This window comes from Saimiri boliviensis, chromosome 2 (genome assembly GCF_048565385.1).
Source record: "Saimiri boliviensis isolate mSaiBol1 chromosome 2, mSaiBol1.pri, whole genome shotgun sequence".
NCBI classification, from domain to species: Eukaryota; Metazoa; Chordata; class Mammalia; order Primates; family Cebidae; genus Saimiri; species Saimiri boliviensis.
Genome location: NC_133450.1, coordinates 27,178,796 through 27,467,153, shown reverse-complemented (window position 1 = coordinate 27,467,153; position 288,358 = coordinate 27,178,796). Strand labels below are relative to the sequence as shown.

The window sequence follows — 288,358 nt, the reverse complement described above, 5'->3', positions numbered from 1 at the left end:
GTCTTTAATGTCAATCATATATCCAGTGAGTATTGAAATTTCCAGTTGTTTCATAAATAACAGGGTTTTTTTTTACATTAAAAACAATTAGGATCCAGGCCAGATGTTGTGGCTCATGCCTGTAATTCCACCGCTTTGGGAGGCCAAGGCAGGAGGGTCACTTGAGGACAGGAGTTTGGGACTAGTCTAGGCAACATAGCATCTCTACAAAAATAAGAACGAAAAAGTCAGTTGCAGTCCTAGACACTCAGCAGGCTGAGGTAGTAGAATCACTTGAGCCCAGAAGTTTGAGGCTGCAGTGAGCTCCAACTGTCCCACTGCACTCCAGCTTGGAAACAGAGCAAGAACCTGTCTCTATCATGAAAATGGCCATGCTACCCAAAGTAATGTATAGATTCAGTGCTATCCACATCAAGCTACTATTGACTTTCCTCACAGAATTGGGAAAAAGACCACCTTAAACTTCATATGGAACCAAAAGAGAGCCCACATGGCCAAGACAATCCTAAGCAAAACAAAAACAAAAAGAAAACAAAACAAACAAACAAAATACAAAGCTGGAGGCATCCCTGACTTCAAACTACACTACAAAGCTACAGTAATCAGAACAGCGTGGTACTGGTACCAAAACAGAGATATAGACCAATGGAACAGAACAGAGTCCTCAGAAGTAACACCACACATCTACAATCATCTGATCTTTGAGAAACCTGACAAAAACAAGCAATGGGGAAAGGATTCCCTATTTAATAAATGATGTTGGGAAAACTGGCTAGCCATGTGCAGAAAGCTGAAATTGGATCCTTACCTTATGCCTTATACAAAAGTTAACTCCAGATGGACTAAAGACTTAAACGTAAGACCTAACACCATAAAAACCCCTAGAAAAAAACCTAGGGAAGGTTCAGGACACAGGCATGGGCAAGGACTTCATGAGTAAAACACCAAAAGCAATGGCAACAAAAGCCAAAATAGACAAATGGAATCTAATTAAACTTAAGAGCTTCTGCACAGCAAAAGAAACTATCATTAGAGTGAATGGCAACCAACAGAATGGGAAAAATGTTTTGCAATCTACCCAACTGACAAAGGGCTAATAACCAGAGCTTAAACAAATTTACAAGAAAAAAACAACCCCATCAAAAAGTGGGTGAAGGATATGAACCGACACCTCTCAAAAGAAAATATTTATGCAGCCAACAAACATATGAAAAAAAAAAAAGCTCATCCTCACTGGTCATTAGATAAATGCAAATCAAAACCACATTGAGATACTATCTCATACTAGTTAGAATAGTAATCATAAAAAAATCAGGAGATAACAGATGCTGGAGAGGATGTGGAGAAATAGGAATGCTTTTACACTGTTGGTAGAAGTGTAAATTAGTTCAACCATTGTGGAAGACAGTGTGGTGATTCCTCAAGGATTTAAAACTAGAAATACCATTTGACCCAGCAATCCCACTACTGGGTATATAGCCAAAGGATTATAAATCATTCTGCTATAAAGACACATGCACACGTATGTTTATTGTGGCACTGTTTACAATAGCAAAGACTTGGAACCAACCCAAATGCCCATCAGTGATAGACTGGATAAAGAAAATGTGGCACATATACACCATGGACTACTATGTAGCCATAAAAAGGATGAGTTCATGTCCTTTGCAGGGACATGGATGAAGGGGGAAACTATCATTCTCAGCAAACTGACACAAGAACATGTTGAAAACCAAACACAGCATATTCTCACTCATAAGTGAGTGTTGAACAATGAGAACACATGGACACAGGGAGGTGGGGGAACTAGGGGAGGAATAGCAGGGGGTGGGGGGATTGGGGAGGGATAATGTTAGGAGAAATATCTAATGTAGATGATGGGGGGATGGATACAGCAAACCACCATGGCACTTGTATACCTATATAACAAACTTGCACAATCTGCACACGTACCGCAGAACTTAAAGTATGATAAAAATAAAAAAATAAAAATTGTTAAAAAAGAATTATAAAAAAATTAGAATCGAAATGAGGACCAGATATTGAGATTCATGGAGATTCACAGATATGTCTTTTAATGTAATATATATCCTTTAATTCTTTAATCTATGGATTCTCTCTCTGTCTCTCTCTCTCCAGCTTCTTTCTCTAAGACATGACTTAATGTTCACTACTGTACCTCTGGTGACTAAAACAGTAGGTGTGGCAGACAGACTTTAGGATGTCCCATGATTTCAACCTCTTGGTGTTTTGATGTCTGCAGCTTTGTGTAATCCCCTCCTCTTGGCTGTGACTTGCTTCTAGCTAATAGGATGTGGCAAAGGTGAAGAGATGTCATGCCTCTGGTTATGTTACCGAAGAGTCTGTCTTGTTAGCACTCTCTCCCTCTCCCTGTTGCTGACTTTGAAGGAACAAGCTTCCACGAAATAAACAGCCACGTTGGAGAAGCCCATGTGGCAAGGAACTGTCAGCAGTCTCTAAGAGCTGAGAATAGATAGACTCCAGCAAGAAACCAAAACCCTCAGTCTGACAGCCACAGGTAAATACATTCTGCCAACAACCTGAAGAAGCTTGGAGCAGAGCTTTTCCTCAGCTGAGCCTCTGATAAGACTGCAGCCCCAGCTGACACCTGGATGGCAGCTGGTGAAACCCTTCAGCAGAGAAACCAGCCAAGCCGTGTGTAAACTTCTGACCCACAGAAACGACAGATAATGAGTGTGTGTTATTTAGAACTGCTAAGTTTGTGGTAGTTGGTTAAGCAGCATAGAAAATGAATGCAGTAGACATTCACTAAATTATATTAAATTGAAGGACTGATATGATTTGGCTGTGTCCCCATCCAAATCTCACCTTGAATTGTGTTAAGAGTGGGGCCAGCTGGAGATAATTGAATCATGGGGGCGGTTTTCCCCATGCTGCTCTTGTGGTGGGCTGATCTCAACCGTCTCACGAGATCTGATGGTTAAATAAATGGGTGCTCACCTGCACAAGCTCTCTTGACTTCTGCCGTGGAAGACATGCCTTCGTTTCTCCACTGTCTTCTGCCATGATTGTGAGGCCTTCCCAGCCATGTGGAACTGTGAGTCCATTAAACTTCTTTTTCTTTATAAATTACCCAGTCTAGGGTATGTCTTTAATGGCAGTGATATAATGATATATCACTGATATAATGAGTAAACATGAAGGCTAGTTAAGATCTGATCAGACACTGTGCTTTCAACTGAATGGGTCTTCCAGCCATTGACCAGATGGTTGAACTTCACTATCCATTGTCTCTGAAGTGGTTTTGTGACCCACGTCAACACTGATTGAGTTGGTGAGGCCCTCCTTCCAGCCAGGCTGATTGTGGCATTCTCCGACGATTGCTTCACTGCCTCTCACCTTCCCCCGGGATCTCCTTGCAGCCTGCCCGCACTGCCCTTAGGGTGATTTTCTGGAGAGGCAAGCATCTTCATGTGAGACCTGCCAAAGGGTGTATACCTTCTCAACAGACCCTACAGTTTCTCCTCCAATGTGGACAACACTGAGCACATGGTCTTTGGATATCCATCTGTGCTTTCTTTGCCCTGTGAATATTTCTGCCTATGGTGTAATTTACTTTCTCCTCTCCATATAGTTTCTCCAATCTGATTTCTTAATGGTTGTAAATTGCTCCTGACAAAAAGCTTTAGAACATAAGCATTCAGCCTTGAGCTGAGCCTGTGTGGTCGTTGTGCAGATCCGTCTACCCTGGGACACTCCCTTTTGCCCTCCCACTGTGCAGGGACAGCTTTCCCTTTTTGTCTCCATGGCCCATGGCTTCACAAACCCTCTGTTCTCTCTCTAGTGTTCTCTCTGTCACCTCCCCTTTCCTAGCCTGGGTGTTTGAAAACCATCATTGTCAGAATATGGCATTTAATCTGTTTTCATTTTTTATTGTAAAAAGAGGAAGCAAAGACTAGCAGTAAGATGCAGATAACTTATGAAAGAATTCCTCACAGCTGTTCAGGGATATATATATTTTTCTGCAGTGGAGCCAGACAGATTCCCATCACAGCACGGGGACTCGTTCCATGAAGGCCCTCATCTGTCATGCTTCGGGGGCGAAGAGGGCAGTGGAGAAGTGTCATTATGGATGTCACTGGGCTCAAAACTGACTGGTCAAGGTTGCCACTGCAGTCCTGCTGGAGCTGCTTATGGAAGTTTTCCCGAGAGGCACTGCTGGCTGGTGGAGAGGGCAGCTCCAAACAACCCCGGCTTGTGGTTGATTCTCAGGTTCTTTTCAATCAGACTACCGTACAGCTGAAATCAGTCTCTCCAAGGAAACGTAGCTATCCAAGGAAAATACCCTTTTACCCATTCCAAACCAGATAGGAAATCAAACAAGTATTTTCTCAGGTTTCGCACCAGACCTGAACAGGTGCTTGAATTGTCTGCACTGATGTCACTGGCCCATCTCCCTGGGAACTCTGAGCAGAGTGGAACCAGGGTGGTCTGGATCTGTGCCGGGTGCATTACACCAATAGGAAGGAATGCTTGGATCCACAGTGCCTGCATCAGGCCGGCCGATCCTGTGTGGATACTGACTTAGTCTCAAAATGAGAAGGCTAAGGAAGACAGAGATCAGCCCATCTCATAAGACACAGATTCTACCAGGCGTGGTGGCTCACGCCTGTAATCCCAGCACTTTGGGAGGCCATGGTGGGTGGGTGACCTGAGGTCAGGAGTTCAAGACCAGCCTGGCCAATGTGGTGAAATGCTGTCTCTACTAAAAATACAAAAATTAGCTGGGCATGGTAGCGGGCGGCTGTATTCCCAGCTACTTGGGAGGCTGAGGCAGGAGAATCGCTTGAACCCGGGAGGCGGAGGTTGCCGGGAACCAAGATTGCACTACTGCACTCCAGCCTGGGCAACAAGATCAAAAAGATCTTGAAAAGGAAAGAAGAAAAAAGAAAAAGACACAAATTCTTTCCCCTACTTTTTTTTCTTAACCCCAGGAAACAACTTGGGCAAAGAGCTTTTCTGCCACTAATAGCTGTCCTTTCCCTTTCTGCTACTGCCTTCAGGCTCGCGGACTCACCCTCCACCAGAGGTAAAGAAGCTTGCCCTGAGGGCATTGCCCACAGCATTAGGGAGCCCCCTTGGGCTTCTCCACCTGACTGGAGCCGTGGCTGTCACGCCTTGACTGCCCTTCCTCCCAGGTTTCCAGTTTGCTTGGGGAAAGAACCTTTCTCCTTTTCCCCAATTTTAAATGTATTTCCTTATTGCCAGCATCATTTTTAAAAGGATTTAAAATGTCTGACAAAAATACAAAAAGCAGTGCAGCAAAGGAGGACACCCAGGCAGGGGAAACAAAGGCAGGAAATGTGAGGCAAAGCCACGTGAGGCCCTCATACCAAAGGCTGATTGATGTTCACTTGCTAATTTGATTCTGAGTTTTCTGTAAGAGGGAAACATAATCAACAATTCCCTTCACAGTGTCCACGAGATAAAAGCAAATGAGTTGTTTGGGAGAAAGTTCTGAAGTACCAGATGCATCTCTGGTGGGATGTTTATTCTTTTAAGGATGTGAGCAACACCCTCAATCACGATGAGTTTTATGAGCCATACAATTCTTAAAACATTTTAACTTTTTTATTAAGATTCCTGTGAAGATCACTGGCATTTGAATTCTGATTGTCTTTAGAAAGAATTTGTGTCTTACGAAATTATGTTTGAAAACACGCTATATTTTATCTTTTTTCTTCCTCCTCCCTCTCCTATTCATCTGTCTTCCCCTTTTCCCATTCTATTCCTCACCTTTCTTTTTTTGTTTTTATTTTTATTTTTGAGACAGAAACTCACTGTGTCACCCAATCTGGAATGCAGTGGTGCTCACTGCAGCCTCTACCTCCCAGGTTCAAGTGATCCTCCCATCCCAGCCTCCCAAGTAGCTGGGACTACAGGTGCACGCCACCATGCCTGGCTAATTTTTGTGTTTTTTGTAAAGATGGGTTACACAATGTTGCCCAGGCTGGTCTTGAACTCCTGGGCTCAACAGATCTACCTGCCTTGGCCTCCCAAAGGGTTGGGATTACAGGCATGAGCCTCTGTGCCCAGCCCTTATTCTTCTTGAAAGGACAGTAGACATTGTCTACTCTCAGGGGTCGGGGAATCTGGGCTCTGGTACTCACTCTATGAATGATTGTCTATGCTATTCATTGTGCTGTGTGTGTTCTGTGTCCTGCTCTCTCTGCAATTTCTGTGCTGGTGTGTTTATGCATGAACATGAATAAGTGAAAGTATCCAGCCAAGCTACTTTACTAAGTTCTTATGAAATCACATGCAGTGAGCTGGGGGTAGGATTTTGTTTTAAAAGCAGTGGTTCTCAAACTTCAGCATGTTTTAGAATCTCCTTAAAAGTTTGTTGAAACACAGATTGCTGGGCCTCACCCTACAGCTGCTGATTTTGTAGATCTGGGTAGGACTGAGAATTTGCATTTCTAACAGGTTTCTAGGTGGTGCTGTTGCTGTTGGTCTAGGTATCATGGAGAACCACTGATCTAAAGAAACTTCCTTTCCTTTCCCCTAAACCATCCTAGGTTGGACAACCAGTTGTGGTCCATTTGGGAGTTCCCATCTCATTAAACGATGCGAACATCTTGAGCCAGACAAAGATGCTCTTTGTACTTCTAGTTTTATTCTGAATCCAAATCAGAAATCTATCTATGCAACTCACATGGGAGTCACAAGGAAGAAAATATTTAGACTTTTATGAGCATGCAAATTCTATACTGACCAGTATTGAATTTTTCCACAATTTTCATCTGGGCAAAATACTATGTGTTTGTTACAGTCAACCAGGTGGTACCTCTCAGATGCCTGATAATGTTCTGAAAATTGGAGAGAGAAACATTATCCTTGTGTGACAAATATGTCAGTACAGGCTGGCTGAAAATCTGATTTGCTGGGTGAAGGCTCCTTTTCCAACTCTTTCACCTGAAACTAAAAGTTCTTGCTAGTGAGGATTCATTTTGCCCAGAGTGTGGCTACTGTCACCAACCCAAAAAGGGTTAGGGAGAACAGGGAACAAGATCTCATAGCCGTATCACACCGGGCATTCCCAGAAGTGCTTTGCCACCTTTGCTGGTATATCTTCTGTGGCTCTACACAGGCCAGATAAGTTGACAGCAGAAAATCAGTATCCACCTGTTGTGGTTTTAAAATATGCTCACGCCTGTAATCCCAGCACTTTGGGAGGCCGAGGCAGGTGGATCACAAAGTCAGGAGATCGAGACCATCCTGACTAACATAGTGAAACCTCATCTCTACTAAAAATACAAAACAAAAATTAGCCAGGCATGGTGGCATGCACCTGTAGTCTCAGCTATTCGGGAGGCTGAGGCAGGAGAATCACTTGAACCTGGGAGGTGGAGGTCGCAGTGAGCCAAGATTGCACTACTACTGCACTCCAGCCTGGGGAACAGAGTGAGACTCTGTCTCAAAACAAAAACAAAAACAACAAAAACAAAAACAAACAAACAAAAACCAAAAGTCCAAATAAAAAGTTGAACGCATTCTCCCTGAGAACTAGAACAAGACAAGGATGCCCACTCTCACCACTTCTATTCAACAAAGTACTGGAAGTCCTAACCAGAGCAATCAGATGAGAGAAAGAAAGAAAGGGTATCCAAATTGGAAAACAGGAAGTTAAACCGTTTCTCTGTCAAAGATATGATCATATGCCTAGAAAACCCTAGAGACTCATTCACAAAGCTCCTAGATCTGATAAATGAATTCAGTAAAGTCTCAGGATACAAAATCAATGTACACAAATCAGTAGCACTGCTATACACCACCAACAACCAAGCTGAGAATCAAATTAAGAACTCAATCTCTTTTATGACAGCTGCAAAAAAATTATATGTACATATACACACATATACATATGTGTGTGTATATATATATATGTATATATATACACACACACACACACATATACATATACATATACATATACATATTTGAGACAGAGTCTTGCTCTCTCAGCCAGGCTGGAGTGCAGTGGCACAATCTTGGCTCACTGCAACCTCCACCTCCTGGGTTCAAGTGATTCTCATGCCTCAGCTTCCCAAGTAGCTGGGACTACAAGTGTCTGACACCACATCTGGCTATTTTTTTTTTTTTTTGTATTTTTAGTAGAGATGAGTTTTCACCACATTGCCCAGGCTGGTCTCAAACTCCTGACCTCAAGTGATCTGCCTGCCTCAGTCTCCCAAAGTGCTGGGATTACAGGCATGAGCCACCATGCCCAGCCCTTGACTTAGGAATATACTTAACCAAGGAGGTGAAAGATCTCTACAAGGAAAACTATGACAGAAACAAATGGAAAGACATCCCACGTTCATGGATGAGAGGAATCAATATTATGAAAACGTCTACACTGGCCAAAGCAATCTAAGGATTCGATACAATCCCCATCAAAATACTATCATCATTATTCACAGAACTAGAAAAAACAATTCTAAAATTCATGTGGAGGGAAAAAAAAAAAGCCCACATATCCAAAGCAATACTAAGCAAAAAGAACAAATCTGGAAGCATCACACTACCCGATCTCAAATTATACTACAAGTCTATAGTTACCAAAACAGCATGGTACAGGTATAAAAATAGGCATATAGACCAATGGAACAGAATAGAGATCCCAGAAATAAAGCCAAATACTTATAGTCAACTGAACTTTAACAAAGCATACAAAAACATAAATTGGGGAAAGGACACCCTAATCAATAAAAGATGCTGGGAAAACAGCAAGCCACATGTAGAAGAATGAAACTGGATCCCTATCTCTCACCTTATAGAAAAATCAACTCAGGATGAATCAAGGACTTAAATCTGAGACCTGAAACCATAAAAATTCTAGATAATAACATCAGAAAAACTCTACTGGACATTGGCTTAGGCAGAGAATTCATGGCTAGCCCTCAAAAAACAAATGCAACAAAAATAAAAATAAATAAATAGAGCCTAACTAAATGAAAAAGCTTATGCACAGCAAAATAAATAATTAGCAGTTGAAATGAACAGCCCACAGAGTGGGAGAAAATATTCACAAACTAGGGATCTGACAAAGGACTAGTATCTAGAATCTACAAGGAACTCAAACAAATCACTAAAAACCCCCAAATTTTCCCATCAAAAAGTGGGCAAAGGACACAAATACATTTTTCAAAAGAAGGTATTTACACAGCCAACAACTATATGAAAAAAAGCTCAATATCACTCTTCATTAGGGAGATACAAATTAAAACCACAATGAGATACCACCTTACTCCTACAAGAATGGCCATAATTAAAAAGTCAAAAAACAATAGATATTGGCATGGATGTGGTGAAAAGGGAATACTTTTACGTGGCTAGTGAGAATATAAATTAGTACAACCACTATAGAAAACAGTATGGAGCTTCCTTAAAGAACTAAAAGTAGATCTACTGTTCAATCCAGCAATCCCACTACTGAATAATCCCAGCACTTTGGGAGGCCGAGGCGGGTGCATCACGAGGTCAAGAGATTGAGATCATCCTGGCCAACATAGTGAAACCCTGTCTCTGCTAAAAATACAAAAAATTAGCCGGGTGTGGTGGCATGCCCCTGTAATCACAGCTACTCAAGAGGCTGAGGTGAAAGAATCGCTTGAACCTGGGAGGTGGAGGTTGCAGTGAGCTGAGATTGTGCCACTGCACTCCAGCCTGGTGACAGAGTGAGACTCGGTCTCAAAATAAATAAATAAATAAATAAATAAATAAATAAATAAATAAAAGGAAAAGACACCCGCACACAAAAGTTTATAGCAGCACAATTTGCAATTGCAAAGATAAGGAACCAGCCTAAGTGCCCATTGACCAAGGAGGAGTGGATACAGAAAATGTGGTATGTATACATGATGGAATACTACACAGACATAAAAAGGAATGAAATAATGTCTTTTGCAGCAACTTGGATGGAACTGGAGGCCATTATTCTAAGTGAATTAACTTAGGAATAGAAAAACAAATATTAAATGTTCTCACTTATAAGTGTGAGCTAAGCTATGAGGATGCAAAGGCATAAGAATGATATAATGGACTTTGGGAACTAGAAGGCGAAGGTTGGAAGGAGATGAAGGATAAAAGTACATATTAGGTACAGTGTCCACTGCTCTGGTGACAGATACACAAAAATCTCAGAAATCACCACTAACCACAGTTATATAGACCATGTAACCAAAGTCTATATAAATTAAAACCATAGGGCATCACCTCACACCTGTTAGAATGGCTGTTATCAAAATGATAATTACCAGTATGAACCCTGCACACTGCTGGTAGGAGTGTAAATTAGTACAGCCATTATGGAAAACAGTATGAAAGTTTCTCAAACAACTATAAAATTACCAGCTGATCCAGCAGTCTCACTACTGGGAATATATTCAAAGGAAATGCAGTCAGTTTGTTGATGAGATGGCTGCACTCCCATAATTACTGCAGCACTATTCATGATAGCCAAGATATGGACTAAACCTACGTGTCTATCAAAGGATTAATGAAATAAGAAAATGGGGCATATGTAGATAATGAAATACCATTCAGCTATACAAAAGAAAGACAAGTTCATCCATGTGGTTGTCACTTGCAACCATATGGATGAACTTGGAGGACATTATGTTAAGTGAGATAAGCCAGGCACAGAAAGACAAATACCACAGAAACTCACTCATCTGTAGAATCTAGGGGTATTGCTTTCATAAAAGTATAGAGTAAAATGGTGGTTACCTGGGGTTGGGGTGGTTGTGGGCTGGTGGGAGTTGGGAAAGAAAAAAAAATATGTTCACAAATTCTTTGATGTTTCTCCTTTTGAAAGGTGGTACTTAATTTCCCATCCCTTGAGTGGAGATCCTACTGAGTCTCTCTTATAATGAATAGAATATGACAGAAGTCATATTTTATCCAAAACTTGAAGACTTCTGAAGGGAAGTCATAAAAGGCATCGTAGTTTCCTCTTTTTCCATTTCCTGGTTTCACTCACTCTGGAAGAAACTATCTGCCATGTTGTGAGGAAGATCAACCAGCCAAGGCCAGGTGTGGTGGCTTATGCCCATAATCCTGGCATTTTGGGAAGCCAAGGCAGGTAGATCACCTGAGGTCAGGAGTTGGAGACAGCCTGGCCAACATGGAGAAACCTTGTCTTTACTAAAAATACAAACATTAGCTGGGCATGGTGGTAGGTGTCTGTAATCCCAGCTAATTGGGAGGCTGAGACAGGAGAATCAATTGAAACTGGGAGGCAGAGGTTGCAGTGAGCTGAGACTACACCACTGCACTCCAGCCTGGGCAACAAGAGTGAAACTCCATCTCAAAAAAATATAGATATATATATCAAGCAGCCCTATGGTGAGATCCACATGGCAAGGAGCAAAGATCTAAAGTCTCCTTTCAGCAGCCCTCTTTTCAGTGAGCCACCTCGGAATTGAATCCTTCAATCTCATTCACATCTGCAAACCTGGAAAACACCTTGACTGCAACCTCATTAAAGCCTATGAGACAGAATTGCCTAAGTAAGTGACTCCCAAATTCTTGACCCACAGAAACTTTGAGATAATAAAAGTTTGTTATATTAAGCCATAAGTTGGGATAAATTATTATACAGTAATTGATAACTAATATATTACAATAAAACAAGTCTTTATACCACCACTGCTAAGTCTCTGCTCATGTGACATTCCAAGAAACTTTCAATGATTTTAGTACCTCAAATTAAGTGCTTACTCTACAGTTGCGTGACCAAGACGCTCCTACGTAGAGCCCATAGCTTCCCTAAACAGACTCAACTGGACTAGTATTTGCTGTGCCCTGAACACCTGTCAGAGTTCCACATCTCAGCCAACCAACCTGAAATTATACCCCAGCTCCCATCTCCATCTTATAAAATCCTTGCATCCTTGAGGTCCTATCCCCAAAGCCACCTTCCCTGTGACATCACTTTTGAGTCTCTCAGCCAGATGCTCCCCTCTTCTTCCAAACCCACATTATACTTTGTGTGCCTGCTTGTTGCTCACCCAACAGCTTTTCCCCCTTTGCTCCTTGATGAGAGAGCCCTGGTTTAGTTTGGGTGGTCATCCCTATTTTGAGTCAGGTCAAACCCTGATTAGTTGAAGTCATTCATAGCAGCCCCAATCCCCTTGGCAATGACTGGTGGCAGGAGTGGTCATGTGGTGTATTTCTGGCCAATGAATTATGAGGAGATGTTTGCTAGACAAGAGCATAGCATTCTGGGAAAGACTTTTCGAAAGATACTAGGAAGAAAGAGTACTGCAGAATATTATCTGCGTAGATACGATTTTTAGAACCATGGCAGCCACCTTATAAATCAAAAGGAGCTAGCCCAAGGATGAGTGGATGGATGAGCAGAAGACAGAAAGAATCAGAGCTTCTTACGATTTTGTTGCACCATGAATTAGTCAATCCTCTTATTGCTCTAGACTTCATAGTATGTGAAGCTCTTTCTCAGCTATTCTAGACTAAGCCAATTAAGTTGATTTTGCTGCTACTTGTAGCTAAACATGTTCTAATTAGCTAAACACCCTGGTGATAGTTTTTAGATTTATTAAAGTTATCCTTGCACTCATTTTTCTTTGTATCCAGTTATAATCTAAAGGGTAGTGATTGTATTTTGATTGAAGTAAGTTGTACATAACGAAAAGTATGTAACCTTCGAGTTTTGATTTGGTGAATGTTTATAAAGTAGTACAAATATATAAATAGCATCCAGATCAAGAAACAGAACATTACCAGCACACAAAAGCCATTATTCTACCTGCCCCACTTTTAGTCAGTATCCCCTTCCCAGGGTAACCACTCTCTGTACTTGTAAAGACATAGCTCAGGTTTGCCTGTTTTTAAACTTCACACTAATGGAACCACATGGTGTGTACTCTTTTGGGCTGGCTTCTTTTGCTGAATACCATGAGATTCACCCATTCTGTTGTATGTGTCAGTAATTTGCTCATTCTTATTGACATATACTATTCCACTGTATAAGTATACCACAATTAGGTATTCTGTCTACTGTTGGTGAACTGTGTTTCCAGTTTGGGGCTATTACAAATAGTGTTGCTAGGAATGCTCTTGTGCATTCTTTTGGTGAGTTTATGTACACAGAGCAAGGGGCTGGATTAATGGGTCATAGGCTAGGCATAGGTTCATTTTGGTATGCATATTGCCAAATGGTTTTTCAGGTGTTGACTTTTTATTCATCTTTGTATTTCTATGCATACACTCACATTTCTTACCCTCTTATCTCTTTCTACCCTAAGAAAATACTTTGCACATGGTGAGAACTTGACAGAGGACATAACAAAGAGTGTACATATATACACATGTATATGTATTTGTAAATGCATGCATGTATGTATATACATATATAAATAAATCTGCACATTGTGTATAATAGCTAAAATATAACAACAACCCTAGCAAGTTAACCATCAAACAGGCTATGCTGGGGTTGAAAGGAGTGAGATTGGCATGGAAAGGGCTGGGGACCTCCATTCCCCTCTAAGATTTGGCTCATCTGCAGGTGAATTTCAGTTGCCTTTGGTCACTTTCATCTTTCTTGTGGTAGTTGACAAAATAGAAGCAGGCCTTTGTAAGGAAAGGGTGTTACTGAAGAAAAAGGTCATCCTTCTTCATGGAGAATGGGGAAGGGATGAGCCTGTTAGGGTGCTTGGAGCAGAGAACAAGGCTTTTGGAGAGATGAATGTCCAATACAAGCTGCCAGGCTAAGGCTCTTAGATGCGGTGTTGATTTTCTTAGATGATTTAGTTTTCAACAAACTACCTTTTCCTACATGCTTTTTCTCATTCAACTTTTAGAAAGAACTTGGGCTGCACATGATATTGGTGCAGCTCTTCTGTGAACTGCCTCACAAAACTGGAACAACTTTCAGAATTTCTCTGAAAGAAAACATTACAGTTTTGGGGGATTTTTTTTAAGTCACAGGAGGACTCTAAAATGTGTACTGCAATTTGCTTTAAACTTGATTGGCTTCATGGGAAAATTTGATGCCACTAAGAAATGTAATTTCTCACAGAAGTTATGTCTCTGCTATTAAATGTTGGTGTCCGGGAACCCCATGTGCTTGTGGAAAGGTCTAGAATCCATGACTTTGGCTAATCACCTACCTGTTTCCAGTTTCTAATGGAAAAAAAAAAAAAGCTCAGTGATTGTAATCCAAGGTCTCCGTATAAGGAAATTGTGTCTGTGTGTGTGTGTGTGTGTGTGTGTGTGTGTGTGTGTGTGTGTGTGTTGGGGGTGGTGGTGGTGATGGTGGTGGCAAGGGGGCCATGAATATATCTTTTACCATGTGAGGGCTATGAATGATTACCATTTGAATCGCAAAAATACAGGTCTTTAAGTAAAGTAATTGGAGAAATGCTTGGAAATCCTACCAAGTAGATCTGCAAATAGGCATCAGAAGACATTACAGGATTCATAACAAACCAAGTGGATATTTTTGAAGCCAAACAAACAGTAATTCACAATTCAAAGGAAAAAAATGACAACTATTGAAAATGCTGACTGGCTCTAAGACAACACCGGTGACTGAAGGTGCACTAATAAGACGTTGTCCTTTTGGAAAACTGGGGGAATCCTGCCTCTGAGCAAGCATGTTCAGGAGTTGCTGTGCCATTTGGCCAAGGACTTCACAGATGCCAGATGGCGTCGCAGACCCTGAAGTAGAAGTCCCTAGTGAACTCTGGAATCGTGCTAACGCAAGCTTATGAATATGGATTTCAGTAATCCTTAACCTTCTCAGGAGGTTACTAGCATGAACCTCTTAGTCATATGGGGAAAAAAAAAGGGCCCTGTAGTTGCTCATCATTTGCCCTGAAGAACCAAGAAAGGACTCATGCTACTTCTTGGCCCAACAGGGAGTCAACACAGCTCAACAGTAGGACACTGAGAATCATAGTCCCTCACTAATAGAATGTCGGAAGAGTCAAGCTCCTAATGCCTTGAATGCAGATGTTTCAATCTTCCTGTAGGTCTTTGGATGGATGGGGTGAGTTAAAAAGAGCATGTCCTGAAGCCCTGAGTATCAGCCGCTGAGTGGGTTTAGTTGAGACTAGGGTGTGTGGTGATCAGTTGATAAGTGATATATGACATCTGCTATGGTGGGGGATAATGGTGGCTGTTGGAGGTAGCCTGAGACAGTATGTCCTAATACCATCTCTTTTCCTATCATCTGGACAATGGGCAGTCCAGGTCAGCCATTGTCTGATTATTTCTAGTCTTTTATCACAAAAAGATTTTCAGTCATCTCTTGTGACTTATTTTCACTAATTTTCCAATAATTTCCTTAAAAAGGTAATCAGTAAGCCAGGAATTGATTTGTAGCTGAAGTCAGTTTCTATGTGTGTTGCGTGGTTCCAAATATATAGTTCAAAGCTCTGTGTGATACATAGAACCATAGAGAGATCAGAAAACATACACAGAATAGATCTTGTCATTTGTGAATTTGGTGAATTAGACCATTTGAATCACCACTTGAAGATTTGTTGTCCTGCAAGTCTTATGTATTTCTCAAAATAAAGGAGGTCTTCAGACACCCAGGTGTCCAATTACCTTCCATTTTCAGACAGCTAATATATTTTGTACTAATCTCCACTTTGCCTTTCTTAGTCCTCAATAGCGAAGCCTTACTCTAACCAGATTCCCAGTTGATTATTTTTTAAACGAGTGTTTCTCTGCTTGTGAAGATTGCGTATAAAGATAGTTGCACATCCTGAGCTCCTGTAGGATATCAAAGGACAGAATTAGACATGAGCCTCCCCCTCTGTGCTCACCATGAAAATATTAAATAGGATAGAGGCATGAGGAAGGCATAAGAACACACACCTTTGTAGTTGTGTTTTTCTGCTGGAAGCTGCAGATCAGTCTTCATTTTGTGGAATATTTTTACAAATGTTTTTATTGACTGAGTTTTAGAAAGGTAGGTGTACCTGTGGCTTGTTCTATGTCAGCTACTGGTAGCTTTAGGATTTTCTGCCTAATGTGTTCACTTGGTCACAGACCTGTCATGCCGAGTGAGCAATAGAAGGCACCGGAACCCAAGGAGATGCCTAGTGCATTTCAGCTCTGTGACTGACTTGTTGACATGTCTAGTTTGGTCTTGAAATAAAAATGAACAAATTTAGAATGTTGGCTTTATTTTCTACCAAACTCTGATTTTTAGCATGCCAACCTCATATAATGATATTCAAAGTTGTCAAATACATCACAATTATTCTTTCTACTCCATATAAATGGTCCTTTTCAACAGAGCCACTTTCTAGGCTGGCAGGAGGACTTGTGAACTTTGCTGTATCACTACTCTAAAGTCTTCTCGCCTCCCAAATGCCCTGGGGTGTTCCAAAGCTGGATGGGAGATATACTTGGAAAGGTTGGAGAGTCTGCTGGGAAAGGCAGGTGGGAATGAGAACGCTGAGAGTTGGAGAAAGAAGGTAGAGAATTGAGTAGAGGATGCAATTGCTACTGTGACTGGAGTCAAGTCTTCGGAAAACTGGAGAATTAGTGTAGCTCAGAGGGTCAGGGCCAAGGAACAGATGCACCTGGAAACAGAGGACTCTGGGACTAAGGCCCTGGGTAAAAGGCTGCCCCTTACTCTCCACATGCTCATTTTGCCTGTCCAATGGCAAGGGTGCCTTTGGAATACAGGGAAAGGGAGGAGCCGCAATGATGCAGTCAGAGCCAGTGTCTCCTTCTGAAGGCCTTTTCCACCCGACGGAAGGCGGCTCGCAAGACTTCCTCTTGGAGCTCACTGTTCTAGAGTTGGCGACAGTTGGAAAAAGGGAAAGGAAGGGGAGGGGACATCACCATTTCCATATTCACTCAGATGTCCTAATACCATCTCTCTTCTCATCATCTGGGTGACTCCTCCTGTTTTCTTCTGTTTTGGTAAAGTGTGTTTGTTCACAGAAGGTCTTTACCTTTGTGCTTCTTCTTTTTTTTTTTTTTTTGAGATGGAGTCTTGCTCTGTTGCCCAGGCTGGAGTGCAGTGGCATGAACTCAACTCAATGCAACCTCAGACCCCTGGGTTTGAGCAAGTCTCCTGCCTCAGTCTCCTGAGAAACTGGGACTACAGGTGCCCACCACCATCTAATTTTTGTATTTTTAGTAGAGACAGGGTTTCACCATGTTGGCCAGGCTGGTCTTGAACTCCTGACCTCAGGTGATCTGCCTACCTTGGCCTCCCAAAGTACTGAAATTACAGGCATGAACCACCGAGTCCAGCTACCTTTGTGCTTCTTGCAGACGGAGCTTTCTACTTGTTTCTGACCACAGTATTTAGTGGCAAAGAATCCAAGAAAGATGATGAATTAATTAGTGTTATTGACTTCCTAAAAGGGTGAGCAGTTCATCTCCCAGAGTCTGGTAATTTCCTAAAGTGAGAGGGCAGGGTTTGTGCATATAGAGATGTGCATATAGAATGAACTTTCAAAGAGGCTTGTAACACACACTGGGACCATTTATTTAAAAATCAAACAGATTTTCATTTATATTTGTCACTTACTCAGTCAGGGCTGGAAAATGGCTGATGAGACTGGTCAGTTAGGCAAGCACTAGTCCCAGTTTCAGATCCAATATTCTGGTAGGCTTCTGAGAGATCTGAGACAGCGAAAAACGCAGACCACCCAGCACCACACATCGCTGTAGCTAACAGGTTGAACTGGATCTCTTCTTTTCCCTCCAGCCTGCCTACTCCAAGCAATGCCTCTTGACCCTTTAACTGAAGGCATTAACAATAACATTAACTTTGGCCTCATTTTCTCTCCCTGTTTTGATCCATTCTTAAGTGGATATTCTAGGGAGTAACGAAATAGTCAAAAGCAAAAAATCATTAGTGCTTTTCAGAGATGAAGAGATCCTGGGAAATCTGTGGACACAGTAAGGGTGCCTTTCATATTGGGAGTAGTCATCTGTACTTGGCCAATATGGACCAATCCCTCACCTCCCTCCTTTTTCTGCAAACCCAACTCCCTCCTTTTTCTGCACCCCACAGACTGACTTACTGTGGGTCATCTTAAAGTAGAAATTATGAGCAGAGAGGGGAGAGCCCACTGGCGCACACAGCTGGCTTTGACCTTGTGGCTCTGCTGTGTGTGTTTGTGTGTGTGCACCTGCATGTGTATTTCTTCATTCTCTTTGCATGTACCTCTAATTGATCTTGAAAACAAGGGACAGTTAAAGAAGACGTTAAGGTGAAATGAAGCCATAACTGCAGCTGGAGACTTTTATTAAGTGTGGCAAAGTTCCCTGGGCTGCGCTGAAATTGTTTATTGATTTTGGTATGGCTGGGTGCTCGGGAGTAATCGCCCAGAATGCCACTAGAGAGAGCATCTTGTTAGCTCACACTCAGCATCACCTCAACTCAGTCATTCCCTCTGGAGCTTGCCTCTTTAACCTGTAAATAAATACCCCTGGTTAACTCCTGAGGTGCCTCTGCCTGGGACCAGCACTGCTTCTGTTCTGAATATGCACACCCCCCAGCAGCATTTAAAGACTCATGGGGTTTAATTTCTTCCATCAGAAAGAGATGCCTCAAGAGGGAACAAAAACAGGGTTAGGTTGGAGATGAAAGATGCATATCATTTTTCATTTTTAATGTGTATTTAGCTTGTTTTTCTCATTTCCCTTTTAGTAGTAAGGTTGGAAGTTTGAAAAAACAAAGTAAACGAGATTGTTTTCAGTGGTGTTTTAACTATCTCATCCCTTTGTCTTTCCTTGTGTGTTTTTAATCAGTGTCACACTTTTGCCCATGCCTGGGTCTTCCTGGCTTTCCCATTCCTGTAACTAAACTTTCTCTGGGGTTGCAATGGAGGCAGAGGTGGGCCTGGGAACTGGTCATCTGTCTGCAGCCAGGACTGCTCTTGAGCAGGTGATCCTGCGTTGGGGCAGCTGCGTGGAGAACATGGGGCATGTACACAGTCAAGCTCCATAGGAGGTCGGAAGAGAAGCCTGGTTCCAGGGTCATCCGAGGGAGGAATCGAGTTGTAGGAAGAGAGCTAGGAAGTTTGGGTCAGCTGAAAAAAAAACTGGTTTAACCTGGGGCATCCTACTTCAAAGATAGATAAGGTTGGTATCTATTGGGGTTCCCAGGTTGACTCTGAAAGAATCACATCCCTAAAGTTATTTTACTTCAGAATTAGAGTTGCCAGTGATGGCAAGCTGACCATCATTTGCTTTGGTGAACTTTATTTCACATCATCCAATGAAATGCCCTCATTGTTGTTCATTATTTACCTTTTGAGATCCTTCTGCAATTCCCAGGCATCATTCTTTCCAAGCTTCATGACCATGCTGCTGTCAGGCTGCTCACGATGTGGTTCAGTATCACTCCAAAATTACAGATCTACAAGGCTCCTGGGACCAAGGTCTCACATTGGAGTGCTAGGGAACTAGTGGCTCCCTGAAAATCACATTTCTATGAATTGTTCCTCTAATTGTCCTTAAACAATCCCTCTGGAAATGCTGACAGTATATCCTTTCCAAGTTCTTCTGTATTTGTCTCTTCACCCTATCTTATGTAGTAACTTTTCTCCTGAAATCAAGCAGTAGCGTATTTCCTCTTTTTGTTCTGACCACAGTGAGTTTTGCCCCTGAGTTACACGAGAATCAGAGATTCTTTAGAGAGCATTGCATTCCAAATATTTCTACAACTTCCCACCTCTCTCACCCTGAATATTGTATCAGCCTTGCCCAGTGTCTTAGGGAATGACTTTATTGCCAGGAAAGGGAGTAAAGATGAAAGACAAAGTCATGGAATACTTAGGTTTTATCCCAAATTGCTAAAGATTGTGTGTTGGCATTGCTTTTTTATGTCTCGACTTAGCTTCTAATAAGAGAGTTTGTATTTGTTTCTCATTGAACTAGTCATTGTTGGTCAAAACTAAGGAGGAAGTAGGAGCTGTCAAGATGAAATGGATGGTAAGTTAACTTTATGATGAATGACAGTGCCCTGAAATCTCAGTAGAACCAAATTATTTCTAAACCTAAGATGGTATCTTAACCTCAAAAACTTCTCAACAGAATGACATTTTGGCAAAACAGTAGGATTTGGACATCCCTTGGGCCACATTTAACTGGTATAGATGTAATATGTGTAGGTGCTTGACTTTTGTAGGTAATGTTATTAAGAGTGATTGCAATATCTTCTCCTATGGAAAATAGCACCCATCTCGGAGAAAAGTTTTGCAACAAGCAGACATGTATTCCAATCTCAATACAATCCTTGGACCTAATCTTGGCCAAGTTTATTTAACCCTTATGAATTAAACCTTCCTTATGTAAAATGAGGTTGTGAGAATTTACTAAGACCCTGCAGACCATGGATCAGCAAACTTTTCTGTATCAGCCAAAGAGTAAATATTTAAGGCTTGCAGATCATATTTTCCCTTGTCACCACAACTCAACTCTACTGTTGCAGCGAAACAGCAGTAGATAAATGTGTAAATAAATGGGCATGACTGTGTTCCAATAAAACTTTATTTATAAAACACCTAGTGGTTGGATTTGGTTGCAGCTGGATATAGCTGACCCCTGCTATAGATGAAATATCTGGCAAACGATTGGGCTCTCCAAGGTGTAAACATAGGGAGTTATGAACTTCAGTGGACTGAGTGGTTAATTTTAATGAAGTACCTACCTCTTCCTTTATCATGGGATCATTGGCTAACACTTAAACCATATTCAGCAGACTGGTTTGGCCAGTATGGAAAACTAAGTTTTAAACATCTTCTAAAAGCTTGTACTGGGCGTTGATCCTAAGATGCAAATCCATTCTATCTTCCTACTTTTCCCTTTTCTCCCTAAGCTTGTCTGTTGCAGAGCTCATTCTGACCCTCCCTCCCAGACTCTAATTTGGGGTTGGGATGCTTCATTCTTCCATTGCCTCCTTAGCCCAGATCTTTTAGAGAATTTTAAATTCCTGTTAGAATTTCTCAGTCTGTTGCCTCCATTGGAAAGAGTTATTTTTGACCTACTCTGACCCTGTCTTGAACAACAATAAAATGAGGATTGGGAGAAATGTGACACAAATCAATAGGTTATCCTAACAGACGTGATCTTTGAGGCTGTTTTTTTCTTGGACACTGGCAGCAGTAACAAAGATAAATAGCAACTCTGTTACATTGCCATCTGAGCAGTAGGTGGCTCAGCAGATCACTGCGTGGCCTCTAGTCTGGGTGGTCAGTAGGTTTGAGCAGGATGAGAAGCAGAGAAGAGCCAGAAATCTGGCCACGAGGATAGAAAAGGAGAAGGCTGAAGGACAGCTGGTGCCTCAGTTTCTGTTGATGGTCGTTGATAACACATGGGGTTCCTTTGTGCTACTCAGTTGGCTCTGCTTACTCACCCACTTTCTCACTTATCCTCATCCCCTTAGTCCACGTGCATTCAATAAACATATAGTGAGCACCTGCTGTGTATAGGGCATCGGCGTGGTAAGATAACCTGGGCATTAGTAGTGGCTCTGGTGTTTCCTTTGCCAGGTTTTGAGCAAAATGTGAGAAGTGATTGAGCATTGGGAATTGATTGCTATGGCTGATTTGAGGACCCTGGGGGAACAGAGGGGAAAGTAACTTAATGGTTTCCTCTTCCATCTTCCCAGGCACACCAGCTGGTTGGAGAGTGGTAAAGAGCAGATAAGGCCGAGCATGGTGGCTCAAGCCTGTAATTCCAGCACTTTGGGAGGCCAAGGTGGGCAGATCACGGGGTCAGGAGATCAAGACCATACTGGCTAACATGGTGAAACCCCGTCTCTGCTAAATACACAAAAAATTTAGCCAGGCGTTGTGGCAAGCACCTGTAGCCCCAGCTACTCGGGAGGCTGAGGCAGGAGAATCACTTGAACCTGGGAGGCAGAGGCTGCAGTGAGGTGAGATCACACCACTGCATTCCAACCTGGGCGACAGAGCAAGACTCTGTAAAAAAGAAAAAGAAAAAAAAAAAAAAAAAGCAGATGGAAGAGATGCAGGGAACTCCACTCTCCTCCGTGAGGGCCTGTGGTAGCTGTAGTGAAAATGGTACTTCTGGTGGTAGTAGCACTAGTGGAGGTGGTACTAGTAAACATTGTACTCTTAGTGGTAGTACTAGTAGTGGTGGTACTAATAATGATGTTAGTAATAGCTAACAAAAATACTGATTGATTACTATATATGATGTATATTCTAGCTGTATTATTCTGTTACCTCATTTAATTCTCACAACCCCATGAGGCAGGTATGGTTATCATCCCCATTTTATTCAAGAAGAAAATAAGGCTGAGAGAGTTTAAGTCACTTGCTACCTCATGACAAGGTTGTGGCAGAGCTGGGACAGGCTCATCATAGCATTGATTTCATTGTGTCATGAATGTCTGTTTTCTGTTTCCCCAATTCAACTGTTAGCTGGTTGATGGCATACACCATAATTTTTGTTGACTTTAAAAATATTGTAAAGTATAGCACATATACATTATTAAAAGAAAAACTTCAGCTGGATTAAATTTAAAGGAGTTTAATTTAGTAATGAATGATTTGGGATTTGGGTAGCCCCCAGAACCGCAGCAAATTCAGAGAGACTCCAGGGATGCCTCCTGGTCAGAACAAATTTATAGATCAAAATAAGGGAAGTGATGTTCAGAAATCAGAAGTGAGGTACAGAAACAGTGGGATTGGCTACAGCTCGGCATTTGCCTTATTTGGACGCTCAGCAGTGTATGAGTGAAGTACAGCTGTTGGGACTGGCCACGACTCAGCTATTGTTACAGGTTCCTTACTCGTAAGTTAGGTTTTCAATCCTGTCTACTTATTAATTTAGGTTGCAGTTCATCCACAAGGACTCAAATATAGAAGTACAGAGTCCTAAGGCCATTTTTTAGTTCACTTTAACAACATAAACCTGCACAAAACATATAGTATAATAGGTAGTGAATTATTATACAACAAACACCTGTGTATTCATTGCCCAGACATTGCCAGCATCCCAGAAAATTCTCCCAGACCCCCTATCAATTCTTACCCCTTTTCTTCCCTTCAAGGAGCAGCTCCCATGAGCTCTAGCCCTACAGTTAGTTCTGTTTATTTCTTAGATTTGTGAGATTTATCCATGTGTGACATGTAGCTGTAATTGCATATTTTCACTTTGGTATATGACATAGTTTGGATGTGTGTCCCTGCCCAAATCTCGTATTGACATATAATCCACAATGTTGGAGGTGGACCCTGGTGGGAGGTGATTGGGTCATGAGAACGTTTCTCGTGAATGATTTGGCACTATCTCTTTAGCACTGATCTCATGGTAGTGAGTGAGTTCTTGTAAGATCTGGTTAACAGTTCGTGTCACCTCCCCACTCAGTCTCTTGCTCCTGCTTTTGCCATGTGAAATGCCTGCTCCCCCTTCACCTTCTGCTGTAATTGTAAGGTTCCTGAGGCCTCCCCAGAAGCCAAGTAGATGGCCAGCATCATGCTTCCTGTACAGCCTGTGGAACCATGAACGAATTAAACCCCTTTTCTTTGTAAGTTACCCAGATTCAGGTATTTCTTTATAGTAATGCAAGAATGGCCTAATCCAGTATAGCACTCTATCATGGAGTATCAAATGTATTTATCTAATCTATTGTTGATGGACATTTGGGCAATCTGTTGCTTTTGGTTATTATAAAGAATACTACTATCAACATTGTTGTCCATGTCACTTAGCCTTCCTGTACACATAGTTCTTTCTCTTGGAGTGGTCTTTCTGGGTCAAAGTTATTCCTATGTTTTACAATTTACCTTCCCACCAGAAGTGTATGACAATATCTGTTGCTTCACAGCTCTCTGACACTGGGGATTGAAAAGTTTTTAAGATAATTCATTCTGACCTTAATTTGCATCTCCCCAACTAGTAAAGACATCAACATTTTCATATGTCTACAGGCTCTTTGGAATCTCATTTTTGAAGTGCCAGTTCAAATCTCTTGCCCATTTTTGGTATGTGTTTGCCTTTAAAAAAAAAGCAACTAATCTTTGGGAGTTATGTATTCCAAATACAAATCCTATGCTGTTTACATGTTTGACAGTCTTCTTTTATAATGTTGCTTGCTTTTGATTCTCTTGGTGGTGTCTTTTGATGGATTGAAATTCTTAATTTTAATAAAGTTAAGTTTATCTCTTCCTTTATGAGTAGTGATTTTGCCTTTTCTTCTAGAGGCTTTATTGTTTTGTTTTTCTTTATAGCTCTATAGTCCACTAGAAATTGATTTTTGTATATGGCATGAGGTAGGGATCATCTTATTTTCTTTTTACCTTTCTTATTGATATTGAGTTGATCCAGAATCATTTATTCAGAAGACCATCCTTTCTCCACTGCTCTCCAATGTCACTTTTGTTGTAAATCAACAGACCATATATGTGTGAGTCTGTTTCTGGACTCTATCATTGGTCTATTTGCCTATCCTTGTGACAATTCCATAGTATCTTAATCACTGTGGAACTCCACTTGGGTCTTACTTTAATTCCTTCTTTGTATCCTCTGTGCCTATCACAGTGCTTCACATGTAATACATGCAAATACTTGTTGGTTGAAAGGGCCTCTAGTACTGGTTTCTGTGGATTTGCCATTGTGGAAGGCTGTGAGAGGGTAGAAAGAGGGTCACTTTATTCCTTTCCTAGGATGGAAGCTGGGCTTGGAGGGTGCTTTGGACATACCATAGTTTTGCTGGGATAGTAAGATCTGAATGTCTGCATTAGGCATATTCAGAAAGGCCACCGGGATTAGTGGAGCTGGGAAGCTGTGCCTGAGATGGATGTTAGAGGTGGGACAGCAGTGGTAAAGTGGGTTAGCTGGATTCTCTTCAAAATGACGATGGCATTCAGCTGTTTTCCTTAGAGGATGGGCAGAGAACATTAGTAAACTAAAGCTGTCACCAATCTAACCTCAAAGCCTCCAATCAGTCTCCCCAACACCCACTGAGACTGCTCCTTTGCCCAAAGGAGGACCTTGTCTCAAGCAGACTGGTGGGTCTTCTCCATCTCCCAATAGGAACCTGTCAGGAATCCAATGTTTCAGGGATGGGTTCCCTGACTTAGGTCTCTCCTTGTCTCTGTAGGCAGCTAAGCTTCCTTAAACACCATCTTCAAGTTGTCACTCCCTTGCCCCAAGACCAACAATGAATTCTTGTCCTTTACAGTGTGCATTTCAAACTCCTCAGTGTAGACTGGAGAAGACTTTCCATAATTTAGACCTTCAACATTATCCAGTTTTCCTTTTCTCTCTCAGCCACTCTCTGGCTGGGTCAGCTAGCTTAGTTATCTTATTTCCCACATGGGTCATTACTTCTACTTAGATGCCTTTATCTTCTCTAATGAGAAAGCCCAGCCTGAGTTTTACCCCTACTCACCTGCCACCAAGCCCTCTCTGACTACTTCAGCACCCTATTCTCTTCCATTTCCGAAACCCTTGGTGTATTCCTGTCCAGTATTGAAAGATTGCCATTTATGGTTCTCCCATAGATTGCAGGAAAAGAAAGCTGTATTAGTCAAGTGTCCTTTGGTAGCTATGTTAGTTACTGGCTGCCATAGCAGATTACTACACACTGGGTGGCTTAAGCAACAGAAATTTATTTTCTCATGGTACTGGAGGCTGAAAGTCCAAGATCAGGGAGTTGGTGGATTTGGTTTCTTCCGAGGGCTTCTTAGCTTGCATATGACCACCTTCTCACTGTGTCCTCACATCGTATATTTGTGCGACTCTCTGCTGTCTATGCACCTAATTTCCTCTTATAAGGACACCAATCAGATTGGATTAGGGCCCACCCTAATAGCCTCATGTCAACAATCTCATCCCCTCCTTAAAAGACGTATCTTCAAATACAGTCACATTCTGCATACCGGGCATTAAGGCTTTAACACGTGAATTTATTGAGGAGGAAGGGACACACATTTTAGCCCAGAGCAGTAGCCATCTCACAGTGAAGAAAGCCAAAGAGAGAATTTATTACCTCTAGCATCTGAAAAGTGGGAGTGGATCAAATTGTTACAGCTGGATCCAGGTATCCTGAGTTGTCTAGGGCCTTGCTCTCTCCCTGCCTCAGCCCCATTTTCTTTGATGTGGAAATCATTCTAAGAAAGCTCCCCTTCCATTGTTGTGGCAAGATGGCTGCCACAGCTCTTGGCTTGTATTCCAGCCACAGGGCTGATCCAGGGAACAGGAGGCTTCTATCCCAGTGATACCAGGAAAAGTCCTGGGGCCAATTCTCATTGGCCCAGACTTTGTCTAGTGCCCATAACTGAACCAGTCACTGAGATTCTACTGAGCCTGATTTGGCTAAGGCATCCTCCCACCCCAGAGGAAAAGTAAGGTCACCTAATCAGACCATATCGACCAAGAGTGGGGCAGTGGTCCCCCACGGAAAAGCCAAGCCATTGTGTAGAAAGAGGACAGGATGGAGAGCAAGGAAAACAAGAAATATTAATTCCAGCTGCTTTCCAACTTATCATGCTGATACACAGCCCCAGGAGGTAGGTTTTATTATTTTCATTTTTGCAATAAAAAATGGTGTCTCGGGGGGCCGGGCGCGGTGGCTCAAGCCTGTAATCCCAGCACTTTGGGAGGCCGAGGCGGGTGGATCACGAGGTCGAGATATCGAGACCATCCTGGTCAACATGGTGAAACCCCGTCTCTACTAAAAATACAAAAAATTAGCTGGGCATGGTGGTGCACGCCTGTAATCCCAGCTACTCAGGAGGCTGAGGCAGGAGAATTGCTTGAACCCAGGAGGCGGAGGTTGCGGTGAGCCGAGATTGCGCCATTGCACTCCAGCCTGGGTAACAAGAGCGAAACTCCGTCTCAAAAAAAAAAAAAAAAAAAAAAAAAAATTGGTGTCTCGGAGGTTATGTCAAGTCAAGTAGCTGGTAAGTTGAGATCTAGATTCAAGTACTGATCTGACTGCAAAACTCACATCCTTTCCTCCACTTTCAGTGTCTTCCATGAAGGGATTCAGCTGCTAGCATCCTCAACAATGGGCACAGCTGCAGGAAATCATTAGTGCTCCATCCACTATAGGGCTAGAGGCTGATTATAGTTGGTTATGCCTTGGACGTGCTGCAGGGTGTGTTAAGCTTCAGGCACTGAGGTGAGGGAGGCAGGTAAGGCTCAGGCTTCAGGGCAGAGGGATGTCAACAGGGATTCTGGGAGGAGACAACAAAGGGCACGGAGGAAGAAATGGAGACGGATGGAGAGACAGCAGTTCTCTAGAACTAGAGGTAGATGTAACAGGTGCACTTTACTTCCCACGGCGTAGCCTGGGGCACATGGGACTCTCCTGGGGAACTCTCCGGCTCTCTCCCATTTCCCCCTTCCAAGACTGGAGTGTCATTGTATAAGTGACAGCAGGTTCCTGGCTCCTTCCAATCTTCCCTTCATTCCTCTTCTTTGCAGATATCATTCCAGACTCCCAAATACTAAAAACATTAAATTCAGAGATTGCTCAGCTCATTGTAGGAGAGTGGGGTGATTAAGAGAAGAGCCTGGAGGTGGTCTGCCTGGCTGCCCACTTAGTTGCTGTGGGGCCTTGGGCAGTTATTTAACCTCTTTGGTCCTCAGTTTCTTTATGTATAAGATGGAGCTAAACAGAGATTGACCTTATAGAACTGAGATAATCTACCAAAAAGTCTCAGGACACTGCCCTACACACTGTATATGCTCAAAAATAAAAATATGTCAGGTGTTATTGGCTCAAAGCTAAAGAGGTTGGCTGGACAGGGGCTGCCCAGCTCAGGCAAAGACGCTGGTAAGCAGAGTTGAGCTTGCTTTTTGTCTGGGGTTGCGCCATATGCTCAAATCTGAGTGATAGTGTTCTGAGGGTATTTCTGGGGCCGGCATGTCGAGGGTTACTTCTTAGTTTGCTTTCCTTGAGGTAGGCTTAGAAAAGGCTTCTCAGAAGAAGTGAGTCATAGGAATAATTTTAAGAAAGGGAAATTGCTGATTAATAGGGTGGCATGAAATTTCAAAAGCTGACCTCCATAAAAATTTAGTAAAAATGCAGTGATTTTACATCCCCCTATATTAACTGAGGGCTTCTTTGGCATAGAAATCCGTACTCTTTGATAACCCCAAATGCACCTTCGATTTTAGAATGAATTTATATATATATATTTTGGCAGTAGATTTACTTCCTCATCATGTTTATAGCTTAAATTAATATGGAAATTAACCCTGAAACCCCAGACCATTTCGAAGCACTGGATTTTACAGACCTCAAGCCAGTTTAAAATAAATGTTGAAAATGTGAACTGCATTAAAAAAAGCTGATAGTATTAATTTAATCTCCATTAAAAACATCAGGAATGATTTATTGAGCTTTTAAAAGAAAAAAAGCACAGGCTCTGTTATGGGCAGGTACCACTTACAGATACAGGTGATTTGGATGAAACAATGCTTTTGTCAGATGCTGGCTTACAGCTAGATCCCAACTGGGAGTAAAGTTCTGTGGGTTTCACTTTAATGATAATCTCTATGAACACATGTCTTTATGCAGAAACATTTCATATCTTCAGAAAGGTAGTTCTACCTACCAGGTTTTGGCCCATTCCAGATTTAGGGATGTGGGGAGACCCCATGTAATAAGGTTGAAACAATTTTTACTATGGATACGAATTTGTTCACTCACAAATAATTGTTGAACAGCCACTCTGTGCCATGCACTGTGTTATGTGTTTACTGAAGATAGTGGGTCAAGACGGCAGACATTCCCTTTGTGGCGTTAGCAGCCTAGTGAGTGAGGGAGACACAAAATAAGTGACCCCAAGTGATATATAATGATCACTTGCGGCTGGGCACAGTGGCTCACGCCTGTAATCCCAGCACTTTGGTAGGCTGAGGCAGGGTAGTTACGAGATCAGGAGATTGAGACCAGCCTGGCCAACATGGTGAAACCCTGTCTCTACTAAAAATACAAAAATTAGCCAGGCATGGTGGCACGTGCCTGTAGTCCCAGCTACTCAGGAGGCTGAAGTAGGAGAATAGCTTAAATCCAGGAGGTGGAAGTTGCAGTGAGCCAACATTGCACCACTGCACTCCAGCCTGGGTACCAGAGCAAGACTTTGTCTCAAAAAAACTTGGACTGGGAGCGGTGGCTCATCCTCGTAATCCCAGCACTTTGGGAGGCGGAGGCAAGATCACTTGAGCCCAGTGGTTCAAGACCAGCCTGGGCAACATAGTGAGACCTTGTCTCTACAAAAAAATCAAAAAATTAGCCTGGCGTGGTGGCATGCATCTGTAGTCCCAGCTACTTGGGAGGCTGAGGTAGGAGGATTGCTTGTGCCCTGGAGTTCAAAGCTGTAGTGAGCTGTGACTGCCTCACTGCACTCCAGCCTATGCAACAGAGTGAGACCCTGTCTCAAAAATAAAATAAAATAAAATAAAATAAAATAAAATAAAATAAAAATCGCTTGAGATAACTACTTGAGAGCAAATATGGGAGGGGACATTTAATTTGGGTTGTGAGGGGTCTGGGAAGGCCTCTCCAAGAAACTGACATTCAGTCTGAGATACAAAGAAAGGTGAGGACTTTACCTACTCATTTTTACAAAAAGGTAATGCACACACACTCCCATGTCACTTTACATATGTCACTTTGTGCAAACATCACACAGTTTACAAGAATCTTTATCCTACCATGTGGCTTGCTCAGGTTAGGGGGTTGAGTGTAGGAAGGGACGTTTGGCACTTACCTTTATAGATTCTCTCCCCAACACCCCTCCCACCCCCTGAACTGGTAGATGAGGAAGCCACAGAGAGGCTGCCCCTGATCCCAGTCACACAGCTGGTTAAGTGGCACAGCTGGGATTTGAAGGTCTCTGCCTCAATGCTTGTGTGTTTTCTCCTATCCTACATTACAAGGCCTCTTAGAAAAGAGCTCTCCTCCCCCTAACCCCAGCAACCCCACTTAAATTCCAAGGGCTTCATTGAGTGCTTCTCTGTAGGCAGTTGGAATTTCAGCTGCCTTCTTCAGTTTAGGCCAAAACAAATAGGTCTTTCTCTTTCCCAGAGGGATGTGCTGGACCAGAAGACCTGAGTTAGCTTCTTCACCCTTGGGGCTGCCTCTGTGGTGCGTGGCCCTGACAGATGGGCAGCTTAAAGGAACAGCTGTAACCGAAGCCCTGGGGCTCCTGTGGTTTCTTTAGTCCCTTTCTTCTCAGCTAGAAGCCTACAGAGATAATTCTATCAATTCTATCCCCAGGTGGGGACCGGTGACAAAGCTGGAAGCTGAAGATAACTGGACTTGTCTGAGGGCAGAGAGCAGGTCTGGGGGTGCCAGGTGTCACCTGTAGGGCGGTCACACCTGGGCGGAGGAACGCAGGGAGAGATGGGTAGCATCCTAAACCCCAGAGAAGAGCAGCTTCCAGCCTTTATTCAGTTTTTATTTTTAACTGACATTTAAGAAAAATTCAGGTATAATTATATACAGTAAAAGGCACAGATCTTAAGTTTAGCACAGTGGATTCTGGCAATGTATACACCTATGAAATTGCCACCCAACAAGACATGGGACATTTTCATAGGTCCAGAAAGTTCTTTTGGTTCCCCTTTCTAATCATCCCCCTGTCCTCACTGCACTGAGACAATGCTCACAGTTCACAGTGTCCTGACTTCTACCATCCTAGTTAGCTTTGTCTGGTCTTAGATTTTTTTTTTTTTTTTTTTTTTGAGGCAAAGTCTCACTCTGTCACCCAGGTTAGAGTGCCGTGGTGTGATCTCGGCTCACTGCAAACTCTGCCTCCCACGTTCAAGTGATTCTCCCGCCTCAGCCTTCGGAGTAGCTGGGATTACAGGTGCACACCACCACGTCTGGCTAATCTTTGTATTTTTCATAGAGATGGGGTTTCGCCATGTTGGTCAGGCTGGTCTTGAAGTCCTGACCTCAGGTGATCCACCCACCTCGGCCTCCCGAAGTGCTGGGATTATAGGTGTGAGCCACCGCACCCTGCCTGGTTTTGGATTTTATGTAAATGGAATCATACACTATTTGTTTGGCATCTGGCTTCTATCACTCGCCTAGTATTTATGAGAGTCATCCAATTTGTTTCCCGTGTCAGCAGTTTGTTCCTTTTTATTGTTGGCTGGAATTCCATTGTATGGATATACCACCATTTCCTTATTCAGTTTTAGCTGCTGAACATTTGGGGAGTTTCTGGTTTGGGCTTCTATGAACATTTGTATCGAAGTCTCTCATAGACATGTGTTTTCCATTTATTTTGGGATATACCTAGGAGTGGAATTATTGGGTCATGGAGAAGCTGTGTTTTGTATATCTTTACTCTAGCTTCTATCAGAAAGAGGAGCAGCAGAGAGATGGAGCCTCATCTGCACGTGGCTTTGCTGTCTTACATGATAAGCCTCAGTTGCATCCAGTGGTGTCTGATGGGCTGATATGGAGTCATATTCCTTCCCACTTTTGGAATAAGCAGGAAAGGTTAAAAAAAGTGGACTCTAACTTCCTTAATGATGACCAAGCACTCCCTTTCCCTAAAATGTCACCCCATAGAGGATTCCCTATGACGGTGGGCAGACACTCTCTATCCCCAAGAAGGCATCAGTGGGATTTCCCAAATTGCAATAGTAACAGGAAGGGGATTATATGCTGGAGTCAACAAAGTGACAGTCCCACTGCTTAGATCAGTTTTGAGGAATGAAAGATGTCTAACTTACTGACGGGAGACCTCATCACTTTGTAAACCTAGCCTCAAAAATGCAGGAGCCTATTAAGCCAAGTCTTCTCTCAAGGTGATGGAGGGACAAAGACTCTCAGAGCAGAGCACAATGCCCCAGCCTCTTCCACTTTGATATTTGGAAAAATATCCATTTACCGTTATTTTAAAAAATGCAGAATCACCCGAAGGGATACCATTTGAGTTCTGGGAGAGCTGCCTGCTGACTGCACAAAGATGTATTTCTCACATTAACGACTGTTAGCATAGCATCGTGCAATGCTCCTGAGAAACTGCAGAAATAGTAATGACCATGTCAAGGCTGATTGGAACATGCTGCTGGGGAGAGATGAAGTTTGGATTTACAGGATTAGCATGGAGGGTTTTGCAAGCATCGGTGTTGTAAGCTGCACTGGCACCTGATACTAAATGTGGGAAGGGCATGGGGTTCCAGAAATAAAGCAAAAGCACCAGGCAATGGATGCACAGTGACTGAGTTTTTTGTGGGGGCATAAATGCCAAGGAGAATGGGTTGTAGGTTCTATGTCAGGGTGAGGCTATGGTGGGGTGGAAGTAGGAGCGCTGGATGAGTATCATTGTCTCAGATCCTGGACAAAGGTCAGCCTTGCAGGGCACGGGGCGGCAGGTGCTCATACAGTTGGGCATTACACCTGGCACATACCTATGCCAACCTGTTTAATCTTCACAACAACTGGGTGTAGTCGGTATTATTGTTCCCATTACACATATGAAGAAACGAAGGTTCAGAGAGGCCCTGTCGTTGCATTATGGTCTGATTCAGAAGTGGGGTTTATGGCTAGATGTTCTAAATAAAGTCTTAGAACACTGCTGCACATTTTAGATCTGGATTTGAAGAAAGGGAAGGTTATTCTAAAATGCAGTGGCAGGCAAAGGACAAGGGACTCTCATCACCTCTGCATCTGGATGGCTCTTTATGGTCATTAGCACCTCCCAGGGCCCTCAGTGAGCAGGTTCTCAAGGCAGGTCTTCCCTGATAGCAGGAGGTAGCATGCTGGCTGCTCCTGTACAGATGGTCTGGCTGCTGCTGGCTACGGCAGGTAGAGGAGGGAGGAGGGAGGAAAGGTGAGAGCTGGTAGGTGCTCAAGCCACCCAGGCCAAACAGTGGCAGCAGGAGCAGCAGAGGGGCCTGCATTTCAGTGGTGCCCCAGGCTTCACTCCTGTGTTCACTTTATGGGCAGTGAGCAGAGAAGATCCTTCCACCTCAGTCTTCCCATGTGATGTGTGCCGTGAAGAAAGATCCTGCCCAGAGGCTAGAACATCTCCAACTATCTAGAAGATAGCCATGATTATTTGGTTAACAGCCACCTCCGCCATTGAACTTCTGCAGCTTGCCTCTGCTGAAGCTATTCCAACAATCATTCGTTGCCTTGCCCATTCTTTTGCTCCACCAATATTTACTAAGCAGCTGCTATGCAAATGCCAGACACCGTGCTGCTCCTGTAGTATGATAGGCAGACGTAGTCCCTGCCCTCAAGAAGCTTACAATCTGCTGGGAAGACAGTTCTCTTCTGCAGCTCCCTCTCGGCCCCTGCCCAGCAGCCATGCTGTTTTCACCCGGAGCTTACATTCCCTGGGTCCTCCCTGCAGGCCAGGCACCATGATGCCAAATGCGAGCTGCTTATCAAAGACTCCATTGAGAGATGGTTGCTCTGTGGGGAAAGCAGCAGTGTTGGCCCTGAACATGACCTGAGGAGGCATGGCTAATCTCAGTGCTGTTTGACAGCCTTGACAGCAGGTGTCTGTCATCTCCCCCATTCTACCCCCTCCAATCACCCCAACGTTTTTTTGCCAGCCTCGAAGTGTCACTTCCATTTGGAAGGGCTAGAGGAAGCCAGGTGGCGAGAGGAACATGTCATCACTCTGCTCGTTGACCAGGGTGGAGGCCAGAGGACAAGTGGCATCTGTGCTGGGACATCCTAGGAGCCTGAAGCTGCTGCTGAAAGCTGGGACCCCAGGTGTCTCTGCTGCAGCTCCTCTTCTCCCTGCCTGTGCCTTTAAAGAGGGTGGTTTTCTTCCATGGACCCATCATTGGTGTTCATCTCAGTGTCTCACTTGGCGGAAACCACAATATTTCCCTAGATAGGGGTGGAGTAATGAGTGGAAGGGAATGTCCTGGCTGAGGGTTTGAGCTGCTGGAAACTGACGTTAAGGGATGAGGAAGGGAGTGAATATAAATAAGGTAATGAGTTGAGGCTTTGGGGTCAGATGGGGGCTGAAATCCTAACTATGACCCAGCAATTGACTGCCGGGTGTATACTGAAGAGAAGTTAAAAACTTCTGTCCACACAAAGACATGTATACAATTGTTCATGGCAGCATTATTCATAATAGCGAAAAAGTGGAAATAACCCAAATGTCCATCAACTGATGAATGCATAAATACAATGTCATGTGTCCATTCAATGGACTGCTATGTACCCATAAACAGGAACGAAGTACTGACACCTGCTACAACATGGTCAAGATATTATGAACTAAGTGAAAGGACTCAGATGCAAACCATGCAGATACATGTTGCATGCTTCCGTTTATATGAAATATCCAAAAAGGCAAATCTATAGATATATATATTAGTCCATTCTCAAATTGCTATAAAGAAATATCCAAGACTGGGTAATTTATAAAGAAAAGAGGTTTAATTGGCTCTGCAGGCTATAGAGGGAGCATAGTGACTTCTGGGGAGACTTCAGGAAACTGTCAGTCATGGTGGAAGGCGAAGGGGAAGCAGGCATATCTTATGTGGCTGGAGCAGGAGGAAGAGACAGAGAAGGATCAGGTGTCATACACTTTTAAATTACCAGATCTCATGACAACTCACTCACTATCACGAGTATAGCACCCAAGAGAAATTCACCCCCATGATGCAATCACCTCCCCCCAGACCCTACCTCCAACATTGGGGATTACAATTTGACAGGAGATTTGGATGGGACACAGATCCAAACAGTATCAATACAGAAAGTAGATTAGTGGCTGCCTGGGGCTAGAGAAGGAGGACAAGGAGAGACTATGAGTGGACAGAAGATGATCTTTTTAAGAGGATAGAAATGTTCTAGAACTGTATCATAACAAGGGTTGCACAGTTTTTTAAACTTACTAAAAATCATTGGAGTATACTTACAATGGCTACATTTTATGATGTGTACATTATACCTCAATAAAGCTATTATAAAAACCTCACAGGGCGCAGTGGCTCACGCCTGTAATCCAGTGCTTTGGGAGGCCAAGGTGGGTGGATCACAAGGTCAGGAGTTCAAGACCAGCTTGGCCAGCATGGTGAAACCCCGTCTCTACTAAAAAACCAAAAATTAGCCGGGCATGGTGGGCATGCCTTTAATCTCAGGTACTTGGGAGTCTGAGGCAGGAAAATTGCTTGAACTGGGACCCGGGAGGCAGAAGTTGCAGTGAGCTGAGATCATACCACTGCACTCCAGGCTGGGCTACAGAGCAAGACTCTGTGCCCCCCCAACCCCCCCCACCACAAAAAAACTCAATTATACCACTTCCTGGCTGACAGACTTTGGGGAGTTACTTGACTACTGAATCTGTTTCTTCACCTGTAAAATGGGGAGGATAATAACTACTTCACAGGCTCACTGTGAGAATCAGGGGCCTGATTCACAGTAAGCACTTGAGAAATGTACGTGGTAGCAGTTGGCAGTCCTTACCATTACTCCTGCTGTTCTGTTTGTTTTTGTTGTAGTAGAAGAGTCTTGATTTAGAATGAGAGGTGAGGGATGCGTGCGGTGGAATCCCAACACTTTGGGAGGTCGAGGCGGGTGGATCACCTAAGGTCAGGAGTTCGAGGGCAACCTGGCTAACATGGCAAAACTCCATCTCTACTAAAAATACAAAAATTCACTTGGCGTGGGGGTGGGTGCTTGTAACCCCAGCTACTCGGGAGTCTGATGTAGAAGAATCGCTTGAACCTGGGAGGCTGAGATTGCAGTGAGATGGGATTGCACCACTGTACTCCAGCTTGGGTGACAAAGCAAGACTCCATCTCATCGGGCGCATCTAAAAAAAAAAAAGCAAGAGATACCAAATATCTTAGGTAGCAGGAAAATTACAAGGTTTGAGGGTTTTTAAGACTTTAATTTCACTCCTTGTACCAGGTGCATGGTTTTATTTTGGTTTCTGGGTTTTTTGGAGAGAGTCTTGCTCTGTTGCCCAGGTTGGAATGCAGAGGCACAATCTCGGCTCACTGCAACCTCTGCCTCCTGGATTCAAGCAATTCTCCTGCCTCAGCCTCCTGAGTAGCTGAGACTATAGGCATGCACCCCCCTGCCGGGCTAATTGTTGTATTTTTTAATAGAGATGGAGGTCTCACTGTGTTGCTCAGGCTGGTCTCAAACTCCTGAGCTCAAGCCATCCTTCCGCCTTGGCCTCCCAAAGTGCTGCCATTACAGGCGAAAGCCTGGTCTGTCTTCATAATACATTCCTGAATGTTCTCTCTGAATGCCAAGGGGTTTGGTTAAAACAAACAAACAAAACCTCCTGCCAGCCAGAGGCATAATGGAGGCTTGGGGCTTCTACAGATAATCACGGCCAAGAGAAGTCCAATGATGCCGGAGAGAAAGTGAGGGAAGCCTTTGGGTCCACATGGTGCCCAGTGCTCCTACTTTCTTTCTTCTTATTCCAGCTCTTCATTTTATTCCCCAATCCTGAAATGGAGTTGGGGTTTACCATGAGCCAGTGAGGGCTGAAGGAGCCCGGTTTACCTCCGGGCTCTGCGTTCCTCTGGACGAGCTTCATTCCCAGGACACTGCTCCCCTCCTGGAGACGACAGGGTTTTCAGCAGCCCCAGGTCCTCGTGCATTCAGCCTAACAACCCCAGGGGAAATGTAAATGATAGCAGGTGGCGGTCTTTACAAATAATCTCAACAAAATCCCCAGGGGTCATTCTCTTTAAGTTACTGAGACCTGACGGATCCTGGTGGCCTAGAGAATGCAGTGAGCCGATTGGCCAGGCCTGGTCACATGCCCCACGGGTACCGGTCAGACCTTAGTTGGGCTTCTATGGAACAGCTGAGGAATGCTTAGGAACATTGTGAATCTAGGAAGGAAGGGATTTTCCTTCTTTGCTTTGTTTTTGGGAAACATAACTCCAAATTCTCTGTCCATCTCCAGCAGTTGTATAGGAATCCACTCAGGTCTTTCTGGGCACTCAATTCATTCCTGACTTTACTATGCCACCTCATTTTAGTTGCAACCTGGTTCCCATCCATTGATCTATCCACCTACCCACTCAGTCACTGACTCATTCAACAAACATGAGTGGACTGAGTCTGGTGTCAGACGATAGGCTCAGTGTTGGGGACCAGGGACTAACGCTCACAGACCTTAAATACGCTGCCATTGTATGCGATAGAAATGGTATGCAATTTGAGAAATCCATTTGGGAAGTATGTGTGGGTGACGACTGCTATAAATAAATACATCTCCAAAGACTAGAGCTGATCTATTATACCCTGAAGAGAACAGAGGCACTGGAATATTTTCTGCAGCAGCAAAACAGGAGGGATTTAGTTTAATGGGTGCATGCTCGGATCTCAAAACCAGTGGCCAAATCCCAGTGTGGTCGATTGCATCTGCCACCATGTGTGTTTAGGTGTTGGGGGGGGACTGGGTAGGGGAGGATCCTGGGGAAAGGGTACCTTCTCACAGAGGGACCTCGAGGCTCAAGGAATTGAAATAAGAGAGACAAAGAAATGACCTGTTACTCGTAACCACTCAGATGATGCTCTAAAGCATCTTTACTCTGGATTTATGCTCCTCGGTGCCTGAGTAACCCTGCAAGGCCACGGTATTACAGAAAATCACCAGCAGTTTCAGAGACACCAGTGTGAGTCCAGTTACTGCTTCTCTCTGATCTTTAGTGTATGTGCTCCTGAAGCGAGCCCATCTCTGATCTTTAAAATGATCTCAGATCTGTAATATGAAGGGGGGTCTCAATGCCCAGCTGTGCCCTCCGTCACTCCTCGCTGGCTGGGAGAGCCTGGGGTGTGCAGAACACAGGTGACCTGCCCCTGGGAGGTCCATGCTCCGTGGTCCAGATGGAACTGAGGATGCTTCACCCCAGGGCAATGTTTGCAGGGCCGCAGCCCACGCCTTGGCCTCAGTGCAGCATTCTGCATCAATGCATGCGCACGCACATGCTCACACGTGTGCACACTCTTGCAGGGAAGTTAATAGAGATCTACAGCCCTCGTTACCATTTGCTTTCATAAATAAATATATTAAATTGGGAAGCCAGATTTATTTCTGGCAACAGCTTGCCGGCGACACCTCCCCCTCTTATTCACAGCTCCCGAAGCGAGCCCAGCCTCTCCCACCCCACCCCCAGGCGTGACTTTCTCTCTTAAAATTTTATTTTTAATTTGTTGTGATGAATGAGTGACACCTCTGACAGCCGATTCGTGGAGATTAATAGAAACGACACAATATTTACGTCGGCGCTACGAACAATTATCCTGCCATCTATCTCTGAGATTATCTTCCTGATTGAAAATTACTCATCCGTGTAATCGGAATTATTTGGAATTAGAAGGGAATTTATAGCCCCCCTGGAGCACGCTCTCTCCCCTCGAGTCTACTCCTCGGTCTCCATCTTTCTCTTGTCTCTCCTTTGGGCCTCTGGCTTTCTCTTCCATCGTGGTGATGGGCAGAGAAGATATTTTTCTCCTGGAGGGGCCGCTGGCCACGCAGGACAGTGGGCATCTTTTTAGGGTGACCTGGGGGTCTGTGATATGGATCTAGAAGTAGGGGTTTGTGGGAAGAAGGGTCTTAGTGGTGTCATAAGAATTAGGGGTCAGCGAGGCCTGCTCCTGAGCTCAAGATGGATGAATATGATCTGAAGAAAGGGGTTTAATACAAAGGTGGAGAAGAAAGGTGACTTTGGAAAGCACGTGGTGTCAGACTGTGACAACTGTAAGAAATCTAAAGGAGCAGGATGGGATTCCAATAATGGTGTCGAGGTTGCTCTATTGCTGGTCAGACACTGTCATAGTTGGCTCAGGCTGCCATAACAAATACCATAGACTAGGGGGCTGAAAGACATTGATTTCTCTATAGTTCTGGAGGCTGGGAGTCAATCAGAGCACCAGCATGGCTGCGTTCTGGGGAGGGCCTCCTCCTCTTCCTGGCCTGCATATGGCTGCTCTCTCATGTGCTCACCTGGAAGAGAGACAGAGAGGCAGAGACAGAGATAGAGAAAGAGAGACAGAGAAAGAGATAGACAGACCTGGGCTCCTGGACAGAGAGAGAGGCAGACAGAGAGATAGACAGAGACAGAGAGACAGACACAGAGAGACATATAGAGAGAGACAAGGAGAGACACAGAGAGAGACAGAGAAAGAGTAGGGAGGAGAGAGAGAGAGGGAAAGACAGAGACAGAGAGAAAGAGGGAGAGAGAGGGAGGCAGGAAGAGAGAGAGAGAGAGAGAGAGAGAGAACAGAGAGAAAAAGACAGGAGAGAGATGAGAGGGAGAGAGACAGAGAGAGTAAGAAAAAGAGACGGAAAGAGACAGAGAGAGGGAGTAAGACAGAAAAAGAGTGAGACAGAGAGAGGGAGAGAGACGGAGGGAGTGGACAGAGAAACAGAAAGAGAGAAAGAGAGAGGGAGTGAGACAGAGGGAAGGAGAGAGGGGACGGGGACTGGTGAGAGAGAGAAGGAGTGGACAGAGAGAGAAAGAGACAGAGAGAGAGTGTGTGCTCTCGTGCCTCTTCTTCTAAGGGTACTGATCCCATTGGGAAGGCTGCACTCTCATGACTCAGTGACCTTCCAAAGACACCATCTCCAAATATCATCCTTCTAGAGCTTAGGGTTCCAACACAGGAATTCTGGAGGGACAAACATGCAGTCCATCGCAGACAAAACGATGAGAAGAGCTGGAGAGGGTTTCAGGCAGGCCAGAGCCTGGACCCCATCAGACTCACATTTGGGTTGTAAGGGTGGGGAGGGGAGGCTGAGCAACAGCGCGTGCAGCTCTGGAGAGGCTGGAGGGTGCGGGTCAGAGTGAGAATGAAAGGAGGTGCTAGGAGTGCATGCTCTGTTCTCTGTTCTCTGCCTGGCCCCTGCCTGTTAGCCTGATGGATTCCAGGTTGAGCTCGGAGTCACACAGACCTCAGTTGACTCCCTATTCTGCCACTTCAAAGCTGCGTGACCCCAGGCAGGCTTCTTAACCTCTCTGAGCTTCCTTTTTTTTTTGTCAGGTAAATTGCAATTTATAATTCTCTTTGTTGGAGTGTTCACAATCTGTATATTGAGGGTAGCAATAGTACCTGCTTTACAAGGCTGTGTGTGGATTAAATGAGATGCAAGTGGGGTACTTCGTGCAGCACGTACTGCATAGGAAGGACTCAGTGTACATCGGTGCTGCAGATGAGATCAACCTAAACCCTTGGCCCTTTACAAGACCAAGACCGGGGCTCCTGGAACCCAGGATTCCTTCCCCACCCTTCACAGCACATGCCCTCATGACCTGTCCACCTGCATCTCCTCCCACTTCCAGCTCGGCTTCTCCCTCTCTCTTTGTGCTACTGGAATATTTTCTGCAGCAGCAAACCAGGCTGAGACTCAGTTTAGTGGGTGCATGCTAGGATCTCAAAACCATCTTTATTATTTCTCCCCACCTCGAAATACTTGTGACTGATTGCTAAGATGTGTGGAACATGTGCTCTTCCCTGGAGTGTTCCAAGTTCTTTGCCTGAATTCATGTATTTAACACACACAATTTCCCTGGAGGCTAGTTGCTATTAATCATTAACATTCCCATTTTTAATTCTTAACATTCCCATTTTACAGATGGGGAAACTGAGGCACTGGGTGGTGAGATAACTTGCCAAAGTCACATGACGGGTGTGGTCAGCAGCCTCTAAGCTGCCCTTAAGATCCTTCCCTCTGGTATTCACACCTACATGCAATTTCCTCTCCCTTGGCTGTGGACTGTGTCAAGTGACTTGCTTCTAATGGATAGACCAAAGTGTGCCATGTCACTTCTGAGACGAGGGCAAAAGCCTGTGACATTTGTCTTGCTCATGCTCTCTCTCCCTGGCTCCTTTAGGCTGCTTGTTCTGATGAAGGGACCTGCCTTGTCAATTGTCCTCCAGAGAGGCCTCAAAGAACGGAGGGCAGCCTCCCATCAACAGCCCAGGAGGAAGTGAACCCTGCCACCAACCCGGTGAGTGAGTTTGGAAGTCTGGGATGACTGCAGCCCTGGTGCATACCTTGGCTGTGGCCTTGTGAGAGATGCTAAGCCAGAGGACCCAGCTCAGCCAGTCCCAGATTCCTGGAAACCGTGGCTCCTAAAGGGGTCTTTGTCTCTAAGGGCTCAGGTTGAGCTCATCTGTAGCATCGACGTGTACTGAGTCTTTCCTATGTGGTGGGAACTGCACCAAGTGTTCTACTTGCATCGTCTCATTTAATCCAACACATCCTTGTAAAGTAGGTGCTGTTGCTGCTCTCAAGATACAGACTGTGCACACTCCGGCAGGAGGCTTGTCTTAAGCTGCTGGGTTTGGGATAATTTCTTATGCAGCAGTAGATAACCAGTGCAACAGGTAACAGCCCAACCAGGATTGAGACCTCGGCAGTTGGACGCCAGTGCGTGTGCTCTTGGCCATGTTCTACGTGGTGGGTGAGGAGGCTTTTGGGATTGAGCCACTCAGATTCCCAAGTCATATTTGAGAGGGATAAGTGAGCTTGCATGGCTTTTTCAGATAGATTCAGGCTGAGATGAAAGAAAGTCATGTCTTGGAGAGTCTGTGTTGTTGTTGTTTGTCTGTTTGTTTTTGAGATAGAGTCTCACTCTGTCACCCAGCCTGGAGTGCAGTGGCGTGATGTTGGCTCACTGCAACCTCCGCCTCCCGGGTTCAAGCGATTCTTCTGCCTCAGCCTCCCAAGTAGCTGAGATTACAGGCCCCCACCACCACACCTGGATAATTTTTGTAGTTTTTTCTTTTCAGTAGAAACAAAGTTTCACCATGTTGGCCAGGCTGGTCTTGAACTCCCGACCTCAAGTGATCCACCTGCCTTGGCCTCTCAAAGTGTTGAGATTAAAGGCCTTGGTCAACAGAGGTTAGCAAATACCATTTGGAACCTGTCACTTCTCCTTTGGGATTAACTTAGCCCTGTTCAAGAGAAACATGAGTCTGTTCTTTAGGTCTAGAGGAGCTTTATTCTTTAGGTGGCTGGTAGGTAGAGAGAGAGCTCTTCTTTCACAAGAAATGTGGTGTCCTCAGGGAAGACTTGGGCCCAGAATAGATAACAGTAATCCCCAATAGTGTTCTCAAGAAATGCTTCCAAGTCAAGGCAGCCCCACGTGGTATATAGCATGGCCCTGCCTCGGGGCTGGAAGGACTTTGTCTCCAACAGGATAATAATCTGTGTGCTCCCTCACTACCAATGGAAACAAATGGAATCAATCTGGATTTATTTATGTGCTCTTTACACAGCGGAATTTTGCTAGGGCTCTCCAGGAAATGGGGACAACATAGATTTATCATTAGGACATTATTCCTCCTTTGGTTTTTTTTTTGTTTTTTTTTGTTTTTTTTTTTTTTTTGAGGTGGAGTCTTGCCCTGTCCCCAGGCTGGGGTGCAGTGGCACAATCTCAGTTCACTGCAACCTCCAACTCCCTGGTTCAAGTGATTCTCCTGCCTCAGCCTTCCGAGTAGCTATGGATTACAGGCACGCGCCACCATGCCCAGATAATTTTTGTATTATTAGTAGAGACGAGTTTTCACCGTGTTGGCCAGGATAGTCTTGATCTCCTGACCTTGTGATCCTCTTGCCTTGGCCTCCCAAAGTGCTGGGATTAACAGGCGTGAGCCACTGCGCCCGGCCTATTCCTCCTTTCAAATAAATAACTTTCTTTAGTTTCACAAGAATTGGCCAACTCTCTCAGAGGAAGACTGTGGAACCCTTAAAATTTAGCGGAGTCCAGGGCCTATCCTTGAATAATGAGGAAAATCAACATTAAGGCCAGCGTAGTGCATTTGTTCTAAGAGTTGAGCCCAGATGGGGTAACAAAGAAGATAAATGCTGTGTTCAAATCATAGAAAGCACCATGTGGGTAGCAGGGTAAGATTCCGGCTGGGCACTGTGGCTCAGGGTGGGTGCAGTGGCTCACGCCTGCAATCCCAGCACTTTAGGAGGCTGAGGTGGGTAGATCACCTGAGGTCTGGAGTTTGAGACCAGCCTGACCAACATGGAGAAACCTTGTCTCTACTGAAAATGCAAAATTAGCCAGACGTGGTGGTGCATGCCTGTAATTCCAGCTACTTCGGAGGCTGAGGCAGAAGACTTGTTTGAACCTGGGAGGCGAAGGTTTCAGTGTGCTGAGATCAGGCTATTGCACTCCAGCCTGGGCAACAAGAGCAAAACTCCATCTCAAAAAAAAAAAAAAAAAAAAAAAAAAAAAAGAAGGATGAGATACCTTGATAGTTGAGAAAATATTAAATATTACCACTTTTCAAGTTGGGTTTAGACTGCGTTATTCGCCTCCTACAATTAATATCTTTGGGGGAGCTCTGTGCCTCCTTTAAAAGGCCATCAGATGAAGTAGCTGGCATCCCTTTTGCTTACGCAGATTTAGCTATCGAAGGGTAGCTGGACCTGGAATGATCCACATCTACCGCAGGGCCCAGTCTCTTTTCCCTCCCAGCTGTCCTTTAAAAGTTAAGTGAATTTTTTTTTTGAGACAGAGTCTGACTGTTGCCCAGGCTGGATTGCAGTGGTACAGTCATAGCTCACTGAAGTCTCCAATTCCTGGGCTCGAGTAATCCTCCCATTTTAGCCTCCTAAGTAGCTGGAACTACGAGTGCATACCACCACGCTCAGCTAATTTAGAATTTTGTTTTCCCTAGAGGTGGGGTCTCATATGTTGCCTAGGTTGGTCTCAAATTCCTGGGCTCAAGTGATTCTCCTGCCTCAGCCTGCAGAGTAGCTGTGACTACAGACACATACCACCACATCCAACAAAGTTGAGTAGATTTGAGTATCACTGACCATCCAGTCGAGGCCTGATTGTCTGCTCTGTAATGATTGGCTCAGACTGAGGGCATTGCCGGGCACAGGAAGGATATAGCCAGAGAGAAAGACCTCTTATTGTGTTATAGGTGTTTCCCAAGATAGGTGGAGAATGTTTCCGAGAAATAGTCTGAGAAGGGAGAGACCCAGGGACTTAAAAGAACATCTGGCTGGACACGGTGGCTCATGCCTGTAATCCCAGCACTTTGGGAGGCCTGGGCGAGTGGATCACAAGGTCAGGAGATTGAGACCATCCTGGCTAACACTGTGAAACCCTGTCTCTACTAAAAATACAAAAAATTAACCGAGGGTAGTGGCATGCACCTGTAGTCCCAGCTACTTGGGAGGCTAAGGCAGGAGAATCACTTGAACCTGGGAGGCAGAGGTTGCAGTGAGCCCATATTGTGCCACTGCACTCCAGCCTGGGCGACAGAGTGAGACTTTGCCTCAAAAAAAAAAAAAAAGGAAAGAACATTCACCCTCAGCCCCTTATATTAATTGCAATGTCATTTAAAAATTGCCCAACCCCTGACTAAACAAAATTTCCCAGACCTGGACTTAGGAGATAGAAAGGAGAAGCTGGTAAGGCAAGGGTTAGACCGTCCAAGGCATTGGATCACCAGCTCCATTGTTGTCTGGTTGCAAGCAACAGAAATGGACTGAGCTAACCTAAGCAAAACTGGAATGTACTGGAAGGATGGCAGAGCTCACAGAAGGGGCCATGCCTCATAAAGGAGCCAAGGCAGCTGAAGATGTGGGGAGGCTTGACTGTTTTCAGCCTTCGGATATCCAACTTGACACTTCCTGCCTAAGGAGAGATTGGCCCAATGTGAGTCATGTGATTGGCAGTGCCTCCAAGGCTGCAGTAATGGGTGTGAAACTGGAGAGAAGTTACCAGAGAAAGGGTATGCTGGACAAACAATAACAATAGAATATCTACCTATTACCGCCAACCTCTCTCTCTCTCTCTCTCTCATCGAAATCTTCACATTTGTCTAAAAAGTTAATATCGGGCAAAAGCAGCTTTCTTTCCATTGATCCTAAGTTCATCCAACAGAAATGAGACCATCACTCCTTCATGGTGGATAAGCCTCTTTTCCTTCTTAGTCTCCCATCAACACCCAGGACCCTGTTCCAACTGCTGGTGTCCAGTGTGTGTCCTGGAGACATGAACAGCACCCAGGGAGAAGCTGCCAGAAAGGAAATGCACGAGGAATTGTGTGTATAGTTGTCTCTTTCTTAGGGGCTTCCTTGGATGCAAATAGATGATTCTACAGAGGACCAGGGCAGGGCCCAGGGACAGCAGCTGAACCTTATTTAAAAACGACAGTGAGATGTCTGTATTTGTTTGGGAGTGTGACGTGCCGGGGCAGGGGGCACTGCGGTGAGGTGTGTGCTATTCTGATGGGGCCTGGGAGGGGAACAGACCAGGCCATTGGTGCCTCACGTGCTGCAAACCGAGGAGCATGAACTTGGGTAGCCTCAGGCAGTGCCTGGTGCTGGAGGAGCCAACTCGAAGTGTGTCCTGGGAGGGCAGCCTCTTCCTAAGAGCAGCCATAGGGGGCATGTGGAAAGTCATCAGGGTAACCAGCCTTAATAAAGGTAGAAGATGAGATTGGAGAGGGGTGGGTCAGAGCAGGGGGGAGTCAGAGGGAAGGAAATGATTGCAGGAGAAACAGATGCAATTGAGCAAGACTCCTGGAGATGGATTTCCCTGCCTTGGTCCAAACTCAAATCCCTGTGCTCAGATTAATTAGCAAGGAAATATTTTCCTGTCTGCAGAACAAGGCTGCTGGATTGCCAGTGGGACAGGAGGGTGGGCAGTCTATCAAATAACTATTAATTAGGTTACTTCCCACTGCTGTTGACATGCAGGGGACATGTTCCTGGGCCAAAATAAAAGGGGGAGGAGGGGAGAAGAATGGAGGCAGAGATAAAGGAATAGACCAGGATCCTCTCTGTTCATTGTAGAAAATTGTTGGCTGGGACTGGGGAAGGAGAATGGGCAGACAACAGAAGAGAAGCAATGTGCTGGTTCACAGACAACCCAGGGCCAAGACCTGTATTTGTGTTTGTATTTTACTGTTTTCTACAAATGATAGGAAAACATGAGCAGTGGTGGGACTGGTGCAGGTGGGGTAGGGATTTGGAGGATGCTGATAATGATGGCGGGTGTTTATTGAGTGTTTACTTTCTGCCAGGTTCTTCCTAAGCACGTCATTCATTCATTGCTCTACAAGCATGAGACAGGGGTTTGGATGATGACTACACATTTGTATCACCATTTGTTCTCAAAACTATGGGGAAGGCCATTTAGGCTTTTTTATAGATAAGGAACTTGGGGCTCAGAGAGGTTTCATAACTTGCCCATGTCATACAGCACGTCAGAAGTGGTGAAGCTGAGTTTTGAACCAAGGTCTGCCTGACTCCAGCCTCGTTACCCTTCACCACTTCTCCATGGATAATGCACATTTGACCCTATGCATTCTCTTCTTTCTTGTTCCTTTGCCTGTTTCCTCATTCCACCCTGAAGTTCTTAAGGCATATTCTTTACTAAGTCACACGCAGGAGTCTTAACTGTAATGCAAGAGTAGCACCATCATTTTCCCCGAGGGCTGAGATTTTGAGGTCTGGTAGTGACCTTGAGAAGACATCATCTAGTTCCCTGTCTTTAGCCAGAATTCAATTTGCACCAAGCTGATGAGCATTCATTGTATTTGTAGACACCCCTCAAAGGAGAGTTGTACAGCCCATTCCACTGACACCCGACCAAGGCATCTCCATCCTGCCCGGGTGGAGTTGGCCTTTCTCCTCACATTCTGTCTTCACCGGAGACCAGGCAGGTGAATCAGCTGGGTGTGAAGTGGCCTTCAGCCATGTCCTCTCCTGGGGAGTCCATCCCCCTCCTTCCACCCTTTCCTTGTAATCAGAGTTGGACCACGGGTGCTCGTGGCTCTCTGGGTTGACCCTCCCTCCTGGTGATCCCTGTTCTTCAGTGACATTTATATTTGCTTTCCTCGGTGTCCTCTCTTGCAGGGCTCATCCTGCTGTTACCGTAGCTGTTTGTAGCCTATGCACCAGCTTATGTGTTCTCGGGCCAAGGACTGTGTCCTATGCTCCTTCCTGTTTCCTGTACTGCATATTGTACCAGGAACCTAGTAATGAGTGTCCCATACATGTTTGCTGAACGAGGGAGTGAATGCCAGAAAGGCGTTTTATGGTTTGCATCCAGACTGCCCTAAATGTTTCCCTAATTTGTAATGATGACACTACACACCCCACTGAAGGGCTAGGGTGTCTAAGTATTCCATGCTAAGTATGGGCAAAAGAGGACAGTATGATCAAGATGCTCTTTTACCCTGTGTGTGTATCCAAGTTCCCTCTTATCATGAAGTAAGCAGAGACTTCACACGGAAGGGGTCGTTACTGCTACAGATGGAGGTCAGAAGTAAGGTACTGCTGCTGTTGCCCTCAGACATTTGAAAGCCAGATCCAAGCTTGAGGTCTTGGGGATGGGGATGCCAAGGGATGGGACGGTGAGATACACCAGAGTGGCTGGGCATGAAAGAGTGTCCTGAAAAACCTGCTTCCTCGGAGCCGGTCCTGTATGAGCAGAAGAAATCTATCCACAGAGGGGTGAGATCGCAGAGCAAGTGGGTTACCTAAAAATAGCAGTGCTGGTTTCCCACAGTTAGAGATGGGTCCTCTGCCATTCATCTCAATTGCTTTGTGTGAGTTTGCTTATTTATTGAAAGTGAGAGAAAAGGATCAAACCATTCATCCAAAGATGGAAATCTGCAACCTCATCTACAATGATCAGCCAGACAGGTGAGCTGAGTGAGAAGCCCCTGAAGTCTCAGAGGCCTGAGGCTGGCCAGGAGAGTGGGGTGCGTGTGCTTAGGAGCTTCCCCCAGCTTGCCCTGCCTTTGTGGCAGAGTTGACAGTGGACTGAACCTTATCCCCATCATGGGGACTTTCATGGGGGAGGCAGACCTGTGTGTACATGTGAGTGTACATAGACATGTATGAATGTCTTGCTCTCTAAGGGAAGAGATGAGATGCATAAATCACCTAATGCAGCACAAGGTACACACAATAGGTGTTAATATCTAATGTTCACTAGGGAGTCAAGAAGGTGGAAGTAGAGATTAGGACAGGAGGAGGCAGGGAGAGGAACATAATGTAAAATAGCCAGAGTGTTTTTGATGAAAAAGGATGGATTTTGGAGTCAGGAAGCCTGAGGTTCAAATCCCAGCTCCATCACCACTTGCTAATGTGATAACCTCAGGGAAGTTACTTAACCTCTCAGAGTATCAGAGTCTTCACCTGTAAATTTTGAGAATGGTATGATATGTCATAGGGTGACTGGGATTATTAAGTAAAATAATATATTTAGAGTACCTTTACAAGCCTGGGGTTCAATAAATTAATTACAGCCGTTTTTCTATTATCATTTATTATGAACATCAGAGACAACAAGGATCCTCAGATTATTAAAAGTTAGACTCTTACTTTAAAAAAAAAGCCTCAAGTTAGGTTGGGTGTGGTGGCTTATGCCTGTAATCCCAGCAGTTTGGGAGGCCAAGGTGGGTGGATTGCTTGAGACCAGAAGTTCAAGACCAGCCTGGGCAACATAGCAAGATCCCATCTCTAAAAGGAAAATAAAAAAGAACCCAAGTTGGAAATACATGCAATTCGTATATCTAATCTGATAAGGAGTTAATATCCAGAATATATAGAGAACTCATAAAACTCAACAATAACGCAACAAGCCATTCAATCAAAAATGGGCAAAATACTTGAATAGGCGTTTCTTCAAAGAAGATACAAATGGCCAATAAACACATGAAAAGATGTTCAACAACACTATTCATTAGGGATATGCAAATCAAAACTACAATGAGATACCACCTCATACCCATAAGTATTGGGATGGCTACTATCACTGTTGGGTTGCAAATGATACAGTCACTCAGCAAGACAGTATAATTACCATATGATCCAGCAATTTCACTTCTGGGTATGTACTCAAAATAATTGAAAGCAAGGTCTTAAAGAGATTTTTGTATACTCATGTTCATTCTTCACAATAGCCAAAATGGGGAAGCAACTTGTCCTCTGTCTGTTGTCCATTGATAGATGGATGGATATACAAAATATGGTGTACACACACACACACACACACAGAGAGAGAGAGAGAGGAATATTATTCAGCTTTAAAAAAGGAAATTCTGACATATATTACAACATGGATAAATCTCAAGGACATTATTTTAGGTGAAATAAGTAAGTCACAAAAAGACAAATACTATATGATTCTGCTTATATGAAGTACTTAGAGTAGTCAAACTCATTGAGCAGAAAGCAGAGTGATGATCACCAGGGAATGGGGAGAGGCAAATGGGACGTTATTGTTTAATGGGTACAGAGTTTCAGTTTTATAAAATGAAAATATTATGAAGATGGATGGTGGTGATATTTGTACAAATTGTGAATGTATTTAATATCACTGTTGTGTACATTTTAAAAGGGTTAAGATGGTGAACTTTATATGTATTTTATCACAACAAAAAAATTGGAAAAGTACTAAAATCAAAGACACCAATTTTCCACCAATTGATCCATTGATTTAGTGCAATCCTAATAAAAATATCAGTAGGCTTTTTAAAAACTGAAATTGACAAACATATTCTAAAATTTATATTGAAATGCAAAGACCTCTTAATAGCCAAAACAATTTTGAAAAAATACAAAATTGGAAGATTTATACTGCCAGACTTCAAGAGATACTGTTAAGCTATAGCAGTAAAGTATTGGCATAAGGATAGGTATATTAGTGAATGGAATAGAATGGAGAGTCCAAATGTAGATCCATAGACATGTATGGTCAATTGATTTTCTACAAAGCTACTATGAGATAATAAATTCCTGTTGCTTTTAGCTACTAAGGTTTTTCCTGAGGAAAGGCTAGTCTTTTCAACAAATGGTGCTGAAACAGCTGGATATCAATTTGGAAGAAACGAAAAAAATCCAAAACACAAAAAGCTTTAATTCTTCTTACTTCACACTGCACACAGAAATCAACTCAAAATGGATCACAGACCTTGGGACAAGTAATATTATGTGTCAACTTGACTGGGTCACAGGTGCCCACACATTTGGTGAAACATCATTCTGGGTGTTTCTGTGAGGGTATTTTTGGATGAAATTAACATTTAACTTGATAGGGTGGATAAAGCTGATTGCTCTCCCTAATGTGGGCAGGCCTCATTTAATCAGTTGAAGGCCTAAATAGAACAAAAAGGTGGACACTCCTTTGAGTAAGAGAGGATTCCTCCTGCCTGATGGCATTTGAGCTGGGCCATCAACTTTTTCCTGCCTTTGGACTTGAACTAAAACGTTGGCTCTTCCTGGGTCTTGAGCCTGCCAGCTTTGTATTAGAATTATAACATCAGCTTTCCTGGTTCTTAAGCCTTTAGATTTGGCTGGAACTATATTGTCAGCTCTCCTGGCTCTCCAGCTTGCTGGCTTACCTTGCAAGTCTTGTGACTTGTCAACCTGCATAATCATGTGAGCCAATTCATTATAATAATATATTTTCATCTCTCTATATATCTCCTGAAGATTCTGTTTCTCTGGAGAACCCTGACTAATAAATAAACCCTCAAACTTTTGTTCATTGAAAGACGCTGCAGCAGGATGAATAACAGCCTCCCAGAGATGTCCATGTCCTAATCCTGGGACCTGTGCATATATTACCTTACATGGTAACACACTTTTCAGATGTGATCAAATTAAGGATCTTGAGATAGGGAGATTTCCCTGGATTATCCAAGTGGGCCTAGTATAATTACAAGTATCCTTTTAAGGAGGGAGGGAGGAGGGTCAGAGTAGATGTGATGACAGGATCAGAGGTTGGAGTGACACGGGGCTACCAGCCAAAAAAACGCAGACATCCTCTAGAAGCTAGAAAAGGCAAGGAAATGAATTTTCCCCTTGAGCCTCCGGAAGGGACACTGTCCTGCCAACACCTAATTTTAGCTCCATGAAATTGACTTCCGACCTCCAGAACTGTAAAATAATAAATTTGTGTTGTTTTTAGTCAGTAAATTTGTGGCGATTTGTCACAGTATCAATAGGAAACGAATACAGACACCATTAAGAAAATGAAAACTCAAGCCATGTCTTGCAAGAAAAATGTAGTCTACTTCTACACACACACACACACACACACACGCACACACACAAGTACACACACATGCACTCTGACTTATTTAAGAATACATAAAGGAGTCTTACAGCTCAATAAGAAACACAACCTGATTTAAAAATGGAAAAGAGATTTGAAGAGACAAAAATGATATATAAATGGCTGGTAAGCACACAATAAAGCATATTATTAATTGTTAGGAAAATACAGGTTAAAACCACAAGATCCTATTCAGTAGAACAGCTAAAATTGAAAAGATTGCTAATACCAAGTACTGATGAGGATTTGGAACAATTAAAACTTGCATACAACATGGATGAACCTGGAAACCATCATTCTCAGCAAACTGACACAAGAGCAGAAAATCAAACACCGTATATTCTCACTCATAGGCGGGTGTTGAACAATGAGAACACATGGACACAGGGAGGGGAGCACTACACACTGGGGTCCGTTGGGGGGAAATGGGGGAGGGACGGGGGTATGGGGAGGTGGGAAGAGATAGCATGGGGAGAAATGACAGATACAGGTGAGGGGATGGAAGGCAGCAAACCACACTGCCATGTGTGTACCTATGCAAAAATCTTGCATATTCTTCACATGTACCCCCAAACCTAAAATGCAATAAAAAAATAAAAAATAAAAAAAATAAAAAAAATAAAATTAGAAAAATAGAATTACAAAAAAAAGAAAAACTTGCATACATTGTTGGTAGATACGCAAAATGGTCAACCACCTAGGAAAATTGTTTGCTAGTTTCTTGTAAAGTTAAACATAGATTTACTATACATATAAACATATGTTTACAACTCAGCCATTAAGAAAATTAAGTTTTTTATAATTCCACTTTTATTCACACAAGATAAATGAGCACGTATGTCCATGCAAAGATTTGTATGTGTTTGTAGCAACTTTATTTGTAATAGCTGAAAACTAGAAACAATCCCAAATGTCCACCAACCAGTGAGTGAACAGGTAATTGTTATTATGATATGACAATATCTTGGAATAACACTCCACAATAAGAAGGACTGAACTACAGACACACAACAGCATGAACAAATCTCAAAAACATCACGCTAAATGAATTAAGTTGGGCCAGAAAAGTCTATACTCTATGATTACATTTATATAAAATTCCAGGAAAGGCAAAACGAATCTAGAATATCACAAAGTAGTTGTCTGGGGCCAGGAGTAGATCTGGGCAAAGGGGCCCAAGAAGCTTTTGGGGGGTGATGGAAACATTCCATATCTTGATTGTGTAATAAGCCAGGTGTTAGTATTTTAGAGGACCATGTGATCTCTGTTACAACTACTTAATTTTGTCACTGTGGCATGAAAACAGCCGTAACAATATGTAAACAAATGGGTATGGCTGGATTTGTCTCAAGAGCCGTAGTTTGCTGATCCCTGGTCTAGATCCATCAAGCTGTACTCTTAGAATGGATGCATTTTACTATACATAAATTATGCCTTAATACAGTTGACAAAAATAACAAAAAATCAAAAGTAATATGTAGCTATTTCTGAAGTTAATTTCTTGGAAATCTGCATATAGAAAATGTACAAAGCACATGTACATAGTTTGATGAATTTTAATTTTAGCATTCTGGTAGATGTGGAATAGTATCTCACTGTGGTTAATTTGTATTTCCCTGATGACAACTCACATTGAGCATCTTTTTATGTGCTTATTGGCCATCTGAATTTTTTTGTGAAATACTTATTTAAGTCTTTTTCTTACTTTAAAATTTGGTTGGTTATATTTTTTCCTTACTGATTGGTGTGAGTTCTTTATCTACTCTTTGTCAGAGACGAGTTTTGCAAATGTACTCTTCCAGCCTGTGGTTGCGTTTTTTGCTCTCTTATGGGTATCTTTTGATGAATGGAAACTCTTAATTTTAATGCCAATTTATCAATATTTTCCTTTACATTAGTGCTTCCTATGACCCATTTAAGACATCTTTGCCTATCCAAAGATAATTGAAATATTCCTCTATGTTTTCTTGAAAGAGTTTTACTTTTTACCTTTCACATTTAGTTATTCAACCTGGAAATTATTCCTGTGAATGAATATCTGATTGACCCAGTTGCATATATTGAAAAGGCAACTGTTTCCCATTTCACCGCAGGGCTGCAATTATGATAAGTCAAATAACCCTATGTGTGTGGGTCTGTTTCTCTATTCTGTTCGATAGATCTAGTTTTCTGTCTTTGCACCAACACCATATTGTTTGAATTAGAGCTTTATACATCCTTACCATCTGCCCACAAGTTTTGTTTTTCTACTTCAAGATTACCTGTTTTTTATTAAGCCTTTGAATTTCCAGATAAATTTTAGAATTAACTTGTTAATTTCTCTAAAAAACTGCTGGGAATTTGATTAGGATTACATTGAATATATAGATCAATTCATGAACAATTTATCTCTTTACAATATTGAGTCTTACAGTTCATGAACATTGTATATCCCTTCACTTATTTGTGTTTTATTTTCTCTCAGTAACTTTTCATAATTTTTATGTAAGGATTATTGCACATCTTTTGTTATATATATATTTTTAGGTATGAGATTTCTAAAATGCTATTGTAAATTGTATCTTTTTAAAAATGGTATTTGCTAATTGTTTGGTTCTGGTATGTAAGGGTCTAATTGTTTTTTTGTGTTTTAACTTATGTCCAGGGCTTTTACTAAGTTCACTTATTAATTCTAATTATTTATTTTTTACAAATTTTCCACCTAGACAACTATGCTGCTTGCAAATAGTGACTATTTTATTTCCTTATTTCCAATTCTTAAACTTTTAATTTCTTTTCTTTGCCTAACTGCTTTGGCTAGCATCCCAGCCCAATGTTCAACAGAAGTGATATTTGTGGACATTTTTGTCTCATTCTCAATTTCATGGTTAGGGGAAAAGAAGGCTTTTAATAATTTATAATTATTGTGAAAGTGAGGTTTATTGTGGGTTTTTCATAAACAGCCATTTTTAAAGTAATGACATTCTAATTTATCCTTTGTTTAGTAATAGTTGTTTTAAAGTCATGGGTTATGAAATTTATCAAAACATTTTTAAAAAAGATCATATGTTTCTGTCTTTTTTGCAGGTATAGTGAATTATGTTGATTTTTGAATTATTAAAAAGCTTGCTTTCTTATAATAACCCTAAGTAGTTGTGACATATTTTCCTTTTTATATAACTCTGGGTTTGATTGGCTAGTATTTCACTTTTATATAACTCTAGGTTTGATTGTCTAGCATTTATTTTTTGTGAGGGATATGGGCCTATATTTTTCCTTTTCTGTAATTTCCTTATCATATTTTATATCTGATTATGTTGGCCAGGTTATACTCCCCACAATAACAAGTTGGGAACTGTTCTCTCTTTTTCTATTCTCTGGAAGTTTGAGTGCAATTGGTGCCATTTTTTCCCCTAAATGTTTGGAAGCATTTACCAATGAAGCCATCTGGGATGTAAATTACAGATTTAAATATTTTAATATATAAAGAGAACTATTCAGATTTTCTATTTTTTCAAATGTCCATTTTAAGGTTTTTAAAGAAATGTGTTCATTTCATTGACATTTTTAACTATACCCGCACAAAGTCATGACAGTCTCATCTCTTTTTTTAAGTTTGTAGGCTCTGTAACCATGTTTCTCTTTTCATTCCTGTTATTGTTTGTTGGTGATTCTACTGCTAAGGATTTATGAAGTCTTATTAGTCTTTTCTGAGAACCAATTTTCAGCTTGTTATTTTCCTCTTATGTACACCTATTTTCTATTTAAATAGTTTCTACTCTAATATCCATTATTTTCTTCCCTTTCTCTTCCTCCCTCCCTCTCTTCCTACCTTCCCTCCTGCCTGCCTGCCTGCCTGCCTTTTCTTTGGACTTTATTCCCTGTTGATTTTGCAATTTTTGAGATGCATTTTTAAACAAATAATTTTACCTTTTATTTTAGAATCAGGGGTACCTGTGCAGTTTTGTTACCTGGGTTTATTGCATGATGCTGAGGTTTTGGGTACGACTGATCCTGTCACCCAGGTACTGAGCATAGCACCCATAGTTACTTTTTCTACCCTTGTGTACATCCCTCCCTCCCCACTCTAGTAGCCCCCAGTGTCCGTCATTGCCATTCAGATGCATTATTAAGGTCATTTACTTTCAGGCTTTCTTATTTTATAATTTATACAATTAGGAATATACGTTTCCCTCTAAACACATTTTTAAATTTACCTCATAATTTTTGATAGATATTTTATAATCATTCAATTAGCAATATTTTCTAACTTCCTTGGCAATTTCTTCTTTTACTTGTTGGCTGTTAGTCATGTTTTACTTAATTTCTAAACACACAGGGATTGTCTAGTTATCCTTGTGTTATTGATTTCTAGCTTAATTACACTCTGATCAGAGAAAATGTTCTGAATTGCTTTAGTCTTTTTAAATTTGTTGAGAGTTGCTTTTACAGTTTATCACAAGATCAATTTTGGTTGATATTTCATGTGCACTTTGAAAAAAGTGTGTATTCAGAAGTTGACGGATGAGATGTTCAATGTATGCCAATGAGTTAAAGTTTGTTAATCATGGCCGGGCGCGGTGGCTCAAGCCTGTAATCCCAGCACTTTGGGAGGCCGAGGCGGGTGGATCACGAGGTCAAGAGATCGAAACCATCCTGGTCAACATGGTGAAACCCCGTCTCTACTGAAAATACAAAACATTAGCTGGGCATGGTGGCGCGTACCTGTAATCCCAGCTACTCAGGAGGCTGAGGCAGGAGAATTGCCTGAACCCAGGAGGCAGAGGTTGCGGTGAGCCTAGATCGCGCCATTGCACTCCAGCCTGGGTAACAAGAGTGAAACTCTGTCTCAAAAAAAAAAAAAAAAAGTTTGTTAATCATGTTGACAGAGCTTTGGTATCCTTGCTGGATTTTTGTCTGCTTGTTTTATCAGCTACTGTTGTTTATTATATTCAGTATTCTTTTAGACTTATCCATATATATACCCTTTTCGTTTTTCATAATTATTTCCTGTATTGTCATGTTTACATATGAGATCATTTTCGTCCTGCCTGAGAAGAGCCCTTTAGTATTCCTTTTAATGTGGGTCCAATCACAATGGAATATTCGTTTATGTTTCTCTGAAAATGTCATCACATTACTTTTATTTTTGAAGTATATTTCCACTGAGTATTCTATTTTCTTTAAGCACTTTAAAGATACTATTTCTTGCCTTCTGGTTTCCATCATTTATGTTCAGAAGTCAGCTGTCAGACTTACTGTTGCTCCTTTTAGTGTGATTAAAAAAAATTTTTTTTAAATATGACTGCTTTTAAGATCCCGTTGTCTTTAATTTTCAGAAGTTTTGTTAGGGTGTGGTTAGATGAGATTTCTTCTGTATTTATCCTTCTTGGGGTTTGCAGTGCTTCTTGAATATTTGGTTTGATATCATTCATCAATTTGGAAAATTCCAGGTCTTTGTTTCTTTAACTATTGCTTCTACTAATCATCTCTCGTCCCCACTTCTAGGGCTCCAGATACACATGTTTGAGAACTTTGCACCATTTCTCCTACATCTTTGCTCTCTTTTTGTATTTTGCATGCTTTTTTTCTTTGTGTTTTAGTCTGATTTTTTTCCAATTGATCTATCTACCAGTAAAATAATCCTCTCTTCATTTTTGTCTAATATGCCATTAAATCCAGGTATTGAATTCTTGTTATTGTATTATTCAATGGTAGAATTAATAAATTCCAATTCTGAGATGAACTTTTCCATCTTGTCAATTCTTTTCTGGAAGATTTTCATTATATATATTTAAAAGTTCGTGCCTAATAATGCAAATATCTCTGTCATCAATAGGTCTGTTTCTATTGGCTTTGTCCTCTTTTGTGTGCCAGAAGAGTTTATTGAATGCCGTATTTGCATAAGAAGTCATAGAGGGAGCAAATAGTGTTATCTCCCTCCAGAAAGGTTCACTCTTTCCTCTGGAAGGGAGGTAGAGCAGGGCAGACCACCTCACCACCTCAGTGCAGCCAAGGATTAAGATGGTTAAAAGTGGGTTTAGACTTATTAAGGCTTGGCCTACCCTTAATGTCCCTTCCTCTGAGGCTGTAGTCTTCCAAAGGTTCTAATAGGGAGCTTTCCTTACCCTCCAACAGTTCTGTGTTTCATCCAGCTTTTCTGTTGATTCTCGGTGAACATTGGTCGAATACAAGCTAGTTTATTATAGGGAGAAGCAGATTATAACCAATATTCTTTTTCTTTTCTTTTCTTTTCTTTTTTTTTTTTTTTTTGAGACAGGGTCTCACTCTGTTGCTCATGCTGGAATACAGTGGTGTAATCATGGCTCATTGCAGCCTCAGCTTCTTGGGCTCAAATGATCCTCCTGCACCACCCTCCCAGGTAGCTGGGACTACAGGAACATGCCACCTTCCGCCCAGCAAATTTTTGCTTTTTAAAATTTTTTTGTAGAGACAGGGGTCTTGCCTTGCTGCCCAGGCTGTTCTCAAACTCCTGGGCTCAAGTGATCCTCCTGCCTCAGCCTCCCAAAGTGTTGTGATTACAGGCATGAGCCTGTGCACCTGGCCCAATACTCTTTTTTAGAATCTCTAGAACTGTCATTTAGTTCTGAGCCAAGATTAGAATTCATGCATTTTCTCAACAATATTTGTTGAATTTCTATTATGTTTCAGACATTGTTTAGGGGCTGGGAATACAGTAATAAACAGATAATTAAGTAAAATATATAGTGTGTTACAAAATGAAAAGTATTAGGGAAAATAAGAAAGAGAAAGAGAAATAGAAATGTTTAGAGGAATGAGTTCTAATTCTTCATGGGATATGTAGGCAAAGTCTCACTGGGAAGCTCCATATGCATGAAGGCCTGACGGAGGTGAGTGAACAAATTATGTGGGTATCTGGGGGAAGAACATTCTAGGTGCAGGGAATGGCAAATGCCAAAGGCGCGAGGCAGGGGTACAGTCAGTGTATTGAAAGAAGAGCAAGGAGGCCAGTGTGGCTACAGTGGATGAATGATGAGAGCATATAGGTCAGAGAGAGCCAGGCATGGTGCCTCACACCTGTAACCCCAGCAGTTTGGGAGGCTGAGGCGGGTGGATCACTTGACATCAGGGGTTTGAGAGCAGCCTGACCAACATGGCGAAACCCTGTCTCTATTATAAAATTACCAAAAAAAAAAAAAAAAAAAATTAGCCATGTGTGGTGGTGTGCACCTGTAATCACAGCTACTTGAGAGGCTGAGGCATAACAGTCACTTGGACCCAGGAGGCAGAGGTTGCAGTGAGCAGTGATTGTGCCACTGCACTCCAGACTGGGCGACAGAGACTCTATCTCATTGTCTAAAACAAACAAACATAAATAGGGACAGCATATGGAGGACCTTGGGGCTCCCTGGAAGGACTTCAGCTTTTACTCTGCATGAAATAGGAAGCCCTTGGTGGGTTCGAAGCAGAGCAGTGACATGACCAGCTTCCAGTGTAGCAGGTTCATTCTGGTCACTAGATGGTGACTAGAAAGAGGGAGGACAATGGAGGAAGCGAGCGGCCGCGTTAGAAGGCAGTCATCCAGGCAGGAAAGAGCTGGTGCCAGTGTGCAAAAGAGGCAGTGCTGAGAATGAGCTGAAAGGATTGAATATGGGGTGAGATTGAGGGGAGTCAAAGACACTCCAAGGGTTTTGGCCTGAGCAAATGGAAGACTGAAAAACCGTTGACTAAGATGAGGACAGCAGGTTTCAAGAAGGCAGGCATGGGGATAGTAGAAGCTCAAACTTGGACATAATTGGAAATTTCTATTAGACATTCAAGTGGAATGATATGATTGTATATAAAAATATGCAATTCGAGGAAGAGAACTGGCCAGGTGTGGTGGCTCATGCCTGTAATCCCAGCAGTTTGGGAGGATGAGGTGGTGGATCACGAGGTCAGGAGTTCAAGACTAGCCTGGCCAAGATGGTGAAACCCCGTCTCTACTAAAAATACAAACATTAGCTGGACGTGGTGGTGCGTGCCTGTAATCACAGCTACTCTGGAGGCTGAGGCAGAGAAGTGCTTGCACCCGAGAGGCGGAGGTTGCGGTGAGCCGAGATCGTGCCACTGCACCACAACCTAGGCAACAGAGCAAGACTCTGTCTCAAAAAAAAAAAAAAAAAAAAAAAAAAAGAACTGGGTTGGGAATGTAAGTTTAGGAGCCTCAGCCAATAGCAAGGATTTAAAGCTATAACCCCAGAGGAGACAGGAGAATATAAGTAGGTAGAGAAGAAGTAAGGCTCAGGACTAATCTCCAGGCCTCTCCAGCACTTACATGCTCAGAAGATGAGGAGAAGCCAGCAAAGGAGATTAGGAGGGAGCCTCCAGAGGTGGCGCAGGAGAAAGAGAAGAGTGTGATATCCGGGAAGGAGTGATCAGCTATGGCAGGTGTGTTGCAGAGAGGCCCGATTAGGTTAGGACGGGCAACTGACCACGGGATTTAGTGATCTGGAGGCCGTGGGTGATTCTTTTTTTTTTTTTTTTTTTTTTTTTTGAGACAGAGTTTCGCTCTTGTTACCCAGGCTGGAGTGCAATGGCGCGATCTCGGCTCACCGCAACCTCCGCCTCCTGGGTTCAGGCAATTCTCCTGCCTCAGCCTCCTGAGTAGCTGGGATTACAGGCCCGCGCCACCACGCCCAGCTAATTTTTTGTATTTTTGGTAGAGACGGGGTTTCACCATGTTGACCAGGATGGTCTCGATCTCTCGACCTCGTGATCCACCCGCCTCGGCCTCCCAAAGTGCTGGGATTACAGGCTTGAGCCACCGCGCCCGGCCGGGTGATTCTAATAATAGCCATTTGGTGTCATGGTAGGAAGGAAAGCCTGTTATGTAGAGGAGACTGTCGGAAGACATATTGGAGACAGTGAGTATGTCCAATTCTTCCAAGAAGTTTTGCAATAAAGTAAGCAAAGAAGAGAGGGCAGAAGCTGCATGGGAGAGGTCAGAACTTTATACAATGAGAGAAACAGGCCAGGTATGGTGGCTCATGCCTGCAATGTCAACGTTTTGGGAGAATGGCTTGAGGACAGGCGTTGGAGACTAGCTGGGCAATTTAGTGAGATGCCATCTCTACAAAAAACATTAAAAATTAGCCAAGTGTGGTAGTGCACACCTGTAGTTCCAGTTCCTCGGGAAGTCAGTGAGCAAGTTATGTGGGTGGGAGGATTGCTTGAGCCCAGGTGTTCAAGGCTGCAGTGAGCTGTGATCACACCATGGTACCCCAGCCTGGTCCACACAGTGAGACCCTGTCTCCTCCCACCACCCCTGCAAACCAACAAACCAGCAAACAAACAAACTGGAGAAATAAGAGCATGTTTGCTACGATGATTGTGATGGCATGAGAAGGGAGAACTCAGTGATGCAGAGAGAAGGGAAGAATTACTTGAGCAATGACTTTGGCTGGGCAAGGGATACTGGGGGATCCAGTGCACATGTAGGGGTCGCTTCAGCCAGGCACATAAACAGTTCAAGAATAGTCACACAGTGTGAACCAAAGACAGCTTTAGACCACACATTTCCAAGAAGAGGCTAAGGTTTCTGAGCAGTCCATCGTATGACTTTTTATTTTTCCTGTACTTCACAGCTAGAGAGTTGGCTCCTCTAACAAAGACTCAGCCAAAGGGGGAAAAAACATGCCAAGAGAATGGGGCACCTTCAGAGACAGAAGACACACACAGGTGTCTTCTCTCCTGCCCTTGTGTTTGGTCCAGGCTGTTTCCTAGGAACTACAACACAAGGCGGCTTGAGGGGAGAAAAAGGGCTGTGGGTGTGACTCAGCCCTGAAGGTCAGGCTGGCGCCGGAGCTCACTGCAGGGAGGGAGCCCCCATCTCTTCCTTGATTCAGGGTGTTATGATTCACCAGGGTCTCAGGCTGGAAATCTCACAGCTGAGGAGTTTGAGGAGTTTGAAGAGAAGGATGATTAGCTACTTCCCTACAACCTCTTATAATCATGTTATAAAAGGAGCAAGTCACAGACCGAACTATGTCCTCATAGAGAAATTTGTGAACTAAGCTACCGGTAGGCAAGCACAAAACCAGTCACACAACCTGTTTTGGAGGCTCAGAGGAGTCCCACCTTTCTGTCCTTTTAGGTACTCCAAGTATACTTTGCTTGGAGGGTCCATGCAGGCAAACACCAAGATGCCGGAGGCGAGACTCTTATTACTGTATGGCCCACTGGCAGCCAGAATTTTCCAGAATTCACTGTTGGCTGGATTGAACCATGTAGGGTTTGGCTTCGAGCCTCACCCCGTGAGTAAAGCCCACAGATCCCACTGGATTCTTACATTCTGTGCATGCAAGGGAGAGAGAATATTTTCAAAACATTTTTGCTAGGCCAGGTATTGTCTTAGTTTGGTTTCTGCTGGTCTTAGTTGGCAGACCCTGAGACAAACTCTTTGGTACAGATGTTCTCTTTGGGAGACGATTTCAGGAAGCCCAGTGAGGAGGTAGGAAAAGTAAAACCGGGGAGTGAGGAAAGACAGCTAAAGGTGTGCTAAGGGGCGTGTTGCTGCTGTGGGCCGCTGGGCCGAGCATACAGCAAACTTCAGTCTTTTTGCCAGGAGCCTGGGCCATTCCGCTAATGACTGACATCCCCACTAGCTGAGGCTTGCCCCAGGGGCATTAACTCTCCTGGTGGTACCTGCTTTGGGCAGAGCAAGCTCCAGTAGCAGCAGAGAAAACATGCAGAAAAACAAAAAGAGACACCGGTGTTTGGAGGGACATGGTTAGGCTGTCGACCAGCCTGGTCAACATGGTGAAACCCAGTCTGTACATAAAAATACAAAAAATTAGCCACGCGAGGTGGCTTGAGCCTGTAGTCCCAGCTACCTGGGAGGTTGAGGTAGGAGGATCACCTGAGCCCAGGAGGTTGAGGCTGCCATGAGCCATGATGGCGCCACTGCACTCCAGCCTGGGTGACAGAGTGAGACGCTGTCTCAAAAAAATTTAAAAAAAGAAAATCTCACATGAGATCTCTTCACGATGGTAGTTCACAGGCCACTAATTTACCAATAAAAATCAGGCTCTGACTTCCCCCAAGTGTCGTTTATGGATCTAGACACAAATAGGAGGCGCCCTGACTCCGGCCTCCCCATAGCCACACAAACAGGTGGGCTGTTAGGTAACTCTGAGGAGGTGGCAGTGAAGCTGAGCTCTGAATGGGAAGGAGCCTGCCAGTCAAGGTCCAGGCAAGATGGAGCATCTTAGGCCCGGGGACTAGTTCCTGCTACTCCCTCCCCCTCGCCACTCCTTTTCAGTCCATCCCCAGGGCCGTTTATGCTTTTAAAATATCTACCCGGAAAATGACTCTTATCCATCTCTATGCCTGGCAAGCTCCTCTACAGCCTTCAAAGCCCAGCTCAAATACCCTACCTTCGCATACGTTCTCTTTCAACAATTCCAGTCAAATCCCCTGACCACCCACAGCATTTGGTCCTACCTCTGTCTTAGCCTTTACTGTGCTGTACTCTATTTTGTCTTTTATGTATTTGTCTTCTTAAGAACAGTGAGAGTGGTTTATTCATCTCCGTATCCCTGGCCCTTAGCTCAATGCCTGGCTCACAGCAGATGCTCCGTATACATTTATTCAATGAATGGTATCAGTGAGGTGATCAGGAAAGGGGAGTTAGCAGGAGAATGGGCCAGGGCTCACTCCTCTTCCTGAATCACCTTCTACTGACTACCAAGTCATCACACCCCCAGCCCAAAGCCTCCTCCCAGAAATACCAGGAAGGGAAGCACCAGCATCTGAAAGGGAGAGACTTCCTTCTACACGCTGAGCACAAAGGCAGGGTTTGTGGGCTATGCTATGGAGGCGGTTCTGCCCTTTCCCACTCCGTGGTTTAATGTGTAACTTGTCACCCTCCCTGAATGTCAATTTCTTCTCTTTGCCTGTAACATTTTCACCTTGCTTGGTCTCCTTGGTTACAATGTGAAGTTTGAGGCCCAGGCCAGACTTGCCACCAGCCTACCCACCTCTGAATCCATAGTGACTGACGAAGGCTTTGACACCCTGCTCTCTGGCCCTAGGAGCCTGACCCAGACTTCCCAAATCTGTCAACACTCTCCGAATCATTCCCGTCCCAGGGCCGGCTATGATTGAGCTCGTAGGAGCCTCAGTTACTTCTTGAGGGTAAGATCCTGGAGGGCATGAGCCTGCCCTGTGCCTCTCACAGAGCCCTGCACCTTGGAGAGGCCCAACATGTATTGTGGAATTCAATGGAATTATTGTCCCTTCTGCCACAGTCCCTTCATTTGGAGATTCTGTTTCTGCCTCCTAGGAGAGTTCATACTAACCCACAAGCTCCAGCTCTCCCTTCTTCCCTCCCTCCTTCCTTTCCTTCCTTTTTTTTTTTTTTTTTTTTGAGACAGAGTTTTGCTCTCGTTGCCCAGACAGGAGTACAATGGTGCCGTCTAGGCTCACTGCAACCTCCACCTCCTGGGTTCAAGCAATTCTCCCGCCTCAGCCTCCCACATAGCTGGGATTATAGGTGCCCACCACCATACCGGCTAACTTTTGTATTTTTAGTAGAGATGAGGTTTCATCATGTTGGCCAGGCTGGTCTCAAACGCCTGACCTCAGGTGATCCACCTGCCTCGGCCTCCTAAAGTGCTGGGATTACAGGCGTGAGCCACTGGGCCCCGCCTCCTTCCTTTCTTCTACACATATTGAATCAGTCAGTACCCAATACGCAGCAGGCATGGAGGAGCCCATAGCGACTAAGACCGTCCAGGCATCTCTTCTGTGATGACCTTACGGTACAGGACACATCAACAAGCCAACACGGTGACCTCACACAGTGGGAGACACGGTGAGGAAAACGCAGAGGCCTCCGACAGAGAGGAAAGGAGAGGGGTCTGCTCTGGAGAGGGCAGTCAGGGAGGGGGCTCTAGGGAAGGTGACAGAACACCAGAGGAGCAGCATCAGCGTCTTAACGGTGCAACAATTTTGTTTCAGTTTTTGTTTTCACATAAGGTTTTGCTTTGTCACCCAGGCTGGAGTGCGATGGCACGATCTTGGCTCAACCTGCTGGCCTCAAGTAATCCTCCCACCTCAGCCTCCCAAAGTGCTGGGATTACAGGCATGAGCCACTGCACTGGTACACAAAGTTTTATTACTTTTTAAAAAATAATTGGTAGCTAATGACTTAAGGATAACATTCGTTCACTCTGGTGGCAAGTACCTGAGCATGTATTCCCTTTTGCGCTTTTCTGTATTAAAGTGTTTCTGTACTTAAAATGTTTTCTGCATTATATTATTAAATGAAAAGCTTCTATTTAACAATTCACATTTTGTGACACTTGAGTCGTAGCTCCTACGAATGACGATTAGCCACCTCAGAGCATCATCACTGGACCTCTGAATGACGCTGGCCCGTGTCTTGTGGCCGCCCTGGATTCCTCTTTTTCTCTTCCTGGGAGACTCTTATTCATCCTTCGAAACCCAGCTCAAAGATTACCTTCCCAGTGAATCCTTCCTTTACTTCCTCTGAGAGAGTCAGTTGTTCCATAAGTATAGTCACTCACTACACTGTGTATATATTCCTACTAAATCCTAGCCTATTGTACTGTTATTTATTTGTGCGTATGTCTTTTCTCAGTCTGCAGAAGATTCCAGGATATTGTCTGAATCTTGTTGATCTCCTTATCTTTAGCTTCTCGCAGAGAGCACACAGCAGTGCATTGTAGCTTCTCCGTGGTGATACTCCACGTGGCCTGTCAGACGTATGAATGAATGTTTAACCTTCAAACAACAAGCTTTCTAAAGTATATTAATAGAAGGTATTTGTACACAAGGAATATGCTAATTAAAATTAGTTTTATTTATTCATTCATCCAAACTCAGCAAGAACTCCATTTGGCTGCTATTAATGTTTAGTGTGATTTACTCTAAGTACTAGAAATGTAAAAAATGTGTTTCTTTTCAAAGGAAAGCTACGGTTCCTTCTCATTTTCCTTCATCCCTCCGCCATTTGTCTGAATTAGTAAGGCTTTACTTTGAGTTTAAGTCTTTTCCTCAGACTTGAAAGCTGCTTGTACGGTAATTTAATTACCTCCGAATCTACTGAAGGCAAATACCAAGCAATCTATGGGTAAGATTATGGAGTTCCAAGTTATGTATTAAGTCGGCCTCGTGTAGTCCTTGAGGCGGTAGATGGTGACACCTTTGCCCCCATTCCCGTGTGACAGTGCTGGGCGGGAAGCCCAGTTAGAAAATTTGCATATTTGAGTTTAGCCAACAGAAGGGCAGCAGAGTCCTTATATGCAAGCAAACCAAGACAGAGGGCTGTCTGCTGCTTCCAACTCTAGGGTTCTTCTCGGAGGGGCACGATTAATAACCATAAAACTGGAAAGGCGTTGCCACCATCACAGAGCAGGTTGTGGGGGGGAAACGTAGGTCTGGAGCTGGACTGACTTGGTTTCTATCCCAGCTCTGCCTCTTTCAAGGTAGAAATGCTATGGGAACCTTCCAGTGCCTCAGTTTCTTAATCTGTAGAATGGGATGATAATGGTATCTCTACTTGAGGGGCTGCTATGAGGATCAGATGAGTGAACACGTGTCAAGTACTTAGAACAGTGCCTGGCACATAACAAGTGCTCAGGTGCAAGAGAAGCTCCCCAGGAAACTCTCTCCTGTGCAGCCCACCCGATGCAGAGAGAAAGGATGTCTTCATTGATGTTACTTGTCCCTGGGCTGTTTCCTCACCCTGTCCCATATGCCCAGGGGCTACTGTGACTGAAACAATGGGGAATCATTTTGCAAAGTGCTGCAGAAATGGGCAGGTTTTCTTCTAGCCCGAAGACTGACAGTATTTTTTTGGATTGGGGCTTGGGGTTAAAGGAAGATGGTAGCTGGCGTGGTGGCTTATGCCTGTAATCCCAGCACTTTGGGAGGCCAAGGTAGGTGGATTACTTGAGTTCAGGAGTTCAAGACTAGCCTAGCCAACATGATGAAACCCCGTCTCTACTAAAAATACAAAAATTAGCTGGATATGGTGGCACATGCCTGTAATCCCAGCTACTTGGGAGTCTGAGGCACAAGAATCGCTTGAACTTGGGAGGCGGAGGTTGCAGTGAGCTGAGATCCTGGCACTGCACTCAAGCCTGGGGGACAGAGCAGGATTCTGTCCCCCCAAAAAGGTTGGGGGGATGGTACCAACTTATTAAAGAGAGAAATGAAATAACTGAAAGTGTAAAATGGAATTATGGAATTCACCCCATTGACATTATTCTACCAATATTTGCATTTTAGGGATTTTAGGGATTCTTTTTTTTTTTTTTTTTTTGAAATGTAATCTCTGTCACCCAGGCTGGAGTGCGTCGGCGCAATCTCGGCTCACCGAAACCTCCCACTCCCAGGTTTAACAGATTCTCCTGCTTCAGCCTCCCAAGCAGCTAGGATTATAGGCATGTGCCACCATGCCCAGCTAATTTTTGTGTTTTTAGTAGAGATGGAGTTTCACCATGTCGACCAGGCTAGTCTCAAATTCCTGCACTCAGGTGATCTGCCCACCTCGGCCTCCCAAAGTGCTGGGATTACAGGTGTAAGCCACTTTGCCTAGCTGCATTTTAGGGATTCTTAACCTGTGGGGTGTCAGGGCTCTTCCACTGGTTTACATGCAGTTTATATTAATTGTCTGGGTCCAGGCTTGCATTGCCATGTGTACCACCACACCCAACGTATCAGTTAGAATGCTTTGAGATGCAAGTAACAGAGACTATGAAAAGGAAATGGTGATTTAAGCAATACAAGCATGCATCATCTTCTACAACCAGAAGTAGGTGGTTCCAGGGTTGGTATCTCGGTCCAGCAGGTCACCAGTGAGCCGTGGTCCCTCACCTGTTCCATTCTTGTGCTCTGCCATCCTTAGCATGTTGGCTTTTCCTCTCCAAGTTTCTTTTTTATGGTTGTTCAATGACTTCTGCACCTCTTCTCCTGGTCTGTCTCTCTTTCTATCATGGAGGAAAACATTGCCCAAATGCCTTCCCCTTCTACTCAAGCAAACTTCCCCTTAAGTCTCATTGTTTGACTGGGACACATGGAAACCTCTAACTGTGAGGGAAGCTGGGGAAACAACCAGCATTTTTAGCATCCACAGTAATTGGCTCAGCCAGCCAGGGAGACTGGAAGACTGCAAGGCCATCTGTGATGTCTCCTGCATTTGCTCAAACTCCTCTTTCATCATTTTCATCTATGTTCTCTTCCCCAAAAGCCTCTTTCTACTCAAATATTAACTGTTAGCTGGTACTTCTTCTCCTGGAAGAAGGTCTATTCCTTCCTAAGTCAGTTCTTTTTGTGGGGCTGCTGCACACATCTGCCCGTGTTGTGATCTGCTCGATTCTAGGAAATCCATGCATACTATCACATGAATGGTGCCTCGTGGAGTTGGGCAGTGCACAGCCTTCTCATCAAACACCCTGCAGACCATTTCTCACTCATCCTATGTTGATCTCTTACCCTACTTACTTTCTGTTTCCTAATTTGTTTTCATTCATTCATTCAACAAACATTTGTAGATCACCTAGTGAATGTCAGGAGCTGAGATAGGCACTGGTTGGTAGTGGAACAGAGGGTGATAAAAACAAGAAAAAAGCAAGTCCTCATTTTCCAGGAGCCACATCCCAGGAATGGAGACCAACATGTGAGCAAATCTTTACAGTACTGTGTGATATGTGTTCTAGGGAAGTGTGTCCCACAATCCCGTAGGAGTTCAGGGGAAGGAGTGGCTGAAGTGGGGAAAGGCTCCTAGAGGAGGCGACACTGGAGCTGGGTTTTGAATGCAGATGGTGTCATTCAGGCAAAGGGATGAAAGAGAATGCAATGGTGTAGGGGAGACAGTTCCATGTGCCAGGGGGCAGTGAGAGATGTGACCAGGAATATGAGTTAGAGCTGAATTGTGAAAAGCAAAGGACTTGGATTTTATCCTATGGAAAATGGAGAGCCACTGGATATTTTAAACAAGAAAATTAACAAGGCAAGGATGCCCACTCTCACCACTTGGCTCAACATAGTACTGGAAGTCCTAGCTGGAGCAGTTAGGCAAGTAAAAGAGACAAAAGTCATAGAAATCATAAAGGAAGAAGCCAAATTCTCTCTGCAGATGATGTAATATTATATACAGAAAACTCCCAAATCTGTTAGAACTAATTGATATAGTAAAGTTGTAAGATACAAAATTAACAAACAGAAATCAATTGCATTTCTTCTTTCTTTCTTTTCCTTCCTTCCTTTCTTCCTTCCTTCCCCTTCTCCTCCTTTTCCTCCTTCTCCTTTTCTTCCTTTCTTTCTTCCTCTTTCCTGCCTTCCTGCCTTCCTGCCTTCTTGCTTGTCTTCTTTTTTTTTTTCAACAAGGTCTTACTCTATCATCCAGGCTGGAGTGCAGTGGCGCAATCTCAGCTACTGCAACTTCTGCTTCCCAGGCTCAAATAATCCTCCCACTTCAGCCTCCAAAGTAGCTGGGACAACAGGTGTATGCCACCGCATATGGCTAATTTTCTGTAGTTTTTGTAGAGTCAGGGTTTGGCTATGTTGCCCAAGCTGGTCTCAAACTCTGGGACTCAGGGAATCTGCCTTCCCTCAGCCTTCCAAAATGCTGGGATTATAGACCAGAGCTGCCATGCCTGGTCTAATCCGTAGTGATTCTATATCCTAACAACAAACTGTCTGAAAAGGGAATTAAGAGAACAATCCCATTTACAATAGCTTCAAAAAGAATAAGATAGTTATGAATAAACTTAACCAAGGAGGTGAAAGAGCTGCACACTGAAAAGTACAGATCATTGGCCTGGGGCAGTGGCTCATACCTGTAATCCCAGCATTTTGGGAGGCCGAGGTGGGCGGATCACTTGAGACCAGGAATTCAAGACCAGCCTGGCCAACATGGTGAAACCCCATTTCTACTAAAAATACAAAAATTAGCTGGGTATGGTGGTGCAAGTCTGTAATCCCAGCTGTTCAGGAGGCTGAGGCAGGAGAATTGCTGAGCCTAGAAGGCAGAGGTTGCAGTGAACTGAGATCATGCCACTGCACTCCAGCCTAGGTGAAAGAGACAGACTCCATCTCAAAAAACATTAAAAAGTACAAATCATTGATGAAAGAAATTAAGACACAAATACATGGAAAGCAATCCTGTGTTCATGGATTGGAAGACTTGATATTGTTAAAATATCCATATATCCATAGCTATCTATAGACTCGGTGCAATCCCTATCAAAAATCTCAATGGCATTTTTTACAGAAATAGAAGAGACAATCTAAAATTCCTATGGAACCACAAAAGACCCCAAATTACTAGAGAAACCTTGAGCAAGAAGAACAAAGCTGGAGGCATCACACGTCCTGATTTCAAAATATACTACAAATATCTAGAAATTTAAACTGGTACAGTACTGGCATGAAAACAGACATATAGACCATGGCATGGTGTAGAATAGATAGCCCAGAAATAAACCCATGCGAATATGGTCAACTCATCTTTCACAAGGGTCCAAGGATACATGTGGACAAGATGGTCCTTTCGACAACTGGTGTTGGGAAAACTGGATTTGCATATGAAAAAGAATGAAATTGAACACTTAAACTATACACAAAAATCAACTCAAAACGGACTGAAGATTTAAATGCAAGATCTGGAACTGTAAATCCCCTAGAAGAAAACATAGGAGAAAAAGTTACCAATGATTTCTTGGATTTGACACCAAAAGCACAGGCAACAAAAGGAACATTGGACACGTAGGACTACATCAAACTAAAAATCCGCACAGCAAAGCAAACAGTCACTCTGCCTCCAGAGCTAAAACATAATCTATAGAGTAGGAGAAACTATCTGCAGAGTGTACATCTGATAAGGGATTACGATCCAGAATACCCAGGAAATTCCTATAACTCAGCGAAAACAAGAACAAATAACTTGATTGACTGATTGATTGATTTTGAGAGTTTTGCTTTTGTCTGGCAGGCCAGAGTGCAGTGGCTCACTGCAACTTCTGCCTCCTGGGTTCAAGCGATTCTCCTGCCTCAGCCTCCCAAGTAGCTGGGATTATAGGCATGTGCCACCATGCCTCGCTAATTGTTTTTGTATGATTAGTAGAGACGGGATTTTACCGTGTTGGCCAGCCTGGTCCCAGACTCCTGACCCCAGGTGATCTGCCTGCCTCGCCCTCCCAAAGTGCTGGAATTACAGGCATGAGCCACCTCACCTGGCCAATAACTTGATTTTAAAATGGGCTAAGGACTTGAATAGACACTTCTCTAAAGAAGATATACAGATAGCCAACAATACATGAAAAGAGGTTCAACAGCACTGATCATCAGGGAAATGCACATCAGAACCACAATATCACCCCACACCTGCTAGGAGGAAACAAATGAGCTCCAGTTTGACCATATCCTGGTGATCGGACTTGGTGGCTAATCAGATGCGGAGGGAGAAGGAGGAGTTAAGGGTGACTTGGAGGCTTCCAGTTTGGGGAATGAGGTGGGTGGTGGTACTGTTAGTTAAGAGGGAACACAGGCAGAAGCATGTGTTTATAGAAGAAGATGATGAATCTGGCTTTGAGCACACCTCACTTACTGCAGTTACCTGGTTATGAATGCAGCCACATGTAGAAGGGAGACTTATTAGGAATCTAAAAGTAAGACCCACGGTCCAGGGAGGGTGACATTTTACAATCAAGGGAAGTAGACTGAAGGGAAGGCAGGGTTAAACACAATGCAGTTTTGTTTTGTTTTGTTTTGATTTTGAATAGAGCAGATTTTAAAGCATTTCAGTTAGTTTTGTGGAAGGAGTCATTGGAGAGAATCAATGATGGGAGAGAGGGAGGGGAGAACTGATAGGACAGAGTTCTGGAGAGGGGCTGGTCACGGGGCTGGATGGAGCCGGTATCCTGGGGCAGGAGGAAAAACAGAAGCTTATCTGAGATATGGTAGAGGGCTGCCATCAATCTCTCTATCCCTTAAAAGGCTCAAAACCCCCAGAGATTTTTTTTTTTTTTTTGGTATGGCAAATTCATATTCCTTAGAGTGCTGGACAATTTCTACTTTTAAAGTTTGACTACCAGCATCCATTTCCTTTCAGAGAGGTGACAGCACCCTAGTTTCTCTTCGGGGAATGACTTTTCTCCCATTGTGCAGAGTCCTGGTGAGCTGTCAGCCTCTCCGACCTCCTCACCACCCACCATGGTCATGTGACCCAGCCTGAGCCGGTCAGTGTCTTTCCTGGGCTTTTGGCCTTTGAGTGGAAGGAAGCAGGGCTAGTAGTTGCTTGGAGCTCATTCATTCCAGTGATTGTGTCCCAAAGAAACCACCCATCACATTCTGTTCTCAGACCCCCAGAGCCACCCTCATTTCCTCAGTCTTTCCTTTGGTTGTTGTTTGTCTGTTTTTGAGATGACGCTTTGCTCTGTCACCCAGGCTGGAGTGCACTGCACCTACTGCTTCCTAGGTTCAAGCGATTCTTCTGCCTCAGTCTCCTGAGGAGCTGGGATTACAGGTGGCTGCCACCACGCCTGGCTAATTTCTTAGTTTTAGTAGAGACAGCATTTCACCATGTTGGCCAGGCTGGTTTCAAACTCCTGACCTCAAGCGATCTGCCCACCTTAGCCTCCCCAGGTGCTGGGATTACAGGCTTGAGCCACTGTGCCTGGCCAGTCTTTCCTTTTTAAAATATGAGTGACTTTATATCATTTCAAAAAATGATATTTCTGCTTATTAGCCACAGTGGGCTTCTGCCTGCTTTTGATCAAAGCATACTAATGATACCTCTGAAAAACTGCAGAAGAATAGCATGTTTATTGCTGACCAGGATTGTATAGGTATCTTCAACCCTCCCATTTTATAGAGCAGATTTGGGATCAGACTCCCTATTCCCAATTTGTAAGGAACAAGACTTGAGGCCTGGGAAGAGCTGCTAGAATCCATGGCCAACCTGAGCCCTGGCCACACCCAGCTCTGAGACTTCCTAAACTTTTCACCCTTGTCCATCTCCTACCCCTCACCTCTCTTTGCCTGCTTTAAATCCCATCCTGAAGGAAAGACTAGGGTGCTCTAACTGTTCCCCATGGGGTCTATCCAATAACTGGGAAATCTCCCAGCAGCCATTGGGTTCTAAGATCTTTCTCTTACTCAGCCAGAGCAAAAGACTCAAATCATCGCAGATATGCCCTGAGTTCTGGGAACACCCCACAGGGTAACCCAGCCAGTGCAAGTCCATCTCTCTTTGTCCATTCTCTTCCAGCTGTATTCTCGGTGGAAATCCTATTCCTTTAGTTTACTAACACCATGAGGAAGTGTCACTATGTACCCCCCCCCCACCCCACTTGGGTGGGGGCCGTAGCAGAAAGGCTGTGAGCACAGGCTTTCATGCCAGGCAGAGGCTGGTCCTAACTCTACTATTTACCCACTGTCCAACCTGGGCAAGTCATTGGCCGCTTGGCCTGCTGGTTTCCCAGCCGATGAACTGGAGAAAATAATTACTGACCATCAGGGTAGTTGTAAGGATTAAATAAGGGGACATAGATCAGCTGCTTTCCACAGAACTTAGCACACAATGAATGACAGCGATTGTTCCATTATGACTGCTTTTTTTGGCGGCTGGAGACAAACACAGGTGAGAAGCCAGCACACTCCTCAAGACGATGTGAGATGTGACAGACACTCAGATGAGATGTGTTGTTGGTGATGGGAGGAAACTGGAGGTGAGGGCTGCTGTGGACAGGGAGTGGTGGACAGGTGAGATGTCACACTTGAGCTGGGCCGTGAAGAATGAATAGAAATTAAGTGAGAGAGAAGGAAGGCAGTGGAGCCAGGAACACGCCTAGCTGGGATAGCGTGTTTATGGGATGCCATGCAGGCTGGCTGGGCAGCAGGGCAGGTCTCTTGGAGTAAGGAAAAGGTAGCAGTGGGGAGAGGGGAGGCTGGGCCTGAGGGCCTTTGATTTGTGGACTTAGGTCTCCTGTTATTCCACGAGTTTCTGTTCTGACAGCTTCCCTTCCTCTAAGAAGAATACAGCATCCCCGGGGGATTATGGGCGTGTGACAAACTGCTGGGTGTGGAGAGTTCCTCGCCAAATGGGTTCCTGGTCAAAAGGCATTCTGCTTCCACCAGGGAGTGGGTGTTTACTTCAGCGGGAGCACCTGCTTTTGGGGAATCCTTTGAGGGTGTCAGTCTACCCTTCTTGCCTCCTCTTCCCATGCAAGATGTCACCAGCATGGGAAGAGGACCATGTGTGACCCCACCCAATGCACCCGTGGAACGCCCTCTGGAGGCATTGTGCCCAGCAGCGTCCCCAAAGCTTCCTCGCCCTTGAGTTTAAAGCCAACGTGCCCACAATGCTGCTCCCTGGTCTGTGTCCCTGCCAGAGATGATTAATGGCCTAGCCGCACCGGTGTGTTGCATTTAGGTCTATCCCCAAGCAGATAGATTTTTCTTTTCAGATAAAGTGGAGGCAGGCCCTTCCTGGACTGCAGGTCCTTGTCCGCCCCTCCTGGCTGGCAGTCTATGTTAGGGAATTCGGAAAGGTAAATGAGTTGATAAGACAGTGTGGGAGGGGGATGACTGCACTTTCAGTGGCCCTTGTAAACAATGTAAAGTCACCTTGATGTGCCGGGACTAATGATGCTGGAGCGAGCCAAATGGAGCACGGTGGCACTGAGCCAGCAGGTGCACACATCCCCACGGCCAGAGAGGAGCAGTCAAGGGCCCACCTCCCTCTGCCTTTGTCTTTTCTGTGGTGACACACAGCTCTGTCTCCTTCCAGGTGCAAGACCTCCTGAGCTTTCAGTTGCTTCCTCTGTAAAAGGGGATCTTCTGGGTTGAATGGTGTCTCCCCAAAATGATGTTGAAGTCCTGACTCCCAGTACCTGTGAAGGTGACCTTATTGGGAAATAAGGTCTTTGCAGATGATCAAGTTAAGACGAAGTCATTAGGGTGGACCCCCATCCAATGACTAGTGTCTTTATCAAAAGGGGAAATTTGAACACAGACAAGACACGCACACGGGGGTAACGTACTATGAAGCTGAAGGCACAGATTGAGGTGATGGTGCATCTGTAAGCCAAGGAACCCCAAAGACTGCCAGCAAACCAGCAGAAGCTAAGAGTGAGGCCTGGACAGATTCTCCCTCTGAGCCCTGAGAAGAAACCAACAGTGCTGACACCCTCATTCCAGACTTCCAGCCTCCAGAACTGGGAGCCAATACATTTCTGTTGCTTTAGGTCACCCAGGTTTGGCTACTTTCTTCTGCAGCCCTTGCAGACTAATACAAGGGAGTAACAATTCTTCCTGTGGGTATTTGCCGAGGATGCGACAAGAAAACCCAGGTGAAGCAGCTAGTACATAACAGGTGTTCACAAATGGTCACTGACTTCTTAGGCTGGGAGGCTCACCCCCAGACTGAGGGGTTAAGAACTGGGCTGGATGTAGACCAAGTGTCTGGCAGACCACACAAAACAAAAAGTACTGCAAAAAAGGTCAGTCTCCTTGTTTCTGCAGAATAGACACATGGGGTTAAGAGTTTAGGAAGGGAACACTTATTGTGTGATGTTGTTTATATGAAATAGACAGAATAGGCAAATCTGTAGAGGCAGAAAGCAGATATGTGGTTGCTGGAAGCTAGGGTCCCCAAAATGCATATGTTAAAGAGAAATAAGGGCCCTGCATGGTGGCTCACACCTATAATCCCAGCACTTTGGGAGGCCGAGACAAGTGGATCATGAGGTCAGGAGTTCAAGCCAGGCATAGTGGTGGGCACTTGTAATTCCTGCCACTTGGGAGGCTGACGCAGGAGAATTGCTTGAACCTGGGAGGTGGAGGTTGTGTTGAGCCAAGATCATGCCATTGCACTCCAGCCTGGGTGACAGGGTGAGACTCTGTCTCATAAAAGAAAGAAAGAAAGGAAGGAAGAAAAAGAAAGACACAGAGAAAGAGAAGAAAAGAAAGAAAGAAAGACACAGAGAGAAAGAAAGACAGACAGACAGACAGACAGACAAATAAATGCCTTTTGTTTAAACCAGCAAGTCTGAGGTCTTTTGCTATGGCAGCCCCAGCAGACTAATGGGGGAACAGAAAGTACCTGTTTCATGTGTACAGGGATCTCTTTGGTGGTGATGGAATGTTCTGGAACTGTACAGTGGTGATAGATAGCTGTGCAACATTGTAAGTGTGCTTAACGCCACTCAACTGCACACTTTAAAATGGTGAATTTCCTCCTATGCAGAATCTAAAAAAGCTGACCTCTTAGAAGTAAAATAGTGGTTTTAGGGAGTAAAATAGTGGTTACCAGAGGCTGGGGAGGGGAGTGGAGGGGTGGACGGGAGAGATTGGTTAGTGGTACGGTGTCTCAGGTAAATAGGAGAAAGAAGTTGTGGTGTGCCATTGCACAGAAAGATGGTTATAGCTAACAACATTGGACGGTGTATTTCAAAATAGCTAGAAGAAAGGATCTTGAATGTTCTCACCACAAAGAAACAACAAATGTTCCAGATGATGGGAATACTAAATGCTCTGATTTGATTATTACACATTGCATGTATGTACATTTTTTATGTGTCCATTGCATATTTTCCCAGGGGGCTTTCATATATATACTGTTATGCAAGCATTCTGGCTGATTCCATAACATTTCCAGAACAGTTCAGAGCCTTTCTATCAGTCATCAGCATGAGAGTCTCTCTAGAGCCCTGTCGCAGGGTTACCTGTATTTCCAGCAACTAAACTTGCAGAGAACCCTGTGTGTGGCCAGGCCTGATTAGAGGGGACTACTTGGTGGCTGACCACTGGCATCACTGGCCTGGTGCCCAGAAGGGCGGCGGTTCTCAGATGAAAGTGTGAGTGAAAATAATAGCAGTTAGATTCTATCTGCTTAAAGTCTCACTCCCAGTTCTGGACCTTCCTAGGGACACTCTTATGATACAGACATTTCTAGAGAGTGTCTTGCTTAGTCCAAAGGAGTGACTCAAAGGCTAGTATTTTAAGTATCAGTCATTCATTCAATCAATCAATCAATCCATACTCAGGAGGTCTTACTATGGATCAGGTATCATGGGGATGTGATGGTGAATAAGACAAACACATAGTCTTTACCTTCTTGGAGCTCATACTCCAACGGCAGGCTACTGGTGGAAATATTGGAAGTCCTACACATTAAGTAGGATTTTGACTTCAACAGCTTAGATATCACCCCATCTTCACAGATTCTGATAACCTGGAGAGTAAGGGATTAGATCTAACATGAAGAGGAAGTTCAACTTCATTTCTTTTAAAAACTGGGGATCAATGCCGGGCGCGGTGGCTCAAGCCTGTCATCCCAGCACTTTGGGAGGCCGAGGCGGGTGGATCACGAGGTCGAGAGATCGAGACCATCCTGGTCAACATGGTGAAACCCCGTCTCTACTAAAGATACAAAAAATTAGCTGGGCACGGTGGCGCGTGCCTGTAATCCCAGCTACTCAGGAGGCTGAGACAGGAGAATTGCCTGAACCCAGGAGGCGGAGGTTGCGGTGAGCCGAGATCGCGCCATTGCACTCCAGCCTGGGTAACAAGAGCGAAACTCCATCTCAAAAAAAAAAAAAAAAAAAAAAAAAAAAAAAAAAAAAACTGGGGATCAGGAAGTTTCAAGGATGGTGAAGTACCTGTCTCTTACCCACACCAGCAAGGGGTTCATCCTATGACCCCTCTTAAAGGGGAATCTCCTCGGAAATTCTGCCTCAATTAGCATGCACAAGAAATCCAGAAAATCAAGGCAGATGAGCCTGTGTAGTTGAAGCAAATGGGTCTCCTGATTGCAGATGGGAAGCCCTCCGGGTTAATGCATGCTCGCCTGGTTAACTGTTGGACCACCCATACTTGTGCCATTTCATCATGATTCTTCTATCTTCCAGAAACTGAGTCCCTTGGCTCAGCTTTCAGAGCAGACTGGCCTGCCCCAGAGAGGCTGCCCCAACTTTGTAGAAACGAGGGCAGGCAGTGCTTCTTAGAGACCCTCCAGTGCCCCAAAGAGTGGGGCTTGTTCTCCAAAAAGGAACCCTTTTCAGATGACTTGATCTCCTAGGAAATCTTTAGGGAAAAAGGAGAGAATGACACCCCCAAGTCCTTTCAACTTCAGGTCATTCTTTTGTTGGGAATGCCATCTCCTGGCCTCTTCAAAGACCCGGCCTCACCAGGCACCTGCACTTTCTCACTCACCGTCCAGGAGCCTTCTGCATGGCCCCCAAGAAGCCTGCCTGGCCCCTGAGCTGGGAAAGCTCAGTTCCCTCCCTGCCTCCTAATTTGGCAGGAGGAATGGAAACTTTCGTGGAAAGCACTTGAGCTGACGAATGCTCCCAAGTCAGGACTTTGACTAGGGCCCTGACAGGCTCAGGATCCAGAGGAGGGGGGCCTCTCTCCTTCTCCAGGTCAGGACCTCCTGCCCTGGCTCCTCCCCTCACTTTCTGCCCACCATCAGTCACCAGCTCTCCTGTGACCCCAAGTGACTGCTGCACACCACTAGAGGAGTCCTTGTCTTCCACATCCCCCCCCCCCATTTTCACTTGTTCCTCCTTCCCTTCATGGTATATTTTTCTTCCACACTTTCCTGTGTCCATCAGTGGCTGTGGAGTCTGCATGGGGCTCAGTGGAGTTGAAAGTCTAGAGTCTTTTGCTGTTTTAAGACCTGGTTATGGTTGTGAGATTTTTTTTTTTTTTTTTTTTTTTTTGTCAGCTGCCTGTTATATCAATCACAGAGTCGGGATCTATTTATAGGTTGGGAGTACTGTGTCCTTAGTCACAAAGAGACACAGACAGGGGACTGTCAGCTGGTACCGGAGGAGCGGAGCAACGAGTTATCAGCAACTGAAAGCACCTGAGAGGCCGCGCATTCCACCCCAGCCCTGTTCTCCACGCCAGCCCCAAGCATGTGAGTAACCCAACTGCTCCCTTTCTCTTCCCCAGACTCTGCGGGTCCCTTTCTGTCCCCTTTCTTACACTCTCCCTGTCTCTCTCTCTCTCTCTCTCTCTCTCTCTCTCTCTCTCTCTCTCTCTCTCTCTCTCTCTCTCTCTCTCTCTCTCTCTCTCTCTCCCCCTTTTAATGGATAAAAATATCTCCCCATGCCTGTTCTTTCATCCTGGTTTTCCGCACTCTGAAGCATCCCTGTGTGGCCGAGAGGAAAATGTTGCCTTTCTTAGACTGTCACGGGAAGGTCACAGGGTCTCCGAATGGCTGGGTGGGACGGTGACACAAACTCACTTGGAGGCAGTGAGTTCCCTTTGATTTTTGTTTGTTTTCACTGAGAAAGAAGTAAGTACACCAGAAGGGCAAGAGAAAGTTTACATGTGGCTCAGCAGGGTGGAGATGTCGCCCAGCATGAAAACTTTTATTTGCTGGCAGCTTCGGTGTAGGGCAAGCTGGGGAAGGTTACCCAGGAAGACCCAGTGCCCACAGCGCAGGTAATGAAGGGGGCTCCTGGAAGACTTGGTTTCAACCTGGGAGCTTCCAGGTTCAGGGAGAGTCCCCACAGCGCCGATGAGCAGTTTTCTATAGCACCTTAAAGATAATGACTTCCCCCTCCCCTCTGTGGAGCGAGGTTGCCTTGGGAAGTCAGGATGAGAGCTGAGGGTTTGTCCTGCCATCTGGGGCTGTCCGGGCTGGCGCTGGCTCCCTCATTTGGTGTGTTTTCTTAATTCTGAAAGGGAACTTGGCTGGGGGCTGGGAGGAAGAGTCCCAGGCCAAAGCCAGGTGTGGAGGGAGGGCTGTTGACTGCTTTGCTCTGTATCCTTCGCGAAGGAAGAAACTTAATATCGCGAGGCTTGTCAAAGCTGTGCTTGTTTCAGACAATCTGAATAGTGAGCAGGTTCTGAGTGCACCTCGGTGACTCTAGATTCGGCCTCTCCAGCCACAGTCCCAATATCCACAGGGCTTACCTGCCACAAGCTTCCCATGCAACATTGGAGACTTTCGTTTCTGGATACTGCATAGTATTCACCCAAAATCCTGTATTTGGGAAGATTTGCTTTATACTATCTACAAAGGAGAAGTATCCCTTTTTTGGAAAAAAAAATGTAATGATGGCTAATGTATACTTAAGTACAACTTTTTAAATATATCTCTCTCTCTCTTTTTCTATTCATGAGTTTCTATTTATACAATGGATTCCATATGCTATATTGCTAAGGACTACTTGATTTGTTTGGGAGAACAATATCCTACAAAGAAACAATCTTTCCAACAATTTAAAAGCATTACACAAAGCAGCTACGTCTGTATTGTTTTTGATTTATTACAAACAAAATAGTTAGATTTACCAGCAAATCTAACTTGATGAAAGTTAGATAATATGGATATACACATATGTTTAGAGAGGCAATTTGATCTCATTTTTATTTTGACTTTCTGAAACCTTAATTTTCCTTCTTCTTGTTCCATGTTTTCACCTGCGTCTTGTTTAGGGTTATTAATATCTCTAATCCATTCATTCATTATTTTGGAAAGGAGAATGGGGATCAGCAAGCAATGAGAAATTAGAAGGCAAATGTCCCAGGTTCAGCCAGTAAGACCACATTCAATAGTGGAGAAATTCAGAACAAGGAGTTTGGTGTAGAAGTGGGTAAATGTCATGATTTAAGACCTAATATAGGAAGCGAAGTCTAAGAACACCAGAATGGGAAAAACACTAACTAGGAGTTACAGTGTATTATACACATAGCATTATTATTCTTCCTATTACAAGGGACTCTATTTTGGTAAATATATCCTGCTAGGGTTTTTTTCACCACAATGCTGAAGTGGGATTTGGTGGGTTATTGTTAATTAAAGCTCAAGTGAATGGAGTGATTGAGACATTGCATTCAGAAATCAGAGAAGTCCGCTCTTGGCAAAGCTGAACTTCTAGGACTTTCAGATCAGTAGCTTTCGAGAGAAAGTGTGGCTTTAAAAAAAGCCTTTTAGACCAAAAGCAAATTCTCCCTTCCCTCCCCAACCTGCACACTGGAGCCTGCCTGACCCATACTCACGGGTAAGTGCAGTGGGAGAGAGTCCCACATTCCTGAGCAAGTCCTGTATTCTCATAGCCTTCATGGTCAGAGGGAAGAATATTTGTTGGGACATTTAGCTAACAACTTCCTCTTGCCTGGGCTACCTGTAGATCCTTTCAGGTGAGGTAGGGGCTCGTCTGACAGTGTGATAGAGGGCCTGGTTTTCATCTTCAAGTTCAGGGTGTGGTTTGGCCCCACTGGGCTTAGTTATAGAGATGCAGTTCAGGGAAACTTCAGTGTGTTTGCATAAGACAGCCTCTGATTACTTAGTTTCTGCTTCAGTAACGATTAATTTTATGTGGTTTGAGCTCCCATCAAACTCATTTCTTTTTTCAAACTGATTTCTTAAGTGCAATTGGTCATGGGGCCGTCTGTGACTTCACGTCTGCAAAATCTAACCCATTCCATACTTGTCAGTGTTTATTTCTCTGAATGTAAACAAGCAGTTTCCTGTGTACATGCACTGTTGTTTTACGGGTCCCCCCGCTGTCCTCGAGCACGTAGGAATCCAGTCCCGACCTCCTCCCAAATCGGGAACCGTGGGGCCAATGAGCAGGTGCTTTGGAATACAGCAGGCTCAGGTGCAGGGAGAGGGAACTGCAAATACCTGGAAAGTACTCCCCTAATTCAAATGATTTTACATAGTTGAGGCCTCTCCAAATACCCCATCAATTAAAATGGCAGCTGGCAGGATTTTAAAACTAAAGGCCACGAGCAGCTCTTTTCCTACCACTTCACTTCTACAGGATATCTGTCCATCTTTTTCTTATCTCTATTTCTACATGTCATTATCCGCCCACTCTTTTTCTCTCCCTCCTGCTTTCCCTCCCCCTTTTTGCCTTTCTTGAAAACACATTTCTATCTGGCACAGAAAATAAACTCAGATTGTGGGTAGTTATGTTAATCTAATTCAATCCTCAGCGGGTTAAGAGTGAAATTCTAATAGTGGAGCGGTGGAGGGCTTTTTTGTTAATGGCTTGGGGATTACATTGAGTTAAAGGCTCATTTCCTAATCAAACAGAGAGGGAGAGAGTGACTCCGAATATTTATGAGTCTCCCAGTGAGAGTTTAAACATTCAACTCCAAAAGCAGGGTTTCTGCAGTAGGAAAGAGTTAAAAACCCCTCAGGGCTGCTGGGAAAAAAAAAAAAAATTAAACCAGTTAAGCCATCAGCATTTTCAGGCTGCTGTACAACTTCTGTGCTTGCAAAGTGGAAGGCAGTGGAGCTGCAGAGAGGTGAATCATTTCACAAAGCAAAAATGGCAACTGTGGTGCAGGCTCTGAAGCTGGAGTCAGCTGATACGCTCAGAAAAGAGTGCCCCCCACCCGTCAGCAGACTCGTTCCCTGGTTCACCAAGGGCCTGGAGGGGCTGTGTGCCTTCAGCTCCCCTAATCACTTCTCCTGCTCCGGTCCGGAGGTGAGAATACAGACAGAGGAGTATGGCTCAATTTGCCAGCAGCTGGAGAGTTCCAGCTGGAGAGGCTGGTGGGGCCGGAGAAATGGATTCTCTCTCACTTTGGTTCCTGCTCCTGGAGTCCCGAGGGCTCATTCTTCCCCTTTAGCCGGTCAATTAACATCTCCACAGGACCTTTCTCCCCCTTTGATCTGCTTTTGGTCTGGGTCCCTTGGTTCTCCTACTGGCTTTCTTCAGGTGAGGACTTCAAAGCCCACCTGGCTCACTGTTCCCAGGTAAAGGCAGGTGAAGAACTCTCTGGTCTCCAGCCAGAGAAGCAACTTGGCTGAGGTCGAGCAATGTCAAGGCCAAGCTGAGGTCAGAAGTCTAAGTCCAGGCAAGCATTCTGGCCTCGCTCTCCCCTCCTTCTCCGGGGAAAGTCAGAGCCATATGGCTGCTGAAACAGGCCCTGGCTCCCCTGGAGAGAGATCCTTTTGGAAATGGAGGGCAGGAATGCCTGATGCAGGGGGATTCTGCATGCTCTGTGAACACACATGCTTTTTTCTGCCACCAACCAAGTGAGCAGTTTCTATTTCTTTCACTTGGGCCTTTTTCCCCTGCTTCATGAGGTCAGCGGAGGCACCAGGATGCCAACTTTCTTTCTCTAGCATCCCATGGCTTTTTGTTTTCCCTGTACCTGGGCACTGTTCTTTCTTTAGTGCTTCAAGCTCGGTGGCCTATGAGTCTTGTATTTCTCCTTTCAAGTTAAGGTGGCATCTGTAACATGTCTACGTCAGCTCTCCTGGGATGCCTTCTCCCTTCTCCTGGGGCCTTCAAGGTCCCTGCCTGGTCTCCCACCATGACTGCAATCACCCCCTGTGCTGTACCTGTTAGTTTCTGCGTGTCTCTTATTAGGCCAGGAGCTCCGCCGAGCAGGGTCTCTGCTTCATTCCTCTTCGTTAGCCTGCCTCATCGTTGATAATTCCTGCCCTCTTGCCCTAACCCCCACTGTATGGACAGTAGAGACCTGTAGTTAAGTGTGCGCCTTCCAAGTCAGACAGCCAAGGTTCAAATCCTGACGCTACCCTTTCTCAGCTATGAGACTTGAGCTACTACTAAACCCCTCAAGGTCTCACTTTTACCATCGGCAAAATGGGGATAACAATGGAACCCACCTCACAGCATTGTTGGGAAGGTGAAACGCACGTGAAGTGCTTGGCTCTTGGCCCAATGGGTGTTGACACTTTTATTTGTTCAGCACAGAGGGCTCACTTCTGCACACATCATGTTACACCATTAAAGGCAGGCTCCCACGCCTTCCTCTAAGGGGACATTTTCCCTGATGTTGGCCATGCAGAGATCTGTGTCAGCAAGACTTGCAGCTTCATCCTCCAATGGGCTACTCCATGAGGAAGCCCTCTACCCTGAGAAGAACCCAGGACCTTTAAACCACTGTTTCAACCACTCTGGGAGGGCAGAGGATGTGAGCTGGGCTTTGGGCAGCACTCCTCAGTCAGAGGAAGGCGTGACTTTCCCCTCTGTAGAAAGAGAGTTTTGTCAAGTCTCTTGGCCTTGGCTCACATTGCAGTGAGCACTTTTGTTCTCGGGTCTCTGAGTCCCTCCTGCACCCCCTCCACCCCACTTTCTCAGAGGGTGGTGTGGGCTCTGCCTACACAGCAGGCTGGGCCAGTCCTTGCTCTGAAGCCAACAGGGTTGCCTTTCTAGGGCAGCTGGTGACTGCTTTGGCCTCCTCCCTCTTGACACGATCACTTGACAAATAGGTCCAAACTCCATCACTGGAGTTCCTGCAAGAGGTGTCCTCTTGTGGGATGCCCCCATCCCGAGACCCTCAGTACTCCTTGTCGCTGTGCAGGGACTCACGATGCTGCCAGGCAAAGCCCTCTCTTCCTTTTCTTTGCCCACTGTTTAGCCATTGTTGCCTGATTGAAGCAGGTGACTGGAATATGAACCTCAGTACCACCCAATCTTACAAAGTGCCCCACAGCCTCACTCCCTCCTCTCGGCTCCCCCTCCTAGCGGTTGGTAGTAATAGTTCACTTAATAGTAGTCACCGTCTCTCTTTTTGTCTCCTTACTATTCACCTTTGAATTCAGTGCCTAGTGCAGTGCCTGGCACGTAGTATGTGTTCAGAAAATGCACGCAGAGTGAATTGCAGAAGCTCTTTCCTCATGAGGCCACTCCGAATCCCTTTATCACAGGAGGAGTGATTTGATGCTATGAACATCCACCTGCCTTAACTGCTAGGTCAGCTTGTGGCCCATTGATCACGGCCCTTGCCCCTGTCCTTCTCTCCTTTCTGTCCCTCTCTCCTGCTTTCATGTTCCTCTCTCCAGAAAAATAAAATGAGACGAGTCTTTTTTTCATATGTGCACAAATCTTCCCAGGAATTTTATTCTGTTCAGTGAAGAAGCTTTGTCTAAGTCGATGTCAAATTTAATTGCTAAACTGGTGTCTCTCCTGTGAATATTTCCCTCATTTGTCATGCTCTCTCCTCGCCCCTTTCTGAGCCATACCTGCTTCCTCTGGCTGTGCAAACTCTGCAGGGCCCGCCGTGCTCCCCCTCTTGCTTTACCCACTCTGGTCCCGGGGGGTACACATGAGAGGAAGACCTTCCTTCTGAAGTTTTCCAAAGTGTCTGCTTCCATTAGCACAGACAAGGCTTTTGAAAGGTGTCAAGTTATGAACATCATTTTAGGCACTGGATTCTTCCCAGAACAGTTTTTCTGCTCTCATTTGGAAGACAGGGGATAAACACTCGGGCTGCTGAGGGTTAAATGATAGCAATGAAAAGTCTAGGCATCTCTTGGGGACAAGTGTCTGGCTAAGACAATTGATTAGCTTGGCTTACTGATCTTTCTAGCAATAGTCAGGAGTGAAATTATTGCTGATTAGGCTGTGTGTGTGTGTGTGTGTGTGTGTGTGTGTGTGTGTGTGTGTTTTAGCGTTTACAGCAATAGGGGTAGGATAAGATATGAGAAAGAAATGGATTGTTTGTTCCTAAGTCAGTCTCAGGAAGGGACCTATCATCCCACGTGGATCTGAAGTTATATTACAATTGTGGACTTCGGATGCACACCAGTCAGCTGGGGGAGGCACAGTGAAGGGTTCCTAGGGCCTCCTTGTAGATTTTCTTTGCTACTCTCTGTGAATCTGTAACTATTTTGAAATAAAAAGTTAAAACAGAAAGTCAACTGGAAAGAGGCTCAGTGGTGGAGACTGCTTCCACCTGCAGATTCTGGTGGTTGGAGGGATGGCCGGGGTGCTGTGGGAGGAGGCGGGTACCCGCTGGTCCAGCCCAGTTCCAACCCCAGGATTGCCGGTAATTCAGGTACTCCTGCTTTCAGGGCCTTCATTGTAAAATAAGCCATTGAGAGAGTTTCTTTGATTATAAAATGAGCCATTGGGTGAGATCTCAGGTTCTCCAGCTCTAAAAGTTCACATTTTTAGATGATGAGCCCAGGACACTGTTCTCCTAACATCAGCAATCAGACAGGTTAGCCGGCCTGTGTCCCTCTCATCCAAGGCCTTGGGCTCAGATGTGGCTTTGCTTGTGCTTTGTGGCTTTGACCTCATTTTCCTTGGGTTGTTTTCTGTTCTCATCTTTCCCTGTCTATAAGCGCCTCTGGGGGTTAGTGGAAAGCTGGTCAGGGTTCCTTGTTGAAAAACAAGTTTCCAAATTCTGCATTTAAAATTTTGGCTTTAATTTGTAGAGACCCTAATTTTGTGCCTCTGTGGCCTAAGTGCGCCTCCCTCCCCCGGCCTCCACCTCAGCAGTTGCACCTGGGCTTGTCTGGAGAGGCCCAACAGCTGGGCTCCCAGTTTGCTAAAAGTCCTTTAGCAGAACCGGAAGAGAGGAGCATGGTTAAGGTTTGGGAGGGGAGTTGCCAAATGGGGGTGACCCCTTAACTTACAGTGAAGTTAAGGACCCCTAAGTTACACGAGTCCTTAACTTCACTGTAGCTTAATTTCTTCGCCTGCCATGTGGGGCTGATAGCTCCGCTGAGTGTCTCCCAGCACTGGTGTGAAGCCAAACAAAAATCAGAGGATCAACATGCCTTTAAACTGGAAGTGCTTACCAATTTTGGACTAAATTATTCTCCCGAATGGCGACCTCCATGAAGCAGTTTTTGTGAAAAGCGGGCTTCAGCGCCAAGCTCCTGGGGCCTTATCCGCATTGTAACAGCTGTCACCTTGGGCAACTGCTCCAGCCTCTCCACTTCACACTCAGTTTCTTCATCTGTAAAACGTGGGTTATAAGAACATCTCCTTCATTAAGTTGTTGTGAGAACTAAAGGAGACCCGTGTCAGCCCCTTGAATAGTACCTGCTGGATAATAAACTCTCAAAGCCACTGCTGTGGGTGAGGATGACGACATTTTGGCTGTTATAATCCTTTTGCAGGGCCTGGTGCCAGAAAGGCCAAGAGAGGAAACTTTCAAAGTGCCTACATTCCTCCCAAAGTCCCCCGAATAGCTTGCCAGTAATAGCAGAAATTGTTGTCTTGAGCCATCCATGGATGTCTGACCACAATTACCCTAGTGTGTACATGTATGCACACACATCGACAGGTGGTTAAAAACATGCCCCCATCCTTTGCAATTCTCTACTGGGAGCGGGGGGACTCCACTCCCATATCCAATGACCAAGTGAGCATCCTTCCATGGCCTGTCTGGGGCTTGAGATGATCTGGCCAAGCCTTTTTCCTCTCATGGAAATTTGCTCTCCATAGCCTCGCGTCCACAGGTTGCTGTGGTTCAGATGCGAAGGTGGAACACCATTAACACGGCTTGGCTTGGGCATACTAAGTGCTCGGAACCACTGGAGCGTTGTTTCTGCACAGGGCCGGTTCCTCTTCTCTGCGTAGCCTAGCTGAAGTGGGGCTGCCTGTTTGCCACATGTTTGATGGTGCATCTTTGGGGAGCACTTGGCAAGGAAAGAAGAACAGGAACAAGAATAGGCAATTTCTGATGCCGCTAAGGGTGTGTCATTTGTATATTTCAAGGGACTTGTAGAACTCACATCACATTCTTGGGCAAAAATCCAAATCCAGACTTGCGACCAGGCTGGGTGTTTGTGCACACATGAGCACATGAGGTGTACTGTGGTCAGCCATCCATGACTCTTCTTTCCCCATCTCAGGCTGGGAGCAGTCTTGAAGGAGCCTGTAATTAGTCTTTACTCTAGGGCGCTCAGTTGAGAACACCCTCATGTAATGACTCGAATTAATTCTGCCTCTAGAATCCCACATGCTGTTGCTCCTTTGGAAACCAGTGGGGATCAAGCATCACTTTCAGCCCAGGGGAAAAGACCACAAGATGAATATTAGTCCCTGCAAGTTCAGGCTGCACTCTTGAGTACTGGAAACATGGCGATGGTGTCTTTCTCATGCAGAATCTTCTCTCGGATCTCTATCCTTTATGATGGAAGCTTCAAAACAGAGCCAGTGTTAACCTAACGGATAGTCTCGGCGGACTGGGGCAGTCAGCAGCATGGCTAAGGGAAGGGAGTTAAAGAAAATGTCCAGAGACAGGATGATACCATCTACATACGATTTTAAAACATGCAAAATATGCCGTATGTAGCCTACGGATCAGACATAAGATGTTCATGGGAATGAAATGTCGACTTCAGGAGAAGAGGAATAGATGCTCATTGGGATATCATCTGTACCCATCTGCCAAGCATGCTTTGGCTTCCTCGGTTTCCCCACTTGTTTTGGGGTTGAATTTGCCTAATCATTTAAGATGGGTATGAAGGCAGAGAGAGGGCAGTGAATGTATTGTTATTAAACCTGTGGAATCTACTTGCTAAAAATATCAGAAATATTACCTTCAAATATGACACTCAACTGATGCAGTCGGACACTGCCTTGGAGGCTACCAAACTGCTCACAGGAATAAAACTGATTTTGTAGCAGCATATTGAGCAAGCATTCAGATTAGCTTCCACAAGCCACTGCCTGGTGGCTTTCTACAAGCCACTTTGTCTCTCTCTGCCTCTGTTTCTTTGTCTATAAAAGGAATGGGTGGACCAGATGATCTCCAAGGACTGTTCTGTTCAGTCCTGACTTCTCCTGTGCCCCTCCTGGGAAGTGATCGTTTTGTATGACTGCTGTTTGCCTGTCTGTTTCCCCTCCAGAATTAAGGACTCTGTAGGCAGGGAGTGGTGGGCCTGGCCTAGCACTGAGCCTGGACATGACAGGCACTTGACACGCTTTGGATGTACTAATGAGAGAAATGACACAAAAGTGGATGCCAGCCCCTGCAGCCCAGTATCCACTTGGCTGTTTCCAGAAATGCCACAGGCCTGGCTGATCATGCCTAGCAGCTTTAATTTCCTCCCTTGAGGCCCTCCCTCATGGGTCAGGGGTGGCGGTTCATGCCTTCATGGTGTGAACTGGAGAATATGTTTGTAATAATATGTAAACTGAGCTGCCCCAAACAAACCCCCTGAAAACCCCTTGGAGGGATGACATTGTTTCCTGAATGCCATGCTTACTTTTCTCTCCATGCCCGTTCTACTCCCTGTCTCTGGTTGTTTTTTTTTTTTTCCCCCCTCTCTCTATCATACTCTATTAATTTAAAAATATTACATTTGGAGACTTGCTAAATAAAGAGACCTCAGAGTACAAAATATCCCTTATCCATTTTCTGGGTCCCTATGTGCTTCCTTATAAAGATTTTTTCTTATTTTTTACTAAATGGCCTTGATTTTATCATTAATTGCTGTGCGACAATTCTTTTTAGTGTGTCTAACTTATTTCTTAAGTCCTTAACTGTACTGGTCTCTGTGCCCCTTTCCATTCCTGTCTTTGCCATTTTATGAAATTTATGAAGTGATTCCTTGATATATTGAACCCTTGATCCCAGGCCTTCCCTTTGGTCTTCCACCCAAATTTCCCAGAACTGTTCTTACAATTGGACTTTCGCAGTCCAGGTAATCTTGGGTCTTTGTCATTTCCATACTGGGCCTGGGGACATGCTTTGTTCTCTATCCGCCAAAATCTCGTGTTTTCTTGAACCAGCAGTTTTCACATTGGGGTTAAACCATATCATGACTTAAAAGCTTTAAGAATTCTTCAGTATCTCTCTTTTGCTCTATAATGTGAAAGACATTTTCACCCTGACAATCACCTCTGCTCGTTGACTGTACAATTACCCGATACCTAATCATGGCATTTCCCTAAGACGTTTCTTTATTGTTTCCTTACCTTGCTGTCTACGGCTTGCCTGGTTTTTGACTTTTTCAAGTGTGCCACCTCTGTATCACTCTTCTGTGTGTGGGAGAAGGAAAGAGGCATTTTTTGAGAGCCTGTTCTGTGTTGGAAACTTTCTGTAGTTTGTTTCACTTATCCTTGGAATGACTGAAAGATGTAGGTATTAGGATTCTTCCCATTATACAGAGAAGGAAACTGAGGCACTGAGGTTAAAGATATTGCTTAAGGTCACCCAGATAGCAAACAGGACCATCAAATATCCCCTTCCACAATAGGCAACAGGGCTGAGTGCAAACAGGCAAGCACGTGAATACCCTTCTGTATCATTTACATGTACACTGAACTCAGCTCAACATTTTCAAAGTTTTCGTCTTTTTATGTATTTTCTTTGAGAAGGGTTGAGTGTCCTCCTTCACAGACCCATGTGAAAGGGAGGTCCTGATACTCTCGCTTTAATTCCCCAAGTCCCTGCGTCCTTGTAAAGATGACAACACAGATGCCTCTGCCAGGTCAGCCCTCTGTTAATCAGCCTTAGCTCTCCTTTGGAACTGCTCACAGCTTGCTTTTCCACAAATCAGTTTTTAAAAATCTCCGCTGAGGAGCTAGGAACCATGTTGGAGAATGCAGACCTCATCTGCAGGTTTAGCCTTTCCAAGTGCCTGTGTTGCGGGGGGCTCTTTCGGAAAGCACACGCTGCTCATCCTCCCCTACTTTATCACGTCCACACCTTCCTGGACCATCTCCTTCCCCACTTTTGACCTTCTGGCCTCCCTTCAGCATCCCATAGACAACATTTTCATTCCATTGTGTTTTTCCCCACCATACTCTTTCCACAAGTCATCTTTCCTGAGACCTGTAACTGGTGGTCCATCACCTCTCCCACCACGGATACCATCCTAACCCCTTGGGGGACGTGTACCTGATCGGCCCTCCATGTGGGCTGACCCAGCCTTAGTCCTCTGCCAGGCTTTCTCGTCCAGGGAGCAAGCCGTGGGCAGTGGGGTCTCCTGCTGATGCCGAAGCCACCGCCTCGGGCAGCTGGCCTCCATGCCCACTCTCCTGTGACCTTTATCTCCGCTTGATCCGCCCACCTCGGTTCTTAGGATGCTAATCACATTCCTGAGGAGAGTTATAACATCTCCCCACCTTGGATGGAGTCCAGCCTGCGCTCACCGTTTGGGACAAAGTGTTTATCCTCTCTCTGCCTGTGACCTTCCATGGACATAGGTTCATCAGGTTTCTGCCTTGCCTCCGGCTTTGCTTTCTCTCCAGGGCCTGCCACAGCCTGCAGTGTCCCTCCTGCATGCAGCGGGTGGGGGGCGTCTGGGGGATGCTAACGGAAGTTTAGAAGTCCCTGATGTGATTTCTAATGTTCGGCACTTCCTCCTCTTCTCAAAGCCACAGAGTCACATTGAAAACCTCAGATCACTGAAGTTAGACGATCCAACTGAGAGCTTTTTTTTTTGTCTCTAGAGAATCTGCTTTCCTTAGGGACATTTTGTTTCCCTACCTTGTCTGGCATTCTTACAGTCCCCAATTTTTGGTCTCTCTCTCTCTCTCTTTCTTCCTCTTTTTTTTTTCCTTTTGAGAGAGGGTCTCACTCTGTTGCCTAGGCTGGAGTGGAGTGGTATGAACTCGGCTCACTGCAGCCTTGACCTCCTGGGCTCAAGCAATTCTCCTGCCTTGGCCTCTTGAATAGCTGGGACTACAGGCATGTACCACTATGCCTGGCTAATTTTCTGCATTTTTGGACAGACAGGTTGTCACTTTGTTGGCCAGGCTTGTCTCAAACTCCTGGGCTCAAGCAATCCTCTGGCTGAGGAGGTGGCAGATCTGTGCATCGGCAAGGACAAGTTTCAAACTCAAGCCTGGTTGCCTCTTACAGCTCATGTTATCTTGCCGCTAAACCAGCAGGGCTTGGATACCTCCTTCTGGGAACATTGAGCTGGTGAAATGGGGGAGGTCAGGGCCATGAGGGCGTGCTGGCCCACAGTAACTCTAGACAGCCCAGCTCATCCCAGGCCCCAAGGGCTTGAGCCTCTCCCTGCGTGAACTCCTCTGCTCTACTCAGCCTCCTCTTCCCATCACCCGCCTGTGCTGCACATCCACAGGCTGGGGCCCTCCTCCAGCCCTATGCCACATCGCATCTTCTCTGTGTTTATTTTGAGACACCTCCACCGTAAAGCCTCCCTAGTGAGATAAAGGCCAAGAGCAAAGCGCCCCCAATCCACATGCCGGCATCCATCACTGATTGCAATCACATCTGTCTCAGGGACCCATGCATTCACTCTGTGCCAGTCTGAGGGCCTGTGTCTGCCTAGTTGGTTTCTTGTACACCCACTCAGGATGCCATGCTCAGATGTGTTTTTAACATCGTTCTGTTCTCTGCACTGCCAAAACAGAAAGAAAGAAAGAGAGAGAGAGAGAGAAAGAGAGAGAGAGAGAGAGAGAGAGAGAGAAAGAAAAGAAACGAAAAAAGAGAAATAGAGGAAGGGAGGGGGAGGGAGAAGGAAGGAAGAAGGAAAGAAAGAAGAAAGAAGGGAGGGAGGGAGGGAAGGAAAAAGAAACTCAAGATGCATGGTGTCCCGGTGCTGAAGTGAAGAAACCTATGCATGGACAGCTGTTAGCCCAAGGCCAGCAGAGGGGATGATAAAAGTCCAGACTTCGGACTTGGGAAATCTGGGCTCATATTCTGGCTCTGATGCTTATTAGCTTTAGGATCCTTGGTGAGTTACTCTGCCTCTTTGCACTTCGGTTTTCTCGTCTGCACAAAGGGGATAATAAAATCCAGCCTCGCAGGGCTACTCTAGGGATCAAGGGTGATGAGGCATGAGGAAGCACTGGCTCCTCTTATAGCTTAAGTCCATGGACAGTGAGTGTTGCTGGGGGCTTGTGGACACAAAAGCATTGAGTGAGAAGAGTTTTGAGTGAGAAGAGTTTTGATGGTAACAAGGTCAGTGTAATCTAGAACTTTGCTGACTCAAGAGTTTGGCTGTAGACGTGGGCAGAGGGTAGGAATGGGGTTTGCTTTGGAAGGCGTTGGGGCTGCATGACTCCCCCCGACTTCCAATTTCAGGATGCAGTTGCGCCTTTGAAGGCCACTTGGCTTTCTTCTCTGGCTGTGCCCCGCACAGAGCAGGGAAAAAAGCACCCTTCATGCCAGCTGCTTTTTCCAGATTGACATGGTTACATTCCCAGGCATAGGAAGGGCTCCAGGGCGCACAGGCCACCATCTGCTGGAGCCGCCACGCCTGGGCCCAGCACCAGCCCAGCTTCCGGGACCCCATGCCCAGTTTTTGGCAGCTTCCTGGGCTGGGAGAGCCCGGCCTCGGCCGGCTGACCTTGCAGCTGTGCCTTCCACCCCTCAGGGGCTTGTGTTTGTGTCTCTCTTGGGGGCCTTCCTGGCTGCTGGGCAAAGAGCCCACTGCCCTTCAGTACCAGCAGCTCACATTGCCCAGCCTGTGCCAGTGGTTGACAAGGGATTCTCAACCAAGAGGCCTTGTCCTGGTGTCTTTTGCATGTGCAGCTGCCTGTGTGCCCCCAAGGGTCAGGGCCCCAAGTGGGGGTGGGCTGAGCCACTGGTCTCTACCTCCTGGGGCTTGGCCAGCTTCCCATGACTCTCTGACAGGTCTGGAAACTCCTTGAAAAGTATCTATACTCAAATGAGTCCAAGGGGAAAATTGGACAAGTTTCTCAGAAAATAGAGACACTTGCTAAATTCTACTGAAAGGATATTGGCATTATGTGAAATGGTAGGTTTCCTTGCCTGACTTCCTGGAAAAGTATTCAGCTTGTGATGGATGATGATGAAGATGAGGATGAGGATGAGGATGATGATGAGGATGAGGATGAGGATGAGGATGAGGATGATGATGAGGATGAGGATGAGGATGATGAGGATGAGGATGAGGATGATGATGAGGATAAGGATGAGGATGAGGATGAGGATGAGGAGGATGAGGATGAGGATGAGGATAAGGATGAGGATGAGGATGAAGATGAGGAGGATGAGGATGAGGATGAGGATGAGGATGAGGAGGATGAGGATGAGGATAAGGATGAGGAGGAGGATGAGGATGAGGAGGAGGAGGATGATGATGATGAGGAGGAGGAGGAGGCAGGCACTGCACTTGGCACTCTCTCCTGTCATCCCTTCTCAGGCTCAGCAACCCAAGGAAGTACCTGCTGTAATTCCCCCTGGGGAGAAAGATGCGCCCCTGGAGAGTTAAATGACACCTACAGCCTACGGCTGTTGAGTGGCAGCACTGGAATTTGAACCAGGTCTCACCCTAATGCCTGTGCTTGTGACCTTGTTCTATACTTCAGCCCCATGCAATGCTTTGTGGAACTATGGAATCACTTCTATCAGAGCTACAGAGGAGATTTCAAACAAGTTGGAGTACTTGTCCATTTTATAGGATGGAAAACTGAGGCTGGTGGTCAGAGCATCCTTGGTCCAGTGCTTATGCCAATATAGGACCTCAAGGAGGGTCCTTACCTCTTGGGGTGAGCTGCAGAGTTCCTGGGACACTTTGTGTGCTTTTTAGCAAAAGCTTCACTGTGTGTTTTAGAAACCTCCAATGTAGGAAGACACAGGAGAGAGAGGAAGCAGCTAGAGTTGGCCTAGGAATGAGATGTACTGGCTGGGAGGCCCCTTAAGCCCCCTGAGTCAGGGACCAGGACCATCATGTTCTGGGGGACTCCTATCAATGTCCCCAATCCACATACAAGTGCCACAGGCAGCCTTTAAAAAGGTGCATGTGTGCCCATGTGTTAGGTGCCACCGTTCATCTAAGACCAGGGCCCTTCTTGCCCCACCTCCACCCCTGCACACCTCCCAGGGCTCACACCCACCTCCACCGCCCTCTTGCCCTTCCACTGCCCTTGAGTCCATGCACCAGCTATGCGGCAACACCCTGTTTTCCTGAACGTGGGCCAGGCTGGGTTATATCCTGTGTGTCCTGGCTCACACAGACCCTCCATGACTCTGCTAGATTCTCCCCTTCTCAGAGAAGCCTCCTCATGCCTCCTCTTGCAGGCATCATCTCCCCTGCTCTGGTGCACTTACGGACTCTGTACCCATCTGCAGTTAACTCCTGAATCCCAGTTACGCACTGCTGCATCTGTCTTCCCTCCAGGACTGACATCTCTTGAGGCAGGAACTCTGTTGCAAATATTCAAAAGAATGCCCCAAAGAGCAGTGTGTGTTTCATCCCTGGTGCGTGGAGTAGTTGCTCAATACATTTTTGTGGAGTCCAGTTCGGAAGGGAGCAGGGGCTGAAAAGGCAGGTTGTGAAGGGAGCTGAGGGTCAGCATGGTTACGGGGCTGGGAGTGTCAGAGGAGGGAAGGGGCTTGGCAGCCAGGATTTTATGGCATTTAGAAAAAGCAACTGGGTACCTGTTTAGCCACCACACCCCACTAACTCCAGTGTCAAATTGGATCACATTCTGGGAAAGGGGTCACCCCAGAACTTGTCTTCCCAGGGCCCAGGAGAGACCAAGGAGAAGTGGGTGGTTCCCAACCCTAGAATAAACAATCAAGTCAATCTCAGGTTTAATTCCCTTTGACCTTATGTCCCCAACACTGCTACCAGGCAGTCCCGGGGCCAGCAGGCCCTCTCTGTGCCAGTACCCTGTCCCTGTCCCTCTGCGGGGAGCTGGGAGGCTCCGTGCATCCTGATGCCGGCTGGCCCAGCTGGAAACAGCTGTGCACAGCACAAACATGCACGCCACACGCCAGACACTGACCTATGCAAACACAAGCAGAATTATAGCCATCCATAAACAAATTAGCATCCTTTAAAAGGTGAAAAGCTCCATAAAATGTCTGGGTTTTGTTTACGGCTCCGAGGTGGGGTGGCGGGGAGTGGGATTAAATCTCCGAGGTGCCCGTGTAGCTCAGGCTCCGTTTTCTCCTTTCGCGTCCCCCCACCACCCTGGTGGGCACACACGGACCCAGCCGCACTCACATGCACATGCTGCCCCGCCTGCAATGGCCGCTCAGTCCGTCCTGCCGCCGTTGTTCCTGCCAGCCCGGGTCCCAGCAGGTGTTCCCTAATTAGCAATCTCTTCATTTCCAATCAAAGCACAAAGCGGCCCCAAAAGCCCGTCTTTATGAGGGAGCCGAGCAGCGGCTAGGGATGTGCGGGGGGGATAATTGTCTTCGCCAGTGGCGGCAGTAAGCGGGCTGGCTAATTCATTATTGTAATAACTTTGCTTGTCCTTGGGGAGGTGCGGGTGGGGGTGGGAGGGAGGGGAAGGGGGAAGGGACTGCGTGTGGCTGAGGGTGGGGTGGGTGAAGGTCTGGGGCCAAGGGGTGGGAGGCAGAAGAGCAAATAACGATGCACCTGTTAGTGGCCCTCCTCACTGACGGGCAGGGAGCCCTCCCTCTCCTGTGTACCCATTCCCCACCACAGGCCAGGATGGGCCCTGGTTCTGAGGGAGGCTCTGGGATCTAGGAAACAGGGCATTGGCATCATTTACCTACTGGAGCCAGAGAGGCTGACACTAAGAAATCTTAGGGTCAGTGATGTGGGTGGGGTCCCCAGACCCAGGCTGCTGTCTTCCCAGGACTCAAATCCCATGGACCCCTGGACATATGTTTTCATCCCACCTGGCACAGTGGCAGAGGGGCTCCAGCTAGAGTGCCTCAGAAAGGATCTCTGCATGGGTGGCAGAGCCATAGAGGTGGCAACTCAAAGATCCCCCAACCCAAAGCTGGAACTAACCACGAAGGTGGCTATGAGTGTCCCTAAAAAGAGGCCAGGTGGCTGCTGGCCCAGGTGGCCCCCTTGCTCTGTCCTGGTGTGGTTACCCTAATCATTTCCTGGAGTAAGAGGTGGGGGACCCCTCCCTGGCAGCCGGCGTGCAAGTAGACTAAGAATCAAGGGAGGATTGCTGTGGCTGAGTCGACAGAGGGCTTCGGGAAGCTGTAGGACTCCAGCTGAGCCCCCATCAGAAACAAAACACAGGTGTGGAGGAAGCAAGGGTGGTGGCAAAGTGCAAAGGCTCAGGGTGAATCCTGGGCCTGGGGACAAAGGGAGGCAGGTCTGGGGGATGGGGCAGGGATATGCTGTGGAGTCCTGGGAGAATCTGGGGTTGCAGGATGGGGCTGGCCACGGAAGAGCTGAGGGGCAGGCTGGGGAAGTGGTCTTCATCTCTTACACCCCAAGTCAATAGCAGTAGTGTCCCCGGCTAGAGAGCCTGCAGATGGCCTTGCCCTGCCCTGGAGAGATGGGGTTAGGTAAGCCTTCAATTTCTGGGGACGGCCTGTCCTTGCTCACACTGGAACCAGCGGGGAAGATGGCCAGGACAGGAGCCCACCAAATGGCCAAAGAGAAAGGGGCCGCCTCCCCATATTCCTCCCTCCCCCCGAAGCTGCAATCCCAGATCCGGCCCTGGGACACTCACCATGGACATTAGAAATGACTTCTGACCAGCCCTGGTCTGACTTCTGGCAGCCTTTCTCTGAGTTGTGGGCATTTTCGTGGCCTACGTGCCTGGTGGTGACCAGTCGGTGGTGACGGCTGTGGCTCCAGAATCAGAAGACCTAGAGTCAAATCCTGGCCCCATCTGTGAATTCACCTTTGTGCCTCAGTTTCCTCATCTGTAAAATGGGGATGATAAGAGCAGCTGCCTCACATGAACAAACACCTGTGACATGCACAGCACAGCGCTGGCTCATTTGGTGAGGGCTCTTACTGTGTTGTATATGAGGAGGAGGAGGGAGGGTGTGGGAGAGGTGGGAAGGGGCTTTCAGAGCTTCACTTCCTTCCTTTACCTGTTTTTCCCCCATCTGGGAAGTGGAATGGGAAGGCTGAATATGGACTCTCTGAGGTTCTCTGGTTGAAGGACAACAGAGATCTGGGGCTATGCAGCTGCCTGTACTCTTGTCCGCAGGGCTAGCTAATTTGGAGATCTTGACGTCACCATCACCCTGGCAGCAGCCACTGGGAGGCCAAGGCCCAGCCCTGTTCCAGCTCAGCCCTGCCTCATTCTGTTTGGTTTGGGAGGTCCTGAGGCAGCGTTCTGGCCCCTGCACCTGTGCCAGGAGGGCGTCCACATCATGGCTTTGCTCATCAAGAGTCCTCCAGCTCCAGTCTTGGTCTGGCCCATAAAACCGAGTTTAGATGTCCATGTGGCTCACACCTGTAATCTCAGCACTTTGGGAGGCTGAGGTGGGCAGATCAGGAGGTCAGGAGCTCAAGACCAGCCTGACCAACACAATGAAACCCCGTCCCTACTAAAAATACAAAAATTTAGCCAAGCATGGTGGCACACACCTGTAGTCCCAGCTACTCAGGAAGCTCAGGCAGAATTGCTTGAACCCCAGAGACAGATCTCAGTGAGCCGAGATCACGCCACTGCACTCCAGCTGGATGACAGAGCAAGACTCTGTCTCACAAAAAAGGAAGTCCGGGTGCCCAGTGCCCGGTCAACTCAATGGTTGTTTCCTGAGGACTTTGTGGCTTTGGTGTCTGGCTCTCATCCTACCGTAGGAAAACCAAAAAGCCAGCTCTCTGTCCCCTCCCTGGAATAACCCCAATTTACAGATCATTTTACAATAGCCTTTCAACAAATATTTATGAAACATCTATTGTGTGCTTGGTGGGACAATCCGATGCTACACAAATAAATGAGAGGATGATAAGAGTAGCCTTTCTCTTGGAATGGAGAAGGCCTCTCTGTGGAGGTGACACGGAAGCCTCCATCCACACGAGGGACCTGGAGAGAACCAGTTAGAATCTGCATGGGCTGGAGGAGTTCTGTCCAGTGGACATGGAGTTCAAGCCATGCGTGTAATTTTACATTTTCTAGTATCCAGATTTTTAAAATTTCTGAGACAGGGTCTCAGAAAGGCTGGAGTGCAGTGGCGTGATCATAGCTCACTGCAGCCTCTATCTCCTGGGCTCAAGGCATCCTTCTGCCTTTGCCTCCTGAGTTGCTGGGACTACAGGATATGCCACCATCCCAGCTAATATATACATTTTAAGTATAGGCAAGGTTTCTCTGTATTGCCCAGGCTGGTCTCAAACCCCTGAGTTCAAGCAATCCTCCTGCCTCAGCCTCCCAAAATGTTGGGATTATAGGCATGAGCCACTGTACCAAGCTACATTTTTTTTAAGTCAAAAGAAACAGATAAAATTAATTTTAATAAGATATTTTATTTAACCCAATATATCAAAAGATTATTATTTGAACATGTAGTTAATATTAATAAAATTATCAGCAAGATTATTTTACCTTCTTCTCATCCTAAGTCTTTGAAGTCTGGTATTTATCTTACACTTACAGGACTTCTTAATTTAGAGTGACCGCATTTCATGTGCTCGATGGCACCCGTGGCTCTTGGCGACCGCGTTTGACAGTGCAAGTTTAGAGGTTAGGAGCACAAACTCTGGAGCCACTTGCCAGATGTGTGACCTCGGCCAAGTGCCGAACGGCTCTGTGCCTCAGTTTCTCTGTCTGTAAAATGGGGCAGGAATAGAAGCCCCACCTTGGAGTTAGGAGAACTAAAGAAGCTTATAAACACAGAGGGCTGAAATAGCGCCTGGCAGGTGGAAGGTGCCACCTGAATGTTAGCTGTTAACAAGAATTAGAAAATGGGAATAATAAATCTCTCAAGGACGAGCAGTCCAGGCAGAAACCAGCAGAATGAGGGGCCCGAGTCGGTGGCAAGGGGGATGAAGGAGGCCAGTTCGGGATCATCACGTCCAGCCTTCAAGAGCTCGGTTTCCTTTTCATCTCTGTGAGCAGAGCGTGAGAACATACTCTGGAAAGAGAACCCTAAGGGCCAACTTTGGCGCCTGTTCCCCGGGGAAGGGATGGGTTCCAGCCCTGGGCGGAGGGCCCGGTGTACCCCTCCGTCTTCCTCATCTTGCTCTGATTCCAAAACTGTTGCATGCCTCGCGCTCACAGCCACCTGGGAAGTACAGGGCATCAGCTGGAAGGGGAATATTAATGATTCAATTTTCAACCGGGTTCCACTCCAGGGCCTCGCCTGCGACATGCATTTTTAATCATAACAAAACAGAATGACAAAGGGAGTCATTTGCAGCAAGGCAGCCCCTGCTGGCTGGCCCCCCTGAAGGGTCTGATATGAGGAGGGGTGGCTGGCCCCAAGACATTAAAGACATTTCTCCAACTTCAGAGAGTGTGTAGCTGTGGCCCAGCCTCCGGCCCTGCCACGCTATAAGAGTCATTTCCTTTGGGCTATCTCCTTTCCCAACGTGGGGCTGCTGATTGGGGGAACCAGAAACACTTGGGAGCCATCAGCTAGGGCTGGTAGAAGCTGAGGGCAGCAGAGATTGGACCATCTCCTTAGGGCTCCAGCCCGTCTGCAGCAGGGATAAGGAGCCACGTGGTGATGAGGATCCTATGGGTATGGAGTTGGCACAGGACTCTGCCAACTCATCCTCCGAGGCTCGAGGTGAATCTTCATTCTCTGAGTCTCTATCAGGCATGAGGTTGTATTCCTGAACCGGCCTTCTGGGCTGACAGAGCCTGGTGATTGGCCAGCCCCTGTCTAATGAAGGGCACCTTAGTTCCCTGTTGGTTCCCCTTGGGTCACCCACCACTGGGTCCTGACCCATGCTGTTTGGCAACTCACTTTGCAGCGAGTCCATCTGGAATGCTCTCCTTCACTGATATCCTTGAATCTCCATTAGCCAGTCTCCCAGGCCCTTTTCCATCTGCATTGTTCATTGCCAGCACCACTGCCTTGGCACCTCTGCTGCCCTCTGACCAACTCCCTGTCCACTGCCCAATCTCTGAGCACCCACTATATGCTGGGCACTGTGCCTGGCTGGCTCAGTCTGGTGGAGAAGGCAAACTGGAAGCCACTGGAGGGACAGCGGTGTAGCAGGGGTCACAGAAGAAGCTGTAGGGGCCAGTACCATTTCATGTACACATGTTATTTATTTAACTAACATTTATAAAGGACCTACTATGTGCCAGGCACTGGATGCTGTGGTTTCAGCGGTAGAGAAGGCAGACATGGTCCCTACCTTCACAGAATGCACAGGTAGGTGAAGAGTAAACAAACCATCCAGTCCTCCTTGCTTCTGTTTAGATCCTCCCTCGTGCCTCGTACACAGTGGGTGCTCAATACATGATCGCTGGTGCATGAGTTCTAAGCTAGTGAATTCTCTGACTGTGCCATGCTCTTCCCTGATGGCTTTGTGTTTGGGAGGTTGGTTCCTAAGTTGGACTCTTACCTGCTGGGCAGTCCCCTGTCCTGATTCTGCAAGCCCTGCTTTCAGGTGTCATAAGTTAATAACACCAACCAGCGTTCATTCAATGTTCATGATGTGCCCGGTGCTAAGCACTTTGCTGGCAGAGTTAATAGAATCTTATGTAATCACCACAACGGCCCCATAGAATAGCTTCTATTTTTCAACCTTTTACCAAAGGGGAAAACGAGGCCCAGAAATGTGAAGTCACTTATCCAAGATTGCACAGCAAATAATGGGCAGAGCTGGGATATAAACCCAAGCATTCTGGCCCCAGAGTCGTTGCTGGTGAATATACCATGTCATCTCATGTCTTCCTCTTACTGTGTGGAAAGCGGGTCAGAAAGACCCCTTTTCACCCAATCTGCAAAACCTTGCTGCCTTTTAGTTGACGGGGAGCCATTGCCAGGTAGGTCCAGGCTGTTCACACCCTCCAGGAATCACGGAATGTCAGGGCTAAGGGGTCCCCTCCTGCACCCCCTCTCATGTTTCAGCTGAAGGAACTGAGGCTCAGCATTGGAAAAAGACTGGCCCAAGGGCTCAAGACCAAGCCTTGGCTGAATGGTTCTCCTGGCCCAGTGTCCACAGCCCCGGGTTGACTTCCTGAACACAGTTTTACATGACTTAATAGAGAGCAAGCAGCAGATGGCTGGTCTCGGATGGAGGAGCAGAAAGGCCCTTGATCTTGCCTCTGCATCTGCCCATCTGCAGTCCTTGATACCAACCAGACCCTGATTCCTGGGCTTTCAGGCGCCCTGGTCCCTGACACCCTCTTCATGGCTGGGACCTTCCGCTCCCTTCCTTCCATTGTCTTCTTCCCTGCTGGAGTGACAGAAACCAGCAGCCTGCACTTCTTCCCAAGATCCCCAGGGCAAGAGCAGGAGTGAGGAGAAGCCACTGGCAGCTCAACTGCAGGAGCAGCAACTTCCTGGGGGCATCTGCCTGGGGGGCACTACTCACTCTTCACTCACTCGCTCACGCTTTCCAGCAAATGTGCTAGCGTGTGCTAGGTGCGGGATACAGTAGTGAACAAGACAGACGAAAGTCCTTGTTTCTGTGGATCTTACATTTATGGTGGTGGGGGATGGGGGAAACAGACAAAATCGCCAAGATGGTGAGCACATTTAGTGTATTAAACCGGTAACTGCCATAGAGAGCTAGTAAAGCAAGGAAGGCAGAGCGACCCCCACTGCCCCCACTACCCCTGCGAGAGGTGAAGGGGAGAGCCCCTGCACAATTCCAGGGAAGAGCGTTCAGGCAGAGGGCACACGTACCAAGTGCAAAGGCCCTGAGGTAGGAACGGACTAGGGGCGTTCAAGGCACAGCAAGACCAGTTGCTGGCATGGCATGGACAAGGAGGAGCAGAGCAAGTGAATCTGGGCGTGGACACCTTGGGATGCCGCTGACCAACGGTGCCACTGAGAGACAGAAGTCACTTACAGAGTGGCCCAGACTCTGCTGGGGCTGAGGCGTCCTGTTCCATTGACACGGGAAGGCAGATCTGGCATCTAACTTGGCAGAGGTAGAGAGTTATCCCCATGGAGCCGGCCTCCCCGGGCTGCCCAGGGTGGCGCAGGATATGCTACAGGTGTTAGGTAGGAGGCTGCTCCTGTTTGTTCAACTCCTGCCTCCAGACCAAGGGAGTTTCAGAAAAAGATGGGTCCACTCGCACCTTGTGACTTCCTCTCATTTTGTATGGTGCTGTGGGTGGAATCCACAGAACCTTCTAGAAAATGAGCAATGGGTAGGTCTGGGTGGAGTGCGGTGGGAGTAGCCTGGGGGGTGGGTGCTTAACTGTTCACCTGAAGCTTCATCATCAAGCTTTCGCCTTGGCAATGATCTTTCTCTTTGCTCCAGCAAAGGGCTTCTCAGAACTGTGGTTCCCACAGCTGTCCTAGGAAGGAGGCCTCAGTCGATCACCAACTTTTCAAGGAACTCCTGAGATCCCGTCCTTGTTCTGAGGGGGACTGTGGCAAGAGCACGCCCTCCATGAATGCTGCCTCCTTTGCCCAGTCCTGCTCCTCCTGCCACGGCCTCGGGTAGGAGTCCCTGTCGTGGTATAGGGTTTTGCGTGGACACAAACCCTGGGGCTTCGGCCGTCTTGCCTGGTGGGGCCTGCAGCTCCTGCTTTCCATGCGAGCATCCGTGTCTCCTCCTTCCTTCCTGCAGCCGCCTGTCTCTGATTTAAGGGCAGGTTTTATTCCCGAGCTGCCTCGGGGCCCCTCTTTCTGATTGCATTAAAGTCTCTGCAATTCTCCCCTCATTAATGATTGGCATATTTTTACCTCTCACTAAAGGAGCTTCAAGGCGACTCCCAGGGGGCCCTACTCTCCGAATGAAACAATTTCATCCTGCTCCAGAAACGCATTAAAAAGGGTTTGTCAAGATCTTATCACCAGTTAGAGAAAGCTAATCAAATTACTTCTATTTATTAGCTGGTACAGCAGTGTATCATTCCATCAAGCCATGGCTCTGGCTCCAGCCCGGGTGGGCATGGAAGGAGGACCCAGGCACCCTGGCTGCTGGAGGAGAGCGTGCCTGATGGGAGCCTGCTGCCCAGCCTCTCTGCTGCCAGCCAGCACCTCTACACCAGTCCTGCCAGCCAGGGGAGTGGGGTGAGCTACTGGGGCACTGAAACCATGGTCATCTGTTATTCATCCAGGATGGTTCTCATGGCTGCCTGCGCCCTCTCCTTAGCTGGACAGCGCATCTCAACCCCAGGCTGCCTGTCTTTGGCAGAGCTGGGTGTGAAACTGCGGCATATTTATAAGACACATATTCTCCCCTCCTTTGGAAGAGAGGGGCATAGCTTATTTTCTATTCCTTTAGGAAATAGTTGGTTTTTGTTTCTGTCTTTTTAAGAATAAAAAATAGTGAACTGGGTGGGGTGGTTCATGCCCGTAATCCCAGCACTTTGGGAGGCTGAGGTGGGTGGATCACTTGAGGTCAGGAATTTGAGACCAGCCTGGCCAACATGATGAAACGTCGTCTCTACTAAAAATACAAAAAATAGCTAGGCGTGGTGATGCACTTCTGTAGTTCCAACTGCTTGGGAGGCTGAGGCAGGAGAATTTCTTGAACCTGGGAGGTGGAGGTTGCAGTAAGCCAAGATCACGCCATTGCATTCTAGCCTGGGCAACAGAGCAAAACTCTGTCCCCCACAAAAAAATAAACTAGTGTGCACCCCAAATGGGCCACTGATAACATCTTGTTACCTGTGTCTCATGTTTAGGTAACAGAATGAACATTTGATCTTTTGTGCCCCGTCTTCCAGTTGCCTTATTTTCTCCTCTTCCCAGTGATGAGTATCATGAATTTAGTATGATAGAATGCTAAAAAGTCTTTTAAATAATGTGTATATTATATCCAAGAATGGCACAGCCTAGCGGGTGCAGCTGCTGCAAGCCTGTGCTGTGTGGCATCATGGGTGTCAGCATGGACTCCACATTAAATCGCCGGGTCCTCCACGCTTACGATTCTGTGACCTAACCTCCCCATGCCTCAGTTCCTCCATCTCCAAAACGGGAATACTAACAGCACTTACTGTGTAGGATTTGTTGTGAGGATGAGATGAGTTAATGAATGCATGTAACCAAGGGCGGGCACGTGGTCAGTGCCCATGCACGGTAGCCATCGCCATGACCCTTGTCTCTACCCTTTCCTTTCACCTGCACCTCTTGGGGCCCCGTAAGTTTCCAAGCTCTACCTCCGATGGGTGTATTCATGCCCAGCTAGCTTTAGGCTGCTTAAGGATGTGGGGTGTACACTGTCCAGACAGGCCCCCGTACAGCTGTGTGGACATGTGTGTGCTCTGCAAGGAGCCCCAGAACCCTACAATTCACGGGACAGAGAAAGCAGGCTGAGTAAAAGAACAGGCCAGACTCTCGCCTTGGCCTGGCCGCCTGGAGCAGACAGAGGCTGGGGTAGAAGAGCAGCCCCCCACACCCACAAGCCCGGGGCAAGGGGCTGTCCCAGCTGCCTGGCTGCCTCCACGGCCCCAGGAATGGTTCAAAAGGCTATGCGGCATGCCCCGTCACATCGCACAAAAGGACATATTGATTGTTTTGTAGAAGCATTTCCTGGGGTGCTTTATATCTCTCTCCCTCGTCACCCATAATGAAGGGGCTGAGTGCACAGAGGAGGGAGAGGCCGGGACACATCCATCCGGGTGGGATTTCTTCATCTTATCAATCAGGACTTTAATTAGACACGTCCGAGAGGGCAGTTCCATCTCGGGGCAGGCGGCAATCTTTATCAAGCATGCCACATCTCTAATTACTGTGTACTGACAGATAACAGTTGGGGGGCAGGGTGGGGAGCCCAGGAGGCCGGGAAAGGACAGCAGGGCCCAGAGAGTGGCCAATCACCCAAGCGGAGTGTCTGTCCTAGACAACCTGGAGCTGATCGCTCTAACTCTATGCCCAGGGCCCTGGGGATGTGGCCTCAGATAGCACCCCTCAGAGTGAGGGCAGGGAGGAAGCACGGAGGGTGCCCGGGTCAGGAGACAGACAGATGTGAGCACCCCTGTACCCCCAGCCTGTGCTCCTGACACATTTCTTTCTTTGCTTCGCTTCTGAGTTTCCTTGTTGCCCAGTGTTTTTATGGCATTGTTGAAAGAGCCAGGAAGACCTAGGCTTGAATCCCATGGTTTGCTTCCTTGGCTTCAATGTCAGCCAGCTTATGTGACCTTAGACAAATGACTTAACCTCTCTGGGCTCAGTTGACTTCATTGCCACATGGAGATGGTCCTGCCTCTTGGCAGGATTGCTGCGGCCAGGAACTGAAATAAGGTGTGTGCAGGAACATGCGTTCTCCCTTTCGATACCTTTCTTCCTTCCTTGTCCATCAGGTGAATGGCTTTTTTTATTTTATTTTTATTATTATTATTATTTTTTTTATGAGGTTTTGCTCTTGTTGCCCAGACAGGAGTGCAATGGTGCAATCTCTGCTCACTGCAACCTCCGCCTCACGGGTTCAAGCGATTCTCAGACAGGCAGAGAGGAGCAGGCGTGGCTGTCTGGTTAAGTTCAAAGGCTATGGAGCCAAAGACTTCTGGTTTGAATTTGGTCCACATGAGCTTTGATTTTCCCATCTGTAAAATGGGAACAGTAAGATTCATGCCACAGAGTTGTTGGATGTCAACCACTCAACCTATCTCCTGGCATGATTCCTAGTAGGAACTTGACAAATAATAACTGCCTGTTTTGTTTGTTTAGAAAATTCTTGTTGAGCATCTGCTCTATGCCAGGCATGGTGACAGGTTCTGGGATCACAGGAGTGAACTTGACAGCCACATTCCTGCTTTTGAGGCTTTTATGTTCCAGTAGGGAGATGGGCAGGGATCAAGTAAGCAAAGAATGAGATCATTACAAATCAGACTAAACTGCAGTGAAGGAAATGAACAAGGTGATGAAGTGAATGAGGGAGATGAAGGATGCAGAAGATACCCTAGGCGGGGCATTCAGAGAAGGCCTCTCAGAACTTCTGACCTCAGACCTGAGGAGCAAGGAAGATTCAGTCATGCCAAGAGCAGTCCAGGCAGAAGGAACAGTGAATACGAAGGTCTGGGTCTTCGGAATGTTAGATGAACAGAGATGAGTTGAACCAAGTGAGAGGGAGGGTGGTCCAAGAAGATATTGGAGAGATAGATTAAGCAGGACCTTGTATGTCCTGATAAGGAACTGGTAGTTTATTCCAGAGATGGCATAAAATCATGGGATGGTTTTAAGTAAGGGAGTGATGACATGATGCCATCAGTGATTGAGAACATGGACTCTGAAGTCAGACTGTTTGGATTTGAATCCAACAAGTATAACCAACTCCCTCAAAACTTAGTGTCTTAAAACAATAACAATCCTTTCTTTTGCTCACAAATCTGAAATGTGGGCAGGACTTGGGGAGAGTGACTTGTCACTACTCCTTGCAGTATCAAGCTGGGGTGGCTTGACTGGAATTGGAGGTGATGGCCACTTACATGTGTAGCAGGTGCTGCTGGCTATTGACTGGGAGCTCAATCAAGGGAACTGTCAGCCAGAGGCTTCAGTTCCTCTCCGCATGGTCCCCTCCACGAGGCTGCTTGGGCTTCCTCATAGCATGGTAATTAGGTTCCAAGAGCAAATGTTCCAAGCTGCATGGCTTCTTCTGACCTAGCCTTCGAAATCATGCATTATTGTTTCCACTTCATTCTGTTGATTAAGCTAGTCACTAGGGCCAGCCCAAATTCAAGGGGACAGAAATAAAACCATTAATTTGTAGGAGTAGTAAAGAATTTTTAGCTATGAACTACAGAAGTTTGGAGAAGTAGGCTAGATCGGAGACAGATCAGGTAAACCCTTGTAGGTGATGGTAAGATATTTTAACCTAAGTGTAATGTGAAGTCACTGGATGATTTTAGGTAGGGAATGATGTCAAAATAGTGGGAGATAGACTGAAATTGAGGATTAGACTGCTGGGTTGAGCTTCAGAACCATTTCATTACATCTCTGGTCTCAGTTTTTCTCTACTGTAAAATGAGATCAGTAATAACACTAACTTCAGAGGGTGATTGTGAGGATGAAATAAATTTAATTCTCATAAAAGACTTAGAATAATGCCTGGAATGTGTTATGTGCTCAAAATATTCACTATCGTTATTAGTGTTGTACTTTTATTTATTTATTTGTAATTCTTTCATTTTTCCATAAGTTATTGGGGTACAGGTGGTATTTTGTTACATGAGTAGGTTCTTTAGTGGTGATTTGTGAGATTCTGGTGCATCCACCACCCAAGCAGTATACACTGCACCATATTTGTTGTCTTTTATCCCTTGCACCCTCCGACTCTTCCCCCCAAGCCTCCAAAGCCCATTGTGTCATTCTTTTGCCTTTGCATCCTCACAGCTTAGCTCCCACATATCAGTGAGAACATACGATGTTTGGTTTTCCATTCCTGAGTTACTTCACTTAGAATAATAGTCTCCAGGCTGGGCGTGGTGGCTCATGACTATAATCCCAGCACTCTGGGAGGCCAAGATGGGTGGATCACTGAGGTTAGGAGTTCAAGACCAATCTGGCCAACATGGCGAAACTCCGTCTCTACTAAAAATCTGAAAAATTAGCCGGATGTGGTGGTGTGTGCTTGTAATCCAAGCTACTTGAAAGGCAGAGGTGACAGTGAGTTAAGATCATGCCACTGTACTCCAACCCGGACGACAGAGTGAGACTTGGTCTCAAAGAAATAAAATAAAATAAAAAGAATAATAGTCTCCAGTTTCATCCAGGTCATTGCAAATTGCAAATGCTGTTAATTCATTCCTTTTTATGGCTGAGTAGTATTCCATCATATAAATGTATATATATATATATATATATATATATATATATATATATATATATATATAGTGTGTATATATATGTGTGTATATATATGTCTATATATAATGTAGTGTGTGTGTATATATACATATATATGGTGTGTGTGTATATATACACCACAGTTTCTTTATCTACTCATTTATTGATGGGCATTTGGGTTGGTTCCATGATTTTGCGATTGTTAATTGTGCTGCTATAAACATGCATGTGCCAGTATCTTTTTCAAATAATGACTTCTAAGACTTGAAACTATAAAAATTCTAGAAGATAACATTGGAAAACCCCTTCTAGACATTGGTTTAGGCAAGGATTTTATGACCAAAAACCCAAAAGCAAATGCAATAAAAACAGAGATAAATAACTAGGACCTAACTAAACTAAAGAGCTTTTTGCATGGCAGAAGGAACAGTCAGTAGAGTAAACAGAAAACCCACAGAGTGGGAGAAAATCTTCACAATCTATTCATCTGACAAAGGGCTAATATCCAGAATCTACAATGAATTCAAACAAATCAGTAATTAAAAAACAAACAACCCCACCAAAAAGTGGGCTAAGGACATGAATAGACAGTTCTCAAAAGAAGATACACAAATGGCCAAGAAACATGTGAAAACATGCTCAACATCACTAATGATCAGGGAAACGAAAATGAAAACCGCAATGCGATACCACCTTACTCCTCCAAGAATGGCAATAATCAAAAAATCAAAAAACAGTAGATGCTGGCATGGATGCTGCGATCAGGGAACACTTCCGTACTGCAGGATGTAAACTAGTACAGCCTCTATGGAAAACAGTGTGGAGATTCCTTAAATAACCAAAAGTAGAACTACCGTTTGATCCAGCCATCCCACTACTGCGTATCGACTCAGAGGAAGAGCGCTGTGTTTTTAAGCACTCGCTCTGGCTGCTCTGCAGAGAAGGAGTTGCACAGCAGCTTGAAGAAGATCAGAGAGACCTAATTAATAAAGCCAAGACCTGAATTCAGGCCTTCCAGGTGCTCTGCTCACATTGGTTTTTGGGTATGTGCTGTGTGCCAGGCAGTGTGTCTTGCTTTCCCAGGGCTGCTGGAACAATTACCACATACCAGGTGGCTTCGAACAACAGAAATGGATTCTCTCACAGTTCTGGAGGCCAGAAGTCCAAAATCAAGGTGCTGGCAGGACCATTTAAGGAAGGTCTGTCCATGCCTCTCTCCTGGTGTCTGGTGGTTGCCAGAAACGCTTGGTGTTTGTTGGCCTGTAGACAAATCATTAGGGCCCACTCTAATCTAGCATGACCTCATCTTGATTACACAGGCAAAAATCCTGTTTCTAAATAAGCCTAATTCACAGGGTGGACGTGGATTTTGAGGACATACTATTCAACCCAGTGTATGGTCAGGGCTAAAAGGATGGAACTCCATGCAGATCCTGCCCTTAAGGTGAAGGAAAGCTGCTAATCTAACTTCTGTAATACTTGGTAGGGAACTGCTATGTGTCCTAAGTGGGAATGTTAACCCCTCTGATTGGTTGAGCTGCCTAGAACCCAGCCTTCTCTAAATCCCCAAAGGCCAGACACTAAAATGACTTCCACCCAGGGAAGCCCATCCCTGGCTCACCCAGGGCAACACCCTTGGCGTCCTGGGTTTGAAAGCAGGAGGCAGAGAGTGTGGGGGTCTGCAGGTTGCTTTTGTCTGCTGGTGGGATTTCCCTGGGGCAACGCTGCAAGATGCCATGGGGGCTTGGTGCTGGGTGAGCTGACCTGAGCCTGGATTTCTGGCTGGGAGTATCAGCCTCCATGCCCCTCCTTCACATCCCCCAGGCAGCCCAGCTCTGCCCAGGCACCTCCACTGGGAGCTGCTTCTGAGGGCTGCTTCCCACGTGCCCAGACCACGGGGGTGTCTGCCCCAGCTGCTCCACACAGGCTACCCCCAGTCAAGCCAAGCCTGAGAGGTATGCCTAGGATCCACTAGGATTCTGTAATTGGACTGTTGTTCTTTCATTTTGCCACGCCGTAGCATGCGGATTATAGACACCACATGCTATAGATTTCCTGTCAGAGCTCATGAATCAAGCCCCACTGTCTTATTTACTGTCGGCCAGAGGCTGTGAATAACATCGTCCCCAATACACATGCTCACAGGCACGTGCTTGTGCAAACACTGCTGCCGAGCCAGGCCGAGGCTGGGCCCCGGATGCCACTTTGGGGGCTGTAGCAGGAAGTGAGGCTTCTCCAGCACCTTTGTCCCCTACTCTGGTCTCTTGGAAACAAGCAGTGTCCCTACATCACCCTGTAGGGAAACCGATGCCTTCGGAGGTCTTGTTTCCCCATCCAACATAGGGTCACTCTCTGTGGGCTGAAGGAGGAGTCCAGATGCTAGACTAGACTGTGAGCTGCCAGCCTATGCCTGTGCATGTAGGTAGAAGATGGCTATTGTGCATGGGCTCTGGAGGCAGAGACATGGTTCAAATCCCAGCCTAGCCTGTTAGTACCTATGCAATGTGGGCTGGTTACATTTTCCCTGAGTCTTGGTTTTCACACCAATAAAATGGGGAAATAACAGTATTTGCTCATGAAATGTGCATGTGTGCATGTGTGTGTGTCCAGAAACGCTTGGTGTTTCTTGGCCTGTAGACACATCATTAGGGCCCACGCTAACTTAGCATGACCTCATCTTGATTACACAGGCAAAGATCCTATATCTAAATAAGCCTAATTCACAGGGTGGACGTGGATTTTGAGGACATACTATTCAACCCAGTATATGGTCAGGGCTAAAAAGATGGAAATCCATGCTGATCTTGCCTGTCACATACACACACAGACACACACAGACGCGCGCGCGCGCACACACACACACACACACACACACACAGAGAGGAGAGAGAGAGAGAGAGAAAATGAAATGAGAATTAAATGGGTAACACTTAGCACAGAATGGGGCGCCCGATACTCAAAGCTATTACGCTAAAGCCAGTGCCTGCAACAGTGCGTGTCATAGACACTGTGATAGCTCACTTAATCTGCCCAACAACTCTTCCAGGTGGGTATCACTTCATGTTGCATATAAAAACCCAAAGCTCAGAGAGATGAAGCAATTTGTCCAAAGTTGTACAGCTAGCAAGTGATGAAGCCTGCAGTCCAATCCAGTTCTACCTGACCCTGGGGTCCAGGGCACCTCTATTACACTTACCTTGAGGTCAAGGATGCTGAGCACACAGTTCAGAAGGAGACTCTTCACCCTACTGAGCCACCAACCCATCAGATCACCAATGGGCAGCAGCCCTGTCCTTCTTCCTACCTGGGGGCACAGACCATGTGTGTCTAATTCATTCTTCTCTCTATATGTGACAATGGTCAGGAAGTATTTGAATAGATAGATGGATGCTGGGTGGATGGCTGTCATAAGAATGGCATCTGAGTAGGTTTTAAACTAAATACCTACCACACTTCCCAATAAATTTCTTTTGTTCAGTATCCTTTATTGAGTTGGTGTAAAAGTAATTGTGGTCTTTGCCATTACTTTCAATGGCAAAAATCGCAATTACTTTTGCACCAGCCTAATAATTATCAGCCACCTCAAGGTGGCACAAACCTGGTACAATCATCATTAAAATGCAAATTCCTTCACTTCAATTTAAAGAGAGATGTTAGATGTCCGCACAGGCAACACTGATAACCTTTCCCCTGGGCTGTGTCAGACACAGCCCCGCGGTGGGTGTCTGGGGCTTGACCCTGTTAGTTTCCACAGGCTTGCAAGAGGCTGTACTTAGAGGACACCAGGACTTTTTCCAACTTGAATATCATTTCCACCATAGCCGTACACAGGCGGTTTCTTTTCTTTCCTTGCATCTTTAAAATGTAAGTTACGAAAGAGGACCAGACTTCAATTTTTCTGGGCTGTCCTCCTCCTCACCTGTGCAAGACATCGGACTCATCCTTAGCCAACTGAATTCTTAAAGCTAGTGCGGTTCCCAAGAAGGCTGCTCACTCAGTCTCTCCAAGCCTCAACTTCCTAATCCATGAAATGGGACTGGGAATAACTGTCTCAGAGGGATGCTATAGAGCTTAGAGTCTTTGATTCTTCTCCTCAAATCTAGGCCAAAGAATCGTATTTTATTTCTTTATTTTGTGTCTTGACAAGTGCATAGATTATGTTAAATAAATATGGGTGGTTGTGGGGTTTTGGGGTGCCACCCGGGGCTTTGGAGACACTGGGCGTACTTACTGATACAGCCCGTGTTGATGCATGTGTTCGGTCCTCTTTTGCCTAGGAAGGTGGATGCATTTCCTTTCTTCCCCCAAGAACAGAAACTTCCATGGAGTAATAAGGCCTGTAGGGCATATAGCGTTTGAATGAGACTCACCTGCCCTGTGGGATGCCGCTAACCTCAAGGCCTGTTCATGAGTCATCTTCAAGAGGCCCCCCTCCCGCTCCCCCAGAAAAGCTTTCACTGGCTTGTTCTGTGCCCAGAGGAAATGCTTCATCCTCAAATGTAATTGTGTCTGAGGAGGTGTCCTCTGTGACCAGGCGGGTCACAGAGCCAATGAGTGAGTCAGCGCATCCGGGCAGAGTTAATTAAAGCAGTGAGGGCTGGCGGGGCAGCAGGAGTCCGGGGTGGCTGAGCTGCTATGGCGGGAGACGGCTCCCATCAGGAATGGGGCCCAGTGCGTGCCAGGGCTCCCCCTGTGGTCTCCTGGGGTCCAAAGGGCACAAAGTTGGGGTTGAGGGGGACGTCATGAAAGGAGGCAACGAAGGGAAAAGGCAAGACCTCAGTGGCTCACACCTAACTCAATCCTGTAGCTTCATATTGGCCGTTTCCACCATTCTTTGTATTCTGTACGCAATATCCACAAATAATAGTTTCCTGTGACATCTCTGTGCCCAGAGGGATGGACTGGTCTGGGAAGGGAGCGGTAATTCTTTTAGATTGCCCTTAACTCAGGAAGGTGTGGCCTCTTGAGAGATGCTCAAGAGCTCCAGAGTCTAGAAAGGTGCCTGGAACATCCTAGGCACTTACTGGACAGCTCGAGAATGGATGAATGAGATTTGAAGTCTCCAGCTGGGGTTTATCTGAACTACCAGTCGCCTGGTGGGTGGTAAGGGAAGGATGAGAAAAAGGAAGACAGAGCATCCTCATCCACTAGAATATAAATTCCATAGAGGCAGATCATTTTGTCGGTTTTCTCTGCTGGGTCCCCAGCACATAGAACAATGCCTGGCTCCAAGTACAGGCTCATTAAAGTTTGTTTAACGATGAATGAATGGAGAAGGGAGAAGGGAAGGAAGGACTCAGGAAAAGGAGAGAGCCTTTGCAGCTAGGAAAATACAGCTGCACTACTGGGCAAGTTGGGTCCATGGGCCTGGGGTGAGATTTAGACTCTCCAGTTGGGATTTATCTGAACACTGTGGGTTTAATGAAAACCAGGTTTGCAATCGCCTCATCAGGCTTACTATTCTCTCTCTCTCTCATTTTTTTTTTTTTTTGAGAGAGAGTCTCGCTCTGTTGCCCAGGCCGGAGTTCAGTGGCATGATCTCGGCTCACTGCAACCTCCACCTCTGGGTTCAAGAGATTCTCCTGCGTCAGCCTCCCAAGTAGCTGGGACTATGGGCGCCCATCACCATGCCTGACTAATTTTTGTGTTTTTAGTAGAGACAGGGTTTCACCATATTGGCCAGGCTGGTCTCCATCTCTTGACCTCGTGATCCGCCTGCTTCAGCCTCCCAAAGTGCTGGGATTACAGGTGTGAGCCACCGTACCCTGCCCAGGCTTACTATCCTCTCTCTACCTCACACTCCTTTTCTTGGGCACCTGTTCCTATGGGAGACAAGTATTCTCTTAGTGAGTGATACTGGAGCCTTCTTTTCTTCCTCTACTCCCTTTCTGCTGTCCTAACTTCTGAAATTCCCATCCCAGGGAAGTTCCCATGAAGAGCTTCTCTACTCCTACATGGGGCATCTGCCCTGAATCTCTGCTCCTCTCCCTCCTGTGTAAGCTGGGCTGGACAATCCAGAAGGAACCTTTACTCCTCCCTCAAACCAGCCGGGGGTGTGGGTAGGGCTGGCCATGTGCCCAGCTTCCTTTGATCATAGAAGACACTGTGCTAGACAGAGCAATTCAAAACACCCCTTGCCCTCGCAAAGTCTGCTACCTTCCTAGAGAGACAGGACATATGCCTGCAAACGTCTGTACATCCAGAAAACTGCTAGCCAGCTGAAGGGGTTTGAGAAACCCTTGCATGGCTGCCCAGGAGACTCAAAAGTGACTGTTGCCAGGGCCCCAACCACCCAGGATGGCAGAAGCCACTAGTGTCTGCAACTTCACAGAGAGGGGCTGAGTCACTCCCCGGTCCTCAGATTTGGCACTTTGTCTATTTCAAACCAGAATATCCTAAGCCAAGCAAATCAACATTCTGCCTCCCAGAGCCTGACGCTCTCCAATGAGCCAGGTACAATGACAGCTGTATTGAGGCACTTTAGGGGGTGATTGTTGAGGCAGAGAGGCCGGGTCAGGGATGACTCCCCACAGGGCTGATGGCCTCTGCCTGCTGCTGCCATAGACCACCTGGACACAGCTGGATGGATGAGCAGGATGCGGCTTCTCCCTCTGCCCCGTCCCTCGGCGGGAATCAACAGGCAGTACATCAGTGACACGAGGTTTTGGCAGTGCCGAGTGAGGCTGGCAGGCGAGGTGCCGGGGCCCTGGGCACACCTGCTGCTGTCTGCCTTGCCTCTGCCAGCTGAATACACCTTTGTTATCTTGATTGGTAACCATGGGTCTGTTCAGTCAGATAGAGGACGGTGATGCTGAGACCACAGTTTGGGGGTAGATGTCACTGTGGCCGGTGAGCTTCGCACCTGCGCATGACGTCAGTATTCCCCAACCCTGGCCACTGTGGGGCTGGAGTGAGAAAAACCACCTGGATGGATGAGTGCACCATCCCCATGAATGGAAAAGAATTCAAGTTAATATCATTAGAGTGGTTTCCTAGGGCAGCTGTAACAAAGTTCCACACGCCAAGTGGCTTAAAAATAAACAAATGTATTGTCTCACTATTCTGAAGGTTACAAGTCCAAGGTCAAGGTATGGGCAGGGCTATGCTTCCTTCAAAACCCTTGGGAGGATTTTTCCTATGTCTCCCTCACTTCAGGTGGACGCTGGCAGTCACTGGTGCTCCTGGCTTGGAGCGGCAGCCTGTCAGTCTCCTGTGTTGTAACATGCCCGTGCCATCCCCATGTCTTCTCCTCTGCTGATAAGGATACTGTGTGTATTGGATTAGGCCTTATGCCACTCCCGTATGGCCTCATCTTAACTTGACTACATCTGCAATGACCATATTTCTCAATAAAGTCACATTCTCAGGTCCCAGAGGTGAGGACTTCAGCATGTCTTTTTGAGGGACACAATTCAACCCATAACAGCCATCAATATCCCACTTTTTGAGTGAAGGTTAGAAATATTATCTCATGTATGCCACCATATGCAGAAAGCTTGTTTTCCTTTCTATTCAGAGCATATGACCTCTTCTCACCTCTCTCCATAAACCAACAAGAAACAAGGACTGGATGAACATCGGTGGGGAACTGTCTGTAGCTGATGATGAGTATAAACTTCACTGGGTGGAGTGGTTCGTGCCTGTAGTCATAGCTACTTGCGTGGCTGAGGTGGGAGGATCACCGGAGCCCAGGGGTTCAAGGCTGTGGTCAACTATGTTGGCACCACTGCACTCCAGCCTGAGAGACAGAGTGAGATGGGGGTCTCACCATGTTGGCCAGGCTGGTCTTGAACTCTTGACCTTGTGATCCACTGCCTCAGCCTCCCAAAGTGCTGGGATTATAGGTGTGAGCCACTGCTCCTGGATGTGAACGAGGTTGTAAGTGTCCTGTTCACTGTTGAGTCCCCATTACTTAGGCAGTGCCTGGCACAGAGTAGATGTGTTGAATGAATGGAGACATGAATATGGTGGTTCGCTGGAGTGAACTGTGTGACTCAAGGAAAACCACGTAGCCTCCTGCCTTTTTTCCCTCGTGTGTAAAACGGGAATCAGAACAAGTACACATAATTTACACATCGTTGAGAGTATTGCGTAAGAACTCAGTTCCTGGCATGCAGTAAACGTTCAGTAGATATTAATTAAATGAGCGCCTGTTGGCGGCCACTGAGCAGTCTTTGAGGTGTTGGGCAGCTGCCGTGGCGATGCCAACCTAGCAAGTGGGAACGTAGCTACTCAACTCTGCTGCAGGGAGGGTTGAGCTGCCTTAACCAGCAAGCTGCTAGTGAGAAAGTGATTAAGCCTCAAGTGAACCTGGGAGAATAGATTGCTAGAGAGAGATTATTACAGGGCACCGATTGAGGACACAGGCCCTGGAGCCAGATTCTGGGGGTTCAAATCCCAGGTTTGGCCCCAGCCAGATGTGGGACCTCTGGTGCAGGGAAGCTCAAGTTTCTCAGACTATAAAGTGGGGAAAAACAGCTATAATAACATCTGGCTTTCTGGTGGTGGTGAGGATCGGAGGCCGGTGCCTGGTTCGTGGTGAGCATTGTGTAAGTTTTAGTATTATTACTAGGGTCTCTTTTCTGTGTCCTCTGTCCTGATTGCTCGGAGCTAGTGATTGGAAAGCCCTAATCCTCGAACTCTGGGTTTTCTGGGAACGCAGGCCATCGCTCCTCTTTCCCTCCGCCCCCGCGCGCACACAGGCTTGCACCCGCCTCTCCCTCGTGTCCACCGCGCGCCCCGCGCCTAGCGCTCCGCACACGCTGAGATTCAGCGCGCCCTCTGGTGGCGCACGGCCCCAAATCGCCGCTCTCCTGCGGGCCGCGCGCAGGGTCACCGGGTGGGCACCGGCACGTCCCATGGCCCCGAGCATCGCGCTCCGAGGCGGCCTAGACCCTGGCTTTCTCTTTCTCCGTCGCTCCTGTGAGAAAAGCTGTCTCCCCCTGAGGCCTCCCTCGTGAGCGTGCCACTGTCCCGGAGACCCCGGGAGTTGAACCGGCCCGAGATAGAGCTGGGGAGAGGGCAGCACTTTCTTATCTTGGTCAGGTTTCAGGGCTTGCCCTCCTGGTTCTGGCCTCAAAGGAGGGAGTGTAATCGAGGGATACCTCTTTTTACAGTCTCTAGCCTTTTTTCCTCTGATGTGCTGTTGAAACCGAAACCGACAGGTAGCTGAAAGGCCCTGATCTTTGCAAATGCGCCTGACTCAAGGTTCACCCTGTATATCTTGGGCTCACCAGCCATTACCATCCCCTAAGACTCGGGGAGTACAGTTCCTGCCTGCCTGCCACTGTGTGGGTTTATTTGGGCCTTCCAGACCCATCAGTTCGTCATCATCATCTCCAACATTTATGAACCACTGAGCATGGGCCAGGCACTGTTCTAAGTGCTTTCTGCATACAAAAGAAGAAATTATAATAGAGCCTATGAGGAAACTGAGGCACAGAGAGGTTAGTGACTTGTCCAATATCACAGATTATAAGGGCTGGGTGCAGTGGCTCATGCCTGTAATCCCAGCACTTTGGGAGGCCAAGGCAAGACGATCGCTTGAGCCCAGGGGTTTGAGACCAGCCTGGGCAACACAGTGAGATGCTGTGTCTCACTATGTTAATTACAAAAAAAAAAAAAAAAATTAATTAGCCAGATGTGGTGGTGTGTGCCTGTGGTCTAGCTACTCAAGAAGCTGAGCCAGGAGGATCACTTGAGCCCAGGAGGTTGAGGCTGCAGTCAGCTATGATGGAGCCATGGAACTCCAGCCTGGGCAACAGAGAAAGAAACAAAACAAAACAAAACAAAACAAAACAAAACAAAAAAACTAAAAGGTCACACATTGCAGGGGTTTGAACCCTCGCAGCCTGGCTCCAAGCTGCTGTCAGCCCCGCCGGGTCCTGCTGCCTTCCTGCTGAGCTTGGTGTGGTTGGTCCTGCTCCCTTGCTTTGCATCTGCATGCTGAAGTCCTGGGGCTGAAGGATTTATCCAACATAGTGACCCCAAAAGGAGACACTCTTACCACAGTCCCTTGTTCTGTGCTCAGTGTCTTAGGCCAAAGGCTTCTGAGGGACCAGGATAAGGCGAAGAGCTGACCCATAAGAACACACGGGGTCTTGGGGGTGGAAGAGTATGCCTCGTTTGTGTATGTAGGTCCTGGACTTTTTTAAAAAGTTTTTATTTTTATTTTAGATGGAATTTTGCTCTTGCTACCCAGGCTGGAGTGCGCGATCTTGGCTCACACGCAACCTCTGCCTCCCAGGTTCAGGAGATTCTCCTGCCTCAGCCTCCCAAGTAGCTGGAATTACAGGCATCCACCACACTTGACTAATATTTTGTATTTTTAGTAGAGATGGGGTTTCGCCATGTTGGCCAGGCTGCTGATCTCGAACTCTTGACCTCAGGTGATCCACCTGCCTCGGCTTCACAGAGTGCTGAGATTACAGGTGTGAGCCACCTAACCTGGCCAGTCCTGGGCTTTATCTGCATGGGCCAAGGAGGAGAGAATTGAAATCCACGTTTGTTTTATTCTCTAAGGTCTCCCTTGGAAAGATCTCACCCTTTGGGTACCCCTTGCTCCTTGGATGGGTCTTTGCCCATCAGCCTTCTTTGCAGTCTGAAGCTGGGGCCAGGTGGTCAGAAGTGGTGGACACCCAAGTAGGGGTCAGAGAAGTTAAGGACAAAGATAGGAACAGCTGCCAGGCTGGGGCGGCTGCTCTACAGGGCAGCTGGGGACCCAAAATACAGACTTTGTGTGTGTTAAGGGCCCCGGCGGACTTTTACTGCCCTTCTCCCTTTCACCACCGTGTTTCCCTCACTCACTGCCCATCCATGTGGTTCCCAACTTTCAAGACTCAGCTCAAGCCTCACCACTCCCTCTTGGGCCCAAGTCACTTGTTTTCCCTGCCACGTCCCCACTGCGCTCCCTCCAAGCCACGTCACTGAGCACTCAAGTGTATATCAACGTGGATCATCCGCCAGGCTTTCCCAGGACAGTCTTATTTCTCTTGCTCTAGCGGACACCGCTTAAAAAGAACAATCAGGCCTTCTGTCCTGTCTGTGTCCCCTCAGTGGCCAGTACAATGCTGGGCAGTAATAAATGCTTGAGGCTCAGCAAGTCGCTTAAGTTCTCTGAGCCTCAGTTTTCTTCTCTGTAAAGTGGCGGTAATATATGTATGTGTGAGACTGTATTCATCAGCGCATAGCAGGGGGTCTTTCCATGTTCATTCCTCATCTTCCCCATCAACACATTTCTGTTGCACCCCTGGCTTCCTGCTCCAATCAGAAAATGACACAGGGTGAATAGTATTCTCTCACCCCACCCTGGGCCCAGGTGACTGGTGTTCGTAAGCTCAGATGACCTTCTGCAATCTCTTCCCCCAGCCTTGAGGGCCTGCAGGGGTAGGGCAGGGACTCTCTGGGCTCCAGCCAAGTGGAGATCTGGTCTTGCTTGTTCTCTGCAATGCCCAGAGGGAGCCGTGGGGAGCTTGAAGTAGATGTTGAAGGAGTGGCTGCCATTGACATGACCTGCTCCACAGCCCTTTCTCTCCCTCCCCACAAATGGATTGGTGAATGAATGGCTGGAAGATTCAGGGAAGGGGCTAGGGCTTCTCTCTGGGCATTTTCTGGGTTCCTGAGTGATGGTGCAGAGGGCACAGGCTGACCCTCCTTGTCCTTTCTCTGCCTGGCTGTGTCTACAGCAAAGCATTGACTCGCATGGTGGTGCAGTGGGGAGCAGGTTGATGGGATGTGCTTGTCTGGGCGTTTTCTCCTGTGAACCCAAGTAATCTCACAATCACTCTAGGAGGCCGGTACTATACCTCTCCCATTTTACCGATGAGGACACTATGACAGAGACTTGCTCAGATTACATTACTACCCCAGAGATGCTAGCCCCAAAGCCTGTATTATATGTTATACTGACTCTAGGATGGCAGAACCAACATTGTAATTGAAACCCACCACCTGATTTCTTTTAGTCCCAGCCTGCCCTTCTGGCCCATGGCCATGTGGCCCCACCAACCTCATATGGCCCCATGTGAGCGCTCTCTCTTTAGACCTCCACACTCTGTGACTCATCCTATTCTCTTGGTGCTGCCTGTCTTTCGAGGGGAGGAGGCAGGTCCACTAGGAAATAGAGAACAAGCAGTGTGTGAATAAACAATCACTCCTGTCCAGCCCCATTGGCACGTGGTCCTGCGATTGCTCTGGGAGGCTGGATTCCTCCTGTGGATTTGTTTGTTGAGATGGAGTCTTGCTCTATCACCCAGGCTGGACTGCAGTGGCACCATCTCAGCTCAATGCAACCTCCGCCTCCTGGGTTCAAGCGATTCTCCTGCCTCAGCCTCCCAAAGAGCTGGGACTACAGCACCCGCCACCATGCCCAGCTAATTTTTGTATTTTTAGTAGAGACGGGGTTTCACCGTGTTAGCCGGGATGGTCTTCATCTCCTGACCTTATGATCCGCCTGCCTCAGCCTCCCAAAGTGCTGGGATTACAGCTTCCTGTGGGTTTCACTCAATCTTATTCTCTTGGCCAGCTTTATGCTCCCTCACTGCCCATCCCCTGTGATTTCCGTCTCTCCTGAGGAGGGAAAGGAGCCTTGCTGGGCCTTTGATGGCCAATAAGACCTCCTCTGAGGATCCTCGGGGAAGGTTGATTGTCTCCCTGAACCCCCTCCCCAGCACAGGCACCCCCGAGGGAGGGTATGGGCTCCTGCTGGTGTCCTTGCCAAGCTGCAGCCCAGCTTGCATCCTACTAGTGGGATGATCTACTAGCACCCACCACTGCTACCCGATGGGGGATAATCTACTGGCATCCACGCCTCCTGGCCAGTGCTACAGAGGTATTTTTCTGAGTTCACAGGGGCAGGAGAGAGAAGAGTCTTATCCAGAAATGTTAAGAGACAGGGAGGAGCTTAGAAAAGTATTACTGAAAATGGGATTTACATTTTTTAAAAACAGTGCAAATAATAAAGAGCCGTAATAAAAGGTTCAGAGCCTTTGACTTAGTCATTTCTCTTCTGAGAGCTGATTCTAAGGAAATCATTCCAGGCAGGAAAAGGATGGATGAGACATGAGGAGGTTCATTGCAAAATAGAAGCAGACTAAATATGGGGGAATGATGAAGTTAATTGACACTCTGATGTGATGGTACAACGTGGGGTCATTTTCTTTTCTTTTACTATGTATAGAAGTATTTGTTTATTTATAGAAACAGGGGTCTCACTCCCTGCCTAGGCTAGAGAGCAGAAGCATGATCTTAACTCGCTGTGGCCTTGAACCCCTGGACTCAAACAATCCTTCTGCCTGTCTTCCAAGTAGCTAGTACTATGGCATGCACCACCATGCCTGGCTAAATTTTACAAAAATGTTTTAGAGTTGAGGATCTTGCTACATTGCCCAGGCTGGTCTGGACCGCCTGGTCTCAGGTGGTCCTCTCTCCTTGGCCTCCCAAGTAGCTGGGATTACAGGTATGAGCCACACGGTCAGCTGGGATTGTTTTAAATAGTGTTTGTGAAAAGTGCGTAACATGAAACAGGGACATTATAACAGGATAAAGCACAAAACTACATAAAATACATGTGCAGAAGGGAGTGAGCAATACTGAAATAATTTTGGTGTAAGTGATGTGACTAGGACAGTAACTTTCTTTAAAATAATTTGCTTGTTTGAAATGGCCAGGTACGGTGGCTCACACCTGTAATCCCAGCACTTTGGGAGACCGAGGTGGGTGGATTATGAGGTCAGGAGTTTGAGATTAGCCTGGCCAACATGGTGAAACCCCATCTCTACTAAAAATACAAAAATTAGCTAGGTGTGGTGGTGTGCTCCTATAGTCCCAGCTACTTGGGAGTGTGAGGCAGGAGAATCGCTTGGACCCGGGAGGTGGAGGTAGCAGTGAGCCAAGATTGCGCCATTGTGCTCCAGCCTGGGTGACAGAGTGAGACTCTGTCTCAAAAAAATAAAAAGAAAAAGAAGAAATATTCCTGTAATTAAAAAAAAAAAAACAAAACTGCAGGGCGGGCAGGGGCTCTTACCTGTAATCCCAGCACTTTGGGATGCTGAGGCAGGCAGATCACATGAGGTCAGGAGTTTGAGACTAGCCTGGCCAACATGGTGAACCCCTGTCTTTACTAAAAATACTAAAATTAGCTGGGTGTGGTGGCAGGCGCCTGTAATCCCAGCTACTCAAAAGGCTGAGGTGGGAGAATGGCTTGAACGTGGGAGGCAGAGGTTGCAGTGAGCGGAGATCGTGCTCTAGTCTGGGCAGCAGGGCTAGACTCCATCTAAAAAAAAAAAAAAGAAAAAAAATTGCAATGGATAGGGCAGGGGTGGGATTAGAAGGAAGCATGAGCTGGGGTGCTGCAGGGTTTGATTTTCTGATCTGCGTGCTGGGTACATAGATGTGTTCATTTACTGAAAATTCAGTTAACTGTACACTTAGGATATGTGAACACTTCTGTGTATATATTGTACTTCGATAAAAAGTTGACAAATAAAAGAAAAAATGAGATAAGAAAATAAAACACATAGTGATCACTTGGCATTCACTAAGACACACTGTGAACTGCAGTCTGCACCATCTATGGCTCATGGTCTTCCCCCTAAAATATTTTGTTGTTAAAAATTAGTGACCAGGTGTGGTGGCTTATGCCTGTAATCCCGGCACTTTGGGAAGCCGAGGTGGGTGGATCACCTAAGGTTCAGAGTTCGAGACCAGCCTGACCAACATGGAGAAACCACATCTCTACTAAAAATACAAAATTAGCCAGGTGTGATGGCGCATGCCTGTGATCCCAGCTATTTGGGAGGCTGAGGCAAGAGAATTGCTTGAATCTGGGAGGTGGAGGTTGCAGTGAGCCAAGATTGCGCCATTACACTCTAGCCTGGGAAACAAGAGTGAAACGCCATCTCACATTTAAAAAAAAAGTAGTAACGACTATTGTTTTTTGAGATTGTTTGAATCCGAAAACATGGATAGTAATAAGATAGACTTAAGAGCTTAAAAGACGTAGAATTTGTAAAACCTCTAAATCAGTGGCTCCCACGCTTGAGAATCTTCTGAGTGACCTGAGTGCTTGTGAACACACAGACTGCTGGTCCTTCCCCGGCAAGTCTGTGATGGGACCCTAGAATATGCATTTCTAATGCGTTCTCAAGTGATACTGGGGCTGCTGGCCCCGTGGAACCTACCCTGAGAACCACTGCCCTAAAGTAACCCTCTAGAATACCAAGCATGGCGGTAGGAAAAGACCATTGCTGAGAAACATCGAAGCATGTTCTTCCTTCTGCAAATCCAAAGCGTGTGTTAGGTTTTGATAATAATAGTTCTCTCACCCAGAAGACATCGGTTCCTATGATCATCTGGCACCATGGTCTGTGCAGAATAAATGGATTTTAACTGACCCTATTGATGCCTTCCAAAAACTCTAGCTGAAGCTGGTATTGCTGTCACCAGGTATGAAAGGGACATAGAGGGAAACCCATTCAAGGGTGGAGAAATGCACAAATTCGAACTATTGGCATTATACGTTTAAACACAAGTGAGGGCCTTTTATAGGGGTGAACAAACAATAAATAACATTTATTGAGCAATTATTGTATGCCAGGCACTAATGCTGAGAACGTTTATCTGCCTTAGTTCATTCTCAGAAGCACCTTATGAGGTCAGTCCTGTCAGTATCCCCATTGCCCAGAGAGTTGAGTAGAGTCGCTCCCCCAGAACCCCACAGCCTATAATGGAGAAGTCAGGGTGGAAGCCCAGGTCCAGAGCCAGTGCTCTTGCCCAGACAGACCCTGATGGGCACAAAGTAACCTCCTCTCGGAACCACCTGAGGAATCCCAGGGCTGTTGGAATGGACATGTCAGGAGAAGCACAGGGCTTGTGGGAAGGGTTGGTACAGGAGGTAGGCTTCGGGGAAGGTAGGCATGAGAAGGGGGGAACAGGAAACAATGTGAAGGAAAACACCCAGGAGGCAAGGCAACATGCCCCATATTTGCTGGGACTCTTAGGAGTGAAAGGAAAGCAACTCACAGAGCAGAAGCCCCAGAGGCTCACAGATCTGTTATGTCTGGGGCAGATCCTGTCTTCAGGTATGGCTGGAGCCAGGAACACCAGGACTCCATCGCTCCTTATTTTCTGACATCTTTAAAGGGACATAATAGAAAAAGAAAAGAAATAAGGCCGAAGTCAGGTAGCCAGGGTCTAGTTTTCAATTGCCGAGTGCTCTGATGCCTCCCAGTGGAATGCCTGTGCCAGGGACTTTTCTTCCTCCCTCTCTGAGTGAGTATGCCAGGTGGAGAGTGCCCTGCTGGCTGTCCCAAGTGCACTGTCGCATTGCTCTGCTCTGAGCTCAGCCTGGTGTATGGAGGCTGACGATCCCCTCCCTGTGCAGGCACATCCTGGTACAGCCATGCACCTTTCTAGGGTTCCTTCTGGCACCACTGGATTTCCTTCCTCTCCATGAACTCCAAGATACTTGGGTCTCTGAAGCAGACCAGGGATCTAGTTAGTTGCAGATGGGGGAACTGGAAGCAGAGAGAGAAAGTGAGAGAGAGAGAGAGAGAGAGAGAGAGAGAGCGAGCATATGAAGAGGCCAGCTTTGCTGTAGCAGGCTAGAAGCCGTGAAATCAAGTGGGCAAGAGAGATCACTGGGCCAGTATGCAAACCTTCCACACCTAGTGGTCCTACCAGCAGTAGAACATGACCCTGAAAGTATCCTGGACACTGACCAATCAGACTCCGCCTCCCTTTCCCGTGAGCAGAGGTGGCAATATAGGAGAGGGACTCCCTCTCTCTTTAAGCGTGTGTCATTATGTTTGCTGGGGCAGATGTGACACCAAGTCCAGTGCCTCGCACACTGCTTTATCGGGGGCTCCATGGCATTAGCTAGCATTGAATGTAACAAGACTTAACAGATGATAGATAAAGAGGCCTGTTGCTCTGCTCTACTGCTCCAAGGCTGCAAACACCTGTCTACCTTTTTGAGTTCTTCCATCCTTAGCTCCAATGACTTGGATTGACCTTATTCACTTCTCCCTTGCCAGGCAGAGAGGAAGGATTATTCTGCCTCGGACTGTGAGCTAACAAGATCCATGAGACAATATTCAGACAGGGCTTTGAAATGGCAGGACATCTTATACACACGCACCTTGTACGTGGCTTCCATCCTGGTTGGAGGTACTTCCCCCCGGCCCCTCCTGCAGGTGTTGAGCAGGGAGCTGTCTCACATCGCTCGTGGTAGAGTCGCGAAAGAACGCATTTGAGAAGCTGTCCCTGTGTTCATTATATTGAGACCGTCTTACATTGGAGATGGTCCCAGCACATCGAGATCACTTGGCTGCCCAGTGGCCTGGCAGGTGGAGTCGATGACATGTGCTGATCCACCTGGGCTGTTGATGATACCATTCAAGGTGGATGCCTTGAGATGTCCCTTATGATGGGAGGCTGGGGTGTGAGGGGGACTCCAGGGTAGTCAGCCCCCCCTCTGCCACAGCAGTGAGGTGAGGTGAGCTCAGTTGTGAGACATTAAATAGCCGTTGTCTCTCCATTACCTCCAGAGTTTCCTTTGGAGCAGAAAAAGCTAGGGTTTGCATTGTTACATATTGACTCTTCCTCCAAGATTGAGAAATTGAAGTAGTATGCGTACTTCTGAGAGTTATCTGGGCAACACCTGGTGTCACTGAAAGACGTATAGGAGAAGGGAAGATTTCCAAGACTGGAGTAAGTCTCAGAGGCTACAGGCGTGGCTGTTCTTTTTACACCTGTTAAAGGGCTCAAGTAACAGTGGGGTGAAACTCCATGTCTGAATCACAGTGAAGACTCAAAACCAACCCGTTAGCATCTGTCATGGATGGTCCTAACTATGTGGCCTTAGCGCTGACATTGTACGGGACTCTATGGCTCTCCATGATGGACCGGACATTGGGTTATGTGGTTGGGGAACTCCAGGGAAGGTGGGCAGAGCGTAACAGGACTCTCAGATGGCATGCTGCAGTCACATCTGGGAAGATACGTTTGGGCTTCCAGGCTCGGAGATGAGATGGGGCAGAGAGGGCAGCTGGGAATAGGAGTTGTACAAGCTGTCACAGTAACAAGGGCAGTCATGGGTTAATGCCTCAGTTGTGCCCCGCCCTGGGGGGCTGAGTCTTTCCAAATCTGAGCACAGTGTGGGTGCTGGATACAGTACAGCCAAGCAGATGACTGTGAGAGGCAGGCTCCCCTTCTCCAGAGTTAAGGTCAGGACTTCCACTTGGGAAAGGAGCGGGTGTAACCAGTGTCTGTTGACTGTCTACTATGTGTGAGGCACTGCACAAAGTGTTTCTTTATACACACTACCCTGCAGCAAGCCATTGTGGAGACTGTGGAAACGTGGACAGCGAGGTTACAAATTGTCCTGGGATCACAGTGCTCATGAAGGGCACAGCAAGGATTTGAGCTTGGGTCTGCCTTATTCCAAAGCCCACACTCTTCTTCACCAACATTAACATCTTTAGCAACATCCCTGGCAAATGACTTCATACCTGATTTGAAATCCACCAGTGTATCGTTCCATCAAGCCTCCTTACCCATGAGGACGAGTTTGGTCTTGGCTCACAAGGCTGCTGCAAGACTCTCCAGCAAAGGACACTGAACAGAAAGCAAAGGGGATTGGGCAGTTGCTAACTTTTAACTCTGGCCTCCTTTGACACAGCACCAGAGCCCCCAGAGGGAACGTTATTCTAAGCTTGGGTCTGATTCGTAGTCCTGATGCTTACTTGTTTGATTACTTTAGGGAACAATTGGTTTTAGAGATATTGTTTTGATTTCCAATGCAAGCTCCGGGGAAACCTACGGGTGCCATAAAGATGTTTCCTGGGCTTCCTGGGGGTGGAGGTGAAGGACTGAGCGGGAATGAGGTGATCTCTTCTTCCCGCTTGCCTACCCCAGAACAGCTAGGTTTTTTGCTACTTTCTTTTTCTTTCTTTCTTTCTTTTTTTTGATGGAGGCTCACTCAATCGCCCAGGCTGGAGTGCAGCAGCATGATCTTGGCTCACTGCAGCCTTTGCCTACTGGGTTCAAGCAATTCTCCTGCCTCAGCCTTCTGAGTAGCTGGGACTACAGGCACAAGCCACCATGCCTGGCTAATTTTTTTTTTTTTTTTTTTTTTTTTTTTTTTTTTTTTTTTTTTTTCAGTAGAGTCAGGGTTTCACCGTGTTAGCCAGGATGGTCTCGATCTCCTGACCTTGTGATCCACCTGCCTTGGCCTTCCGAAGTGCTGGGATTACAGATGTGAGCCACCGCGCCCAGCCAGTTTTTTGCTGCTTTCTATAGCAGGTTTCTGTTTACAGTTTCCACTGAATAATAACCTCTCGGGGCTCTTCTTTAAAGTTTGAAGACCATTGCTTTAAAATGATGCTTTTGAGACCCGTTAGGCAAAAATATTTCTGCTTGTGGGTGAGTCACTCTCCACAGCAGCCAAGTGGCTGGTCATTTGCGGAGTGGTCTCTAGCCCATCCTTTGATGGTGGGAGCAAGAGGTGCATCTCCTTGGTTGAATGGCTCGTTTGAGAGTCCAAGGACTCTGAGGAAATGTGCACTGGTTGATGTTGGAAGAAACAGGAAAATAAAACCATCTATTTGGTCTCATTATGGCCTTTCGAACTGGAAGGGGAAGGAATATGGTGTAACAAGCCCTCTTTATTTTATTAAGGAATTTATTTTACCCCCAAGGGGACCTCCGAATTTCTTGGGTATGTTTGCAGAAATCCTTCAAGTGCGTGTAGCCGGCTTCAGAACTGCTGCCCATTTGGACCTGCTCCAACCGAGCAAATTGGCCCTCATGGGGAAATTTTGCTTGGCAGTGGACGATCTTCCTTTTCGTCACCTCCTCCTTCTTCTTCCGGCTGCCCGTCATCTTCTCCAAGTCATAGAAAGTTAAAATTGACCCTTTGGCATCGTTCCATAAAATCAATTGGTTTCTTCCCCAATGTTATATTCTTTTTCTCATTTTCTCCATTCAGTGCTGAGAGCATACCTCATTCCAACTGGAAGGAACTTTTCAATTAGGAATGGACATATCTTGCTAAATCCATGGACTGTAGGGAGAGGGCTGGCCCACACTGGCCTCCCAAAAGGCTTTGTTCCTAAAGTCCTCTTATCTATCAGTTGGTTGGACCTATGCAGATATTTCCCCAGTTATCCACTGTGCTTAGGTTTCCAAGCCTGCCCACAAACACCCCTTCTTTAGTGACAGGATGCTGCATGGGTATAGACTCTGTTGCAGTGACATGGTAGAATGGACAGAGAGCACAGGTTTTGGGTAAGCCAGGCTTGGGTTCTAATCCCAGGCTATTTACTGGCCTTGAGCATCGTACTCTCAGAGCTTTAATTTCCACCTCAGTAAACAAAAGGAGAGTGGTGACACCCAGCTCAGATGAGAAGTGGGCTTGACTTCCCTGCAGGGGGACTAAGTGGCAGAGCACAGCCAGGTACCCAGCCCGAAGTGGGTGTACAGCAACTGCCGGCTTCCTCTCTGCCTCTTGCTGCCCCTGGTCACTTACTCCACAGGCACAGTGAAGAAAAGGCCAAAAGTGAAAATGCTCTGGTTTTTACAGTGATTGAGCAAAACAGAGGAACCAACCATATGATTGAATAAGAAATAGAATTTCTGTCTTTATTGCTGGTATTTGGTAAAAGGCAGAATGATTCAATTAGAGAAACGTAGAGTAGATGCGCAAATGAGGAGGATGCTGAGGGGGTTTCTGGACACTTTCAGCGGTTCAGTGATGGTTACTACTACTATGTTTGGGGATGCATTCTCTTAAAAAAAATGTCCTAAGGGGCTGGGCACATTGGCTTACACCTGTAATCCGAGTACTTTGGGAAGCCAAGGCGGATGAATCGCCTGAGGTCAGGAGTCCGAAACCAGACTGGCCAACATAGTGAAACCCCATGACTACTAAAAAAAAAAAATGCAATAATTAGCCAGGTGTGGTGGTACATACCTGTAATCCTAGCTACTTGGGAGGCTGAGGTGGTGGGAGAATTGCTTGAACCCAGGAGGTGGAGGCTGCAGTGAGCCAAGATCACACCACTGCACTCCAGCCTGGGCAACAGAGCAAGACCCCATTTCAAAAAAAAAAACAACACAAAAATGTCCTAAGGACACATGGATAGTTGCCTTTTTCTGTTTCTCAGAACCACCAACCCAACTAGGGGGTAGGAAGAGACAAAGAATAACTAGGGAAAAGAAGGTAGCAGGGCATGGCTGGGAGGGACCTTGAGCATGTGACACCTGGATTGGATCATTTTGAGCAAATGCCCTCCTCTATACAACAAAATTATTCTTGGTAACAATCATGTAATAATAATAATTGTGAATTTTCCTGATCTGTCAATTAATTTAAAAACAAACCATAAGCTGTTCAAAATGAAGAATACATTTCTATTTTAAAGGTATTATTCGAATTCATTGAAATTTGTCATGTATGAACTGATATTTGAGCTTACCAAGAATTACATCTCATAGTTCAGGCTTTGTTTCATTGTTCTCGATTTTAAATGCAAATAAAAATTCCAAATGGTCGCAGAATAACCAGAGTGAAGTAACTTGAGTTCTTCAGTTTTAGACTCACTGTGTTAAGTCTGGCACGGTGGCTCACGTCCGTCATCCCAGCACTGTGGGAGGCTGAGGTGGGTGGATGACTTTAGCCCAGGAGTTTGAGACCAGCCTTGGCAACAAAGTGAGACCCTTGTCTCTACAAAAAAATCAAAAAATTAGTTGGATGTGGTGGCGCACACCATTGGTCCCAGCTACAAGGGAGGTTGAGGTGGGAAGATCACTTAAGCCCAGGAGGTTGAGGCTGCCATGAGATGTGTTCACACCACTGCACACTAGCTTGGGTCTGGGTGACAGAGCAAGACCCTGTCTCCAAAACAAACAAACAAACAATCAAACAAGCCCCCCAAAATGAATCACTGTTTATTTCTGAATCTACTGTTTGAACACAGGGGTAGTACTTCAGGGGCTGAGACACAAAGTGTGCTTAAGTGAGCTTGAACCATCGTGAACCATTAGGAAGTTACTCTGGAAACATTTATATAGTGTGTATATCTGAACCTCCGGGTGGAATGCAATTTGTATTAAATAATAGGTAATAAAAACTTGCTAATTTGAAGCTTACATATATTATTAAAACTCAACAGCAACTGCAAAAATTGTTTAGAAGTTAGATCAACGAAAGATTTTCCTGCAGAGGAGTATTTTATCATTGACATCGTTTAGACTAGCTGGAGCAAGATGATCATTAAAAACACTCTGACTTTTAGTCAGTTTCAGCATTGCTTTTCCATTCTGCACAGAAAATGCCTCTCATATCGCTCGCTGACATGGCCATATCCTTCCACCACCCTGCACGTGGTACACCTCAAGGTGTAGCAGACTGCTGGTTGCCAACGCAAGAGCCATTCCTGCTTCCTCTTACAACAGAAGTGGATTTGCTTGTCATTAAATGCCGACGTTCTCAGGAAAGGCAAGCCTCTCCCCTACCTTCAGGGAATAATCGTATTTAAACCAGTCATGGCGGCCATTTCTCCTTTGACAAGTGATTGGTGTGGGGTGAACACATGACTGGATTCTGGCCAATAGGAAGTGAGGATAAGTCGCTGGGGTGGGGAAAAAAGGCTCCTCTAAAAGATTTTCCTTCAGATTAAATTCAAATCAAAACACAGAAATAAATAAAAAGCAAACTAGAGAAATAAGGAGTGACCTTTTCCTCAACACAAACACACAAATACATTCACCTCTTTCCTGGATTTGGGAACAGCCCGGTGAAGAAGTAGGATGTTCAGGCCTGCAAAAACCATCCTTCAACAATGCGAGAGCAAGCTGAAGGCGAGAGCCAATATGCTCAGGACAGCAGAGCAAAAAAATGAAACTACCTGCCGCTGGAAAGTTTGCTGTGTCATGTAATAGACTCTTACCCTTCAAGCTGCTGTCACTTGACTCTCGCGTTGCTTGAAGCCAAAAGCAACTTAGAGTTATTGCTGGATGTGTGTGCACGTGGCGGGGAGATGGTCACCCAGGGAAGTAGCAGACTCCATGTGGAGAAAACCAGGGCAAAGAAAGGGCACATTATGTACTTGACCTCCCAGGTATGGGGGCAGGAGAGCGAGCCAGTGGAGAAGGGATATTGGGCCAGATGGTTCTATTGCTTGGCTTTAGATGACACGCTCTGGACCTGAACATCCCCGCAGCTGAACCAGAACTAGAGTGTTGAAGTGGGTGGGTGGGTGTTGCAGGGCAGGGCCTGGGTGGGCCTCTGCAGAACAGCGAGTCTGTAACTGGGTGGTGACTACAGTCATCCACCAATCACTGTACTCACTGTGTGCCCCCTCCCTAACCAAGCAGCGGGGTAGTAAATAATACAATAACTAAATTAAAAAGTCACTGGCCCTAAGCCATTTGCGGACTGGCACTTTGACTTAGCCCTGGTCCTCTGGAAAACAGAGCCCCAGGGCAAGCATTAAGTCACTGGTACTTCGATTGGGAGGTGCAAGCCCAGGGAATGGAGGTGGTGACAAAGGGAAGTAAGGCGAGGAGAGATGCCAGTTGGTGAGACGTGATGATGTGTGCTGTGCTGGCCACCACTACATCCAGCCTCAGAGACTTAGCAAGTTGCATGACTTTTTGGGAAGGCTATTAAGGAAAAAAAAAACTTGGCTGGGCACAGTAGCAGCTCATGCCTGTAATCCCAGCACTTTAGGAGGCCAGGTGGTAGGATCGCTTGAGCGCAGGAGTTCAAGAGGACTCTGGACAACACTGTGAGACCCTGTCTCTACCAAAAAGTTTATTTTAATTTTAATTTTATTTATTTATTTATTTATTTATGAGATGGAGTCTTGCTCTGTTGCCCAGGCTGGAGTGCAGTGGCGCAGTCTCGGCTCACTGCAACCTCTGCCTCCCGGTTTGAAGCAATTCTCTCCCTCAGCCTTCTGAGGAGTTGGGATCACAGGTGCCCGTCACTATGCCCGGGTAATATTTTTGTATTTTTAGTAGAGATGGGGTTTCACCATCTTGGCCAGGCTGGTCTTGAATTCCTGACCTCATGAACTACTTGCCTTGGCCTCCCAAAGTGCTGGGACTACAGGCATGAGCCACCATACTTGCTGGGTGTGGTGGTACATACCTGTAGTCCCAGCTTTCTGGGAGGTTGAGGCAGGAGGATCATTGGAGCCTGCGAAGTCCAGGCTGCAGTGAGCCATGATTGCACTACTGCACTGCAGCTTGGGCGACAGAGGGCGATCCCATCTCAAAAAAAAAAAAAAAAAAAAAAAAAAAAAAAATCACACCACAAAGCAGTACACAGAGTGGGAGAAAGAGGGAGAAATTTGGGGAGCCATCCTCCTGAACTTCTGGGTGTTGTCATCAGGCTTCTCAGCAAGCCAAGTCTCAGGCACGGGGAGCGGAGGTGAGAGTCCACCTGAGAGGGAAGCTGACCACGAGAGACACAAAAGAAGGCAGATCAGGGAACCCGAGACAACAGCTTGTGTGTGGCACAGGGGCAGCACCTAGGTATTTTGCCCTTCCATGGGCAGGGACAACCCATCCCTCCTTGTCCCAGGTTTCTCCCCTGCCTTGTGGGGCTCAGACATGCTGCAGAAGGACTTTGACCCCCGCCACCTTTCTGCAAGTCCCTTCCACAACCAGTTTGCTTTCAAAGCAAGTGCCTCAGAGCTGAGTGTAAAAGTCCCTCAGTGTCTTCAGGAAGGGAGAGGAAAGAGGAATTATTGCTCCTCCCTGCTCTGCTGGGCTTGGTAGAATTACCCCAAAGCAGTGTTTATCATGCCATGAAGCTGGATGCCCATGTTTAATGTGCTATCTGCTCTGACCCCAGGTGTCTCTCTGCATCGCTGCTCTCCAACCAGCGATCCTACAGTCTGTGGCTCAGCCGAGGGTCATTGCTGACAAGTGTATTACCGGTGTTTATCCATATTAAATCTTGTAGCAGTGACTGCCTTTTACCCATTTTTCTAAACTCTCTGGTTCCTCTGTAGTTTCCCTTCCTTCTTTGTCTTGTCCTTCTTGGAAAGGCAAACCCTCCTAAGTCAGGAATTCTGCTGAAGCTTGGTGTGCCCAACTATTTATAAAGAATAAAGATGTTATGGATAGCCGTGCTACGAAACTCGAGCCTTCATGTAGAATTGTACTGACCCATTCATAATATATCATTCAGAGCAGCGGGGAGTTCGACAATGGGACTGCTTTAATTGCAGTATACATCTGTGAAGGTAATGGTCACCCAGCATTTTTCTCAGGTAAGAGCACAGTTAAAAGCTGTCATCTTGGCCAGGCTTGGTGGCTCACGCCTGTAATCCCAGGACTTGGGGAGGCTACGGTGGGCGGATCACAAGGTCAGGAGATCAAGACCATCCTGGCCAACATGGTGAAACCCTGTCTCTACTAAAAATGCAAAAATTAGCTGGGCATGGTGACGCATACTTGTAATCCCAGCTACTCAGGGAAGCTGAGGCAGGAGAATTGCTTGAACCTGGGAGTCGGAGTTGTAGTGAGCCGAGATGGTGCCACTGCATTCCAGCCTGGTGACAGAACAAGAGACTCCATTCCCCCTACCCAAAAAGCTGTCATCTTAACCGTGTTTTACATAGGTCTATACTTCATAAAACACTGACATTTGATTTTTCTTTTCTTTGGGTTTTTTGTTTGTTTGTTTGTTTGTTTTTTTGACAAGGTCAAGCTCTGTTACTCAGGCTGGAGTGCAGTGACGTGATCTTGGCTCACTGCAACCTCTGCCTCCCAGGCTCAAACAATTCTCTTGCCTCAGCTTCCCTAGTAGCTGGGACTTACAGGCGCACACCATGGCATGCAGCCAGTTTTTGTATTTTCTGTAAAGACAGGGTCTCATCATGTTGCCCAGGCTGGTCTCAAATTCCTGCGCTCAGGTGATTCACCTGCTTCAGTCTCCCCAAATGCTGGGATTACAGGCACGAGCCACCACGTCCGGCCTTGATGTTTGATTTTTCTTAAAACCTGGAAGCATTTGCTGTTTATTTCTCTCCCCACAAAACATTGTACTAGAGCAAAAATGAAATGCGTTTTATTCCAAAAAATAATTAAGTACGATGAAATTCTACCTTAATTGAGCCATGAGATAAAACCACGTTTGAATGTCTGCAGCTTTGAATTTTCTGTCGTCCATACAAGGGAGACAGGCTGTATCAAGGTGTTTCTTGGCTTCCACTTAACAACAATACCTTACAAGTGTGTGTGGTGCTTTAGAGTTAATTTTCCAAGTTTCCTGTAGTTCGTGGTTTCTCTAAAATAGTTGTCTTTTAGAATAGACATGTAAATGGGGATATAATCTGTGAATTTGCAAAGAAATTGTTTATTCTTTCTGGGGCCATTGCTGACCATGGGATTTTGGGGGTTAAAACTATCATCAACCAAAGAGAACTTTTTCTTCTACCAGTGATGAGGCCCTAGAAATAGATTGCTTGCATTACTATTTGTAATCAACTATGTTTTATGCTCAAATTGTTCCCAGAGCCTGTTGCCAGGGTGTGGTGGCTCACGCCTGTAATCACAGCACTTTGGGAGGCCAAGAAGGGCAGATTATCCGAGGTCAGGAGATCAAGACCAGGCTGGCCAACATGGCAAAACCCTGTCTCTACTTAAAAAATTACAAAAGTTAGCTGCGTGTGGTGGTGGGTACCTGTAATCCCAGCTACTTGAGAGGCTGAGGCAGGAAAATTGCTGGAACTCAGGAGGCAGAGGTTGCCGTGAACTGAGATGGCACCATTGTACTCCAGCCTGGGCAGCAAGAGTGAAACTCTATCTCAATAATAATAATAATAATAATAATAATAATAATAAATTGTTGCCAGAGTCACAAGAAATTAGGTGATAAAGTAATATGTGACGTGGACAAAAACAAGGTCAAGTTTCTTTTGTTATAAGAAAAAAACTCCACAATCCACAGTAATGGAAAATATTTAATCAGACAGATCATTCATTCAGTCAATAGCTAGTTGTTCAATGCCTCTTAGCTACTAGGTGCATATCAAGGTATGGTATTCCTGTTTTCCCCCTCGTCTCCCTCCTCTTCCTTCTTCATTTTCTTTTTGTGTTTCTCCTAGTTCTCTTTTTTCCCCTTAGAAATTTGGCAGGGGATAAAGCTATTACAGTCATAATGTGCTCCTATTCTCCTGGTAGTTGGGAGGAAAAAAGATTTTTGTTTCTATGGAGAAACAAATCTCACTTTCCTCATCCTCCAAGCTGCCTGCTCACCGCAGCTGCCATCTTGCATAGGGCCTACAGGAGGAAGAAATCTATGGCACAGAGAGAACTTTAATCTACTAATCAGCTGTGTTGGTGAGAAGGGATCTCGAGGCTCAGAAAAAGGAAAAATGAATGGAGCTTTGAAATATCTAGAAGTTATTCCGAGACCCCTGGTAGGGATTTCAGATAACGAAATGGATGACGCCGGTGCTGGGAGGGAACCCAAGCGTTTATCCGCTCAAGATGCCCCCTTCATATTTTAGCCTTGGTGTCATGGCAGCAGTGCTAATAGGACATGAGCCTTCTTGCCCCAGTAATGGCCCATTACAGCTTCAGGAAAAGCCATCATGTTTCCGCAGCATTTATCTGTCAGCAGGAGACTATTATGGGAGCACAAACTCACATTGTATTAGTGTTATCAGTTAATTATGATCCTTGGGACGAGTGCCAGCCAATGGGCTAGCAGCCTGCTGACCACCACTCAGGGATATAACTCCATACCCCAAATTCAAGCATGAGAGAAGACAGCAGGTCCGCCGAGGCGCATGGTCAGGGACATTTCCCCTGGCCGGGACCCCATGGAGCACTGTCCCCAGAGATGCGCAGGTGAGGCTCGCCATCTAGGCCAGGCCCACCTTGGTCACCGTGGCCTGGCAATGGAAGCTCTTCCTGGACACACCTGCCCCAACCCTCACCTGGGGTGGAACAGAAACAAGCTTGGCTTGCCATTGTCATTCAGATCATTCCACGGAGGCATCCTCCCCCTCCTGGGCTGGTGGTAAGAAGTGGCTACATACCATGGGTGTTTCCCAAGGCATCATTCCCACCCGGAAACTTGGCTTTGGGGAAACGGGGATGGGTGACGGTCCGGGATGGCATAAACAAACCGTAAGCATTCTCACACTCACTGGATTTAGAGAGCAAGTGGCAGATCTCCAAAAATGCCTGTTGGGTCTTGTCTTTTCCCGAGGAGGCCATCAAGTCCTCTGCTCTCCTGGAGGCAGAGCTGGCTCCACCAGCTTCTGCTAAGTTGCCTGGCTTGGAAGATGGAAAACGTATCCTCCTATTGTTGGTCCTAGGGCAGCATAGGGCAGGGAGGGAATTTGAGGACCCGAGAGACACTGCTTGCTGCTGCCTCATTTGTGCAAAAATGGCTGGTGTCCAGGGAGGCTGCCTCAAGAGAGGGAAGATACTACCAAGACTCGGCTGTGTTAAGAGCAGAGATTTTCACCCGACCTTTGGCAAGAAATGCTGTGCTGGGTTTGCCTGCATAGATCATGATGAGACCGCTCTAGTGACCCCTGAGATCTAGGCCCTGGGGTAGGATGGCGTACCCTGAGGACTTAGGCAGGCTGTGGTGGTGGATGCTTAGAAGAGACCTGGGTTTGTCTAGATCTCTGACATATTCAGTGCTTTTTGTACCCGGGGAAATAGAGGCATGAGGACAGAGCAGGGGAGGCTGTGTATGAATATTTTTCCTAATTATCTGTCACCTGGAGCATTGTTCATGGTAGGACAGCAGCCTATGACTTTGGCATCTACCAACCAGTGCTTCCTTTTCTCCTCCCAGGAAACCGCTAGGGGAAGGGTGTGAACACAGAAGCCTGTGTCCTCACTGTGCACTGGGTAAAGACAGTGGGTGGAGCACGTTGTATTGAACAGGTTTTTGTTTGTTTGTTTTATTTAGATGGAGTTTTGCTCTTGTTGCCCAGGCTGGAGTGCAATGGTGCGATCTCGGCTCACTGCAAACTCCCCCTCCCGGGTTCAAGAGATTCTCTGCCTCAGCCTCCTGAGTAGCTGGAATTACAGGCATGCACCACCATGCCCTGCTAATTTTGTATTTTTAGTAGAGACATGGTTCTCCATGTTGGTCAGGCTGGTGTTGAATTCCCGATTTCATGTGATCCGCCTGCCTCAGCCTCCCAAAGTGCTGGGATTACAGGTGTGAGCCCATGCCTGGCCTGGACAGCTCTTATTTGTCTTGATATTTCTTAAGAAAGAGCTCAAACTCAGAGAAGTAGTGGGTAGGAAAAGCAGTGTGGCTGGGCATGGTGGCTAATGCCTATAATCCCAGCACTTTGGGAGGCCAACACAGGCAGATCATAAGAGGCCAGGAGTTCTAGATCAGGCCGGGCAACATGATGAAACCCCGTCTTTACTAAAAATACAAAAATTAGGCCGGGTGCAGTGGCTCATGCCTGTAATCCCAGCACTTTGGGAAGCCGAGGCAGGTGGATCACGAGGTCAAGGGATCGAGACCATCCTGGCCAACTTGGTGAAACCCCATCTCTACTAAAAATACAAAAATTATCTGGGCATTGTGGTGTGCACCTGTAGTCCCAGCTACTCGGGAGGCTGAGGCAGGAGACTTGCCCGAACCCAGAGGCGGAGGTTGCAGTGAGCCAAGATCACGTCACTGCACTCCAACCTGGCGTGTGGTGACAGAGCGAGACTCTGTCTCAAAAACAAAACAAAACAAAACAAAAACAAAAATTAGCGAGGTGTGCTGGTGGATGCCTATAGTCCTAGCTACTCAGGAGGCTGAAGTAGGAGGAGGGTTTGAGCCTGGGAAGCAGAGATTGCAATGAGCTGAGATTGCGTGACTGCATTGTAGCCTGGGCTACAGAGCTGGACCTTGTCAAGAAAGAAAGAGAGAGAGAGAGAGAGAGACAGAAAGCAAGAACGAAAGAAAAAGAGAGAAAGAAAGAGAAAGAGAGCGAGAGAGAAAGAAAAAGAGAAAGAAAGAGAGAGTAAGGAAAGAAGGAAGGAAAAAAAAAAAAAAGAAAGAAGGCTGGGCGCGGTGGCTCATGCCTGTAATCCCAGCACTTTGGGAGGCTGAGGCAGGCGGATCACAAGATCAAGAGATCCAGACCATCCTGGCCAACACAGTGAAACCTTGTCTAAAAAAAAAAAAAAAAAAAAAAAGAAAGAAAGAAAGAAAAGAGACTTGTCTTTTAAGATTTAGGAATTGAATAAGTAGAAGTCCAATGACCACAGATGGCAGATGGCATGCTTTGCCAGATATTCTCTGTGTGACCTTGGGTAGGTCACTTCACGACACAGGGAAATTTACAAATTTCCTTTGTCAAATCTGCTGATGATTCTAAATGATTCTCTGAGTCCCTCCTAGCTGTAAGGTTCTGTGAATGTAATGAATATCAATTTAAAGATGTTTGTCATAAAAACAGCGTAAGCTGCTGTCACCTTACACCCTCCACACTTACTGTGTCTCATAGCTTTTGTCCCCTTACTTTCAGCTGACTTGCCCACCTGGGGGTGCCAGTACTGGGGCGGAGGGTAGTGAAGGGGTGGCTTAGAGCTCTTGCTGGGCATGGATTACAAGTAGCCCCTGCTCTCAGGTGGGCAGTGAAAGAAATCATGATTGGTCGACTGCATTTTAGGCTTGAAGAAAGCCAAGAACCCTGCCCACCCCACCCCACCCCTGCAGAGCCTTCGTTTTCTGGAGAAGTGATGGTTTTGGCAAGGTCACACGGAGAAGTCGGGACCCGATCCCAGAGTCCTTTACTGTCCCACACTGCTGCCTCTCCAGACAGAGGCATGGAGCCTCACCCTGGCTTTGGGAAGGAATCCATCCTCCATGAGTTGGCTGAGAGCAGAACAGGAAAAATGTGGGCGCCATTCACAGTGTGGGACCCGGGCAGATTAGTCTGGAGAATCACAGGAGGAGCCTGGGCCTGCCAAGTTGGATCATGCCACTAGGGTGTCCGGACGGCTGGCCCTCATCACTGCTCTTGCAGAGTCAGGAAGGAAAAGAAAAAGATCTGGCTCTGGGGCGGTGTGAGAGGAGGCTCAGGCAGAGGAAGGCTGAGAAAGCCTAGGTCTCCAGGAACTGATTCCCGCCTGGGGGACAATCAGCTAGTGCCCAGAGATGAGGCCCTGGGTCACCTTTATGCCTGGACCTTAGAGGCAGAGAATAATTGTATGCAAGCATTAGCCTAGTTTTTTAACCAACGCAGACTCCAATTCCTTTTCATTTGCTCCCAGTGGCTTTGAATCCACTGCTCTGGGCTGTGAAGTGGTCTTTCTTTTCAGGTAATGAAGAAGACTTTGTTTCTACCAAGTGTGTTTTGTTTCCTGTTAAAAATGGTGCACCCACACAGACTAAGGAGTCAAGGGACCCCAGACAACCCATCAGGGCCTCACCTTCCTGGGCAGTGGCCTGTCACTCAGCAGGCTGTGGCATTCCACTCACAACTACTACAGGTTACCCATTCATTCCACAAAATCTCCATCAAGCAATTGTCATGTGCCAGGCACCTTTAGATGCTGGGGATTCTCTGGTGAGCAAAAAGAGACATGGTCCCTGCTCCCATGGAGCTTACAGTCCAGTGAGAGAAGGGCAGAGGAGGGACGTATCATTCATGCCAGTGCGCAGACAATTGCAAACTGTGATAAACTACCCAAAGCAAAGTGAACCGGAGAAAGCGCTGGCGTGACATGGAAGGTGAGGCCTTCTAGATGCAAAGCCTGGGGCCCAGAGCGGGGGCAGCAGGGGCTGTGGAGAAGAACAGAGGGACCTGCAGAAACCTGTCATAGGACGCCTTCCTTGGAGGCCAAGGACTGGGGCCGCTTTCCTAATTGCAACAACGGGACATTGGGTGTGCATTTTACAAAGCGCTCCCTGGCTGCTGTGTGCCTGGAGAATGGATTTCAGCGGGGCAGAAAGGATGCAGAGAAACCAGTCACTAAGGCCTTGGCGAGAGATGATGGTCATGTAGAAGCCAGGCTCAAGGGAAGTATCTCTGTACCCCTCTTTCTTTCTCTGATGAAGTGCCTGTGTGATTTTTTAAAAAATCGGGGGCTGCTGCGGGACTACTGACAGAGGAGACGTCTTCATCCATCTCTCTGTGAGATGCCTTCCTGAGCCTCGAGCCCAGAATCCCACTCGCCCCTCCACTTCAGCACATGTGAAAAATCTCAGCTCTGTTTCCCAGCCTGCACGAGCACATTTATCCAAGTCAAAAATCATCTGCCATCCTGCTGCCCACTCCCCCAGCCCCTGCCCGGGCGGCTGGCCCCTCCCGGGGTTTCTCACAACCCTCCCTGCTTTTATTCCTGAAGTGCTTGAACATTGCCTGCAGTTACACTCCATTTAGACATTATTTTGATGATAAAATTATGTCTTCCCCCCTACTGCTCATTGTCTTCTGCAGAATATAGGAGAATGGGTGGTGGTCTCTCCTGAGGGCTTTTTCCCCCTTTTAAATAATTCTATACCTACCCCCTCCCCCTACTCATTTGAATCATCAAATTGATTATTATCGCTGTGGCTGGCGCATCTCGAAAGATGAAAAACCCCAGAAGCAGGGTTGGGGCATGACTTACAGCTCATTTTGGTACAGTGGCAGCCCATAATATTCGGGTTCACTGAGGGAGCAGCGGATGGGGATGCAGGTGTTTGTAGCTGGGGATTCAGGTGTGTATTTCAAAGTGTGTGCTTATGCCTTGGAGTGGATGTGGCAGGTAAGTTGATCATTTTCACCACGATTGTATTTTCCTAAGCAGACAGGAATTTATTTGCTCATGTCTGCGTCCTGGGTACATTTCAGAGAGCTGCCAATGATGAGAGCATCACTTCATACATTGAGAGAACGTTTTATAGATGCGCACCCTGCATCTAGCCATATGAGAGTGGTGCAGAACTGACTGGCCCAGGTGATAAGAGCTGGGAAGGGAATCTGTTTCTCTCCTGCCTTCTCGCTGTGCCTCACCTGCTGGCCCGACCCTTTGCACTTTTGCCCACACGGCACAGGGTTCGAGGCTGCCTCTTCTCTTTGGTGCGTGGGTGGAGAAATGTGACTCATTTTTAATTTGGAAAACAAATCCATTGCAGAAATCCTGAGAGATGAGTTTGCTAGGCCTGCCAGTTAAAAGATGGGGTAGGGGTGACAGGGGTATGTAAGCAGCAAATCTCCCCCAACCCCAGACCCACCTGGCAGTTGGACATTTTCCCCGCTTTAACTGCGAGAAGGCAGGCCTTAGGGCTCTACCACCCAGTACTCCTACTGCTCAGAAGGTGGGAACCTCGCGCGCAGAGGAGAGCGTCTTATTCCATTGAAGTCTCTCTGGCTCACCCCCCTCCCCCCACCCCAGCTTGATTCTGTCACTTTAAGTCCAGCCCCTGAGAGATAGCCAATAGGAGCCAAACCATACATCAGTCTCCCAGCCTTAAAGCTACAGTAGGGTTAGTGGGCTCCAAGTCTCTGGTGCCCCAGCCTCCTCCACGGCTTCGCATCCCCTCTGCCCGCTCGCTCCGGAGCGTGCGGATGAGTGGGAGCGCCGGGCGGTGCGCGCGGCTCTCTGCCTCCCTCTCCCCAGCCGCGGCCGCGTCCTCCCACTCTGCGTTCTCGCGCTCACTGTGCCCTGCCCGGGCTCGCACCTTGCCCGTGCCCTTCACTCGCTCTTCCGCGTGATTTCCCCGCCGCCTTTCTCTACCAACTGGGAATGCTAAAACGGGACTGATGGACGTGTCCGAACTCTGCATCCCGGACCCCCTCGGCTACCACAACCAGTAGGTGCCCTGCTTCTCGGTCTGTCTGTCCTTCTGCCTGTCTGGCCGTCTCTGTCCTGGGGATCGCAGTGCCTCTTCTGCACATTCTTGTGTGAAAGTGGAAGGGACTTCGGGGGGCACTTGGGGGGAGGAAGAGGGGGAAAGCCACACACTTCTGGGTTTCTTTCTCAGGCGTAAACCTGCCCTAACTTTTCCCTCTTTTACAAATCCACAATTTGAGGCAAGAGTGGCGCTTTCTCATGCACTTTCCCCCTTTCTCTCTCCTCTCTGATCTTGCTCCGGAGTGAGAAAATATTTGAGTTTTTGCGGAGTGGAGCAAGAAGGGAGGCAGAAGCCCAAAACAGGTGCAGGGCTGCGGTTGCAAAGAGGGCCTGTCCCGTCGGAGAAAGCCTTCCCGCGGGCGCTTTCTTTTATTATTTTCGTCCTGGGGACCAAAAATGATCCCGGCAAGAGAGAGAAAATCGAACAATCGAACGCGCCCTGTCGGTTTGGAAACTGCAGGCGGCCAGTGCCACGTTCGCCCAGCGGTCCCTGAGGGGTGCCCCGAGGGTGCGCACGTGGCGCGGCGGATCGGAGCGCTCGGAGGATGCGGGCCCAGCGCTGCGTCTTAGGCAAAGTTCGTTCACGGCTTTGCTGGAGGCTGTGCCCGCCGGAACAGACGGGCACTATTTCACTGCCCCGAGGCGGCTTTGCGCTCGCGGTGCCAGAACCTGGGGTTATCCGAGCGGCGTGGGCGCGGGGCGGCAGCCGGGGCCTCCAGAAGCGACTCTCAGGAACCGCGGGTCCCCAGCCCCGGGGCAGCGCGCCGAGAGCGAGGAGTGGGAAAGTGACCTGATCGACCAAGCAGCGGGTGGCCAACCCGCGTGATCTGTCCCGGCTCTGGGGGGTGGGGGGTGGGGGGTCTAAGTCTGTCCTCCTAAGGGAAACCTTAGGAGGTTTCCCTCCTCCACGGCCGCTGTCCCACCTGCTCGGGTACCTGCCTGAGTCTCCTCTAGGGCGCTTCGCACCCCACGGCGCGCCTGGAGGGTGTCCCGGAGTCAGGGTGTATGCGTGTGCAAAGTGGTCCCTCAGAAGGTTTAATAATAATAGTAAAACACAACTCTAGGTTCTCACGGACAGCTTTCCTGCTTAACTTTGTGCTCTTCCTTTTTTTTTTTTTTTTTTTTTTTTTCTGACGCAAACTAAACTATCAAAGTCAGCGTTTCTCCAGTTCCACGGTCCTTCCATTTGTGTACCACTCGCTCCCCCTCCCAGCAAGAACCACGACTACACCTCTAAAATAAATAACTGTGGATAATGTGGGGTCCCAGGAAGCACCTTGCTCCTCTCCTGTCTGCACGGATCACCTCCACCACTGTACACCCGCGCTAGAGAGAGCGCAGCTCCATGGCAGGGCTTGTGTTGTTGACCAGACTGTCCCTGCTTCTAGCTTGAGGATTTTCCCCACTCCACCCTGGGGCAGAGGGCCCTTTAGATGCCCCCAGAATGTCTAAGGTGCTGGTCTGGAAGAGGAATCCTTAATCATAATGGATTCAGATTTCCATCAGCTTGGAAAGTGCCTTTCATTCCTTTTAAAGGTTAGATTTCAGCTTGCCTACCTGGGGTGGGGATGGGGTGGGGGAACGTGAGGTTAGTGAGGCTGTGGACAGTATTTGGTGCTTGTGGGGCATTTCCTTACATAAAGTGATCAAGTATGACAAATATTGGATATTTAAATTATTAAGGCTCCTTCTCTCCAGAGGTGACTTCTTTAGTTGAGCATGAAATACTTATGTATTTGTCCCTGGCTCAAGTCATAGTCAATAAATATGAAAATTCGTATGAAGGAAGTATATTATTTGATTATGCTGACCAGGAAAGCAAGGGTTGAGATGGAGGCTTTAACAGCTGGGTAATTCATCGAGTTGACGGCAGCCCTGACTGGAGTTTGAGGAGAAATATGGGCAAAAAGGCAATGTCAGGGAAGCAGCAGAAGGAAGTGAGGGAGCCAAGGTCCTGGGGGTCTGGGACAGGTTTGAAGTGGAAATCATTTATAAATGAAGCTTGACAGGGGTTTAGATCCCCAACTCTTCCCGGTTTCTTTGCAGAGAATTAGCTTGTCACTCCACAGGGCACAGGAAAAGCCAAAAATATACCTGCCGCCTCCACCGAGGAACTGAACACCCCTGTGAGATGTCATTTCTCAAAGCCCAGGACCTCTGGGCAGCAGCCCAGGCACTGGTGAGCTGGGCTCCTATACAGATGTGTGCCCAGGGAGGGTCTGCATACGCTGTGGCATAGAGGGGCATCATTTCAAGGACGAGCTTGTGGAGATCTGGGGCTGGTGTCTGGGGAGACAGCTTTCTGACCTCTACCCCAGGGCTTTGTGACATAGCTTCAGAGCCATGGAAAGCAAAGTAACAGAGCAGGGGACTGGATTCTTTGGTTTGGTGGAAGGGTAGTAGGACAAAGCCATTCATTACAGTGCTGGCGTTTCTCAGGAAACGTTTAGTGAGTGGGTTCATGTATGTTCTAATCAGAGTTTTGACCCATGTGGATTGGTTGACCTTCCCAGACTTGAGAAAACCCAAGGGCACAGGAACGAGCTGAGGGAGGAAGCACTCTCTGGTCTTCCCTTTTGCTTCTAACACACAGAGGGCATTTGTGAATGCTGTAGTGTCATTCTGACTTCCCCAGGTGAGAAATAACACACACACAGAGAAACATACTTACCTTCCTACCTTTCTTTCCTTCATTTTCATTTTCCTGTGGCCAATCCTGTAGGTGACTCCATTACCCTTTCTAATCAATATTTTATGTACATTTATAATCAGCCAGAGCAGAGTGGAAGGCAGTGTGCTTGCCTGTGTGTGTGTCTGTGTACAAATGGGTCCATGACTGGGCCAGCTGGAGATCCACCGCACACAGCCCAGTCGAGGGGGGGGGTGTCTTCCCCTGGGTCCGATGACCACTTTGCTGTTGTTAAAGAAACAAAGAACAAACTGTCCTGAAGTTAAATATGTGGGTTCACACGTAGGAAAAATGCCACATGGTAATTCAGAGTCAGTGACCCGGAGAAAAACAAAGGGGGAAATTAATTTTTAATGGTACATTTAAAAATAAATCAGAGTGAGGACATTAGTCTCGGTTTTCCAAGGGAGGGGCTCTAGGAAATAAACCTTTATGTGCCTGTCACCCTGCTGGAGGTATGCGCTGCCGTGGAAGAGGATGGGTGACAGGAGGTGGGAGGTGTTCAGGCCTGAAGGCGACAAACGGGGAGGAGACCTGAGGTGAATGTTGGAGGCCCCTGTCTGGGGTAAGGCCCTTTCCAGCTCAGTGAGATCCTGATATCACTGGAAATTTCCTCTTGGAGTTTGTTACTTCCCCCAGCCCTTTTCATTTTAGAAACAATCCTTTATTTTGCTGATAATGAGGACATATGAAAAAAATCTGTTTCTTACAAAAAACGACAACAACAACAACAAACAAAAAACCCACAAAGAACCTGGCCACCAAACAGGAACCTTTTTATTCTATTGATTTGGAGTAATCAATAAATATTCCATTTAGTCTGGGAGAGGAGGGGCAAAGGAGACTTTCAGGGAAAGCACTTCGAAGGAGGTGGCAGTGACAGAGATTTCATGTCACATCCTGACTTCTCACAGCACCCCCGGCCCTAGCCCCGGGGGCCCTTATAACTTTGTCCTGCCTGCGCTCCATTTATTTGCCTGATAATTGGACATTTTGCCAAGTGGTTCTTAAAGATCATCTAAACTCATTGAAAAAGTTTGTCCCCGTCCTCGGTCCTCTGCAGAACACCTCGTTTCTTTTAAGTAAAGCTCTGCCTACCTTTGGCGGGCCGGAGGAAGGACGGGTGTGAGAGAGACATTGAGGGAGTGTGTGCATTGGGGTGAGTGGTGGCGTTGGCCATGAATGACTGGGATTCAGAAGGGGACAGAATTCAAAAAGACAGTAGACAACAGGAAACAGGATGCTTTTGGCCTGCCTCTGCAGCACCCTTCTCTAGTACTTGTCTTCCCAGGCCCTTTAAGTAACTTCAAAATGGTTACAGTTCTTTTTGGTTCCAAATTTAAGGGAAGAGGTAGCAGATATTTAGACCGTAATGTCTTCTTTCAAAGTAAAGCCCACACCACACCTTGATCACCTCCATTCTGGTGTCCCACCACACCTACCGGCCACCGTTGGGTCTCTGTCCATTTCTCTCTGAAGTGAGACCCTCTAAGTGCTCTTGCTGCTGAGCAGGAGCTCTGTCCAGAATTAGCGAGGAGGCCGTACAGTTCCATATGGAGTCTGGTGGCTCCTAACTGAAAGTTACTGGGATGGGGCGCCTCAGTTTGACTTGAATATTCAGCCTCTGGGGTCCTCCAGTGACTCTACAGCCCCTAGAGGTGCTGCCAGTGCAGAGTCTGAGGAGGGGCCCCAGGAAGCCAGGAGGGTACAAGTTGAGAATGGGCTGGAACTAGGCATATCTGGTCCAGAGTCTTCCTGAACATCCTGCTTTGCACTTGAAGCCTTTGCTGATTTCTAGAGATAAATCAAAAACCTTTTTAGCATGTATGAGCTGGTGACCCCTGATTGGGCGGTTTCTCCTTCTCTGGTAGGTTTCCACTTCCTTCCTCAGCCCCAGCAGCCTTAGACCTCCGGGGACAGTCACAGATGTGGTTTTCCCTCGGAGGAGGGGCTCATAGGCTTTGGGTGGCCCTGGTGTCCCCTGGCATGGCTGGGGTGGGATTATATCCTGGTAGCCCCGTCGGCCGGTGTGGCTTCGTCCCTGTGCAGGGAGGTTGTGGTGTTTATAATTGCAAATGTAATTAGCAGACCAGCTCTGGGGGACTGGGATGCTCAACTTCTCTGCACATCACGGTGACCCCTGTAATGGCTGGCCCGGCAGATTAACCCTCACCGGGCCAGCCTGCCTCCTGCCACTGGTGAGGCTGCTGACCTTCTCTGATAATGGCAGAGCTGTCCTGGGACCAGATACCTTCCTTGGAGGGGTTGTCAGGGCAATGACTGGGAAAGATCCGCAGTTGGGAGGTTTTTCCTTCCCTAGGGCACTGGGCTAGTGACCCTCGAGTCTTGTGACACTGTCCCCCGAGCAGCAGGCTGTGCTGGGGCATTTCTTCCCTCGCTTTCCTGGCCACACTGGAAGGATGTCATGGCAAGACTTGGAGTGCACGCTGGTCAGTTCTGTGGCTCTAGAGAGACTCACTGTGATGTCCATCTGGTGCTCCTGGGCTCAGCGGGCAGTAGCTTGTATTCACCCATCTCATCAGCTTCTTCTCAGAGCCAGCTTGGGGGAGGTGACTGCTTGCTGGCTCCTGGGCTCTGAGCAGGTGTTCCAGAGGGCTGGATCGCTTCAAGTGGTCGCACTCAGATTGGTGTAGGGAGGCTGGTCATAGGAGAGCATGGGCTCAATTTGTTTATGGAAACAGAGACCTCCCCAGTTAACCATCCGACAAAAAAAGACATCAAAACACCAGACAAGCGAGGAACAGGGAGCTGCGAAGTCTCTTCCCTCCCTCCTATGAGTGTGCTTGTATCTGCCTCTCTAGGGTGCCCTTCTGTACTGATCAGATTTAAAATCATCAAGGATCCTAACAGGACCTTTATTTATAAGTCATGGCTTAACAGAGTGCCAAGCCCTTCTGTGCTGCCAATAAAGCCCCTGTTGCAGAGGATGTTTCTGAATCCTGAAACGCCAAAACCCATGTCCGCCCCTAAGAGAGTTTCCGCCGTGGGAAATCTATGTGTGCCCATGTGTGAGTGAGTTCCGGCGGGCAGCCCCCTTTAAGATGGGGTGACAGTGGACAGGGGGCTCTGCTATTTAAACATGTTCCTGCTGCCTGCTACGCCCCTCGCCTGGGCTGAGGTCCGGCTGTGGTCATGTTCCAGCAGGGGCTGCCGTGCCTTGGGATTGGTTCGTCCATGGTGCAAAGGGGACTGCAGGGGAACCTGGTGGGTGGCTGTCCCTCTGGTTTGCCCAGAGGATTTCAGTCTTTCTTAAGAGCCTCTCTTCAGTTTTCTGGCTTGGGTAGGGCTGGGGCAAACCCCAGAGAGGGAGAGAAGGGAGTCCTGCCCTTCTCCAGGGTAACAGATGGCCACACTCAAAGGAGCATTTGGACCATTCTGTTCCAGGTTCCCGACTTCCCCTTCTCTCCCTGGAAATAGCCATTGACAGGCTGTGGCTTAAAGGGTCAGCTGTTTTCTTAAATCAAGGAAAATCATACTGGTTAATCAGCCCATGGGACGTTCACTATGGAATCAGACTAGGTAGAAAGAAAATGATTGGCTAAATGTCTTAAATTCAGAATTGTCTGAGTTCGAATTAAGATTGTGTAAATCTGAGACAAAAGTTTTCCTAGGGCTTAGAGATAGAATCTTTTTCATCTTCATTTTGCTGTGCTTTTAAACCTATACACATTTTGGTCTAAAAGTTACTTTAAAAAAAAAAAAAAGCCTTTTCTTTGTTCCTTAGGACTTTAAAATATTCTGTTCAATATTGTCATTCAGCGTCCCAGGATTGAACCTTTTCAGGGAACGGTTTTCTGGAAAATGTTATTTTATTTCTCAATGTCATTTCATTCAGAGGTCAAAAGGCAGTTAAACAAACTCCAACAAGGTTTTGTTTTTATCTTCTGATTTCAAATGTGATCAATTTTTATTTAAAATCATATCAGAGACCTCTCCTGCCAATTACAGTGGCAGTCAGCCCCGTGCCTGACCATTGGTGCTTACTAAAATCCTGCATTTAAAACTGTACGAACATGAAGTGTCCAGTTGAATTCAATCTTTTCTATCGAGGAAACCAGGAGCTAAAAAACCCCAAATACTGAATGTGATTTTAACTTGGCTCTTTTATTTTCAATGGCTTGAATTGACTTGAGTTCATAAATTCGTTTTTTTGTTTTATTCTTTCTGTTAATTCATTTTGAAATTTTTACTTTATTTATGTTTTTAGTATCGTTGCCTGGCTTCTGCTTTAAAAATGACGCCTAATAAAGGGTTTTTGAGCATCGTTGGGCTTTTCATGTGTTCCTGACTTCTGAAGGGCAAAGAACAAGGAAATACAGGTATAAGAAAATGCTACAGGAGAGGATGGAAGGGGTGAAGAAGGATGATCTTTTAGATGAGATTTCTCTTGCGTTTTACAATTTAGCATTTTCCTTTGTCTTCATCTTTCCCCTCTATTTTTATTCCAACTTGCCGCAGTTCACCCTCATCCTGTTATCCCTCCTCGACTGTTTTGGAGGAAGAAGTGTAGGTGTGTGGTCTGCCTAAGTGTGAGTGTGTGTGTGTGTGTGTGTGTGTGTGTGTGGCTGTCTGAGCTGTTCAGAGGTGCTGAGCATGATTAGTTGGGTAAAGTCCCAAAGCAAAATGCCTATAATTGTCCTCTCTGTTCTGATTCAGCCATCAATACCTTTATCACTGACCGACTCCGTTTTTGGTGGAAAAGACGAGCGGGCTAAAGACCTGCTGTTCACAGGCAGATTTCAGGCGGTCTCTATGTTACCTGAGGAGCGTGGCGACAGGGGCTGCGGGTGTGGGCGAGGGCACGCAGAAGCACTAAACCTGATTCAAAACCGATTTTCAAATCCCTCCCCTCATCTCACCCCCTATGCTGGGAACCCTTGTTTGGGATCTCAGTGATGCCCAGTAAATGAGCTGTTGTATGCTTTTGTTTTTGTCTTCCTAATCGATGAGGAGAAAACATTTCCTTTTGATGGTGAAACAGGCCTTCAGCATGCAGAGTGCAGTGTTTATCCTCTTCCTTTTAGCTTCACTCTTTGTCATTTGTCTCTTGGGTGTGTTGACATTGTCTACCTAAGCAGTCACGCTAATAAGCTTTGGCAGAGAGAACGCTGCTTTTACAGAAATAGTAGCAATTTTAATGTGATGGTTATAATAATTATGATTACAGTAATCACAGCTTGTACCTTTTTCTTCCCAAAAAGCACAAAGCAATTCTCATAATCATTTTTCTCATAGTAGCTGGATGAGGGTGGCCGTTTCTTGCTCCCAGACATAAATATCTTCGTGCAAACATAAACATGCAAAAGCTTCAGGTTTGCATGTCTGAATTCATCCAGGAGCAAAAACTGCCTGGTCTTTGAATATGAACAGGCAGGTAGAGGAGAATGCGGTGTTAACCACCTGGCCCCCCTGAGAAATGCTGAGTGCTTTGCCTTTGAACGAAGACGGGAGAGGTGTTTCTTGTAAGCGATACTGTGCCAAGTTTGACCCCACTACCACCAGCTTCTATGGCTTGTGCCATGCTCTGCCTCCCGGTTCCCCTTAGCTCCTTGGTCCCTCTGGCTGCGTTCTCATGAGAGGTTTGCAGACCAAAGGCACGGAGAGGACAAGGGGGCTTGTGACTTGGTGCATATGTATATCTGGGAAAAGAATCGTGTGAAGAGAGAGGCAAAGTCATCTCTCCACCCTTGATCGCTTTTTTGGCCATTCGGCTTCTGTGGCGCCGTTGTCCCTGCTCCTGAGTACCTCAACCTGCACTCTGGAGGCTATTAGAGGAGGTCATCAGGGAGCTGACCTCTTTGAATTTCCGTGACCCTTCTTATGATGCTTCATGGCAACTCCCAGGCCTGAAGCCTGCTCACCTACAGACCATGCTCATCTGTGCGTTACTTTAGAATCTGACAATGCTTTTGTTATTTCCTCTCATTTCCTTTTTTGTATATATATCGTGGAATGAAAAAGCAGCTCTGCTTCACCTGATATTCCAGGTTCCCATAGCTGTCTGTATTTTTTTTCCACCTTAATATTCTTACTCATGTTCTTACTCAATTCTTTTCCTCAGGAAAAGAAAACAAAACCCCAAAGCTTTGGATTATTAATTGATTATTAACTGATTTAACAAACAAAACATTCCACCCCCAAGGAATGCAAGCAAGACTTTGGCTGTGCTGCTCAGGTTGAGATCTGCTTTCCTCCCTCAGTCGGTGAGAAATTTTATAGCTTCAATTCCCTTGTTGGACCCTGAGTAAAAAATTAATTCATGAATAATAAAAACCAATCAGTCTTGTTGAGTTTAAGAAGGATTAGGAGAAAGGGTGTTTTTTCTTACAAAGAACATTTGGAATCTGTGTGTCACTGTCACCAAGTGTTTGGAGGTGGCTTGAGCGTGCCTTTATTTACGGCAAATGAGCTGTTGATTATCCCGAATGTAACACATCTTCCTCAGCTGTAAGGCTGGCTTACTGCTGATTGTTACCGGGGTTCCCACCCACTGCTCTCCCACCATCCCGTACTCCAAGCCAGTGATAATTCACTGAAATTAAGACAGTTTCCTGTGTAAGTGGCATATAACCAAATAGCAACCCACCTGGCCTTGCATTATGAATAAGACCATTTGTTGATAGGATGGAGTCCTTCTTGGTTTCCCTCCCCTTTCTTTCTCAGGAAGTAATTGACCAGAAATTTACATGCTTCTCCCAGAACTGCAGAAATTAGTTGTGTAGATTCTTTTTTCAGTTTCCACTAATAGTATCTACCTCCCACAGTTGTTTCGAAGATTTCATGAGATCACAAGCACCAGGCACATAGTAGGTGTGCATTAAAGGTCCAGTGTTACTAATTTTTTGATGTTATCTTTTGGACATTATTTTTTATTCCTTTGACATAATTTCAAAATTATAGTCTTCCCTAACAGTAAGATTAGGGTGCTTGAACTGACTACTTTGTTTAATGTGATCAATATGGCTTGGGTTTCTGTAAGTAACATAAGGGGATTAAAGAAGGAATTACAGCTTGGGGTGGAGAGGATGAATAGGAAATTTTCCTCTGAATGAATCCCTGTATTCTCAGTCTCGTGAGAAAGGTTGTCCAGTAAAATACAGGATACCCAGTTAAATTTGAATTTTAGATAAACGAGAGTATCATTTTTTGTGTAAGTAAATCCCATGCAATATTGGTTAAATCTGGCAACACTACCTACCCATGACTGTTTTTCTTAAATTAGTCTGATTAAGAAACACATTGCAGCCGGGCGCAGTGGCTCACGCCTGTAATCCCAGCACTTTGGGAGGCTGACGCGGGTGGATCACGAGGTCAAGAGATCGAGACCATCCTGGTCAACATGGTGAAACCCCGTCTCTACCAAAAATACAAAAATTAGCTGGGTATGGTGGCGCGTTTCTGTAATCCCAGCTACTCAGGGGGCTGAGGCAGGAGAATTGCCTGAACCCAGGAGGCAGAGGTTGCGGTGAGCCGAGATCACGCCATTGCACTCCAGCCTGGGTAACAAGAGCAAAACTCCATCTCAAAAAAAAAAAAAAAAAAAAAGAAGAAACACATTGCCCTTTTTTTCCCCTGCTTTTGACCAAGCCCCAAAGATTGATTCTGTGTTCAGTTTTTTCTTTTCTTTTCTTTCTTTTTTTTTTTTTTTTTGAGATGGAGTCTCACTCTGTCGCCCACGCTGGAATACAGTGGCACGATCTCGGCTCATTGCAACCTCTGCCTCCCGGGTTCAAGCGATTCTCCTGCCTCAGCCTCCAAGCAGCTGAGACAACAAGCGTGTGCCACCACACCCAGCTAATTTTTTATTTTTAGTAGAGACAGGATTTCACCATGTTTCCCAGGCTGGTCTCGAACTCCTGACCTCAGATGATCTGCCTGCCTCAACCTCCAAATGACTGTCTTTAACATTTTGCCAATATGAACTTGTTAGTCTCGCCACGCCCTTAGATAAGTCAGTCGGTGAGTTCCGTCATCCAGATATATTGATGGAGTTACGATTAAGTAAATAAATCTGCTGAATGAGGTCCCCTTGAACAGCACCCAGGACTATTGAATTTTGCCTTAGGGAGGTAAGGGTAAGTCAAGTCTTTTTGGGAACCTGTTTGTGCCTGATGTTTCCCTGACAAACGGGGGTGCTGGACTGCCAGAACCCAAGACCCCGGAAACTGGAAGCTACCCTGGCCCCACCTTGGAGGCCAAAGCAGCAGCCTCTCCCGACCTCCCCACGCAAGGACAGGAGACTCACCCTTGGGAGGGTTTCCCAGGAGGGCTGAGGGAAAGCCGCCCAAATCAGTGTTAGGTAGTGGAGCAGGGAGGTTTAGGGCTCCAAACCTGAAGCAGAGCCAGTCGACAGCATGGATGAACCGGGGCTCGTCAACAGGGCACCAGCCGACCCTAGCTTCCCTTCATTCACAGTCGCACAGCCCTGGTGAACACAACCATTGTTTTAAGCCTGGTGCCCTCACAGCCCAGGGTACGGGAAATGGAAGAACTCTAGAGCCCCCTACAGGCACTCACTGGCACTGCACCCCATGGGTGACAGTTTTGCAACAGAGCCTTCCCTTGGTGGGAAGGAGTATGGAGAATCCCCCAGGGTGAGCCTTCAGAAGCACAGGAGTGAGCGCAGGACCCCGGCTTTAGAAAGCAGCTCTGGTTTTCATTTTTCCGAGCCGTGTTCCATGCAATCTAGCACTGCAGCTGCCTTGTAGTGTGGTATGCCCCCCAAGCCCTGGCATGCATGCATGCATGCATGCACACCTACGCAAGACACACTCACTGCCTCTGTGGCTTGCCTGACCTCCAGACGGGCTGGAAAGTGCTCAGGTCTCATTTGGTCTGAGGAATGCCCTTCTGCTGCCGAACAGGCAGAAGCCGTGCAGCCAGCACCATTTTCAGAGCCGAATACTGGTGTTCAGATGCTCTTCTCCAAACCAACTAATTCTCTGGGGGATCATTTTAGGATTTGGTGTAAGAAAAGTTTCTGAGGGGGCATAGGAGGGATAAATATGAAGTGTAAGGCCAGAGATGGGTGATTGTAATAGTAATAGTTGTAGTAATTGACATTTATTGAGCATTTACTGTGTGCCAGGCTTTGTCCCAAGAATATTTCATGTATGAAACCATCATTTCCTCACAACAACTCTAGGAAGTAGGAATTAGTACCATCTCCCATTTCATAGATAAAGAAACTGAGGTACAGAGACGTTAAGTCATTTTCTGAAGGTCACACAGCTGAGAAAGCCGGGATTTGTCTGGCTGCGTGCCTGCACTCTGCACCCTCATAATGAGTTATGTGTTGCTCATTGCATCTAGAATTTCAGCTTTCTAACTCCTGCCTTCAGAACACCCCATCTTAGCTGTGTGGCTCTAACACTTGGGTAATGTTTACGGTGGAGCTGGAAGGGGAAAAGACCAAAACCCATGTCTTGGTTCTAAAAAAAATAAGGTGAAAGAATTGCTGCACAGAGTCAGACCTCTCACCCCCCAGCTCAGCTTCCATCCTTGTCCTTGGCGCAGGAGAAGGCTGTAGAAAGGAACTTTTGGTCTTTCTGACATCATCCTCTAAGCACCCATGGCCAACCTCTGGAGGCCACCCAGTGGTCTGACCTCCTCCATGCCTCTGCTGGAGTCTGTCATAAACATATTTGGAAGCTGACTTCCCTCTTCTCGGGCTGCATTTTCTCCTGTGCCATGCCTTCCCATCATTTTCCTATAACCCATTCTCCAACGGTTCTCAAGTCTAAGTCTCAGTGTCCTCCCGTGGTGCCCGTCTTGGATTCCTGCAGGCACCACGTGCAAAATCAAAGGCAGCGTCACACTCCAAACCTGCTTCTGCTCATGTCTCTTCAGGCAGGGGCGCACCCAAGCCAAGATGTGGAACGTATCTTTAGTTCTTCCCTCCTGCTCTTCCTTGTGGAGTCCCCTTCTACATCTGGAAAACTTTTGCCTATGTATACACCTCAGATCTAGTCCTTCTTATATTGCTTCCCCCACCCTCATCTGCTTGGCAAACTTCTATTTATCCTTTAAAACCCTGCCCAGATATCCCCCTCTATGTGAAGCATCCCTGACCTCTCCCTGGGGGAGTTAGTCTCTCTCTCCTTGCGGCTGTTCTCTGTCTCATGCCCCTGACTGGCTTGCGATCTGTTGGATTTGAATATTTGCTTATGTTTTCTCCTAGATCATGAGGTCCTAGAGTCCAAGCTCATCTCTGTGTCCCCAGTGGTACAGAGTAGGTGTTTAATAAATGGTGGCCGAGCTAAGCTGGGGGGATTGGAAGTAGATAAAGGGGAGCCCTTGGGAGAAGGCCCTGGGAAGAGGTGACCAGGAGAGCACCCGTTCTGCCACATCTTTGGCCCTGGTTGAGCCATGCAGGCAGCTCTGGCTAGGGGAGCATTACATCCTGCTGGGAGGCAGTGTAGTGCTGTGGTTAGGAAGAAAAATGCTAGCTCCAGACCGAGTTGAAATCCTGGTCCCAGTGTTGTGCTGGAGCCAGCTCAAGCCAGCTCAGGAGAGCTCATGTTAAATTTTCAGTAGTTTTGTGGGTTGATGGTCAAACACAATCGTTACTAAAAATTAAATGGTGTAGACTTATAATTAAATACATTTATTAAAAACAAAGATAATAGATACCACTCATCACCTCCTCATATCTTAGTACATTTCACTTTACGTTCTTGCAGTCAATTTATACCTAATGTATGGTGAAAAAAACATGCAATACTGAGCTGCTGCCTGTCTCTTCCCTAGCCTGCATTCCGTGATGACACGCTGGGCGCTTGAGACAGGCCATGAGGGGAGTATTTACAACCGCAGAAATTGGCCAATGCTACCTCCTTCCCCCAGCTGGTTGTTAAACATTTATTACCACGCCACTGCCTGGCTCCGTCACATCCTGGCTCTGTGACCCCAGCTAAATTACTTAATCTCTCTGTGTCTCAGATTCCTTTTCTGCTGTGATCTTCCACGTTGGATTTCTGTAAAGAATAAAAGTTGAAACATGGCCAGGCATGGTGGCTCATGCCTGTAATCCCGGCACTTTCGGAAGCTGAGGTGGGTGGATCATTTGAGGTCAGGAGTTCGAGACCAGCCTGGCCAACATGGTGAAACCCCATCTCTACGAAAAATACAAAAGTTAGATGGGCATGGTGACAGGTGCCTATAACCCCACCCACTCAAGAGGCTGAGGCAGTAGGATCTCTTGAACCTGGGAGGCAGAGATTTCAGTGAGCTGAGATTGTGCCACTGCACTCCAGCCTAGACAATAGAGCGAGACTCAGTCTCAAAAAAAAAAAAAAAAAAAAAAAAGTTGATAAACATAAGGTACTTAAAGCAGAGACTGGCCGGGCGCGGTGGCTCAAGCCTGTAATCCCAGCACTTTGGGAGGCCGAGGCGGGTGGATCACGAGATCGAGAGATCGAGACCATCCTGGTCAACATGGTGAAACCCCGTCTCTACTAAAAATACAAAAAACTAGCTGGGCGTGGTGGCACGTGCCTGTAATCCCAGCCACTTAGGAGGCTGAGACAGGAGAATTGCCTGAGCCCGGGAGGCGGAGGTTGCGGTGAGCCGAGATCGCGCCATTGCACTCCAGCCTGGGTAACAAGAGCGAAACTCCGTCTCAAAAAAAAAAAAAAAAAAGCAGAGACTGGTACACAGTAGGTGCTCATTATAGCTCTTTTTAGCATTTCTTCTCATTGCTCCAGTCATGCCCCTATCCAAATTCTATGGAAACAGATGACGTCCCGGGTAGAGGAATGTGAGTTTTATTTCTGGAGCGTAAGGTTAATGTATTTTCCCTATAGGACCCCTGGGCATGGGGTTTAACTTGAGGAGCTAAGTGCAGGAAGTAAAACCCATGAATTTTCCAAGGAGAAAGGCCCTGATGGAGAGGTATGCTTAAGCCTCCGGGCATGAGAGGATCGTGCCCCAGGCCCTGTGAGGAAGTGAGGCCACAGCAGCACAACACGGTTGAACAGGTGAGGCAGGCACAGGTAAGGTCAGGAGAGGAATGGAGCAGCTGCCCAGAACAGCTGAGCCGCAGCATGAAGGGAGGCTGTGTGTGACTGCGGCGGGGCCCCAGGACCCTTCGAGGAGGCAGCTGCCCTCCTGAAAAATGCTGGGCTGTGCGGTCACGTCCATGAAGGCAGGGGCCTTTGGGAGTGGAGAGAATATTCCTGGCCAGTCCCGAGTTGGGGCACACACTTGAGTTGCGGTTACATTGGCTGTGTTGTCGTCTCTTGGGGTGCTACAGGAAAGCGGGCCAGTAAGAGGATTTGGTCTGCAGCCCCCAGGACAGCAGAGGCCGGGAAGGAGCCAGAGTGGGTTTGAGCTCTTCTAGACCCCTCCGAGGTAGGTACCCCAGGTCCCAGCCAACACGGGCTCCTGGAGAGGGGATTCGCACCAGCGGTTACCTGGAAAATGCTTCAGGTTCAGACCTTTGCCATCAAGAGACGCAGCTCAGTGACTCAGGTACACACAGTTCCCAGCCCAGCTTGTTTCCAATGGTAAGTGGACCACAAACCCACAGATCCCAGCAATGGCTCTACCTGCACACCGGACAGGCCAGAAACTGCTTCCATTGCTGGGGTCTCCTTCTGTTCTATGAACCCCTGGTCTGTAGACAAATGCCCTTGGGAGTGGCCTTCTCCAGGAGAAGGCAGCCTTGAGAATTAAGCCCTTCCTTCCCACCTCACTGTGCAAGTCCTTCCCTTTCCCCTGAGCTCCTCAAGAGCCCGTCTGGTTCTGATTCTTCTGCAGCACAGAGTCAGTCATGGAGGAGCCTTCAGCAAGCATGAGGTGGAAGCTTAGCTACATTTTGAGAAAATGTGTGCTTTGCGAGGAACTGCTGGTGGGTTACCTGTTCAGTTGTACAGGCTGCTCACTGTCCAAGAGTGCCTGGTTAAGGAGGTGGGTGGGGGTCTGAACCTAGATTTTCTAATTCACAACAAGGCACACATCGCTGGGGTATGGGGGTAAGCATCCAAGAGGTTGAAGGCCTGGGGGGCTGAGGCACTACCCTGCCAGGCTCCAACTCATTCATTGGGAGCAACTTCCAGTCTCATCTGTGCATTCTCTAAAGAGCTCCGTGTTTCTTTCTGCCACTGCCGGCACCATCCCTGCAGCCTGCGTTTAGAGCGTGATAGGTTTTCAGAAGGTTTTCTGTTCTGTATAACTGCAGTACTTAGCGGGTCCCCCATGGTTCTCAGCAGGCCCTGGGCAGGGAGGGGCCTCCAGGCCCGGCTCTGGCTGCTGATATTTCAGGATGCCCCTGGAAGGAGAGATGCTGCAGCCCTGTGTTCCCAGAGTCAAGATGCAGGGTGGTGTGTGGGTATGAGTAAGTCAGTGGCCCTGGCAGGCAGCGGCACACCTCAGAAACGGTGTCGTAGGGTCTCTGGGCTCTAAGGGCCTCTGTGAGTAGATTCTGGGGAGTGCTGGAATTGATCAACTTGGAGGGGAAGGGGGCTGCTGTTTTAGCATTTGATGTCTTTAAGTAGGGAGTCCTGTCCCCACTCTACAGAGGTCCAGAGGAGCTGAGGGACAGCCTGAGGTGGCGCAGAGGATCCACTTGAAGAGCCAGGGTGCACGTCCAAGCCTGTTTGCCAGAAATAGCTCAGAATTCCAGGGGCCCAAATAACCCGCTGTTCCTATCACAGACCTCCGTCTTTCCAGGCCAACCCTCCTGACGCTCTTTCCCAACACGTGAAGGTGGTCTCAGGCTGAACTGCTCAGCTGACCCTGGGCTCGGGAAAGGGGAGCGCAGGCCCTGAGAGAGGCTGCCACCAGGGCCTCATCCCAGGACGGCTGTGGAGAGGGTCAGGACCTCTGGAAGAGCCATTGCTGAGATCTGTCCAAGACCGCCAGGAGAAGCGCTCCCATTTGCCAAGACAGAATGAGGAAGAGGGAAGGAAGCGCAGTCCCCTCCCTGCTGCTCCCTGGGTCAGTGGCCCTGTGGCCGTTGGCCTTCACAGAGAAGAGCCACTTGGGGGTGGTCCACATGTTAGAGCTGGAACCCAGGGCCTGTGGCCAGCCCTGGGAGGACCTCTGTATGGGCATGTGGGGCAGGGAGGCACCGGAGGTGAGTTGCCAGTGCCCAGCCTCTGGGGCGTAGCGCAGAGGGAGGCCTGGTTTCGTCTATGAGGTGCCGTAGCCAGGATCTAACAGTCCTAGGTTTGGGTTTGTGGGTTTCTCTCCCTCGAGTATTCTTTGACCACCCAGCTCCATGCCTGGCCAGGAGTGTGCTCGCAGGAGACCCTGCAGGCCTGACGTGAGGCAACAGTTGGAAACCAGATGGGCCCTCCCTAGAGACCGATCGCCTGGGACGTGCTCCCACCATAGCTCCGACAGACACCCCTACGTACGGTCTTGGCCACCACCTCGCTCACAACACTCCTCTCTCTGCCTTTCCTCTCCAGCCTCCTACATCTTTCCTCGGTGCCAGTTATTTTTACGTGGCACCAATAGCAATAAAAATAGTCACGTGGTCTGGCAATGGATCTCTTTTTTTGGTCTATAGGTTTATTTTATCTTAAACATCTTACATTTTATCACATAAAGACCTTGCGTGAAATACCTTCACTGCAAAGAAAAAAAACATGACCTGGGATCAGAGCAGTCACAGAAAACAAAGGCCCCTGCAGCCAGGAGAGAAGTCCCCTGGACTGCGCCCAGGTGGAGAGTGTGGCCAGTTGCGGGCAACTGCAAGTGTTTCCAAGCACGTGCCATGTCCAGCAGCTGCCTGCAAGACTCGAATCAGGGGCGTTTTTATGAGGGCAGGAGGACCTGAGGTCCCCAGGCTGGCCGAGGCAAGGGACTCCACGGCTGCAGTCTTCTCAGTAAGAACACTTCGGATTCTTTTTTTTTTGAGATGGAGTCTCGCTCTGTCACCCATGCTGGAGTGCAATGGCACGATCTCGGCTCACTGCAACCTTCACCTCCCAGGTCCAAGTGATTCTCCTGTCTCAGCCTCCCAAGTAGCTGGGTTTACAGGCATGCACCAACACGCCTGGCCGATTTTATTCTTTATTTTTAGTAGAGTTTTGCCATATTGGCGAAGCTGGCCTCAAACTGCTGACCTCAGGGTGATCTGCTCTCGTCAGCCTCCCAAAGTGTTGCTATTACAGGCGTGAGCCACCACGCCCAGCCTAGAACACTTTGGATTCTGGCTTCAGTACGTCCAGCTCCTAGCCATGTGGCTGAGACCAGAGATTGTGCCTGTGACAGGTAGACTTTGCCACTCCAGGCAAAACCAGCTTCTCTCTGATGCTGGGCTCTTTTCTTTTTCCCCATCCTTTCTAGCCCTGTATCCCTGCCTCTGTCATCCTAGGCCAGTTCCCCATATTTTACTCTTTGCTGATGCTCGTGACAATAGTAGTATTTGCTGACACCTGGTGACTGCCCACTATGAGCCAGGTGCTGTGCTAAGTGCTTCTTGTGGATATTCATTATGTTTCACCTTCTGCTCTCTTCCTGGGACTTTCGTACTAAAGATTTACCTGGTATCCCTTGAGCACCTCATGTGGCTGGCACTCTGCTCTGCAAAGAGAGGGGACAGCCTGTGGGGGCTGGGAGGGACCCAAGAGGCTCATTGGCTCCAGCGCCCTCATTTTATGGATGAGAAACTGAGGCCTTGAGCTGATGAGGGCCTTGGCTCCAGTTCTGCAGCTCAGGTGCAGAAGGAAACCCAGGACTTGGCCTCTTGACCTTTCCCCAGAACCACCTTACATCTTGTGGATGCAAATTGTTTGCTGTCGGCTGCATTAAGGACCACTTTGACTTTGGGGTTCTGAGTACCTGAATGTTGAGCCTTGGGCCAGGCAGTGCAGATTGCTGCTGTGACTGTGCCAGTGTCACTGCACACCCACCCCAGGCCGGGCAGGGCAAGGAAATCACAGAAGCCACTCAGAGCCAGAGGAGGGCTGGACAGACTGACTCGAACCATTCCCATGTAAGAAAATTAAAAGACCGAAAGAAATTTGATAAAGGGAAAGAGGAAGGAAGATGAGCTGGTCATCCGGGCAAGGTGGCCTCCTCCGCAGGTTCCACTGCCACCCGTCTCCCTATGTGGTCATTGGTCCCCTCCCTTCTCTCCCTGGGCCATCCCTTTAGGTGATCTCTGCCCTGGGTGACCTCTGTTGGAGCTCTTGGTTTCAGACAGTCAGCCCCTCACCCATTGGGAGGAGGCAGTGGAGAGGTAAGAGCTACCTGAGAATTAAACCATGTGCACAGTCTGCTTCATAGTGGCCTTCCCAGGTCCTCATTCCATGGCTGGCACAGAAATAGGAATGCATTGCCCTGCTGCCAGGCAGCATCCCAGCCACTCCAGCCTGTGTCCAAGGTCAGTACCTAAATGGCCACCCCTGGTCTGAGGTCACTTGAGGGTCTGGCAATATTACCGTGGACCCGAGCACTGTTGGCTCTCCGGGGCTGCAGCAGGGCATGTGGAGAAAGGAGTCCCTCCTGACTCACAGCCCACACTGGGAGAACGTCAAGTAATAGACAGCCCTGGCTGGCGCAGTGGCTCACACCTGTAATCCCAGCACTTGGTGAGGCCGAGGTGGGCGGATTACCTGAGGTCAGGGGTTGGATAACTCTGGCCAACACGGTGAAACCCCATCTCTACCAAAAGTACAAAAAAAAAAAAAATAGCTGGCATAGTGGTGCATGCCTGTTATCCCAGCTACTCTGGAGGCAGAGGCAGGAGAATCGCTTGAACCCAGGAGGTGGAGGTTGCAGTGAGCCAGGATCATGCTATTGCACTCCACCCTGGGTGACAGAGTGAGACTCTGTCCAAAAAAAAAAAGCCCCTATGTGGTGCGGTAGAGTAAGCAGGACCGTTGATGTCAGACAGGTGTGAATTCAGCCGGCAACTCAGCTCTCCCTTGCTGTGTACCCTGGGGTGAGTCACCTAACCTCCCTGTGCACACTGGCCTCATCTGAAAAGTTGGAATGAGAATCCTTCCCTTACAGGGTTGCAGAAGGATTTAATAAAATAATGCCTGCAAAATGCTTTTATGCAGGGCTCAAGCCTCACTAAGCCAGACATGCCGCAAGCATTCTCTGTAAACACGGCCACGGTCATTCAAAAGAAAATCGTAAGTTCATTTTAAAGTACTACTAAATTAGGAGTTTGTCATATATTTTTCCACCTAATGAAGACTAAAAGTACCAAGATTAAGATATGGGTGGGGTGTGGGGTTAGAAATGTTTTGGCATTAAAAAGAGGCCTTCATAGTTTCATGTGGACTGAGATGAAAACACAGGTAACAGCTGGGTGCAGTGGCTGACGCCTGTAATCCCATCACTGTGGGAGACTGTGGCGGGCAGATCACGAGGTCAAGAGTTCAAGACCAGACTGGCCAACATGGTGAAACTCCGTCTCTATTAAAAAAAATACAAAAATTAGCTGGGCATGGTGGCTTGTGCCTATAATCCCAGCTACTTGGGAGGCTGAAGTAGGAGAATTGCTTGAACCGGGACCAGGGAGGCAGAGGTTGCAGTGAGCTGAGATCGCACCACTGCACTCCAGCCTGGGCTACAGAGCGAGACTCCATTTCAAAAAAGAAAAAGAGGCCGGGCGTGGTGGCTCAAGCCTGTAATCCCAGCACTTTGGGAGGCTGAGGCGGGTGGATCACGAGGTCGAGAGATCGAGACCATTCTGGTCAACATTATGAAACCCTGTCTCTACTAAAAATACAAAAAACTAGCTGGGCGTGGTGGCGCGTGCCTGTAATCCCAGCTACTCAGGAGGCTGAGGCAGGAGAATTGCCTGAACCCAGGAGGCGGAGGTTGCGGTGAGCCGAGATCGCGCCATTGCACTCCAGCCTGGGTAACAAGAGCGAAACTCCGTCTCAAAAAAAAAAAAAAAAAGAAAGAAAAGAAAAAGAGAATACAGGCAACATAGAATGGAGTAAAAATTAAAAACAAGTAGCTGGATAGTAGATAGAGTAAACTCACATTTATAGCTTTTTAACCTCCAAATGCTGGGCATGCTCTTCTGAAACTTGTGGAAGGAGATACCAAAAAAAACTGTCCTATGAGTTAGCTGCAGGGAATGGGCTTCGGAATCCTGGTATTGTGAAATTTTTGCTTTTAGCTTGGACTCTTTTGACTGTATGTACGTATTCTATAATGAAAACAATTTTAATGTGCAGGTTAAGGGAACCAAGTGTGAGCAAACAAGCCAGCAAACTAATAAACCTTCCCAAGAAAAACGCTGAAATACAAGGGATCCTTATGAAAACGTGGAAGTCAGCTCTCTGGACAGACAGACCTTTAGAAATGGGGTTCTGTCCCTGCCCCAGCTCCCTGCCCACCTGCTCCCCGGGTCCCCTGCAGCGTATGACCCACCAAGCCTGTGCCTCTGCCTGCAGCAGGACAGACCCAGACAGAGGATTAGCCCAGAGGCCCAACTCCCGAAGCCAGCGCCGATGGCAGATGCAGCAGCTGGGTTCTGCCTTACCACCAGATTCTCTCTCCACTTCACGCCTCGTGGAGCCAGGCCGAGGGAGTCACTGGAGGATCGTGGCTGGCCGAGTGGGTGGCGGCTCACCTGCCCAGGAAGCCATTAATCTTGTGTCTCTGCGGCCTCTCCTCCCATGCCAGCCGCCCGGGCATGGACTGACTCAGGAAGGGACATGAAAGGGGCCCTGGGCTTCACTCCGTGGTGGACCATGACCCTAGAAAATACCATCTGGCTTTTCTGTGTGTCTTCTGACACCAATTCCCTCGGTCGGGACACATCAAAGAGAGTGCATCTGGTGACAGTTCTCATTGTTACTCTTGTGGCAGGGCCTTTGGATTCAGATCACAGATAGGACTCGCATCTCCAGAGGCTGCCTGTGGGGTCTGGGCACCCCCATCTTTCAGATGCCTCGGGATGGGGCTTGCAGAGATGACCCAGCACCACCTAGCAGCCAAGACCCTATTCACGGCACCCAGCAGACCAGTCCTCCAGGGCTAGTGTGGGCAGCAAAACCCCCCAGCATGACCAGCTCTGACTTTCTTCTCTGCCCTCCGATGCTACCCACACAAAACAGCCGAAGTGCCAGCTACCCCACCCGGGGTGTCAGTGATGTGTGGCAATTGTCCTTACCCTAGGAATCTCAGCTTCAGTCACAGATTCATATTTTCTTTATGAAGGTTGGGCTTGCTGGCTTTAAAGTAATTCCAAAATAGATTTATTGGACAAAATTTGGGCAAAAATTGGGACAAAATAATTTGGAGTAGGCCAGGCTTGGTGGCTCATGCCTCTACTCACAGCACTTTGGGAGGCCAAAGCAGGAAGATTGCTTGAGCCCAGGAGTTGGAGACCAACCCAACGTAGCAAGACCTCATCTCTATTTTTCAAAAATAATAATACAGGACGGGCACAGTGGCTCGTGCCTGTAATCCCAGCACTTTGGGAGGCTGAGGCAGGTGGATCACAAGGTCAGGAGTTCGAGACCAGTATGGCCAATATAGTGAAACCCCATCTCTACTAAATCTAAAAAAAAAAAAAAAAAAAAAATAGCCAGGCATAGTGGTGTGCACCTGAAGTCCCAGCTACTCAGAAGGCTGAGACAGGGGAATCCCTTGAATCTGGGAGGCAGAGGTTGCACTGAGCTGAGATCACACCACTGCACTCCAGCCTGGGCAACAAAGCGAGACTCTGTCTCAATAATAATAATAACAATAATAATAATACATTTAAAAGAGGGGCCTTCTGATTAACCTGGATGTTTGGTACTCAGAAATGTGCAATCTCCTGAGCAGAAAGTCACCTGTGGTAGGAGGTATGTGCCTGCAAAGTTGACCTGTTCGGAAGGTTGTAGAAGATGAAACAGCAGGTGGGGGCTTGCACTCTCTGATGCACACTTTTCCCTTTTGAATAAACCCCTTTGTTTCATATCAATGGGGAGCAGAGGAAGGGTGCATGCAGGGCCTCAGTGGATATCCTCTCACCGTTTTATATCTGGCCTTTTAAACACAGGGCAGTGCCTCCTATGCCAGCTTGTGCTTTGCTGGAAAATTGGTTCAATAGCCCTGCTCCCTGGTACGCATCAGGGTATTTCCTATGTGCCAGGCGCAGTGTGTCATGCCTTACCCAGTTAGCACTTGTGAATCTCACAACTGTCCTGCAAAGTAGGCACGTGCATTTTCCTCATATTCCAGATGAGAAGATGGGAGCTCAGAGAGGTTGAGTAGCACCCCCAAAGTCACAGATCCAACACAAGGCAAAGCTGGCATTTAAACCTAGAGCCACCTCCAGAGTCCACTGTGCTGGACAAGCCCGAGGGAGGCACATAGTTCCCCCATATTTCAATCTCTCTCCCTCTGTTGGAAATTGAGTCTGCTTTTTGTCATTGCTTCCCCATCAGAGTTCAGAGGCCGCCAGGAAATGGGGTGGTCTCTGCTTTGCCACTTACTACCTTGTCCCCTTTCACCGTATTTCCCTAGAGCAGGGAGACAGTGCCCTTTCTTGGCAGGGTGCAGTGGGTGGAAGGAGGGTAAGGCTGTGGGGCAAGGGGTCAGAGGAGAGGACTGAGGTAGTCGAGGGGGCATATGTGCGGGATAAGAGGCTGGTTGGCACTGGGCATTGCATTCAGGGTCAACCATTCCAGGTACCAGATACACATGCTGATTGAACCCTTGTGACAACCCTGTGAGGTAGCTCTTCTGCTCCTTTTACAGGTGTTGACACTCAGGCTGTGTGCCTTGCCCGGGTTGCTGAGCTAGTACACCGTGGAGTCTGACTCCAGCCTGGGTCTGCCTGCCTCCTAGGTTCCAACTCACCACCCCCATCCTGCATTTGATTTGGTTCAGCCTGTCTGTCTGTCGAGGGGACTGTGGGAGGTGACAGAAAGCATGCAATTGCTTAGGTGGGTTAGGGATTCTTTTAATCCTCACTTTCCTGATGGAGACCCTGAGACCCAAGTGTCTTGCTGAACTCAGGAAGTTAGGGGCTGAAGTTATCACCTGTCACCCGGCTGCAGTCTGCCTTTTTTGCAGATGGGTCCCAACAGCAGATGTGAATGGTCTGGGAGGGAAGGTCCCTGTGGCTGCATGAAGGGCAGATGAGGATGGCTTGCTGGCTGGCTGAGTGTTTTAACCAGTGCATACATATCTTTATTTAAAGAAGTCCCGGCCCGGCGTGGTGGCTCATGTCTGTAATCCCAGCACTTCGGGAGGCCGAGGAGGGTGGATCACAAGGTCAGGTGTTTGAGATCAGCCTGATCAACATGGTGAAACCCTGTCTCTATTTATAAAAAAAAAAAAAAAAAAAGTCCCATGCTTTTGACAATCCATCAGGAAGCTCCCTGTGACAGAGTCCAAGGAGTTCCCTGGTATTGCTCTGTGATCTCCAGACAAGCCACTTAGCCTCTGAGCCTTCATGTTCTCATCTACCTAATGAGGATAAGAGAATCCCAACTCCCTGGGTCCGTGCCAGGCTAGGTGATATCAGGTAGCTGACACAGGTTGGGTGTGCACCCCGGGAGGCTTCCCAGCAATGCCCCCGCCATTCGTTCCTCCTCGTTATGCCCTCAGAGCCCTCATCGTCCCCTCTGAATATACTCGCTGATGGCAAGTCGTTTCCACTGGAGGCAGATTTAATGTTTAAGGCAGTCAAGGTCATTTGGAGGCAAGTCTAGGGAATTAGCTGGGTGACAGAGCTGAGCAAGGCGATTTTTGATTACAAAGAAAGTGAGAATGTGACTCTATTTCTCAGATAATCTGGCCTTAAAGGCAGCTCCCAAGAGGAGCTCCAAAAATGCTTTGACCAAAACCAGCATCACTGGGAACTGGGAAGAGATGCCCAAGGTGACCATGAGGAAGGGGACAGCACTCGCCGGGGTGTATAAACATCGGTTGGTCACAATTGGTCTCCTGACTTTGCAATCACACCCTGCTGCTCCTGACCAGCTGCTGCCATTTCGAGGAGCAAACTCTGTGGGAGGTCACATAGGTGTCCAGAGGAGCTGGGGTAATTGTGACTGTCTCAGGTCAGGCTCAGTCCCTAATCCATGCAGAATAAATAATGGCCCAGCAAGATGCCTATACCTTTCTCATCTTCCCAGCCAAACCTGCAAATTACCCAACAGAAACCACGCTGCTTTGGCTGGGAGGGCCGGATGAGCCAGAGCTTGCAACAGTCTAGCTGGGGAGAGAAGGGAGGAAGGACGTGCACCCCCTTCTGCTCCCGGTACCTCATCTGCTCTTGAGAATTAGCCCGGCAGCGGGAGCCCTTCAAGTGGGGACTTTGTGTACTCTCATCCCTTGACATTTTCCTTCTGGGAAAACTTCTAGAGAAGCCATTCTGGGAAAGGTAGAGATTTAGAAGTTTTGGATAAGAAAATAGCAAGCTGAGAACACAATTTGGGGAGAAAGAGCACAGGGCAGAGAACTCTGAATAGTGGCAGATGGACTTCAGTCTAAAGGCTGTTGCCGATTTGAACAAAATGAGGAAATGACAACAGCCAGGAGCCTTCCAAAAGGACTCTGTTAAAGTCTGCCCTTTATTCTCGGCTTAGGGTCTTCCTCATTTGGGATGTGAAAATAGTTTTTCTTTTATAACGTGATGGTTGTACTTGGTTACCTCTTCCCATGTTTTATGTTCTCACTTCACAAATAGGGTCAACCTCGTATTGGTCCCAGTTTGGGTGGTAGTGAACGGGCAGGGGAATTATCCTGTGTGGTTGGAAGATGGGAACCACTGGCGTAGAACCCAGAAACTGGAAACCAGGTGTCCTCAGGCTGGGCCTTAAGTCTCTGTAAGGATCCTGGGGACAGAAAGTGAAGACACAGGAACAACTGTTTATATCCGCTTTCATCCAATGGGCAGGCTCCTATAGATGGGGCTCCATCCAGCCCCAGGAATTCTCCTCTTCCCCGTGGTGCTCTGCTCTTCTCTCGCTGTGCCGAGGGCAGCTGGTTCTAAGGTTCAGAGATGCCAGATTTCTCCTCTGGTTTGAGCAGCACTGAGAGCATTGTCCTCTCGCTCTCCCTGGTTGTGCTCTGAGCTCTGGACTCCTGCAGGGAGTTGCCAGGCACAGGTGTGCGAAGAAGGGCTCCTTTTACGCTTTTACCCTGGGTATGGTGGTCACAGCTCAGGCCCAGGCCACTGCTGAGCCCTACACTGTTCAATATTCACACAGGAAGGTTGAGAGGAGAAAAGGCACAAAACATTCTGTGTCATAGGAAAAGGGAACAAAAGGGGAAGCCCGGAAACAGACTGGGAATTGTCATTCGTGAAAGAGTGAGCATTCCGGAATCCCCCATGCTGGCTGGTCTTTACAGCCTGGAAGACGTCAGGTGAAAGACACCATGATGAATGGGGACCATGGGGATAGTACTTCAGGGAGCACCCCAGTGTTACCCAGCTGGTGGTAGCCCCAATTTTGGGGCAGTGGGTGGGGAGCGGTGGCCTCCTCTTAGATTCTGACCTTCAGCTGCAGCATTCCTTGAGCATTCATGGAACTTCAGTATTGCAAGACGCTCTCAGGGGGAACAGCCTCCTGGGGAGTTCTCCAAAAAACCAGTTCTCCAAAAAACCAGGAAATGGACAAACTCGGGATCTTGTGCCGCAAAGTGACATTTTGGTCAATGATGGGCTGTGTATATGATGGGGGCTCATAAGATTATAATACTGCATTTTTTACTGTACCTTATCTTAGTGTAGAATCTAGGATGTTCCAATGATGAAATCTCGGAACAATCTGTTTTGTTATTAAGCAATGCATGACTGTGTGTGTGTCTATCCTTTATTTATGTATATAAAGAGATTTATTATAAGAAATTAGCTTACATGATTATGGAAGCTGACAAGTCCCTAGATCTGCAGAGTAAGTCAGCAAGCTGGAGACCCAGGAGCGCTAACAGTGTAGTTCTCGTCCAAAGGCAGGCAGGCTTGAGACCGAGGAAGACCCAATATTTCAGTTTGAGTGCAAAGGTAGGTAAAAGCTGATGTCCCAGTTTGAAGGCCATTGGGCAGGAAGAATTTTCTTTCTCTTGGAAGAAGGTCTGCCTTTTTGTTTGATTCAGGCCTTTAGCTGATTTGATGATCGTGGAGGGCTATCGGCTTTACTTAATTTGCTGATTTCAATGTTAATCTTATCCAAAAACAACCTCATGGAAACACCTAGAATAATGTTTGGCCAAATATCTGAACACTCCTTGGCCCAGTCAAGCAGTGTATTAAAGGTGCTGAGACTGCAGTCTAGAAACCTGTTTGATTTGCTCACCCAAGTGTTTCCTTATATATTTGGCTGTGGTACTTTGTGGGGACTGGGGAGGAGGGAAGGAGACGAGGGCCACGATACCTGTGGAATCCCATGGAACTAGGCTCTAGGGACTATCCATTGGGAAACACTGCCCTGGAGATGTAACGTAAGCAAGACACTGCTGTGCCACTGCAAGAAGGTGGCCTGTCCATGACCGGGGCTGCAGTGCGTTTTGAAGCTTCCAGGCCCTGTCATGGTCAAGCTGCATCCCAAAGTGAAAGAACTCAAGAGAACGTTCTGGGAATTATTTCTTTATTTTAATTTATTTATCTGAAATGGGGGTCTTGCTACATTGCCCAGGCTGGCCTTGAACTCCTGGCCTGAAGCTACCCTCTTGTCTCAGCCTCCTAAGTAGCTGGGACTACAGGCATGACATCCCACCCAGTTCTGGGAATTTCTTTTTCTTTTCTTTTCTTTTCTTTCTTCTTTCTCCTTCCTTCCTTCCTTCCTTCCTTCCTTCCTTCCTTCCTTCCTTCTTTCCTTCCCTCCCTCCCTCCCTCTTTCTTTCTTCCTTCCTTCCTTTTTCTTTCTTTCTTTCTCTTTTCTTTTCTTTTTTTTTTACAGGGTCTTGCTCTGTCACTTAGGCTGGAGGGCTGGAGTCAATGACAGGACCACAGACATACACCGCCAAACCTGGCTAAGTTTTGTATTTTTTTGCCCCAAGTAGTTGGGACTGCAGGCACGCATCACTACACCATGACACCTGGCTAGTGTATTTTAACTTTTGTAGAGACAGGTTCTTGGCCAGGTTGGTCTCAAACTCCTGCCTTTTGGCGATCCTCCTGCTTCAGCCTCCCAAAGTGCTGGGGTTACAGGTGTGAGCCACTGTGCCCAGCTGGTTCCCTGAACTGAAGAAGGCCCAGAACCTAGAGGGTGGATGAACTGATTAACGGGGGTGTTTCCTTGTGACTTACTTTGGGAGGTAGTACGGGAGGTTTGTCTTGGGCATCTGAGTCCATGAGCATGATCGGAAGAGGCAGGATGCTTCCAGGGGACTTTTCGGTGAACCCAGGATGAGACACCAGGAATGTCAGCAAACACAACCACAAGGGAAATAGACAAACTCGGGATCTGCACGGGCCCTGTTGTACCCAAACCACCCTTTGGATTTAGCCCTTCTCCGTGCCGAGCCTCCCCTCTGGCATCCCCATGTCTCCATGGAGATCCTGGGACCTTGGCAGTGCCCTCCACTCTGATTTCCTCTCTCCTGGGCTCAAGCCCCGCCCTGCCCTTTGGGGACCCACCTTCTCATTCCATCCTGTGCTCTTTCCTGTCTGGAAGGGCAGCCACCCTCCAAGGGTGGAGGGCCACTTCCTTGCAGTAATTAGAGTGGCTTCTGTGGGGTCTGGCCCTGCTCCTCTTTAAGTGTGCAGGTGGACTGGGGACCCCTCACAGACCACTTCTTGCTGGGTGGCTCCCTCAGTCTGTCCACAGCACTGGCCCTTTGGCTGCATTGCCGCTTCCTGCCCTAGCCCCAAGGAACCTGGCTTCTAGGGCCCTGGGCTCTGAGACTCCCTTGAAGTCATTGTCCCTGCTGTGCTCTTGCAGCTTAGCACATGGCCATGCCAGCTCGCAGGCCAAGGCTGTTACAGTCCTCACAAATCTGTATCATAGCATCCGTATTAAATACTTCACTCCTAGAATTGTATTGAGCAAATTGTTGGGAAGGGTTAAAAATTATTTGGAATTATTTGGATGTCAATGATTCATTGACTTTAAAATAAGCTATGATTTCTTAGAAAATCTCAAGCCAACTCAAAAATTCTCACTAAAAAATTCTAGGCCAGGCGTGGTGGCTCACTCCCATAATCCTGGCATTTTGGGAGGCTGAGACAGTTGATCACTTGAGGCCAGGAGGTCAAGACCAGCATGGCCAATGTGATGAGACCCTGTCTCTACAAAAAAAAAAAAAAAAAAAAAAAAGGCTGGATGCAGTGGTTTACGCCTGTAATCCTAGCACTTTGGGAGGCTGAGGTGGGTGGATCACAAGGTCAGGAAATCGAAACCGTCCTACCAACACGGCGAACCCTGTCTCTACTAAAAATACAAAAATTAGCTGGGCATGGTGATATGTGCCTGTAATCCCAGCTACTTGGGAGGCTGAGGCAGGAGAATTGCTTAAACCCAGAAGGTGGAGGTTGCAGTGAGCTGAGATCACACCACTGCACTCCAGCCTGGCAAAAAAAGCATGGTGGCATGCCCCTGTAGTCCTAGCTACTAGGGAGGCTGAGGCAAGAGTCATTTGAGCCAGGGGGTAAGGAGTTTGAGGCCCCAGGAGCTTCAGGTTACAGTGAGCTATGATTGTGCCACTTCACTCCAGCCTGGGTGACAGAGTCAGGCCCTATCTTGAGGGAAAGAAAATCTAACCTACAATGATTTTCCAACATAATGAAATGTTTACAAGTATACCATAAATGAAGCAAGTTGACATTAGGTTGTGCTTTGTGGACATTTAATTACACATTTAAACATTTTGATCTTGCATTTTTCCTTTTCATATTTGGGGATTAAAAATGTGTTTGCCTATTTCAAGCATGTTGAAGGTCTTTGGAAAAACTCAAAGGCCAGGAGCTCTGTGCCTATAGGGCCGAGCGGACAAACCGACCCTGCTCCAGCCCTGAGAAATTAGAGTAGGGAAGGGGCAGGAGAGAATGCGCCGAAAAAGGAGGCATTGACTGGAGACGTCCGGGGTCTCTGAAGGTGGTGGGTGGGACTGGGGCCGGGAGTTAGGGCTTGGTTCTGAATGGTTTTCTGATATTTAGTTCATTTAATCTGTGAAAGGTTTTTGAACCTTGATCCCATTGCCTGGGGAGCTCTCCCGAAACTCTCCAGATACACATTTACTCCCTTCCTCTCTTCATTGAAGATTCTACTCAAACGTCCCATTGGTTAAAACAGTGCACCATCGGCCGAGTGCAGTGGCTTACACCTGTAATCCCAGCACTTTGGGAGGCCGAGGTGGGTGGATCACGAGGTTAGGAGTTCAAAACCACCCTGGCCAACATGGTGAAACCTGTCTCTACTAAAAATACCAAAAAAAAAAAAAAAAAAAAAAAAAAAAAATAGCTGGGCATGGTAGTGGGTGTCTGTAATCCCAGCTATTCGGGAGGCTGAGGCAGGAGAATCGCTTGGACCCAGGAGGCGGAGGTTGTGGTGAGCAGAGCTCATGTCACTGCACTCCACCCTGGGTGACAGAGCAGGACTCTGTCTCAAAAAAACAGTGTAAACAGTGTCCCATCCTTGTCTAATAGAAGACGTAGTGCTAAGAAGCCACTGATACCACATAGACAAAGAAGCAGACTAAGAGCAGGGAGAGCCCCTGCCAGTGATCCATCTCTTTACTTGTGCATGCTGTCCCAAGCCGCTTCCTGAGGGCAGGGAATGTGTTTTGTTCACCAGTGTCTGGCACCTACAAGCTCTACAATAAGTGTGTGGTTGTTGGCACAATGAATGAGCAAGTGAATAAATGAATCTTGGCCTTGTCTGCCTCCAGTGGCTGTTGGGAGACTCAGGTGAGAAAATGCACTCTTCTAAGAATAAGCTGACGTGCCATTGGCCCCCAGGAGTCACAGCACATTTTCTGTTTGCACAGGTCTTCATAGGAGTCCTTAAAATGCAGGTGGAAGCTCATCCCGAGATTCGGAGTCCATGGGTTGGGGGCAGAGCCCAGGGGTCTGAATTGGACAAACTCTTTGGGTGATACTGATGCTGCTGGTCATCAGCCTATGCTGGGAGGAGCATTCGCTGACAACTAGTTGTCATTTTTTAGTCATTTCGCTGAGCAGGACACAAATGTAGAGCCACAGACTGTCTTGAGCTGAAATGCAGCATGATCCTGGAGTCAGTGGCTTAAGAGCTGGGGGTTGCCCCTCTGCGTGTTTGAGGATCGAGGAACCTGCACAGAGCAGAGCCGCCAGGCTAAACCCTCTCACCTTGACTGGTTTCAGGACCAGAGTCTGGTATCTAAGTGCAGTCTTACTCTGGCTTTCCCATTTGTTCTGTTTAGGCCAGAGGTGAGCCAGTGATTTGGGAGCTGCAGGCCACACAGGCTGCTCAGAGGGTAAGTCGGGCCAGCAGTGCCACATGGCCAATTCACACTCAGTCCAAAACCCTCGTGTCTGGGCACAGATGCAGACCATGCTGTCCTGTAGAAGTGGTCTGGGTGCCTCTAGGAGGGTAGCAATACCACATTACTGTCTTGTGCCCTTGGAAAGGAGCACAGAGGTGCTAGCACTGGGAGGCTGAGCGGCCGAAGCCAGTGAGACCCACATGGAGGGAGGCAGCTAGCTCGCTCACTTTCTGAAAGCCAGACAGAGCCTCTCAGCCTGATCTGCTTGCCAAGCAGCCTGTGAATTCTTCTAGCTCAACCACTGGGTGGCTGACCATTGACATGGGACTACAGGGTCCCGGCCACACGGCCCTTGGACAGACACCAGGCAGCACACAGAGCTCAGGTCACATATGTACTGGCCTGTCTTCCAGGACACAGCGTCCGGCTGCAGTTATTTATGTCTGCAGTACAGACTCGGGCTCCTGAGTCAACAGGTAGGTTTGAGAGGCTTCAGGTCTTGGCCCCAAAAAAGTGCACATGACCAGGTTCACAGTCACCTCAGGCTATCTGGTCCCATTCATTGACTCATGCTCATGTTCGTTCTGTAACATGTAGATTCATACTCAATTCTGTCATTGTAGAACTGAGTAATTCTACAATTATTGAGCCCCATCTACGAAGACAAAAAGAGAGAAAAGAGTTCCTGTCCGTCCTTAAGAACTTAGCCGATAAATGATGCCCCAGGCCTGGCTCAGTGGCTCGTGCCTGTGCTCCCAGCACCTTGGGAGGCTGAAGTGGAAGGGTCGCTTGAGCCCAGGAGTTTGAGACCAGCCTAAGCAACATGACAAGATCCTATCTGTACAAAAATTTTTTTAAAAAATTAGAGAGGTAGCCGGGCGCGGCGGCTCAAGCCTGTAATCCCAGCACTTTGGGAGGCTGAGGCGGGTGGATCACGAGGTCAAGAGATCGAGACCATCCTTGGTCAACATGGTGAAACCCCGTCTCTACTAAAAATACAAAAAAAAATTAGCTGGGCATGGGTGGTGTGTACCTGTAATCCCAGCTACTCAGGAGGCTGAGGCAGAAGAATTGCCTGAACCCAGGAGGCGGAGGTTGCAGTGAGCTGACATCGCGCCATTGCACTCCAGCCTGGGTAACAAGAGCGAAACTCTGTCTCAAAAAAAAAAAAAATTAGAGAGGTATAGTGCTGCATGCCTGTGGTCCCAGCTCCTTTGGAGGCTGAGGCAGTTAGGGGGATTGCTTGAGCCTGGGAGGTCGAGGCTACAGTGAACCCAGATCGAACCACTGCACTCCAGCCTGGGTGACAGAGTGAGATCCTGTCTCAAAAAAAAAAAAAAAAAAAAAAAAAAAAAAAAAAACAAAACAAAAAAAAACGATAAGCACTATATAGATAAGTGGCAGCCCCCAAGTGCACAGAGCTGGGATGCAGCAGGCACTCGGTAAATCTGAGCACGGTACTGGCGGAGCTAGGAGCAGAGAGTGAGAAACCGACCAGGGAAAGCTCCTGCAGGAAGGAAAAGGAAAAGGCGTTCTGCCAGAAGGGTGTGAATGTCATAAAATACCTGCGGAGTGACTCGGCAGTGTAGAGAAGAGCACATTTCCATTGAGCGCTTCATTTCAACCAGGCATCGTTCTAAACATATTACACGTACTATCCCTTTAATCTTTGAGAAAGAGCATATTGTTTTCACTCCCATCTTACAGTTGCACAGCTTGAGGCCCAGAGAGGCTGAGATTAAAGGCATGCAGGTAGTGAGTGGCAGAGTCAGGTGTTAATCCGCTCACCAATGGGCACTTAGTCCAACCTGAGCCTCCACGTCTCCATCTGTAAAATGGGAACACCTGGGTTTCCCCTGAGAGTTTCTTGGCAGGATAAGAAAGCTGTGTATGAGTCCACATGGAATGTCTGTGAAAAGGTTACAAGATTTACAGAAAACTTGGTAACAATGGTTCCCTTTGGGGAGGCTGCCTGAGGACCAAGGATTAGGCGAGAAAGGACATGTCAGTTACTGGATCTCTCATTGGGTCTCTAGCGGGTGAAAGTTAAATGACAAGCAACCTAAATAGGAAGGAGTTGGAGTAGGGGTTAAGTCTTAGAGGAGAAAGAGCAGTCAAGGCTGCAGAAAGGAGGAAATTTGACTGTAGCGAACACTCTGCCTGCACCCCCAGTTCCTCTCTCTTTGAAGGGAAGGACACCATGGCGACTGGCTTCCTCCTTAATAGAGTATGTACATTTTATCTCTGCAGACTTCTCGCAGACTTGGTTTAAAGATCTCAGCTCAATACCATTAGTGTATATCTGCAGAGGGCCCTTTGTAAAATTGATTAGAAAGTGGGCTTTTGCATGTGGGGTGGGGGCGGGGTGGGACCTAATCGGATTTGAGCATGAGATGGTATCTAATTCCCTGCATCTAGCAACTGGCTTGGGGACCTCCCTGGGAGCCAGGGCCCCCCTAATTTGGTTTGCGAATACATTAGCCAAACAAGCTGAGGGGGCTCCTTTGGGGAGAGCGTTTTTGGGGGATGGGGATAGGAGACGGTGGGAAGGCTGCGGAAATGCAGAAGGGAAGGGTTTTCTGTGCAGGTCCTGGAGTATAAACTGTACATGAGGTTGCCAAGGATGTGGGTTTCTGATGGTTTTACCCCATGCGGGAGAATGAAGCAAACTTTTAAGAGGACCAGGTCGGGCGTGGTGGCTCATGCCTGTAATCCCAGAACTTGGGGAGGCCGAGGAGGGTGGATCGCTTGAGGTCAGGAGTTTGAGACCAGCCTGGCCAACATGGTGAAACCCCATCTCTACTAAAAATACAAAAATTAGCCGAACATGATGGCACACGCCTGTAAACTCAGCTACTCAAGAGGCTGAGGCAGGAGAATCACTTGAACCCTAGAGGTGGAGGTTGCAGTGAGCCAAGTTCATGCCACTGCACTCCAGCCTGGGCGACAGAGCAAGACAGGTCACACACATACACACACACACACACACACACACACACACAAAAGGACTTGCTGTTGTATTGCTTGGCATTTATTGAGCCATTATATGTACATTTTGTTTCATTTTTTCAGTCTTTTAAAAAAAGTACTGCATTCACATATGTAACAAAAGAGTTAAACACCGCGAGAGAGCAGGCAATGGCTGGTAGGGTATTTTTTCTCCCTTAATCCTTGGTTCTCTGGACAGCCTCCCTAAAAGTCACCACAGTTACCATGTTTTCTGTGAACCTTACAATATTTTCAAAACTTTTCCATGTGCACTCATACACAGCGTTCTTAATCCCTCCAAGAAACCTGCAGGGGAAACCTGGGTGTTCCCGTTTTACAGATGGAGAATGGAGGCACAGGCTGGTTGAGTGCCCGGTGGTGAGCGGCAGGGCCAGGATCCACATGGTGAATGTGGTATGGCTTTATATCTTGGGGTCTTTCTGTGAAATCATATGCTCTTTTATGTGCCCGTCTCAAAAGGAGAAGGGGCTGTTCAGAGCTAAACAGCAAACATTTGAGTTTTCACTTCTCCAATTCTTTTTTCTTTTTCTTTCTTTTTTTTTTTTTTTTTTTGAGACAAAGTCTCACTCTGTCACCCAGGCTAGAGTGCAGTGGCACCATCTAAGCTCACTGCAACCTCCACCTCCTGGGTTCAAGCGATTCCTGTGCCTCAGTCTCCTGAGTAGCTGGGATGACAGGCACGTGCCACCACACCCGGCTAATTTTTGTATTTTTAGTAGAGATGGGGTTTTGCCATGTTGACCAGGCTGGTCTTGAACTCCTGATCTTGAGTGATCTGCCCACCTCAGCTTCCCAAAGTGCCGGGATTACAGGCGTGAGCCACCACCCCCGGCCCAAATCCTTTCTTCGTGGGTCCATCCATATGCTATTGTTTTGTCCACTTACGTCCAAGTATCCTAAAAACAGGACGCAAGTCTGGGAACGGTGGCTCACACCTGTAATCCCAGCACTTTGGGAGGCCAAGGCGGGCAGATCACCTGAGGTCAGGAGTTCAAGACCTGCCTGGTCAACAGGGAGAAACCCCGTCTCTACTAAAAATACAAAAATTAGCCAAGTGTGGTGGCGGGCGCCTGTAATCCCAGCTACTCGGGAGGCTGAGGCAGGAGAATCACTTGAACCCAGGAGGCAGAGGTTGTACTCCAGCCTGGGCAATGGAGTAAGACTCCGTCTCCAAAAAAAACCAGGATGCAAACTTACAAGGGCATCTTTACTAGGGTCTCCTTCACTTCAGTACCCCTTTCTGAGAGTGAGAGGTGGAGTGTATTGAGTGAATTGTTGCCTGCTTTATCCGCATCTTGAGTTCTGCCCAGTTCCTACTGGGCACTGTGTGTGTTGCAGGGAGGAGGATGCTGGTGGCAGCATGTTCTGCAAATTGTGTGGCATTAGAACCTAGATTCAGCATCCAGCTTCTTAGCAGACAAACACAGTATCAACCCTGCAGGGTTCTTTGGAGGGCGGCATGATACCAAGGCATGGTACCTGGCACATGGTAATCTCTCAATAAATAATAGCAATTATTACTAATTCTAGCTAGAGAAGCTTTTATACATTGCTCATCTGCTCTGTGCAATTTGCCTCAACTATAAGAATAGTATTTTTCTGTTATTATCACACTATTGCTTAATATTTGTAAATATAATCTATATAACAAGCTAGTATTATTTTAAATACAATTAGCATAGTGCCAGGTATACAAGAGATGCTCAATAAATATGATTTCCCATTTTGTTCCCGTTTCTTTACCAGTTTTTTTTTTTTTTTTTTTTTTTTTTTTTTTTTTTTTTTTCATAAAGACGGGGTTTCATCATGTTGGTCAGGCTGGTCTTGAACTCCTAACCTCAGGTGATCTGCCCGCCTTGGCCTCCAAAGTGCTTGGATTACAGGTGTGAGCCACCACGCCCGGCCCTCTTTACCAGTTTTAAATCAAGATCTTGATTCTTCTTTATTCTTGTCGTGAATCTAATTTCTGTAAAGTGAATCAATTTGGATTCCCACTCACATTTATTGAGAACCTGCTGTTTACTTGGCATTCTGCTCTGTGCTTGGGGACACACAAAGAAGAATAGACCTCGGACTCAGCCCTCAAGGGATGAACAGTCAAATCAGGGAGACTGACTGAGAACAGAGGCATCAATTGCAATCCAAGCTGTTCGCAGGGTTCGGGGCATGCTCCTGAGGGGAAGGAATAGATAAAGTGGCTTCCTATGTTTTCTGTACCTCAGTTTCCCCTTCTGAGGAGTGGAGGTACTCCCCTTTTTTGTTTCCTGGTGTTTGGAAGGCGTGGAACAACCTGGCTGATGTGGTTTCAGTCTTGTGGGGACCAGTGGGCTGAGCCCGTTTCTTTACCCCTCTACCTCTCCCCACCACCAAGTACCTCGTACCCCTCTCCCACCCGCCCTGGCTGGAAGCGGCAAGGTCTTGGCTCCTCCACCAGGCTGTAGACCTGAGAGCCTCCATCCTCCTCCTCCTTGCAAGCCACACCTTTTCACCAGATCTTTATGCCAACCCCAGCCTCCCCCGACAAAGAAGGTTTTGTAGGGACCAGAATACCTCAGCTTTCGATGCAGTACTAAAAAATTCAGAATTATATAACTGCTGGATTGTGGAGTGATTATTAGCTTTGCTTAAAGATTTTGTTTGCGGAAGGATTAGCTGTGGGGTTCCTTGAATAGCTAGCTTTGCTCATGCATTTGTATTGCAAAGAAAGGTGGGTGGGGAAATCAGAACAGGACTGTGAAGCAGAAAGCTGGAGCTGCAGTGGCTCAGGCCTCTAATCCAAATGACTCAGGAGGCCAAGGCAGGAGGATCACTGGAGCCCACGAGTTCAACGCCGGTCTGAGCAACATAGGGAGATCCTATCTCTACAAAATAAATAAATAAATAAATAAAATTACATTAACTAGGCATGATGGCTCATGCCTGTAGAAAAATTTTAAAAAGAGGCCAGGCTTGGTGGCTGATGCCTGTACTCCCAGCACTTTGGGAGGACGAGGTGAGTGGATCACCTAAGTCAGGAGTTCAAGACCAGCCTGGCCAATATGTCGAAACCTTGTCTCTACTAAAAATACAAAAATTAGCCGAGCGTGGTGGCGTGCGCCTGTAATCCCAGCTACTTGGGAGGCTGAGGAAGGAGAATAGCTTGAACTCAGGAGGTGGAGGTTGCAGCGAGCTGAGATTGCACCACTGCACTCCAGCCTGTCAGACGGGAGCAAGACTCCATCAAAAAAAAAAAAAAAAAAAAAAAAAAAAAAAAAAAAGAAAGAAAGAACGAAAGAAAGAGAAAAAGAAGGCTTGAGTTCTAAACCAGCTGACTGGTGACTGGTCATTTTACCTCTTGGAGCCTTGGGTTTCCTTGATGGGGAAAGTAAGTGGGGACCACCCTACCCAGACCCAACATTGCAGGAGGGGACTGTCCAGGCAGTTTGCAAAAAGCCGGGTGCAGACGGTCAGGGGGGGCAAAGCTGCACCACTGTGCTGTTGGTGTGATGAGCCTACCCCTCAAAGGGTGATGTGGAAACCCCTGCTGTTGAATCTCCTAGCTGGCCCCTGCCCACCTGTCCATCCTGGTCTCCTGACAGACCCCCACCTGCCTTCTTCCTGTGGCTCCCCCACCGGCCCCCGCAACACACCTGTGTTCCAGGCTTCCCACACCACCTCCAGTTCCTTGATTGTATATTGCTGTTCGCTCCCTCTGTGATTGCACCTGCAGTCTCAGAGCACAGAACGCCATTTGCCACCCTCTCCCCTTCTTGGCCTGGCAAACTCCTACTTGTCCTTCAAGACATAGCCTAGACTCCTCCTCCAGGAAGCCTTCCCTGACTCCCTTCCCCTAAGGAAGGTTAGACACCTCTTCTCTGCACTCCCAGGGTCCCATGAATATGTGTGTGCAACCCTATCATGTTGCTTTGGGATACTTCATTGTCCAGTGACTTTATGGTCATTGATGACTTATTTGTACCTGCCATGAGCTACTGAGCTTAGGGGCAGAGTCCCTGTTGTGTTTGACTCCATAAATGTGTAGTAAATGGAAGGAAATAAGTAAGTGAATAGTAACAACTTTTCATGTGCAGCGGGTGTTTCGTCCCAACACACATGCAGCAGGGGCGGCTCCCACGTTTCTTCATCTGTGAAACAAGATCGTAACAGTTCTGACCCCACAGGGCTGCTGTGAACAGGAAGTGAGGTAATCTGTGTGCTGTACTGCGCGTGGTGCGTGGATGCAGTGCCTTCTGCGTCTGGTGGCAGTTTGCGTTTCGGAGTGCCCTGAGCTCCGCCCCTGTGTTGCTGAGCTTGCCTTCTCTGCCTCTTCTCTTCTTCACTTGCTCTGGTGACCTGTCTCAGTTCCCCACTCCCCCAGCCAGTCAGCACAGAAATAATCCAATTTTACTTGATTATTAGTCATTACTTTCTGCTGCTGTTTTTGTTCAAAAAAAATAAAACCAAACTATTCTAGATTTAATTGAGTTGATTGATTAGCACAATCGCTGATTAGAAAAAGATGCTCTGTAACCCTCTTCTCCCCCGGCGCCTTTACCCAGAGAGGCCCCAGGTGGACTGCCCGTGGCCTGGAGGTGTAGTGGCCTGTGGTGGCTCCGTGGGCTAGGAGCCTGGCCCTCCCCGGCCTAGTGACCCAAGGCAAGTCCCCGGCCCTCTCAGGGTCTCATCTGTAAAAAGAGGATTGAAGCAAATGAGCCTCTGAATCCCCCCACCTTTAAATGCTATGAAAACTCTACCTCTGAGTGCCCCCAGCCGTGGTTTGAGAGTCACTCATCTGTTCACCATCACAGCTACCTCTGGGCCATCACTTATGAGGGTGCTGTGGGGACCCGGATGTGAGCAAGTCCAGAGCCCTGCCTTCTAGGAGCTGGTGGGGTGGGGTTGGGGGCTGGCAAGATGCAAACCCTCACATTTCTAACTTAGTATGTTCCAAGGTCAGGGGAGTTTCAGAGGGGGGTACCTAATTCGGAACAGTTGTAGAGAGGGTGACACTTGGATTCAGCCTGAAACAAAACGCCTTGAACCAACTTTGGGGGTTTGGAGAGTGACCTTTATAGAAGCCACCTCTACATGCTAACTACAAAAATTTGTGTTAAATTTTTTTATATTAAATAGAGATGGGAAGGCTGGGCATGGTGGTTCACACCTGTGATCCCAGCACTTTGGGAGGCCGAGGCAGCTGGATCGCCTGAGATCAGGAGTTCGAGACCAGCCTGACCAATATGGTGAAACCCTGCCGCTACTGAAAATACAAAAATTAGCTGGGTGTGGTGGCGCACACCTGTAATATCAGCTACTTGGGAGACTGAGGCAGAAGAATTGCTTGAACCTGGAAGGCAGAGGTTGGCGTGAGCCGAAATCACGCCACTGCACTCCAGCCTGGGTGATAGAGTGAGACTCTGTCTCATAAATAATTGAATAAGTGAATAAATAGAGATGGGGATCACACTATGTTGCCCAGGCTGGTCTCAAACTCTTGGACTCAAATGCTGCTCCCGTTTCGCCTCCCAAAGTGCTAGGATTACAGGCATGAGCCATGACACCTGATAAGCACTTTGGTTTCATTTTCTTTTTAATTTTCACAGCAACCCTCTAAGTAAAAGGGTATGACATCACTTTTATAGTCAAAACACCCAAATCTCAGAGAGGCTAAGTGGCTTGCCCACAGACACACAGCAGGCGGGGGAGAAGTAGACTTTGAACGATATCAATGCTTATCTTCTTTACACAGTTTCACACCGTATTACAGTCTTAAATCATCTGAAGAAGGTAAAATAGTCAGCTGATTTCCCAAATGCCACTTCTTCCATTTTGGAACATGATCTTCCATACATACCCTTTTTATATTACACAATTAGAATGATGTCCCATTTCCCCCCGTTTTTTGAGACAGAGTCTTGGCTCTGTCACACAGGCTGGAGTGCAGTGGTGTGATCACAGCTCACTGCAACCTCCTGGCTCCTGGGATCGAGGGATCCTCCTGCCTTAGCCTTCTGAGTAGCTGGGCTATAGGCGCCCACCACCATACCCAGCTAATTTTGTATTTTTGTAGAGACGGGTTTTCGCCCTGTTGGCCAGGCTGCTCTCGAACTCCAGCTCAGACTACCTTTGCCTCCCAAAGTGCTGGGATTACAGGCATGTACCATTACACCCACCTCTATTTTTTTTATTTATAGCATTCTCCATGCCAACCCCCACCCCCGTCTCTGGTTTTTTGTTTTTTTTTTTTTTCTTTTCCTTTTTTTAGACAGAGTTTCACTCTTATCACCCAGGCTGAAGTGAAATGGTACACTCTTGGTTCACTGCACCCTCCACCTCCCAGGTTCAAGCAATTCTCCTGCCTCAGCCTCCCTAGTAGTTGGGATTACAGGTGTGTGCCACCATACCTGGCTAATTTTGTATTTTTAGTAAAGATGAGGTTTCACCATTTTGGCAGGCTGGTCTCGAACTCCTGACCTCCTGACCTCAGGTGATCTACTCACCTTGGCCTCCCAAAGTGCTGGAATTGCAGGTGTGAGCCATTGTTCCCGGCCCATCTCTGGGTTTTGTTCATTGACTCATGGATTTACTGAGCATCTACTGTGGGTCTTGGTTCTGAGATAAACAATTAGTCCAAGACCCTGCCTTCAGGGAGCTTACCTTAGGTGGATATAGATTATAAACAGACACACAAACAAACAAATATTAGAATGTCAGATATTAAGAACGGCTGTGAAGACAGTAAAGCAGGATGAGATGCAGAGTATACGAACTTAGCCAGGCGTGGTGGCAGTTGCCTGTAATCCCAGCTACTCAGGAGGCTGAGGCAGGAGAATCGATTGAACCCAGGAGGCGGAGGTTGCAGTGAGCCAATATTGCTCCCCTACACTCCAGGGTGTCTTCCCTGAAAAGGTGACATCTCAGCAGAGACCTAAGATGGGGTTTGCTATGTGGGTATCTGGTTACTCCAGGTAGGGGGAGCAGCCAGTACAAAGGCCATGAGATGGTGATACCCTTGGCACACTTGGGCGAGAGCAGGAAAGCAGTGTGGGTGGAATGTGAGAAGGCAGGATGCGAAGCTGGAACGGTGTCTGGGGTCACGTAACAGGCTTGGCAGGCCATGGAAGAGACTGGCTTTTCTTCTAGTGTGTTTCTCTGGGGTCTTCTAGTTCCCATTTGTTCCACAGTTCCACAATTCAGCCCAGTGGATGTGGTGTTATTAATCAGCACCGCGGGTGTTTCCTGCAGCTTCTGTGTGTGTGCCTGTGTGTGTGCCTGTGTGTGTTTGCAGTGAACATGCATTTCAGCATATTTCAAGCATGTGACTTTAGACTATGTTAGGCTAATTCTGTAGTGGTGAGATAATTGGTTGGAAGTGTTTGCTCAGCGTTTTGGCTCTTGATCGGGAAGACTATAGCGTGACTTATGGTGACGAGAGCTGTAGGGATGGCAGGCAGTGGATCTGTGGTGCAAAGGTGCAGAGGCAGGAAGAACAAGCCTTAGCAGAGGCCCAGGAGTTATGCAGGTAGTCCCTGGACATGAGGGAGGGGCCGCTGAAGGAGCAGGCGCCCCATGAGGACAGGTAGGCAGTGGGCCCAGTGAGTGCCTCCCCTCCCCTCCCCTCCAAGAGGCAGAGCCAGGTGGGGCTTTCACATATTTTTCCTTTTTTATGTTCTTTTTGAGATGGAGTTTGGCTCTGTCATCGAGGTTGGAATGCAGAGGCATGATCTCGGCTCACTGGAACCTCTGCCTCCCAGGTTTAAGCAATTCTCCCATCTAAGCCTCCGGAATAGCTGGGATTGCAAATGCCCGCCACCACACCTAGCTAATTTTTGTATTTTTAGTAGAGACGGGATTTCACCATGTTGATTAGGCTGGTCTCGAACTCCTAACCTCAGGTGATCCACCTACCTCAGCCCCCCAAAGTGTTGGGATAACAGGCGTGAGCCACTGCCCCCCTCCCCGCTACCTTTTTCCACTTTAAAAAAAACTTTTTAATGAAATCGTTTTTTAGCTTTACAAAAAAAAAAAAAAAAAAAAAAAAAAAAAAGCCACAATAGTGCAGAGAGAGGGCTTCTGTGTACTCCTTATCTGGTTTTCCCTTTTGTTAGCTTCGTAGGTTACCATGATAGATCTGTCACAACTAAGAAATGGACCCTGGTACATTAGTGTGAACTAACCTCCACGCTTTACTCAGATTTCGTTTGTTTTCCACTGACGTCCTTTTTCTCTTCCAGAATTCCACACTGCATTTAATTGTCATGTCTGTTAAGTCTCCCTTCATCTGTGTCAGTTTTTCGGAATAGCTGTAGTTTTCAGAACTTCGATAGTTTTTGTTTGTTGGTTTTGAGACAGTGTCTTGCTTTGTCACCCAGGCTGGAGTGCAGTGGCACAGTCTCAGCCAGGGGGTGACGGGTGAGTGCTCAGGGTGCTCCGTGGGACACTGCCGGGGTCTGAATACCTGGGTACACCTCACTGCAGGGGACAGGCAGCAGAGAGATCATTCAGAGCCAGAGGATCAGCAGGGCCATGTCATCCATGTGCACAGGTGGGGTGCCAGGGTGGTGGTGGTGGGGGACGGGAGGGTGCTGCAAGTTCTTAATTTAGAAACTTGGAAGTGATGAAACGGGAACCCCCAATACAAAGGGCATGGTGGCCACTGGTCCCGGGGGAGTCTTCTAGTTCCCATTGCAACCTCCGCCTCCTGGGTTCAAGCGATTCTCGTGCCTCAGCCTCCTTAGTAGGTGGGATTACTGGTGCCTGCCACCACGCCCAGCTAATTTTTGTATTTTTAATAGGGACAGGGTTTCGCCACGTTGGCCGCTTTGGGCTCAGTTTTTTCATTGGTGAGGAGGGTGTCACCCAAGTGCAGGTTGGTTGCTTGTCACATGTACAGTCCAACAAGAGCAAGATCTGATATTTAAAAAGTGGATTTATTACAGAGCTAATGTGAACCCCGAAAATCTGAGACAGGTCGCAGTTAATTTAGAACGTTTATTTTTATTTATTTGTTTATTTTGAGACAGAGTTTCTCTCTTGTTGCCCAGAATGGAGTGCAATGATGTGATCTCAGCTCATTGCAACCTCCTCTTCCCAGGTTCAAGCAATTCTCCCGCCTCAGCCTCCCGAGTAGCTGGGATGACAGGCACCCACCACCATAACTGGTTAATTTTGTATTTTTGGTAGAGATGGGTTTTCACCACGTTAGTCAGGCTGGTCTTAAAATCCTGGCCTCAAGAGATCTGCCTGCCTCAGCCTCCCAACTACTGGAATTACAAGCGTGAGCAACTGGGCCCAGCCTAACTTTGAGAGTTTTTAGAAGTGCTGGCCAGGTATTTTGCTTTTCCATTTTTCAGTTATCTATTTTAATTTGGAATCGTGATGTTGAGAGTCTGTAATTTTTTTTTTTTTTTAGACAAGGTCTCATTCTGTCACCCTGCCTATAGTGCAATGGCATGATCTCGGCTCACTACAACCTCCGCCTCTCAGGCTCAAATGATTCTCCTGCCTCAGCCTCCCAAATAGCTGGAACTACAAGCATATACCACTGCACCCAGCTAATTTTTACATTTTTAGTAGAGATGAGGGTTTCACCATTGTTGGTTAGGCTGGTCTTGAACTCCTTGACCTCAGATGATCTGCCCGCCTTGGTCTCCCAAACTGCTGGGATTACAGGAATGAGCCACCATGCCTGGCCAAGAGTGTGTAAAATGTTGAGGTCAAGCTTAGAACTCAGGAATCAAGGGCGGGGGACACGGTGCTGGATTCACTCCTGGCTCTGCCCACTACCCACTAAGTGACATTGAACAAGAAAACCTTCCATGCTTCATTCTTATCTTGGGGGTGAGAATACTTACCCCAGAGCCTGATGAGGGTTAACTGGGATGAGACATGGAAGTGCTCATGACCTTGGGGTTTCTTTTCAGTTTTATTGCTGGGGGCCACCTGGTGAGACTCATCACCCTGAAGACATTCACTTCCTCTCGCAGGACCTGGGGCTGTGGGAATGAGGATGGCGGGGAGCTTGTAACAACTTTGCAGGAGGCACTCTGAAAAGCTTTTGAAGATAGTACTCTATTTGATCCTCACAATAACTCCATGAGCTATTATAGTAAAACGGATTGCTGGAGGCTTATAGACCATCAAGAACCTGCTGAAGGTCATAGAGGAATGAAGAGCAGAGTCGAGACTTGCGACTTGCACAGGGGCCGTGAGACGTGCTCTTTCCAGTTCAGGCTGGCCGGAGGGGACAGGCAGCTCTGGGGTGGATGTGGGCAGGAAAGCCCGGAGCCCTGGACCCTGGGATGGAGAGGGTCTGTCTTGTGGGGCAGGAGGACTGGGGTTTGGCTCAGCAGACACACGGGGCAAGAGGCTAGAGAGTTACGGGTTCTGTCTTTACACATCATATTGGTCTCAGGCAGTTGTATGATAGTGAGTGATCCATTTTGTAATGTGGATTTCTTTTTTTCCTCTGGGTAATTTCATTTTTAACCCTTGAGTTACCTGTGAAACCAACATGAGCAAATGAGCACAAGGCTCATGACTAGCAGCCAGCTTCCCAGGTAAGTCTCAGGACCAGTGGTCCAGCTTCCTGCCAGAGGGCCAACTATCTTAACCTCTATTTCATGCATCTTTAGGCCCCTCTCTGGGAGACAGTGAGGGCTCTCTGTTTTCCAGAAAGGGACATAGAATGACTGAGGCCAGACAGGGCAAGTGGCTGTCTCTAGGACATGCAGCTTTGGAGCAGAAGCCATATCAGTTAGTCACTGTGCTCTTTCTACCAAACATCATGAGAACTCAGAAGACATTCGTGCTATTTATTGTATTTTAAAACTTGAAATGTAAACCACAATAGGCCAGGCACAGTGGCTCACATCTGTAATCCCAGCACTTTGGGAAGCTGAGGTGGGTGGATCACCTGAGGTTGGGAGTTCAAGACCAGCCTGACCAACGTGGAGAGAAACCCCATCTCTACTAAAAATACAAAATTAGCCAGGCGACTCAGGAGGCTGAGGCAGAAGAGTTGCTTGAACCTGTGAGAGAGGGAGAGAGAGAGAGAGAGAAAGAGAGAGAGAGAGAGAGAGAGAGAAAGAAAGAAAGAAAGAAAGAAAGAAAGAAAGAGAAAGAAATGTAAACTACGAAGTTGCAGTCCCGCCCTTAATGGGAGAGTTGGGAGGCCACAGTTCTAAGTGCATGAGCTAATAGGTATTGTCCTAGAGGGTGTGAGTTTGTGGGTGTGTAAGACAGAGAAAGAGAGAGGGAGAGGGAGAAGAAAACATTTAGGTCAGTGCATTATAAGGACAAGGGAAAAGGCAATTGTAGCCCTTGGGCCAAATGGCCAAAAATTACCTTCAATTCAACCAAAGCACACAGAGGTTGGAGGAATGGGCTGTTCTTTTTTCTTTCTTTTTTTTTTTTAAAGACGGGGTTTCACCACGTTGGTCAGGCTGGTCTTGAACTCCCGACCTCAGGTGATCTGCCCGCCTTGGCCTCCAAAGTGCTTGGATTACAGGTGTGAGCCACCATGCCCGGCCTGGGGCTGTCTTTTCTAAAAGGGGTCCCCTGGGACCGACTTGTGGCCACCATGCCCTTTGTATCGGAAGTTCCCATTTCATCCACTTCCAAGTTTCTAAATTCAGACCTTGCAGGCCCCCCCCACCCCCACACCCCACCTGTGCACATGGATGATATGGCCCTGCTGATCCCCTGGCTCTAAATGATCTCTCTTCTGCCTGTCTCCTGCAGTGAGGTGTGCCCAGGTATTCAGACCCTTGCAGTGTCCCTCGGAGCACCCTGAGCACTCACCCGTCACACCCTGGTTCCTTGGGGCCTGGTGCTGGCCTGGGGACACTGGTCGCAGTACTCAGGCAGTCCAGGAAAGAGTCTGCTTGGTCTGCCAGCTATCAGCAGCCTTGCCCCTCCTCCCAGTCCGGATCCCCCTGGAGGAGGACAGAGCCCATTTCTCTTCTGCCCACCTTTAAACTCTGGGCTGGCCAGGATAGGGAAGAAGTGACCCTGTCAAGATCATCACTCCAGAGATGAAAACACACCCCAGAGTGGCTAAAATCTCATACATTGGCATCAAGATGGCTTAGAGTGTAAAGCTTTGCCTTTCCATGTGCTATGGGAGGTGTGGGGCCCACCTGACAATGTCTGGTGCCTCGATTGATTTTTCCATGTGTCAAACAGGATGAAAAATCAAGAGTTATTTTGAGGAGTAAATAAGCTTATATGTGTAAAGCGCTTTGCACACAGCAAGTGCTTAAAAAGAAAGGAAATGTGGCTCACGCCTGTAATCCCAGCACTTTGGGAGGCCGAGGTGAGTGGATCACGAGGTCAAGAGAACCATCCTGGCCAACATGGTGAAACCCCGTCTCTACTGAAAATACAAAAATTAGCCAGGTGTGGTGGTGTGCACCTGTAGTTCCAGCTACTCAGGAGGCCGAGGCAGGAGAATCGCTTGAACCCGGGAGGCGGAGGTTGCAGTGAGCCGAGATCGTGCCACTGCAGTCCAGCCTGGGCAACAGAGCAAGACTCCATCTCAAAAAAAAAAAAAAAAAGTTAGGAAGGAAATGTGGTTGTATTACTCGGTTATATAATATAGCAGCATTCATGCCTCTCTTTTTCTTCCAAAGAGCGTTCACATCTGTTTTCTCCAAGTGTCCTTACAAGGACCCAGTGGAGCAGGGTAGTTTTTCTTGGATCCAGTTTACTGACGCAGCAGCTAAGATGCAGTGAAGTGTAATGACATGCCCAAGGCTACTCCACAAAGCAGCAGGGGCACAGAGATCCCAGGAGGGCACTGACTAGGCCAGGTGTGCCTGCCACCGCTGCCCCTCCAGTTCCCCGGACACCCTCTTCCCTCCCCTCCCTCCCCTCCCTGAGAGCTGCTGTCTTCCCCAAGGAGCCCTCACTTCCCAGGGAGGGAGGGTGTGGTTGGGTGCTGGCAGGGGGTGGCTCCACCTCTCCAGCCAGTGGCAGGGCTCTGCCATTGCCAGCAGCATCTCCAGGATGAAGGTTGCATCAGTGAGCAGTCATTGAAATGCAAAATAACATTTTGATCGAGCCAGCAGGCTGTTTATTTATCAGATCAATAGTCAAAATGTCCTGTCTGGAGAAGCCAGTGTGATAAGTGACAGTCTTGCCAAGGGCAGTCCTGGTGGCTGCAGTCCCCTCCCCCAAAGGCCTGGATTAGAGGAGGACCAAGGAGCTCGAGAGTGACCCCAACTTCTGCTCCTCCTTTCCAGAGTGCGGGCACACACAGCCCTTGCCGCATTTCCTTCTTATACTCAGTTTACAGAGGAGATGACCGAGAACCATATTGGCAGGGACCACCCTTGCTGTGGCTGCGAGGACCTGTACCCGAGAGAGCTGAGATAATAGCACATATTTGCTGGATGCGGTGGCGGTGGCTCACGCCTGTAAGCCCAGCGCTTTGGAAGGCCGAGGTGGCTGGATTGCTTGAGCTCAGGAGTTTGAGACCAGCAACATGGTGAAACCCCATCTCTACTAAGAATTCGAAAATTAGCCAGGTTGGGGGGTGGGTTGCATGCCTGTAATCCCAGCTCCTCCAGAGGCTGAGACCGAAGAATTGCTTGAACCCGGGAGGAGGAGGTTGCAGTGAGCTGAGATCGTGCTACTGCACTCCAGACTGGGCAACAGAGCAAGACTCTGTCTGAGAGAAAAACCCAGCACATGTTTTCTAGTACTTACAGTGCCCAGATGCCGCTGTCAGTGCTTCACATGATGGTGTCATTTACTCCTCAAAGTAATTCTATGAGGTAGACATGTCTGTATCGGCCATTTGCAGATGAGGAAACCAAGACCTAGAGAGGTCAGGCAATGGTTGCTCAGCAAGTGACAGGCCGGGATTCAGACCCAGGTGAGCTGGGCCCAGAGCCCTCGTGCCCAGGCCCTGTGGGCTCCCTCTCTCAAGGGCAGGGGGCAGTGAACCATTTTTGTGTACACAGTGGGATTCTGGCTCTGAAGTCAGGCAACCCCTTTCCGGTCCCACTTACCACAGTTTTGTTTTTTTTTTTTTTTAATGAATGACATTGATTTTTGTGTTGAAATTTAGTTTTTGGCGTTTTGAAACCAGAAGTCTCAGTGAGTGGCTCTCAGACAACAGCCTCTCTAAGTTGCCGGCCCAACACATTACATGGTTCGGGGTACTTAAAGAAAAGCAACCGGCCGGGCGCGGTGGCTCAAGCCTGTAATCCCAGCACTTTGGGAGGCCGAGGCGGGTGGATCACGAGGTCCAGAGATCGAGACCATCCTGGTCAACATGGTGAAACCCCGTCTCTACTAAAAATACTAAAAATTAGCTGGGCATGGTGGCGGGTGCCTGTAATCCCAGCTACTCAGGAGGCTGAGGCAGGAGAATTGCCGGAACCCAGGAGGCGGAGGTTGCAGTGAGCCGAGATCGCGCCATTGCACTCCAGCCTGGGCAACAAGAGCGAAACTCCGTCTCAAAAAAAAAAAAAAAAAAAAAAGAAAGAAAGAAAAGCAACCAAAACCAGAAAGTAAGAAAAATGCATACATCTTTCATAAACTTTTTCTTTTTTGAGACAGTCTCACACTGTCACCCAGGCTGGCATGCAGTGGCGCAATCTCAGCTCACTGCGGCCTCCACCTCCCGTGCTCAAGCGATTTTCATGCATCAGCCTCCCAAGTAGCTGGGATTACAGGCAGATGCCACCACACCTGGCTTTGTATTTTTAGTAGAGACAGGGTTTCACCGTGTTGGCCAGGCTGGTCCCAAACTCCTGACCTCAAGTGATCTGCTTGCCTTGGCTTCCCAAATTGCTGGGATCACAGGCATAAGCCACCGCACCAGCCTCTCATAAACTCTTTAAGCCAGGATGATCAGAATTTGATCAAAACTGATGGCGAGGTGGATCCTTTAGGAACTTTTGTGGGCCCTACTGGACCCCAGGGGCTCTGTGGGTTCTGCTGCTGGGGCGCTGGCTGACTCCCTTTCTCGGACCCTGATCCTGTCCTGCGAGTCAGGCCTGTGACTGTCACATTCTGAGGGAGTGCAGGCCTCTGGAAACTGTCATGCTGGTTTGACCGGGGTCCTCATACACGGGGAGCAAAGGCCTCGAGGTGGGACCATGATTGGTGTAGTCAAGGATCAGTGGGAGGCCAGTGTGGCTGGGATGGAGTGACCTCGGGGGAGAGCAGGCAGGAAAAGGGACTGTATCGGTGGAAGTCCCCTAAAGGGACTGTGTCAGTGGAAGTAACAGGCATGCAAATACATAAAGAAATGGGTGGGTGGGAAGACGTATGGATGGATGAACAATAGAAGGAGAGAGGGAGGAAGACAGTCTCACTTGCTTTAGGATTGAACATTTTAGAGAATCTAAATGGAAGCTGTCTCTTCATTGCCAAATAGGGACACTAGAAACAGCTGTTAATATTTATGAAGGATAGTTTGGGCACGCTGGCTCACGCCTGTAATCCCAGCACTTTGGGGTGCTGAGGTGGGTGGATCACGAGGTCAGGAGGTGGTGGGCAGATCCTGAGGCCTTTCGAGCTGTGGAAAGGACTCCTGCTTCACTGGAGCCCCTGGCTGTCTTGAGCAGAGGCATGTTGTGACTTATTCCCCTTTGCGACAGAACTCACGACAGCACTTTCTGGCCATCTGTGATCCCTGCCAAGATATTTAACCCTCTGGGCCTCACTTTGCTCATCTGCAAAATGGGGGAAATGATAGTACCTCAACTAGTTGTTGCAAGAAATCAATGATTTCATAACCATTGTCCTGAGCATAGTGCAAGCCCTCCACATGTGGGTACCCTTGTCATCATTACAACGGAGATCAGTCATTGTCCTCAGTTCTCAGTTGCCTGCAGTGCCAGGCCCCCATCTGTCCACCTGAGTTAAGACAGTAATCTCTTCGTCATCTGCCCAGGATGGCTGTTTGCACAAAAACTGAAAAATTGAGTCAGGATGAAGAACAGCTGCTGGGAGCCCTAAGCTTCCTATGTGGGTTCTGCTCCTGGGGCGCTGGCTGACCCCCTTTCTCTGACCCTGATCCTGTCCTGCTGTACACAAGGCCACATAGAAAGGAGTATGGCCATGACCAGGGAGTGGATGAAGTATTGTCCCCGTCCCTGTGTGGGTCTGCACACCATCCTTGGGGAATGCAAGTGGGACAGCAGTGAGGTCCAGTCACAGCACACACAGAAGAGACTCAGTTGTGTGATCACATAAGGACAGCGTGGAGGTCAGCAACATGAGCCAATCACCTTCAATGTCAATTCCATCCTGGGTTGTATAAGCAGAAGTATAGTGTCTATAGTGTCTAGGATGAGGGAGGTGTTAGTACTGCTCTGCTCTGCACTGGGAAGAGCTCACTTAGGGGAGCTGTGCTCAGTTCTGATGCTCCTTTGTTTTTGAGATGGAGTCTCACTCTGTTGCCCAGGCTGGAGTATAGTGGCACGATCTTGGCTCACTGCAACCTCTATCTCCCAGTTCAAGTGATTCCCCTGCCTCAGCCTCTGAAGTAGCTGGGATTACCAGCATGCACTACCATGCCCGGCTAATTTTTATGTTTTTCATAGAGATGGGGTTTCACCATGTTGGCCAAGCTGGTCTCGAACTCCTAACCTCAAGTGATCCGCCCACCTCAGCCTCCCAAAATGCTGGGATTACAGGTGTGAGCCACTGTGCCTGGCCTGTTGCTCTTCTTTAAGAGAAGACAGAGTAGATTGGTTATTCTCAGAAGTGCAGGGGATGTTGACCCTGGTGAGGAGAGGAGAGGCTCCGAGGGGAGCAGGAGCTGCCTTCAGGCTTAGACTTGTTCTGTAGGTCCTGAGGGGTAGGGTTGTATGAACTGTAACTGGAAGTTCAGAGGGAAGAAATATTTTTACTTTTCACAAAAAAACTTTTTATTTTTATTTATTTTTTAGCATTCTGAGCAAGACGTAAATATTTGCCTCCTGAACTAGTGATCTCCCTGTCGGTGGGATCTTTACAAGGCAGGTAGCTACGTGGCTGGGATTCAGGGAAAGGGACTCAGGCATCGGATGAGGGTGGGTTGGAGGCCCACTGAGGTCCTGGCCTGCCTGAGCACCCCTGGCTGTGTGGGGTTCTGCCTGCCCCTCTCTCCTCACCTCCTTCCTCTCCTCCTTCCTCCCTTCCAGCCACGGGTTTCCCTGCTGTCCCTCCAACATCGAGCTTTCCCCTGTGTGGCCCCTCCCTCTTTTCTTCAGGCCCCTGCTTAAATGTCGCTTCCTCAGAGAAGCCCTCTCTAGCAACCCTGTCTGGACACTCCCCCGACCTACCATATGCCATGTCCTCTCTGCTGCTTTTTTTTTTTTTTTTTTGAGAGTTTCACTATCGCCCAGACTGGAGTGCAGTGGTGTGATCTCTGCAACCTCCACCTCAGCTCACTGCAACCTCCATTACCTGGGTGCAAGTGATTCTCCTGCCTCAGCCTCCCGAGTAGCTGGGATTACAGGTACACCAAGCTAAGTTTGAATTTTTAGAAGAGATGGGGTTTCACCTTGTTGACCAGGCTGGTCTCGAATTCTGCTGTTTCTCATAGCAGTCACCACTAACTGCATTGACATCGTTTGGCTGTTTACTTATCATGTTAGGGGGCATTACACTTGGCCCGATTTCATACAAGCCCAGCATTTCAGTTGCTTAACACAGCAGAAGCAGGAATTGCCCACAGGACATTTTGGTGAGGGTGTTTGGCAGGTGGCCTTTCACAAGGTGTTCAGGAACCCAGGCCCCTACTAATTTGTGGCTCTGCCATCCCCCAGGGTCTTAGAGCCCCCTGGCCTGAAGATGGGGGAAGAGGGAGAGGAATAGAAGAGGAAGGGAGGGAGTGGAGTGGGGGAGGAGGGCAGAAGGGAGTGGGAGATTTTTATGGGCCAGGTAAGGGTGTGGCTTATATCACTTTGCCCATATCCTATTGGCCAAGACCCAGTCACATGTCCATAGCCAACTGCCAGGGTGACTGGGAAATGTAGTCCTCTTGGTGTCTAGCAAGAAAATGAATTAACTTTTGGTGAACTCATAGCAGTCTCAGCTACACTTATGTATCATATGTCATTGAATTTATGACATTGTCTATTGCAAGGGACACCATGATTTCTGGAACCAGTAGTTGAACTAAGACATGCCATTGATTTCAGGTGAATTCTGATTGTCAAGATGGTAAAATGTGAAAAAATGGTACAGCTCTGAGTCAATTAACTATGGTATTGTCTCTCCTTGGGGGCAGGAACCCATCCAGCTGGCTCACCAACATATTCCCAGGACTGCAAGAGTGTGAGCATGCAGTAGATATTTAAAGAACAATAGTTGAGGCCAGGCATGCTGGCTCACACCTGTAATCCCAGCAATTTGGGAGGCCAAGGCGGGAGTTTAGCCTAAGCCCAGGAGTTCAAGACCAGTCTGGGCAACATGGGGAGACCCTGTCTCTATAAAAAAAAATTTTTTATAGATGAAGAATAGTGGTTGAATGAATGAATGAATGAAAGAGACTGTGTGAGCTACTCTTTTGGTTAAGTTTGAGAAGCCCCCTTGAGTAAGCTACCGCATTAGGGAATTGGGCCACGCCTGCTCATCTGAGCAGAGATGCTGCAGGGGCATGGGAGCAATTGCCAACAGCAACTAAGGCTCCCTGCCTCAACCGTGGCTTCTCTCTGCTGCCAGCTTCGATATCCTTCTCTCTCACTGCACATGGGAGGGAAGGATGACCTTGCTCAGCTCTGGAGCTGTCCGTCTTACTGCCTCTGTCCCCGGAGAGGCAGCCCTGACACCAAAAATCTAATGGGAGAGACTCATTGGCCCAGTTTAGATCAGGAGCCCACCCCGGGTCAATAAGCTGAGCCAGGAAGGTAGATATTGGATGCCTCTAAGAATATGGCAGTCCCTGAGGGAGCTTTGTGTGTTCTTGTATGTGTGTGTGTGTGTGTGTGTGTGTGCGCGCGCGCACATGTGTGTGCGTGTGTGTGTGTATGTACCTGCACATGCATGTCCACAGAGAGAAAGGCAAGCAAAGATTGCTGGGGTCAGATGTCGTTCCCAGGAGAGAGGCTGGTGCTGGGCAGTCAGTTCTAGCAGTGCCTGAATGCGAGACCCCTTTGCCTGAAAAGGGACTGTGTCCGTGGAAGTAACGGGCATGCAAATACATAATGAAATGGGTGGGTGGGAAGCTGCATGGATGGATGAAGATGGAAGGAGGTAGTAACTCCGGGGGTCTCACTTGCTTTAGGATTGAACATTTTAGAGAATCTAAATGGAAACCGTCACCTGCTTTGTCATCCCTATTACCAAATAGGGATGCTAGAAACAACTGTTAATATGCATTAAGTACTTCCTGTATGCCAGGCATTGTTCTAAGCTCTTTTCTGCATTAACTGGCTAATTCTCAAGGCCACCCTGTGAGATAAATACTGTAACCGACATCCCCATTTTACAGATGAGAAAATCAAGGCATCTAGAGGTTAAATAACCCCATTCATAAGGGGCAGAACTAGTATTCAAACCCTAGCAGTCCGGCTCTAACCACAAAGCTCTCTGGCCCAGCGCCATGGTCATTGTGAGGATTAAAGGCATCTGGAGGCTACTGAGTGTGTTCAGTGACAGTAGGTGGGATATTTATGCCACATCACTGCTTGATATAGAGTGAAAATAAAAACAGATTCAAGAAAAATTAAGCTAAATTCACAGATGTCAGACCTCCAATAGCTACTGAAGAGAAGGATACTAGAGATATGTTTGGGGGCATATTCTGAATCTTTTTTATTTTTTTAAGACAGAGTCTTGCTCTGTCGCCCAGGCTGGAGTACAGTGGCAAGATCTCAGCTCACTGCAACCTCTGCCTCCTGGGTTCAAGCGATTCTCCTGCCTCAGCCTCCCAAGTAGCTGGGACTACAAGCGCCCACCACCACGCCCAGCTAATTTTTGTATTTTTAGTAGAGAGGGGATTTCAATATGTTGGCCAGGATGGTCTCGATCTTCTGACCTCGTCATCTGCCCACCTCAGCCTCCCACACTGCTGGGATTACAAGCGTGAGCCACCTAGACTGGCCCGTATTCTTTAATGTTGTCCTTCCCTCAAACACACCCCTTTGTGGTGGTCAGAGCCCAGAGCAGGCCAAGGCTAGGTAGACTAAAGTGAGAGTGACCAGGTACCACTGGACCCTGCCTGAGGACACTTGACTGAGAGGACCCAAGTGAGGGCTGAAGTTTCAAAAAACCAGCAGCGGCCATTCTCAGCGAGCCTGAGCTCACGTGGCTTGGCGGATGGACTGGGACCTCCCAGTGGTCCCAGGGCAGCCACTCCGCCCCCAGTTGTCTCTTCCTGCCTCAGTAGAGCCTCTCTCTCTTCTCATTGTGATGCCTGCAGCCTGGAAAATCATGGATAAAAAGCCCTGATTGAAAGGCACTAATTACCCATCATTATTTTCCATGCCGTAATTTGTGTGGAGTGAGATTTCAATCAGTTGTCGAGGATCAGCCTGGTTTTGACTAATCTTTCTAATGACAAGATGCTTAATTACAGATTTTTGCCTAAGCTCCGGAGCGTGCAGAGGGAGGCAGGCTCTCGCTGAAGCCACCATGCTCTTGGGTCATTCTGCAGCCCATGGTCCCAGAGGGCCCCCAAGGGAAGAAAGAGAAAGAAAGCATTAGGAAAATATTCCCGAGGAGGCTAAATAAAATGGAACCGTCACAGAGATGGGGCCGTGGTAGCAACGTGGCTATAGAGTGTATCATGGGATTGCTGTTTAAGTCAGCTCATCCTCCAGGACAGGTCACCACTCGCTGTGTCTCTAATGCCCTCATCAGCCCCCAGCCTCCCCTCAAGCATCCTGGCATTATAGTTAGTAAGTTTGAGCAAGTCGTTACTTTCTTAGGGCTGTTCTGTTATCTGAAAGTGACCAGGGCAATCAGAAGAATCTCTGAGAACCTATGATGCAGTGACTCCAACTGTGCTGAAGTGTGATTCCAGAAACATGTTACCTGTTGTTGAAAGTTGAAAGATACATATACCCAAGATTCAGTCACACAGGAACAATTAAAAAACACCATCTATTACTAAAATAGGCCGTCAGACTACTCAGTGGGAAGGTCAACTTGAATTGGTGAAAAATCTGACTGTAAGTTATGTGTGTGTGTGTGTGTGTGTGTGTGTGTGTGTATAATTAATGGATCTCAGTGCACAGAATTGTATTCATCATTATCCTTGGGCCGTAACACTTACCATTGGCTTACTTACCCCTTCTTGCCTGCCTGCCTGCCTGCCTGCCTTCCTTCCTTCCTTCCTTCCTTCCTTCCTTCCTTCCTTCCTTCCCTCTTTACCCCACGTAATAAGTGCCCATGAATCCATGTTCAACAGGAAAACTGGAACCTTGCCAGTAATTCGCATCTAGCCACATGGTCCTCCCCATCCCACCCTCCTGTTAAGGACATTCTGCATTCTTTAATACTATTTTAAAGGAAGTTGAGCTATATTAGTTCCAGGTGCCTGAGGGGCTGATTTGTGACACATAAAGCCTTGCTGGAGGGTCTGAGGATCTGCTTTAATGGATAGCTCTTGATGGCCCCTGGTTAGCAAATTAATTATTGAAATGTACATAAGAATCCCTCAAGTGTTCAGAAACCATTTTTCTTCTGTGGAGTGGATTCTCGTTTCAGGCTTGTTTATCCTCTTAATTTGCCTAGCCAGCCCCTTTTCCTCCCGGTCTATGGCAAGTTCCTTGCAGAATCATCCTCAAGTCTAGGTCCGGGAGGGCTTGGACGAGGGAAGGGGTTTGCTGGGTTTAACCACAGGCCTGCCCGCTGCCAGACTTGGAAGAATCAGAGCAGCAGGCAACATCCACTGTGCTTGCTCGGTTCCTGCGCTGTCCTAAGCATTTGGCCTTCATTGGCTCATCATGCTCAACCCTATGAAGGAGGTGCTGTGATTGAGCCCATCTTATGGATGACGACCCCAAGGTCCAGAAAGGATGCCCTGGTTACTCAAAGTCAACAGCAATCGGGAGTAGAACTGGCACGTCTGCCACCAGCTTGCAGGCTTGTAGCCATTAAGTAGCCCAGCTGCTTGTTCCTGCTCTTAAATGCATCACCGCAGCAGAGAGCCAACGAGGGCTCTGACCCAGATTCTTGGGTGTGGTGGGTAGACTCTACCCTATAGAGGAAAGCAAGCTAGATGCTCTTAGGCCAGTCCGTTCCTCTGTCTGCTGCCTCCTGACCAGCCGCAGGCCACCTAGTGTGGGACAGATCCTTGGGACTCCAGCTTAAAAAATTGAGAGGCCAGGCATGATGGCTCATAGCTATAATCTCAGCCCTTTGGGAGGCCAAGGTGGGTTGAGGTGTGCAGATCACCTGAGGTCAGGAGTTCGAGGCCAGCCTGGCCAACATGGTGAAACACGTCTTTACTAAAAATACAAAATGTTTAATTTTGTAATTTTGTAAGAGTACAAAAATTAGCCAGGCATGGTGGCACATTCCTGTAGTTCCAGCTACTCAGGAGGCTGAGGCAGGAGAATCACTTAAAGCTGGGAGGTGGAGGTTGCAGTGAGCCAAGATCATGCCATTACACTCCAGTCTGAATGACATAGCAAGACTCCATCTCAAATAAAACGAAACAAAAAACGATGATGATCTCTTGTTGATACTCTGAAATCTCTTCCTCCAGAGGTCCAAGGCAAAATAGTTCAGCAACTTGGGTTTCATTCAGACTTCTGAGATTCCCCCGGTCTCTGCATTAAGAAAATCTTCAACCTGCAGAGCAATGTCCAGCCGAGGCAGGAAGAGCCCCACCCCAGCAAATTCAGCGTCCCAGGGCATCAGGCTGCTCGGGGAACAGGGTCCCATGCTGGCTACTGAGAAGACCCGGGGCAGAGCTGGGTTGGGGCACGAGGGAGGCCATGTTTAATCAGATGGGGGTGAAATTGAGGCCAGGGCAGTGCTTGCCAAACTCCGGTTAGGGAATGAATCAAAGGGAAAATGATGCCCCGAGGGGCTTCGACCACTGATTACTGCCCTTTCGAAAGCTGCTTGGATGGGCGTCTGTTCCCTCCCCATGAAGAGTCAATAGTCATCGATCCAGTGGGGAACTGGGTCCCAGCCAACCGCAGATGATGGGTTTGACACGCCCCCCTCCTCCCCGGAACACAAGGGTCGGCTGCCTCCCACCTCATCCTGCCACTGCCGCTCCTGGACACCGGCTCAGCCACTACCCCATGGCCACCTCTGAAATCTGAAGTGCTGGTCCCAGGCCTAGGTGCTGTCTCCCAACCTTCCAGCTTCCTTGCTGCTTCCTCTTGCTGAACCTCAGCCTTGGCCTCCTGGAGACCACCATCGCGGCCCCTCTGTTTCTCCCAATCCCGCCCTTTCTGACATCACTTCCTTGTCCACCTTCTTCCCTCTAAATTAGCGATTACTTCTAACTCAGTAGTTCTCAGCCATTTTCCTCCCAGGGAGACATCTGGCACTGCCTGTAGGTTTTGGCTCACATAGTTGAGGGTGGGGTGCTATGGGCATTCAGTGGGTAGAGGCCGGGGGTGCTCCTGAGCATCCAGCAATGCTGGGATAGCCCCACAACATGGACTGACTCAGCCCCGGATGTCAGTAGTGCCGAGAATGGAAACCCAGGTCTCAGCAGCTGGAGGTGGGTCCCCCTTGCATTGTCTCACCTGCATCGTGAATTAAGGGGCCTGGAGAATTTTTGTGTCCCAGATTTCTGCTCCTTCCTTTTCCCACAGTTACCATTGCAAACTTTCCTGCTTCTCCTAGCCCTCCTGCCCTCCGGCCCTCGCCTTCACTCCCTGCTCCTCCTACTTCATGGAGGCACTAGAGGCTGAGTGGATGTGGCATGGGTGGGTTTGGGGGGGTAAAGAGGGGCTCACGGAATGCACCCCCTGCCACCTATGAACTTCCTATCTGCACAGCCAACCTGCCCTCCCACTCCCATTCTTACTGAATAAGCTTTTTCCTCCTTTTCTTTTCTTTTCCTTTTTTTTTTTTTTTTGAGATGGTGTCTCGCTCTGTTGCCCAGGCCGAAGTGCTGTGGCTGGATCTCGGCTCACTGCAACCTCTGCCTCCCGGGTTCAAGTGATTCTCCTGCCTCAGCCTCCCGAGTAGCTGGGATTACAGGGTGCATACCACCATGCCCAGCTAATTTTTTTTGTTTTTTAGTAGAGACGGGGTTTCACCATGTTGGCCAGACTGGTCTCGAACTCCTGATCTCAAGCGATCCGCCAGCCTTAGCCTCCCAAAGTACTAGGATTACAGATGTCAACAACTGCACCTGGCCTGCATAAGCTGTTTTTCTAACTGCACTCCAAATTCCTTGAAAACTCTTTTTTTTTTTAATTTTTAGTTTTTTAATTTGTATTTATTTTTTTGGAGACAGAGTCTCATTCTGTCTCCCAGGCTGAAGTGCAGTGGTACAATCTCAGCCCACTGCAAAGTCTGCCTCCTGGGTTCAAGTGATTCTCCTGCCTCAGCCTCCCGAGGAGCTGGGACTACAGGTGCGTGCCACCATACCCAGCTAATTTTTGTATTTTAGTAGAGATGGGGTTTGCCGTGTTGGCCAGGCTGGTCTTGACTCCTGGCCTCAAGTGATCTGCCTGCCTTGGCTCCTAAAGTGCTGGGATTACAGGCGTGAGCCACCGCGCCTGGCTGGATTCCTTGCAAACTCTTACAAGGTCTTCTCACCACAGCATCACTTCTTGAACCCTAATTGAATCACACCACCAAAACCAAACCAAAGCTCCCTGCAGATTTATTGGGCTCTGCCTGCAGAGACACTTCAAAATATGACGTCAGTGGGGTCGCATCTAGGAAGCCACCTGTTCACCAAGCTCCTCAGCTGCCTCTGATGAAGGGTGAAGTGCAGTTTGAGAAAAGCTGACACAGATTTTGTGTCTTCAGTCTTTCAATGTCTATTTTGCTCGTTACTGCTAGTATTTAACATAGGGTGGCCAAATGATTCATGATCTACTTCGGGGAGAGAAAATAGGGGTGCTTGGTAATGACACTGGGTCAGCAGGTAGGACCAAGATTGCTCAGGGCCAGCTGGGAGGTATGGATACCTAATTTTTTTTTTTTTTTTTTTTTTGAGACGGAGTTTCGCTCTTGTTACCCAGGCTGGAGTGCAATGGCGTGATCTCGGCTCACCGCAACCTCCGCCTCCTGGGTTCAGACAATTCTCCTGCCTCAGCCTCCTGAGTAGCTGGGATTACAGGCACACGCCACCATGCCCAGCTAATTTTTTTGTATTTTTAGTAGAGACGGGGTTTCACCATGTTGACCAGGATGGTCTCGATCTCTTGACCTCGTGATCCACCCGCCTCAGCCTCCCAAAGTGCTGGGATTACAGGCTTGAGCCACCGCGCCCGGCTATGGATACCTAATTTTTAAATACCTTAGATTCCTTACATTCTCAACATACCCCCTTCTCATCAAAGAAGCTGACAATGAACACCGTCAATAGTAACAAAACATTCCTTCTGCACACCGCAGCCGCCAAGTCCAGGAGGGCATGCTTTGTTTACAACGAGGCTGCTGCATGCACGAGGGCACCCCTGCTGCACCTGGTCCTCTTCCCCTCACGGCCAAATTTCCTGAAAGAATTGTTTGCATTCACTGCTTCCAGCCATTGCAATGTGGCTTCTATCCCCACCATGCTGTGACCCTGCCTGCTGAAGGTCCCCAGCCCCCTCCTGACTGCTAAGTGCAGACACTTGCCCCTTCTCACTCCACCTGACCTTGCAGGACGGAGTCTGCTGTCACCACCCTTCTAGCTGGCTCTGCTCATCCCATTTCCATGACGGACTCTGTTTTGTCTTCACATCTTCTCTGTCTTCTAGGACTTCTTTCCCTCTTTCTTGCCTTTAATTTCTTTTTTTTTTTTTTTTTTTTTGAGATGGGGTCTCGATCTACTGCCAGGCTGGAGTGCAGTGGCACAATCTCAGCTCACTGTAGCCTCTGCTTTCCGTGTTCAAGCAATTCGTCCACCTCAGCCTTCCTAGTAGCTGGGATTACAGGCGTGTGCCACCATGCCCAGCTAATTTTTGCATGTTTAGTAGAGATGAGATTTCACCATGCTGGCGAGGGCTAGTCTTGAGCTCCTGACCTCAGGTGATCCACCTGTTTCAGCCTCCCAAAGTGCTGGAATTACTGGCCTGAACCACCCTGCAGGCCTGCCTTTAAATTTTGCATTTGAATGAAGGAACACGTGAGGTCCTGGGAGCCAGGGACAGATGGAGGGAGTGGCCAGGTCTCCCAGAGGGTCTGGCCTCTCTAGCAACTTTCTTTCCCCTGCCTGGTACATCAGGGACCAGGCAGTCCAGAGAGCCCTGTGCCTCTCTCCCCCTCTGCTTCCAGAGAGTTCTCTATTCTGACACCTTATGGGTTAAGAAATTATAGTGAGGCTGGGCGTGGTGGCCCATCCTGTAATCCCAGCACTTTGGGAGGTGAAGGTAGGGGGATCACTTGAAGTCAGGAATTCGAGACCTGCCTGGACAGCATGGCGAAGCAGCTTAGATGGCCAGCATCTGCTTTTTTTTTTTTTTTTTTTTTTTTTTTTAAGAAAAGCAGAATACAAAATTTAGCTGGGCGTGGTGGCGGGTGCCTGTGATCCCAGCTTCTTGGAAGGCTGAGGCAAGAGAATCGCTTCAGCCCAGGAGGCGGAGGTTGCAGTGAGCCGAGATTGCACCACTGCACTCCAGCCTGGGCGACAGAGCCAGACTCTGTCGAAAGAGAGAGAGCGAAAAAGAAAGGGAAAGGAAAGGGAAAGAAAAAAAAAGGAAAGGAAAAGAAAAGAAAGAAAAAAGGAAATGGGAAAGGGGGAAGGGGGAAGGGGGAAGGGGGAAGGGAGGAAGGGAGGAAGGGAGAAAGAAAAAGAGTAAAGAGAGAGGAGGATGGGAGGGAAGGAATAGTGATGGGGTTCCGGGTTTGGAACTCTGGGTGACAGTCAGACATTGTCTGCATTTTAGGGGATGGTAAAGGTGAGGCCCCTGCCTGGAGCAGCTCTTGCCCAGGTCTGGTAGCAGAGAGGCAGAGTGCCGTGAAGCAAGGAACACGGATCTGCAGTCAGGTTCAGACCGCAGCGTCTCCCAGGACTCAGGGGAATGGGACAGACTCTGAGTTTCAGTCTTTTCCTTCTGTAAGGTGGGGATCGGAGGGGAGAGCAGACAGGCTGTGAGGATGAAATAAAATGGCGCAGAAGAAGGTGTCTCGCATGCAGCTGGGGCCTGATGGAGGGTCACTAGTATTGCCCAGCCTCTGAGAGGGGCAGTCAGGAGGCTCCTGAGAGTGGGGAAAACAAGCAGAAGAGCCCGGAAGGAACTTTCAACCCAGAAAAGAAGCTGTGGCCTTCGGGGGTCTTCATATAGTCTGTGAATATGAAGAATGAGTGAATGATGAAGCAAGACCCGGGGCACTGTGGCAGTGCCCCCCTCAGAGTGGCACCCGTGACTCTGTGCATGTGTGTTGGTTTAGTGTCTGTTGTTCCTACGAAAGTATGAGCGTCTTGAGATTGTGAGCTGTGCCTGTCGTGTTCCCATCATCTGGCCAGCACCTGGCACACAGTAGGTGCCCAAAATTCACATTGATAGTTCCTGGAAAAGGCATGCTGAGGAGGCCAAAATAATAGTCAAGGAAATGAGGCTGGGCGTGGTGGCTCACGCCTGTAATCCCAGCACTTTGGGAGGCTGAAGTGGGCGGATTACCCGAAGTCAGGAGTTTGAGACCAGCCTGGCTAACATGGGGAAACCCCATCTCTACTAAAAATACAAAAATTAGCCAGGCATGATGGTGGGCACCTGTAATCTGAGCTACTCAGAAGACTGAGGCAGGAGAATTGCTTGAACCCAGGAGGCGGAGGTTGCAGTGAGCTGAGATTGCACTCCACGCTGGGTGACACAGTGAGACTCCTTCTCGAAAAAAAAAAAAAAAAAAGTCATGGAAATAAGAAAGCTGGAGGACTAAAATTACTAGACCCCCCTGAAGTGGGACTCAGACTCTAAATTAATAGCGGGTTGCCCTCACCAACCCTGATAGAGGCCAGCATCTGCTTTGCTTCTCTCTCAGCCCTGGGGGTCTCCACTCAGGGCCTGGAGGTGGGATCCAGACACTGCAGCATGCTTTGTACCCTTCTGCATCAAGGAAGGGGGCCGGAGAGGAAGCCAAGGCTTGGGGAGCAAACCGCTGCCTACTCTGGTGTCCTTCAGGGTTGTCCAGCCCTGAGATGGGTGCAGGGGAGGCAGTTACTTTCCTTGGGGCAAATGCCTCTTATCCATCAAGGCACAGATCTGAAGCAGGTGGCGCAGAACACTTGCTCACTACATCGCCGCTGCTGTAATTACTGTTTATGTCACTTGTATCTCCTGGGATCTCTGGGGCCCTCTGCAGCCTGGGGAAGGTTTGGGCTGAAGGCCCCTGGGGTTGGGGAGCTGTCTTGCTCTGCAGGGTTTTCCACAGTGCCCTAGGGTGTTCCTGTGAAAAGCAAAACCTAAAACAGCCATCAGGAGAGCAGGAGGGGATTAAAAGTTAGGATGCGGTCAGCTGCATTCTGCCTGCCTCTCAGAAGGGTGCCGGAGGGGTTAATTAATACAAATTAACAAACGCCCTAGCCTGCTCATCAGATGCCCCTGCAGGTGATAGCCTGCCAGGCTGACGTCTTTCCTGTGAACTCCACTAGTGGTTGGAGAGTGTGTGGCAGTGCCCAGGGAAATGGTCACAGAGATGCAGAAGGGCCTGGAGGAGATTCCCAACCAAGGGGCTGGGGCTTATAGGAGGGTATCTCTGAGGACTCAGGAACATTCTACGGGGAACTGAAGAGACCCAGGAGTCTCTCTCTTCACACACTGCATTTTGGGAGATGGTGAACTTCTGGAGAGTAGGAGCCTTAAACCTAAGGCCGACAAAGCTACAAACCTGTCTTTTAGCTTTGTGTTTGTAGCTCCCAGCTTCTGGTCTAGGGGAGAGCGAGTTCCCTGTCTCTGGCCATAGTCAAGGGCAGCCCCTCAGGAGGGGTTAGTTTGTTTTTAAAAAATATTTATTTATGAGGCAGAGTCTCACTCTGTCACCCAGGCTGGAGTACAGTGTCATGATCTCAGCTCACTGCAACCTCTGCCTCTTGGGTTCAAGTGATTCTCCTGCCTCAGCCTCCCAAGTGGCTGAGACTATAGGCCCCTGCCACCATACCCAGCTAATTTTTGTATTTTTAGTAGAGACGGGATTTCACCATGTTGGCCAGGCTGGTCTCAAACTCCTGACCTCAAGAAATCCATCTGCCTCGGCCTCCCAAAGTGCTGGGATTACAGGCATGAGCCACTGTACCAGCCAGGAGGGGTTAATTTGTATTAATCATTAATGAGACCATGGTCAGTGGAAGCCTCTCCCCTTCGTAAGGTTGCACAGACACATTTCGTGGCATTGGTGTTTGGCCATGGATTGCCAGATGCCAGTGGGCTCTGTGGGTGTGATAAGGGAGAGACCCTCCCTGCTACCCATGAGTCATCTTTCCATGGTTGGAGCTGTCCTATGGCCTCTCTATCCTTTGTTCCTTTTCAAGATCTTTTCCTCTTTCCTTTCACCTGCTCCAGGCGTAAGCATGGGCCTCCTCTCTACTTCCACAGAGGAGGCTCAGAGAGTGAGGCAGGCTGTCGAGGACAGGGAAAGATCAACATGACCCAGGCCACCCTCAGACCCAATCCTGGCCGGACTATGTATGACCCACAGCTGGGTTTCCCTGAACACACACCTTAATTAATCTCCCAGAGCTCGGCTGCCTTTCTTTTTCTTTTTTTGAAATAGAGTCTCACTCTGTCGCCAGGCTGCAGTGCAGTGGTGCGATCTTGGCTCACTGCAACCTCTGCCTCCCAGGTTCAAGTGATTCTCCTGCCTCAGCCTCCCGAGTATCTGGGACTACAGGCGAGCATCACCATACCCAGCTAATTGTCGTATTTTTAATGGCCAGGTTGGTCTCGATCTCTTGACATTGTGATCCGCCCACCTCAGCGTCCCAAAGTGCTGGAATTACAGGCGTGAGCTTGGCTGCCTTTCTTGTCCATATTGAGAGGGACAGGTCTCCTCCCTCCATCCTGGGAGCTGGGACGTGGGAGGGGCACACCCTTGCTGGTCTCCTCCCCCACCAGCATGATCTAGGCAGAGGGGCTTGGTTTACGGGAAACATTCTGTTACCCCACACAGTGATCTTGCCATACTGGTGATTCACTTGGACTTTATGCGTGGGCTGGGGATACTCAGGGTTGGGGTTGGAATGCTCCCTCAAGCTTTCTCATGGAGGCATGCCTCTTGGGGAACAGGCGGCTGGGTAGAAGCTGGCCTGCTTGGGGTCTAGGAAGGGAAATGAGAGAGGGGGTTCTGGGAGCCACCTTCCAGACTTGTCTTCTGATATCAAGCCTGGACCAGATGCAAAACCCAGTGGGCAGCCAGTGTGGCTGGTACCTTTGCCACAAGATTCCTTCTTGACTTGGCCAAATGGCCTATTGCTTCTGGTCCTGATCTCAGTGAGGGGAGGGTTCCCAGGGAAGCTCCAAGCCAGTTCACCGTTTTTGGAGTGTCTGGGCCAAAGCTGGACTGCCAGGCCTGTTCAGTGGGGGCCACTGTGTATTGTTGTTTCTGCAGGAAGGTTGGCCAAACATTTTGGCTGAATGGTTTCCATCTTGTGTCACCCTCAAACCAGAAATTTGCAAAGCACTAGCGTGCCTAATCTGAAGGTTTTTTTTTTTTTTTCTTGAGATAGGGTCTTGCTCTACCACCCAGGCTGAAATGTAGTGGTGCCATCATAGCTCACTGCAGCCTTAAACTCCAGGGTTCAAGCAATCCTCTCTCTCCTCAGCCTCCTGAGTAGCTGGAACAACAGGCACACACCGTCACGTCCAGCTAAGCTTTTTTTTTTTTTTTTTTTTTTTTTTTTTTTTTTTTTAGCAGATGCGGCCTCACTATGTTGCCCAGGCTGGTCTCAAACTCCTGCCTTCAAGCGATGATCCTCCCACCTCAGCCTCCCAAAGTGCTGGGATTGACAGGCGTGAGCCACCACACCTGGTTCGCTAAAGATGATTGATTACAAAATAAAGTTTCTTTGAGGCTTCAGAAGGTTCTGGAGGTGATGCTAGAAACTTGCTCCCGGCTGTGCTGAGTGGAGACCAGCTGATCTCGGGCCAGCGTTTTATCTCACCAAAACCTTAGCATAGAGCCCTTCCCAGCCACCCTCCCTGCGGGGTGGGCCCGCCCGCCACGCCCACCGCACCTCGCCGGGGCTGACTTCGCGCTTTGTGTCCGCAGGCTGCTGAACAGGATGTCCTCGGATGACAGGCACCTGGGCTCCAGCTGCGGCTCCTTCATCAAGACCGAGCCGTCCAGCCCGTCCTCCGGCATCGACGCCCTCAGCCACCACAGCCCCAGTGGCTCGTCCGACGCCAGCGGCGGCTTTGGCCTGGCCCTGGGCACCCACGCCAACGGTCTGGACTCGCCACCCATGTTTGCAGGCGCCGGGCTGGGAGGCACCCCGTGCCGCAAGAGCTACGAGGACTGTGCCAGCGGCATCATGGAGGACTCGGCCATCAAGTGCGAGTACATGCTCAACGCCATCCCCAAGCGCCTGTGCCTCGTGTGCGGGGACATTGCCTCTGGCTACCACTACGGCGTGGCCTCCTGCGAGGCTTGCAAGGCCTTCTTCAAGAGGACCATCCAAGGTGCGTGGTGGGCCTGGCCGGGCCTGGGCGCGCGGGGTGGGGGATCGGGGCGCCGTTGCAGCAGTACCGAGGGGCGCCTTTTCCCTTGCTCGGGGCGTCTCGTTCTGGGGCTGGACAGCTGCAAGAAGGCTGTTGAAAGGACATGCGTTCCCCACCCTCTCAGTCCCCCATGCAGAGCCCCGGGAAACCCGATGAAAATCCGCAGGATGCCAAACCCGGGGTGCTTCTCACTGGTATGGGGTACACTGTCAAATGTGTGCCCCTCAACAAGTTCATTTTGTGGGGGGAATAACACAATTTGCCCGCAAATTCCAGATCTATCAGAAATATAAAGGGTCCCTCACTGTGTTTTTGTCTTTTTTACTTGTACAAGTAAAACGCCAGACTTGGTGACTCACCCCCCTAATCCCAGCACTTTGGGAAGCCAAGGTCAGAAGATGGCTTCTGGGAGTTGAGACCAGCTTAGGCAATACAGTAAGACCCCATCACGAATTTTTTTTTTTAATTAATACATGGTGGCACACACCTCTAGTCCCAGCTACTTGGGAGGCTGAGAGGGAGGATCATTTGAACCCAGGAGTCTGAGGCTGCAGTGACCTGTGATGGCACCACTGCCTTCCAGCCTGGAAGACAGAGCAAGACCCTGTCTCGGAAACAAAAAACAAATAATACATGAGTATTTTCTCATTGTAGAAGACTCAGGCCTGTTGGAATAGGAACAGGAACTCACCCTGTCTGGATCCCAGTTTGACCTATCTTTTAAGCCTTTCTCTTGCTTTCTTTTTTCTTTCTTTCTTTCTGTCTCTTTCTGTCTTTCTTTCTGTCTTTCTTTCTGTCTTCCCTTTCTTTCTTTCTTTCCTTTCTTCCTTCCTTCCTTCCCTCCCTCCCTCCCTCTCTCCCTCCTTCCTTTCTTTTTTTGTTCTCTTTCTTCCCTTTCTCTCTTTCTCTCCTTCCTTCTTCCCTCCCTCTCTCCCTTCCGTACTTCTTTCATTCCTCGATACGAGTCTTGGGCAAGGCACAGTGGCTCACGCCTGTAATCCTAGCACTTTGGGAGGCCAAGATGGCCCTTGAGGTCAAAAGTTCTAGACCTGCCTGGCTGACATGGTAAAACCCTGAAAATACAAAAAAAAAAAAAAAAAAAAAAAAAGAAAGAAAAAAGAAAAAATCAGCTGGGCGTGGTGACACTCACCTGTAATCCCAGCTACTAGGGAGGCTGAGTCAGGAGAATTGCTTGAACCCAGGAGGTGGAGGTTGCAGTGAGCCAAGATCGGGCCACTGCACTCCAGCCTGGGTGACAGAGTGAGACTCCATCTCAAAAAGAGAGAGAGATGAGGGTCTTGCTATGTTGCCCAGGCTGAGTGCAAGTGGCTATTCACAGGCACGATTATTGCACACTGCAGCCTTGAACTCTGGGCTCAAGCATCCTACCACCTCAGCCTCTCAAGCAGCTAGAACTGCCACCACGCCCATAAGCTTTTTTTCCCCATACATTTGCATATCAGCTGAGTCACATTCCAATGGTCATGGGGGTGGCAGCCTCTTTCTGTGGGTACTAGAGTGAATCACTCTGACAGAGGAGTGCAAGAACCCTGGTGGGTTGCTCTGTAAAGTCACCCCGAGGTAAACTGGGGAGAATGATGAGCCTGCCCCCACAGGGTTGTTATCAAATTCATGGCAGAGAGAGACGGCTGGGACCACTGGTGGGCACCACCACATTCAGTTCATTTTCGAATTTTTAGTAGAGATGGGGTCTCACCATGTTGCCCAGGCTGGCCTCAAACACCTGGGCTCAAATGATCCAACCACTTTGGCCTCCCAAATCCTGAGATTACAGGTGTGAGCCACTGTGGCTGGCCAATAGCTATGATTCTTAATTGCAGCAGGTGCTAGGCAGAGCACTTTCATTCAAGTTAGTCAAGATCAAGTTAGATCTGTTGAGCATCTACTAAGCACCAGGCCAGGCTGTAGGTGCTGGTGATAGGATAGGCAGAAACCTGCTCATGCAGGTCATTGTGATGAGCTGGTGCCATCAGACTGGAGAAAATCCAGGAACCACCCAGCCTGCCCCTGCGTCTGATGCCTCTCCAGGGCCCTGCCTGGCTGTCCCCGGAATGTACCCACCCCACTCCTTTCCCTTTTGGAAGAGGCAGGTGGAGCTTCCCTGGGATGATTCTGTTAATTCAACCAATATTTATGTGTTGACATTTCTTCAGATGGCAATCTGTGAAGCCAATTGAGGACATTAGTCCACACGTTAGTTGAGGTATAGTGCATTGGCTAACCCCCAGGGCTCCTGGTCACACTGTTCCATTGTTCCCTTATAGCTGCACCTTGAGCGTGCTGCCTCAGTTTCTCTCTGTGCTTCAGTTACTTCATCTAAAAAGTGAGATATCAGCTGGGCATGCTGGCTCACACCTGTAATCCCAGCACTTTGGGAGGCTGAGGCAGGTGGATCACTTGAGGCCAGGAATTCGAGACCAGCCTGGCCAACATGGTGAAACCCCATTTCTACTAAAAATATAAGAATTAGCCAGGCATGGTGTCAGGTACCTGTAAACTCAGCTGCGTGGGAGGCAGCAGGAGAATCGCTTGAACCCAGGAGGCAAAGGTTGCAGGGAGCCGAGATTGCGCCACTGCACTCCAGCTTGGGCAATAGAGCAAGATCTTGTCTCAAAAAAAAAAAAAAAGAAAAAGAAAAACAAATTTAAAAAAAAGAAAAAGCAAAAGCTTTTCATATAAAGCACTTAGAATATTGCCTAGCACCTAGTAAGGGCCAAACAAATGTTTATGGTTATTATTTTCACTTTAACATCAGTTTTTGTTGTTGTTGTTGTTTTTTAAGGTGGGGTTTTATCATGATGGCCAGGCTGGTCTTGAACTCCTGACCTCAGGTGATCCACCCACCTCGGCCTCCCAAAGTGCTAGGATTACCGGCAACATCATCATTTAAGACATATTATTATGAAAACAACGTTTATCTTATAAAACAAGCTTTTGTAATCTATCTATATTTAAATAAAAACAATCATTGTTTTGATCTAACAGGATTAAGATTATTTTAGCTATGTTAGTTATAAATTTCCTTTTTCTATTTTTTTTTTTTTTTTTTTTTCTGGGATGGAGACTCGCTCTGTCACCCAGGCTGGAGTGCAGTGGCACAGTCTCACTGCAACCTCTGCCTCCTGGGTTTAAGCGATTCTCTTGCCTCAGCCTCCTGAGTAGCTGGAATTATAGGCATCTACCACAATGCCCAGCTAATTTTTTGTATTTTCCGTAGACACTTGGTTTCAACATGTTGGCTAGACTGGTCTCAAACTCTTGACCTCAGGTGATCCACCTCGGCCTCCCAAACTGCTAGGATTACAGGCATGAGCCACTGCACCCAGACATAAATTGACTTATTTCTTAAATGAATTTTTTTTTTTAAAAAAAGGTAAATTCTAGCAGTGCAGAAGAGTAGAGCAAGCTTTCCTGAAACCCCAGACATCAGCTTTTTGTTTTGTTTTGTTTTGTTTTTAACTATCCTAGAAGGAGCCCTTTGCCATCTTTGTCAAGCAAATATTTATTAAGCATCTTCTGTATCAGGCACTGTGCTGGCCTCCAGGACATGAAAATGAAAGTACCCTGGTCTCTGCCCACTTTCTACTCCCTGAGTCTGAGTCGAGGGGAAGGCCTTGGCATCTCTGTATTTGAAAAGCATTGCATGGTGATGCTGTCTCTTGCTTCAGCCAAGAGTGAGAATCTCCAGTCTGATGATTTTTTACAGAAATCATTGGATATTTGACAAACATAAAATGTTGAAGTCAATTGACATTACCAAAATAACATTTTTTTTTTTCTAAATTGTAAGGTGGTCTTGGTGAGGTTGTCATTTTTTTATTTTTTGAGACAAGGTCTCACTCTGTCACCCAGGCTGGAGTGCAGTGGTGTGATCTCAGCTACCTGCAACCTCTGTCTCCCAGGTTCAAGCGATTCTCCTGCCTTAGCCTCCTGAGTAGCTGGGATTACAGGCACATGCCACCATGCCTGGCTAATTTTTGTATTTTTTTTTAGTAGAGATGGGGTTTCACCATGTTAGTTAGGCTGGTCTCAAACTCCTGACCTCGTGATCCACCCATCTTGGCCTTTCAAGGTGCTGGGATTACAGGTATGAACTACCATGCCTGGCCTGAGGTGGCCATTATTTTAGACTCTCTGAGGTCAGTGTTTGAAAAATTGCTTCTTAGAAGACAGTCACATTTTCTTCTCACCACATTGTTCTTAGATGGGCTGGAGAGTTCTGGATCACATTTTTTGAAAGCAGAGCCCAATGTGTGTAAACTCAGAAATCCTACCGCATGCTTGACAGAGGCCCTGGTGGCTGCTAATGTTCTCAGCAGGTCAGAGTCCACATGAAAGATTTGTAAATAGTCTTAATTACTTCCTACTGTGAATAGGATAATGATCTCTTCACAGAAGTCAAAAGACAAACAGCATCATTTGTGTAGTTGGGACTGAACTGCTGTGGCTTCTTCTCTTGCTCACAAGGAGAGTTTCAAGTTAATAACCAGAAAGAGGTTTATATTCAGAACAGAGAAAAGTAAACTCTTAAGGCTGACAGATTGCTTTGTTATTTTATTAACTCCTTGGTTTTGTTCCAAGATTTAGGTTATGTTGGGGTTTTTTGAAATGGAGTCTCACTCTGTTGCTCAGGCTAGAGTGCAGTGGCGCCACCTCAGCTCTCTGCAACCTCCAACTCCCAGCTCAGCCTCCCAAGAAGCTGGGATTACAAGCATGTACCACCACACCCGGCTAATTTTTCTACTTTTAGTAGAGACGGGGTTTCATCATGTTGGCCAGGCTGGTCTCGAACTCCTGATCTCAAGTGATCCTCCCGCCTCGGCTTCCCAAAGTGCTAGGATTATAGTCATGAGCCACTATGCCTGGACAGATTTTGTTGTTTCTAAATGTAGCAATTGCAGAAAATCTCAAAAAATAGGAAAAATACGGAGAGGAGAAAAATGACCTGTAATTGGACAACCACAGAGACAAACTCAGAACTCAGTGAGCATTCATTGAGTCCCTCTCTGAGTAAGGTGCAGAGGGGAAACAGGAGAGAAAGGGATGTGGTTCTGTCTCTAAGAAGCTGGAATCTGTTGTGGCTTTTTTTTTGTTGTTGTTGTTGTTGTTGAGAAGACGCCCCGCTTTTTTGCCTAGGCTGGTCTCAAACTCCTGGCCTCAAGTAATGCTTCTGCCTCAGCCTCCCAGAGTGCTTAAGATTAGAGGGAGGAGTCAGTGTGCCTGGCCCAAGTAGCTGGAATCTACTGCTGAGTGCCCATGTGTCTGCAGGCATAGCATTGGGCTCCAAACCAGAACTTAGTCTTCTAAGCACCTAATATTCAGGCCGTTGTTTTAAAAGTGTTATTACATGGAGAGAGGGCTTAAGTCATGGAATGATTCATTCACAAGTGCAGGTAAATGCTTGGAAAGCTCTGAAAATTGGGTCAGGACTAGTGGCTCGTACCTGTAATGGCAGCACTTTACGAGGCTGAGGCAGGAGGATCCCTTGAAGCTAGGAGTGTTTCAGCCCAGCCTGTATAAACAGCGAGAACCCATCTCTACAATAAATTTTTTAAAAATTATCTGGATGTGGTGGCTCATGCCTGTAATTCCAGCTTCTTGGGAGGCTGTGGTGGGAGGATCATTTCAGCCCAGGAGTTTGGAGGCTGCAGTGAGCTATGATCCAGCCACTGCACTCCAGCCTGGGCAACAGAGTGAGACTCTGTCTCTAAAAAAAGAAAGCAGCTGGGTGTGGTGGCTCACGCCTGTAATCCAAGCACTTTGGAGGCCAAGGTGGGCAGATCACCTGAGGTCGGGAGTTCAGGACCAGCCTGACCAACATGGTGAAACTCCGTCTTAAAAAAAAAAGAAAAAAGAAAAAAAGCTCTGAAAATCATGTTATTCATGTCACCTCACACCCTACCTCCTCCTTTGATCACTTCCTTCTGCTCAATCCAATGGCTGTACTAATATGGGAAGAAATTTTGCAGAAACAAAGATGTCATGACAAACTTAGAAAGGCTAAGACAGAATCATTCCTTCTCCACCAATTTTTTTTTTTTTTTTTTTTTTTTCCCTGAGTCTCGCTTTGTTGACCAGGCTGGAGTTCAGTGGAGTGATCCTTGCTGACTGCAACCTCTGCCTTCCAGGCTCAAGCAATTCTCCTGCCTCAGCCTCCCAAGGTAGCTAGGATTACAGGGGCAGCCACCACGCCTGGCTAATTTTTGTATTTTCAGTAGAGATGGGTTTCACTGTTGGCCAGGCTAATCTCCAACTCCTGGCCTCAAGTGATTCACCCGAGTCAACCTCCCAGAATGTTGGGATTACAGGCGTGAGCCACTGTGCCTGGCCACCAATCTTTAGGTACTTGGCTGGTAGTACAATGAGGGTGGGAGGGAAGTGGGGGAAGATGGGCAAACTACAGCCTGCCAGCCGGCCCCACTTGGTTGTATGAATCAAGTTGTGCTGGGACACAGCCACATCTATTTGTTTTCATCTTGCCTATGGCTGCTTGAGTGTTAAAGCAGCAGAGCTGAATAGTTGCAATAGAGATGGCCTGATCTGCAAAGCCTGAAACACTTCTCTGCACTACAGCACTGAACGAGGCAGACTGCTCTCAGGGACCTATAATCAACTCCTAGTAGTGCATGTTAGGTGTTTATTCCAATCTTCCCCAATTCTATGCTATGAAAGGGAGGGGTTTTTTTTTTTTTTTTTTTTTTGGTCGCTGGGGGCTATGATGACACTTACTGAGAATAGATGAGCTCAGGGACAGATGAAAGCACCTTCCTGAAGGGAGAGAATGGCTGAGTCAGAGGAGATAGACCTCAACCTGATTGCATTTACTAGCATATCTAAAGAAAAAAAATCTGCCCATTAACAAGGATTGGCCAGAGCTGGAGGCATAGAAAAAACAGACACACTTAGGCAAAGGCAGCACTCCTAGGAAAAGGGAGTCTTAGCCCAGGGACAGCCTGATGTGATTAAACATTCCGTTTATCTGATTAACATCTTTTTGGTTAGGATCTAGTTCCCCTGCAGGTCTTCTGCAAGGAGTGAATTTGCAGATCAGGCAGACAGATCAATTTCTCCTTGTATGTTGCTTTCCTGGACTGCATCCCTGGACTTACACATCAGGTTCCTGAATTTAGGCAGTAGGAGTGTGCCCCTGAGAGATGGAGCCCCTTTCTGTGGCTGGCAAAGTCAGCTGCTTCTGGGACTTAGGGCTAAGTGACACTGACTCTACCCTAATGAAAACCTTTGTAAGGGCTGGGAGAGGTGGCTCAAGCCTGTAATCCCAGCACTTTGGGAGGACGAGGTGGGTGGATCATCTGAGGTCAGGAGCTTGAGACCAGCCTGACCAATATGGTGAAACTCCTGTCACTACTGAAAAATACAAAAAAATTAGCCAGGCGTAGTAGTGGGTGCCTATAATCCCAGCTACTCAGGAGGCTGAGGCAGGAGAATTGCTTGAACCCGGGAGGCGGAGGTTGCAGTGAGCCAAGATGGCATCATTGCACTCTAGCCTGGGCGACGAGAGCGAGTCTCCATCTCAAAAAATAAAAATTTAAAAAATTAAAAAAAAAAAAGAAAGGCTGGGCGCGGTGGCTCAAGCCTGTAATCCCAGCACTTTGGGAGGCCGAGGCGGGTGGATCACGAGGTCGAGAGATCGAGACCATCCTGGTCAACATGGTGAAACCCCGTCTCTACTAAAAATACAAAAAATTAGCTGGGCATGGTGGCGCGTGCCTGTCATCCCAGCTACTCAGGAGGCTGAGGCAGGAGAATTGCCTGAACCCAGGAGGCGGAGGTTGCGGTGAGCCGAGATCGCGCCATTGCACTCTAGCCTGGGTAACAAGAGCGAAACTCCATCTCAAACAAAAAAAAAAGAAAACCTTTGTTATGACCTTGACCCTGTCACCCTACATCTCTCTCCCAGCAATGACTCTGCATCCTGTTTTATTGAGAAACTAGAACTTCCTCAGCTTCCTGCTGCCAAACCTATGCACTCCCTCCCTTGTGTGGAGGGGCTTCCATTCACTGATTCCACAGCTATTTCTTGCTACTTATTCACTGCTGGAAGAGATGTCTCCTACGCCAGGCTCAGCTCATCTCCAGCTTTGAATCCTACCTCTTCCCCTCCTCCCAGAGACCCTCTGGCCCATCACCTCCTCTCCTTTGTCTTCCCTTCCTTATTTTCTAAAGTCTCCTTCCTTCCGGCCATCAGCATTCAAATATCTCTAGTATCTCCAATCTCATAAAATATATATCCTCTCCACCTTCAGCTTCCTGGTTCTTATCTTCCTCCTCTCAGTTCTTGATCCAGCTTCTGTGCCCAGCCTCTTCCTTCTCATATCCATGGCTTCAGTTGTCTCTGAAGTCAGGATGAATGCTAACTCCATAGGTCTTGCTGTCTTCCTCTTCCCCAAGCTCCATTCCTTTCACACATAATGCACATTTCCACTTGGATGTCCCAGAAGCACCACAGTTGCACCAAGTTCTAAACAGAAGCGTTCCTTCCATCACCGTTTCTCCTTGTGTTCCCAATTCAGTGCCTGCATCAGCCCTCCATGTTCAAGCCAGACACCTGGGTCTTACCTTGAACTCTGCGCTCAATCGCCACCCTAAACTAATATCCCAATGGTCAAGTCCGTTCATTCTCCCTCCTTCTGATCGCTTGACCCAGAAGCTTGTCTTTCTTCCCCTGCTTCAGCGCCGGCCACCACTGACTCCCACCGCTTCCTACCTGTTCTCCCTGCTGCCAGGCTCACCTGTTCCCAGCCTGAACACACATCTGACCACATCTCCTGCTTTCTCGTGGGGAGAATCGAAACTCCAGAACGTGGCTGAGGACGCCCTCTGGGATTGCCCCACATTTCCTGCCACTCTCCTTTGCATGTTGTGGTCACCCTGACGGCTCTGTTTTCTAGTTACCAGATTTTATTTCATGCTTTCAATTTCTAGACTTTGCATACAGGCTTCTCTCTGTTGTACCTACTCCCAATCTCTACTCCCAACTTGTGTCCCTTAGGTGTCTAGTTAGTCGGCATTTCCTACAGGAAACCTTAAATTCTCTCCTTTCATTCCTCCTGGATACCCTGCAAAGCTTCTCCCATCATGCCACCCTTATCCCACCATGTGGTTATTGCCATTTTTCAGTCTGATACCCCAAGAAGATTGCAAGCTCCTAAGGCACAGGGTGACTTTTTTTTTTTTTTTTTTTTTTTTTGAGACAGAGTCTCCCTCCTGTTGCCCAGGCTGCTAGGCTGGAGTGCAATGGTGCAGTCTCGGCTCACTACAACCTCCACTTGCTGAGTTCAAGTGGTTCTCCTGCTTCAACCTCCCAAGCAGCTGGGATTACAGGTGCCCACCACCATGCCCAGCTACTTTTATATTTTTAGTAGAGATGGGGGTTTCACCATGTTGACCAGGCTGGTCTTGAACTCCTGATCTCAAGTGATCCACCTGCTTCATCCTCCCAAAGTGATGGATTACAGACGTGAGCCACTGCGCCCAGCCTGCAGTTACTTTGATTTTCACTTAACCCCTCTCATGGTACCTGGCATGTAGGGGGTTCTCAGTGTGTCCAAATACAACACAATCCCCAAAGTCATCTCCCATTTCCCAGGGAGGACAAACTGAGGAAGTTGGGCCAGCTTGCATATGGGTGAACTTTAAGGGATTTGGGTAAAATAGTCAAATGTCTGCTTATAATATGAATTACCTTACGGGAAACGACATATTCTTTTTGAAAAGTTGTTTTCTATACATACTTTGTGAAGGAAGATTTATCCAATGAATCTTTGATCCAGGTGCCTTTGTCTGCTTTCTCTAGAGCCACTCTTAGTCATTTAACATGGTGTTTCAATGTGCTGCCTTCATTTCCATCAGTTAATTGAAATTTTATGCGAACGTACGTGCTGCTATCCCTAAAATTTTATTTTAAGCCATTAAGTATATGTCCTGTACCATTAGGGGAGTTCTTTATTTGTGTTGATTTATGATCAAGATATCTACAATGTATCAGATACGTGCTGATTTTGACACCCAACACTTGTAAGATCATTTTCCTGGGAATAACTAAATATGTGTTAAATTTCTTTACTCCCAGGCCAGGTGTGGTGGCTCACATCTGTAATCCCAGCACTTTGGAAGGCTCAGGCAGGAGGATCACTTGAGGCCAGGAGCGGGAGGCCAGTTGGCCAACCTGCCAAAACCCTGTTTCTACTAAAAATACAAAAATTAGCTGGGCATGGTGGTGCATGCTTGTAATCCCAGCTACTTGGGAGGCTGAGGCACAAGAATTGTTTGAAGTCGGGAGGCAAAGGTTGCAGTGAGCCGAGATCACACACTGCACTACAGCCTGGGTGATGGAATGAGACTTGGTCTCAGAAAAAAAAAAAAAAAAAAAAAGTTTATTTTAATTTCCTCCCTTTGTTAGTGATTCAGTCTGGCGAGTAGCATTGATTGAGGTCTTTTTAGGGCCCTGTGTCTTCCCAAATTGTAGATTATTGTTCAGTATAAAGTGATTGACTCAATAGCACCTCTAATGTGAGACCTTATAAAGACTCAAAGCATAAGCAACTTTCTCTTTTTTTTTTTTCTTGAGACAGGATCTTGCTCTGTTGCCCAGGCTCAATGCAGAGACAGGATCATGGCTTACAGCAGCCTCAAACTCCTGGGCTCCTGCCTGTCTTCTGAGGAGTTTGGATTACAGGCATGCACCACCATGCCCAGCTAATTTATATTTTTTTTAAAAAAAATTGTAGAGACAGGGTCTCTCTATGTTGCCTAGACCAGTCTTGAACTTTTGGGCTCAAAAAGTCCTCCCAACTCCTCTTCCCAAAGGGCCAGGATTATAGGTGTGAGCCAGGGCACCCAGCTGCAACTTCCTCTTTTTTAAAGGACAATACTGGGAAAACTCCTGCCCTGCATTTGAGCTTGTGGTGTAGCTGTTCGGTTCTCTGGTGAACATTTCTTGAACACCAACCGTTGTGCTGAGAGCTGCGGCTAGAGCAATGGCCCCACCCTAGCGGGCTTGCATGGTGTCGGGGAAAGTAGACAATAAATGCGATAAATAATGAAGCATGCTGACAGACTGAGACAGGTGTTACAAAGGAGAAAAAGCAATGCTGAGACCAGAGAGTGATTGAGAAAGGGCGGTCTCATTTAGATGGAAGATTAGGGAAGGCTGTGCTGATAAGGTGACTTTTGAAGTAAGCCGAAGCCTATCAAGGAATCCTGGGTCCAGCGTTCCAGGCAGGGGAAGAAGCCAGTGTGTTTCAGGACAGCGCGGGGGCCGACATAGCTAGTGTCAGTGAGTAAAGCAAAGTGGAAGGGGCTGGAGGGAATGAGCAAAGTCTAGGGGCCGTGGTGAGTGGTGCGCTTGGATGTTTTTCTAGGTAGAGCAGCAGACTTTGACTAACATATGATACGTGGCCATGAGGGGCTGTGGAGTTAGGTAGAGCCAGGCTGTACTCCTTGAGTTCCCAGGCAGATGGCCAACTTCACGCAGGTCACTAGGAGTCCTTTGAGCCACTCCTGGGTTTCTAACTTAAAACAAGGAACAAGGAAGGAAGGCCTGGCACAGTGCTTCCTCCTGTTCACCTGGGGCCCAGATGCAGGCTTGGAAGGAAACTCCCCTAGGAGTGGGGAAGGGGGACGATTGATGGGTTGTTCCACCTTGGATCGCCTCCAGGTCTTTTGTCCTGGAGAATGCAGCTGGCAGATCCTGGGAGACACAAGACAGAGGTGCAGAGACGTGGGCAGGAGTGGGCGGGAGTCAGGAGCCAGGTGCTGGTCCCAGCCCAGTCACTCGACAGCTGGCTGACCTTGGGCAAGGAAGGATGGAGTTCCTCTGGCCCCAGTTTCCTCATCTATACAAAAAGAATCCATTAACCCCACAAAATGTTAGCTGTCTGCAGGGCACTGGCGAATGACAGCACACATCACAATTCCTCTTTTTGGACACACAGCCAGGGTGCAAGTGAGAATGTGGTCAGCTTGTGACTTAGGCGACACATGCAGTATAGAGAAGGTTCATACCTTCTGGAGGGCAGGGAGGGCTTCCTGGAGGAAGGGACACTTTCTCAGGAGCAGAAGGTAAACATGCTCGGCAGCAAGAGAGGAGGGAGCTCAGTGGTGGATGATGGGCTGGAAAAGCAGCATGGGACCAGATTGCACCAGGCCTCCTCACAGGTCGAGGTAAGGAACAGTAAGTTAGGGTTATTTAACTAGGCTTAGAATCTCGGCTTTACAATCTCTTAGTAGTATCACCTTGGGCAAGTGACTTAGCTTTTCTAAGCCTTAATGTCCGTATCAGTAAAATGGGGCTAATAAATAGTTCCTGCCCTGAGAGTGTTATTGCAGAAATGAAATGAGACATGCCTGTGGGGTGTGTGACTGAGGGCCTGGCACAGGAAGTAAATAGTATTTGTTTTGTTGTTTATGCTTGGCAACGGGAAGTCATTGAAGGCTTCTGAGCAGGGAATTAATCAGATCTCCGTTCAGCAAGATAATTTTGGCAGCAATTGGAACCATGGTGCGGAAGCAGGAGAGGCGAGGAAGCTATTTTATTTATTATTATTTTGTTGTGTCACCCAGGCTGGAGTGCAGTGGCGCCATCTCAGTTCACTGCAACCTCTGCCTCTTGGGATCAAGTGATTCTCCTGTCTCAGCCTCCCCAGTAGCTGGGATTACGGGTGTGTACCATCACACCCAGCTAAATTTTTTTTGTATTTTTAGTAGAGATGGGGAGGGCGGGCTGGGGGTGGGGGGCATTCACCATGTTGGCCAGGCTGGTCTTGAATTCCTGACCTTGTGTTCTGTCCACTGTGGCCTCTCACAGTGCTGGGATTACAGGTGTGAGCTTGCAGAAAGCAATTTTAACAGTGCAGTTAGAGGTCATCCAAACCAACATGGGGCAAAAGGGCTAAAAGTTAGGCTTGAGGAACTTTCAAAAGTGGATTCAGGCTGGGCACAGTGGCTCATGCTTGTAATCCCAGCCCTCTGAGAGGCCAAGGCAAGCGGATCACTTGAGGTCAGGAGTTTGAGACCAGCCTGATCAACATGGTGAAACCCTGTCTATACTAAAAATATAAAAATTAGCCGGGCGTGGGGGCTTGTGCTTGTAATCCCAGCTACTCAGGAGGCTGAGGCTGGAGAATTGCTGGAACTTGAGACGCGGAGGTTGTAGTGAGCTGAGATCGCACCATTGCACTCCAGCCTGGGCAACAGAGCAAGACTCTGTCTCCAAAAAAAAAAAAGGATTCAGTATTAATTCAGTATTAAAAGGATAGTGACTGGATTGTGGACACTGTGGGAAGGAGGATTCTTCCGTTTCTAATTTAGGATACTAGGGAGATGGCAGAGCCATTAGGGGGAAAACTTAAATACCCAGAAGGAAGAATTTCGTCTGCTGGGGTAGTCAGGGTGGGAGGGAGCATGAGATAACTGATAGAGTTTTGAACGTACTGAGTTTCATCAGTTCACAGAGATCCTGGAGAGTTTGGAATTACAACCCAGAAGCAAAATCTTGAGTGGGGTTTTGAATCTAAGGAGATCCTCTAGGGCTGTGGTTCTCAAAGCGTGGCCCTGGGGCCAGCAGCAAAGGCTACACCTGGGAGCTTGTTAGATATGCAAATTGTGGGCCCCACCCTAGACCTACTGAATCTGAAACTGGGGGCGAGGCCCAACAATCTGATTTAACTAGCCCTTCAGGTGAGCTTCATCCAAGCTCAAATCGGAGAAAAGGTCTTCTCTTTAGGAGAAGGGTTGAGGGACCCCGCTGAGCAGAAGGAGATAAGCAGGGCCTTGAAAGGAGATTGAGGAGTGCCACATTCCATCAGTTCTAAGGTACATTTTCTCTAAGGAACATTTCTGAATTGGGCTGCCTGCCACAGTTACCGTTGACCAGGTGACAGCCGTTCCGTGTTTGGCACTGCCCTCACGTGCACATCAAAAGTTGAAGAGGCCAGTGGCCTGAGACAACAGTGGACACTTTTCTTTTCTTCTTCTTCTTTTCTTTTCTTTTCTTTTCTTTTATTTTTTGAGACCGAGTCTCGCTCTGTCACCAGGCTGGAATGCAATGGAGCCATCTTGGCTCACTGCAACCTCAGACTCCCGGGTTCAAGTGATTCTCCTGCCTCCGCCTCCCAAGTAGCTAAGACCACAGGTGCCCGCCACCATGCCCGACTAAGTTTTGGGTTTTTAGTAGGGACGGGGTTTCACCATGTTGGCCAGGATGGTCTCAATCTCCTGATCTTGTGATCTGCCCACCTCAGCCTCACAAAGTGCTGGGATTACAGGTGTGTGCCACTGCACCCCACAACAGTGGACACTTTCTTGCAAAACCTTTGACAGTAGACAGGATGAGACTGTGAAAAAAACATGAAAACAATGTCTTTGATCAAAAATAATTCGGAAGAGTTAGATTCTGAGATGTTTTCGCAATATGTTAACTAATTTGTTTTTCTTGTATTTTTTTTTTTTTTTTTTTTTTGAGACGGAGTTTCGCTCTTGTTACCCAGGCTGGAGTGCAATGGCACGATCTCGGCTCACCGCAACCTCCGCCTCCCGGGTTCAGGCAATTCTCCTGCCTCAGCCTCCTGAGTAGCTGGGATTACAGGCACGCGCCACCATGCCCAGCTAATTTTTGTATTTTTAGTAGAGACGGGGTTTCACCATGTTGACCAGGATGGTCTTGATCTCTCGACCTCGTGATCCACCCGCCTCGGCCTCCCAAAGTGCTGGGATTACAGGCTTGAGCCACCGCGCCCGGCCTGTATTTTTTTTTTTTTTTTTTTTGGCTCACTGCAGCCTTGACCTCCCGGACTCAAGTGATCCTCCCACCTCAGCCTCTAGAGTAGCTGGGACCACAGGAGCATGCCACCACACTTGGCTAATTTTTCACATTTTTGGTAGAGATGGGGTTTCACCATGTTGTCCAGGCTGGTCTTGAACACCTGGGCTCAAGTGATCTGCCATCCTTGGCCTCCCAAAGTGCTGGGATTGCAGGCATGAGCCACCGTGCCTAGCCTAATTGGTGGATTCTTTTTTCCTTCTTGACTGCTGTGTAAAATAATGGTGCATCTTACCACTGACTGCATCTTCGTTCATTACAAACCAGGCTACTAAAAATAAAAAAGCCATCACCCCAGAGTTCATGAAATACATATAGAAGTGGTCAGAGATGGCCGGGCGCGGTGGCTCAAGCCTGTAATCCCAGCACTTTGGGAGGCCGAGGCGGGTGGATCACGAGGTCAAAAGATCGAGACCATCCTGGTGTCAACATGGTGAAACCCCGTCTCTACTAAAAATACAAAACATTATCTGGGCATGGTGGTGCGTGCCTGTAATCCCAGCTACTCAGGAGGTTGAGGCAGGAGAATTGCCAGAACCCAGGAGGCGGAGGTTGCGGTGAGCCGAGATCGCGCCATTGCACTCCAGCCTGGGTAACAAGAGTGAAACTCCGTCTCAAAAAAAAAAAAAAAAAAAAAAGTGGTCAGAGATGTTGCAAGGGTCCCTGTAGAGAGAAGGGAGAAGGTATCTAACAAAATAGTCTAAGCGGGGAAGTTGGTGGGGGGGGAGCAATGGGTGTCTGCTGCTTCAGGAAGGACCAGGAAGAGAAACACCAAGAAGAGACAACTGCATTTGGTAGCAGAAAGATCACTGTGTGGAATTCTAGAATTCTCTGGGTGGGGCCTGTTGCTTTTGATTCATTTGCATTCATTATCTATTCAACAGATACTAATCAGGTACCAGGATTTAGATACTGTACTTGGGATACAGAAATGAAAAATGTCATAATCTCCATTCCTAATAGACACATAGTTTAGAAGGGAGGCCTGCAGGTACAATCCTGATTATGAAACACTAAGCTAGCTGCTTTCAGTGTGGGGATGGGGTGGTGGGAAGAAATACGTTAGCCTGTCTGGGGCAGAAGGGAAGAAAGTGTCACCAAGGAGGCCACGTGAGAGCCGAGGCTCCAGGGATGTGGAGGAGCTGGCCAGGAGCACCAAATGAGGGATTTCAGGTAGAAGGAGGCGTGGGAGGGCTGGGGGCTCCATGAGATCCGTGAACCATATTTACAGGTAGTTCAGGTCTGCTGGAGCCTACAGACTGGAAGCCTCAGTGTGAGGGGTTTAGGGTGAACAAGTTGGAGATGGGCAGATCATAAAGGGCCTGGTAGGCTTTGCCCTGGAGTTTAGATTTTGTTCTCTCTTCGGGGGGGAACAGTTGGAAGATACCTTAAATTTGTACTTTAAATTTATTTCTAACTCTTTTCAAAATAAGGTATGCAAATAATTTAAACAGTATAAAAGAAACATAAATTTTAGGCTAGGCACAATAGCTCATGCCTGTAATCCCAGCACTTTGGGAGGCCGAGGTGGGTGGATCACCTGAGGTCAGGAGTTCCAGACCAGCCTGGCCAACATGGTGAAACCCTGTCTCTACTAAAAATACAAAAATTAGCTAGGTGTGGTGGTGGGCCCCTGTAATCCTAACTACTTGGGAGGCTGAGACAGGAGAATCGCTTGAACTTGGGAGGCAGAAACTGCAGTGAGCCAAGACTGTGCCACTGTCCTCTAGCCTGGGTGACAGAGTGAGACTCTGTCTCAAAAAGTAAGTTTTATAATGAAGGATCACAGTCACTGGCCATACCCATTTTCCTCCCACTCCAATCCAGAGTTAACCATTAAAAAAAAAAAAAAAAAAGTCTATCATTTGCTAATATTGTGATTTTACAGCCATATTTGCTGACAGAAATTTTTACCTTCTTTCTTGACTTTCTGTTATGGAAGATGAGTGAGCTGCAGTTACACAACCCGTCCCAACACACATACACACATACACGATCATCACACTGTCCCAACATAGTTATATCACAAAATTGTCTATTTTGCCTCTTGCTAGTTCCTTCTTGACGTGTCCTTGAATTTCCTTGGGGGCTGTATTCCCTGTTTTCTGGATCCTGTCTCTTCCTTTTTTTTGGTTCACTTCTTTTTTGGGGAAAGCACATAGTTCATGGGTGTCCTCAAATGGTGCAGGAGAGATAAAATCAGCGATACCTTGTATATGTGGAAATGCCTCTATTCCATCCTCCAACCTTCACAGTAGATTCATGTCTTGTCTTGGTACAGAATTCCACTTGAAAATGAGTGTCCCCCAGAATTTGGCCACCATTGCTGCTTTGTCTTCTAGTTCCTGATGTTGCTGTATCCTGAGTCTTTAATGCCTGCCACTTCCTGAGGTTCTGCAGGGTGGCTAGCTTATTTCTTATCCGGATCCCTTGCCTCAGCTACCTAGGTTTCTATTTCTGTCATTCTCTAAGACAGTTCTCACTCCTGTCCTCCAGTTACTGGACTTTTGGGATGTTGTGTAGACAGGTGTGCTCCCTGTGCCGTGATGAGCCAGAAAGCCCATGAACTTGTCTGGGAGAGTTATTAACCGACCTCCAGGGGGCAGTGTGGAGGGCAGATTGGAAAGGGAAGTGGAGACATAGATCGTGACAGTGATCGCAGAGTGATGAGTGTGGAACTAGCACTGTGGCGGGAGGGAGGGACGGAGGGAGGAGGTATCAGGAAGTAGGATGAAAGGATCTTAGGGGCAGATATGAAAAATCCAGAGGCCCCTTCGTTTCTGACAGGTGGCAGGTGGCTAGTCATCCCTTTGAGACAAGGGATACAGTAAGAGGAACAGGGTGAGTGAGGATGGGTTCTGTTTGAGAAAGGTGAGGAGCAGAGAGGGCCTCCAGGTAGACACATTAGCAGGCAGATGGCTATAAGGACATGAGCACTGGCTGCAGATTATTGCCAATTGCGTGGTAGTGGAAGCCAGTGGCATGGATGAGATCATCCAGCTCATGGGTGAGGGGGAGGATCAGGAGAGCAGAGGACCCTGGACAACACAGAGATGAAAGGGATGGACCCTGTCTCCAGGGGTGAGGAAATAAGGAATGGAACCGAGTGACCATCACCCCAGTACCCCCCCCCCACTTTTTTTTCCATATGGAGTCTCGCTCTGTCACCCAGGCTGGAGTACAGTGGCGCGATCTCGGCTCACTGCAACCTCCACCTCCTGGGTTCAAGCAATTCTGCCTCAGCCTCCCAAGTAGCTAGGACTACAGGCATGTGCCACCATGCCTGGCTAATTTTTGTATTTTTAGTAGAGACAGGGTTTCACCATATTGGCCAGGCTGGTCTCAAACTCCTGACCACATGATCCACCTGCCTTGGCCTCCCAAAGTGCTGGGATTACAGGCGTGAGCCACCGCGCCCAGCCCCACCCCAGCCCCTTCATACCAGCTGCACAGAATGGTGCCACTTGAGCTCTGTCATTGACCAGCAGCCTCTGAACCCACAGGTCCCCGAGAGCTGTTTGTCTGAGCTTAGCAACCCCCTCCCTGAGCCTTGGACAGGGCTGCCCTGCTCCCTGCAGCTGTTCAAGAGCAGCTGATGGGGATGCCCCTGGGATTTCCTTCTCTCAGGGAAGCGCAGTGTCTGAGAGAGCTGGTGGTGATGATTACCCCTTCGCCTTAAGGTCACCGAGAAGTCCAGGTCAGGTCCCGCGAGTGCCTGCCTCCTTCCTTCAGGCACAGACACCATGCACTCTGAGGTCTAGGGACCTGAGGCAGATCTTAACGTTCTCAGGTATCAGAGTTGGTAGCTAACCATGGGTCTGACACCTAGAAAAGACTTATCCTGGAACCCTCTGGCAGTATCTTCCCGGTAAGACGATCTTGTACAAGCTGCAGCTCACGATGGCTTTGAATGCAGCTCCACACAAATTCATCAACTTTCTTTTAACAGAATGAGATTTTTTTGCATTGTTTTTTTTTTTCTCATCAGCTATTGTTAATGTATTTTATGTGTGACCCAAGACAATTCTTCTTCTTCCAATGTGGCCCTGGGAAGCCAAAAGACTGGACACTCCTGCTGTAAGAACTGCCTGAATATAAAAATAAGCAGAGCAGCCGTGGTGGCCTGCTTGCCAGCGCCTGAACTTCACTAAGGCTTTGTGTCACTGAATCCAAGGAACTTTTATTTTTTGTTATTTATTTATTTTTGAGACAGAGTCTCGCTCTGTCACCCAGGCTGGAGTGCAATGGCATGATCTGGGCTCACTGTAACCTCTGCCTCCCGGGTACAAGTGATTCTTCTGCCTCAGTCTCCTGAGTAGCTGGGATTATGGGCACGCACCACCATGCCTGGCTAATTTTTTCTTTTTATTATTATTTTTAGAGACAGGGTCTTGCTATGTTGCCCAGGCTGGAGTGCAGTGGCTATTCACAGGCTTGATCCCACTACTGATCAGCATGGGAGTTTTGACCTGCTCTGTTTCCGACCTGGGCCGGTTCACCCCAGTGGTCCCCCATTCCCGGCAGGTCACCATATTGATGCTGAACTCAAGCAATCCTCCCACCTCAGCCTCCTGAGTACCTGGGACTACAGGCATGCACCACCGTGCTGGGCTAAATTTTTCTATTTTTAATAGAGACAGGGTTTCACCATGTTGGTCAGGCTGGTCTGGAACTCCTGACCTCAAGTGATCCTCCTGCCTCGGCCACCCAAAATGATGGGATTACAGGCATGAGCCATTGCACCTGGCCTGAATCTGGAGAACTTTTAGATAGGAACTTTATGAGATGGCAACTGTACCCATTTTACAGATGAGGAAACTGAGGCTCAGAGAAGTTAGGTGATGTGCCCAAAGTGGAGTCTGTGCCTGTCTATATGGAATACACTCCCAGATTAGAAACTGGAATCTAACCATTGGCTATGTCCCTGTCCTGAGAGAACTCACCCCCAAAACTGCCACACCTCAGCTGCACGTGTGTGTGTGTGTGTGTGTGTTGCCAATGTCCTCTCCCTGTTCCGGCATGCTCCTAGGCCTGCCTCAAGAGACCACAGGAATTCTGATTAATTAATCTCATCACTTTATCGAGGAGGCACTTAAAAAAATTACAGAGCAAGGCTGCCAGCTTGGCTTTGCTGGCAGCCAGCCGCTGGGACCATAAAACAAATTGAAAGGAACCAAAATAAATAAATAATTAGGTCTCGCTCTGCCTGTCACACACGCACACACACACACGCACGCACGTGCAGACTGGCCCCCAAAGGATGAAGAGCCTGGCTGGGACCTGCCATTAGCACTTGGTCTTCTTGTCCTGGGACAGCACCAGTACCAGCTCCACACACATACGTCATGACCCTCTTGCTCTGAGCAGCACCAGTGGCCTGTCCTTCCCCAAAAGGTGACAGGTTAGCTGAGGAGCTGATAGCAAGACATGGGAAACTTAAAGAGCATGGTGCGGGTCTGCTGTTGCAGGCAGCATGAGCTGTGAAGCCCATGGCGGGCCCTGTGAACTCCTTGCAGTGGCTCAGAGCAGGCTGGAGCTGACAGGCTGGGTCCCAGTCCTTGCTGTCCCATACCCTGGATTCTTTTTTTTTTTTTTTTTTTTTTTTGAGATGGTGTCTTGCTCTGTCGCCCAGGCTGGAGTGCAGTGGTACGATCTCTGATCACTACAACCTCTGCCTCCTGGGTTCAAGCAATCCTTCTGCCTCAGCCTCCGAGCAGCTGGAACAACAAGTGTACACACCACACTCGGCTAAGTTTTGTATTTTTAGTAGAGACAGAGTTTCACCGTGTTGGCCAGGCTGGTCTTGAACTCCTGACCTCAGGTAATGGATGAGGTCTTTGGAAGAGCAGCCAGATCTTCCAAAGTGCTGGGATTATAGGCGTGAGCCACTGTGCCCTGCCCCTCTGCTCATCTCATCTGGAAGATAGAGAAGAATCTGTTTACCTCCAGGGTTGCTGGGAACAAGAAAGCCTCAGGATCTGTAAAGCAGAACTGTGGCTGTTCCCAAACAAACACTCCTGGTGTATGCGCATTGAGTGGCTGGGTGGGGAAAGGGCCCAATCCTCCAGTGCCTTCTAAGCCAAGATAAAGGCTTGGATGAATTAGTTTTTTTTTTTTTTTTTTTTTTGTTTTTTTTTGTTTTTTTTTGAGACAGAGTTTCGCTCTTGTTACCCAGGCTGGAGTGCAATGGCGCGATCTCGGCTCACCGCAACCTCCGCCTCCTGGGTTCAAGCAATTCTCCTGCCTCAGCCTCCTGAGTAGCTGGGATTACAGGCACGTGCCACCATGCCCAGCTAATTTTTTGTATTTTTAGTAGAGACGGGGTTTCACCATGTTGACCAGGATGGTCTCGATCTATCGACCTCGTGATCCACCCGCCTCAGCCTCCCAAAGTGCTGGGATTACAGGCTTGAGCCACCGCGCCCGGCTAATGAATTAGTTTTTATATGTGTTTTCCTCCCTTCTGTTTGTCTTGTGAATTTTACTGGGCTTATATGAATATTAAAATTATTTCCCAAGAAGCCATCCAAGCCAGAATGCTCTAAGACATGGTTAGAGCTAGATAAAAGTGGGGAGAGGTACACAGAATCTTCATCCTTTCCCCTCCCTTCCTCCAGCACAGAGCACGACCTCCAGCCCCTCCCTGCTAGAAATGGGATGGGGAGAAAGGTGGTGCCAGCTGGACTTGGGTGGGTGGGTGGGGAGAGGGAGGGAGGGAGGATGGATAGCCAGTCCTTACCTGTGGATTTCTGAGGTGCTCTGGAAATCAGTTTTCCTCACCAGTATAAAGGCACGAGATTACCCATGGAGCCATTGGGAGTACTCAATACAGTTAGGCACTTTGAGTAATTTTGCGACTTCAAAGCACTTTGTTAATGGTAGAACGTGGTTCGTGCTTGTTTCCGGAAAATCCAATAGAAAAAAGTTGCCATCCATATCCCATGTGGGGAGGTGGTGGCACAGGGAAGCCCAAGGCCACCTTCCTTCCCTACTGCCCACCAGGTGACCTCAGCTGCTGGGTCAGCAACAGGCTCCTGTCCTTGGGGGCAGCACTTCCCATTTATCCATGCCCCTTGTGAGATGCAGGGTGGGACAGGAGCTCCATGTGGCCTTGGGTAACCTGCTTCAGCTCCCAGAGCCTCAGTTTATTGGTCTGTGAAATGGGACACTGATATGCCTTCAGAGGCTGTTGTGAGGACTGAGGGAGCTGGTGCCGGTTATGCACACAGTAGGTGCACAATAAATCTTAGCTGCTATTCCTCTGAAGTGGGTAGGGTTGGGTGTGCAGGATGCAGATAGGCAGGCCTCCAGCTCCTCCCTGCTCCCTCAAGGAGTGGGAATGAGTAGGGTTCTAGTTCAGAGATTCTGTTCTGTGAAATCCCGGGCTCAGGCTGACCTCGGTGACTTTGGGACAGGAGCTGAAGAGACACAATAGCAAAACTGCACTGTGGTGTGCTGTTCTTCATTTGTACCTTCCGGTCGCGTTTCTTTACCTCTCCCATCGGCCCTCCCCGATTGCTTTTCCCTCCATCACCAGGCACATTGTAGGTGCTCAAAGCTTATTTGTTAATAAGAGTCAACAGGTCAGAGTGCCCAGGGCCGACGCCTGTATTAGGAAGGCAGCCACAGCCTCTCCTGACCAGACTGTCAACCCTCCCAGGAAGAACCTGGAAGGTCAGTTCAGCCTAAATAAGACCTCTGTGTTCACACTGCATAGAAACACCTGGAAAACTCAGATTTCTCATCCGTAAAATGGGAGGAGGAGTAGTATCTACTTTCATGGAATTGCTGTTGGGAAGGACTCCATAGATCAATCACTAACTGCCTTCTACCTGTCCGTCTCTGTGTGGCGGGGGCTGGGCTAAGTGCTACTTGGCACTGGGGAGCAGCCCAGTGGGGTCTTGGCTTTGTGGGGCCTACAGCTTAAAGGATCAGAGGTTGGATTTATGGTAGCCATTTTTTTTTTTTTTTTTTTTTTTTTTTTAAATGGAGTCCCACTCTGTTACCCAGGCTGGAGTATGGTGGAGCAATCTTGGCTCACTGCAACCTCCACCTCCCAGGTTCAAGCAATTCTCCTGTCTCAGCCTCCTGAGTAGCTGGGATTACAGGCGCATGCCACCACACCTGGCTAATGTTTTTGTATTTGTAGTAGATACAGGGTTTCACCATATTGGTCAGGCTGGTCTCAAACTCCTGACCTCAGGTTATCTACCTGTGTCAGCCTCCCAAAGTGCTGGAATAACAGGCGTGAACCACCACGTCCAGCCTGTTAGCCATTCTTATAACCCATGGAAGGAGTGGCCTGAACACTTCACCCCAGATTCCCTCTGCTGAATGAACTGTGCTTATAAAATGACCCCCTCACGTTGAATAGTGTTTAAAGCAGTTGTCCATAGGTGGTCTTGATTTAGTAGATTATCCCACTGTTTTGAAGATGAGGAAATTTCACCTTGCTAAAAGGAAAATATATCCTCAAGGTCAGCAAAGCTGGGTGGTCTGGACCTCTCCAGTGGGATGCGGAACCTGAGCCTAGTCCTGGTGGACACAGAGTTTCCAAGAGGCTCTTCCCGCACACGGGGAGTCCCAGGCTGGAGGCTGGAAGAGCCGGTGATGCTGGCAGTGGTGGTGCTCTGCACCGATGCTCCGGTCAGCACAGGGGGCGTTCTCCTGGAGTAAAATGCCAGCTCAGTGAGTTTCAGTGTCCCCGTCCAGGGTGGCTTCGACACTGTGGGTGGTCCCATCCTCTGGAAAGTGTTTCCCCAAGTAGCTGCCTGATCCACCCAGACCTGCGACCTGGAGTCTCCACATGGAAGAGAATTAGAAACGTTCCAACAAGCACTTCACGGCACCTGCTTTGAGAATGCTGCCGGGTGGGAGCCTCAGGGTGGGGCGAGTGGCAGCTCTGGCTTTGAATGAATTAAAATCTCCATCCATCCAGCCCTTCGAGGGCAGGTGGGGGCCCTGGGCGGCCAGCACCGAGAAACCCTGTCTGTCTGGTTGCAGGGAACATCGAGTACAGCTGCCCGGCCACGAACGAGTGCGAGATCACCAAACGGAGGCGCAAGTCCTGCCAGGCCTGCCGCTTCATGAAATGCCTCAAAGTGGGGATGCTGAAGGAAGGTAAGAGGCCCCACCAAGGCGGGCTTTGCCGGGAGGCTTTGCTTGCTGGGGAGTTTTCATCCCCTGCGAGATAATCACAAGCTGTGGACCTGTGTCCCAGTCGGCACCTGTCTCCTCCCACAACCTGCCAGCCCACTTCCAGCCACGGCGCCCACGTGGCTCTCCTCCTTTAGGGAGGTGGGAATTGGAATTTCTCCATTAAGGATCCTTCAGAACCCCTGACTCCACCTGGGCCCCAGACAGTTGGCCTGGCACTCTGGGAAGGCCCTCCTGTGGGGGCAAACCCCCTCTCCACCCAAGGAGGGTGTTATAACCCTAGCACCCTTGAGGGCTTGGGTGTGAAACGGACAGACACATTAAGGCCAGGAATGATAAATAATGTTCCCTTCACCTGTGGAGAACGGCATTTGTTTTCTGGTGGTGGACAGGACATGGCTCTCGCCTTGGGACCGCTGCTCCCTTCCTTGTCCCCTCTCTTCCTATCCTCTCCCTTGCCTCTCCTTTATCTCCCTGTGTCCTCTGTCTCTAGAGCTGTGCTGTCTGATATGACAGCCACAAGCCACACGTGACTCCCGAACACTGGTCCAAACTGAGAGGTGTGCTGAGTGTAAAACACACGCCCGCTCTAGAGACTTAATAGGACCATAAAAAGCAGTGCAAAGTCTGGCGGTGATCATTTTAAAAACTTGATTGTGGCTGGATGTGGTGCCTCACGCCTGTAATCCCAGCACTTTGGGAGGTCGAGGCGGGTGGATCATCTGAGGTCAGAAGTTCGAGATCAGCCTGACCAACATGGAGAAACCCCGTCTCTATTAAAAGTTCAAAATTAGCTGGGCATGGTGACACATGCCTGTAATCCCAGCTACTCAGGAGGCTGAGGCAGGAGAATCACTTGAACTGGGGAGGCAGAGGTTGCTGTGAGCTGAGATTGCGCCATTGCACTCCAGCCTCGGCAATGAGCGAAACTCCATCTCAAAAAACAAAAAACAAAAAACAAAAAACTTGACTGCATGCAGAAAGGCTAATCTTCTGGACATGTTGAATGAAATAAAACATATTGTGAAATTAGCATCACTTGCTTCTTTTTATCTTGTTTAATGCGGCTACTAGAAAATTTGAAATGACACATGGCTCTCATTATTGGGACAGCTGCTCCAGGTCTCTTCCTCTTCCTTACCTTCTCTATTGATTTACTCCATTTTTTAATATTAAAATATTATCAATAGAGACAAAGTCTTGCTATATTGCTCAGCTTGGTCTCAAACTCCTAGGTTCAGACAGTCCCGCACCTCAGCCTCCTAAAGTGCTGGGATTACAGGCGCATACCACCAAAACTCAGCTAATTTTTTGTATTTTTAATAGAGATGGGGTTTCACTATGTTGGCCAGACTGGTCTTGAACTCCTAGCCTCGTGATCTACCTGCCTTGGCCTCCGAACATGCTGGGATTACAGGCATGAGCCACCTCGCCCAGCCTGACCTATTGTTCTGACATCCAGAGAGGAAGCTGGATGTGAGAACAGCAGGTCAAGCAGGGGGCCAGGGGCCACTTGGTTGCAGCATGCAGCCTCCTCCCTGCCTCCTTGACAGCATTCGGGGCACTTAGAGCGGCCAGAAGCCTTATTGTTTTCTATATAGCCTGGAATTTCACAGGTGACAAAATGTGGCCATGCAGGAGTTGGGGTGAGATGACGCCCACCCTCAGTCACACATCGATTCGAGGGAAGCTGGGCCCGGAGGCTGGAACCTCCCTTGCCGTGTTCAGTGTCTGCTGCCCATGGCACAGGGCAGGGATGGGAGAGGGTGAGAGGGGACCCCTGCTCAATTCCTGGACCATCTTGTAAACACTGAGCAGAGTCTCTTGATGGCCTATGCAGTGCTTGGAAAACAGGAGGGCACTTTCTAGTGGCTTCCCAGAAAGCAGGGCATGCTGAGGAGGTGCACTGATGGCAGGGAAGGACGTGGCCGGGCCCGCAGTCGACTTGTGGCTGCTCAGATATCCAGACTTGCACTTGTCAAAGAACTGAGGTAGAGGCTGTGTGCCCCAGGATGATGGTATGGGGGTGCTGGGAGGACAGGGGCATGAGATCCCCACTGCCTCAAGTGGGGACGTCATGCATGGAGGGCCCTGGTGTTGACACTGCCCCCTCCCCCACTGCAAATAGCCCTTTGGTTGATGGCCTTTACCTAGGGTGGCAGCTGGGGCCTCCCAGACAGACATGCTGAGCCTGAAAGGGCCCTTTAAGGAGCTCCGCCTGAAGGGGGAAGGGACAGCCGCTGGAATGCTTCCTCCCCTCCTCCCCACCAGTGCTGGCAGGTCCGGATCCAAGACGGGGGAGACGACACAAAGGCTCCCAAGTGTGGACAAAGCAGAGAGCCTTGGTTCGTTTCTGTCCCCCGCAGGGCCTTGGCGAGATCCTGGGATCTGAAGCTCCCGGGGGACCCACCCCCTCAGGAGGAGCACTCCTCCTTCAACAGCCTGGGCTCCTGCCAGGCAGGGGGGCTCTTGGCGGCTGTCCAGCTCGGCTTTTGTTTGGGTGTCCCTCCTGGCTCTGCAGGCAAGGCCCCCCCACCCAGAACAGCGTGGGCTCCTCGCCCACAGACTCTGATGGGACTCTAAAAGGCAAACTTCACCTTCCCCAGGCTGCTCCTCCGTTGTAGGGTCCCTCTGTGGGCCTCTGTTGCTGGGGGAGGGGTGGCAGGGGGCCAGGGGCTTGTGGGGAGCTGAGGAGGGAGAGATGTGGGTGCCTTCACCCTCTCCACTCCCCTCGCCTGTACATCTGAACACCACCTTCCCCTTCTGTCCAGACACACTCTCCTTGTGTTTTATGATTTTTCCTTAGGTAAAATAATCAGAGATTGTTTCCCAATTTGGGGGCCCAGCAACAGCCACAGAAGAGATCAGACTTGGGGCTTCCTCTGGCTCTCCCTCTCTCTTCAGGCTGCAGCCAGCTCAGGGATCTAAGCTTTTTAGATTCCTCACATGGTTGGGGACAGATCCCATGGCCACCTCCCTGTGCCTTTCTCCCGGGGACATCCAGAGCCGACCATAAAAAGCAGGAGATGTCCAAAGGCTTATCTCGCTTTAAGCAAACCCAGTATATAAAAATCTGTATTTTCAGAGAAAAAAGTAATTTTTCTCTTTTAAAAAATGAATACAAAATCTGGATTAGGAGTTGGTGGCCTGTGTTCTGCCCCTGGTTGTTAGGTATTTTTTGCTGTGTAATTTTATTCCTCATACCTGCATGCTTCCATTTCTTCACTGTAAAGTGGGGATGTGGATACCTGCTCTCCGTCACCAGGTAAAAGTGGGGATCTGGGACAGATGGGATAGCTCCTCTTGGCAGAATCCACTGTGGCATTGCTTTGCAATGACAGCCCCCTGGGTGCATTAAAATACTCTAGTGTTTGATTCAGGTTGGGCACAGTGGCCCATGCCTGTAATCTCAGCACTTGGGGAGGCCAAGGTGGGCAGATCACCTGAGGTCAGGAGTTCAAGACCAGCCTGGCCAACATGGCAAAACCCCATCTCTACTAAAAATACAAAAATTAGCTGGGTGTGGTGGCTCACGCACGTAATCCCAGCTACTCGGGAGACCGAGGCAGGAGCATTACTTGAACCCGGGAAGCAGAGGTTGCATTGAGCTGAGATTACACCATTGCCCTCCAGCCTTGGCAACAAAGCAAGACTGTCTCAAAAAAAAAAAAAAAAAAAAAAAAAAAAAAAAATTATGTTGTTTGATTCAAAGACACCCTCATTTATACTCAGCTTTTCATCAGTCTTCCCCTTGTGTTTGGAGAGGCAGACTAGTGTCTGGCCACCCTGATTTTCTTCCTGGATTTGTTGGTGGGAATCTTAAAAGGCAGCCTTGTCTTGGGCTGGTCTCCACTGTGGGTTCTAGAATTAGGATGGGCGGTTCCTCCGGTGGTCTGCCTTTGCAGCCTGCCTAGGGCGTGAACTGACTCTGCCGTTAATCCAGAAGAGCTCTGGAAAACCACTCGCTGCATTTGCTAGGGTGCTCCCCAAGTCCTCAGTACACCTCTGGGGTTTCAGCAATTCTCTCTAGACAGCCTGTCCCTCCCAACTTCACCTCCTCCTCACCTCACCTCACTCACTCGTGCCACCAGCCTCCCAAGCCCGCTCCATTTCTCCTCTGCTCAGCCCCTGCCTGCCTTTCCCCAAGTGCTTTCTGAAAGATATTTGATTTCAGTGAGAGCTGGGCTGACATCCACGCAATATGCTCTCACTTGCTTTGTGCTTGTTGGGAAGGTGGAGGGCTCCTCCAGGGATTCTGGGTAATTGCGTTAGTGGCCAGCTCATGTCAGGAAATTAAAAGGAGACCCTGATCACGTTCCCACTGCATGGGATGTAATGGCCCTGTATTTATAGAGTATTTTGCCTCTAGCCCATGCCAGAAATACCACCTTTCTGGCTCTGTGAATGAAGAAAGAGAATGAGAGATGATTTGCCTTTAAACATTCTTTTTCTTTTCCAAAATATATTAGTGTTGTGAAACAAACCAACTCTCTACCACTTTACTTAGTTATTTATTTATTTTCCCTGAGACAGAGTCTTGCTCTGTCACTCAGGTGAGAGTGCAGAGGTGTGGGCTCAGCTCACTGCAATTTCTGCCTCCCAGTTTCAAGCAATTCTCCTGCCTTAGCCTCCTGAGTAGCTGGGATTACAAGCATGTACCACTACGCCCAGCTAATTTTTTTTTTTTTTTTTTTTTTTTTTTTTTTTTTTTTTTTTTTTTGTATTTTTGGTGGAGGACTTCATTCCTATAGTGTCTTCTCTGCTTTCAACATCATTGAATTCTCCTTCACGACTGGATCATTTTCATTAGCACACATAATGGGATAAGTATTTCTGTTCTCCCATTATGAAAACAAAATTAAATAGTTTTTAACTTTTTTCCTTTTTTTTTTTTTTTTAATTTGAGATGGTCTCACTCTGTCACCCAGGCTGGAGTGCAGTGGTGTGATCTCAGCTCACTGCAACCTCCACCACCCGGGTTCAAGTGATTTTCCTGCCTCTGCCTCCCAAGTAGCTGGGCTTACAGGTGCCCACCACCACGCCCAGCTAATTTTTATATTTTTAGTAGAGACGGGGTTTCGCTATGTTGGCTAGGCTGGTCTCAAACTCCTGACCTCGTGATACCCCCATCTCGGCCTTCCAAAGTGATGGGATGACAGGTGTGAGCCACTGTGCCTGCCCTATCTTTTAACTTTTAAAAAATATTTTAAAATTGTTTTTACATTGAAAAAATAGGGTATCGCTATGTTGCCCAGTCTGGTCTCGAACTCTGGTGCTCAAACAACTACTCACCTCGGCTTCTCGAAATGCTGGGATTACAGGCATTAGTCATCACGCCCAGCCAAAAATTAAATTAAAAAATTTAAATTTAAAAAATCTGCAGCTGTATTTTGACCCTTCATCTTCATCCAGATATTGCTACCTGATCCCACTCTTTCTGAACAAAACCTCCAAAAGCAATTGACAGCACTTGCTGCCTTCGTTTTCCTTCCCATTCACTCCTTTCTTTAAAAAGTAAACATGGAATAGATCCAGAAATATGGTATATTATATTAGGTAGTATAAGGCTAGGCTGCTTTTTTGGGGGGTGAGGGGAGACAAATTCTTGCTCTGTCACTCAGGCTTGAGTGCAATGGCACGATCTTGGCTCGTCGAAACCTCTGCCTCCTGGGTTCAAGCAATTTTCCTATCTCAGCCTCCTGAGTAGCTGGGATCACAGGTGCATGCCACCAGACCTAGCTAATTTTTTATCTTTTTAGTAGAGATGGGGTTTCCCCATGTTGGCCACGCTGGTCTTGAACTCCTGACCTCAGGTGATCCACCTGCCTTGGCCTCCCAAAGTGCTGGGATTACAGGCGTGAGCCACCGCTCCAGGCCAGGCTAGGCTTCTATAAGAAAGAGACTCCTTTTTCCCCCCTCCACAAAACAATACAAACTTCAAAACCACCCAGAAGCCTAAGCAGGATAGCACTTTCACTCCCACTCACTTCTTATGTAATAGTCGAAAGGTCACGGGTGATCCAGGACTGGCTGGCAGCTCTACCAGGCTTGGCATGTGGCTTGCGTTTGCAGAGCCCAGTTCTTCCCATCTCATAGACATTTAGAAGGAGGAAAGGCCCATGTGAAGGGCAGGACCAGAGGTAGCATATATCTGTTCTTCCCACTCACAGCCCATTGGTGGAACTGAGTTACAGGGCCACACCTGTCTGCCAGGGAGTCTTGGAATTGTAGCCATTACCTGGAATGCCATGTACCCAGCTAAAACTTTGTTGGTGTGGAAGAAGGGAATGACATATTTTCAATAACATGTATGTTTTTTGTGTGCATGGGGGAATTTTGTTATTGTTGTTGTTTTTAAAGAGATAAGGTCTTGCTCTGTGGCCCAGGCTGGAGTGCAGTGACATGATCATAGCTCACTGTAACTTCAGACTCTTGGGCTCAAGAGATCCTCCCATGTCAGCCTCCCAAGTAGCTGGACTACAGGGCATGTGCCACCATGTGGGGCTAATTTTTTTTTGAAATGGAGTCTTGCTCTGTTGCCAGGCTGGAATACAGTGGTGTGATCTCAGCTCACTGCAACTTCTGCCTCCTGGGTTCAAGCAATTCTCCTGCCTTAGCCTCCCGAGTAGCTGGGATTACAGGCACGCGCCATACACCCAGCTAATTTTTGTATTTTTAGTAGAGATGGGGTTTTACCATGTTGGGCCAGGGCGGTCTCAATCTCCTGACCTCATGATCCACCTGCCTTGGCTTCCCAAAGTGCTGGGATTACAGGCATGAGCCACCGCGCCCGGCTGTGTAGACAAGATCTTGCTATATTGATTGCCCAGCCTGGTCTCGAACCCCTGGCATCAAGCAACTCTCCTGCTTCAGCCTCCCAAAGTCTTCCCTAGATATTTTAGACCTCAATATCTAACTGCCCTATTGCATTTCTACTTGGGTCCCTTATGAGACATCACAGATTAAACATGTCTAGAGAGGAATCTCTAAGTTTGAACCATTCTTCCTTCTATCGCTTCCAGTCTTTCCCATCTCAGGGATGGTGGTGCTAGTCACCTATTGCTCAAGACACACCTGGAGATCATCCTTGACTCCTCCCAGGTCAAAGTCCAAAACGTATTTCAGATTCTCTTACTTTTCTTCATCTCCATGGTCATGACCCTGCTCCAAGGAAGCATCATTTGTTTCCTGGACTATTGCAACAGTTTCCTAACTGGACTTCGGATTCCACTCTTGGTCCTTTCTAATCGCCCTAGCAGTGGTCTTGTTAAAGCACTGGTAAGATTCTGTCACTTTGCTTTACATCTTTCAGTGGCTCTCCATTGCACTTCAAATGTAATCCAAACGCTTTGCTTTGGTCTTCAAGACCTTGCATGATCTACCCCTCCCTGTCTCTTCACTATCATCTCATACCATTCCTTTCCTGTCTGCTCACTCCTGCCCACTCTGCTCCAGCCTCCCCGGCTTATTTGTGACCCTCAAACCTGACAAACTGTTTCCCATCTTAGGACTTTCAGGGCCTTCCCTCTGCCTGGAATGCTCTCCCCAAGGCTGGCTCCTTATCTTTCAAGTTAAATGTTATCTTCTCAGAAAGGCCTCCTTACCCAGGCTATTACTTGCTATCATAGCCCCTTGTTTGCTTCTTCGTTGAACTTCTTTCAGTCTGACATTATCTTATTTGTTTGTTTATTTGAATACTTCTTTGCTCTGGCTGCCTCTAACACAATCGTTCTTAATTCAGGCTCCAAGATGACAAATTGCCTTTAGGTGGACTCAGCTCTAGGGTGGGTAGGGGCTGCCTGGAGTGCATGATTGGAAGGCTTCTTAGGCAGTATCTGGGATCAGCAGGCAAGAGCGCCGTGATTGATTAGCAATGTCTGCCACAGACTAAGAAATGGAAGGTGGGGCACAGGTGACACTATTTGCCATGCCTGATCTGGTCAGCTGAGTTTCAGTGATTTGACCAAGGCCACACAGCTAGTAAATGACAGAGTTGGGTGGAATCTTGTCTCCTTGGCTGTGTGGAATTCCTTCTAAGAAGCCAATACAACCTCACGGGTTGATGCCTTGGCCAGAAGTGAAGCCTGTAGCCCTTTCTCAAAGGGGAAAAAAGAGGAAGGGAAAGGAAACGGAAGCCAGGTTGAAATAACTCCTCTGTCTCAGGTACACGGTTTTGAAGACTTCTTGGCAGTTGAGAAGGCAGGCTTAACACAGTTTTGCCAATGTCGTTGGGGACATGGTGGCATGGTGAGAAGTATCTGGAGGAGCCCAGCATGATAGCAGATCCTCCTTTAATAGGCAGAATTCTGGGGGCTCGTCATTCACCACCACTTACCCACTGCAGTGCCCAGAGCCCACAGAGCAGCTGGCAAAAGCCCTGGAATATTAGGTGTCATGTGTGTCTGTTTAGCCTCAAGGCTGTCTCTCTTGGGTTGTAGGAAGTCAGGTGTGAGGCACTCTGCCTTTAGGGTGTGTCACTGGGGTGAGAGGCAGCCCAAAAAAGCCACTGTGTCAGAGGCAGCAAGGCAAGCTTGCCCGTCACCCAGAAACCCCCACAGGACAGGTGGCTGAAGGAAGCCCAGTATATACAGGAAATGTGGCTGAGAGTTCAGGGCATCACACTGGGCCGGAGTGCCCATCAGCATGCCCACACAAGTTCCAGGCCCTCAGGGGCTTATGATACCCACATCACCTTCTGGGTGGCTTTCTCCTCTTGGAGATGGGTCAGCTATAGTTTGGTAGAACCTACCGGCAAGGAGTTCACTCCCAAGTTTCCTGGGAAGGACACTGGTCACATAAAAGTACTGAATAAAACAGGTTTAGTACAGTGCTTCCCAGACCTGGCACATAATTAGAATTAGCAGAGGAGCTTTGGAAAAATACTCACTCCTGGACATCTCCCGAGACCTACTGACTCAGAGCCTCGAAGGGGTAAGTCTTCACCGTCTGTGCCGTTCAAAGGCTTTCCAGGGCATACTGATGATTATATGGGACTGGCGGTCACAAGTTCAGGGCAAAGAAGATAGATAGGACTTGGAGGTCGGCAAATCAAGGTTCCAAACCTCCCTGTGACGTTTCTTGGCTGTGTGATCCTGAGCAAGTTACCTGATCTTTCTGAGCCTCAGATTTTAGATGGGACTAATAATGATCATGTATATTCTTCCTTCTCAACATTGTCAGGCAGCTCAAATGAGACATGGGTATGAAATAGATTTATAAGCTGTGAAGCTGCTTATTTCATTATTAAACCAAGGATGTTGAATTTGGTGATGATGAGGGGGGAAAGTTCTGGATAAGGGGAAGAGAAGGATGTTGGCTATGGAAACCTTGCAATGCCATCGGGGATCCTGACCTTAGACCTGGCTAGTAGCTCGTGGGAGGACACTGGCTCAGAGGCCATTCCTCCTCCACCCCTGTCTGAACTTTTCCTGTCGGAAGAGAAATATGATGGGGAAGTGCCTGGCATGGGCTTAGGGCCAGGTACAGGGCCACGCTTTGCAGAGCTTTAGCTGACTATTTTTAGTGCCTGGGTATAAAAGAAAGAAGCTTAAAGTGGCCCCACTGCGTCTGACCCTGCACACTCGGCTATTTTTACTTCCGAAAGACTGGGATCTCGTCCAGCTTAGGGAGGGAAGATGAGAAGAAAGGAGGGAGGTGGAGGGAAGAAGGAATTATTTTACTTCCATTAAGAAAAATTTCAGAAGCCTAATCTTATCAAGTCAGCAAGTGGGTATCCGATCTTGGACGCATAGCCGCTGGCTGTGGATGCTGTGATGTGCCTGCAGTGGGCTGGAGAGGCCAGCAGAGGGGGAGCCCTGCTCCCCTTCTCTCAAGGAGTTTCTGTCCCAGAGTGGTCCCTGTTTTTTGTGCCCTGAGTTAGGAAGTAGACTTGGCCACCACAGGCAGGAGGGGCACCAGCCTGGTGATGAGGCCGGTGGAGGTGGGAGCAGTTCCGACTGCAGCCAAGGATGGAACCTCTGTTCGCAAGTTGGACAAAGGCGACCATCAGACCTGTTGGCATATTCCAGAGAGCCCAGTGTTGGCGCTGTGTGCTCTAGGCACAATATTTAACCTCTCTGAAGCTTAATTTTTTGAGGGATTTTGTTTAATGAATCTGACTCACTGTAGTTGCAACTGTGGGGATGTGTTTCTCTGTCTTCCATGAGGAGAGCCGTTCAAGCCAGACTCTGTGACCTTCAATAGGCAGCTGAAAGGCAAGAAGTGACTGCTGAGTGCCTACAGTGAACCAAGCACTCTGTTACATGTTTCAACACTTTAGTTGTTTAATTCCACTAACCTGAGAAAGAATACGTATTTTTAAAAATTTTTAATAGCTTTATTGAAATATAGTTTCAATTAAAATATGCAGTTTGATAGTGTTTTGTATTATATTCCTATATTTTTAAATTGTGGCAAAATATATATCACATACAACTTGCCATTTTAGAAACTATTTTAAGGGTACAATTCAGTGACATCAAACACATTCACAGTGTTATGTAATCACTGGCCAGGTACTGTGGCTCATGCCTATAATCCCAGTACTTTGGGAAGCCAAGGAGGGTGGATGGCTTGAGCTCAGGAGTTTGAGACCAGCCTGGCCAACATGGTGAAACCTTGTTGTTTCACCAACACGGTGAAATGCTACAAAATATACAAAAATTAGCCAGGTATGCTGGCATGTACCTGTAATCCCAGCTACTTAGGAGGCTGAGGCAGGAGGATCACTTGAGTATGGGACTGTGCAATTGCACTCCAGCCTGGGTGACAAAGTGAGACCCTGTCTCAAACAAAACAAATTATTATGTAATCACCATCAGACCAGGAGTTCAAGTCAAGCCTGGGCAACATCGTGAGAGCCCCTTTCTATCAGAAAAAAAAAAAAAAAAAGGAAGGGGCCAGACACAGTGGTTCATACTTGCACTCCCAGCACTTTGAGAGGCTGAGGCAGAAGGATCACTTGAGGCCAGGAGTTTGAGACCAGCCTGGGCAACAGAGTGAGACCCCATCTCTAAAAAAAAAAAAAAAAAATTTTTTTTTTATATTATCTGTGTGTGGTGGCGTGTGCCTATGGTCCCAGCTACCTGGGAGGCTGTGGTGGGAGGATCTCTTGAAGCTGAGAAGTTGAGGCTGCAGTGAGCCAGCCTGTCCAATAGAGTGAGAACCTGTCTCTTAAAAAAAAAAATGGGGTGCAGTGGTGTGCATTTGTAGTCTCAGCTACCAGGGAGGCTGAGGAAGGAGGATTGCTTGACCCCAGGAGTTTGAGGTTGCAGTGAGCTGTGATGGACCCACTGCACTGCATCCTGGGCAACAGAACAAGGCTTGTCTCAAAGAAAAAAAGAAAAAGTGGAATCACATGTTATCTGTCCCTTTGTATCTGGTTTATTTTTTTTAGCATAGTGTTTTTAAAGTTCATTTGTGTTATAGCATATATCAGAACTTTACTGCTTTATCTGACGAAGTAATATTTCATGTATATACCACGTATGTTTCTCCATTCATCTGTCGACGGACACCTGGGTTTTTCCACCTTTTGGCTATTGTGAATTATGCTGCAGTGAACATTGCCCTGCAGGTGTTTGTTCAAATACCTCCTTTTTATTAAAAAAAAAAAATGTGCCGCCTTTCCCCACACTACATTGATGTATGTTCAAATTCCTCTTTGCCGTTTTTTGGGGTGTATACCTAAGAGTGGAATGGCTGGATCATACGATAGTTCTGTCTAGCTTTTAGAGCCATCAAACTATGTTCCACGTGGTTACACCACTTGCTTTTCCAGCAGCATGATTTTTAAGTTTTTAATTAAACTTCCCATTTTGAGATAATTGCAGATTCCCATGCAGTTGTTAAGAAATAATACAGAGAGGCTATGCATCACTTACTCAGTTTCTCCTTACGGTAACATCTTTAAAAACTATCGTGTGATATCACAACCAGGATATTGACATTGATACGGTCAGTTGGCATTTATATGGTCAAGATGCAGAAAATCTTAAGGGTGAAGTGGTTTTTTTTAATTAATTTTTTTTTTAGGTGGAGTCTCACTCTGTTGCCTAGGCTGGAGTGCAATGGCGTGATCTCAACTCAAGAACTCCATCTGCACAGGGTCATGTGTTCCAGGGATTATCAATTTTTTTCTAGTCATGGAGCACTCAGAAATATTAAAATTTTGACCTGTACACATTAAGGGATTAAACGGTGTTAACAGTGGTTAACACAAAGGATCTGTATTTATTACAGTATTTAGAAATCTGTGACACTTTACATCTAAGCATTATTAATGCTTTTTTTACGTTCAGAAAAGTATCAATAAGATGATAAAATCTAATAATTCTAGACAGTAACTGTAAGTTAATTCATATTTTAATGTGTTTCCTGAGTCTACTTTTTAGATATTTTACTAATATAAGGACACAACCAATAAGGCAACTCTCATTTCAAGTTCAAGACTTCTTGTTTTTTTTCCCAGTTAGTGTTTGTGAGGCGTAAGCATCCTAATATTGAAAGTAATTGCCCATTGTATCAGTCAGTGAAAATTGCTTTCTGCTGCAAGTTATAGAAAACTGGATAGCTAGTGGCACAAGCATGGATAAATGAAGTTGATTTTTCCACCGTACAAGAAGCCTTGAGATGGGCAGTTGCTGTATTGCATAGAGTTCTCAGCCGTGGCAGCAGGGGCTCCAGCTCTTTCTTCCTCTCTGGTGTTCTTTGTTGTCCTCAGACAGCCACCTCATGGCTGCAAGGTGGTTGCCACAGCTGTAGGAGGGGCAAGAGAAAGGGGAAAAGAGCTGCACTGAACGTGTCTGTCCCTTTTATCAGAAAATCAAAACCATTCTAGGAGCCCGACCACGAACTTACCCCTACATCCCATTGGCGTGGTGGCGCCTACCTATGGTCCCAGATACTCGGGAGGCTGAGGCATGATAATGGCTTGAACCTGGGAGGCGGAGGTTACAGTGAGCCAAGATGGCACCACTGCACTCCAGCCTGGGCCTCAGAGTGAGACTCTGTCTCAAAAACAAGAAAAAAAGGGAGAAGGCCACTTCATGTAAGTGGGCGTCCATCTTCCCCACCCGCAGGCTGGGGAAACACAGGTCTGTGTCACAGGACCCTCCCACCCTAAATGGCCTTTAGCAAGTCCTGACTATGAGGCAGTGCCAGGGCAGGGGGAGAAACAGAGCAAGCCTGGGTCCTGTCCTCTAAGAACCCACTGAATTGAAGAGCTGATGGGTGTAAAGGGAAACCTGCATGAGGTGGCCTGTGACGTACCAGGTGAATGTGGAAGTGCCGCGGGGCGGCAGGAGGGTGGCGGGAGAGATGGCCTCAACCAGCCTACTGTAACTGTTTTCCAGTTTCCCAAGCATTTTCCTACCATTAAGTCATGCAATTGTCGCAAAAGCCATCCGGCTTGAGCAGAGCTGGTGGTACCATTGCCTCCTCTCCATACCCGATGATGCAGCTGAAACCGTGACAGCACAATTGTCCAAGGCCAAATAACCTGTAAGGGGCAGAGATGGGCATGGGAACTTCATCATCGTGCCCATGGGCTGCTGTGTGTGCCTAGGGCAGGACTCAGAAAACAGACAGGAAGAAAGGGGAACAAACACATTTCACATCAGTCTGTGTATAATTAAACCCAACAGGCCACTTTTTTTTTTTTTTTAACAGCATAACCTGATAATTGATACATATATTGATTGGAGCCATTGACCACTATGGTGTAAAGATCAGGAGGAGAAAATTTAGAGGAGAACTTACATTTGCTGTGCCTGGGAGATCATACCGTGGAATGGCAAAGAGCTTGGGTCTTTTATTGGGCAAATCACTGAATCCCTCTGAGCCTCAGTTTTGATTATTTGTAAAATGAGGATAATAGCACCTGCTTTATATTTTTGTGGCTTGAGTAGTGTAATACATGCAGACTGTCCTTTATGAATTATGCCGTTATCATTTTCTTTCTTTCGTTCTTTTTTTTTTTTTTTTTTTTTTTTTTTTTTTTTTTTTTTTGAGACGGAGTCTCACTCTGTCGCCCAGGCTGGAGCGCAATGGTGCAATCTCAGCTCACTGCAACCTCGATCTCCCAGGTTCAAGTGATTCTCCTGCCTCAGCCTCCTGAGTAGCTGGGACTACAGGCATGTGCCACCCACTCAGCTAATTTTTGTATTTTTAGTAGAGATGGGGTTTCACTATATTAGCCAGGCTGTTCTCGAACTGTTGACTTTGTGATCTGCCTGCCTCAGCCTCCCAAAGTTCTGGGATTACAGGCATAAGCCACTGCGCCCGGCCTAATAATCCCCTTTTCTAAGCACATGCTGTGTCTTGGGTTCCATGACAGACCTTGGATCAGGACAGTGCGCTCCCCCTGGCATTACTGGGCGCCTAGTGAGTAGAAGAAGCCCAGTGTGGTCTGGGATCCCATGAAGAAGCCCCAGCCCGGCATGGGGATGGAGAGAAAAGAGGTACATCCAGAGAGAAAAGAGGTACATCCACCCCTGTACTCATCAGGTCTTTCCTGAACATCCACGAAAGGTCAGGCCCTGTATCAGGATGCAGAACATCCCAGATGGAGGCATCAGCAGTGGTGGCAGCTGCCCATCTCCTTGCCTTGCTGAGGGACAGCCACCTCTTTTTATTTTGTGTTGAGCATGTCTCACCTGATTGACAGCTGCTTGCAGGGAACCAGGCTAAATGGGAAGGGTAAGTTTATTCCAGTGGCTTCTAGGAGAGAAGGTTAGTAAAGTGGGGAAGGGGCTTGTCCTAGACTCAAGGAGAGTGTTTGTTTAAGACCCTGGCACACAGTAGGTGCTCAGTAAGTGGGGGACTTTTCTTTGATGGATGAACTGGACCATTTTCACTCTTGGTCCTGTCACCATTCCAAGGGGAAGCAGAGCATGATGGGGAGTTTGATTTGGCTTGGGTGTGGTGAGTAGAGGAGGCTTCTATGTAGATGTGTCACAGGATGGAGTCAGAAAGCTTTTCTAGACAGGGAACTCTCCCCAAAAAACCTTTACAGGAAGAATCATCCTTCCTGTGTTTGTGTCTGCTCCTTCTGCCCTCACTGGAGGGGCTTGGAGGGGTGATGGGCAAATGTGAGCCAGTGTGCTGGTAGCACGTAGGTTCAGGTCTGGAACGGAAGGGATCTAGCTGTCCAAGGTGCTGGTAGAAGTTGATGCTGCAGCTGTGTTTGCCAGGATGCCTTACTGCAGCATGCCTCAAACTCTACTGTGCGTGCGGATCACCTTGTCTGATTCCTCTGTGGCCAGGCTGGAGATTTTTGGGCTTCTAGCAAGCCTTAAATCAGGCATCCCCAAACTACAGCCCGCAGGCCGCATGCAGCCCCCTGAGGCCGTTTATTCAGCCCCCCGCCGCACTTCAGGAAGGGGCACCTCTTTCATTGGTGGTCAGTGGGAAGAGCACAGTATGTGGCGGCCCTCCAACTGTCTGAGGGACAGTGAACTGGCCCCCTGTGTCAAAAGTTTGGGGACGTCTGCCCTAAATAATGGTGCTGATGCTGGCCTGCAGACCACACCAGAGGAGGAAGACAGCAGAGACTGCTCCTGCGCACACCTACTCAGCACTCTCTATTTGTGTGTGTGTGCATGTGTGAGCATGTGTGTGCATATATATGCATGTGTGCATGTGTGTGTGTGTGTGAGTGTGTGTGCGCTGATCTGACACCTGGGCTTTCTTTGGCCACCAGAGTCTGCTCAGCCTGGACCTGGGATGCAGGCAGGAAATGCCAAAGCAGCCTGTAGCTGGGAGCCTCAGTTGCCCACAGCCGTACTGTCCTCAGGAACACATGTGTTACTGGCTTTCTTCCCTCCTCGGAAACTGCTCACAGGCACAGCCTTGTCTCAGACTCTGCTCCTGGAGAATTCAACAACAGATGTTGTCAGTTATAAAATCTGACCTTCTAGGCAGAAGGGGAGTTTATTGGAAGCCTATCTGGAGGCTCAAAGAGTACATTTAGAAACCCAATGAAAACCAAGAGAAGCCCTGGAGAGCCCAGGAGCAGGGATGCAGTAGCCAGGATGCGCCGACCAGGGGCTGCCTAAGCTCTGCTGGGAAGGCGCAGCTGGCCTGATCCGCCCTCACCTTCGCTCTGTCCTTGTGCCTCGATTTGATGGTGCACTTGGCTGAGCCTGTATTATGTCCATGCCTTGACCTCCAGAGGGCAGAGAGAAGAATAACATGCACCTCTCAGATATCCATTGAGGGGTGAGGTGCAGGCAGGGGAATTATGTTTTTAAAAATTGTTTAGATTTTCTTTTGAGATGGAGTCTCACTCTGTCACTCAGGCTGGAATGCAGTGGCGCCATCTCAGCTCACTGCAACCTCCACCTCCCGCATTCAAGAGATTCTTATGCCTCAGCCTCCCAAGTAACTGGAATTATAGGCATGTTCCACCACACCTGGCTAATTTTTGTACTTTTAGTAGAGATGGGGTTTTGCCATGGTGCAGACTGGTCTCCCAACGCCTGACCTCAAGGAATCTGTCCACCACAGTCTTCCAAAGTCCTGGGATTACAGGGGTGAGCCATCATGCCTGGCCGGGGGAACAGGAAGCCTGGGTGAGCTGCTGAGGAGATGCCCCCTCTCCCCAACTAAAAAAATGTTCACTGCAATCATGCAGCACCAGGTACAAATGCACCAGGCTGTGGGGTTGAAAAAGACATTGCTGATGAATATGCAGAGTAATGGGCTCACTGAGTGAGCTCACAGCATCCTTGCCCTCCAGTGGGGGTTGCCGGCTGGAGACCTGAACTGAAAACACCTGGGGGGGTGGGGGTGGGGGGTTGTCTTCAGCATCTCAAAGTTTCTTTAGGGTAATGCCCACTTAAAGGAATTTTCTCCTGGAATTCAGTAAACAAAATAATTTTGCTTTCAGTTGCTCTAGGAAACTTCCTCTTTCTTCCCAGGGACTTAACTTTAGTAGCTGTACATTCCTAACAAAGAAACAGCCAGAAAATAGCCCCAGGCGCGAATGGGCTCTAAGTCATTATTCCATTAAGTTACCTTTGTTCTGACTTCCCCTTGCCTCTTCTGGAGAAAGGCCTGAATCAGTGGGACTGGCGGGCCAACCTTCTGGGGTTGTAGGATGGACAAGGCTGGGGCAGGGAGGAAGATTCTGTTTCTTCCGCTCCCGATCTAGGAAGCTCTGAGTTACTGGAAAAGGGAAAGGCAGGGCCCTGAAGGTTAATTGACTAGGGCTCTGTAAGGGTGATACTCACTGCCTTCGTGGGAAGAACGGAAGTTGAACCTGGCCCGTCACAGCAAAGGCTGAGGTGGCAACCCAGCTTTCTTCTCTGAGGACTCTGGGCTCAGTGCTTCACTTCTCATGTATTTCAGTCAAGGCCCATTTCATGGTCAGGAAAAGGGAGACGTTCAGTGAGCTCAAGGTAAGGACTCCAAGAAGAGTCGTTCGTTGTCTGAGGCTGGCCTGGAAAAGCCATAGCGAGAAGGCTGAAGGCTGAAGTGGCTTCCAGGCCCCATAGGGCCCCAGCACCGCCCGCGGAGCACCTGCTCTCTGGTGCTTTTTCTGTTGGTTCAGACTTTGTAACCAATTTAATGGGGTCCATCCTTAGTTGCAGGCCAGGCCACGTCAGTGGGTGGCCATTCGGAGCTTTGTGCCAGCCTGAGGCCCTGTGCCTTTGATCTGCTGGTGGGGGACATGAAATGGTTACAATGTGTCTGTCCAGGCAGTGGGAGCTGTGGGTGGGGCAAGCTTCTGGAAGGCAATTTGGATACAGTGACGATGACAGATCCCTCCAGAGTAAACTCTCACTCCTGGAAGTGGGTGTCCACGTGGAGTAGCCGCCACTGCTTTTGCACCTGCTCTTGAGATATTTCTAGGCACTGATTTTCTGGTCCAGAAGTGGCCGGTCCCCCCGTGCATTCCCATCCCCCGGGGACTTGTGTAAAGACAGACTCTAGAGCTTTATGCTAGAACCTCAGAGTGGAGTCTAGAAATTGACATTCATAATAAGCACCTCCTCCGATGCTTCTTATGTGCAAAGTTTGAAAACCCTTAAAGTACCTGCGGATGACTGGGATTCCTTTCCTTTCTTGCCAAGTTAGTCTTTCCTGGATTCAAAGCAGATCTAACATAGTAGACTGCCTTTGTTGACATAAGGAGACCCAAGGGCTGAGGGTTGCTTGGGATGGATTTCAGAAGGATGTTGAATCCAGAGAGACAGGATCAGGCCTCGGGCAACTGGGATGTGCCATTACTGTTAGACAGTTAATCCTCCAGGCTGGGCGTGGTGGCTCACGCCTGTCATCTCAGCACTTTGGGAGGCCAAGGTGGGTGGATACCAAGGTCAAGAGATCGAGACCATCCTGACCAACGTGGTGAAACCCTGTCTCTATTAAAAATACAAAAATTAGCTGGGCATGGTGGTGCATGCCTGTAGTTCCAGCTACTCGGGAGGCTGAGGCAGGAGAATCACTTGAACCTGGGAGGCAGAGGTTGCAGTGAGCTGAGATAGTGCCACTGCAGTGGGTACCAGAGCAAGATTCTGTCTCAAAAAAAAAAAAAAAAAGAAAAAGAAAAAAATTAATTGTCCAGCCACCTGGCCTGAGGCTGGCCATGGGGCAGCTGTCAAAAGTCATCTGAGCATGGCCCTGAAGGACCCAGCCAGTGCTGAAATTCCAAAGCCAGTGCTTCTGCTCCTGGTGATGTTGAACAGCTCCTGAGATCTTTTCCGTTTCCTCCCCAATAGGTGTGCGCCTTGATCGAGTGCGTGGAGGCCGCCAGAAATACAAGCGACGGCTGGACTCAGAGAGCAGCCCATATCTGAGCTTACAAATTTCTCCACCTGCTAAAAAGCCATGTGAGTGTCAGGGCAGTCCTTACCCCTTTTGCCAGTCATCTGTACCTGCAACATCGGGCATCCCTTAGGGAAATGTCCTCTTCCCACCACGGGGTCATGAGACAGTGTAGATCTTGGGGAGGTGACGTCGGTGCCTGGCACATTTAGAATGTAGCTCCAAATGAAGCATGGTCCTGACAAGCCACTGGCCCCACTGTCCAGAGCATGACTCCCTTTGCCACCCACCCAAAGTTACGCTGCAGGTTCCTCCTGGAGAACTCAGCAGGTAGCTTCCCTTGGAGGGATATTTCTCAACACCCAGCTCACCACTGCCAGCAACTTCGTGGAGCCAGAACAGGAGGGGAGAATACAGCCGCTTTGACCTTCCTGGGGCTCTGAGTCCTCGTAAGCCTCCAGCCCGGCCCCTTCCTTCTTTTCCCAGCGTTTACCTTTCCCTCTTTGGTTGTTGCAGTGACCAAGATTGTCTCATACCTACTGGTGGCTGAGCCGGACAAGCTCTATGCTATGCCTCCCCCTGGCATGCCTGAGGGGGACATCAAGGCCCTGACCACTCTCTGTGACCTGGCAGACCGGGAGCTTGTGGTCATCATTGGCTGGGCCAAACACATCCCAGGTGAGCATGTGGGACCAGGGGAGAGTGTGGCCGGGGATTCCCAGCCAGTATCCCCACAGCCTACCCAATGACTGTGCTTCTGATGCCCGGATCCTGGCCTCCAGAAGGCCTGTGAAATCCTGGCAAGCCTGTTTCTCTGAGCTCCTTTTTCCTCCTTGTAGCATTGGAGAACAGGTGGTTAGAAAGCCCAGTGAGGTTTATACACTGCTGTGGGCTCTTCAGAACTAGTTACCATTACAGGAGGGGCCGTGATTGCATCTATAATCAGTATAATATTCAAAGAACAAGTTCCTTGAGCCCTTAAAAGACAGAGTAGGGTTTTCTTATAGACCTTATTGGAATGATATCAGAAAACACCAGAAGAAAGACTGACTCTCTCTTCCTATGGAGGCAGGCAGAATGGAACAGTTAGGAGCATGGGCTTGGGAACCAGATCAGGATTCCAATTCCGGGTCTGTAGCTTACTAGCTGAGGAACTCGCAGTAGGCCAGCTGACCTCTGTCAGATGGGAACACAGAGCTTTGATGTGCGGGTGAAATGAGACCCTGTATGTGCAGTGTTCTGCATAGGGCCTGGAATGTGCTAGCATCAGTTGAATGCCCACTGTTGCCATTTACCTGATCTCTCAGGGATGCCTGTCTCCGGATTGGCTTCTGAGATCTGAAGGGCATTTCTGGTGTGGAAAGTGTGCATTACATGTTTCAGGCAGTGTGGCCTTCCCTTCACTGCATGTGGACCCAAACCCCGCTTTCAGCCTGTCTTGTTTTGGGCAGATGGCAGGAGCTTTTTTATTTTTGAGGATGCCAACATCCAAGCATTATACATTACATACATATTGGGGGCCTTTCTCTGTGCAGGTTATTCCTCAGCTCCTTTAAGACTCTAATAAGTTGACTCAGAGTGTGGTAGAAACATCCTTTTATTGTTTTGATAATGACCCACCATGGACATGGGCAAGTCAGTGTCCTGTCTGTAGATCCGTTTTTGGTTTGTCATGGCTCTGAAAGGTGAATACAGCATGCAGACGATACAGCAAAGGTGTCCAACGCTTTAGATGCTAAGGCCCACAGTTGTTTGTTTGTTTGTTTTTTGAGACAACTCTCGCCCCCTTGCCCAGGCTAGAGTGCAATGGCATGATCTTGGCTCACTGCACTCTCTGCCTCCTGGGTTCAAGTGATTCTTCTGCCTCAGCCTCCTGAGTAGCTGGGATTACAGGTGCGTGCCACCACATCCAGCTAATTTTTTTGTATTTTTAGTAGAGATGGGGTTTTGCCATTTTGGCCAGGCTGGTCTCGAACTCCTGACCTCAAGTGATCCGCCCCCCACCCTTGGCCTCCCAAAGTGCTGGGATTACAGGTGTGAGCCACCACGCCTGACCCAAGGCCCACAGTTGATTGAGGGAATAAAAAAAGTCCTTCTGTGTGAGACCTTGCATGCCCAAGTTACAGGAAGGAGACTTCCTGTGGGCAGGGATGCACAAGTTGATTAGAGGGCCCAGACAGAGGCTCTGCTGGCAAGGACCGCCTGGTGGCCCCTGGGCATTCTGACCAGGGATCTGGTTTGGTACGCCCTTACTAAGGAGCTCAACCTCTCGGGGATTACACACTCAGTAGTTTTTGAATCTGCCCAGTGCTGGTTCAGCAGAGATGTGGGGTCAGGCCACTGCTTAAGACACCTCAGCCTGGATTGCTCCACTAACCCAGGGCCAAATTGGGTACAGCTAACCCCTCGCCCCACCCCCACACTCCTGTTCCAGGTTGAGCAGATCCTGCATCCTAGCAATGGCTCATGAGTGGCGCCTGGCGGTCCCCTGGGTCATTGCTTCCTTCTTCCACAACCCCACCCCTGCAACACCACAGAGGGAGCAGATAGGACCAGGAGACCGTGTCTCCCCTGCACTCATTTTTCTCTGTGCCTTTCCACCTCCCAGCTCCATCTCCCATCTGTGCCCAACCAAGAGGGCAGGGCTGGAGCAGAGTGGGTGCTAAAGGCATAGACTTGGGAATCAGGCAGCCTGGGCTTTCATCTCAGCTCTGTCCTTACTGGCCTTGTGCAAGATACCGAATTTTTCAAAGCTTCAGTGTCCTTGTCTGTAAAAATCACGATAGAGCCCTTCACGGATTGCTGGGAGGAGGTATCGCACTTTGTGTGCATGGCAGAGATGCTTACCATGGCTGTTGTTGCTAATAGTAATAAAAGCCTCCTTTCACGCCTTAATTTATCCTTGTCCATTTTTAGTAGAAAAGTAAAATGAAAACAGGGGCTCGATTGTCCGTCTTAAATGCTAATTTGCCTATTTTGCATAAATCTGCATGCTGAATTCTTTGCCTCCTGACCTTCCAGTGTTTAACGTAAAATTAATTAGTGGAGTCTCCTGCCACTGCATGTAAACCTCATATTAAGGGCAATGACACAATCAAGTGCCTGAGGGGTTCTTTGAGTGTGTGTGATGGAGTCTTGCTCTGTCACCCAGGCTGGAGTGCAGTAGTGTGATCTCAACTCACTGCAACGTCCACACCACCTGGGTTCAAACAATTCTCTTGCCCCAGCCTCCCAAGTAGCTGGGATTACAGGCATGCACCACCACACCTGGCTATTTTTTTTTTTTTTTTTTTTTGTATTTTTAGTAGAGTCAGGATTTTATCATGTTGGCCAGACTGGTCTCAAACTCCTGACCTCAAGTGATCTGTCCACCTCAGCCTCCCAAAGTGCTGGGATTATAGGTTTGAGCCACCGCACCCAGCCAGGTGCCTGATATTTTTAAACTAATCAACTTAATCCCATCTCAGATTAGATGTAAAATGTATCTAAAGACAGGCTCACTAGCCCTGAGAGCGAGAGCAAGAGCGAGCAAGAGAGAGAGAGAGACAGAGAGAGACAGAGACAGAGAGAACTGGCTGAGTAGGGAGAATACAAGCTGGAGCCCACCCTGGGACCTGTGTTGGCTTTTGTCCATCTTGGTTCCTGCACAGAACTGGCCACTCCAGGCTGCTCAGGAGTAGAGCTCTGAAGAACGTAGGCCACTCTCCTTAAGCACGAGGGGCCGCAGCTCACGCTTCAGTGTCTTTCAGCCTGGCACAGAGGGCATTGCACACTTAGCTTTGCACGCACATACTGAGAAGTCAGTATACGTCAGGTCCCCTGATAGGTGTTGTGGCTGAGACAAGGAATTAATTTTGCCCCCAGAATCCCATTTAGAACAAGGCTGACTTCCGGGGGGAACTTGGTTCACTCAGAATCCCAGCCATTGTTCAGCTCAGTCTGACATTGTCCTACCCCATATGCAGGGTTTTTTTTTTTTTTAACCTTGAGTTGAATGTTCCAAGTATTGGGTTCCCCATAAGGCAAGCCCAGGTCTTTGGAATGTCCACCTCTTATTCCATGAGGCCGTGACTAGCAGCCTTTAATAGGCAGTGGGGAATCACTTGATGAATTTGCAGCCTACTCCAAATGACCTGAGCCTGCCATCTTCCCTCCCTGGGCATCCTCGTGCTTGTGCCAGCCCGGAGAGCCTTCCAGGACAGTCTCCACCACCCTGCCCAGGCCCCCATGTATAGGGCATTCCCAGAGGCCTCTTCACAAAGGTCCCTCGGCGGCCCTGCTCCCAGGTAGCCTCCATCTGGCTCAATGAAATATGAGCTGCCGAGTGACAGCGGCTGTGTCTGAAGTGGCCCCAGATCCTATAATTACATCTCCCTTTATTACCTCTGCTAATGGCCCTCCAGGTCGACAGAAATGATCATAAATTAACACATTATGAACTCCACTTGCCACAAATTATGTGCTTTTTTTTTTTTTTTTTTTTTTTTTTTTGAGCCAGGATCTTGCTCTGTCACCCAGGCTGGAATACAGTGGCATGATCTTGGCTCACTGCAGCTTTGATCACCTGGGTTCAAAAGATCCTCCCGCCTTAGCCTCCCAAGTAGCTGAGACCACAAGCATGCACCATCATGTCTGGCTAAATTTTAAATTATTTGTAGAGATGGGGTTTTGCCATGTTGCCCAGGCCTGACATGTTGCCCTGACATTCCTGGGCTCACATGATCCTTTCACCTTGGCCCCCAGAGTCCTGAGATTACAGGCGTGAGCCACCGTGCCTAGCCACTGGGAGAAATTTCTAGCAGTCGAATTGCTAGGTTGAAGGGAGCATGCCTTTTATTTTATTTTTAGTTTAATTATATTTATGACATTTTTATTTTTAAGCATCTTAAGCACTGACAGGTTTCAAAAGCCAAATGTAGAAACAAACGTATATACGGAAGGCTCACCTCTATCCCTGTCACCTTCCGCTCCAACCTCCTAGAATTCACCATTTGTCTTTCTCAATTTTCCTTCTGGCGTTTCTTTTTACAAATATTAGAAAAGATTTGAACTATTTCAGATGTGAAAAGGTATCAGATACCTATCCCTTCCCTGCACAAAATGAAGACACTGTATCACCGTTCAATACTTTGGAGTACATGTTTGGATTGTCAAAGCTATTTTCAGGGCCTTTTGAAAATGTTCAGGGAGGAAAAGAGTGATCAGGGCTGAGTCCAGAACTCAAGCAGCCTCGCAGAGGTCTGGGAACAGCTCCCGGGTACACCCTCCAACGATGGCACAAAACTTTCCAAGTCCAGTCTCCCTCCAACCACCAAAGTGCAGGGCCATCCCTGACTCCTACAAGATAGGCAAAGGCAGCTAACCCTGAACCTGAGTCCAGAGATCTTAACGGGTCTAACCAAATGCTTTGGGCACATCTTCTTGTCATGTGGGAGTCAAAGCCCATGACATTTGTCCATTTTCTCTCTCCTTTTAGCTGTAAAGGTTTGTCGGGCAGCTTCTTTGCTGTGCTCAGCCATGGGAGTGGGGAAAGGAGCAGCTCAGTGTCTGTGCACCCTGGGAACTCAGAGCTGGGTGAGCCATTCAGGTGCACCTGGGGGTGTGCCTCATTCATCAAAGGTGCTCTCGCCACCTTACTTGAGAGCTCAGCCCCCAAGGCTCCCCTTCCACAAAACCTCCCCAGACTCTTGTTTAGACCACCTTCTCCAGTTGCGTGCTCTCGGATCCCTGCATTTGCTGTAGCTCTTCTTACATTATCACTTTGTGCCGACTAGTGCCTCTTGGTGAGTGTCTTCTCCTTCACTGTAAGCCCGTGACAGCAGGGAGCAATTCTGGATTGAGCACACCATTCTGTCCCCAGGGCCTAGTGCAGGCCTGGCACTTAGTAGGTGCTCAGTAAGTTTTTGCTGATTAATGTCTCAAAGAGCAGAAGAGCATGCTAATCACATCCTAACGATTGTACCTACACGATTCACTGCACAGGGGCTTTTCCCCTGGGTTTCCAGAAGCCTAGTTCTTAACTCATCTTCTCTGTCTGCTGCCTTCCAATTCAGTTGTCTGTTAATTTCGCCCCTGCCTTCCTCTTCCATCTCCCCTCCAGTCTGTCTGCTTTTACACCCCCTCCCCAGAGCTGTCCAGCACTCCCCCGACAAACTCTCTGGTGCTGGCTGATTGGTATCTGTTAATTAATGTTGCCCAAGGCCTCTCTCCTACTCAGACACCTGATAAGAGAAATTGGATGTCCATTTCTATCTATCTTTTATTACCTCCCAGCTCCCCCGGCCACCACAGGCAGGCACACACCCTCTCCCATGCAGGGAATCTGGACAACCCCCCCCACACACACACACACGTGCACATGCACACGCGCGTGCACACATACACCATGACCCCCTGTCACAACCTCTCCCTTGAGAAGGTGCATCAATCAAAGCTTGCCCGTGTTGGTCGGTGTAATCACTCCTGCTCTTTTGTTGATTACCCATGGATTCCATTAGCTGGTGGTGATCCAAGGCCCAAATTGTTTAGATCAGGCTTGGGAACTGTGATAATTCACTTGGAGAATGCTCACAGGGTAAGGGTGGCCTGCCTAATTGGGGGCCTTCAGCTCCAGGACTGCCCCCTAAGGTTGAACTGCCATGCCCTGTATGGGAGTCAGGGAAGAAGTGGCGTTTGGGACAGAGGAAGCAGATAGATGGGATAGACCACACAAGCCAAAGAGCTGGGTGGTCCAGGAGCTCAGGGCCACCCAGGCCTCCAGGCAAGTCCAGAGAGGAGAAGCGAGTGATGTCAGCTGTGTGCCAACACCAACAAAAATGTTAATAGTGACAGCAGCCACAGCCGTCACCAGTGCCCTAGCATGTTGAGTGCTGATGATGCTGGGAGAAGTGCCCAGCACTTTTTTTTTTTTTTTTTTTTTTTGCTGAGATGGAGTCTCACTCTGTCACCCAGGCCAGAGTGCAGTGACATGATCTCAGCTCACTGCAACCTTCGCCTCCCAGGTTCAAGTGATTCTCCCGAGTGGCTGGGATTACAGGCGTGAGCCACCCTGCATCTTCCCTTTTCACTTTCACAGCACCCCACCTCAGACAGTGGCTCCAAGCCAGGGGTGGGGTCTAAGTTAGCAAATGAAGTAAAAAGTCCTTCCTGGGCAAAATCACCCCTGGAAAAAACTCCCTTCATGTCAGTTACCCATAGTGCACGGTGCAAACAGCTTTGTGGATGCATTTCCTTCTTTGAATAAATCTAGCATGTCAGTGTTGGAACCAATCACTGAGTTTCTGGTTGAATCTCCAGTGAAGTTACTGCCTTGTGTTTGGTGGTTAAGATGTTTGAAAATCATCTTATTTACCTACTCTTGCTTCCTCTCCTATAAATCAAGATGTTAATTGACTTTGCCTAACTTAAGTGCACGTATAATGCAATTCCAGTATAGTATCGTTGTTTTGCACATGAGGACTTTCCTCTCATCATTAGTAATAATAGCTCAGTAAATACTTTGTATGTTCTGGAATAATCATCTCATTTAGAACTGACTGTTCTCCCATTGCCTAGATGAGGAAGTGAAGGTTTGGGAAAGCTCCGCAGCTTTCACGAGGCCAGCCTACAGCTGGTAAGTGGGAGCCAGGGTTCAACCCAGGCAATCCCCACAGCTCACTGGACAAGACAGTGTCACAATTCTGGAGCCTTCTCCATGCCCAACCTTATTTTCACTGTGGAATCAGCCTCCTCAGTAGCAGGGAGGGGGTAACTCCCATGATTGCAATTCTCAGAACAGGACCGCTGGGTCATCGTTAAGCAGAGAGTGATGGCCCCGGCAGAGGGGCTCTGACCCTGGGAGGACAGGCTGTCCTGTGAGAAAGTGCCCCAGACCCTGGGGGCTTTTGATCTCCTATCAGTCCCAGGCAGTGGTCACTGTGGTTTTCCCTATGGCTTTGAACAGCTGCGTCCTCATTCCTGGTCAGGCCCGTGGGTCTCTGCACAGCTGAGACTGCATCAAGAATCAGGTGTCATTTTCAAACACCAAAGCCTCCCCTGGTTTGAGCAGAGAGTGGGCCCTGGAAACTCCCCAGAGTGGCAGAGAGCACACACTACTGCTGCCTGGTTCCAGTATGTATTCAGTCACTCCTTTAGCTACAAATGCATTGAATTAATAAAAAAGCCTCTATAGAGTTTGGAAAATACCATAGAACTAACAATAATGATGATAACAACTGTCAACATTGACTGAGCTCCTCTTATGCAAGACTTCTCCGTGAATTCCAAGACTGACGTACTCCCCAAGGGGAGGATGGTGAGTCTCACACCACACAGGGAAGGCCTGGGGGCAGGATGCAGGGGTGCCGGGGACACAGTCACCGCCCACCCTGACCTTCACCCCCCGCAGCGAACCCCAGGGAGGCCCCTGGCCCGCCCTCCTGACCTGCCGCTGCCCTCTGCTCCCTCTTCCCACAGGCTTCTCGAACCTCTCCCTGGGGGACCAGATGAGCCTGCTGCAGAGTGCCTGGATGGAGATCCTCATCCTGGGCATCGTGTACCGCTCGCTGCCCTATGACGACAAACTGGTGTACGCAGAGGACTACATCATGGACGAGGAGCACTCCCGCCTCGCGGGGCTGCTGGAGCTCTACAGGGCCATCCTGCAGCTGGTACGCAGGTACAAAAAGCTCAAGGTGGAGAAGGAGGAGTTTGTGACGCTCAAGGCCCTGGCCCTCGCCAACTCCGGTAAGCACGGCAGTGGGGCCTGGAGGGGGAGCTTCTGAGGCATCTGCCTGGGCCTAGTGGGCCCGTCTCTGGGGCCTGTGGGCAGGGCTGGCTGCTGTGGGTAGAGATGAAAGGAAAAACACTGAAGCTTTTTATCACCGAAGATTGTGCAAAGGGTGGCCTGCAGGTAAAAAGATGGTGATGAAGGCTGGCACTGGCTGATCATTTCCTAAGCCTCGGACATCCAGACTGGCACACTGGTTAAGGACACGGGTTCTGAGGCCACATTGCTAAGGAGCAAATTCTGTGTTTACCAATTGGGCAAGTTACTTCACTCTGCCTCAGTTTTTTCATCAGTAAAAGGAGGGCAGTAAACAGTCCCTACCCCACAAGGCTATCGACAGGATTTCTTTATACATAATGGTATTGTTTGCAACATGCCTGGTGCATAATCAGCCCTCAGTTCTTTATTTATTAGAATAATAAATAAAGATGGGGTCTTGCTCTGTCACCCAGGCAGGAGCACTGTGGCTTGATCCTAGCTCACTGCAGCCTCAAACTCCTGGGCTCAAGCCATTCTTCCACCTCAGCCTCCTGAGTAGCTGGGACTACAGGCGGGTGCCATTACCCCCAGCTAATTCTTACCTTTATTTTTTATTGAGATGGGATCTCACTGTGTTGCCCAGGCTGGTCCCAAACTCCTGGGCTCAAGCCATCTTCTCCCCTCAGCATCCCAAAGTGCTGGGACTACAGGTATGAGCCACCACGCTCACTGTCAACTTGTTAAATTAGCTAAGAGTTTATCAAAGTCTAACAAACAACCCGAGAGCAAAATTCTTACTGTTGTGACCTCATTTTACAGATGTGGAAACTGAGACTGGGAAAAGTAAAATTGCCCAGGGTCACAGAGTTAAAAAGTGTCAGAGTTAAGGGTTAAACCAAGGTCCTCTGATGCCAAACCAGCCCGAACTTACACCCACTCCTTGAATCTTTCAGTCAAATCTCTTAGCAGGAGGATAGAACCTTCCCAACTGAGTGGTTTAAACTGGAGTTACAAAGGAGGGCTCACTCCTTTTCGTCTGCCTTCACCAACTTCTGGCTAGAGTATCTGAGGGGAGAGGCAGGCATTGGGTAATGGTGAGCTTCAGCGTAACCAATATCCGCACACAGAGAGCTTCCACGCTATCCAGGGAATGGTGCTGGGCGCCGGGGGGCTGCAGGAGAAGGATAAATACAGGGGCCCCGCCCTACAGAGAGTACATGTCAGTAATCACACAGATAACTGCTGCAGAGCAGCGTGTGGCAGAGTTAACTGCCCAGGTCTGGATCAGGTAGAGCCAAGTTCAAATTCTATCTCTGATACTTCCTAGCAGTATGACCTTGGGCAACTCATTGTCCTTGTGTGTTCAGTAGGGATATTCTGAGCACCTCTTCCAAGCACTGTTTTTTTTTTTCTTAAAAAGACAGAGTCTGGCTCTGTCGCCCAGGCTGGAGTGCAGTGGTGCGATCTTGGCTTAATGCAACCTCCGCCTCTTGGGTTCAAGCGATTCTCCTGCCTCAGCCTCCTGAGTAGCTGGGACTATAGGCATGCACCACCGTGCCTAGCTAATCTTTGTATTTTTAGTAGAGACAGGGTTTCACCATATTGGCCAAGCTGGTCTTGAACTCCTGACCTCTTGATCTGCCCATCTTGGCCTCCCAAAGTGTTGGGATTACAGGCATGAGCCACTGTGTCCAGCCCCAAGCACTTTTTAAAAAACTTTTTTGAGGCAGTCTCGCTCTGTCACCCAGGTTGAAGCGCAGCGACGCAAACTCGCCTCACACTTCACTGCAACCTCCGCCTCCTGGGTTCAAGCGATTCTCATGCCTCAGCCTTCTGAGTAGCTGGGACTACGGGCGTGTACCACCACACCCAGCTAATTTTTGTATTTTTAGTAGAGACGGGGTTTTGCTATGTTGCCCAGGCTGGTCTCAAACTCCTGTCCTCAAATGATCCACCCACCTTGGTCTCCCAAAGTGCTGTGATTACAGGTATGGGCCAGCATGCTCAGCCCCAGGTGCTTTTGTGAGTATTAAAGGTCGACTGAAGATAAAGTACTCAGCCTGGTGCATGGCCTAGAGGAAATGTTCAATAAATATTAATTATTATCATTACTATTAATGTTAGAGGAAACAAAGTGTGATCAGCAGATGGAAGAGAGAGAGCTACAGACAGTACACACAGAGTAACCAACTGGTTCACTCAGTACTGTCCTGCTTTCACTGACAGTCCCACACCCCAGGAAACTCCTCAGTCCCTGGCACACTGGGACAGCTGGTCGCCCTAGCACACGGCTTCATGGCACATGCAGGGAGTGCTGTTGATGACCCACTTGGACCCCTTTTACTGGGTTAGTGCACCCATCCCCCAGCTGCTAACAGCTCACAGCTACCCCTTTGCAGGGCCTACCCTTGACTGCCTTGCCCAGGGGTTTATTTGGCCCTTCCCTTGGCACCACCAGGCAATGGTGGACCCACATGGGAACAACAGTCCAGATCAGAGCCCTGCATGGGATCAGGCTGACGCTGAGGTCCCATCTTTGCCTTGCTGTCTCCTTCCCTGTGCCTCCCACCTCACCACGTCCTTTCTCCTGAACACATACCCTCCACAAATGTCTGTACCTAAACCCCTGTCTCAGGCTCTGCTCTCGGCGGACCTGAGTTAACACGGAAAAGGATGCCATTTTTTTTTAGTTCAAATCTTTTATTAATAATAAATGAATGTAAAATAATAGTAAAAATTGCGTACTTCCACAGAGATTATTTACACATGGAATTTTAAAATTATAGTGCATTCTGTTAGAGAATGCTAATACTGTTTTTTTTTTTTTAAAGTATTGTTTTAGATTTACAGAATAACTTTATTTTTTTGGAGACAGGGTTTTGCTCTTATTGCCCAGGCTGGAGTGAAATGGCACCATCTTGGCTCACTGCAACCTTGCCTCCTGGATTCAAGCAATTCTCCTGCCTCAGCCTCCTCAATAGCTGGAATTACAGGCGCCTGCCACCATGCCTGGCTAATTTTTGTATTTTTACTAGAGACAGGGTTTCACCACATTGATCAGGCTGGTCTCAGATTCCTGACCTTAGGTGATCTACCCACCTTGGCCTCCCAAAGTGCTGGGATTGCAAGGGTGAGCCACCGTGCCCAGCCAGTTTACAGAATAATTGAGCAGATAGTCCATAAAGTTCCATACACTCACCCCATTCATGTCCTCCTTCCCCAGCAGTTTCCTCTATTATTAACATCTTGCATTAGTGCAGTAATGTGTTACAAATAGTGACCCAATATTGACATGTTATTGAGGGCAGTCCATAGTTTCCATCGGGTTCACTCTTTGTGTTGTATTATTCTTTAGGTTTTGACAAATGCATGATGACATGTTTGTACAATGACGTTTCATACAGAATAGCATCAGGGCCCTGTGCTTCCCCTACACAGAAGGGAGCATTTCATTTCAACCAGTCGTGGCAGAGGGACTGGGAGTTCCGACGGGCGGAGGAGGAACAAAAGCAGTGAAAGCAGAGGAAGCAAGGTGACAAAGCCAGGCGCAGCCAAGTCCTCCGTTTTGGGCTCTCCTCACTTACATCAAACACAGAGCTCAGGCTTGCCTGTGTTGGGAGAGGCGAGTAAAGAGGTAGCGCCTCCTCCGCTCTTCCTTGGGCCTCGGCACTGGACCACACCACACCAGCTTTTAGCCATTCTTTCCTTGATCTCACATGGACCTGCACACACAGACACATGCACGGGTATCTATACAAATGCATGCACACATGCACGTGTGAACACACATATATGTACATGCACATACTCCCATATTCACCCACATACATGTATACACACACACACACACACACACACACACACACACACCTGAGGATCCAAGGTGGTCTGTCAATGTGAATGCATCAGGAACTTCGATTGGCATCAAACGTTGCCCGAGTGCACACTTTGTCACATGGGATGAGGTTTCAGGTCTCCAGACTTCTTGCCCCAGTGACACGTAGAGCGCCATCCTGCAGCTGGTGCACAGGATGAGAAGCTGGAGGTCGGGGAGGAGTTTGTGATGTTCGAGGCCTTGGCTGACCCCCAAGAGGGGACACAGGCCTTAATGGCGGGAATGCTTCCTTCCCAGCACAGAGGGGTGGAGCATGAGGCCCTGTTGTTACCAAGGAGATACTCAGAAAGCAGGCTGGCTAGTCGTGTTTTTTGTTTTTTGTTTTTTTTTTTAAGAAATGATTTTTCAGCCTAGGTGACCCGGTGAGAGCCTTTCTCAGAAATAAATAAATAAAACAAAGTAATGATTTAAAGGAGCGCTTGCCCAAGTATCTGTGATGAAGGACCCATTTTTAAATGTTTCAAAATATTCAATACATTATGGACAGATCATTTTATAACGTACAACAAAAGCACATTATTAGAAAAACTGAAATTAACCAGATGTATAAAACATGACACCAATTTTTAAATTTTTATATATAACATATAAATAGAAATCATCCTGCCAAACTGCTATAAAGTTTCTAAATGCTTACTCTCAGTTTCTTATCAGAGACCAGTAACATCCAGAGGGCAGGTGGGAGCCAGTCTGTGCACCACACTTGGAGCAGGGTGGGTTTAAAGCATGTGCTTCAGGGTCAGTGAGACCCGGGTTCAAATCCTGCTTCTGCCACCTACTGGCTGAGTATCCAGCAACCCGAACTTCCTGAGCCTCGGTTTCCTCATCTGAGAAATAGGGAGAGCAGCAGCTCATTGCGAAGAATGTGCGGTGACGCGTATCAGGCCCTGGCCACCGTACTTGGCACAGATCCCTCCTAGTTCATTGTATTTCTTCTGTTGGGCTCTGCCAGGCACAGTGGGTGGCCTGGGGAAGAGGACCTAGTTGGGTACAGCCCCTGCTCCCTGAACTTGGATGTGGCAGAAAGAGCTGGTGATTCCTGGCATAAGAGAGAATCATGTAAAGGGCTCAAGGAAGGAAGCGTACATTGTTTTCGGCTGGGGAGGTAGAATCTGAGTGAGGTCTTAAAGCAAGAGGTGATTCGGTAGGATGGGAAGAGTTCTGTGGTGGGATCACCAGGCAGGAAATGGGGAAAGAACAGGCCAGTTTGGGGGAGAGGCTAGAAAAGCAGGCTGGGGGCTGGATGCGGTGGCTCACGCCTGTAATCCCAGCACTTTGGGAGGCCAAGGCAGGTGGATCACAAGGTCAGGAGATCGAGACCATCCTGGCCAACATGGTAAGACTCCATCTCTACTAAAATACACAAAAAATTAGCTGGGTGTGATGGCGTGTGCCTGTAGTCCCAGCTACTCAGGAGGCTGAGGCAGGGGAATTGCTTGAACTGGGGTGGCAGAGGATGCTGTGAGCCGAGATTGTGCCACACTGTACTACAGCCTAGGCAATAGAGCAAGACTCCATCTCAAAAAAAAAAAAAAAAAAAAGCAGGCTGGGGTCAGACCAGAAGCTCAAGGGCTATGAAGGGACTGGATTGTGATGGGGCCAGTGCAGGGAGCCAGGGAGAGTTGTGGGGGAGTGACCTGCCCTATCCTTGAAGGGGAAAGATCACCCAGGCACCACAGGGAAATTGTGTTGGCTGGAGGAGGGATGGGGGCCAGGAGACCCCATGGAGGTGTCCTAGTGGCAGCCCCCAGGGCCACCATAGGTGTCACTGCTGAGGGTGAGTGCACGGGATGAGTCAGGTGTCGGTTCAGTGGCTCAGGGGGCTGGCGCTGGGCAGAAGTGCCCAAGCACATCAGAGGCAGACTGTGTCTCCACACTCTGGCCCCCTGGGAGCCTGCTGGCCAACATTTACCCCACATCCCAGCCATCCCCAAAGCTCCTTGACAGCAGAAAAAATTCATAGCCATTGATTTTGTAATTAACAGTTTATCAATGCCATCGATACAGACCTGCTGAAGGATTGCAAAGAAATTAATCTTGCAATGTTATTTTATTTCATTTTTGGTCGAAGGCAGCTGCCAATTTTGGCCTCCTTGGGGAGAGTGGGGGGGAGGATGGAGAGGGTGGGGAGAGGGAGCTGGCAGGAGTTAGGAGCCAGATGGCAGGGCCCAGCCGTGTTAGGTGTAGGAATGGGGCCATGCTTCATCTCCTACCCATTGATGAAGGAGGGCTCACTGCCTTGGTAGCAGGGAGCAGGAAAATGTGGAGGCTTGGGTGTGGAGCCAGTGAAGACCCAGCCCTGCAAGGGCACTCACCCCCAGCTGAGTCCCCACAGGAATGATAACATGACCTGACATTGATTAGATGCTGACCAAGCTCTGGGTAACATGCTGCTTCAGTCACCCTCACCACCAACCTGTGAGTTCACATACTTGTGTTTAACAGCCAGGTCAGGCCCAGCTATAACGTGGCTGTCAGCAGGTGCCTCCCTGCCATGCTGGGATTTAGGTACATTTTGTTTGAACCCATAGTTCATGGCCCAAGTTCAAAACCTTCCCCAAGATTTTAGAGAATGCCCAACACCCCAGTTTTAGACCTCTCTCCATCACCGTGCCCCATGCTTCCACCACGGGGCACCCTGTTACGGAGCTTAGCCCCTGTGTCTGTGCCTGTATTCTGTGTCCTATAATCAGAGTTTTGTCAGGTTAGTAATTAAACTGAAGACTTGGGGAGCTGGTGCCTGGCAGCCTCTGCAGTGGTTGTCATGGTAATAGTAGTGTAGGGACCAGGGGCGGTGGTAGGGGCAATACCGCTACCAGGGCACTGACTTGTGACGAGTTCTGTTATAAACCCTTGACCTGCTTAACTTCTTTAAGCCTCTGAGGTAGGTATGGCTATTGTCTCATTTTACACGTGAGGAAAATGAGGCACAGAGAAGTTAATCACTTGCCTAAAGTCACACAACCTGCAAATAGAGGACACAGGATTCCAACAGTCTGGCTCCAGGGTCTCTGCTGCCACCCCCTGGTGACCTCTTGAGAAATGTTCTCTGTAGATGCCAGTCTCTCTCTGGGTTCGAGTCCCAGCTCTGTCATTAGCCTCTGTGACCGGAGACTGGCAGTTAACCTCTCTGAGCCTCAGACTGGCTCTCTGTGAAGCGAGGGTTCCGAAGCGCCCCCTGCCTGCCTGCATGCTGCCTCCTGGACCCTGAGATGGCCCACGCCAGTCCGCACTCCCCGGCCAGGCCTGCTAATGCTCGTCCTTGTGCCTGCAGATTCCATGTACATTGAGGATCTGGAGGCTGTCCAGAAGCTGCAGGACCTGCTGCACGAGGCGCTGCAGGACTACGAGCTGAGCCAGCGCCACGAGGAGCCCCGGAGGACGGGCAAGCTGCTGCTGACGCTGCCCCTGCTGCGGCAGACGGCCGCCAAGGCCGTGCAGCACTTCTACAGCGTCAAACTGCAGGGCAAGGTGCCCATGCACAAACTCTTCCTGGAGATGCTGGAGGCCAAGGTCTGACGGCCCCGCACACGGACCATGCCCACCTACAGACAGACAAACGGACAGACCGAGGTGGAGCCCTCCACAGCCACCAGCCTCCACCTTCAACCCCTGTATCACGGCTCTGAGCTGTCCCAGAGGCAGGGGTTGCTCGCTCCTGGCTGTGTGCAGACTCCCGGGTGCAGTGGGGTGGGGGACGGGGATCGGGGGGGCAGGGGCGTGGGGCTCGTCTGTAACTGGCTTTTTCTTTGGTATGTCTTTCCTTCTCCATGAGCAGTGCGGAGGCCTGGGCCAGGGCTGACTCCCTTCAGGAGTGGAGACCACTGGAGCAAGTGCCCCTCCCCTCCACCAAACCACTGAGAGACAGCATGTGCATTTCCTAACTCCCTTGCCCCTCCCCCATCCGCGGCCTGGGTGGGCAGTGCTCAGTCTGGGTACCACCTGGAGGTTTTCCTTCCGCAGAGGGCAGGTACTCAAGGGACAACAGCATCTTTCTTCCAGAGGCCCTGCTTGCTGAGATCGTCTGGGGCCCCTCGAGAGCCCCATACCTCCAACAGTCCCCATTCAGCTTTCAGCCAGGGTGGACCCACAGGAGAGCAGCGGCTAGAGCTCACGTGTTTCCTGGGCACCCCACCCCCTCGGGGCCTGCCCCCTGCCTGTCCTCCTCTTCTCCTCCCCCACGAGTCCCCCGCTACTTCCTGACCCTACCTCAGAGCTCACTCACCCAGTGGGTTCAGCCAGCCGCGGTGACTCCAGGGCCTGTAGACAGGAACGTGCTGGCACAGAGAAGAGCGGGGGCCACACCATCCTCTCCAGAACCCTTTCCCGCTTCCTGCCTTCCCCCTGTTCCTGAAGGGCAGGTCTAGGCCAGGTGGGCCCGTGAAAAGCTCAGGAGCCTGGCTCCATCCGAGAGCACCCCAGTGGGAGGATCAGGGCAGGATGTGCAGAGGCCCAGACCAATCTTCGCCAAGCACAGAAAGGCCCGGCAGCTGAGAGAAGTAGGCAGAGGGGCCCCGAAGGGAGGGAGCTCAGCGGGGTGGCCAGCCTCATCCTTCCTGGCTTCCCTTCTCTGCACGCCACATCATGCTGCAGGGCTGGCATGCCAGTGCCACAGGAGGGGTGGCCTCCAGCCAGCCTTGCACAACCAGAGGTTTGGTGTAGCTCCCCTAGGCACTGCGCGCACACCAGCTCTCTGGCAGGACCCCTGCAGTCCCCCTGACTGCTGTGCCGGGTGACCAACCATTCCAGTTTGCCCAGGATGTTCCTTTGTCCCAGGAAACTCCTCAGCCCCAGGCATATGGGGACAATGGGTCACCCTGTTTCTATGGATGGCCATGAAGGTTTTCACTGACTCAAGGGGCAGCCCTGAACACCCATCTGTGCTCACAGGTTGGTAAGGGCAGCTTAGAGGATCTCCCAAGGACAAAAGAGTATCAAGCCATGATGGAAAATGCCCCTTCTAATCAGCTGCCTGCACAAGGAGGGATCAGAGCAACCCCACGGGGATCCCCCATCCACGCCCTTCGAGTCCAACCTGCCTCATCAAGAGAGGCAGGCAGATCTCACCGGGCACTGGGACACCAGGAGGCCAGGTGCCTTTCTGCAGCTTTTCCATTGAAACCCTGGTCCCGCCTCCCTGGCTCTACCCTAGGAACCTCATGCTGATGGCGTGCTGAGGTCATCCAGACAGGAGGGAGGGCTGGCTGAAATTCACAAACTGCAGAGCAGCTCTCTGATGGTGTCCCATATCAAAAATGTTAAGGATTCCAAGAGCCCTCCCAGACCAGGGACGTGTCCACCCCACTCCCCTTGCCTGTGGGGAATTGGGCCTGGGTCACTTGAGGAGTGAGCATTGAGCCGTCACCCAGGATGCTGCATCCGTCGCCCTCCATGCAGCCCCTCTCCCCCGATCTGGGTGGAGGCACACATTTGGGGCAAAGGCCCCTCCTCAGTGTCAAGGAACACCAGCTGCAAATGAAGTCTAGCACAGTGTTTAGAGCAGGCGTCCGCCCCCTGAGGCCATTTATTCGGCCCCCCGCCGCACTTCAGGAAGGGGCACCTCTTTCACTGGTGGTCAGTGAGAGGAGCACAGTATGTGGCCGCCCTCCAACGGTCTGAGGGACAGTGAACCGGCCGCCTGTGTAAAAAGTTTGGGGATGCCTGGTTTAGAGGCTTCGCCCTGAGAGCCTGTTCTGGGGAAACCTTCACAGTCGAGACCTTGGGGTGTGCTCCTTGGGGCTCCCTTAGTCTTGCTGTGCTGTGTCCTTGCAGCGGGGCCATGGTGGCACCCTGCTCTGTCACTTCCTGCTCAAGCTGAAGGACCCAGGTGGCGTCTGCTGCCCGTCTTTCCTAGGGAAAGCATCTCTGGCTCTGCGTGCAGCATCTGGCTTGGAGCGGGTGGGTGTTCTGTGCACCGGGCAGCTGCGCCTCGCTGGATCTGGTGTTGCTGCCCCTCTAGCACAGCAGGGCAGAAGTCGTGATAGTTGGTGTCCATGAAGTGGAAGCTGCTTTTACACTTAAAACTCACATCACAACAGGAAATGTGTCCGTAACGATGGAACGCCATCCAATGGGAAAGTTCCTGGTACTGAAGGGATCCATTGGACGCTCAGAAAAGTTTAGGAGCCAACTTCTTAGCTGGAAGCCTGGTCAGATGAAGACCCTCTCTAGGGAAGGGAGACGACTGACTTAGTGGGAGGTGGTGAAGTGAGGAGAGTTTAGGGGACCCTCCCCGCAGTGGAACAGAACTCAAGTTTACCCCAAACCTGCCATTTCTGGGAAATCTGTAAAGAGGAAACAGCCTGTCTCAGTTGTACTCTCATGATACAGGTCGTTTGAAATGAACCAAGAAATAAAACATAAAAATCCAACCGTGGAGAAGGTGGTATGGCTGGGTTTTGTTCGGTCCCCTTGTCTTCATCTGTTCTAAAGTTTCCAGACTGGCTTTGTCACTTTGTGAACTTGTCATGTGTGAAACCCGATCTTTGCATATAGGGAACTTCCTCAGGCCACACTTTAAGAACCCAGTAAGAGGCTCTCAAGACTCCAGCAGAGTCGGGAGGCCGAGGCAGAGCCTTAGAGGAGCCAGAACTTGCATCCACCTGTGTCGGGGGCCCCCTTTCCCCATAGACTCCACCCTCCCTCTCTGCAGATAGAAGTGGAGGGTGACCAGCTTGCGATAAGAAGACTGAAGGGTTCAGAGTCCATGCTCACGGAACAGCACCAAAGAAAAGCACTACGTGGAAAGATTGTTTTATTTTCTATTAATGATAATATGGCTGGAATGGCTTCTTAAGATGTATATATTTTTTAAAATGGCAGTTCCCTCTTGCAGCATCACCTACTTGTACGTCTTTCCGCCTCTGTATGTGATCTCCCAGAGACCCCCATGTAAATCAAATGCCCTAGGATTCTTTCATCCTGGTCCCATGTATCTGGAATCTAATAAATAAGGAAAGGCCTATCGAGTTTCTTCACACATTGTCTTTCTGGGCTGACTGTCCCCTGGACGGCACTGCCCTTGGGTCTCAGGCTGAGGCTAGGAGAGGCCATTGGGAGAGACAGCCCAGCCTCCATGTTCCCTGGGGAGTCCCATGGTGTCATTTTAAAAGCATGTTCAGCAGCAAAGCTCAGGAGTGCAACTTGAGAAGTCTGATGCAGGTCTGAGAAGCTCCCTGTTGCTTTTACGCTTTTGAGATTGATGGTAAAGCAATCAATTATTTTCACTAAAGCCACAGAAACGAGATGGCAGATGTAAGTGAATGAAGACCAATTCATTGGCTTAGGATTTTGAATTGCTTCTGTGACACACACAACACTGATAGCACAGCCCACGTGTTATTCCAGGACACACTCAGGACCAGTGAGAAACAGAGGAGAGAGCCTAAAAAGGATCAAACATGATATTTCAAGATGCCTTTTGTTGCATGTAAAAGACACCTCAGCTTATACCAGCTAACTGGATTTATATGTGAAGTCCACAAGTGGGGTAGACATCAGGCAGGGTTTGATCCAGAGGTTCACAAAGTAAATAGGGTTATGATTCAACTTTTCTGATTCCCTCATTTCTTCTGTGTGTTCGCTTCATCCCCAAGCTGGTCTCTTTCCTGGTAGCAAGAAGGTTGTCAATTTTTTGTTTCACACCCTGGGGGATAAAGAAAATAGCTTTCTCCAAGCATGGAAAATGTCTGCACTTTGTTCTGGACTCCGTTGGGTTTTGTGTGGTCCCTTAATGAATCACCATGACTACCTTGGGTTAGAATCACTTCCACTCCATGGCCTGGCTGCTACACCGTGGGAAAGGGGTGGCTTGGAAGTCTAGAAGACAACCAGCCAACTGTAACGCCCGCAGAACCCACATATTCGGACAGCTCAGGGTCTGGCCAGCTTTCAGTGAGAGGTTTGTAAGTCTCCTGAAGCCCATGGAAGAAACACATGGTTATCTTTGCACTCAGCATCTAGCTGGTCTCATGCACAATATGCATTATGCGCTTGTGGGAATGAAAGTACTCAGTTGATAGATTCTTCTTAGGTAATTCACCTTAAAAGAATGCACACACAGCTGGTAGTCACGCTGTTATCATAGGAGAAAAAATAATTAGGAAAGAAAGTCAACCATAATATCGTGTAATGCAGTCAAAATGAAATCTTTATTTGATGATCCGTATGCTAGGATTTTCTGTGCCACTTTTTCCATTTATGCATGTAATTGTGATCAGACCAACAAAGAGCTCGTATTTTCAACACTTAACCTCATTGATATCCACATCCAGTCATTCTCTAGTCTCTCTCTCTCTCTCTCTCTCATTTTTTTTTTTTTTTTGTTAGCATAAAAGTGAAGCTTCAAAGAAAGGGGAAAACCTCAACTAATACTCATTCATTCTTTTATTCATTCAACAAATCTTTACTGAGGCTCCACCCTGTTCCAGGCCCTGTTCTGGGCATGGAGACGATCTCGGTAAAGAGAACCAAATCCATCTTCACAGAGCACACAATCTATTAGGCGGAAGAGAGAGAAAATAGGCATAGCAAATAACCAAATTCTAGTTTGTTAGAATGTCATAAATTCTGTGAGTTGCGGGGGAAGGAAGGTAGGGGTGATGAGAAATGGGGTGGTGGCTAGAATTTTAAAAGGAGGGGTCAGAACAGTCTCAATGAGGACATTACATTCAACAGTAAAAGTTAAAAAAAGTGAGGATTGTGTGGGTTTCTGGAGGGAAAGCTCTTCAGGCAGAGAGAGCAGCTGGGACAAAGGGCCTGGGACAAGAGTATGTTTGGCATATTCAGTGAACATCAATGAAAGGAGTGTGGCTAAGCTTCCCGGTACCGAAGGGATCCATTGGACGCTCAGAAAAGAAGTTCAGGAGCCAACTTCTTAGCTGGAAGCCTGGTCAGATGAAGACCCTCTCTAGGGAAGGGAGATGACTGACTTAGTGGGAGGTGGTGAAGTGAGGAGAGTTTAGGAATGTGTGAGGCCCTGGGGAAGAAGGGACACAAGACCATAGCAAGTGTGGCTTTCAACTCTTAAGAGATTACACGAGGAACCAGTGGAAGCATTTAAATACAGGGGTGATGCGATCTCATATTTTAATAGGACCACTTTTAGTTGTTTGGTGGTTTAGTGGGCTGTTGTTTTTTCGAAAGTGTCTGGCTGGGCATTGAACATGGCATTGGGGTTTTATCTGGATCATGTATTTAAACAGGGGTCTTGAGAATGGGGCTGGACTGGTGGTAAAGCCCATGGGACAGGTAGGTCCTTCTCAAGTCTTCCTAGGCCACCAGAGGTACCTGGCTGGCCCCGCCTTTGTGCCCACCCCTGTCTTAGTTTTGCCCCAAGCTTGTCATGCCTGCCTGTGGGAGGAGAGGATGGGGGCTCTGGTTGACCCTGTCCTCCGTTGGCTGCTGTGTTGATTACAGGCTGCAAGAGGACAGGGTGGAAGCAGGAAGACCAGCCACAAGACCACTGGTGAGGTGACTGTGGCTTGCAGCAGGGGCGTTTCAGAGCAGGTTATAAGTGCTTGAGGCTGGCCACAGTGGCTCATGCCTGTAATCCTAGCACCTTGGGAGGTCAAGGCAAGTGGATCACTTTGAGCTTGAGTTGGAGACCAGCCTGGGCAACATGGTGAAACCCTGTCTCTACAAAAAAATGCAAAAGTGTGCTGGCATGGTGGCTCACACCTGTAGTCCCAGCAACTCAGGAGGCTGAAGCTGGAGGATCACGTCAGCTGAGAAGCAGAGGTTGCAGTGAGCTGAGATCGCACCACTGCACTCCAGCCTGGGTGACACAGCAAGAGTCTGTCTCAAAAAAAAAAAGAAAAGAAAAGAAAGAAAAAGAAAAAGAAAAAGTGCTTGGATCCTAGATCTATTTTGAAGCCACCAGGATTTGCTGATAAGTTGAATGTGGAATGTGAGAGAAGAAAGATGTGGGTAATTCTGAAGATTCAGCCCCAGCAACTGGAAAGAGTAAGGTTGTTACCCTCTGAGATGAAAGACTGAGGAAGGGCAGGTTTGGGGATTGGGTGGGAGAATCAACCATGTTAAGGGTGAGATGCTATCACAGGTTTGGAGGAGACGTATTGCCCAGAAGGCCTTAGGCCATAAGAGTCAACTCAACGGGAAACAGGAAATGCGCTTCCCCCAAGAGCACTGGGTCTTTCCCAGCTGAGAATTCCTGCTCACACCCCGCCAACCCCTCCATTGTTCCCTACCTGTCCTCACAGGCAACAAAGTTAAATTAATCTGGTGAACATAGATTTGTGGAGTAGAAGGAGCCCAGCGACCACCTTTTATGTTATTATTTATCAGTTAAGTGGAATAACCCAAAAGTGAGCTTCTGGGGAAAAGACCGTGGCTGGAAGAATCAGATCTATAACCTTGCCCTGGATTTTTCACAAACAGTGTGGGGCACTGGAAAACTCACTGGACCGGCAAGTATACAACTGCTTGACTAGATTCAGACCAGGAGTTTACAAATGGGGGCAATTTTCCCCCAGGGGACATTTGGCAGTGTCTGGAGACATTTTTTGTTGTCACACTGAGTGTGGTTACAGGCATCTAGTGGGTGGAGGCCGGGGATGCTGCCAGATGTCCTACAGGGCCCAGGACAGACAGCTCCCACTAAAAGGGTTCTCTCACCCCAGATGTCAGTGGTGCTGAAGTTGAGAAACCCTGATTTAGGTGTACTCTGGGCATTATCAAGGAAAAACTGGAAGCCATTCTTCCAGAAGGGCCCTGTGTTCCACCCAGAGTTCCAGGCAACACAGTGTGGGGGCATCAACTCCTGTTACCAAGCTCTTCCCTCCGCTGCCATCTGGACCCCACCTGGTCTCCCTCTACCCTGACGCTTCTATCAGGGGCAAACATCCCATGCTCTGCACAGACAGTTTCTGTTCAGACTCAGCCTTCAGGTCCAAGGAGAAACTGCTCTGGTCCAGCAGTCTGCCCCAACCCGGTTCCTTTCTATGTCAACTTTTGGTTTTGTGAAGCTAAGTGGCACCTGTGGCTTCAGGTCTCAAAGAAGTAGAGACCCTTCTTGGCAGACCCAAGAGGGTCCCTGTTGAAGTGTGCTAAGAACAAAGGTGACTCCACATCTTCCTCTTCCTCATCCCAAGTGGCCCCAGTCCCTGGCTGGCTGCCCCTACACTTCTGGTCTACCTCTGGGTTTTCTCTTGTGACTTCCTCCCCTTGCCTGGGATGGGCAGAGGCTCCTGGATTGGCCATTCGAGATCCAGTGTCTGATGGTTAGAAGTAAAGCCTTCTCTGCAGAATGGTGGGGGAGGAGAGTTAAGAAGATACTTTTTTCTTTTCTTTTCTTTTTTGAGATGGAGTTTTGCTCTTGTTGTCCATCCAGGCTGAAGCGCAATGGTGCGACCTCAGCTCACTGCAACCTTCACTTCCCAGGTCCAAGTGATTCTCCTGCCTCAGCCTCTGGACTAGCTGGGATTACAGGCACCCACCACCACGCCTAGCTAATTTTTTTGTAGTTTTAGTAGAGACAGGGTTTCACCATGTTGGCCAAGCTGGTCTCGAACTCCTGACCTCAAGTGATCCACCTCCTCAGTCTCCCAAAGTGCTGGGATTATAGGCGTAAGCCACTATGCCCGGCTAATTTTGTATTTTTAGTAGAGACGAGGTTTCTCCATGTTGGTCAGGCGGGTCTCGAACTTCTGGCCTTAGGTGATCCGCCCACTTCGGCCTCCCAAAGTGCTGGGATTATAGATATGAGCCACAGCGCCTGGCCCGTTAAGAGACTTTTGAGATCTTTTCTCCTACTTACTTTTTCCGGGAGACTGATCTCACTTCTGCAGACATCTCTTCCTTATCAACCAAATATCCCACACACCTATGACAGATCCCATTGTCAGCTGTCACAAACCTGGATCAAGCCATAAGGCACCAGGGCTTTCACCTGGGTACTGAGGAGTCTCTTCCACTTCCCCTGTGGAGGAGAGGGACAGGCAGAGCTTTCCATCCCCTTCCTGCACAGGCAGACAGGACAAGCTTGGAGCAAGACTAATACGGGGGTGGGTGAAAAGAAAGGGGGCGACCAGGTGCCTGGGCTGGCCCAGGAACACTTGAAAAGAGCTCCCCTGTCATGTGGTCTATACTTCAGATCCCAACCTGATTTTATTTTATTTATTGTTATTTTTGAGACAGAGTCTTTCTCTGTCGCCCAGGCTGGAGTGCAGTGGCATGATCTTGGCTCACTGCAACCTCTGCCTCCCGGGTTTAAGCAATTCTTCAGCCTCAGCTTCCCGAGTAGCTGGGATAACAGGCACATGCCACCACACCTGGCTAATTTTTGTATTTTTAATAGAGACAGGGTTTCACTATGTTGGCTAGGTTGGTTTTGAATTCCTGGCCTAAAAGTGATCCACCTGTTCCAGCCTCCCAAAGTGCTGGGATTACAGGCATGAGCCACTACACCCAGCCCCAAGTCATATATTTCAAACTCCTTTCTTATTCAGATAAAAAATAAGTATAGAGAGTTTTGTTAAACTCAGTATTTTTATTTTTATTCTTATTTATTTATTTATTTGAGAGATGGAGACTTGCTGTGTCACCCAGGCTGGAGTGCAGTGGCATGATCTTGGCTCACTGCAACCTACACCTCCCAGGTTCAAGCAGTTCTCCCGCCTCAGCCTTCCGAGTAGCTGGAATTACAGGCACCTGCCACCATACCCAGTTAATTTTTGTATTTTTAGTAGAGATGGGGTTCACCATGTTGGCCAGGCTGGTCTTGAACTCCTGACCTTAAGCAATCCACGGGCCTTGACCTCCCAAAGTGCTGGGATTACAGGCATGAGCCACCATGCCCAGCTATCAACCCTATTCTCCAGATTATGAGACTGATGCACTGCCCACTGCAGCAAGGGCAACCTATCAACCCCATTCTTTTTTCTTTTTCTTTCTTTCTTTTTTTTTTTTTTTAATGGAGTTTTGCTCTCATTGCCCAGGCTGGAGTGCAATGGTGCCATCTCAGCTCACTGCAGCCTCTGCTTCCCAGGTACAAGCCAGTCTCCTGCTCAGCCTCCCAAGTAGCTTGGGTTACAGGCATGCCCCACCATGCCCAGCTTTTTTTTTAGTTTTTATTTTTATTGTATTTAGTAGAGACAGGGTTTTACCATGTTAGTCAAGCTGGTCATGAGCTCCTGACCTCAGATGGGTCACCCAGCCTCCCAAAGTGTTGGGATTATAGGCGTGAACCACTGTACCGGGCCCAACCCCATTCTTAGGATCCCTATTTAATACACGTCCCAGGTAAAATCCCAATGCTATGTTTAATGCCCAGCCAGTCACTAGCAAAAAACTAACGACCTAGCTCGGCACAGGGGCGCATGCCTGTAGTCCCAGCTACTCGGGAGGCTGAGGCTGGAGGACCTCTTGAGCCCAGGAGTTCTGGGCTGAGTGTGCTATGCCGATCGGGTGTCCGCACTAAGTTCAGCATCAATATGGTGACCTCCTAGGAGCGGGGGACCACCAGGTTGCCTAAGGAGGGGTGAACCGGCCCAGGTCGGAAATGGAGCAGGTCAAAACTCCAGTGCTGATCAGTAGTGGGATCACACCTGTGAATAGCCACTGCACTCCAGCCTGGGCAACATAGTGAGACCCTGTCTCTAAAAAAAAATAAAAATAAAAGAAATAAAGACCCAGCAAACTCCAAAACAACTGAAAGTGCCCCATGTCTTCACTCCCTTTCTCACCCCTCCCCTCTCTGATCCATCCCTGATCCAGATCTGTGTAGCCCCTTAAGCATTTTCCTGCACAGGTTAAAGGGCTAGAGGCTGCTCCAGTGAGCAAAATCTCTTCTTCAGCAGAGGATATGGGGTGAGGGCAGTGGAGGATGACTGGAAACCTCACCACCTATGTCTTTTATCTTGCCTTAGCTGCAAATTCACTTCACACTCCAAGAACAGAAACTGTGAACCAGAGAGAGCTGCCCCTCACCTGCCCTGAGGCTTTGCTGCGCACCTTGCTCTTCTATAGAACCAGGACGTGCCCCTCAGGGACCCACCTCCAGGCTCCAAGGCTGTAGCCGTTATTTTAAGTCTTGTTTCAGCAAGCACCCAGCAAAGCAAGTCTTTTCCACCGCAAGGTGTGCCCTCTCCCTCGCCATGCTCCAAAATTTTCCAGTTAATTCTACATCACTTTGACTCATCTATTTTTCATTCATACATCATCTGGCACAGGGCTAGAATTGGGGGGTATAGTGGGAGCTCAGAGTTTAGCAGAGAAGGTAGACATTGAACTAGTGGTTTACGAGTGTATCTTGTACATGAGACTTTTAGGAACATAAGAGAGACTTTTAATGGAGGAACCAACCTGGCCTTCGATAGTGGGGATAGTGAAGAACAGTTGTCCAAGGACATCAGCCCTGGGCAGCAAGTTGAGGCCAAGTCCTGAAGGACTGGAGTTAACCAGGTGAGGGAGGGAATAGTGTTTCAGGAAGAAAGAAGAGAAACACTGCCCAGGGGGAGAAAGAGAGAGAGAGAGAGAGGCTGCTCTCCTCCATGTCTGCTCAATAAACTGGAAAAAGACCACCTGATTGATTGACTGGAGGCAGAAGATGAGGCAGAAAAGAGAAGGTTGGAAATTGGCATGGCCAGATCGTTGAGGACGCTGCTCAACATGAGAAGAGCAATGGAAAATCTTGCGGTTTCAAGCAAGGGAGTGACAGGGTCCGATCTGTCTCTCCCACCTGGAGACAGTGGGTCAAGCGTTCTGTTGTCCATGGACTGGCTATGGGATGAAGCATGGGCTCCAGACTCAGACCGGCTGAGGTCCAGAAGTCTGCCCTGCCACTCACTGGCTGCATGGCCATGGACCAGGCACTTCTCCCAATCTGTGCAATCCAGCTGATCACACCGAGTAAGGATGCTAATGGGCAAGCATTAGTGGATGCCCCCAAATCCCAGACACTTCACACATATGGGCCCTTCATTCTTCACAACGAATGTCCAGTGTCAATGCCACTGCCTTCATTTTATGGGAGATGAAAGCTCAGAAAGGTTATTCTCCTTGCTTGAGGATACAAAGGTCAAATTTGAATCCAGATCTGCATAAGTTCGAGTAACTTCTCTTCTCCTACCTACCATGTCACATTTCAAACTATGAAATTGTCTGAAAGACCAGGTGCATAGTAGGCACACTCAACAGGTGTTTGTTCCCCCCACCCACCCTCCTTCTACTGTAAGATGCCCATGGCCTCGAAGGAGCCTCCCCCAGCTACGTATGTCTGCCCTTCACCCCTGCCAGACAAGGCTTGTCCCCAACTCAGGTCAGATTACTAGCATGTCCATCAGGGCAGGAAGGGAGAGAGGAGACACAAACATGCATGTGGAGACTTCTGTGCCGAGTGGCTTCTGTGCTCTGTGACAGTGGAGCCACCAGAGGAGGCATTGCTGTGCCAGTTTGCTGTTAAGTGGCTTTACCCAAAGACATGCCCTGCAGAAGTGACTGAGCTGAGCCACCTCAGCCGCTGCTGGCCTTCAGACTACATTACTGGGGACAAAATTCCTCCTACCTTATTCCTTTCTGCTTGTCTTTGGAGGAAAAAAAGAGTCCAGCCGAACCTTACGGGCTTATAATACGGGGACATTTTTATCATCATCCTAAGGGTCCCTGGGGTGAAGGTTCAGACTTACTAAGAGGAAAAAGTCTCAACTGTATGGTATGAGAAGTCAGAACTTAGGCAGAAGGAAGCCCATATTCCCAGACAGAGCACAGAAAGATCCTAGGAGGTCACGCTTGGCTTTCACCGAGGGACATGGTGATGTCTGCAGGGCAGGGATGTTTGGAGCAGATGTTCTGTGTCCCACAAACCATGCATTATCGGGGGCTGGTCCTGGCTAAGATTGCTCTCCTATCCTAGTCACAGGTGTCCTGCAGGATGGGGAATGGGAAGGAGACACCAGTGTCGGGTACAGAGGAAACCTTGGGTGGTCCTTGCCTGGCCCTGGCCAGGGACCTGTGTCTTTCTTTATTCTGTGCCCCAGGCTACCTCCTGCATCATACTGAGGTCACTAGGTGAGGGGAAGCAGGGACAGGAGGACAACAGAGGAGAGGGCCCCACGGCAGATGTGGGAACTGCTGGCCAAAAGGAAAGACAGTTTGACTCAGAGGAACCGTTCTGGAAGGAGACAAAGCTCCCCCAGCTTCCTCTGAAAATTGCTTTGTTTAAAATGCAAAGTGTGGATGTGTTTAGATGACATCTCAGCATCCATCACCCTATGCAAATGCTGACCCTGGGGGAGAGGAGCCCCTGTAAGTCACTCTGATCCCCTAATCGAGTGTGTGTGGGTGATGACAGGCCAAGGGAACGGCGCAGGGGCAGGCGACAACTCACCACCCAAGAGAGGCTTGATAAGGGGTGATGGGGGAGGGAGCCCAGCCCTGGAGAGGGGGTCCACACCTGCACCACCCCTAAGCTAGGTGCTTTTAGCTGCAGGATGCCAGCGGCTTCTATAGGTGACTGAGGACAGAGCTCTAAGCAAGTTGCTGCTGGGCCCAGGGACAGTGAATTAGCCCCTCCCTTGAGCAGGAGAATGCCCCTTATCTGAATACTCTGCAGCTGGGCAGAGGGTGAAATGGATTGCCTGAAGAGTGGGGCTCTTCAACCCGAGCTGCCATTTGAGATCTCAGCCCATCCCCATGCCACGGCCTTCCACCTGTGGCCCAGACTCAGCTTGGACAACTTCAGTGGCCAAAACTCATTATCCTGGGAGGGTTTCCAGATAAAATCAAGATGCCCAGTTAAGTTTGAATCTCTGATCAACAATGAATAGTATTTTAATATAAGTATGTCCCAAATGTTGTATGGGATGATTATTGTTTATCTGGAATTCAAATTTAACTGAGTGTCCTGTATTTTCGTTTGCTAAATCTGGCCAACAACACACCCTGGCCAAGCGGTGGCTCAAGCCTGTAATCCCAGCACTTTGGGAGGCCGAGGCGGGTGGATCACGAGGTAGAGAGATCGAGACCATCCTGGTCAACATGGTGAAACCCCGTCTCTACTAAAAATACAAAAAATTAGCTGGGCATGGTGGCGCGTGCCTGTAGTCCCAGCTACTCAGGAGGCTGAGGCAGGAGAATTGCCTGAACCCAGGAGGCGGAGATTGCGGTGAGCCGAGATCGCGCCATTGCACTCCAGCCTGGGTAACAAGAGCGAAACTCCGTCTCAAAAAAAAAAAAAAATAGAGACAGGGTTTCTCCATGTTGGTCTGGCTGGTCTTGAACTCCCAACCTCAGGGGTGATTCACCTGCCTTGGCCTCCCAAAGTGCTGGGATAACAGGCTTGAGCCACCGAGCCCAGCCCCATTCCCCCCCCTTTTTTTTTTCTATATGTTTAATCATCAAATAATGGATTCAGTCCACTTCTCTGCCTTTCATATATTCCCATCTTACTCCATCCTCCATACTGGTCCTGCCTTCTGGGCCACATGAGGCAAGCTGTACCCTTCTACCCACAACCCTTCAGGAATGGAAACAGGCTCTCAGCTACTCACAGCGTCCCTGATTCTGTGCTCTCAAACTGTCTTCCAGTTGCTGCCTGTGTATCAACTTTAGATTGGATTCAGGGGCCCGAAACAGAACTGAGTAACTTGGCAAGTCAGGTAGTAATCTCTTCCAGAGGCTACATCTTTAGTGGTGGGAGGGCTTAGGATGACCCAGTACAATAAAACATGCTCACAATAACCCCACTCATGCCCACCCCTGCCAAACACACCTATCATTTTCTAGCACTTGATTGGAAAATGCTGTGAAGGACTAGAAGCTGATCCTGTAAGTAAAATCTCTTTTTTTTTTTTTTTTTTTTGAGACGGAGTTTCGCTCTTGTTACCCAGGCTGGAGTGCAATGGTGCGATCTCGGCTCACCACAACCTCCGCCGCCTCCCAGGTTCAGGCAATTCTCCTGCCTCAGCCTCCTGAGTAGCTGGGATTACAGGCACGTGCCATGATGCCCAGCTAATTTTTTTTTGTATTTTAAGTAGAGACGGGGTTTCACCATGTCGACCAGGATGGTCTTGATCTCTCGATCTCGTGATCCACCCACCTCGGCCTCCCAAAGTGCTGGGATTATAGGCTTGAGCCACCGCGCCCGGCCGTAAAATCTCTTCTTTAGCAGAGAATGTGGGTTGGAGCCATGGAAGAAGATTGAAAACCTTACCACCTGGCTGGGCATGGTGGCTCATGTCTGTAATCTCAGCACCTTGGGAGGCCAAGGCAGGCAGATCACCTGAGGTTGGGAGTTCGAGACCAGCCTGACCAACATGGAGAAACCCTGTCTCTACAAAAAAATACAAAATTAGCTGGGCATGGCAGCGTATGCCTGTAATCCCAGCTACTCAGGAGGCTAAGGCAGGACAATCACTTGAACCCGTGAGGCAGGGGTTGTGGTGAACTGAGATCACGCCATTGCATTCCAGCCTGGGCGACAGAGCAAGACTCCATCTCAATAACAACAACAAAAAAACCTTACCACCAATATATATTTTATTTTGCCTCAGTTGCAAATTCACTTCACACTCAAAGAACAGAAATCACCCAGACTTCAAGAGAGTTTCATTCTACAGAACCAGGACATGCCAGAAAGTGCCATGAATGATACAAAATATCAATGCAGAGGAATTAATTAGGGAGAACAGTGCTTTTTGCACTTGAGTACCGATCTAGGTACAGTTGACCTAACTTGACAGTTAGGTCTTCTGTCAATCCAGAGGACAGGTGAGTGCAGCCCAAATTTTCAGGTAGCCAGCAGAACCTTCTCCAAAGCTCTGTGAAGCCACCTCCACAGAATTAGCTGTGGGAATGTCTTCAAAGTGCTAAGTGTTGACCTAGAGCTGCCTTCAAAGGCACAGCTTCAGCAAGCATACGTCTCTTAAGACCATATTAAGCCATCAGTTGCAACTTACATGGAAACTGCTACTTCTCCCCAGTAACAAATGAATAACTCAACCAATAGGAAGAAGATAATTTTCAAGCAATTCTGAGTTGCAGACACAAATTTTAGGGGCTTGATCCATTTACAATACAGATAACTTCATGTGTCAAAATATATAAGGTACCACATGCCAGTGGGGTAAGGAAGGGTTTTCTCATCAGGCTTCTCTTGGGTTTCAGGGTAGGTCTTGCCTTTTCAGGGATAGTGTCCATATAGTTTGCTGTGTTCCCAGCAGTTATTCCAGGACACGGCAGGTTCCCAATTTTCTGAGGACGTACAAAGATGAGATTTTGTTTATCAGTTTCCTTTATTTGGATCCATAATCCCATCTTTCCAGGTTGTATACTTCTGGTATGTTTGTTGATCATGGTGGTGCTGATTGCTCCCAACACAATGTCTACTTCTCCTTGAAGGTCAAGGAGGAAAATAGACAGAGCCCAGAGGTGGCCAGTCATGGCTCCTCAAGACCTGCCAAGAAGAGTGCAGGCCACCAGGTACATCCTGAGCGTCCTCCGGAGGCGTCCATGCTGCTGGCCCACCTCAGCCTGTCCTCTGCTCCCCAAGCCCTCACTGGCCCATTTCAGTTTATTGTGTCAGTCCCCACACCCTCAGTGCCACCTAAGACCTTGCCACCAAGATCACAACTCTGGACTCTTCCATAGGCAATAAATCCATGCTGATTGAAAGAACAGATCAGTAAACTTCCCATCTTGTCCCATCTCTTGGCCATACCAGCAGCAGAAGGACCTGCTTTTATTCCTAGAGTTCTCAGTTTGCTCGGGGGGTCAGTTTGGGCCCTCCCTCCAGTAGGCAGATGCTGAGAGGGAGTTACGAAGAGGTTTATTGGGGGAGGGTGTAGTGGGTTGAGTAATGTCCCCCCAAATTCACATTCACCCAGAATTTCTAATATAACTTTATTTGGAAAGAGAGTCTTGGCAGGTGTAATTGATCAAAGATCTCAAGATGAAATCATCCTAGATTTAAATCATCAACACAGAGGCTGCCTTCAAAGGCACAGTTGCAGGCAAGGGTACCTCTCTAAATCCCAGGACTGGTGTCCTTCAAGAGAAGACACAGAGAGATGCACAGAGAAGGTGATGGGAAGATGGAGGCAGAGACTGGTGTGAGGTCCTCCAAGCCAAGGACCACCAGCCGTCTGAGACGCTAGGCAGGAAGCATGGAATCAGTTCTGCTTCCGAACCTCCAGAAGGAACCAACCTTGTCAACGTTTTGATTTTGAACTTCTGGCCTCCTGAACTGTGAGAGATAGGTTTCTATTCTACGGTTCAAAACCACCCAGGGTGTGGTGATTTGTTACAAAGCCCTGGGAAACGAACACAGGGAGTATCACCTATGAAAGCCAATTAGGCAGGGAGAGTGTCTGGATACCGCCCAAGTCTTTCCCAGGCCAATTCTGCTTCTTCCCCTTCATCATTCACAGGTTAACCCCTCTACCCCCCACTCCCAACTCCAATAAAATTCTTGCTCTCTCAACTCCTTCTCAGACTGTGATTGCTACGAAACCTCAATTGACACACTCCTGGCTGCCTCAGCAGGGAGCTCTGGGCAAACATCGTCGGTCAGGGACAGCCCTCCCTCTGTCTTGACCCTGCCTCACCCGTCCGGGTCAGGGCTTTGCTCCATGGTGACTTCCTTTCTCTTGTACCTCCAGCCTTGCCATTCTGCTGGCTCCTTCTCTCTTACCTTCAAATGAGCTGGAATATAGCAGTTCCTCTTTCAGCGGCGACTTTCTTTCTTCTGTCCTCAGCCACGAAGTTTTCACAAGATATTTGTTTCTTTTGGCTTCTTCCCCACTCACTCCTCATCCAGGCCTCTGTCTTCCTCCATCCTCTGCCCGCTGTCTTGCTCTTTCAAAGGCCCTCTACGCTCCCTTTCCCAGCCTTTCCAGACATGCGGCTCTCTCTCTGGGTATGCCTGTGTTTTGTGTTTTATGCCCTCTGCTAGGACACTACAGTTGTTTCTTTGCTGAAAGACAGGTTCCTTGAAGGCAAGGACTTTTCTTTTCTTTTTTTTTTTTTGAGACAGAGTTTTGCTTTGTCACCCAGGCTGGTGACACCCACTGCAACCTCCACCTCCCAGGTTCAAGCAATTCTGCCTCAGCCTCCTGAGCAGGCGTGTGCCACCATGCCCGGCTAATTTTTGTATTTTTAGTAGAGACAGGGTTTTACCATGTTAGTCAGGCTGGTCTTGAACTCTTGACCTCATGATCTACCTGCCTCAGCCTTCCCAAGTGCTGGGATTACAGTCGTAAGCCACCACGCCTGGCTGAGGACTTGTCTTATTGATGTTTTTTGTTTTATCACCCAGAGCCTTGAGCACAGTACTTTGCCCAGATGAACTGCCCAGCAAATGTTTCTGAGTTGAGTTCAACAGGGGTATCCCTTGGGCTTCTGGGAACCAATGGGGAGAGTTTCCTCTGGGGTAGATACCAGGGGATCAGGCAAATAGGGAGGTTGGATTGAACGTGGGGGTTGGGAAAGAGTGAGAAGGAAGAGGGAACAGGCGGAGGGTGCCAGCTCTTACAAGAGGAAGATAAATGATAACAGCGCTGGGAACAAAACCAAACATCCTTCATGTTGTCAGAGCAATGAAGCCAGCACATTGCAAGTCATGGGCCCCAGACAGTGCCTTGCTTTCGGAAACGGCTCCGGTTCTTAGCCCCCTTCTGCTCTCAGTGAACAGCACAATTCATCTTCCTTGGGGTATCTCCTGAAACTGTGGGTAGATAGGTACCCCGGGGTAGGCTAGAGGGAGGGGAGTCAACTTGAGCCAGCTGTTCTCCTCAATGTCCCCTCCCTGGGCCAACAGTGGTCTTCTGTGACTCCCTGGATCCCTTCTGTGCCCCAGGTCAACTAGATGGGGCTGGTTCCCATGTGCATTCAGGGAGTTTTGTCCCACCCTCTTTCATAGAACATACAATGTTGATGATGCTCTAAGAGGAAGCAAACTGAAACACACTGGCAGGGGGTGCTGGGAAGATCCCACAGGCTTAGCCATTGCCTGATTTCTTGCATTGAATGCAGATGGAGCAGGTAGTAGAAGAAGCCCTGTTCTGAGTGTCAGGGAACCTGCCTGAATTTGAGGCTCTGCTTTGCCACTGAAGAGTCAAGGAGCCAAGTTAGTCATTCAGCCCCTCTGGGTCTTGATGTCCTAATCCCCACCTTAATGGGCTGACTAAATGGACTTCAAGTTACCTTCTAATTTTTTCACTCTGTTTTTCCTTTTTTTGAGAGAGAGAGAGTTTCACTCCATAGTCCAGGTTGGAGTACAGTGGAGCGATCTCGGCTCATTGCAACCTTCACCTCCCAGGCGCAAGTGATCCTCCTGCCATAGCCTCCTGAGTAGCCAGGATTACAGGTGGGTGCCACCATCTCGGCTAATTTTTGTATTTTTAGGAAAGACACGGTTTTGCCATGTTGGCCAGGCAGGTCTCGAATTCCTGACTTCAAGTGATGCTTCGCCTGCCTGAGCCACCACACCTGGCCCACTCTGTTAATTCCTTATGCAACTCAGTAGCCAACATCCGTGGTTTTCCTGAGGGCTGCATCCCTTTCCCACCTTATGATAACAGCACTCACTTCTCTATTCCCTTTCCACTAATTGGTAAAGCAGCTGCCAATCATGCTGCTCCCTTCCCACATGGGGTGGGGCGAGGACACAAATCTGCCAGTCAGACTCAGGAAAAGGGTCATATGACAGCTGCCCCTTAAAGGACCTCCTGTCATTCTGGCCACCAAGCTACACAGGTTCTTGCCCTTCCTAAGGTCAAATTGTTCATCGCTCTAATAAAATCCCCTTTCCTCCAGCATTAATGTCCGGTGCTTGTAATCAATGACTTTGATAGCTTTCTGTTAATATCCTGAATCCAGAAAGTGTCTCTAGACAACGCGAGAAGCTTGTCAGCCAAGCTATCTCCCAGCTGGGAGGCTTTTAATAGAAAACCGGCGACCAGTATTGGAGAGCTTCACCGCCTGCTTTCTGTGAGAAAAAGGCACGTGTCCAGAGAGTGGATATACCTTGGAGAATTCTGAGAGAACCCTGAGGTCCCCTGAGAACATGCCATGCATATCAGCGATTCCTAGCATTTCACACCAAGTGAATTCCTCTGTGCCCATGCGCAGACATGTGAGGCACCTGTAACCTGAATGACGCTCCCCAGCCCAGCGTGGAGAGTGGGGAGGCAGATAAGTCAGCAGTTCACATAACCTCAGTAACTGCCTTTGATCCAACACTGTCCGACAGCATTTAACAAGTCAGTAAGGATATAGCCATTGGGTGCCCTCCATGGGCTTATATAGCAGGCCTTGTCCACAAGGGACCTGTCACAAGTGTATTGTGGAATGTCTGTTCCCTTGGGGAGCTAGAAATAAAAGAACTTGAACAAGACAAAAGGTCAGGGCTTTATCCGTGCTAAAAGGATTTGGGTATAAACATGATGAAGGGGCCCAGCTCTGTGGCTCATGCCTATAATCCCAGCACTTTGGGAAGTCCAGATGGAAGGATAGCTTTAGGCTAGGAGTTCAAGACCAGCTAGGTAACATAGCAAGACCTTGTCCTTACTAAAAAGAAAAAAAAAATTAGGCAGGCAGTGTGGTGCATGCCTGCAGTCCCACCTACTCAGGAGGCCGAGGTGGGAGGATCACTTGAGTCTAGGAGGTCGAAGCTGCAGTGAGCCATGATTGTGCCACTGCACTCCAGTCTGAATGACTGAGCAAGCCCTTACTCAGAAAAAAAAAAAAAAAAGAAAAGAAAAAAAAAGAAAAAAAAAAGGGCGGGGGTGGGGTGGGTGAGGTTATCTGCCATCCTAGAACAAACCTGAAAAGAAACACAATTTTGAACTTACCTAGGTGATTCCTTGTGGAAAAGTGTTTCTCAAAATGAGGTTGAAGATGTTTTTTAGTGGCACTTGGACATTTTATTTTTTTTTCCATCTTTTTTTTTTTTTTTTTTTTTTTTTTGAGATGGGAGTTTCACTTTTGTTACCCATGCTGGAGTGCAATGGCGCGCTCTCGGCTCACCGCAACCTCTGCCTCCTGGGTTCAGGCAATTCTCCTGCCTCAGCCTCCTGAGTAGCTGGGATTACAGGCACGTGCCACCATGCCCAGCTAATTTTTTGTATTTTTAGTAGAGACGGGGTTTCACCATGTTGACCAGGATAGTCTCGATCTCTTGACCTCGTGATCCACCTGCCTCGGCCTCCCAAAGTGCTGGGATTACAGGCTTGAGCCACCGCGCCCGGCCCAGACATTTTATTTTAATATGCATTAAACAGATCACAAACGCCAGGTGCGGTGGCTCATGCTTATAATCCCCGCACTTTGGGAGGCTGAGACAAGCGGGTCACGAGGTTAGGAGTTCGAGATCAACCTGGCCAATATGGTTAAACCCCATCTCTATTAAAAATACAGAAATTAGCTGGGCATTGTGATGCCCACCTGTAGTCCCAGCTACCCAGGAGGCTGAGGCAGAAGAATCACTTGAACCTGGGTGGAGGAGGTTGCAGTGAGCCGAGATGGCACCACTGCACTCCAGTCTAGGCCACAGAGTGAGACTCCATCTCAAAAAAAGAAAAAGAAAGAAAGAAGGAAAGAAAGAAAGAAAAGAAAGAAAGAAAGAAAGAAAGAAAGAAAGAAAGAAATCACTAACATATTCAAATGTATGATATCACAGTCATTTTGCTTAGGAAGAGATTAAAGTAGGCACATAAGGTTAAAAAATGAGTTAGTTTAAATAAAGATATGACATAAATAACAACATAGGTGGGACATGGAATTGGTGGACTTCATGCCTGGGGGCTGAGGTAAGTGAAGTTGGGGAGCACGTGTGTAAGAGAAGCCTGGAGACCCTTCCCCACCCCTCCCCCAGCCACCCTGTCCTTCTTCAGCATACTTGGGTGAGGAAACTGTCTTGAGACAGTGAGCTCCTCCAGGCATGGGCTGGACTTTGTTCCTGTTGAATTCTCTGTGTCTAATGCAGAGCCAGCAAATAGGAAGTATTGACAGCTTGAATGATAGCTTTATGCCCTGCCTTGTTCTAGAAAATAATTAAAGCAGTCAACATGGAGCTGACTTGCACAGAAACAAAGCATGACACAAGTTCAGGCCTGTCTTTCACAACATGCTCATCCTGTCCAACTGATCAATCTGTCTACTTGACAGGTGGCTTATTGCCACCCCCTCTGTCCGCTGGCATTTCTCCCCATCGCCCTGCCTGGGTCAGACCGCAAGTATCTCTCACCTGAATTACTGTCTGCCACAGTCTACTAACTATTCTCCCCATCTCCAGTCTTACCCCATCTAAGTGATCTTGTTTTCATGCAGTTTCAGCCAATGGGTGCCTTCCAAAATGTGTCTCAAGCCCCTGATGGCTTCCCACTGCAAACAGTTTTTGGTTTGTTTGTTTTTTTAGACAGAGTTTTGCTCTTGTTGCCCAGCCTGGAGTTCCATGGTGTGATCTTGGCTCACCACAACCTCCACCTCCTGGGTTTAAGCAATTCTTCTGCCTCAGCCTCCCAAGTAGCTGGGATTACAGGCACCCACCACCACACCCACCTAATTTTTGTATATTTAGTAGAGACGGGGTTTCACCATGTTGGTCAGGCTAGTCTTGAACTCCTAACCTTGTGATCTGCCCACCTCGTCCTCGCAAAGTGCTGGGATTATAAGCGTGAGCCACTGCGCCCGGCCCACAGTCTTTAGAATGACAGACAAAGCCTTTTGTGACCCGGCCTCTTCTACCTCTCCCACATCCTCTCTTAGCAATTGCATCCCCCATCCTGCATGCCAGCCATGTTTTATTCTTTTCTGAAAGCATCTTGCTTCCATGCCTTCACACACGTCATTCTCTCTGCTTGGAATGCTCATCCCTTTGTTCTTCTGCCTCACTCCTTCCCAACCCCCAGGATCCACTGAAGCATCACCTCCTCCAAGAAGCTGGACCAGACTTCTCAGTTGGGATCTTATGTTGCCATGACACCCGCTTTTGCTTAGCCACGGCACTTACAATGATGGGTCCCAGTTGTTGGTTTACTCGTCTACCTGCCACATAAATCTTTAAGGTCTTTCAGGCCAGGGGCTATGGCTCATTGATCTTTGTTCTCCAGAACGCAACCCAGCTACAAACTGA

General features: G+C 47.9%; 1 protein-coding gene across 2 annotated transcripts; it reads left to right on the top strand.

Moving 5' to 3' along the window:
- Positions 1–77,761: 77,761 nt before the first annotated feature.
- Positions 77,762–265,976, top strand: ESRRB (estrogen related receptor beta). 2 transcript variants are annotated; one of them, XM_039469457.2, is made up of 7 exons: positions 77,762–77,944; positions 206,396–206,805; positions 230,708–230,824; positions 249,583–249,693; positions 250,145–250,306; positions 258,083–258,352; positions 265,544–265,976. In XM_039469457.2, coding segments are annotated over exons 1-7 (1,317 nt in total). In that variant the 5' UTR covers positions 77,762–77,942; the 3' UTR covers positions 265,789–265,976. The 2 variants fall into 2 exon arrangements, with proteins under 2 accessions (XP_039325391.2, XP_010333618.3); XM_010335316.3 differs by lacking the exon at positions 77,762–77,944 and adding an exon at positions 140,700–141,046.
- Positions 265,977–288,358: the final 22,382 nt, after the last annotated feature.

Bases quoted from the DNA above. Each gene is read 5' to 3' on its own strand.
- ESRRB (XM_010335316.3), top strand. From the start codon at position 140,997: ATGGACGTGTCCGAACTCTGCATCCCGGACCCCCTCGGCTACCACAAC. The intron at 230,825-249,582 runs GTAAGAGGCCCC...CCTCCCCAATAG, and splicing joins AGTGGGGATGCTGAAGGAAG to GTGTGCGCCTTGATCGAGTG. The intron at 258,353-265,543 runs GTAAGCACGGCA...TTGTGCCTGCAG, and splicing joins CCTGGCCCTCGCCAACTCCG to ATTCCATGTACATTGAGGAT.